Source organism: Lissotriton vulgaris, chromosome 5 (genome assembly GCF_964263255.1).
Source record: "Lissotriton vulgaris chromosome 5, aLisVul1.2, whole genome shotgun sequence".
Classification (NCBI taxonomy): Eukaryota; Metazoa; Chordata; class Amphibia; order Caudata; family Salamandridae; genus Lissotriton; species Lissotriton vulgaris.
In genome coordinates, this window is record NC_141693.1 from 1,466,489,396 (window position 1) to 1,466,777,753 (window position 288,358).

Below are 288,358 nucleotides of genomic sequence, written 5' to 3' on the forward strand. Positions count from 1 at the left end.
GGCGCGAAGGTTGGACCTGGCTCTACAGGACTTCGGTGTGACTTTCAGGCAGTGCTACAAAGTCTACAGGGCAGAAAGGATCCGAAAGCTACAGGACTCTCAAACGTGGCCCTACAGGTCACATATAGGAATGGATGTGTGGTAAAGAATGTTTTTAGCACTAAAACTGAAATGTGGCCAATGGTTTTCAGGCTTAAGTGCTCTAGGGTGTGTTACAGCAGTTAGGGACCAGTGGAGAGGGGGGAAAGATAGTCCACTGAGGCCTGGCAGTAGTAACCAAAACTGCAGCTGAGTAACCATGTTAGACAACAAACGGGCCGGCCCCACTGCCACTGCAAGTAGTCATGCAAACCTTGTCAGTTATTTTTCCTCTTAACTGATGCACCCATGCATAACCATGGCTACTGGAATTATGTGAAGTGCGTTTTTTGTATAACTATAAATTTGCTGCATTTGCCACATAATCTATCATTTTCCACAATCAGCAGATTAACAAATAAAATGGTTTCTATCTCAAACTGATCCAAATTTACTTAAAATGCATTGAACTGCATTGTCGCGCAGCTGAAGGCTCTTTGCAAAGATTGACTAGTTACATTTTTGTTGCTTATTGCTATATTTGGGATTTGAACTGGTAGTAATGAGGTGCAACCAATGCCCAGACAATGTTAACAAGTTTGAAAATGACATAATTATGAAGTAATACAATTACAAAATGTGTCACATGATGCAGTTTTATTTGTTTTTCTTGTCGCATAATGTATTCACCCCTGCCATATAATTCGGCCCTCTCCCGTCGCATAATTGCAGTGGCCCTGGCAATAACAAATGTAAATGATACTGGGACCCACGTCACATTAGCAGGCGCTTGTTTCGGTGCTGCAGCTTCTTTTAGTGTAATTAAAATCCACGCTTGAGGTCTGCAGCCCCGACACTCAGGGCTATGGCTGACACATGGCTCATCTGGGAGTTTGGATGTGTAGATATGGATCACTGCCCGCGAATGCAACACAAGGAAGCAGCCGCAGGGGAGGAAAGAAATACATAGTTTTCTGTTGGTGACGAAAGGCCGCTTCACATTTTTAAGGGCCTGGATGAGGAAAAACTTTTAAATAAATTAATTGGACAATGCTAGATCAGGATTGTCTGTTAGCTTTCCACCTACAAGTTTTCTACCTGCAAGGTTGAAAATATTCATCCCCTCTACCAAAGAATGCTTGCGCCCACAACAACACTGGACGTCGAACTGCAAGCACAAATCTGATCTTATAAAATGTTGTTCTTTACTCTGTGAAATGCGTGAAGCAGGCTCTGAGTAATCAGTTTAATGCCTTGGCATCAAACCCTTCAAAAGGCTGCTGTAGTTTTTGTGTTTTTCTCGGGCAGCAGGCCGTTTTTGTTTTAATCATCATTTAATCATGTTTGTAGAGCCTGGTCAACAGTCACGCGCCTCAAGACTATCTCATCTTCCAATCCAGAGAAAGGCGGGCAAGTGGGAGTCACTGTAGTCACCAAGCTGTCTAACAGAGTTTGTCTGAAAGAGACTTGAAAGGTGCTTACTAATATAGTCGAAACGGGACCTTTACCGCCAGTGACCTGCGGTGGTCGAGAGCACTAACTGCAGTAATCACCTCGAGAACAATCCATCATTTTGCAGACATACTGTACATAAGGCTATGTTTTAAAACAAATTATCCCTCTGACTCCTTGGACACAGAATAGGAGAAAATCATTTGCTTCATCTGGCCTATAGATACCTGAAACTCATGTACAGACCATCTATAATGACCTCTGTTCTGCCAACATAAACAAGGCAGAAGAGACTCCGTGCGCGAGCAATGCGGTGGGTGCGTGACTGCTGCGCTTGGCGATCCTCTACTGGGGCCCAGGGGGCTGCATTGTTAATGTTAATATATGTGTGACTCCACTTGCCTTGGCTGTTAGTCCGGGTCAGCTGTGGGTGTGTGTGTGGGGGAGGGGGACGTGAGTCAGTGAACCATCAAGTCCAGCTATGGTTTATTATTTCATAGAATAACAACAGCATCGCTGCACGCCCCTGAAGATGGAGGAAACAGATGGTACATCTCCTGTACGAATTAGCTCATACACTGCGAAGTCCACGGAAATGCACTCTGACAATCCAAAGTCCACGGCCCCATAAGACACACGAGCACACGCGGGGAAAAAACAAGCGCGTGTCTGCCTTGTAGTGTGAGCGCGCGGAGGGAGCATGTGAGGCAGAGAGGAGACACCATGTGTGCACATCGCCTGTCCGTGCGCCAACATGGTTTGTCTCCCTTCGCTCACCAAACCGACAACAATAGGCTCGCCAAGGCGAAACAGTGCATTCGCTGCGTTCGCTAGGCGAGACCTAAAAAGGCATTTACTACAGGGTCTGCAGAATCCATGCTTTATATTTGTATAGTGTAAATATAGCCAAAGGGCAGCAGAGAACTGCACAGTGTCGAAGGCAGTAATACAGTCTAAGAGATATTCTAAACAGAAGTGTTGAGCTCTGACTGGGAAGGTGAACAATTTTTGTGTCAGGATGTGGAGTTCTGTAAAGAGGTGCGTCCTCAGCTCCTTTCCAAACTGAAGCAGGAAGAACAGTATGGTCAGCTGTGATGGATAAGGGGATGTCGTTTCACCCCGTCCCAGATCCTGGGTAACAGGTTTTAATTCCAGAGAACCTACTAAACCTTTCACCCTCCCAAGGTTCATAAATGTTTTACTATTTACTTGTGGAATAAACACACTTTTCATTTGCAGCGCTGACAGACTGCAAAATCTGTTGCAGGAAGTGCTATATAAAAACAGAAATAATTATACTAGACATGCCACGGGTCACAAGTTCACGACCCTCGTGTTAACGGGGATCCTGGCTGCCCAACCCTGGAAGCTGGTCAACGCCTCAGCAACGGTGCTTGTTGATCAAGTCCAGTTGCATCGGTGGAAATCATTTTAGTTGCTATTAGCTCAGAGTGATAAACCGGCATATTTCTCGTCAAGCCATCGAATAATATTTGCTCTGTGCTGTTGGTGGACAATAGCCTTACTTATCAACGTTCTGTTGGGCGCGGCGTCCACGAGCTGGTTTAAAACACAGTGCCTTCCCCATGCCATTGCTGGTTCGAGGCACACTGAGGCTGAGTGAGAACCAAGACTGGCACACATTGAAAATGAGACAGCTGGTCTTCTTGGCGCTTTACTTTTGCCTTGCGAACGGGTTACTGCGGACACCAACCTTGTTTATAGCACATTAAATAGCACTAATATGTCTATGTAGGGTAAACTAAGGGCTAGTTTTGGGGTTGAGGGGACCCTGTTCCAATGGCGAAAGAGTGCAATCTCTGTCAAACTCTCGGCCCGCGCGCCCAATTCGGGCAGACAGCCAGGTTTACATAAAATGCATCAGAGCTGAGGCTGTGGAAGACGCAAGTAACACCATTAACTCCAATTAGGCTAGGCGGCCTTCTGACCCTTACACCCTCCCATGGTGTGGAAGGGCATTAATTTTTTTCTCTTTCAAAACCAAAAAAAGCTTTGGAAAAGTGTTTGACAGCTGGCTGTGATGTTTGACAATCCCATCAATCAAACATTTCCAACATTGATATGAACCTCCATGATGAAAGGTGTATAGAGATGTCTGCTGGGCCTCCGAATAGTCCTCAATTTGGAGGACGGCTGAATGTCAGGTCGGCCAAGCGGTCATTGCGCACTTAGGAGGGTGCAACCACTCCTCCCCTGCCCCCTCACGCAAAGCTGCCGGAAGTAGGACAAAATAAAATGATAACAACGCGAGTTATTATCATTTTATTTTCCCTTTATTTCACTGCTAAAAAGCAGTTAGGCAATGCTACTCCGCCTTAGTGGAGGAGCCGCCACTGCTTTATTTCTTGGTTCAACAAGATTTCCTCAGAATCATTGGTTTACCTATGATTTTGTTTCTAAGGAGATGAAAGCCAGTCTCAACCGAAACAAGCATTTGCAATGCAATAGGTCTCGCATTAGGAAAGTTTGAGCTATTGGTATTGTAAATGACAAATTTTTTATTTATGTGTTGCTTTTGAAAATAGCGAAATTAATAGCTTTGTAATTTACAATGCCAATAGTTTTAACTTTCGCAAATGTGACACCTATAGCATTTGTAATGCAATATGTATTGTATTAACGTGACTTAGATGTATTGATATTACAAATAACAGTGGCTTTAATTTATTTGTAATAATTAATGCTCAAATAAAAGTTATTGTAATTTATAACGGCAATAGCTTAAACTTTGGTAAATAACTTTTGTGAAGATTATGTTCAGTGTATTTTATTGTGACTAAAATCCAAGATCAGAAGTGAAACATTAAAATTTTTTGTAACATTAGTAATAAAGCTTGAAACATTGAGAGAACATATTTGAGCCAGTTGATGTTGAATGGTTGCACAGATTGATGCTGTGGTGGCGCTGAGTGATGTGGTGGCGTCGAGTGATGCTGTGGCTTTCAGTGATGCTGTTGTAGAGCATAGTAGTGATGTGGTGCCCCTGAGTGATGCTGTGGTGGTGCTGAGTGATGCTGTGGTGGTGCTGAGTGATGCTGTGGGGATGCGATAGAGTGAATGCGATAGATAGATAGAGGGAGGGAGATAGATAGATAGAGTGTTGGCGATGGATAGACAGATAGAGTGAGTTAATAATTTTCTGCTGTGGGCAGCGTGCTCCGCAGAAGAATTCCCCCGGTAAAGGGAGGCTTTGTGTGAGCCGCATTCCAGGCAATTTACAGTGACAGTATGACGAGAGAGGCAGAGAATGTGATGAGAATTGCCGAACTGCAGGCCTCCATTTTTGCTGATGCGCATGAATCTCAGTAATTAGTCTACACACAAAGTGATAAATGTACCAACCTTAGCCATAGCCGTTGAACCACTGGCTCTGTGTTGCATGCATGAGGTAACGTGGCAGTCTATTTTGGCTAGCAGGTGCACTCACAACACAATGTAAATGAACTACTATTACCCAATGTAACAGTACTCAATTCATCCTCCTTAGAAGCTGGAAGTGTGAGTTGGTCCTGCCAGGATGTGAACTGATGACCTATATTACATAACTGAAGATGTCAGCAGCGAGCGTTTAAAACACAGAAAAATCTTGCTGTGAATGTGTGTGTGTGTGCGTGCATGTGTGTGAAAGAATTAGCACTAAATAGCACGTGTGTGAGTTGGTCCTGTCAGGATGTGAACTGATGACCTTTATTACATAGCTGAAGATGTCAGCAGCGAGCATTTAAAACACAGAAAAATCTTACTGTGAATGTGTGTGTGTGTGTGTGTGTGTGTGTGTGTACTTGCATGAAAGAATTAGCACTAAATAGCTTGTGTGTGAGTTGGTCCTGCCATGATGTGAACTGATGACCTTTATTACATAACTGAAGATGTCTGCAGTGAGCATTTAAAACACAGAAAAATCTTGCTGTGAATGTGTGTGTGTGTGCACGTGCGTGCATGTGTGTGAAAGAATTAGCACTAAATAGCACGTGTGTGAGTTGGTCCTGCCAGGATGTGAACTGATGACCTTTATTACATAACTGAAGATGTCAGCAGCGAGCGTTTAAAACACAGAAAAATCTTGCTGTGAATGTGTGTGTGCGTGCATGTGTGTGAAAGAATTAGCACTAACTAGCACAGGTGTGAGTTGGTCCTGCCAAGATGTGAACAGATGACCTTTATTACATAACTGAAGATGTCAGCAGCGAGCTTTTAAAACACAGAAAAATGTTGCTGTGAATGTGTGTGTGTGTGTGTGTGTGTGCGCATGTGTGCGCGCATGTGTGTGAAAGAATTAGCACTAAATAGCATGTGTGTGAGTTGGTCCTGCCAGGATGTGAACTGATGACCTTTATTACATAACTGAAGATGTCTGCAGCGAGCATTTAAAACACAGAAAAATCTTGCTGTGAATGTGTGTGTGTTTGTACATGTATGTGTGTGAAAGACGTAGCACTAAATAGCACGTGTGTGAGTTGGTCCTGCCAGGATGTGAACTTATGACCTTTATTACATAACTGAAGATGTCAGCAGTGAGCGTTTAAAACACAGAAAAATCTTGCTGTGTGTGTGTTTGTGTGTGCGTGCATGTGTGTAAAGAATTAGCACTAAATAGCACGTGTGTGAGTTGGTCCTGCCAGGATGTGAACTGATGACCTTTATTACATAACTGAAGATGTCAGCAGCGAGCATTTAAAACACAGAAAAATCTTGCTGTGAGTGTGTGTGTGTGTGTGCGCGTGTGTGCGTGCATGTGTGCGAAAGAATTAGCTTTAAATAGCATGTGTGTGAGTTGGTCCTGCCAGGATGTGAACTGATGACCTTTATTACATAACTAAAGATGTCAGCAGCGAGCGTTTAAAACACAGAATTTCTTCCTGTGTATGTGTGTGTGTGTATGCGTGCGTGCGTGCGTACGTGTGAAAGAGTTAGCAGTAACAAACAAACCAGATGTGGCCAAGGCTTGGGTGGGCGCTGACTGCCCGAGAATTATAGATGGTGATGTACACGAAAAGTAGCATGAGGCTGACATCACTGGCTCCTCCCAGCTCTCACAGCCTGAGATATATTTTGGCCAAACTTAACCTGGCAGTTGACTGACCTTACCACTCCATGCCAGCACTGAGCTCTTCAGTGTAAACCAAAATCAACCCTAGCAGCCATTAAAACCGAACGTAAATATAAACGAGGGTAACAATCATGCAAAAATATATAAATTAATAGGGAGATCTAGATCTTGTATATCATCATGATTTAGGTAGTTCACTGTGAAAACAAAGCTTTAAATAAGCCTGGTTTTTCTGCTTTAAACTTATTTAGGTTTTTGATAGCAGAGATCACAAACTTTACCTATTTGTCAGTGTAATATGGGTATACATAGCTTAGAAAAATTAAAGGCCCCTTACTAAGAATAGGACGTTGGGTGAGATGGATCAAGGGTGCCACAGTGCTTAGCAGAACATAATTAGGGGCAGTGAGCGGGGGGGGGGGGGGGGATTTAAGCTTGGAGCTGCAGACGCGGTGCGGAGGCTACTTTGCGCAGTTGAGGGAGGGGACTGGTGCGTGATTTTGATGGGCATCATGCACAGGCCTTTCATCCTTCTGGGGCCGATAGGAATGGGGTTTGGTGCTGCGGGCGCTGAGGGGACAATGCCGGGGTCAGGCGTGGTCGGGAAAGGTGAGTGCAGTAGAGGATGCGGGGATGGCCGAGGGCGGGGGGGGCATGATGAGGGTATGGGGGGGGGGGGCAGGGGGCCGCACAGTCAAGTGCCCTTGGGTGAGGCACGTGTGGGAGTGCTGGGGATCGGGAGAGGAAGGGTGGATCCTGTCATTGAAAGCGACGGAGACCGCTCGGAGTGAGGCACGTGTGGGAGCGTTGCTGGGCGATTGGGAGGGGAATCCTGTCATTGAAGGCGACGGAGACCGCTCAGAGAAAGGCGTGCAGAAATGCATAGCGGGCTTGGGATAGCAGTCTGGGAGTGGGACAGGCACGGGCCAGAAGAGATGGGCTTCGTTTGCACTGCAGGTAGAGTTTCAGGAGGGCCGTTAGGCCTGGCTGATGAGAGGCTCAGCAGGGGGATTCCACTGCCCACCCCCTTTCCATTGCGTGGGGTTGCTTGGGTCTGTGGGGCGCGGTATGTAATGGATGCGCTGGGATAGGCCAGAGTGCTGGCGGGGATGGTGAGGGAAGAGCAAGTGTCACGTTGCATCAATTAACGTAACAGTTGTCGTAATTTGCATAAGCTGCCAAGGTTTCAGATTGCTTATGTGTAAGTTTTTTCACATTGACAGTGGAATTGTGAGTATGTTGCAGCGGCTAGGAGGGGCAATTTTTGCAAAAATAAATAAATAAAGAATATACAGAGATAAAGTTTCCAACAAGGCGTATCAGTAAATACAAAGTGTTACTTACATTAAAAATGGGGACAGGCTGCTACTTACGCACTGTGCCCCGCGAATGACATTTCCTCACTGATGTTACAGTTCAGCTGACCCCTCACGTCTCACAGCCAGCTAGGGTGCTGTTATTAAGGGCACGAAAATAGCATTATTAAGGGACGTCCGGTATAACAAAGATGAAGGCCAAGGCTCAGGGCCCACTGGTATGTAGAATAGCTTCGGTAGGTATGAGGTGGGGCATTAAAGGAGGCCTCAGAGAATAGCGAGAGGGAGTCAGGCCAAGAAACATCTACCCCACCCGCCATCCAACAACAACGCCAGGGAATAGCCAGCCGTCTCAGGCCTCAAGAGCGGGCAGATCCGCAACAGGCGCCATGCACTGTGGGAGGGATATCCTGAAGTGGCTGCTCGCAGAACTTTTATTTTATTTATATTATTTTAATTATACGAGTTTATATATCGCGAATTTTACCGGAAGGTGTCAGAGTGATCTACATAAGAACTGGTTGCAAAGTATAAGGATTTAGGATTACGTGGGTTACAAAAAAGATACAAAAAGAAACCAGATAGCAACACAAGAGAGCAGTAACAACGGGAGGAGGGCGGGAAGAGGGAGACGGACTGCAGAGGCATGCACTCTTTCAGAGTGCATGCTAAACAGTGAAGAAAAAAAACAAGCAAAAAAAAAAAACAAGACGGAGGGCATTGTTGTGGGGAGGGGGGAGGGGGAGGAGAAATGCGACACAGCCGCAGCAGGGTGCGGAGCGGGGAGAGCGGCGATGAGGGAGAGACACGGCCTGGCGGCCGTGAATAGTGTGAAGCAGCAGGGGCCTTTGAAGTGAAACTAAGCTTCACTTCAAAGGTGTGGGAGGAGAGCGGCTGAGGCAGAGCGCACGCTGGGGGAAGCTTGTGGGCCGGAGCGGGAAGAGCTGCTGGGGAACAGATGGCTGGCGATTTGATGCTGTGCACGCACATTTTAGGTCAATGCGCTTGCGCATTGACCTAAAAGCGCACGGGCACAGCATCAAATCGCCAGTCTAGGTAACCCTGTTTAAACCCCTATAGTCTCGCTCCGCTCAATGCACATGCACATTGAGAGGCGAGACCTAAAAAGGGATCACAACGCATTCTGATTTTATTTAGAGAGTCATGTGAAGTTTCCATAGGCCACAGGCCACAGCCACAATAAACACTTAAGCCATTGGTTTGCACAGGTTTGCACAATTGTGTAGGGATTTACTGAGTGTACAACTGAAACCCACATGAATCAGATATTTTTTATCCTCATTAATGGTTAGGAGGCTGAGAGGAATAGAAGCTGCTCACGGTGGACTATTCGTCCTTCAAATTGTAATCCTAATAAATGAGTTAGCATTTTCTACTAGACCGATCCTGGCGCGTCTCTGTGGAGAACATACTTCATTTCTCCATGGGCACATAGAAGAAATGCAAAAGCAAATGTTTGCATATTTTAATGGGGAAAGACTTTCCTGCTCCTCCCCTATTAACCCCAATGAAAAATGTTAGTGTATCTGTTCCTTTACAACACTAAAAGGATTTACCCCTGCTTTTCTCACGAGTGACTGTGCAGAGTGGAAAAGAGTCTTCAAAAGTTCTAGAATCTTTCAGGTTTTTGGATGTTTCGACACATGTGGCCAGAAAACTACATCGAAATGGCCCATTACCGAACCTTGTGTGAGGTTTCCTGTCACAGACAATCGAGTCTGAGAGCGGACTGTCTGCTGAGCTAAATTCTGTGAATTGTTCTCATCCATGGGCAGGACACTGTTTTGTGAAAAAAAAAGTTTACGGCTCAGGTCCACTGTGTTTACCAGTGCACTGGTACTCATAAAACTTCATGAATTACAATTCTTGCACTTTTCTGCCTCTCTCTCTCATGCAGACCTTGTTTCTGTAGTAAATCATCAACGCGCCACCGCACCACTCTTAAATCCATAACTAGCTGAAGTTGATAAAAGAATACATATCAGGACTGACCCTGGCAGTGTTAAGGATCTCTCAGGAAAACGGAACAAATATGATTATCCAGCTACTGTTTTTTCTCCATAATAAGCAATTAGAATCTCTTTCATTTTGTGAAGATTTTAACAACAATTATTATCAAATAGATGAACTGTGCTTTTTCTAAAAGAACAATGGAACACTGGGCTTGACAGTTTGCAATAGTCGACTGATCACCTTTCTGGGGCTGAATACCTTATTCAAACGCCTAAAGTGGTGTTGCTTTTGTCCCGATAGTTCAACAAACATCCCCTGAGGGCACAGCTTTTGTTTTCAGGAGAAAACCACAACTTGATATTTATTCAGAGGGGGTCGTGGGGCAGGGTGTATTGATTTTTAGGTCTCGCGCCTGCGATGCATATGGCGAAGCCATATGCCATCGCGCAGGCGCGATACTACTGTTGCTGGGTCTGCTTCCCAGGAGACAGGAGATGTCACGCGCACGCTCTGGAAAGCGATCGGCGCCGGCCGCGCGCGCGCGTTTCCCAATCTCCTGTCTCTCTGGGAAGCACACAAGCAAGCCCAGCAAGCCCCGCCAAGGTAACTTTGAAATAATCTTTATTTCTTGATAATTATTGCCTCTGGACTTTTTTGTTTAATATTACGGGCATGTGGGTTGTGTGATGCTGCATAAACAGATGCGTTTGGAGTTTATTTACCGATCCGCTATGGAGGGGCTTTTCTTTAATCTGTTGGTGGCTGTTTTTTTTTTTAATTTATATTGCGTCTTCATGTACACATGATGTTTGACTTTTTCGAGCAATTCGTTACGTTGGGCTTTTGTATAATTTGATACTAGCTGTTATTTTATTTATATTGCGTCTCCCGATGCTGTGTTTGCCTGCCCCGCCAGCTCTCCAAGGTTGCTATTTGTTTCTTTCCCATCTGCTTACATCACTTGCGGGATACAGGTAAATCTGCATTCTAGAGTTGCCTTTATTGTTTTGAGGCCGGGCGCAGGGGCTGCTCCGATGTTATCAAGGCTGCTATCCCACTGCTAAGGCGGTGCTGCACTCACTGCCTTGTTTATATTTGTTTTAGTTCCGTGATGCTCCGATCTTTGCCCCTTCCGAGTGGAGCTTCCGAGTGGAGCTTCCGAGTGGAGCTTCTGAGTTGAGCTTCAGAGTGGAGCTTCCGAGTGGAGCTTCAGAGTGGAGCTTCAGAGTGGAGCTTCAGAGTGGAGCTTCCGAGTGGAGCTTCCGAGTGGAGCTTCCGAGTGGAGCTTCAGAGTGGAGCTTCAGAGTGGAGCTTCCGAGTGGAGCTTCAGAGTGCAGAGTGGAGCTTCAGAGTGGAGCTTCAGAGTGGAGCTTCCGAGTGCAGAGTGGAGCTTCAGAGTGGAGCTTCCGAGTGCAGAGTGGAGCTTCAGAGTGGAGCTTCAGAGTGGAGCTTCAGAGTGGAGCTTCAGAGTGGAGCTTCAGAGTGCAGAGTGGAGCTTCAGAGTGGAGCTTCAGAGTGGAGCTTCAGAGTGGAGCTTCAGAGTGCAGAGTGGAGCTTCAGAGTGGAGCTTCAGAGTGCAGAGTGGAGCTTCAGAGTGGAGCTTCAGAGTGGAGCGTGGAGCTTCAGAGTGGAGCGTGGAGCTTCAGAGTGCAGAGTGGAGCTTCAGAGTGGAGCGTGGAGCTTCAGAGTGCAGAGTGGAGCTTCAGAGTGGAGCTTCAGAGTGGAGCTTCAGAGTGGAGCTTCAGAGTGCAGAGTGGAGCTTCAGAGTGGAGCTTCAGAGTGGAGCTTCAGAGTGGAGCTTCAGAGTGCAGAGTGGAGCTTCAGAGTGGAGCTTCAGAGTGGAGCTTCAGAGTGGAGCTTCAGAGTGGAGCTTCAGAGTGCAGAGTGGAGCTTCAGAGTGGAGCTTCAGAGTGCAGAGTGGAGCTTCAGAGTGGAGCTTCAGAGTGCAGAGTGGAGCTTCAGAGTGGAGCGTGGAGCTTCAGAGTGCAGAGTGGAGCTTCAGAGTGCAGAGTGGAGCTTCCGAGTGGAGCTTCCGAGTGGAGCTTCCGAGTGGAGCTTCAGAGTGCAGAGTGGAGCTTCAGAGTGGAGCTTCAGAGTGGAGCTTCAGAGTGCAGAGTGGAGCTTCAGAGTGGAGCTTCAGAGTGCAGAGTGGAGCTTCAGAGTAGAGCTTCAGAGTGGAGCTTCAGAGTGCAGAGTGGAGCTTCAGAGTAGAGCTTCAGAGTGGAGCTTCAGAGTGCAGAGTGGAGCTTCAGAGTGGAGCTTCAGAGTGGAGCTTCAGAGTGCAGAGTGGAGCTTCAGAGTGGAGCTTCAGAGTGCAGAGTGGAGCTTCAGAGTAGAGCTTCAGAGTGGAGCTTCAGAGTGCAGAGTGGAGCTTCAGAGTGGAGCTTCAGAGTGGAGCTTCAGAGTGGAGCTTCAGAGTGCAGAGTGGAGCTTCAGAGTAGAGCTTCAGAGTGGAGCTTCAGAGTGCAGAGTGGAGATTCAGAGTGCATAGTGGAGCTTCAGAGTGGAGCTTCAGAGTGGAGCTTCAGAGTGGAGCTTCAGAGTGGAGCTTCAGAGTGGAGCTTCAGAGGGGAGCTTCAGAGGGGAGCTTCAGAGGGGAGCTTCAGAGTGGAGCTTCAGAGTGGAGCTTCAGAGTGGAGCTTCAGAGTGCAGAGTGGAGCTTCAGAGTAGAGCTTCAGAGTGGAGCTTCAGAGTGCAGAGTGGAGCTTCAGAGTGGAGCTTCAGAGTGGAGCTTCAGAGTGGAGCTTCAGAGTGGAGCTTCAGAGTGCAGAGTGGAGCTTCAGAGTAGAGCTTCAGAGTGGAGCTTCAGAGTGCAGAGTGGAGCTTCAGAGTGCAGAGTGGAGCTTCAGAGTGGAGCTTCAGAGTGGAGCTTCAGAGTGGAGCTTCAGAGTGCAGAGTGGAGCTTCAGAGTGGAGCTTCAGAGTGGAGCTTCCGAGTGGAGCTTCCGAGTGGAGCTTCAGAGTGGAGCTTCAGAGTGGAGCTTCAGAGTGGAGCTTCAGAGTGGAGCTTCAGAGTAGAGCTTCAGAGTGGAGAGGGGAGCTTCAGAGTGGAGCTTCAGAGTGCAGAGGGGAGCTTCAGAGTGGAGCTTCAGAGTGCAGAGTGGAGCTTCAGAGTAGAGCTTCAGAGTGGAGCTTCAGAGTGCAGAGTGGAGCTTCAGAGTAGAGCTTCAGAGTGGAGCTTCAGAGTGCAGAGTGGAGCTTCAGAGTGCAGAGTGGAGCTTCCGAGTGGAGCTTCCGAGTGGAGCTTCCGAGTGGAGCTTCCGAGTGGAGCTTTCAGAGTGGAGCTTTCAGAGTGGAGCTTTCAGAGTGGAGCTTTCAGAGTGGAGCTTTCAGAGTGGAGCTTCAGAGTGCAGAGTGGAGCTTCAGAGTGCAGAGTAGAGCTTCAGAGTAGAGCTTCAGAGTGGAGCTTCAGAGTGGAGCTTCAGAGTGGAGCTTCAGAGTGCAGAGTGGAGCTTCAGAGTGGAGCTTCAGAGTGCAGAGTGGAGCTTCAGAGTGGAGCTTCAGAGTGCAGAGTGGAGCTTCAGAGTGCAGATTCAGAGTGGAGCTTCAGAGTGCAGAGTGGAGCTTCAGAGTGGAGCTTCAGAGTGCAGAGTGGAGCTTCAGAGTGGAGCTTCAGAGTGGAGCTTCAGAGTGGAGCTTCAGAGTGGAGCTTCAGAGTGGAGCTTCAGAGTGCAGAGTGGAGCTTCAGAGTGGAGCTTCAGAGTGCAGAGTTGAGCTTCAGAGTGGAGCTTCAGAGTGCAGAGTGGAGCTTCAGAGTGGAGCTTCAGAGTGCAGAGTGGAGCTTCAGAGTGGAGCTTCAGAGTGCAGAGTGGAGCTTCAGAGTGGAGATTCAGAGTGCAGAGTGGAGATTCAGAGTGCAGAGTGGAGATTCAGAGTGGAGCTTCAGAGTGCATAGTGGAGATTCAGAGTGGAGCTTCAGAGTGCAGAGTGGAGCTTCAGAATGCAGAGTGGAGCTTCAGAGTGTCAAGAGCAATGCCAATAGCTCTAACTTTAACAAAGGCAAAATCATTGCATTGTAAATGCTTGTTATTTTACCGAATCACATGCTCATGCTGCTGCCTGGTTTGTCTACATGCACACAGGCAGAATCACTCGGTACAAAATGGCTCCTGTTCACTCGTCAGTACGGTCTTGCGCCGCCCCACCTTCCCCCTGCCAAATACATTCATTCCAAATACTGCTTATTTTCATATCAGACTGACTTCTCACATCTGGGATAGCAGGGGCACCTTCCACAGTGATTAGTGCTTCACAAAAAATAATTCTCGGCTAGCGCTCAGAAGCCTTGAAGCTTTGATTGAATGACACTGCAGTTTGATGCCCCGCTCGTTTTTTGATGCTATGCGTTCCAGACACTGATTTTATTAAGACTCACTTGGAGCTCTAAACTGTCACTTGATCTTTCTTTGGGTCATTTCGTTTGCCCGGAAGGACTAACATATCTGTGAAACCCTCTTCTTTTATAGTTTGAGCATCGTCTTCGTTTAGCAGGATAACATTATACATTTGAAAATACAAATATCCGGGAAGAGCAGAGAGCAAATCTCCGCGATGTTGGGCATTCTCCTATCATAAAGGAAGCGTGTTGGTGGGACCTGTGGCATCTAACGCATCATTTAACCCTATATGCGTGGGCACCTACCACAATAATGTATAGGATGAGTTTGTTCCGTTCCCGTTTTTAATTTGATGTAAAACTCAAATCACTGCACACTCTCTACTACACACTCTCTACTACACACTCTCTACTACAGTCACTACTCTCTACTACACACTCCCTACTACAGTCACTACTCTCTACTACACATTCTGCTACACTCTCTACTACAGTCACTACTCTCTGCTACGCACTCTACTCTCTACTACACTCTACTACACACTCTCTACTACACACTCTACTACACACTCTCTACTACAGTCACTACTCTCTGCTACGCACTCTACTCTCTACTACACACTCTACTACACACTCTCTACTACACACTCTACTACACACTCTCTACTACAGTCGCTACTCTCTACTACACACTCTACTACAGTCACTACTCTCTACTACACACTACTACCCACTCTCTACTACAGTCACTACTCTCTACTACACACTCACTACACACTCACTACTACAGCCACTACTCTCTTCGACACACTCTATACTAGACACTCTCTACTACACACTATCTACTACAGTCACTACTCTCTACTACACACTGTACTACACACTCTACTACAGTCACTACTCTCTACTACACACTACTACACACCCTCTACTACAGTCACTACTCTCTACTACACACTCTACTACACACTCTACTACACACTCTACTACACACTCTACATTACACACTCTACATTACACACTCTACATTACACACTCTACATTACACACTCTCTACTACACACTCTACACTACACACTCTACACTACACACTCTACTACACACTCTGCTACACACACACTCTACTACACACTCTACTACACACCCTCTACTACTCTCTACTACTCTACTACACATTCTCTACTACTCTACTACACACTCACTACTTTCTACTACACTCTACTACAGACTCTCCACTCTCTACTCCACACTCTCTACTCCACACTCTCTACTCCACACTCTCTACTTCAATCTCTCTACCTCAATCTCTCTACCTCAATCTCTCTACCTCAATCTCTCTACCTCAATCTCTCTACCTCAATCTCTCTACTTCAATCTCTCTACTTCAATCTCTCTACTTCACATTCTGTATTACACACTCTCTACTACACACTCACTACTCTCTACTACACACTCTCTACTACACACTCTACTACACTCCCTACTACACATTCTCCTACACACTCTACTACACACTCTACTACACACTCACCACTCTACTACACACTCACCACTCTACTACACACTCACTAGTCTCTACTACACACTCACTAGTCTCTACTGCTCACTTTCTACTACACACTCTGTACTACACACTCTCTACTACACACTCTCTACTACACACTCTCTACTACACACTCTCTACTACACACTCACTACTCTCTACTACACACTCACTACTCTCTACTACACACTCACTACTCTCTACTACACACTCACTACTCTCTACTACACACTCACTACTCTCTACTACACACTCTACTACTCACTTACTACTCTCTACTCACTCTCTACTACTCACTACTACTCTCTCTACTACTCACTACTACTCTCTCTACTACTCTCTCTACTACTCACTCTCTACTACTCACTCTCTACTGCTCACTCTCTACTGCTCATGACAATGCCATTTATTTATCTGTTTCCAAAACCAACACATAAATAAAACATTTGTCATTTACAATGCCAAAAGCGCTAACTTTTGCAAAGGCGAGACCGTTGCATTGTAAATGCTTGTTTTCTTTGTCATGATAATGCTATGGATGTCACTAGTCACATAAATTCATACAGTTGCTAAAGAAACAATTATTAAAGGTGATGCTCCTATTTTAGAAGAATTCCAAACATGGTTGTAGTGCATCTTCGTGAGACACATATGTAATAAAGAGGAATATGTATTAATCTTCTGTATTATTGTCTTCATGCAATCAGGAAGCTCCTTTATTAAACGAAACATAGAATAAGCCCAAATTTGAAGACACATTTTAGAATATGACTAGGATGCGCCAAAAGCCTTTAGCACCCCCTTTTAAATAATTACTTCCTAGTTGCCTTCTTTTCTTTCGAGTGCAGCATTCTTTATGTTTTACTCATTTATTTCTTGATCTACGAGGTAAAAAGGTTGATTTCTACTTTTATGCAGGGGAAAATATGAATTGTTATTGAGTGATTTTGATTAGGTGCTGCTGAATTGTGTAGCTTTATTTATTTAAAATAAAGATGTATGTCTTAGCACTGGGATCGCTATTCTGTCAATGTGTGCTAAAATATCAAAGTAGCTAGATAGTGATGCTAACATTTATTTTACATCATTTACCCTTAAAATTCAATATTTTGCACAATGTGTCCTTTGCTGCCACATAATATGCAGTCCCTCACTCTTGCTGTATACATTTTCAGTCCTAGTGCACAATTTAGTCCTCCATTGCCACTTATTTTCTGTAGCTCTGCCAATGCAGCGAGAACGTCAGGCTGTAAGCAGAGGCAACTCCACAACAATGTGCCTTTGGTGACAAAATTGCCAAAAGGCCTGATCTACACTTCTAAGTTTTAACCTAGTGCAAACATGTTTCTGTGGCTGTTAGAAATGGGATTTCTGGTTGGCTTGGGCTTGCGCCTAAGCCAGGCAGAAAGCACCACTCTTGTCAGGGCAAAGGAGTTACATGCTGGAGATAACCCCTGCCCACCCCCTTGGTAGCTTGGCACGGGTAGTCAGGCTTATCCCGGGGGCAATGTGTAAAGCGTTTGCGCAACACACACACACAGCAGCAACACACTAGGCACACCACAAAAGAAACTCTGCACAAGGTTATATCAAAAATAGTCTTTGTATTATCATAAACACATTAGAAACATAATAACACATTTGCACTGTGCCAACTGGCACTAGGCAATATTCACAGGGGATTATATACATGACTGGGCCCATCGGGCCACTGTCAGAGCCTTTAGAAATCAGAAGTTGCAATTGTAAAACACAACCAGTGACCACTGTTAAAATAATTACGTCAGCATTATTACGTCAGGCATAAAACACATTAGGCCCAAACCTCCTAAGCATAAACACATTATGCAATAGGCCGCATAACCATAAAGTCATTATGGAATACCTCATAAGCAGAAATCACATTAGACATAAATCAGGGCATATAAATCACATTAGGGGATAAGCATCACCAGTATAAACCCAGTATACCCCAATCACACCCTAACATGACCCCCAGGCAACCAGCCTTTTCTAGGGCCCTAATGCCCTATGTCTAGCAAAGTCAGGGTGGCTGCCAATGCAGCAGAATCCACGGAGCGCAAATGCGCTGGGGCGTGGGGTGCAACTCACCCCCTTCCTTAGCATATGACAAACGTGCCCTCAGCGCATGCAGCAGTCTGCGCTCTCCTGGGGCAGCTGGGTATGGCACTAGCACCTCTGTGCCTGGCAAGCCCCACTCTGAGGCTCTGTAAATAACTTTGCCTCACATTGCATCCGCCCGCTACCGTGGCACAGCTGAGGGAACCAAACAAGCCCTGGCACTACGGGGCCCCCAGGGAGTACCGATGTGGCTCCAGGCACCGACAATGTGCCTTGGTGGATCCCAGATTGTGCCCAAAGTTGCAGCTGCCCACTGTCCGGTGGGGCAGCTGTGCCAGCAACGGGCATTGACAAGGTGCCCCGAACGCCACCAGAAATACCTGTGTGAGCACCATGCGGTTGCTTAACCAAAAACGCTGTCTCACTATAGGCCCACTCACCGGGACCTGGCAGGCTCCTCTCCGCTCCTCCGAGGAACAGGGACAGGCCTCCTGGCTGCCGGGGACTCCTCCAACTTCTTCCTTCGGCCTGGGACACCCAGGGAGGCGGGGTAGGCTTCCATCCTCCCTCCTGCCTGCAGCCTGGCTTCTCCTGGCTTCCTGCGGGCTCCTGCTCAAGCCACACGGCCCCGCCCACCGTCAGGCGGAAGTTCCTGTCTTCCTGGTCGCGTCGGGCCGCGGGTGTGATTTCGGTGATTCCTTCGTGTGGTGGCAATACGGGGTAGGCTCCCCTTTTAAATAAATACAAAAGCCGGGTGGACACCCGCTATGAGTGTATATTAAAAAAAGGCAAAGATGGGGTGGGCACCAGCTCAGTGCGCACGAATGTGGGGTGGGCCCCCTGCTCCGTTCGGCAGTGATGTGGGGGAATCCCCAAGTCGGGATTTCCCCTGAATGGGTGGAAGCTCTGCGCTGTGAAACCCCCAACCCTCTCCTTTTGGGCAAATATAAATAAAAGCACTCATGGGGCACTAGAAAGCAGGCAGGCTACAGAGTCGTTTGTGCTGGGGAGACCACAGCACAGCACAGCCAGGCAAGCCAGCACGCAGGGACCCCCAGGAAACAGCAGCTGGGTCCTGCGGAGGTTCCCCCTGGCAGAGGGTCCCCTCTAACTAAGCACAAGCACAGAACAACTTCATGAGGTCACAGCCCCTATATTTATATTAGGAATTCCTTTATCTGCAGGGTAGGGTTTGAGGGAACCAGATGCAACTGGTTCAGGGGGAAATTAGAGCAAGCTCCTCTTCCCCTTTGTCAGGTGGGGGCTCAGTGATCAGACACACCACAGGGGGCGGAGCCAGCATTGTCCAGTCTGGGCACAGGCCTATTCAGGGTCAGGGGATTACTCCTCCCACTACTCCTAATGCAGATGTCCCATTCAGCCTAGTGCTGACTCACCCTGCCCACTCCTGGACCAAACACACACCTCCCAGCCCCTGTCACTCACAAGCCAGGCATGCAATTCACATCAGACAGGCAGACCCATAGCACACAGAAATGCCAACTTCTAACAGTGGCATTTCTAAAATAATTATAATAAATCTGTGCCCACCATTGCGTAGCATTTATTATCACTATTCCAAATATACCAAACTTGACCACGCTGCGCCTCTCATATCGGAAATTACAACTGAAACACTTATTAGGGCATTCCTTTTTTAAATTTTTTTTTTTTTAAATATATCCTTATTGTTTTCACAAAAACATGAACTGTGCATCATTTATTAACTCACATTATAAGAGTGTATGGTATCTCCACGGGGTTATTCATGAAATACAGTGTTACATCACATTTGGTGTATCATCAGGTTCATGCCACATGCAATCGGGCTGCAATGGTGCCTGCGTAGTACTAATATTTGTGCAACGTGTGAGGTACTGCGGCCCTGCTCCCTTCGTCCGCCACCAGGTCGCGGCTGCTGGGGGGGATCCATCTGGTATCGCATGCCTCGATGTTGGTGTTGCAGTTTGTGTGACATTACAGCGGCAGCTGCGGGCCGGGATGTGGGACTAACGCGCCACTCTCATGTGTCGGGGTGAGCAGGAGGGCCTGCCGCCACCGCGGTTAGGTCCTAAACCTGGTTGTCGGTTGCGATCAATACCATGTCAGATGTGATAGTGTGCATCTCCCCCACTCAGGTGATTCGGTGCATATCCATCTCCGTATGGGAGCGGTCAGGAGTGACTGCCGCTTCATAGACACTTGTAGCCCAAGATAGTCTGTCAGTGCGGTCAAGAGATCGGCTAGGAAATGAGGGGGAAATACATGACCTTGGCAGGAGTAGTGGAGAAGGCGGGAGAATCGAGGAGAAGTGTAGGTGGGGATGCAATTGGGGAAGGAAGAAGAAAATGGGGGGATATGGAGGGGGGGTAGTCAACTAGGAGGTGTGTATTGTGTGTTATGGTGAGAGCGTATCAAGGTGGTGGGAGCTGGGAGATACCACCACACGTTGTACATGGCTGCATGCCCGTTCCTGGGAGGGTAGTATGCTGGTCAGTGGGCGGGCCATGGTGTGCATGAGGGCTGCTTCCGCCCAGGGTAGGCATAATTGCTGCCATTAGGTCAAGGGGTGTCCCAATCTGGAGATTTGAGTTTGTTTTCGCTGGGGCCATCGGGGCTGTGGTTTGCGGTGTCTATCCTGTTGGGTATATCTTGTTTGAGTCAGGGGGGGTAGTGTTTGAGGGGATTCCCTGTGTCAGGCATTCTCAATGGAAGGAGCTCAGCGTCTCGTCCCATAGAGTCGCAATGGGGAATTTCCGCAGTCCTGCGGTCTCTTCATTATGAAGGGTTATGCTCTCTGCTCTCGCCCAGTTGTCCAGGGAGGCGCGCCAGTGTTCAGCTATTGGTGGCTCTGTGCGCTTCCATTGTATAGTGAGGAGTCTCTTGGCTGTGAGCAGGCCCAGGTCCCAGAAGCGGGAGGGGACTTTGTTAAGTTTAGTTCTCTTGTAGAGGCCCAGCAGACATGCCTCCCAAGTGTGTGGTATTGGCATGGCCGTGCTCCGCTCAAGTAGCGGCAGCACTGTCTGCCAGTACGACTGGACTCTCGGACAGTGCCACAAAATGTGCAGCAGGTCCGCCCCTGTCAGCATGCATCTCGGGCATTTAGCTGAGGCACCCGGGAAGTACTGGTTAATTTTGTCCGGTGAGAGGTACGCTCTGTGCAATATGTAAAATTGTATTAGCTTAAAGCGTGCATTTAATGGGATGCATCTGGGGCTCGCTATTACCATCGCCTATTCCTTATCCGTCCATTCCTTCCCCCTATCTACCGCCCACTTGTCACGTAATGGCTGTAGAGTGTGTTGCGTGTGCGATAACAGTGCTTGCGTTAACCAGTGTACCACATGTGTGCCCTTTCCCATGACATGTAAGCATTGTATTAGTTGATGTGTGGGTGGTTCCTCCTCAATGTTTCCCCACCGCTGTGTGTCTGCCCGAATTATGGAGGCATGCTGTAAGACCTGTCCAGCAGGCAGTCCCGTATCGTCAGCGAGGGTTGCGAAAGGTAACAGGGCGCCATCGGCGTACAGGTCCGCCATGGTGTCCACTCCCGATCGGGTCCAGTGCTCCATCATTACTTCGGTTACCACGCCTGTGGTCTTGGGGGTGCCTAGGAGCGGGAGTGCTGCTGGGGCATATGGCGTAACCGTTTTCGTAAGCCGAAGGCTCCTGCTATAGCATTTTGTGGCCACTGCTACGTGTAGCTGTACCTGTCTCTTCATTTTTGTCAGTGGGTGGAACAACGTGTGGATCTGTAGAGGGGACATCATGTCTGCGTCATTGGCCGTATCGTCCAGATTTCTGCCATCGAGCCAGGCCGCTACCCATTGTAGCTGTGCCGCCAGATAATAAAGCTCCAGGTTTGGCACTGCGAGACCCCCGTCGTCGACAGGCGTATATAATTTCCTCAGTGCCACTCTGGGCCTTCCAGTGTTCCAAAACAGTTCTCTGACCATGGTTTCCAGCTCCCTGAACGTGCGGGCTGGGACGTATATCGGGATGTTGGCATAGTAATATAGCAGCCTAGGTAACACAATCATTTTCGCCAGCGTCACTCTGCTTGGCACATTGAGTGGGAGGGTTTTCCAAAAGGTGACCTGCGATCGTATGGACGTGATGGCTCGCGTCAGATTGCCATCCAATATGTCTGGAGAGGTTCTATATATATATATTCCTAGATATTTGAACGTGGTGGGGTACCATGGTAATCTCTCACCACTGATCCTGATTTCTGGCTCTGGGGTGTCAGGGTCGAATGAATACACCCCCGATTTGTCCCAATTGACCTTTAGGCCCGACATAGCCTCGAAGGTGCGGAAGATGTCCGACAGCCCCGGTGGTAGTTGAGTTAGGTCTCTGACGTACAGGAGCAGGTCGTCTGCGTACAGTGAGACTATGTGCATGCCATCCTCTAACGGGATACCCCAGTTTGCGCCTCTACTTCGCAGTATCTCTGCGAGGGGCTCGATCGCCAGCGAGAAAAGTAAAGGGGACAGCGGGCATCCCTGCCTGGTGCCTCGTCTGACTTTAATGGCATCAGATGGCAATTTGCCCGTGCGGACTCGCACTTCGGGGCTTTTGTAAAGCAGACCGACCATCTCGATGAAGTCATCCCCCAGGTCGAATTTACGCAATACTGTCAGTAGATAGGGCCATTCAACCGAGTCGAAGGCCTTTTCAAGGTCTAAAATCAAGCATCCCGATCGTGGCCATTGTCGCACTGCGTATTCCTGCACTCGGAACAGCCTCCTGATATTGTGGGAGGTGCACCTGGTGGGCACAAAGCCGTTCTGATCTCTGTGTACTAAGGTGGGCACCAAGGTCGCCAGTCGTCGAGCTAGGGTCGATGCTAGGATCTTGTAGTCCGTATTTAAGAGTGCCAGTGGCCGGTATGAGCCGCGGAGTGTGCCATCCCTTCCTGGCTTGAGAAGAGACACTAAGGTCGCTTCGTTCATCGACTAGGGTAAGGACGAGTCCTCCAGCGCCACAGAGTATATCCGGAGGAGCTCCGGGATCAGTATGTCAGAACAGGCCTTGTAGTACTCGGCCGGCAGCCCGTCCGGGCCAGGAGCTTTGCCATCCGAGAGAGCAAAAATGGCTTCGCGTAGCTCGTCTGATGCGAGCGGCAGCCCCAAGTCATCTCGTTGGTCGTCAGTCAGTGCAGGTAGTGTGACCTCATCGAGGTATGCGGCAATGCCCAGTTGGGGCGTCTAGAGTCTCGACTGGTCTAACGCGCGATAGTGTGTGACGAAGGCCTCATGTATCTTCTCCTGTGTGTACACCACTGGGCCGCCAGCGGGGTGTATCGCCATCACAGGTGACGATCGATCTTCACGGCCTATCAGCCAGGCTAACAATTTGCCAGGTTTATCCCCAGCGTGATGTGTGCGGGCTGAGTGTGCTATGTAATTAATGTGCCGTAGCCTATCCAGTAATTTGTCATGTTCCGCTCGCGCTGCCAGCAGCCCAGCGGTAGTGCCCTCGGTCGCTTCCTGTTCCGCCTGTAGCAGGTCCGATTCCAAACGTTCCAGATCTTTTTCTATCTGACGCCAGGAGTGAACCTGTGTGCCCAGGCATTGTCCCCTGAGTACCACTTTAAATGCGTCCCATTCCAGTTGTGGAGTGGACGCCGTGCCCGTGTTGTCTTCGAAGTATTGCGCTGTTTGTGCGCATATGGAGTTCCTGAATGGACCGTCCAGAAGAAGATCTGGTTGTAGTCTCCAGGTAGGCACCGGGGGTCGTGGCTGGTCCCACGTCAGGTCCATGAAGTGTGGGTTGTGGTCCGAGTGCGTGCGGCCCATATAGTAGGTGTCTGTCACGTATGGAAGCAGTTCGCTGGTGATCATGTATCTGTCCAGACGTACGTGTAAGGCGTGTGCTCCTGAAAAGTATGAATATACCCTGGTGTGGGGGTTGCGACTGCGCCATGCATCTTGCAAGTCCCATTGCGCGGACCAGGCCTGGAAGGTTTTCGCAGCGTTCTGTGTCTGTGTGCCTGGTGGCGGGGGATGAGACCGGTCGAGCGTCAGATCTAGTGTACAGTTGTAGTCCCCACCCAGTACCCACGGGATTCCATGCCAGGGCGCTAACATGTCTGTTAGTTGTGCTAGGAAATCCGCCTGTCTTGTGTTAGGTGCATATATCGAGGCCAAGACCAATGGCTTCCCATCCAGCCTACCATTTACCACTACGTATCTTCCGCCGGGGTCTATATGTGTGTCTAGTACTGTCAGAGGGGTGCCCGGTTTTACCCATACCAACGTCCCTCTAGCGTAGGAGGAGTAGTGTGTGGCATATAGTTGCCCGCGCCACCTGCGTCGTAAGACACGAGTTTCCGTTTCGCTGAGGTGTGTCTCTTGCAAGAGGGCTATTTGGATGTGGTGGCACTTGAAGTATGCGTACATCTGATAGCGTCTGGATGGTGTGTGCATGCCCCTCACATTCCATTTAAAGATCTTAACAGTAGACATTGCAAGTTATCAACAAATCTCCCTCTCCGGCCCTCCCGCCACCTCCCAGTGGACCGCAGAATTCCCAATGAGAAAGCATTCCCACCAGTGCAGTTCGAAATTGTGTCCATATTCACACACCACATCATTGGGATAAGGGGGGGGGGAACAGGACTAGTAAAACAAGAAGCCATGGAATGTAATATACATATAAAATACCAAAAGGTCGGTTGCCAAACGTGCCCCGCCCATACTCTCGAGGAGAGTAACAAAGTCTAAAGCTGAGGGGGTTCCTGTGCAAGTAGCACTATAACAGTTTTTTAGTTAGCAAAGTTTGTTGTGTGAGGGCCCCACACCCTCCCGTGATATGCATATCAGTCTAGACCATACTTGTATAAGCAGGAAACTTGTTACACATGCATTGAACATCATACGTTACGTGTCCCAATCAATTCGCAGCCAGGCAGGTCACCGCAGGTCCCGTGCGTCGGTCACTCACGGGCTTCTGTTCTGTCCCCATGCCGTGAGTCCGCCGGGGAGACATCCGGTGTACTCCCGCCCTGTTTATTTATAGTTGGGCTCGGGGGCGTCACTGGTCGCGACGAGTGTCGCTCGTGGTCGTAATACCACAGTTCCATCAGCCCCTTGCTCTGTGCCCTCATCGGTACTTCTCAGTAGGCGTCCCTGGGGCATCATGGCCCGGTGTTCAGTCAGTTGATGAAATCGGCTGTCTGAGGTGTGACGTTTGGTCGTTCCTCCGAGGCCTGAGAGTCCAGTACTCCATATATGGCTTCGTCGTCGCTGGGGAGATCTCGTGGGCTGCCGCCCGTCGCTTCACTCTGCGCAGGGGATCGACTGAGTTCCATCACCAGACGAAGGGCGTCCTGTTTCTCCTGCTGTGCGGCCTCCGCCGGGGGAGGGGCCCCTGCCGCGTCCCGCGCACCGCTCTGTGGTCTCTGACGGGGTCTGCATCTCCGCCGGCCTCCTCCAGCGTGACGCCGGGCAGCCATGTCAGTGGTTCCCCTAGGGGTCGTGTCCGTGCCACTGTCGAGCCATGCCTCCACTTCATCTAGGTCGGTAAAGAAGTGTGTTTTCTCGCGAGCCACCACTCTTAACTCCGCAGGAAACAGAAGAGAGTATTGCAGGCCGAGCTGCCTCAAGCGCCTCTTCACCGCCAGGAAGGAGTGTCTTTGTCTTTGCACCAGCACCGTGTAGTCCGGAAAGAACATTACCATCATGTTCTCGATCCGTATGTCTTGAAGTTTGCGTGTTTCGCGCAGGATGGAGTCTCCGTCTCTGTAATTCAGTATGCGGAGCAGCATAGGTCGTGGGTTGGAGCCCGTTGGTAATGGCCTCGTCGGGACTCCGTGTGCACGTTCCACCACAAAGTGCGGGGAGAGTGACCGCTCTTGTAGTATGTCTCTCAATCACTGTTCCACATGTTCCTCCGGGTTCCTTCCTTCCCATTTTTCTGGTACTCCCACTAGTCGCACATTGTTTCTTCGTGCCCTACCTTCCACATCCTCAGCTCTTTCTTCTAGGAATTCCACCCTATTCAAGAGGTCCTGCATCTGCTTATTCGTTTGGCTGACTTGGGGTTGGAGGTATTTCTGTAGAGATGTCTCTGTTAGAATGCCCATGTGTAACTAGGTAACGTAGAATGTTATCATTGGAAAGACAGTGGCAGTGTACTGTGGGGTTGGTGGATGAAGGAGCTGGAGTTTCCTGTGTCTTATTCTCAAATAAAGACATATATCTACAATCGTACAATCCTGTATTTATCATCTTTTCATCTTTACAATGGCGACGAGGATGGGATGATTGAAGGGGCAAGTTTTGGATTCTTCACCCTTGGATTATTATTCTTTTATTGATAAGAAAAAGAAAAGGAGCCTCATCCAGCCTGTGAGTATAATTCCAAGGCAAAAAGGGAGTACGCTGTGTTGAATTTAATTCGAGCATTTCGAGTTCAGAAGTAATATGCTGAATTTCATTTGAACACTTCAACTAAGAAGAAGTTTTGAAAATATTGGAACTTAATTCCTGATTTAATTTGTGACTTTATATGACTTCTTATGGTGATTTAATTTGTGACTCTATATCAATTTGTTTGTGCAGCGTTGAAAGAACTGTTGAAATTGCCCAAAGGAGTTATAAGAATGAGTAACAAATTTGCAGAAATGCTGATAATTAAGCCATTTTGATATAATATCGAGTATATGCTCTACTGAATGTTTTGGTAGATCGTAAAGACTTGTCCTTGATTCTCTCTTGAAACTCTCACTTGGCATTATTATCGTTGGAAGAAAATGTTACTTACATAGTGGATGCGCTTTCAACTGCAGCGTTTTTGAAGAATGCGCTGTCCTCGCTGACTGCATCCGAACCTCCCGAAGTTTTGTAGGACTCGCTTTGGTAAACAAGGATTTCCTGTAGAAACAAACGTGGATCACGTCATCACTGCATCGGAAGGAATTTCCTCTAGAAAGAAGCGTAAACCATGTTTTGTAGCGGCCATTTTGTGTTGTTGGGATGGATTGAAGCTATTGTATTGTGAATACGTCTAACTTTCTCAGAAGTGGAAAGCTTATTACAGATTCCCGATTGACTTGTTTTAATCTTCCGAAGTTTGAATTGAAGCGGTTTCTACACTATGTAGACAATTTTAGCTAAATTGATTTCTTCTGTATTGGATGTTTAGAAGATTTCAGTGGATTCAAGTAAAAACTGTATTTATTTTAGTTTAGTATTTTATTTTATTTCTTTTCTAACTGATTTTTCTTCCTACAGGGGGACTGTTGTTTATATTGTCATCTTGTATGTAGCATGGGTGACCAAAGTTTGTCTGCTCCTCCCTCTTTCCTTCCTACTCCTGGGGAACCTGTTCTTCCTTGGAAGGAATGGAAAAATTATTTCTCACATATATGCTTGCTACAGGTGCGGATAAGTATGGACCAGTACGCAGGCAAGCTATTTTACTTCATAATCTAGGAGTTGAGGGTAGGAGGTTGTACGAAAATTTACCTGAGGTCTCATTGGGTACCGGTGATGGTCAGACTATTAATTTATATGAAATGAGCATGAAAATGTTGGACATCAGGTTCATCACTAAGGTTAATGTGGTATTAGAGAGACATAAATTCTTTTGCCGAATTCAAAAAATAGATGAGGATATTTTATCTTATGTCGCAGCCTTGAGAGGATTATCGTTGACTTGTGAATTTGAACAATTAGCAGATTCGCTAATTCGTGATCAAATTGTCAGATGTACGAATAATAAAAGAGTTCGTGAAAAACTATTAATTAAAGATTCTACGCTTGAAGAGGCAAATCAAATTGCGAAAGGTTTGGAGCATACTGATATTTGGATTAAGGAAATGGACAAGTGTACTAATTCTTTGGTAAGCAAAGACTCTGGGTCAAGAGTTATGCCATCTAAAGATTCTGAAGCTGCCATTAATGAGACTAAAGTAACAAAATCTTTTTCTAAGCCACCTTTTAATAAGGTCTCTGATAGAAATAATGAATCTACTCAATCCAAAGGACCTATATCTTTTGGCTCACGACCTGTTACTTGTTATTGTTGTGGTGCACCAGGCCATATTGCTTCTAGCACTAGGTGTATGGGAAGGAACGCGATTTGTAGAACTTGTGGTAGGAAAGGCCATTTTGCTAAGGTCCATTTTGCTCTTAGTGTTGGTGCCCCCGGTTTCAGTCCGGGTTCTGGTCCCGCCAGACATCAGCGCACTGTTGCGCTCTCGGTTGCTTCAGCAGGAGTAGTGATGGCGTATCTACCCTGTGGTGAGTCGGGGTGTAAAGCTGTAAGGCTGTGAATCCCAGGGCAGCCACAGCTCGCTCCTGCACTCTGATAGCGCTCCGGGGTACCTTCAGTCTTCCCCCCAATTACTGCGTGAACGTCCGGCAAATCCCAGTGATGGCCAGGTCATGGTGTCGTCGCCGCTCGTGTGCCACTTCGCGTCTGAGCCTCCATCACGGGGGGTGGGGGGCGGGGGGGGGGGGGGGGAATGCAGTCTCGCCGTCCGGACCGGTAGCGTCTCTCGTGCCCCATAAGTGATTCCTCTTCGAGTGGTTCAGGCAGCAATGGGGGTGCTATATGCCTCACCCCCCCGCTCTTGTCTCCGTGTGCGTGGGGCCTGTCAGCGGCTCGGCTCTCCCCCAGTCGAAGGCCACTGCCTGCGCGGTTCTCACTGTGGCGGCGGTTGGTTGTGTCTTCTTTGGCCTCCCTCACTCGTGCATTCTCGCTGTCCATGCCCCAGGCTGCATCTGCCCACGTCTCCCCAGCCACCGCTTCTTACCCCCGCTGTCCACAAGCGTTCTGGTGCAGGTCTCGTGACTGGGGGTCTGGTTCGGGGCCTCTGGCGGTTGCTGGCTCCGGGTCTCTGGCCTGATCGCGCCACTCGGTCACTCCTCCCTTCAGGTCTCAGCACTCAGGCCGACGCGCCGCATCTTCCCGCCACCGCCTCGCTATGTCTTACCCCTCGTGAGCGAGCGTCAAGGCGGACAGCACGTAGAAATCGGCGCCCTCTGGTCCTCCGGAGTATGTCTCTGGCACGTCCTATGTGTGCCCGGCCGGTTTCTCTGGCTCCGTCAGCGTCGGTTGCAGGCCGCACTTCTGGGCCTACCTCTCCCGTCAGAGCCTCGGGTTTTCCTGCGCTCACGCCGGGTCTAGCGCTGATTCACCCAGTCACTGCTCTGGAAATACCTCGGTGCCGTTCGTCATCTCCGATTTCCTCCAAAATCGGCTTGGTGCACGTTCTCGACGTCCTGCAGCGGCGCCTGTTATTTTCGGCCAGCTGTGAGTGGTGTTTTAGCGGATAAATTCGCCGGGAAGGGGAGCTCGGAGCGGAGCTCTACCCAAAGGCGGCCATTACAGTCACGTGCTTAGCCACGCCCCCCTTATTAGGGCATTCCTGATGCATTCCTACGGGAGGGCAGCCCCACAGCAGTGACAGACCAAAATGGCTGTTTGTCACTACCAGGACATGTCACACACTTTAGGTGCTACGTCACAGCGGCAGTAACACTGTGCACACAGGTCATGCAATGGCAGAGGCCTGAGATAGGTTTTAAAGGCTACTTTGGTGGATGGTGCAATCAGCTCTGCAAGCCCACCAGTAGCATTTAATTTACCAGCCCTGGGTATATGGGATAACACATTACAAAGGACTGACAGGTAAATTAATAGACCAAACAGGTGTAAACCAATCTTACCACATTTATCACAGAGAGCACACACACTTTACACTGGACAGCAGTGCTGAAGTGCCCAGAGTCCTAAAACCACCAACACCATGTCAGAAAAAAGGCTAGGAGAAAGGCAAAAAGTTTAGGGATGACCCCGCAAAAAGGGCCACTTCCAACAGTGGCAAAAACAGAATCGGAAGTTAGAGATAAAATGTAACCTTTCCTGAAGTCTGGAAGTGGACTTGCTGAATATAATCATCAGGTACTGCCCAAACAAGGCTCACAAAGTCAGCACTAAATATATATCTGTACCACTGCCTTAGGACTTTAGGATTATGACTTCATTATGAGCGTTGGATGCTTTTGTTTGACATTTTTGAAGTTAAAGTGGTGGTGTTTCTCACTGAAAATGTGACTATGAACAGACTTCTGCTCTAATTCTAGGGTGGAACTCCCCCAAAATGGATATGATATCGATGATTAGCAAGGGTGTGAATGTATCCATTTCATATTATTCCATAACAAGGCAATCTTTCTATGTGTAGCTAGAAATAAATGTCTGTATAGGCTTTGTGATGTCATCGCCCGCAGGCCAGACCATTTTACTCCCATTGGCTCATGTAGATACAAATATGCAAATAGGGCCTTTGTGATGCTTGCTTGCTGCTCTAGGGTATACATGTTGTTAGACAAAGAGAGGCCCCACTGGGACCAGGAGGTCTCCCAACAAGACCATCATCCACTATCAGGGTCCTTGACCATCACCCCTGGGTTTCCAAACATCAGAGGATGGATCGAAACGTCAAGCAATTGAATTTCAAGTTTGTAAGGGGAATTTATTCTGATAAGAACACAGAGATTCAACCAATGCCTTTACGCTCCAAATCTTCAAACCCAGCACAACTTTCAGAACAGGACCATGGACTCAGTCATATGGCAGGAGATAAGTTTTACATCCTTCTTAAAGCAATCCGAGGAAATCGTGAACAAATAGTCACACGTATTGAGGGCCTCAGAAATCAGATCATCGGAATAAAGGATCGATTGGACAGCCAGGAGAGAAAAACGGACAATATTGAAAGCAGAGGCTTAGGGGCTGTTAATGAACTTTCAGCACTTAGGAGTGATGTGAATTTCCTTCTTGCAAAGACAGAGGGCTTGGGAGATGGACAATGTCAGCGCGAGGGTGATAACGTTTCAGAATTTATCCAGCACATGTTCCATCAGATCGTAACTACAGACTCCTCTGACCACGCGGGGAATGGCCCTGGGAAAACTATCCATGCCGTGGTAGGGAGAAGAAAGGACATGCCAAACGGAAGCATTAACGTGGAGATTGAAGGTGTTCCGGAAGGGGAGGAAGCTGACCATGTCCCAGCCTTTGTGCAGGCCTTGTTCCAACATTGCCTGGACCCGAATCATGATGAGAAGAGCAAGATGTCTAAACACTCTGACATTGAAGGCAAAGCCAAGAAAGACTCCAGGTGATTATGGTGCACTTAGGTGTGGTCCCATGTAAAACATTCAGAAAGGTTAAGCAAGTAATATGTTAGGCTTGACCTTGCTCGACTCCCTCTTGTCTATCAGTCCTGAATTTTGGAGAGGTTTGCTAATGTATGTCAACTTGAGCATGTCCCTCTGTCTGAGTCTGTGAGACTCCTTCTCAGATGGACTTGATGACAAGATGAGCCAGGGAATTTGCAGTAAGTGTGTGTGTGTGTGTGTGTGTGTGTGGGGGGGGGGGGGGAGTCTACCCCAAAGAAAATGGGCAGAAAATGTGGCACTAAATAGAGTACTTTCCAAATATATTTGTTAAAGAGATTTACATTTTATGGGCCATTCTGAAGGAAAACCAATTATATTTTCCAGTATTTAAAGGTATGTCAAAGTACCTAAGGGTAATTGCCCTTCATGTGAAGCACAGCAACCGTACCCGCTTCCACGCTTCCCCATTGTGTCCTAGACCAGCACCGATATCTTACCCAGTTCCAAATTCGCCATTATCCCATTCCGACTAATTATGCAAAAATGCCTGATTGCCTTGCTGTCCACCAGCAGAAATTAGTGATCCATAGCCATCGTTCAGCAGAATTGCAGCATAATCCAATAGTGATTTACCACCTGTGCACTGTGACAACGGAGAAGTGTGTTACACAATAGCAGAAAACCACTTAATCAAACAAACATGCATCACCTGCCAGTGGTGCATCTTCACAATTACACAAGAGGAGTGCAACATTGGCCAGTGGTAGCATTCCATTACATGCATAGTAGTGAGATACAAATACAGTTGACACATGTTTGCACTATCATCATCAGTAATGCTCCATCAACATTAGTAGGATATGAAAAACATATATAAAAGGTTTCATTCATTGATATGCCAGACTGCACCAGCGCGTGCATCAGCATCCAGTTCACTCACCATATAGTAGAATATCTTTATCCTGTGCAGCATTTATTCTTTATAAACTTTTAGATAGCATGAACATGACTCTTGAGGGTATCAGAGCGCTTTACAATAATCAAGGCGCCATGTGTAAAAAATGACAACCACTACAAAGAGGGATAGGGTATGGGAGAATCCCCTAGAGAGAAAACAACAGGTTCCAGGCAGAAGTAAAGCATCAACATACCATAAAGTATCCATGATCCAATACGAATCTCATAATAAAATGTCAGCTTCCCCACCCACTGGTGCATCACCTGGTGCATCACCTTGTAATGCAAAATTATCATCTAATAGTGCAGCTACATTATTCCATAGTGCACCGCCATCACCTGACAGTGCACCATCATAGCTCATCATCACCATCACCATCACCATCACTCGATGGTGCATTATGTCCACCTTTTATTGCACCATTATCATCCACTGGTGCAGGGTCTAGTTGCTCGAGGACGCATTAGTTCACTGAGCCAGTAACTGATCAAAAGAAGGGAGTGAAGGAAAGGCTGACGACCGAAGAAGAGGAGAGTGGAATCCACAGGCGGCCACACTCCGTATGGGCACTCAGCCAGCATGACAGAACAGTGGCAGACGCAGGCAGAGGAGGGACACTAATTCAACGCCTAAAATGTAGTAAGTCGAAACACTTTTTGGCAGTCTAAATGCTGGCATCTTTGGGAGTAAATTATTTCTATGGCACATACATAGTCCAGAAATTGAAGGCAATATTTAAGACACTTACCAGGAAGAAAGCCTTTTGCTCTCTGCTCGCACCTGAGGAAAAAAAATGGAAGACACAGCAACGAATGAGATTTGTTAGAAGCCCATTCTTGTTTTAGGAAGTGGGAGAAATGGATTGAGAAATTAATATGCATAGCCAAAAACCGGAACGTCAAGACATGTGGGGGCACACTCCACATGCACATCAAGACGTCGGAATTGTTGAGGAGCTGGAGGGGATATGAAAGGTACAGTGGGTGAGGGACTGAGCTAGGGGAGAACTGTATCGAGTGGCAGCCATTAACAGGATATCGATTGGGATTGGCCACGTAGAAGAGATTGAGAAAGATGTGAGATTGGAGTGGGAGAGAAATATGACTTTATCAGCACCCAAAAAGATATCCCAGAGGTAAAAACACAATGTTGTTTAGTAGATCTCCCCATTCTGCCCAATTAGACTGAGGACCCTGCAATCCACTGATATGCACGCTTGGATTCAGAAAATGCCACGCCATCCACACGTCCCACAGGGAGCTGCTACATACAGACCTGAATCCCCAAAACAATGTCCTACAAAAGGATCATGTGAAATGATAAGAACATGGCATAACCTTCAAACTACAACTTGTAAGGTTTTTGTTTGCATCTGCTGCACAAGGAGGGGAGGCTTCTAGAACCCATCCTGGGGATTCTGGATTTCCTAGCACTTGTGTCGCACCATTCAGAATTTAGATATGAATTGCCTGCTGTTACAGAACGGATCAGAAAAAGCTTCTAAAGAAAGGAAGCTGTCAATTATGATGCTTTTGGGACCTACAGCATTAATGATGCTCCTCACATGAAAAGCCACCACGGTCTGTGCGCCACTAACCATCCCCACCTAGTTTCTAATGTTTTTGGACTTACAGCTGGGAGCCTAAGCACATGCTCCACGTGAATCGATGATCGGGTGCTGTAAATTAGACAGGGTCATGGGTAACTGAAATAGCAATGAAGGTAAATTTCTTTATGTTGCTGTCTTACTTTTTCGTCATTCCAGCTTGTTTGCAGGTTGCAAAGAGCTCCTGGCAAAAATCTGAAAATCTCTTGTGAGGCATCATCAAGAAAGGATTGCTTCAAAAACCCTGATTGGGGATCCATGACTTTCTCTGCAAAAGTCTAGTGGGGGGATGCCTCAGGGAGCCACCAATGCATCTTTGCTCCTGTGGAATGAGATTGAAATCCATGCCAAGGTCGACACCTTTGTCAAACCCTGTTTACAAGACCACGAGCAGCCATGGGCTACTGGGGATCAACAGTGGGGATTGAGGTTGTTTTTCAATGATGTTGTAGCGTTTCCTACTATGGCTCTGAAAACTGGGCCAAGTACAACACCCATCTGCACTTGACTCTAACGGTAGCAAAGGTGAGCAGTCACAGGCGTCTCAGGGATGTAAGGCGGGGGTTCTTTATCTCAGGCCTCAAGTCCAGCCCAGTGCTTATCTTTCCAAGAAAGAAATTACTTTAATCAGACATTTGTTCTAAATACTACATTCAATAACCAGATAAAAGTGTGTGACTTTGGGCACACTCTCATGTAGCTTTTACTCCCTGCTCTATTTCTGTTCCCTCCAAAGTGCTCTATCCTAGTTCTGCCGTACAGTAAGGGCGATCAGGAGTAACTTGAATTAGGCTCTGTTCATTCAGCAACAACTCGGTCTTATTATTTTACTGCTTCGGGGGGTAGACGAGTTCTTCTGAGTCCTTTCAGTATCCACCTTCCACTCAAAGGGGTTCTTCCATTCATTCATGCAAGCCTTTGTTAACCGGTAGGTCCTGATAGAATTGATCAAAGTCGGCCATTGATCGCATTTGGTGGTGCTACCGTTGAGTCTTCCTCTCACAGTTGCTGTGCCGGATCCCATGAGGCTAACGGATTCCCTACTTGCGGCTGCGGCAGGATATATGGTGTGGTGCTATCGCAGTAGATGCAGTCTGTGGATCACTGATCAGTAGTTCTTGAAGGGATGTGGTCCCAACTGGCCTTTAGGTCGGGTGGAGTGATTGGGGTTGAGTCCTCCACAATCAACAGTTATAGCCCAAATGTGGGCTGACTGTTAGTCAGATGTTGCCCAGACTTGGCCTTCAGTGAATAGGCAGTTGAAGCCTAGCTAGGCCCTTTAGCAAATCGGCCGTTGCAGGCTTGCTCATGTCTTCAGCAAATCGGCAACTAAAGCCCCGCTTGGGCCTTCAGCAAAAGTGAAGTTGCAGCTCTATTGATACCTTTGGTAATCAGGCAATTGTGGTGTTACGCAGGGCACGAGTCAGGGAACCACGCGGGTGGACGGCGTCCCCCCACTTATTTTACAGGGTGGAAACCGTCCACCCTACTCATCAAAACACAGTCCACCCAGCTCATCCAAAGCGTGATAATCAGCAGCTCATGACTGCGCGTGACAGGATTTAAACACAACCATTACTGCCGAGACTGATTAATGCTGGGGAGAAGGAGGGGGCAAAGGCGTCAGTCGGTGCTTGCTTGCGAAAACAAAGGGGTAAACGGAAGGTAACACTGGATTCCAGCCGCTATCCAATGCATGGATTGACCCCGGATTGCAGTAGCACCCCCATCCACCCCTGCCTGCCCACCGGCGCTGCTTCGTGCCTAACCCTCGTCTTCTGCTGCTAGGCCTTGTCCCAGTCTGCCCAATTGCACAGAGGCTGCGAATTGCTCAACGACTGCGTCGTCTCCTGTGTTGAATTCACGCGCCACATGCATAGCTCGCTGCGGCGTTATAAATAATGTAGCACCGGGTGAGGCGGAGGAGGCCCTTTACTATTAAAAAGGCATTTGAAAACTATTAGGAAAAGGCAAAGTTATCTGCAGTGATCAGTCTTTACACCTGGAAGAAAAGAGAGAGCGTGACAGAGGGGAGAGCAGGGCTTAGAGCCACAGGAGGAGAACTGAAAGGGCATAAAAGAGAAATGGGACAGACAGAAGAAAACATATTTTGCCAATTGCAGTCGTCTCGGCGTCTTGTTTCAGAATTCGGCCAATAGGCAATAGCACTACAGATATATGCAATTTGGGCAGGAGCAGTGCAAGCTTCCTCAACCCAAAAAGATATAGGGTAGGTGACATGACAGCCGTGCAAGCCCCCTCACACACATACACATAAATAAGGCGCGTAATACACAGCAGCTTTGCATGCTTTCTCGTAGACATACAGAACGTGGTATTGCATCCGTCTTGCATACCAAGAAGACAGGCAGTAGTGCAAGCTGCAGCTGCATTACATCCTTCTCAAGCATGCCTAGAAGACAGGCAGTAATGCAGGCAGGGGGAAAACAAATATTTCCAAACATTATCTAAAGGGCTGGGTTCGTGAAGTGACTGTTGTAAAGAAAAAGAAAATCCTGGTGTCAAATAAATTGGGAAGGAGGCAGGAAAGTGATTAAATCATGAAAGTTACAGGTCCCTTCTCTGAGCTAAATACTCATTTTGAACTTCCAAAAATGTCAGGTTTGAAGAAAGACCTTCAGGGCATGGAGCATAAAACGTTCCCAGAAGAGCTCATGTCGAGCGATGATGGCACTATGGAGGAACAAGGCCAATAGGTCTCGCTTTTTAGGCTACTGGTTTTGCCAATGCTGTTTCGGGGGGTTAGGTGGTTAGAGGAGGGAGGCACATGAGGGAGAGACCAACATGGAGCAGGGGAGGTATTTTCCAGGTTTTGGGGGACCACAAAAGGAAGAGGGTGACAAGGAGTGTGGGGCATGGGTTGGTTTCTGGATAGAGGAGCACACTGAGGGGGGAGAGAGTTACACAAAGCATGGAGGGAGTTTGCAGGGGAATGTACACGAGGAAGAGAGCAACACAGAGCAGACGGACCATCTTCCTGGGGGAGAAGCACAGAACGGATAGGGAGGATTAGAGATCATGGGGTAAGGGAGGTTTGAAGGGGAAAGAAGTGCACAAGAGGGAATAGAAATACAGTAAAAGGGCTGGGGAGAAATGAGCAAGACAGGGATTTGCAAGGGAAAGCACACGGGAGAGAGAGCAACACAGAGTGCAGGGGTGGTCAGAAGGTGAAGAAAGCACATGATGGAGAAAGCAACACAAATCTGAAGAGTAAGATGTGTGGTCAGTACTTGTGTCTCGACTTGCCAATCTTGTTCAACCCTCCCATGAAGCATAGGTACTTTACCATCGTACCACTTCCTGCCATGATGTTACTTCCTGTGACACCACCTAACTTGGAGAGTCCCCCCACTTCTTTTTTTAGGACTTGTGCCCTGGTGTTACAGTTTCCACCAGGAACTGGAGTGAGATTCTGGGGACCTCACAGACCATTCAATCTGCTTCTTCCTGGGTGACCCCACAGCTACTGTGGACGCATAGAACATAGCTCTTTTTTGGAGAGTCTCTCCTGTGGGGCCAGGAAGGGCCTTCCCCTCTCTTTCAGTAAGTAAACATATAAATGAATAAAAAGAATTTCATTGCGCGCACTGCATCGCATTTGGTGATGCAGTGCGCGCAACGAAATTCGTTTTATTTATTTTTATGTTTACTTACTTGTTAAAGTCCGTAATCCATACATTACTACCCCCCACCCTGCCCCTCCCCCTCCCCACGTCACCGCCCAGCCGGTACTCCCACTACCGGCCGCGGCTGAGCAGGCTTCTAGGAGAGGTATACAGCTCCACCAGCAGGATCCCTGTTTGCGCCCAGAGCACCTTTAACGGTCACAAACAGGGAAGACACACCCTATTACATGGAATGCGCTGCCCTAGGGCAGCCGTGAACTCGCGCTGCCCTGGGGGCAGCACATTCATGTGAAAAACAGAGTGGCTGCTTTGAAGTCGCTCCGTGTATCACAGTGCAGGCGGCAACCCACTGACACTTTTAAGAGGGATTAGAGATCCCCTTCCAGGCGGGTGCAATGACAGACGCAGTCCACCTGCAAGGGGATACACCCCCCCAGAGGGCTGCCATCAGGGGGTGCACTGACAGCTTCTTTGCCTCTGTGTCTGCATCTGTAATACGGCGTGGGCTCAGAGGCAAAGGGATTCCCTAAATTGCATGGTGCCAACCCCGATGCAAACAAGGGAATGCCCTCTGAAGATAGCACTGCCGCTTTATGTGTACCAGCATGATCGGTTTTACAGAAAGGGACGCAAAAGCATCTGCAACCCCATCTGTAATACCTAAGTTCCCTGGGGGCACGCAAAGCAGGATCCCTGAGGCACTTCCAAAATACGGCCCCAGGTGATGTTCCTGACCTCCCCAGTCGGTTCAGATGCCGGCTTGGAGGTACCGACGGACAGAGCGGTGCTTCACTCTACTCCTGAGCCACTGCCAGGTGGGGTGAGGTCGTTACTTCTTACAAGTTGTGTGAAATACATGACCAGTAAGAACAGACAAGACTCATCACCTAGAAACTGCAGGCGATCTCTGTACTTGTCCCTATATCTGGCTTCTTATTGCCATTTTCACTTATTATTTCTTTTTATGATTGCAGTCGCAATATTTGTTGTTGGGTTTTGAAGAAAGCAAGGACAACCTTGTATATTAATTGCTGAAACATGTCGACCTGGTACCATACCTAGACAGCTAATTTTTTCAAACTGTCTTAACACATTTTTAATATTGGTGGAGCGAGTATCATCCGAATAAATTTTGTTCATTACTCCCTCATCCAATTTTAACACACTTCTTCTTTTCTTTTTTCACTTAGTTTTTTTGCACTGCACCCAATTAGTCACTTCACGCTCTACCACTCACTAGCACAGAGGAGTGGCGTACCATACTACTTGTTATTTCATTGAAAGGGACCATTTACCACCTTGGTCTCCTTTTTTCTGAGAATAATACATCTGGGTAGATGGTCTTAAATGAATCCCAAATGATGAAGGGCGGTTTCGAGTGGTGACTGATGGGTATCTTTGACCATCTGCCAGGGTGTCATTGATTACCATCTTTTGAAGTCAGTTAGAACTTTTTTTGTGTTGAGTGGTTGCTCACATTGTAAACTCACTTTTTCCTTAGACCCTCTGGCACTCTTTTGTTGTTATGTATCTGTTGGGAATGTTTCCAGAGCTTGGTCTTTAAATATTCCCTTGGGTCCCATCTGATCGTGGTGTTGTTGATGTTCTTTCACTTCAGGGAGACTGACTGTCAGACAGACACCAGTTCTGTTTGTACAGCAGTGCCACTGAGCAGTCTCTGGTGCACCCCCTTACTTTGTCAAAGAGAAAAGTGGAATGGTCAGCATCCTTTGTTATACATAACTCTGATACACACAGGAAAGGGGCATCCTCTGTCTCAAAATTGCAGCGCTGGTTTGGAGTGGTTCGTCCTTTAGCTGTGTCTTCCACATTGTTCTCCATACACAGCATTTGTGTAGAGTAAGGTTTCTCACAGAGGGTAGCACTGGGGTTGTTTCCGTCCTGGAGCATCCACAAAAGCACAAAGAAGTGTGAGGTTTCTACACCTGGCCACCATCAACCAAAATGAAGAAGCAATCGGGGAAAGAGAAAAGGATGGGCCTGCCCTAGAGACTACCTCCCTTTTCACAACAACGTCTGCAGACACATTCTCCTCCTACCATCGACCAGATGGTATTGCTCATGAAGACTAATCAGCAGTTCCTTGGCTGGGTCTTTTCCTTGCACCTGCAGAAATATAAGCAATACTCTTCTTCTGTCTGGGAGCATAGCCTTCGCCCTGCATCTTATGCTAGGCTAGGCCAGGGGTTTCCAAAATGGATCCCCTTGATTCTCTTAACTACAGTATGGTGCCACCATCACTTTTTCTTTTAACCTTACCAAAGGGACAGTATTCCACTGCCCACAATGAGAGCATACTTTGCGTTCATCTCCAGGTCAAAGTACAGGCCTAAGCCTCTGAGCACGTGCTTATATTAGCGTGATACCAGGGCCAAAATAAAAACTCAGGATAGCAGATATACACGCAGTCAGCCACTCAGGGCAGGAGAACACGTCCAAATATCGTATGGGGGACATTCTCATCTAAAACACTTCGAATGTCAGAGGATTTGGACAAGCAAGAGGTTATTCCAGCCACTGTAGTTGCTTTACTCCTTTGTTGCCTCAGGTGCAGTCACGATAAGTAATGATTAATTGGTAATTACGTCGAAAAAAGCAAACTCTGTATAAATGAAATTCCCCTGCCCTGGAAAAATCGGATTTATAGAGAGCTTCCTCAGCTGAGAACCCATTAGATACTTAGGAAGAATAGATTCCTGTTTTAGGTGAAACACTGCAGATACCTTTGGGAAGGAAGAAAGTGCTGTTTAAGGAACACCTTGTTTTGAAAAAAGCTGAGATCTTGATTACAACTAGCTCATAAACAGAAGTTATCAGCCTCATCAGGAATTGAAGGATGTGGAAGAAAATTCCAGCTTGGTAGGTTTTCACCCAGACATTTCTCCTGCCTCCAAGCAGGTGAATTGCCCGGGTGAAAATGTCCTGCAAATGAGAAGTAACAATTAGGAACGTGGGCGTGAACACTGGACTTGTACTAACTACCCTGGTATGTCAAACTCCCAAAAGTGTTGATACCTACGGCATAAGCACTTCCAGGTGCAGGAATACAATGGGGCATATTTACAATTACTGGAGCGTTCCTTCATATCGGCAGGGGTGCTCCAGTAATTGTGCGCCACAGCTCCGCCACCCTTGACCCTCTGGGAGATTCGTCACGTTGCAAATGTAAATGTAAATGTACATGTATTTATATAGCGCAAATCGTCCACATCGCAGGCATCTATGCGCTTGCTTAGGGAACCCGTCCTGGTATTCATACCCCGCACCATGGCGCATCTTTTGCGCCGCTGCTGCGTCACAAAAGTGACGCAACGGCGGCGTAAAAGCGGGGCAAGGGGCTTGTAAATCTGCCCAATGTGTTTTACTGTATTGCTTACAGCTATAAGGAAGGGTAAATGTATGATAGAGTTTTCCAAGCACCAGTTCCCAGGAACATGTGATTACAGGTAACAATACTGTTTCTTAATGAGTGCATTAATTTCACAAGAAACTATTGATTGATGGCTTTATCCATGATGAGACCTAACACAAGGTTTGAATCTCATGGTTGAGCTGTGCCCCTCCCTAGTGGAGGCCATCACAATGGCACCGTACTGCACTTTATAGATGGAAGGCGACACCCTCTAGTTAGGTACACAATGCTTCAAAGACATTGTGTGCATTAATCCACTTGGATGGGCGTGTCAGCCAAGGAAGTGGTGAAAGGTAAAGCATAATTTGGGATTTGCTGTCGATATATCACTTTCTTTGGAGCTAAAAATGGTTATCAAACCAAAATACACAAGATCAGCACGAAAGGGGAGTCAGAAAAATGTTATAGAAAGGGAATGGGATGTATTAAGACGTTTCTCCAGGCCCTGGAGCACTCTTCAGTGGTTCCTGGAAATGTCTCAATTGAGTGTCATTTACCACAGGCATCTCAGGGCCTTGTGCGCTATTGCACTGCTCACATTGACCCAAAATCTCCTGTCTCAGACTAGACTCTCTTTGTGGTAGCAAGACCAAGCATTCAGTGCTTAATCTAGAAGGAAACTATGGGATAGAAACTGTGATAACAGGATACCCTCAAAAAACACTCATCAAAGGAAAATGCCTAGCCAATGATATAGTTTAGAAAACATATCTTAATTTACACTACAGATTAATAGAATATTTATTTAAAACAAGATCAACATGCAAACCAGAATTTCAAAAGCCAAAATGCATTGATGTTAGCCATTTACTCTTAAAATTTATGCAACCCTCTTCGTGGTCACATATCTCGATACTGGTTACACTCAAAGGGCTCAAGTAAGTGGGAGAGTGCCCTAGTATTCATCTGGAGCAGATGGGCGAGGGATACATGGGTCCTAAGAGTCTAGAGGTTTCTACTACTCCAGGATAAAAAGGATGAGGGGAAATAATAGAATATTACATTCTTGAAGTGAAATCATACACCAGTGAGAAGCAGGCTCAGCTTTTCAAATGTCTGACTGAAAGAGATGGGTTTAAAAGTGGGTATAGCAGGGTCGGAGATGGTTTACTAAAAATGCAACGTCTGCAGGAGGCACCATTTCTCTGTTTTTTGGTGCTTTCACTTCTGTCTGCAGTAAGCTGTGGGGTAGGTGTTTCTCTGAAATTGGCTCCCTCTCCTTGAACAGGTTTCCACAGCCACTATCTATCTCACATGGGCCTGGGTTCTGGTCCACACAGTTAGAGACAGGACCTGTCAATGATTTTTATCCAGCGTGGTTAAAGTTTTTAACCCCTTCCACGCTGATGACAAGCTGGGCTCGTCATGGCATAGCCTCCTCACACGCTGATGACGAGCCCAGCTCGTCACGTAACAAGCGTTTTTAAAAATCTCAGCGCAGGAGCGGAATTCCGCTAGCGCGCATGAGGTTAAAAAGCCATTTACAGGCTTGTCAGCATCATTTTATAGTTTCGCACACCACAAATTCACACATCTACAAAATTAAGGGGGTGCTTCTTTTATTTTTATTTACCAATCCAAGTTAGATCAGTAACTAAAATAAAATATGTAAAGTGGTTTTTTTTTTTAAGAGGACATACAGGCGAGTGGAAGCAATACAGGGAAGATAAGGGGATTGGCCAATCAACATAGGAAGATGAGGGCATGACAAAGAACACAGGAGCAGGGAGGGTGGAAAATAGCAAAGCAGAACGGGGAGGGTGGTGAATAATGTTTCATTACTTACCATTAATCTTTAGAACCCCGATTAAGGACCTCCTCGTCCCAGTTCTTACAAAGTGAGACAATCCTGCCTACCGGAAGGCTAGTCTAAAATGCTAGTATTTTTTAAATGTCTAATGTATAAACCCCTCCCACCCACCACCATGCCTGTTATCAACAAGAACAGACACAACCACAGCAGAAGGGAGGGAGGGAACAGGACTGGTACGAGGAGGACCTAAATCGGGGTAATGAAGATTACCGTTAAGTAACAAAACATTATCCCCTCATATGTCCTCCTCGTCCCAGTCCTTACACAAATGAGGATCTCACAAGCAAAAAAATATTAGGAAAAATGCATGACACCAGGGAATCATGCAAAAGTACAACATTTTAATCAAACACATGATTGAGACACAGCATCGTTCATAACGCCAACAGTAAAATTGTCCACAGAGGCATGCCAGATATCAAGGCAATAATGCCAGACAAAAGTATGTTGGGACTGCCAGGAAGCCCCTCTACAAATCTCCAGGAAAGAAACCCCAGCTGCTTCAGCCCAGGAAGTGGGCACAGACTGCATCGAACGCCCCTGAAGCTGAGGCACAGGAGGCAAACCCACAGACTTATAGGACTGGCAAACCTGCCAAACGCACCCACCAACTGATAGTGGAAGTAGACACCTTCTTCCCCTTGGCCACACCACCACAGGGGACAAACAGGGCAGGAGAAAGACAAAAGCCCTGGGTACGCTGGAGGTAAACCTGAAGGGTTCTGCGATCATCTAAGGTAGAAGGAACCAGTGCATCCCTATCTCCAGGAAAATCAGGAAGAACCACCTCCAGCTGCAAATTGAACTTGGGAGGAAACATTAAGGAGAAAAGCCAGGTCAAGCCGCAACACCACCCTGTCCTGCAAGAACTGCAACAAAGGAAATGAAATAAGGAAAGAACCCAACTCACACAACCTCCTAGGAGATGTGATGGCCAATAGAAAAGCCAATTTAGAAGACAACTACAGCAAATCCACCTCCAACAAAGACTCAAAAGGGGGCAACTGGAGACCCCCTCAGAACAGTCAGCAATTCCCAAGAGGGCACAATCACAGGAGTGACCGAACGGTGAAGGTGAAAACTCTGCAAGAGCCGACTCACCAAAGGAGCAATACCCTCCAAACCCCTACATGCCTGAACAGCAGTCCACTGAGCAGACAAAGTCAAAGGGGGAAGATCTTTCAAAAAACCTTCCCTGAGAAACTCAAGAATAGAGGCTGAATCACCAACCACAGGATCCACGCCTTGGGAGGTACACCAAGTAACAAAATAACCCCAATGCTTACTGTAACTCTTAAGGGTAGAAGGTCTAGGGTAAAGCTGGATATCACAGGCCACCAAAGAAGAACAACCTAAAGACGCCAATGTCAAATGTTCAAGAGCCAGGCTGTCAGTTTAAACTGATAAAGACAAGGCAACAGGGCCGGACTGGGAACCACAACCGGCCCTGGCAAAGTGCTTGGCCGCCCCCTCCCCACTCTGGGGTTTGGAGGTGCCGCTGAACTCTTTGCCGGGGCCGGTTTTCGGCCGATTTTGGTACAGGGCCGATTTTGCAGTTATGCTGCAAAAACGGCCATGTAACAAAAACGGCCCTGTATTGAAAACGGCCCTGTAACGAAAAAGGCCCCCAGGGGCCCAAAACCGGCCCCCACCCGTGTGGCGCAGCGGGGGATTGCCCGGTGCCCGCTATGGCCAGTACGGCCCTGCAAGGCAAGGACAGCAGTGGGAACTGAAGCGGAGATTGGATCACAGGAAGCCGGACAAACCTGCCCCGGACAGCCGCATCAGCAGTGAGAACCATAGGCGATGAGGCCAAAAAGGAGCAATCAGGAGAACAGACACCTTCTCCACCCGAATCTTCTGCCGCACTCTGGGGAGGCGGGGAATCAGAGGGAATCATGAAATAGAAAGCACTGACTGCATCGCAGCCTGATACAGAAGGAGGGAAAAAACAATACTCCGACAGCATGTCAGACAGGTAAAAAACAGGCATGGAGGTGGGTGGGAGGGGTTTATATAATAGACATTAAAAAACATACTAGCGTTTCAGACAAGCCTGTCGAAAGGCAGAATTGCCTCATTTGTGTAAGGACTGGGACGAGGAGGACATATGAGGGTGTAATGGTAAAGCAGAATATGGTGAGGGTGGGTGAGTGGGAAAGGCAGGCAACAGGGCTGCGAGTGAGAGTGAATGCAATATGGGTGGGTAAAAGCAGTCTGTTGACAGAGCAACATGGAATGCAGGGGGATACAAGTACACCAGGGAGATATAAGTACACCGGGGAGGGGATGGAACAGGCACACAAAAGAAAAAATGCACTTTAAAAAGCAAGCAATGGAAGCAGAGTTGTCAACCAATCAAAGTGATGGTAAAAAGAGGCAATGCTCCTCGCAAAGGACAAGCACAAGGATGATAAGCTGGGCAACCAATAAGAAGCAGGCAAATGAAAGTGAGAAGAAAAGCCCCAAAATAGTATACAATGGAAGGGCTCCAAGCCCCTTCATCTTTGTTGTAAAACACAATATGCCTTTCAACATATAGTCCATGTGCTGCCTTGTAGGCTCGACCTAAAAACTGGACGGAAGATAGGAAAAGAACGACTTCACCAACCACAGTGAAAGCACCCGGAAAAGCTTATCCCTGCACCTCTACAATATGCAGAAAAGGTTACTCGCCCATTTCTCCACTTCTCCAACACAATTCCAACAAACATCTGTCTAGTCCTCAGTACGAATAACACAGCTGTGCTTGGAATCTGTTGTAAATTCCTCAACCTTACAAATTCCTTCTACAGGGGTAAAGAGTATGAACCCCTAATTCGGATTAGAAACATGAGCTGAGATGCATGCCTCCTATCCTGACCCAGGCCTTACCATTACTGAGACCCTTTACAGCATGGTTTAGGCTCAGTTATGTTCAATTATAAAAACATTCCAATATGTCAACAGAGTCACTGGATTCTCCTGCAAGGTTTTCTAAAAATTCTAATGAATCAAATCATCTTTGTAGCCGATATTATACGCAAAGTCACTTCCATTATCTACATACTACACGCGTCACTGAATTCCGTTCACCCAACTCGAGCTATTTACTTACACATTCTTGTACACGTTCTTTATTACTCTTGATATCTTACCACTATAAATATTGAATACCTTTACTTACTTATCAAATGAAGAATAAGTTCCTTATCACCAAAGGCTGAGGTTCTTCATGCTGCACTGTCTAGCTTTCTCCTACATACCAGTAGCTATCCCCAAATTCTCTTCTCCCATAAACTTTGCCCTGGCATAACTTTACCAGGGAAATGGAAAGAATTTGCAAAAGGTTGTAGAACTTTACACTTCGCTTTCAATGGGAAATACATAATTTACATTGGAAATCTATTACAAGATTTGGATTGTGTTGATTGTGCTCTAGTCTATCTATGACTCTCAAACATGTCAATAAATACCAAGAATTAATTGCCAGAAATTACAAAATTCATGGTTAGTACTTTACCATGCCCCTTAGTAACCACAAATGCTCGGCCGCCGTTGTTGAGCCATATAAGTGCACACAGAGCTCTTCCAAAATAAACGAGGAGCAGAGGAGTCACCAACTTGATGGTTAATTGGCAAGAAATTATAAAACAGCATCTATTTTTTTTAAATATGGAACTGAAAGCCCACCAAATGATCAAGTTCCTTAAAAGCAGATGATACTCCACTTTATATGGTCTCACACTTGTCCATTTGTAGGTTCCTTTTCGAACTCAACTGTTTTCATGCTTCTACTTCCAGGGTGACCCTAAAGCGAAAGAAGTCTGTGCGGAAAGCGATGAAGGAACGCGGGAAGATGTCCGACTTCTGGAAGTCCCAAAACTTGGATATGGACCAGTGCCAGGACTCCTGCCCATCTGATCAAGGCACCAATGAGCCGCTCATCAACTACATTGACGTGAGTCTCAGTGTCAGCGTCTGTTGTCAGGCTGAAGGTATCAACACAGGGCAGTTAGCATCTCAGTCGGTGGGGGGTACTGAGGAAGATTGAGTTACACAATTACTATATCTCAGGGTCATATTCCACCGTTGTCTAGGGCAGGACCACTCAATCCTGCAAGATGCATGGCTATGTGAGATTAACTGAAGGTGGGAGTGCAAGAAAAAAATCATGCCCAGGTGGGCAGTACACATCCGAGATTATTAGATGTTGTGTGTAAAGTTTTTTTTTTATGCGGGTGAAAGCCAATTTCAAAACAGTGTGTACATTTTTCATTTTTCAACCACACACCTCAATTATTTGCAGTCCTGGAAATCATGGATGTGTGGATAAGTTACTTTGTCGAAGCGCTGCTACTCCTACAACTCCTCTCCCTGCCCCTAGTTGTGACATTGTTTTGCTTTGAGGGGGTGCTTGCTGCTGACCAGTGCCTCCGGTCCATGGGTGAATCTGACTGTAGGTGGACAATGATACTGCCAGACTGACCCTGTGGTTGAGGGCTTCATACAATACTCGCCCTGTGTACAGCACAAGGAGTGTCATGACCGGATCAAAGCAACCTGCAGGAGAGGCAAGGGCGTACAAAGAAGACAGGAAAGCCATTAGAAGTGGGTAATATCTTGAGCGCCCTCAGTAACTAGTCACAAGGTTTTATCAAAAGAGAGAACATTTTGCTTTTGTGCTTTAGTGATGGAAGGAGAAAGTCCTAAGTAGTAAGAAGTATATGAAATCAATAGAGGTGAAAAGTTTAAAGATGTTGAAATGCTCTGTGAACCAAAAGAGGTAAAAATGATGTCAAACCATAAGGTAAGCAAAATATTAGTGCTTTTTATAACACTTCACTGTAAGCCAATCAGTGATAACTGGAGCAGTTCTTTGAACCTACAATCTAGAGAGATAGCTTTACTACTGAAAAAGGGTATTCTTTTCCCAGGGCAACCAGAGGTGTGGCAGTGGGCTTGCCATGGCGAGAGGTAAGAAGCAGGAGTTTGAATTGAGATAAAGCGTGGTAGCAACTGGTGCAGAGTACACCTAGATAAGGTGCATTGTCAAGGTGGAGTTCAAGGACCTTTGAGAACCCGTATCTCCATTAGGGCTTTCTTCACTTCATATAGACACCGGTCCATAGGCCCAATGTAATGCATCGTAGCTCAGAGAGCAGTGGGTGGGCATGAGCACCAAATATAAGTTTGGCAGTGTTGGAGCAGGCTGCCATGCCACCACCCGTTCCCGGAGAGCCAAACAGGGCCGCCGCCCGCCTACCAGATTACTAGTGTTTCGTGGTCTAAAGAGTGGGCAGTGCTGTGTTATTGTGGCTGTGCCTTTCAAAGGCACCTATGTATGCCTTATAAAGGCACTGTCGCAGGACCGCCCCCAGCGTGTTCCAGCATGGCCTGGACTGTGAAGTTCATGCCGTGCTGGAATTGGGAGTGCATGCACACAGGGGGGCACAACATGCACCCCTATACATGGGGCGTTTGTTTCATGACCCCCAGCAGTTTTATGGAGGAAGAACCTCCATGACACCGCTGGCAGTCCTGAAACTCGTAATACGCACCGGGGGTGAATGTGATGATACATTGAAACACGAGTCAATGAATATCAATCACTTATCAGGTTGAGACTAATGACCATTTCCCTTTGCCTAATGCTGTCCGTGTAGGAAGATAAAGCTAACAGCTATTGACATAGTCGGAATCCTTTCGAACCCCCACCACACCATTGGCTGCAGTGCCGGCTTTTGTGTGGCGCCACGGCACCGGGCTTCAAGCTGGGGGGGGGGGGGGGGGGGGGCAACATGTGCACATACACTCTGAAAATATGCACAATTGGCAGCCACAGCGCCAATTCCATCCTGTCCCCTTGGTGGCATGTGAGGGGGCGATGCACTCCATTTGTGCGGCCCACCCGCACTTTTTTTTTGGCACCGGTGGCTTTGCCGAATGACTGGTGGTGACAGTATCTTAAGTGCAGCCGGGTCGGTGACTGTGCGTCAGTCGCACATGCCTTTCTATTGGCTAATTGAGATTGGTGTGGCTGAGAGGGTCGATAGGAGCTACGTACCAGGTGAGATACACAACCGGACTTGAAAATGTATGTGGGCGGCAACAGTGCCTAGAATTTGCTCTGCTTTGGATGTGATGCGATGTGCTCTGAACCCATTTCCCTACTTATACCACCCTCTTACCTGCCTGCTTGTCTAGTCTGCTTGAAGTTACTTTGTTTAAAACATTTCCTAAAGCTGACTGCAGCTATTTACTGTTACCATTCACTATGGGCTCTGAGCTTGCAGCAGTTCTCAGAGGCATTGGCCCCAAACTGCCTCAGCACCTCCAGCTGATCCCAGCAGGAGCAGATATGGTACACTTTGTGTGTAAGAATAGGAGTAAAAAAAACATATTTATGATTCTGTATAGTAACATTGCGTATGTGAGTGCAAGCGTTTGCATGTGTGATAGTGTCACAAGTCACCATGTTTATCATTGAGAATAGCAGCTAGCGAGTTCTGAACTTTGGCAGGTTGTGTAAACAATTTATTTTTTTAGGTTAGGCTTGTAACAACAACGTGGAGGTGTGTAAATATATATCAAGGTTGTGTGCTTTAGAATGCTCATGGTGAATAAATATTCAACAAAATGATTGATGCGTTTGATAGAGATAGAAATGTATGCATGCATTGCTGATTCAATGATAAATCAGTGTGCGTGCGGAGTGTAATAGAAATATATGTGAGAAGAGAACAACATGCTGTCTGTGACACTCCTGTACCTGTGGCTACGTGTTTGGAAGGAAACTCTGAACATTGAATGGTATGAAATGGCATTACGCTAGGCTCACTGTCTTTCCTGTAGCCATAGGAGTGTTTTCCATGCCAGAGGAATCAGTTTGTAAGGATGACATTTTGCGTATGGCTGTGGTTTGAGAGCAGCGTGTCTGTGGTTGAAATGCTTCCTTAGTAAGGGTGTGTAACAGCACTGGGTATGCTTTGAAGGAATTCAGTGTCTCATGTTTTGTACCACTATTTGTTTAGTGAGCATATGTCACTAAAAGCACGTATAGCACGTTTGAATGTGAATAGTTCAGTTTTGGTGAGCAGGGCAGTTGTGTGGTTCTATGTTTGTGTGAGGGTGTAGTTGTGCAAATAGCATATTTATCTGGTCATATATTAGCATGGTGCAATTAATTAAATGTGTGTCTCAGTTGAACTGACGTGGTCACGAAAGCCGTATATGTTTGTGGTTTAGTGTTAAAGATGTCAATTAAACTGTACATGTTTTCTTTTAAGCTGACCCGGTTTGCTTCAGTTGTTAACCTACGAGACACATATGTCTAACTGATGGCTGCTGTGGACATGTGATGTGTGCATTACTCTGGCTCCTCTTTTGTGTAGTAAGGTGCCCTATACTTCTTTGTGTCCAAGTATTGAAACACTTGAATAGGGCTTACATGACCACAAAGAAAGATCTTTGGGCCTCACAAGCTGTAGAGATATCAGTAAAACACAATGTGCCTCGCCTGGACCACAACTTAATTAATGTACATATTGTTTCCTAATTTGCGCGTAGACTACAGCTTGCAGAGTACTGCTTGCAAAACTTAGCTTAGCACCCCAGGATCTGTCAGTACAACGCTACGATGCATACCCAACCAGGCTGCCAGGGCGTGCTGAATCTGAACAAAGTAAAATGGCGCATGACTAAGAACTGCTCTGCCCTATTCCTGCTCCAGCAGGCATGGTGTGACTGGTTGAGTAATAGAGTTGTGCCACGCTAAGAGTTGATGAGTATTGGCTCAAAGGCCAGAGTCTCAATGTTTGTAGAACCGTTTTGTGCTGCCGGTCAGGTCTGAGGTGAGCTGTACACTTTCAAAGTTTTTTTCCGGCCAATTTGCTCGCCGTTTGTCTATGGAATGTTTTTCTTCTTTTGAAGATTATATATTATCATGCTTCCTATAAAATGGATATTTACTCAGCTCTGTGAAATCTGTAGCCACTTTACATAATAGCAATAATAGCATAATACTTAGTTCTCTCTGATCATGATTAACTTGATTAACCTGTTTACATTTAATTTTCTTACAATGAAAGTATTGGAATGTTTAATGTGTGCATTATCAGAGCCTATGGCTTTTTAGCAAATGTAAGTGAAAGTATTGCTACAAAATGCACTATTGAACAATTTTTTTTTAGATTTTTGTCTGATGCTTAAACCCCACTCTTGAAACTTTCTGGGGGAAAACAAGATCTTTAACTCTCTGCAAACCAGACCAGGTAGTACACCTGAATTCAGTCAGAGTCTATGCAATTGGTTGAAGATGATCATTCCAGTAGTAAAAAAGGGCAGGGGCCTCTTGAGAACAATTTTAGTCACCTGCACTTTTTTTTAAATAAAAGTTCAGCGCAGGGTGTAAGGGGGCGCCAACATAAATTCCCGCACAGGGTGCTACCAACCCTAAAGCCGGCCCTTATTGGCTGGTCTCCTTATTGGACTCGGAGCATGTGGAGCTGGCTGTTGTGCATTTTTAAAATGTAACGTAGCCAGCTGGTAATCAAGGGTGGTTGCTGACTTGTTGTTCCTTTGTTGTCAGCATCTCTGGCAGTGAGTGAGAATACTCTGCAGTGTTATGCCACGATGTTGAATTTGTGGAGTGTAACATATACCTAAAGACATCTTGGCGCCATAGATAATGGAAAGAAGCCGTCCAGCTCCAAGCCATGAACTGGTTTTAGCCTGTACCCATTGGTCCTTTAGTAGGGTATTCCAAAGATAAGTTGCTTTAACCAAATAGAACCTACGACCAGTGCAGGCTTTCATGAGAGTTAGAACAAATAGGAGCATGAAGGCTGACAGATGAACGGCATAACAAGGTGGAATAGTGGGAATGTAGCTGCCTTAAAGCAAGATTTATGTATTCAACAAGTGCTTTCAAAGGAAACATTTAAAACTTAAATCTGCTTTTGAATCATCAATGCAATTGTTTCCCAATAAACAAGAGCCTGAAACTTAAATTTAGGAAAATAGATTCAAACACACATAAAAATTGGAAACTGGCAAAAATGCAATATACAATTTATTCGCTTTTTGCTAGACAATAGCAGGACCAGGGTCAATGTTTCGGTCTCCCCGACACACCCGAGAGAGACAAGCAACGTTCTGGAAGTTACACAAGGCTCCAGTTTACTACGGACGAACCCGCCCGTTGATTTTCCGCATCACCTTCCTCCACTGATTATTCTATGGCCATACTGGCCCACCTGAACCCCGTACCAGGTTGGAATTAACACTGGTCTACAAATCCTGATTCATAGCGCTACAAGCCCTGAAGAGTCCCAGGCATTGACTTGCGGACGTAACACGTGTCGGCTGGCGTTGTTGCTTTTACATGAGATTCTTCGTAAATCACCCCTATAAGAAAATCAACCGGTGTCGACCACATCATTTTCTACAAATGTTTTAAATTTCTTTTGATCATACATGTGTGCCCAGGACTATATCAAGAAGCCAGGGCACCCTTGCCGGAGCTGGCTGGGTGTTGTCACTGTTCATCAGCTTGAGAAGTGTTTGAGCTATCGTCTTTTGGATCGCCTGAAAGGTTCTATATAGGGTTCCTTGGCGGACCAACGTATGTGGCATCATAGTAATCACTCACGCAGACCCTAGGGAAGAAGATGACAAGTTGAGGGAGCTTCATACATTCCCATGGTTCGCAGAAACAGGATTTCAAAACTACTTTTATCTGGGAAGCCATGGACTGTTTGGAATCAAACAAGAATCTGAAATAAATAACGTACAATAAAGTGTATTTATGCCAGTTGTGGACACCAGAGCATCTAACTCCAGGGGAGTACCGATCAAATTACTTGGTAAATCCAGAGTACTCAAATCCTAATTGTTATATTCGATGTCTACTTGTCAATTCCGGATTCAATACGAGACAATGTTCTGTTTTGTAATCTTCATTGGAATGTTTTATCTCTCTTTGGCCCTTCTCATGAAGTTACCATTTCTTCCTATTTATCATGCCTGTATATTTAAACCAACCTGATTTTGGGACTGACTGACCACCGCCAAAGAATACCCGATCGACCTATTTACACTAATAAGGCAATCAACAACTTGCACTCTGCTCATCCACCGAAAGGAACAACACTGTAAAGTGCACTAACAAAATGCATCAAACAGGTACCGTGTGTGGGCTCATTGGACCCCAGACACAGTGGTTTGAGAGAGCACCCTTCCTGTAGACAGACATTCCTAAAACACTTTAGAACGCAACCGAGAAGCAACAAAATAGAGTATATGTGTGACCGTCAGTACGAGCACATCAAGAGGAAATGAATTAAAAAAGTATGCATTTCTTTTAGTTGATTCTTTATATCTTTATTCAGTATCTTCTTCATCAAATACAGAAAGCACAACCAACGCGTTTCGCCTGGTTACAGGCTTCCTCAGGGCAAGATTCTGTATCCGGTCAGGCTAATATATAGTATGGACGCAACGTTGCAATGCAGTGGTGCAGTAAACGGGTTCCCTAGTTGCCACTACATGTTTATTCCTAAAACACTTCACTCCAACACAACTTGTCTGGCAGTCACAACCTTTTCCCTACTTCCACTTGAGCAAATATATAGAGGTACGCAAACACAGCGCAGCACTGCACTCATTAGGCTGGACATGATCTGTCCTCGGACAGCCACATTGATTACCTGCCTTCTAGACACTAGTCATCAATGCTAACAAGAGTAGCACCACTATCTCCAGAAAATATTAGGAGAGCCATGTGAAAAAGCAACCGCTTCCAAAAATGTGTAGAACACCTGACTGATCTTTTGTGTCACGAGTCAGACGTACAGTAAAACATACTGGGTCATTTTGAAATATTGAAATGTGGAGAAAGGCTTCACAGGGCTACTGCAGGAACCCTTTTAACATAGCATTGTCAACAAGCTGTCACTCATAATGAAATAACAAGAAATACAATATTCCAAAGTAAAAATACACAAAATAACAATAATAGAAATGTAATATAAAACTTCAATATAATCCTTATTTATTTCGGAGCTTGTTAAAGCACTGCATGGCCCCTTCTGGTTATTTCAGATGCTATGTGTCTCCAATGTTCATACAGCATATTAGCAGAAGTACAGAAGGAAGATGAATTATGACCCCTCCGATGTGAAAGAGGGTAGACAGTCAAAATATCGAGTTGTTAATGTCGATGTACCATAATATCGAGTCCAAAATATCGATGGTACGAAATGTCGAAAACAAAAATATCGTCGTTAAAAATATCGATTTATGTGTGTGTTAAAAATATCGAAGACATGCATGTCGAAATCAATAATATCGATGGTGAAAATATCGATTGTCAAAAATATCGATATGTTAAAGTGATGTTTTAAAGTATGTTAAGTAATGATTTATTTATATGTTGTTTATATATAAGATCATTTTTATATATAATTTTATTATTTTTAGTAAGAAGTCTAGGAGCGGGATGTAGAGTTTATAGGGGATAAGGGTGGGTAGTGTATTAAAAAAGTATAGTGTAAATATGGAATAATACATTTCGCATTTGAAGTAAATTTATAAATTTGCGAAATTTTATTCAAAATATTTATAAATGCGAAATTTTATATAAAATTATTGAGTATTGTTAAATTATTTGTTCTTTGATTTTGGATATATATTAATAAATTGTGTAAATATATCTAAATATTTATTTTTTTACTAAATAATTGTATATTAATGTTAGGAGCGGGATGTAGAGTTTATAGGGGATAAGGGTGGGTAGTGTTTTAAAAAAGTATAGTGTAAATATGGAATAATAAATTTCGCATTTGAAGTAAATTTATAAATTTGCGAAATTTTATTCAAAATATTTAAAAATGCGAAATTTTATATAAAATTATTGAGTATTGGTCAATTATTTGTTCTTTGATTTTGGATATATATTAATAAATTGTGTAAATATATCTAAATATTTATTTTTTTACTAAATAATTGTATATTAATGTTAGGAGCGGGATGTAGAGTTTATAGGGGATAAGGGTGGGTAGTGTTTTAAAAAAGTATAGTGAAATTGTAAAATTTTAAATTTCGCATTTCCTTTAGATTTCAAAAGTTCGATATTTATAAAAATTGTTTGGGAGTAGTCGAAATTTGATCGAAATTTAGGGAGTACATTAAACATTATGAATAATTTTTGTGTATGTACAAAAAAGATTTTTAAATAATAAAATATTACATTACATATTTATATTATTTTTACTATAAATTTAGGAGCGGGATGTAGAGTTTATAGGGGATAAGGGTGGGTAGTGTTTTAAAATATATAGGGTAATTATATAAATATAATTTTCGCAATTTCATATAAATTTGCGAAATTACAAAAATTGAAATTAATATTTCGATATTTGCAAAATGATATCGATTTTATTCGAATATAGTATTTATTTTTTAAGTTTGCTGTTGTTTATGTACAAAAATATATTTGTAATTATACTATTTTCATATATTTTCTGAAAATATTTGACTAATTATGTTATGAGTGGGATGTATATTTTCAAGGGGATAAGGGTGGGTAGTGTATAAACAAAGTATACTCTAATCATAGAAGTAAAAATTTCGCCTTGTATTTCATTTTAGTTTCGATTCGAAATTTTATATAAATATTATTAAAATACGAAATTATGAACACTATTAGGTTTGTTGTTCTAATTTGAGGTATTTTGTGTATGTAGTAAAAAGAATCAAAAATATATAATGTAGTAGATATTAAATAAATAAATGTATCATATTTTTAGGAGTGGGATGTAGAGTTTATAGTAGGTCAGGGTGGCTAGTTTTATCAAAGGTAAATTTTGTGCGTTTAGGGTCTGGTTTTTGTGTATGTGCGAAGGGGTATTTTAACTGTTCAGGGTCAGTTTTTAGTTTGTGTGTAAAGGGGTTTTTTTTAGGTTTCAGGCTCAGTTTTTAGTTTGTGGGTAAAGGTGTTTTGTCAGGTTTCAGGGTCAGTTTTTAGTTTGTGGGTTAAGGTGTTTTGTCAGGTTTCAGGGTCAGTTTTTAGTTTGTGGGTAAAGGGGTTTTGTGAGGTTTCAGAGTCAGTTTTCAGTTTGTGGGTAAAGGGGTATTTTTAGGTTTCTGGGTCAGTTTTTAGTTTGTTGGTGAAGGGGTTATGTCAGGTTTCAGGGTCCGTTTTTAGTTTGTGGGTAAAGGGGTATTTTTAGGTTTCAGGGTCAGTTTTTAGTTTGTTGGTGAAGGTGTTTTGTCAGGTTTCAGGGTCAGTTTTTAGTTTGTGGGTAAAGGGGTATTTTTAGGTTTCAGGGTCAGTTTTTAGTTTGTGGGTAAAGGTGTTTTGTAAGGTTTCAGGGTCAGTTTTTAGTTTGTGGGTAAAGGGGTTTTGTGAGGTTTCTGGGTCAGTTTTTAGTTTGTGGGTAAAGGTGTTTTGTAAGGTTTCAGGGTCAGTTTTTAGTTTGTGGGTAAAGGGGTATTTTTAGGTTTCAGGGTCAGTTTTTAGTTTGTGGGTAAAGGTGTTTTGTAACGTTTCAGGGTCAGTTTTTAGTTTGTTGGTAAAGGAGTTTTGTGAGGTTTCAGAGTCAGTTTTCAGTTTGTGGGTAAAGGGGTATTTTTAGGTTTCTGGGTCAGTTTTTAGTTTGTGGGTAAAGGAGTTTTGTGAGGTTTCAGAGTCAGTTTTCAGTTTGTGGGTAAAGGGGTATTTTTAGGTTTCTGGGTCAGTTTTTAGTTTGTGGGTAAAGGAGTTTTGTGAGGCTTCAGAGTCAGTTTTCAGTTTGTGGTTAAAGGGGTATTTTTTGGTTTCTGGGTCAGTTTTTAGTTTGTTGGTGAAGGGGTTTTGTCTGGTTTCAGGGTCAGTTTTTAGTTTGTGGGTAAAGGGGTATTTTTAGGTTTCAGGGTCAGTTTTTAGTTTGTTGGTGAAGGGGTTTTGTCAGGTTTCAGGGTCAGTTTTTAGTTTGTGGGTAAAGGGGTATTTTTAGGTTTCAGGGTCAGTTTTTAGTTTGTGGGCAAAGGTGTTTTGTAAGGTTTCAGCGTCAGTTTTTAGTTTGTGGGTAAAGGGGTTTTGTGAGGTTTCAGGGTCAGTTTTTAGTTTGTGGGTGAAGGGGTATTTTTAGGTTTCAGGGTCAGTTTTTTATTATAGGGGTACAGGGAAAACATAAATTAAGATTATTTTTAAATTAAAATTATTATATTAAATTAATTTTAATGCGATTACATTATTAATTTTTTTACATTTCATTTTTTATAGTAATTAATTAATATTTCATGTCCTGCAGTTACTTAAATTAATTGTTAATTGGTGTTGGAAGAGTAAATTTAATATGTTATGTGTTCTGCACTTACTCTAATTAAATGGTGATTGCATTTCTAATTGTAAATTAATTACTGTTTTTGAGAAGCAATTACCGAAAGTAAATGGTTATTGGAGTCGGAATATTTAAACATTTAATTATGTGTATTTCAAAAATTGATATTATATGTATATGGGTGTATGAATAATAATTTTTATAACTTCAGTGTATAGTATGTTATTTATTTACATGTGGTATATAGAAATAGATATAACATTACAGTTATAATACATTTGCAAAAATTCATAAAAATGATTTTGTCATAGGTAATACAAAATAATGACACCAGTTTTCTTTCCAGTAAATTTTTTTATTCAACACTTGAAATATACGAACATATATACATTTTATTAAGCTATCTTTGGTATACATATAAAAAAAATGGAGGACAATGTCTTTTTAATAATCACATTTTATAGTAATTTTCTTGACAAGTACTTTTAATTTGTAGAGAAAAAATGGTTAGTTTACATAATGTAATGTATGATATTATACATACATAATACTATTATTGTTTTTTAATAAAACATCAACATGTGTAATGAAAAACATAAGTCACTAATTTTTAATATATAGTGATATACTGATGATGATATTAACATATGAACACTTTTAAAATATAATATAATATAAATATCCTAATTAGAACATGGACATCATCATCAATGATTCTTTTAACATTACAATATTCTTATGTATGATTATTATTATTAATAAATACGTTTTAATAATAACAATTTTCACATATTAGTCATATTGTAAACATTTAAATCTGATAAACAAAAACAATATTACACATTTAGTTATATAATAATTTTAATAAATATTACATTAAATATTTTTATTTTTTTATACTTAATGTAATAAATATTAAAAGTATGTAATATATAATTTATATACAGGCAAAAACATTTTCTATTCACAATATACTATACAATTTTTTTAACATTACACATAATTTCGAGGCATATATATAACAATCATCGAAATTTATAGTAGTTCTTTTCACAGTTACATATAATTTGGATCGTTTCTTTTGTAACCACTCTTTGTCTTTTTGCGTTATTTTGGTAAATGGAAAGTCGCGGTTGGAAGCAGGTTCACTTTTGAGTAGGTACGAATCTACTTTTATATTGTTAAAGTATTGTAAATTATAATTAAAGGTTATATTTTGGTATTTTGGGGTTGAGAATTAAAGTATGACTATTTACATATAATGGAGTGGAATCAATACGTATTTTCGGTCAAGAATTTTTGAGTTATTTAAAATAGTTGGAGTTAATGAGTATGTGGTATAATTAAATGAAATTATAAATAAATAGGAATATTATGTTTAAATATTCTGGGATATTCGTTAGTGTTATGTCGGTGGGATTGTTTAGCTGTTTTTTTTTCTCGTATTTTGAAACAGCTATTTCCGTTTCCGATAATTTTTTTTTAAGGGAAAGGAAGTGTGTTTCAGTTGTTAGAACGGAGATGATTTACATTCTGCCTTTATATTTTGAGTTCTGTGATATATTTATCACACTTTAAGATAACAGTCGTTATTGTAAATGTAATTTAAATAGTCGTTTAATTTGGATGATGGATAGTTTTTGCAGAGTTAAAGAAAACATAATTAATGATTCGTTGGATTAAGTGTTTGTTATTTACACATTGTATTGTCGGATAAAGGATTATCTTTATGATGTTCTATTTAAAGGTAAGTTATAAATTTATGTTCTTTTATTTGGATGGAAGCAGTTTTTAAAAACAAATATTGTGATATAATAATATATTTATTTAGTCTTTTTAGAATAGTGTTAAAAAATAAATTAGACTAAATAAATATTTTTTTATTATATTAAAATATGTGTTTTTTTAAATTAAGGATATTGTTTGATCTCTATTAATTAATTTAGTTATAGCAATTAGTTCAATGTTTTGGCTATCATTTTTAAATATTCCAGTCCTCTTGTTGTAGGATATAGTTGGACTTGCTGTTGTAGATATAAATACATTTGAGCAGTTTGTCTAGAGAGTTTTGGTTTCAGTTGTATGACTGATTGCTGCATTCTTTAGTTCCTGAAAGCTTTGCTCTTTTTGTATAGCTGAGACTAGCTTGTGTAATGTGGGTGTTGTACGTCCAGTAGAAGAGAGGAAGGCATTGTGCCAACCTTCAACAGCATTGTTCGTTTTTGCTTCTTGGTTGAGTGTTGGTAGATAGACATTCCACCAGGGAATTGCAAATTTTGGCTGGCGTCTGTGGCCTGACCTATGTAGTCTTCCTACCCAGTTGTCCTCAAAGTAATCTAAAAGTGGGGCGAGTCTTTGCTCATTTTGGGTGTAGAAAGGACTTTCAATTAACAAATTGTAATGTTCGGCCACATCAGTTACTGGTACATATGCCAGAGCAATGAGATGTTTGATCTGGTATGCAAAATTTATATTTGTTGCATACTCAACACTAAGGGCAGATTTTTGTAAATGTCTCCAGAGACATTGATTGAAATGAAAATAACATCCTTGAATGGATGTGTGTGGGTACGTTTTCAAAATAGAATTAATCATAGCTTGCTCGAAGTCTATGATGATTTTCATTGGGAAGTAGTCAGAACTTTGTTCCTTTATTTTTTGTAAGATTTCAGAGTAAGTAGTGGCTTGTTTGTTTGGTAATAAACAATATATGAAGGGGATACAGGTATTATGATATTGCCCATGAATTGTGTATAACTGGTAGAAAGGTTTTGGGCATATAGAAAAAGTACCATCCATCATCCAAGTAGTACTTTCAGTTAATTTTTTTATATTGTTATTAGTTGCAAACATGATTATTCTTTTGTCCTTGCTATGATTATCATAAAATATAAATGGCTCCTCATTATGAGTAATTACAAGCTCTGGCGGGATTATGACTTCTTCAAAAGTTTTTGGAGTTGGTATATTGGGTCTACTTGCTTTTTTGGTTCTTGCTATTGTTCTTTTAATGGTAGCAATAGATGGTAGCTGACCTCTTGCTTCTTTGGGAACTTTAGGTAGTAATTCTTTCAGAATTACGTTGGTAGGTAATTCTGATCTGGTACTTAATTCCTTGATATTTTCAAGAGTGGATCTCACTTCTATTTCGGAGATGTTTGGTGGGTGATTATGTTCAGTGGTATTTATAACACTAGTTTCCCTTGTTGTAGCACGGCCATAGCATTTATTGGAGTAATATTTTGTACACTTCCAATTCACTTTAAGGTCTTTTTGTTTCTCTTGAGTATAAATGTAGCCCATATAGCATAACAAAAATTTCCCTTTCTGAGATGTAATAAATCTTGCATCATCAGTCATTCTTTACTTCTGGTATCTAGAAAAGTTAATATACAAATATTAATACAATATGAAATGTATAAAAGATTTTAAATAAAGCTACTATTCTTCTAGTAATTTACTTACCAACAGTAATGTTCTATTTATCGAAAGTAGATGCTTGTTCAGTTAGATGTTGTTCTTGTATTGCCACGGTCTGTTGAGAAATAATTAAGTATGTTATAGGAAAAGTTACCATTTTTTGCTTGGTAACTTATTTTTTACGTTATAACGTCTCTAAAAATAGTTTTGTTTATTGAATGTAAAAAGAGAAATTTCCAAGATTATACTAACAGATGCATAAAAAGAGTCATTTTTATTTCTAGTACATTCTATAGAGTTTATAAAGACTAGTTATGTTTTATTTATGAACTTACCAAGAGAATTATAGTAGTAGCAGAATGTTTGTTCTTTGATGTGAATTATCTGTTTTCTGTACCTTTGAGTTCTGTTTAGAGAGAAAGATGATGAAAATTACTAATGCGTTTATATGTAATATAAATAATACACATTTGTTATAAAGCATTGTTACTTAATTGCTAAAATGAACCGGGGATGATACATGTATTATGAGTAAAAGCACAAAAAAACATATTTAAGAACAGGAAGATTATACTAACAGATGCATAACAAGAGGCATTTTATTTCTAGTACATTCCATAGAGTTTTTAAAGACTAGCTATGTTTTATTTATGATCTTACCAAGAGAATTATAGTAGTAGCAGAATGTTTGTTCTTTGATGTGAATTATCTGTTTTCTGTACCTTTGTGTTCTGTTTAGAGAGAAAGTTGATGAAAATTACTAATGCGTTTATATGTTATATAAATAATACACATTTGTTATAAAGCATTGTTACTTAATTGCTAAAAAGAACCGAGGATGACACATGTATTATGAGTAAAAGCACATTAAAACATATTTAAGAACAGGAAGAAAATATTTTTTACACAGCATTGTAACTTTTTTTCCTCAAAATATTCTGCCTGCACAATATGTATTAACATTTACAGGCTAAGAAACAAAGTATAGAGTTTTAAATTAGGCCAATAATTGGCTAAGAACGCTAAGTAAATGTTAAACATATGTAGATACCTTTTTTAAATGTAAAGTGTCCTGTATGTTGAAGTTGAAGTATAACTTGATTTGTTTGTAGAGTCTGTTTAAAGGTAAAGTACATAAAGAAATAACAAATTAGGTTACAAATCTTGGTCTATAATTAATAGACAAAAAAATTAGAGTTTATTAACAGAGCTATATTATTACTTACTTGTAGTTTTAGGACGAATTTTCTTGAAGAGAAGAATATAGATGGTGCTCCCAAAATTGGCAGTATGTGGTCACGAAGAATATTTCCTGCAACTTGTATGGCTGTTTGTGATTGGTTTATATAGTCTATGTGTAATTAAGTTTGCCATCTGATTGGTCAGATATGTAAAGACGAGTTACTATTGGTTAGTTTGAATTTTTTTAAGTAAAACATTTAAGATATATCTTCTTATATAGTTTATGTTAAGGAATTAAAATGATATATTTATGTAAAATAAAAGTCTTGTTATAAATAAAGTTTATGTAAAATGAGTACTAAGTATTAAATAAGTATGTTTACAAAGAGTTTATATACAAATTGCGTCAGTTAGAGAAAACACAATATTGTACACTAAATGTTAATTATTAATTTGAAAATACATTAGTGAAGTTATTAGAAATGTGTGTATTACTTAGAGAATAGATTTATTGGTGTTATATATAAAAAAAGGAGTATAATTTAGCTATCGATATTTTGATATTGACGAAAATAGTGCTATCGAAATTTTTGTATTCGATATTATTGTAGTGTGGTATATGTAGTATTGAGTGTCGATATTATGGTATTCGAAAATAATGCTAACGATATTTCTGTAGACGATATTTTTGTGCATCGATATAGTTAGCTCGATATTTTTGTAGTTTACATGTTAAGTATAGGGTGTCGATATTAGTGCTATCGATATTAGAGACTCGATGTTATAGTAGGTCGATTTTTTGGAAATCGATAATCTGTCAGTGATTCGTGAAAGAGATATATTTTCTCTACTTAAACTAAGAGATTCATAGAGAAATCGCATGTTTGGATATAAAATCGACTTTGTATGAGTAGCCTATTGTGCCCTAAATGCCCTGCTAGAGCGTTGTATTTGTCAAATAGTACACAGCTAATAAAATATGAAATGCCGGATTGCAAATACATTTTTGATCATACAGCACTACTGTATACGTCAGCCGCTGTGATGTACATGGATTTGAATATAGAACAGGCCAGTGCAATATGTGTGTATTTCCTAATGACCCTTAGAAGAGTAAGTTCAACGTAGCATCAAGCATAAGTCAAAGGGTGAAAGATAAGGAGACATTTTTAAGCTGAAGCCTATCAGGCAGACTGGTTTGCTCACAACTTCTTTTGGGCATTCTGAAAGCTTCTCTGGGAATGCATTCTGCCCATTGATTACCATTGGCTTTGTGGCTTGTACCTCACAGTTGCTTGCATTCTATTTGCTGGCTTTTTTTGTTTTAGGCTGTCCAGCTTCAGTTTGTCCCTCCCGTCGAGCATCTCTGGTTTACTGTTTCCTTCTGAGTGCTCACTTTCCTTAACAAGCATTTAATCTTGTTCTTTTTTGTCACATTTGCTGTGCAGTCAACGACAGAGTTCAAATGTCATGCTCTGTCGCGAGGGAGCTTGATGTTCACTTTTCTCTCTGTGACTTCAAAGTGAGAGAATGTATGTGACAATCTTGCTGTCAAACAAAAGATTTTTTTCTAGCACTCAACACAAATGAACTGTGAAAATATAACAGAATATATCAGAATTAGGAAAGTACAAATGAAGCACATTTTTTTGTAATACTGAAATGTGGAGGAAACAAATATTTGAATATGATCAGAACACATCAATGCACTAGGTGATGACATTGCCAGACATAGTTTGTGTGCAACAAAATTGCGTCTGTGCAAAAGTAATGATCATTTCAATTGAAAATGTGCTGTCTGTATTGGCAGTGCGCTGTAACACCGTACATACTGCACACTACACTATACCACTCCACTCTACACCACCAACTCTACTCTTCTCTAAGATATGTCACTCCATTCTATGACACTCCATTTCAGTTCACTACACGACATATCACTCCACAGCATGCCACTCCAGTCTATTCTCCACCTTAAGACACTCTATGACAATCCATGCCCCTCTACTCCACTTCAATGTACGCCACTCCATTACATGCCACGCTACTCTACGCCACTCTTCCCACCACTATATGCCCCTCCCCACCATACCACATAACCGACTCCACTCCATGATATTCCAGACTTCCACACTCCACTCCAATCTACCCAAATCTACTCTACTCCACTCCAGTCTACCCCACTCTACACCAATCTACCCCAATACACTCTACTCCAATCTAACCGGTATGCAGACAAAATATTAAGTTAGAAATGTTGACTTACACAGATATCGAGTTGTAAATATTTTGACACAGAAATATTGACAGCAAGAATATCACGGTCAAGAATATCGATTTTAACCCCTTCGCTGCTAGGCCTCCCCCGGCCCCCCCGTGCTAAGCCTTTTTTGTTGGCTATATGGGGTATTTCTCCCTTAGGCCCCTGTAACTTTTTGACCACATAGGGTATTGACGCCAAATTTGCGTCCTTTTCTTCCAACATCATCGGGATTCTAAAGGTGTCCAGGGTTTGTGGATTCCCCTGGAGGAGAAATACTGCTAAATGTTGTTTTGTTTGGGAAAAATGGGAAGAAAGTGCTGCAAATGAAAGCGCCTGGGTTTTTCCTTGCAGATGGTATCAAAAAATGGTTTGTGAGGCTGAAATCACCATTTTACCAGCTTTTAGGGAATGACAGACTTTTGTCAGAAAACCAACATTTTTTGCACAGTTTTGGCTTTTTTCTGGGACATAGCCTATTTTTGCTCTTTTTTGTGCTTTCAACCTCCTTCCAGTTAATCGTGGAAATGGGTACAAAAGCAGTAATGGATCCTGGAAAGCTATACATTTTAGAAAGGTAGACAACATTTTGAATTCAGCAAGGGGTCATTTGTGTAGATCCATCAAGGTTTCTTCATAGAAACTAACAGTTAAATATAGGACAAATTGAAAAATAGTTTAAAAAACCCGCCTTTTGTGTCAACGATTTCACCTGTAACTTCTTCTCATTATGACATTTCTTTGAAAGAAATATACTGTTACATCTGCTGGATGTTACTGGTTGTGGGGATATGTTTTTTTATTATGTACCGGATATATAGCAGTTAATCATGGAAAAATGTGTACATAGAAAAATCGGTATGAAAGACACCTATGTATTTCTAAAATGGAAACAAAATATAGAGTTTAGAAACAGTTGATATTTGTGCATTTTGGACATTGGGAATACTCATACTAGCATGAGAATTATTGGTCATTTTTCAAAATTACTTCTTTTTTACACATTGTCTTTCATTTGGAAGGCAGAAATGCATCACAACTCAATAGGTAATAACAGTTGCTTTACACATCTGAATTTCCCTAAGTCTCTTGATAAAAATGGTACCTCACTTGTGTGGGTAGGCATGGTGCCTACGACAGGAAATGGCTAAAAACACAACGTGGACACATGACATTTTCACAGTGAAAAATAACCCTTTTTTTGCAAAATGCCTTGCTGTAGTGTTTTAACCCTAGCTGTGCCAGCACTTAGGGAAACCTAACAAACCTATACATTTCTGAACACTAGACACCCAGGCAAATCCAGGATGGGGTGACTTGATTCGCTCTCACCAGGTTTTGTTACCCAGAATCCCTTGCAAACCCAAAATATTATCAAAGAAACACATCTTCCACACATTTCTGTGGAGGAAAGTTCTGGAAACTGCGTGGATCCACAATATTCCACCCACCCCACATTCCCCAAAGTTTTCAAATAAAAATGGTATCTCTCTTGTGTGGGTAGGCCTAGTGCCTGTGACAGGAAACAGCGCAAAACGCAACGTGGACACACCACAATTTCACAGCGAAAAATTACCCTTTTTTGGCAAAGTGCCAGCTGTAGTTTTTGAACCCTAGCTCTGCCGGCACCTAGTGAAACCTAGCAAACCTATACATTTTTCAAAACTAGACACCCAGGGGAATCCATTTAGGGGTGACCTGACTGGCTCTCACCAGGTTATATTACCCAGAATCCCTTGCAAACCTAAAAATGTGTTCAAAAGAACACATTTTCCTCACATTTCTGTGGTGGAAAGCTCTGGAATCTGCGTGGATCTACAAAATGCGAACCCTCCCCACCCTATGGAAAGTCTTCTGAGAAAAATGGTATCTTACTTGCGTGGATGGGTCAAGTACCTGTGACAGGCAAGGGCCCAAAACCTATTGAGACAACATCAAAATTACCTATCACAAACCAACCTGGTTTTGTAAGGGGGGGTCCCATGAGTTTTTGGCCTGGGGCTCGGAGGCCATCTAGGGAAACCTACCAAACCCACACATTTCTGGAAACTATACACCCCGGGGAGTCCAGCGAGGTATGTCTTGCGTGGGTCCCCCAAAATTCTCCTACCCAGAATCCCCTGAAAACCTAAAATTTCGCTGAAAAAATCACTTTTTTCTCAAATATCTGTGTGGGAAAGCTCTGGAATCTGCGTAATCCACACATTTTCTCCCACCCAGCGGTTCCCCAGGTCTCCCATTAAAAATGGTGCCTCATTAGTGTGGGTGGGTCAAGGACCCGCGTCAGGCAAGGGCCCAAAACCTATTGAGGCAACATCAAAATTACCTATCACAAACCAACCTGGTTTTGTGAGGGGAGGTCCCATGAGTTTTTGGCCCGGGGCTCGGCGGCCATCTAGGGAAACCTACCAAACCCACACATTTCTAATAACTAGAGACCCAGGAGAGTCTAACGAGGTATGGCCTGCGTGGATCCCTCAACATTTTTCTACCCAGAATCCACTGCAAACCTCAAATTAAGCTGAAAAAAATCACTTTTTTCTCAAATTTCTGTGTGGGAAAGTTTTGAAATCTATGTGGATCCACAACTTTCCTACCACCCAGCCTTCCCCCAGGACTCCTGATAAAAATTATACCTCACTCGCGTGGGTGGGTCAAGTACCAGCGACAGGCAAGAGCCCACAACTTATTGTGATGACATCAAAATGACCTATAATAAAACAACCTGGGTTTGCAAAGGGTGACCTGGGTTTTTGGCCCCGGGCTCGGTAACCATCTTGAAAAACTACCAAACCCACACATTTATGAAAAGTAGACACCCGGGGGAGTCCATCGAGGTATGGCTTGTGTGGGTCCCCCAACGCTTTGCTACCCAGAATGTCCTGTAAACCACAAATGTAGCTGAATAAATCACTTTTTTCTCACATTTTTATGTGGGAAAGTTCTGGAATCTACGTGGATCCACAAATGTCCTACCACCCAGCGTTCCCCCAGGTCTCCCAATAAAAATGGTACCTCACTTGCATGGGCGGGTCAAGTACCAGCGACAGGCAAGGGCCCAAAACGTATTGAGGAGGCATCAAAATTACCTATCACTAAATACCTGGTTCTGCAAGGGGGGGTCACCTTGGTTTTTGGCCCCTGGCTCAGAGGCCATTTTGGGAAACTACCAAACCCACATATTTATGAAAACTAGACACCCGGGAGAGTCCAGTGAGGTATGGCTTGCTTGGATGCCCCAACGTTTTTCCTACCCAGAATGCCCTGCAAACCTCAAATTTAGGTCTACTTCATTTATTTATTTGGCACATTTGTAGAGCGCTCTGTTACCCGGAGGTCAGAGTCAGAGTCAAAAATACTTTATTCGATTAGTTAAAATCATAAAAGTATACTACAACACACATAAGCACATATCAACACATATAAGGCATATAAGGCATATCAAATCATATATATATAAAAGAAATATAAAATAGGGATGGCATTTCATTCATATTTGAACAATACGATTCAGGGATGTGGTATACGTGTAAAAACATTTAAAAAACATTAAAAAAAGTACAATTATGAAGGGGAAATCGGGGTCGGGTGTTACTTTTTCATTTTCCTTTTTACTTTTTACTTTTTTCATTTTACTTTTTAAAGTAAATTCAGACCCCATAATTCAACATCACATTTATATTCTACATGTAATTCATTCCTTGGCAATTACAGAAAACAATTAAAAAACTATATGGTACGAGTTATTTATACAAATCTATTGTGTAATATACTCCACCTAAATTTACGTGATTCAATCAATATTTATGGAATTCATTGATCTGAGACGTTTAGCTCTCATGGCTGCCACCAAAAAGCTTGCCACCCCATACATCACAATAGGGGTCTCCATGATTTGTAAAAACAACAATGCAGGTTTCACTTGCATAAATCCCCTATTTTTCATCAGTGGCAGTATGTATTTTTTTCTCCCCTCCGCAAAGAAGGGACAAAAAAATACAAAATGGGTCAGGTCCTGGTCGGAAAAGGAATCACATTTACATGGGGTATTATCCCTTGGTTTATTCCATTTCTGGTATTCTCCCAGAAGAAGGTGCATCTGGTTGAAACGGAATTTGGTGAGGAGCCACCGATGATACGGCCTGTTCACTATCCTTAAATACGGCTGGATGGACATGGTGGATACAACAATATAGTGAGCCCTCACGGTAGTTTTCTCTATTTCTTGCGATTCTCGCCGCATGTTTCTAGACTCTAAAAATTGTGTTTTGATCCATGTAACATCTTCATTACACAGCCTCTCGGGGTTGCTATACAGGTCAACACGACCCAGAAGGGTAGCAGCAGCCTTAATATAACTCAGCCATTTAATATCATTAGCTCTATCTCTCCCCATGCAGTCAGTAATAATTTGGCGATTTAGCGTCAGGTTTGGGTTCAACCACATTTTCACCCAAAGAAGTAGTGGGGCCAGGTTAAGGGTGTCTTCGATGTAACCTTGCCCTAATTCAGTTAAAACAGAAAAGATGGGTGTGGACTGTGGTAAGCCCAATAATGAACGCATGGACCTATTCTCCTCCTTCTGTATCAGTGCCAAATCCCTGAAACCCCAAATCCCTGCCCCGTATCTAGCCAGAGCCAAGGTCTTGGCTCTATACAGCTTAAGAATGGCTTCCGTTGGTTTACCCCCCAGTCTTTTAGCGAAGCTCTGTATCGCTCCAAATGACCGTCGGATCGCCATTGCTTTATTAACCACCTGTGGAATCCAGGTGCCCCTATCGTCAAAAATGACTCCTAGGTATGTAAATGTTTTAACTTTAGATAAAATCACTCCATTACATCGTAGGGTTTTGGTGGTGTTCTTTCCTTTCCCTATGGACATAACGTGTGATTTATCCATATTTACAACCAGGTCTAGTTTTTCCATAAATGCTCCAAATGAAGCAAGGAGCAGCTGTAGACCATTAGGGGTTCTGGCAATGAGGACCGTGTCATCGGCGTACATCAGTACGGGCAACGGTGATCCTCCCATCATAGGTATATCTGGGGTAGCAGTTTTTAAGACAGAATACAGGGAATTAATGTACAAGGAGAATAACATGGGGGCCAAAATGCACCCCTGTCTCACCCCTCTAGCTGATCTGAACCCCTTAGTGCACTTGCCACCTGTAGTCATCCGGACCGATGCCGTCAGGTCGCTGTGCAAAAAAGCTAAGAAATTTATCAGAGCGGGGTCCAGACCCAACTCAGAGAGAATTGTCCACAGCTTCGACCTATTAACTAAGTCGAACGCTGTGGACAGGTCCATAAAAGCAAGGTGGATTGACCCGCTAGAAGCAGCAGTATATTTAGAAACTATCATGTATAAGTTAAGGCACTGCTCCTCAGTCCCCCTCCCTGTTCTAAATCCATATTGGGTATCACATAGAATTGCATTTTCCTTTTCCCATAAGTTGATTTTATTTAAAATGACTTTGCCAAGAATCTTAAATGAAGAATCGAGTAACGATATAGGTCTATAACACCTAGGGTCACCCCTTTGCCCCTTCTTAAAAATTGGAATAATAACTGAGTGTGACCAAGTAGTGGGGGTGTCATTCAAATTCATACATGCTAGGTTAAAAACATTCGCGAGTACTACCGCCCATATGTGGGGATGAGCTTTATACATATCGGCGGGTACCCCATCCGGGCCTGGAGCTTTCCCGCCGGCAGTATTTTCGATTGCGTTTAGTACCTCTTTTACCGAAACCCTTAATGGCATGTCAGTAGGTACAGAATCTATAGGAGTAAAAGGGGTAGTATGGGCCTTACTTCCATAGATGTTTTCAAAGTGATCTAGCCATTGTTCCTCCGTGATATTAGCCTCTAATATCTCATTCTCATTACCACTAAACAAAGGGGAGTTCACTATTTTCCAAAATTTTGCACTGTCTTTTAAAGTAAGGTTTTCATAAAGTGCTTCCCAGGCCCTACATTTTAGTTCTTTTTTACGAGCCTCTAACGTACTCCTATAAACTTTCCTCAGTTGTGACACTACAGTTATGTTTCGAGGCTTACATTTAAGGGCTTCTAGAAGATTTTTATGCGCCTTTGAGCAATCGGCATTGAACCATCCCTGTGCCAATCGCGGTTTGTTAGATGATTTGATTGTGAGTGCCTCAGCGACACTTTTGCATATGGTACAAAAAGCATTAGTAACATTTCCTCCAGTTGTTAGCGGATCCCTACATATGTTAAGTTCCACACTTAAATCGTCACACAATTTAATAAAAAATTCCTCCACGTTAATCTTAGACCATTTAACCCGTCTACCTTGGTCGTGAGCCTGGACTACTGTGGAATATGTTGACCGATGGTCATAATTTACTACAGTAGGGTTTATGTTAGATAGTTCCATAACGACCGGGTTATGGTCACTAAATGCTGTTATAATGGCGTTATATGAGATAACATTCATGAGGATACTAGGTGACACAAAAATATAGTCAATGATAGTGTTACTACCTCTCGCACTATATGTTGGTACTCTGTCTTTCGGGTTCGCAAAAGCTGGTTCAGACATATCCATATCAATCAACAATTCTTCTAAAGCGCCCCCCTTAGCAGAGTGTTCAAAGTGCGGGTGGGTCAAATAGTCATCATCATAGAATTTTCCGTTATAACAGTTAAGCTGACAGAGATGTATGTTAAAATCACCAAAAACAATGTAATAAACCAAAGTAGTTTGACTCTTCTTGTAATTGTTTAAAAAATCAGTCAACATTAGGATGTTTTCACCACCTTGGGAACCTTCTGTTGAATTATAAAAATTGACATATAGGAGTTTTTCCCCCGTATTCATCAAAACCTCTAAAATGAGACAGTTAGGGGAGTTGATGTCTATAATTTTCATCACCCCCATATGATGTACTGAGGTTAATAGTGCAAGACCTCCCTTGCTTCTGCCTCTGTTAGATTTTTGTGCTGCTTTAAAGTGGGATACATATCCTTCCACCCAAAAGTTGCATTCGGTGTCCCATGTTTCTTGGAGTGCAATCACTTCATGTTGCTTAATGATTTCAAGCCATTCTTTGTCTTCTCTTTTGGTTTGTAGGCCTGAGATATTCCAAGTCATTATCTTCATGGTTCTTACAACCTCTTTAGCCCCAGAAGGTTCCTGCTGCCCCATCTCGGAGCCCAGTCAGATGTTTGTATCCAGGGTTGTGAGTGCATCAAAGCGGTTACTTATCTCCAGACCTGGAGTCAGAGCTGCTTGGTGGTGACTGCCTAGGGTAAGATGTGAGCTAAGGGGTACAGTGGCCTCAAATTTAGGTGAAAAAAACAAATGTTCCACATATATTTGGGTGGAATCACCATGCCGGCACAAATGTCCTACCCCACAGCGCTTCCTACAGTCTCCTGAGTAAAATGATACCTCACTTGTGTGGGTGAGGCAAGAGCTTGTGACTGGGAAGAGCCCAAAACATAGGGAATACGGATATAGCACTGAGAATTGCTGTCCTAGTTCCGCAAGGTGTTTGGAAATGCAGGAAAGGAGAGTGAGCTGGTGGTTGTTGCAGGACGACGCCCGCTCACCAGGATGGCAACCATAAGCGGGGCACAGGGTGTCAGCAAGCTTCCCCCTCCACCCACTGGGGAATGAATTTTGATTTACTTTGAACTGTTTGCACACTGATCTGGGTGAAGTACATGCGAACTACACTATCCAGGATGCATTGCGATCCAGCCACGCCAGTGAGGCAGGCATTATAAGAAGGTGCGCAGAGACATTACGTGTAAGCAGTTGCTTTCATCACACGCCGCAGATGAAGGGAAGGGTCCCGAAACGCGTCCGGCGTTCACGTTATTGGAGAGGTGCTGCTGAAGTACTGTGTGCTTGCAAGCTGCCATTAAACCCCTGAACGAACGTTCTCCTTGTGGTCTCCCTCAATCAGAGTGCCTGCATTTGTGTGGATTATAGCGGCTGTAAGCATGGGCGGAAAATCCGTTCCGCTCGCGGATTTTGCGGATTTTCGGGAAATCCGCAATCCGCAAGATTTGCGAATCTCCCGCAAAATCCGCAAATCCGCGAGCAGCGGATTTTGCTCGCACTGCTCGCACTGTTCGCGTGAGTTCGCGCCCCGCGAATAAGTGCAAAATTGCAGAAATACGATCTTAGCAAAAATGAAAGTAACTACTTACCAGGTTCAAAAGTTCAGGCTCATCATTAGTAGCCATTTCCTGTAGTGCTTCCTGAGGGGCCCCTCCAGAGTTCAGTTGCCAGTTGAAACTATTATGTGACCCTGCTCTGAACCTCAGAATAGTTACACATATGCCACAAAGGTCCTGAATTACAGCTAAGGGAGACAAGCAGGAGCCAGGCTGGAAGTTAAAATCCATTAATCAGCCCCTAATTCATTATTGTCAGTTGGGGCAGGGCAGGTGTTGTAACTAATTTTGCAACAATGAAAGCACTTAGCAAGTGCAAAAGATCACTAATCAGGGCGCACTAAGGAAGCAGGTGCCAGCTAAAAAAATATTCTGTGACACATTAATCAGCCCCAAATTAATTCAGGTCACTTGAGGCAGGGAAGGTGTGCTTTGCTTTGCCGAAAATAATGTACACTGGACAACCAGAGGGTGTGGTGATGAAACAGAGGGTGGCATGGGTGGGCCAGAGGGTGGCATGAGTAGTCAGAGAGTGGCAGTGGTGACAGAGAGTGGCAGTGATGAAGAAGAGTGTCCCAAACAGGCTGGACACGTAGAAACAACAAGTTCGCGAAACTTGCGACCCGACAGGTAAGTTCGCAATTTGCGAAAGTGTACAAAACCCTCGCGAACTGGCAGAAACACAGGCGAACACAAAAAAAAAAAAATCCGCAAATTCGCGGGAATTCGCGGATTTTGCGGATTGCGAATCCGCAAATCCGCAAAATTCGCGAACGCGAGATCCGCAAAATTCGCTCATGCTTAAGCGGCTGGCTTCGGTCGCGAGGTGAGGCCCGCCGGAAAAGAGCGGATCCTGTCCTACTGCCGCAAGGTGTTTGGAAATGCAGGATAGGAGAGTAAGCTGGTGGTTGTTGCAGGACGACGCCCGCTCACCAGGATGGCAACCATAAGCGGGGCACAGGGTGTCAGCAAGCTTCCCCCTCCACCCACTTTGATTATTGTCTTTCTGCTGCTCATGTTAGACTTGAGGTACTATTTTAAAATTCTTTTCCCCCTCACACCCACCCATTATCGGTGTTGCGTTTTCTATGTTGCCCCCCCGACACCATAAGAAAAAACGCTATGACTCAACCAGGATGGCCGCGTCATATCACTTTTTTGCCCACACTTTGCCCGTGTTGCTTGTTCTCTCTCATTCTCCCTCCCACTGTCCATGTTACACGCCATCCAAATAGTGCTTAATTTGTAAAAGAATGAGTTCTGATTCCCAAATCTTTGCTCAGTAGCCGACAGCCTGTGCAATTAAATGATCTTTGGACTGGGGTGAGTGTGTGACATTGATCCACATTCGATCCATCACCTGTTGTTTTTGCATATTCCGCCCTAAGTGCGCTGGGGATGCCCAGACGTGGGTCCCAGGCACTCCACACCACTGGAGTCAAGCTAGCCGGGCTGATGAGAGGTATTACCTCGAAACCGGTCCGGTCCTCGGATGCTTGATTCCGTTCTGGGAAGGACATGGCTTTTGTAGTTCGGACTGGACTGTTCCCATGGGGCACAGGGTCAGAGCTGATTTGCATATTGCCATTGTCTAACCCAGGGTGGTGTGGAGTGCAAAAAAACGATAGATTTGGGCCCAGATCTTTGGACTGGGGTGAGTGTGTGACATTGATCCACATTCGATCCATCACCTGTTGTTTTTGCATTAAATGTTGGAAGGCATAATACCAAGTCTGCACAGTCTGAAATCAACTTCATGCATTTCTGTTCACTGCCAGACACTCCCTGCCACTTTATCTCTCTTTAGCAAGCTTTTTCTAACTTTTAGCCATGATGCTGAGCAGCATCGCCATTGTCAAAGCCAATAGCTCTCGCATAAGCGAGGCCTATTGGCTTTACAAATGCTTGTTACAATTGTGCCGGTATTTTATTGCTGTAGTACTGCTCCTGGGAAAAAACAATACAGCTGTTTCACTGCACACTCGTAATGGGGGCTAAAATGTAATACCTGAGTTTCCCCCATTTTATCCTGATCTCACAATATTGTAATCTTTCCCTACAAAAAAATCTCCAGGTTTTACCATATGGGGCCTGCTGGGTGGATGCCCATGCAAAGTGCTAGAATATCAGAATGTTTCAGATATTCACAAAGATGTTGCACATCACCATGAAAACGCATGTCAATATACTTCATCAGAAGGTATAATGTAGAGTAAGAAGTGCATTTCCATGGTTCAAAGGGTATGCAACAGCCTCTGTTTTCATAAAACTAAAGAGATGAAATTTCTTCAGCTGAAAAAAATATTTTCCATTTGGAGTAAAAATAGATTAACTGTGCTGCAGATTGCCCATCTTTTGAAGAATGAGCGCACATGGAAATCAGACTTACAGGCGTTTTAATTATTGCAATTTTGTGAATCCTCTAAAAGTTAGAAATTCTCACTAATTGTTAGGATGCACCCTACAATGCATAGATTTCTGATTTTCCAAAAAGATTCTTTGACTCTCAGGTTATGAAATGGTCCTTTTTTAGGTAAAAAGGGGGAATGTGAGCTGACCTAGGAATCGCACACGCTCATGCTTGTGCGTTTCCTTTTCAGCTCCCCCATTGGCCTTTGCGTGCGTATTATTGTAAAAGACTGCACGCAATTGGCCCGAAGCACGCGCATAGCTCCTCCCATGGCCTATTGGTGTCTATTACGCGCACCAAGCGCGTAATAGACACCAATAGGCTGTGGGAGAGGTATGATTGTGCCCACACAAGTGTGACGTGTTCGCCACTTGTTGAAAATGTATCTTCGAAAGACTTGAACATTCGAGTAGGCAGTGACACTATAAAAACATGAGGTTTCACTGTGCACGCGTTACAGATGGTAGGCTTTAGGAGAGGCCACACGTCAAAATCTCCCTTGCGTCTCGCTGCATCTAAAACAATTTAGATTGAAAGTAATTGTCGGCAAGCAGCATTGCCCAAATTATTAATATGTTTCAATTACTTATCTTTTTCGGATATGTTTGTATTATAATAATGTTAAAACGGGTGCGTCACCAAGGCTTTTGTTATGTTCCTGAAGGTTCGCCCCCGATGTCCCGAGGGACGGACAAGTTGGTCATGTGACCGCCCTATAATAAAAAGAGGTCGAGCACGTGCGAGGGCGTTCAGATAGAGACGCGCCGACCGAGCAAGCAACTTTATTCCCAGTGTCTGGCTGAGTTTATTCTAGGGCCACGTGTTAGGCCTAGTCAGGATTAGATACCCCTTGAGTGTAGGTCCCAGAGAGATCTCCCTAGGGCTATCCTGTTCCCCCATCACCCGACACAACAATTGGCGACGAGGGTGCTTGTCGATCCCCCGCTCGGGGTGCGTGTGTGTGTCCCTCTTGGGGTGAGGCGGCTGCGGGCACTCCCACGTGTCCGCGGTGCTCGTGCCTTGCCACCACACACCCCCCACTCTGCCTGCCTGGTGGAAAGACTCTGATCCCTGGCTCTCATCAGGTGAGCGGCGCTGGCTTGCATCTTCCTGCGGCGCACAGGAGTCTGATTGGTCGCGCGAGGTGCTCCCTCCGTGGACCCTCCACGCCTAAGTGCCACACCGCGCTGGGCTGCACGGGTGTAAACCGCGCCAAGGTACGCCTGGCCAGGCGCTCCGGTTGCCGCCGGATCATCTCCCGGCTGCCCACGGACATCCTCCCGGGCGTCTAAAGCGATGGCTAACATTCCGCCCATTGAGCCGTTTGTGGTGGAGGGTGCACCCTCCACTCTCGCACCGAAGTGGAAAGAATGGGTGGACAGGCTCTTCATATTCTTCGAGGCCACCAAGGTCCATAAGGAGCAGAAGCGTGCCATGATTCTCCATCTTGGTGGCAAGGACATTCATTCCATTGCCCGCACCCTTACGGAGGCAACTCCCAAAACCCACCACACACTAATAAACGCACTCAATGCGCACTTCGAACCAATGGCCAACCAAGACTATGAACGATTCATTTTCAGACAAGCGCGGCAACTGCCAGATGAATCACTGGACGCTTACCACTCCCGGCTAAAGAAACTGGCACTAACGTGTGGATTTCAGGATGTCACGGAGGAAATCAGAGGCCAGATAATTCAGGGTTGCGCCTCTGCTAAACTACGCGAGAGAATACTGGAGGAGTCGGGGAAACCCCTCCCAGACATTCTCACGCTGGGCCGCACAAAGGAGCTGTCCAAGGCCAGGGCAGCCCACGTGGAAGCAGCTCTACAGGCCAACATGAAAGTGGAACCGGTTAACAAACTACAAGTCCGCCCACAGCCCAAATGGGTGAAGCGAACAACAACTCCGCAGGGCGGAGCTTCGGCGCAATCATGTGGGTACTGTGGAGGCCCGAGACACCCGGCGCCAGAATGTCCAGCACGGGGCAAGATATGCTCCGGGTGCGGAAAAATGAATCACTTTGAAAAGGTGTGCCGGTCCAAAAAGTTCAGCAAGCCCCGCCAGACAATACACACGGTGGCGGAGCCCGAAGGCGCGGAAGGAGGACCCATCAACAGTGATATGGACGACGACGAGGAGGAGCGGTCCGTACACAAGGTGCACATGATCGGCACGGCCACCCGACGCACCAGGACACTACCACAGTGTGCAATACAAGTGGCTGATCAGGACATCATGGCAACTGTGGACACGGGCGCCTCGATAAATCTCATGAGTGCGTCCCTCTACGGAGACATGGCTACCCCTCCCAGCCTCCGCTCCACTCCGATCACCGTTTTTGCCTACGGCCAGGACGTTCCCCTCCGCATTCGGGGAAAGTTTAAAGCAGCAGTCCGGCACGGAGACAAGATCACGCGTGCCAACATCTTCGTGTCGGAAGAAGGTCAAGGCATGCTCCTGAGTTGTCGGACGGCAGAAGACTTGGGAGTGGTCTCTTTTGCGTTTGGGGTGCATGAGGAATCGGTGCAACAACTGATTGCAGACTTTTCTGACCTGTTTGAAGGGATTGGCTGTTTCAAGGGTCGGGAAATACACCTGCATGTGGACCCCACTGTTCAACCGGTGGCCCTGCGACACCGGCGGGTTGCGTTTCATTTGAGGCCACTGGTCGAGGAAGAACTACAGAAGCTGGAAGCAGCGGGTATCATTGAGAAGGTGTCCGGACCCACCCCCTGGGTATCACCCATCGTGGTCACAAGGAAACCAAAACAGCCTGGAGCGGTCCGGATATGCGTGGACATGCGCCTCCCCAATGCGGCCATCAAAAGGGAACGACATATCACCCCTACGATCGACGACCTGATCGGAGAGATGGCCGGGGCCCGGTGGTTCTCCAAGTTGGATCTCCGGGCGGGGTACCATCAGCTCGTGCTGGATAAAGAATCCCGGAACATTACGACGTTCTCCACCCACATCGGACTGCGCAGGTACACCAGGTTGAGCTTTGGGATATCTATCGCTGCCGAGGTGTTCCAGAATGTTATCCAAGAGCTCATTACTGGCATACCGGGGGTAATCAATGTCAGTGATGACATCATGGTGCATGCAAGAACAATTCCCGAACACAACCAACGCTTGGCGCAGGTGTTCCGCAGGCTCCGCAGCGCTGGACTCACTCTGCACCGAGACAAATGCGAATTTCTTCAGACTAAACTAGGGTTCTTCGGATACGTGTTCTCAGCCGATGGCGTCAACCCTGATCCCGACAAGGTCAAGGACATCAAGGATGCACCTCCGCCTACCACTGTCACGGAAGTCCGAAGTTTTCTCGGGATGGTAAATTACTGTGGTCGCTTCATAAGAGACTTAGCCAACCTGACCCTCCCTCTGCGTGACCTAACCAAAGACTCCACACCATGGAACTGGGGACCTGAGCAGGAAAGGGCATTTCAAAACATCAAGAGTGCGCTGTCCAGCAACACCACATTGGCATTTTTTGACCCAAGACATTCCACTCTCATTGCGGTAGATGCCGGACCGGCGGGATTGGGGGCTGTTCTAATGCAGAGAGCCCGAGACGAGATAGACTGGGCCCCTGTTGCTTTTGCCAGCCGGTCCCTCACGGACACAGAACAAAGGTATTCCCAAATTGAAAAGGAGGCCATTGCGATACATTGGGGATGCCGGCACTTCCACTTGTACGTATATGGCAAGCCCTTCACAGTAGTGACGGACCACAAGCCGCTGCTGTCGCTGTTTTCAGGTACCTCCTCCAAGCCACCCCCTAGAATTGAAAAGTGGATATTGCAATTGCAAGAATACAACTGTGCAAATGAGTACCAGCCAGGGGCAAAGAATCCTGCGGACTACCTGTCACGACACCCCAGGGCGGCCACCCCAGAGGAGATGGAGGAAGCAGAAGAGACGGAGGCCTATGTGCAATGGGTCGTGGCCAGATCATGCCCGCGCCCCATATCCCTGGAAGAGGTTGTGAGCGCCACGGCTCAGGATGCCTGCATACAGCGGGCCAAGGATCTGCTCCGAACGGCTAACTGGCAGAAAGCCAAGGAGAGCTGGAAAGTACTCACACCAGAGGCCCAGAAAATCATGGACAGTCTGTACCACGTGAGGGCTGAACTGAATGAAGACGCGGCGGGGTGCCTCCTGCGAGGGCATCGCCTGGTGATCCCGACGGCTCTGACAGGACGAGTAGTTCAACTGGCACACGTGGGGCACCAGGGGATGGTCAAGACAAAGGCCCGGCTGCGGACAAAGGTGTGGTTCCCGCTCATGGACGATATGGTGGAGAATGTGGTGCGAACATGCACGGCCTGCCAAACCACGGGCGACAGCCCCCGTGAAGCCCCCATCATTGTGGAACCCAGGCCCCGAGGTCCCTGGGAAAGGGTCAGCATGGATTTTGGTAGCCTTCCGGATGGAAGACACACGCTGGTAATGATTGACGACCACTCTAAATATCCTGAGGTCGAAATTGTCACCGGCACCAGTGCAGACTGTGTGATCCCCAAGATAGAAAAAATTATTGCCACCCATGGAGCCATGAGAGAACTCAGAACGGACAACGGACCGCCCTTCCAGGGTCAAGACTTTGCGGAATATCTCTCGTCCATAGGAACGCGTCACAGGCGCATCACACCGAGGTGGCCTCAAGCCAATGGGGAGGCCGAGAGGTTCATGAGGACTTTAAACAAGGTCATCCGCATTGCGCATGATAAGGGACAGTCAGTGGAAATGGCCATCTTCACGTTCCTCCGAAGTTACCGACAGACCCCGCACTCCACAACTGGGGTAGCTCCCGCACACCTCCTCCTAGGGCGGGTAATAACTGACTCCATTCCCCATCACCCCCAGTGGGCACCTGAAATGATAGATGAACATACAGTGGAGAAGAAGAGACGTTCCGCATGTGACAAGATCAGTAAGAAACGCCGGGCTGTGGCCCCCCACTTCAAAAGAGGTGACCTAGTGCTCATCAAGAATCGGGCAACTGGTGGCAAATTCAAACTCAGTTACGAAAAACGACCATGGCGAGTCAGTGGTGTGAAGGGCACCCGCATCACAGCCACTCGAGGACGAGACAGGGTGACTCGCAACGGGTCTCACTTTAAACTCTATCACCCTTCGAGCAGCGAGCCAAGGCGCCAGCAAGGCGACGGACAAACCGAAACTGCAACTACGTTGCCGTCTGGTGAATCAACATCTCAGCCCGAGGTCAGGCCACGTGACGAGCATCAGGTTTCTAGTGAAGAAGTGGGCGGTGACACAGAGGCCCTGGATGAGGCCCCAGATCCGGAGGGGGCCGACAGCGAGGCGCCAAGACACGAGGTGGAAGTTGGAACAGAGCTGGTGACTCATCGGGGGTCCCAACGCCAGCTACGTGACAATCCCAACCCCTCCGGCTGGCTGAGAGATTACTTTACGTAAGACTGTTCTCATTTACATATATGCACGTGATGTTTGAACTGAATGCACTGGCATTTGAAAGACGCTGAAGGCCTCGGTCCTAATGTTACTAAGACAAGGATTATGGTTAGAACATGTTTAATGTTTGCAGTTTGTTCTTGGTTTTTTTTTGTTTCCTTATTTTAGGAGGAATGTTATGTTCCTGAAGGTCCGCCCCCGATGTCCCGAGGGACGGACAAGTTGGTCATGTGACCGCCCTATAATAAAAAGAGGTCGAGCACGTGCGAGGGCGTTCAGATAGAGACGCGCCGACCGAGCAAGCAACTTTATTCCCAGTGTCTGGCTGAGTTTATTCTAGGGCCACGTGTTAGGCCTAGTCAGGATTAGATACCCCTTGAGTGTAGGTCCCAGAGAGATCTCCCTAGGGCTATCCTGTTCCCCCATCACCCGGCACAACAGCTTTCACAAGACAGGGCCATTTTAACATCGGGCAAACGTCACGCTATTCACAACCCTCCTGGGTTCTCTTTCTCCCAATCTCCACTCGGCTGCCGATCAGGGGCATCGCCTGTTTTGGAAGACAGCGTGGGGAACACCACCTTCCTGCCAGCTGAGTTGTGTGAGCACCAGCTGACTACAGAATCCTGCCCGGAGGCGTCCCTCCTACCGCAACTATTGCCCCTATGCCCCCAAACGCAACCATTGCACTCATGCCGCTTAAAAGCACAATCTCTTCACTCGGAGGCTTGCCAATGGTAGGGGCCATGCTCCTTTCACTCACCAGATGCTGGGATCCCACGGGGGCAGCGACTGGGAAAAGGAGAGGGTGCGCGCTGCGGATTAAGAGGTGAGGCCCCCTCCCCTAATTCCACTTGACTCGTGATACTCTCGCCTGTAATGGCCATCCCCAGCTACTGACACATCCAACTGCCATTATCCTCGTCACCAGCCATACCTAAATAGCAACAGAAAAAAAGAAAGGATTGTTTTCTTCAACAATAAAAAACCCATTTAAAACGCGTCCAATGCAATATTTACGATCCTAAGTAAAGTTGTATGAAGATTTTGAGACACAACATGCGCTAAAACACTATTTAATGAAATATACATTTAAATGCTTAAACTTCAAGCGTGAACTACTATTCCTTTTCATATATTAAGTGACACAATGTCACACATATTTAACAGCAGCTCCCTCGTGTAACTAATTACATGTATGTTATAGGCCTTTGCTGGATTTCAATCTTATCGTTTTTATATTGCAAGGTAATAAGCACTGTAACTGTGATGCCTTATAGCAACACAAAGTCCCAAAATGCCCTTTTCTGTGCCTTTCAAGTGAAGATATATTACACAAGAGAAGCACTTTTGGCCTATTTGTTAGCTTTACTTACTTTGATGCATTGTTTTAGGACTTTTTCTCCTGAAGCCGCCCATGTTACAAACATGGTGCTGTATTGAATCATTCTCAGTTACCTGCCTGGACAGAGGGGTTGTTTGAAAGAGACTGATAAATTGATTTGACCGCAGATACCGCAAAGGACCGAAGCGTTGGTGTAAATAGTGTTACTTCTTGTTCTGCATCATATGTATATTATTATTTTGTTAGGCAATAATTTGTGAACATTTGAAAACTACTTTATATTTATGTGCCAACAGAGGAGAGCTGGTGGCGTAATGGCTACAGCTGCCAACCTTGGAGCTGGGGAACCAGGTTCAAATCTCAGAGTCCACTCAACATCCTGTAATTCGGGGCAATTCACTTCTTTTCCCCGTGCTTTAAAAAAGAAATGTGTCTTTGTGCCCGCAGAGTGGGTGGGGGTTGTGTTGTCCATGGAAATTAAAGATTACCAACGACATACTGCGTGTTCTCAGCTGGGTGCTTTTCTCCTCCACTCGGGCTGCTAATGTTTCAAGTGAAGGGGTTCTAGATATTTAATTTGCTGTTCCTTTTTATTTTGTGCAAAACACTCTATTTCCCTACATTTTCTGTGTCTGTTAAACCACCGAAGTTCAGGCGGGACAGGGAGACGATTTTTGCAGCCACCCGTTCCTTTAACCCCTTCACTGCGGCGGCTATTCCGCCGCAGTGCTAAGGGGGCGGGGCGGCCGCGCGGCGGGCGCATGCTGGTGACGGAACCGCTCCGTCACCAGCGTCGGTGGCGCTGTGCTTATGACGGAGCGGTTCCGTCATGGCCCGCCCCGCTCAATAGAACGCTCAGCGCAGGCGCGGAATTCGCGCCGCGCATGAGCAGCGAGCGGGCCATGACGGAACCGCTCCGTCATCAGCACAGCGCCACCGCAGCTGATGACGGAGCGGTTCCGTCATCAGCAGACAAGGGGTTAATGTTCTTTTTAGAGCGTGAAGAGTATTTCTTGTGTATTCTATTTTTGGTGCTGACGTGCACATATACATTCAAGAATAGGCTCTCAGTAGTACATAGGCAACACCGTATTCTTCCGCACACATCCTCTGTCAACCATACACGAGCATAAAGTAAACATGAACATTCAGATGCACAAATGCACACCATCCAAACACAACATTGCTTTGAAACTCTCTATACACACAGTCTCTTATATACACACTAAAACACGAAGGGGCAGATTTATGTTGGAAATGCGCCACGTTTGCGTCACGCAACTGTGGCGTAAACGTGGCGCATCCCTACGACCCATTTACAACGTGATGCATCTAGGCAGATGCGTCACGTTGTAAAGCCCTGCGCCACTTGTGGGTGTTCTGGCGCAGGGTGGGCGTTCCGGGGCTGGTGCGCCTCGCAAAAGTGGCTGAGTGAAATCTATAAGATTGCACTCAGTCACTTTCAGGCCAATGCTGCGTCAAAACCCTGCGCCTGCTTGAAGCAGGCGTAGGTCTTGACGCAGCATTGTAAAGATGGGGCACCCCCGAACCTTGCTGGAGCTGCGGCCCACTTGCGACGCAACTCCAGCAATGCGCCACCTTTACGGCACAGATGTGTCACGTATCTGTGCCGTTTTTGCCCCATGGTGCGCCGCATTGTAAATGCGGCGCACCATGGGTGGCGGAGCAGCGACGCAAAATAACTGGCGCATCCCTGGGGATGCGCCAGTTATCATAGATCTGCCCCAAAACGTTTACACGTGCGCGCACCAATCAAATGCACACACAACAGACATAACATAACTTCCTATTCACCCTCTTGCACCCACACTCGTACAAACTGTGAGATCAAGCCACGCACATACACATGTTTTGTTCAGCTGTGGCAGTGCACACCCATCTCTAGAGCTAATTGATATTGCAGCATTATAAATAAAAGAACTGAAAAAGGATCTTGAATTCATTACTATGTAAACTGCGTACTAATGCGAAATTCTGCTTTTTAAATATTTGAAAGATGGTTATTTTTCATTGCATCAGTATATTATTCCCCTGCATTCATCTTCAGATCTTGTGAGAGCTGTATTAGTAGAGCTTATGTTGCCGACTTTGCAGTAAAAAACTGTTTTTGCATGTGTGCACATAGCTTGTTTACTGAAAACACACTATCTTTCTCACAGGTGCGGAATACCACACGTAAAAGGGTAATCTAAAAAATGCAGAAATACAAAACCAGTACACATAATTAACTCCATAGCACAAATTCTCCCTGTACATAATTCCAATACACTTATACTTAATTACTATTCACACATTTCCCTGCCACACAATTCCACAACAAACAATTCCAATACAATACTTCTACCAAAACTGTCATCTCTCCCTCACACTCCCACTACCCCTCTCATGTCGCACTCCTTACTCTAATCTCACAACGCCATTGCCTCTCTCATCCCTCCCTTGCACTACCTGTCTTCTCTCTATACTGCCCACTCACACATGCTACTATCCTGTGCCTCCTCATGCTGTGCACTAGTTCACCTCCCCCCCCCCCAGGTGCCCCTTCCACTTGTCCCTCTATCTCTCTCTTTCTCACCCATCTCTCTTGCTCTCTCACACACATTTCCTGCCTCTCTCATGTGGTTAACCTCGGGTTGTCAAGCACAGTTTCTTTCCTGTGACTTTTCAAAGTTTTCATCTCTCAAACCCACACTCTTCTCCTCTTCTTAGGGTGTCTTCTGCTTACACAAAACCTTCCTCTTTACGCGTCTATGGCCTGCTGTAGCCTTCTTTCTATCTTTCTCTCACACTATTTCTGCTTCTCTGTCTCAAGTTCAATAGCCACTTCCTGCAGGAACTACCTATCCCTCACATTCTTCCTTTCCATCTATTCTCTGCATCTGTCACCACTATCTATTCACCATGCCACATCATTACACTATACAAATACACTTCCCAACTCATAATTCCACAACTAACAGTTCTGATACAACCAACATAATTCCACTCTACACCACACACCTCCACTACAATACAAAACAAAACACATAGGTAAAAAGAACTTTCATTTACAACGCCAGTAGCTCTGATTCTCACAAATGCGAGACCTATTGCATTGCAAATGCTTGTTCTAGTTGGAATCCCGATAGATCCAATAATTGGCATTTCCGTTCAATTATGCATGCATTCCTGATTTTCAAAAAAGCTAAATAAAAAGAATCTATTTTTTGTCCAAAGAGTGCTTTAACTGATGACCAGTGTCCCATTCTGATGTTGCATCATATGCACAGGCTTGATTAACGCTTGACACAGTGGAGAAACATGAGCTCATTCCAAACCACTTTAGGTCCATCCTAGACTGTAAACATCTACTGAGAGGTGGGTCTCTGACTTTTGCAGGTTCAAGGAATGAACGTGGCCAACCAGCAGTTCGGAGAGAGTGTTGGCGAGCCGGGCAGCACGTTTGTGGATGCAGGTTTTGATGGAATCTTTGGGCTTGCTTACCAATCGTTGGCTGTTGAAGGCTGCCCTCCTGATTTCGACATGACGGATCAGAATCTGGTGGCTCTTCCATTATTTTCTTTCTACATGGACAGGTAAGACTTCGGGTATTCTGTCAATTTCCCCAGGTTTGGATATTGTTTTTTGTGAGGGAAGCACAATGAGGCACAGATGATTTTTTGGGTAAATCATGTGTAGGAGAAGTTAAACGTTCTCAGCTTGCTAACTGAAGCACCATGATTTAGTGTTTGCATTTGTGTGAGTAACATTGTAAACAACGTATCTGTTCGGTAAATTCAGCTTCTACCCACAAAAGAGAAGTATTAAATAGGGATACAACAAAACACTGTGCCGGCCAACACAAACGACGCAGCAACAGATATAGCAGAAGCTAAATCAGCAGATTTTACCAGATAAAGAGGCACTAAACACGAAATTAAACTATGAAACGTCCTTTGATAACGTCAACAAGATCTATTTCACAATACGTTTGGTAGTAGGTTTCCAACCTCTTCGAAATTTTCTATATGATTAATTTAACAAGAAATTTGGCGATTGTTGCACGGATTCAAAGAAACGGTTGCTAGACTGAGTTAATCACGAACTCTGCATCTCTGTGCTGCCTCTGGGGCGCATCAGGAAGCGTAGCATTGTCTTGGGGTACAGAGGAGCATGTAGGAAAGCAGCAGAGCACAGGCTGAAATGATAACCCCCGCACTGTGCCCACTCCAGAGTACATTATACATTTCCCCACTGTATTCCTTAGAATGAACAAGCCAACATTCATTTGTGTTTGTAGTGGTCATTTGTTGGCTGCAGTTTTATTAGGAATACATGGATATACTTTGGCATTATTTGCATGCCCTGGACATAAATCATCGTCGTAGAACTGTCATATTTGCATCATAAATCATATGTATTTGTCATACGTACTATCTGTCATAAATCATATGTACATCACCAATTAGCAAATTTGCCTGACAGTTCGTTGGTTAGCTCATTTGTATGCTTGTCTTGTTTCTTGTCCCTTCTGGGTCATCTCTTTGTACAGTTGGATTTGCGCTCTCTTTGCGCAGGGGGTAGCTTCTGTCCCCGGAGTTAGGCCACGACTCGCTACCTTGTTGGACTCTTTTTTGCCCTGCCATCCGGCGGGGGCTGGGCTGCGAGCGCTGTCTCCTTTTGCTACCCCCTTTTTCTATGCCAATTCGCCCAACGGTGAGGCATCACAAAGTGAGTGGTCTTACACACCGCCCTTAGGCCAACTCACCCAATCGTGAGGCATCTGAAGGTGAGTGGTCCTATTCCGGCACACCGCCCTTCGGTGTGCCTCCTTACCAACCATTATCCCCGTAGCTCTCCGCCACTCCGTCTGGGAGGCTTAAGTCTTCCTGCGGCTCGTCCTCATTCCTCTTGTCGTTTTATCTGCAACTTGCTACAGCCATGGCGCCCCACAGGCTGCTTTAGAATACATGCCTGCTTTCCTCTGACAGGTGTACTCCATCCTTCTCCACAGACCAGAGGTTTCCAGGTCACTGGCTTTCTCTTGTGACAAACTCGTCTATTCAGCTCAGACTAACTTAGACTACCAACATCGGAACTTGGTGCACTATTTGTTGACCGGACCCCTGTCCTGGTTGCTCTTCCTCCCCCCAGATCATAGAGGGGGCAGGGTATCTTAACCCGGCCTCAAGAAAGACTGCTGTCTAATGTATGGAGCCTGGCACTTGCTTCCCGGCAGCACCCATTGTGTCTGGCTGGGCTGCCGGACCCTAGACCCTAGGCCCCTTGTAGCCAAGGCTTGTCAAAGCGGAGGAGCATACACCCGCTGAGTGACACTATAATGCTAGTTTGCTTCTAATCTTTTAAAACAATGGCCTAGTGGTTCCTGCATTAGAGGGCTTTGTGCCCCCTTTCGCTTGTTTTCTCCTCTCCGAGGCTTGAGCTGTAGACTGAAAACATTAAGCTACCCTCCAGCCGTACCACTGTAGCGTGCACTGTGTAGCTTAGCTCACATTCAGCATTGTTGACACTGTGCTTAGCTTATGCTGGCAACCGGCAAGTGCCCTCACCAGCGCTATGTTGCTGGTATGACTGGGCGTTCCACCATCCCACTCTTCCATCAGTGAAGTAACCTCTGATGGTTCTGCCTGATTCTGGGATTGAACTGAATCCTCTTGCACGGTCCTTAACTCAATGGCCATAAACCGTAAGATTGATCAACTTGTACCAGGCTGGGGAACATTAGTCTGATATCATCTACCATATTGTGGCACCTCCCAACATATATTTTAAAGACTGTGAACGCTTCCCGTTTTACCAGCTACCTCCTAGTTTCCTTGCTTCCCTCCTGTGCCGGCCCCTGTTGTACAGAGCTATATCGGGTTGGGACTTATGAATTGCAGTTAACACAGAATTTAAAAAGGGGATAAGTGCTCACTAGCTCCTCTACCCTCATGTGTTTCCACCGGGGTGCCCCTCCTTCGCATAGTGGGCCCCTTAACTGCCCGTGGTCCTGAATTATTGAAGCAGCGCTGGAACCTGCCACTGCGCTAGCCTCTCTCCATTAGGGCTGTTCCTAACCGATGCCACCTTTCCTCTTTCTCGGCATCTGGGAGTGCCGGTTTGAGAACTTCTGTGTTTTAATCTCCTATGCTATAATCTTCCCCAACACTACCTGAGTTCGTCCTCAGGAGACGTAGTACTACTGCTACTTCCGTGCAACCTGTTTGAGTCACTACGATGTGCCTATAATGAATCTTGTGGTATTGGTAAAACCAAGTGAGGCATTACGATATATATATATATATATATATATATATATATATATATATATATATATATATATATGTATATATATATATATATATATATATATATATATATATATATATATATATATATATATATATATATATATATATATATATTTTAATTTGAATGAGCCTCCTTGTATTTTAATTACCAGACATTGCCCTCCCGCATTCATTGGTCGTAAATTTCTCAAAAGCTATTATCAGGACTCTTGCCAGAAATGTGTAGCTCAAATACTAATTGCACGACAATATGGTCAATCCGTGTATTACATGCTCCCTGGCAGCTATTTATGGCATAGCCTTGCTAAAGGCTTTTGGCTATAGAGAAGCACCTATGAAAATGAGGCTTATGGTATGCATAGTGCTAAATTTCTCACTTCTGTCAATTCTAAGTGCTCTAAACAACAGCCCCTATCGCCACACTATTTATGGTACGGAGCTCAGATCTATGGATGTCTGAGTCTGACCTCTGAAGAAAGCGCATTTTGTCATTGGGAGCCTGCCAGCTCACTGAGAAGTGGTCCTGGCATTCTCATGCTCGGGGGGATAATGCAGAAAACCACTAGTGTGTTTTGGGAACTTTACAATGGACAACATTTGAGAAAAGCTGTTCAATTTTGAGCGCCCGTACAAAAATGCAGCAGCGCCTCCGGCCACTAAGGGGCAGTGTGTAGGTCATGGAAGCAGCAGGGCACAACAACTGGACCTTTCTTTAAACTCTATGTGCCCCCCACAGTCTGCTGTGTACTATCCGCTTGGCCAGGCCTGGAGGTCAGGAGGCCGCTGTGAATGGGCTGGGAGGTAGAGTACCGGCCCTTCTCAAGTGAAACGCTATACTTTTAATTAGAGAGTACCAGCACTTCTAAAAATTCGGCAGGTACTCTGCTACAGAGTACCTGTAATGCTATTTCTCTATTTCCAGCACTGACTATATATGTAAAATACTGGGCAGTGATGTGCAGTTCTTGGACATTGGGGTGCGTGCTCCCTTCCTACCTCTCTGGCGAGGATCCCAGATGATCGCAACGCTCGCTGGCACAAGGCATTTATGCCAGTTTGAACCCTTATGCCAATTTTGGGGTTGGTTCCCCATCTGACTTGTTCTTATTTCTGTAATCTGACACACCTGTGCGCCCAGCTGGCATTTCTAACATTTTTCACAATTTCACGTCTCTAGGGAGGGGCACTGAGCAGAGTGCATATTTTTGCCCAAATTGACCAGCCTAACGCTGCAGACGGCGCCCAGCAATTACTACAGTCATGGATAGTGGGCACCAAGCATGGCTGACGTATTTACACATACCCCCTCATATCAAAACCATCTGCAGAATAGCATTGTTTCTTTAACTCTATGTAGGGTATTTTTTTATTGCGAAGTTTAATTCAGTTTTCCGGCCTTTATTTAAAAATGTTCTTTTTCTTGCTGCATATTCATATAGCGCGAACTCAACCCGAAGGTATTGGCGCTTTACCCGAGCACCGTTTTTCCTTTACACATTTAGGCACGGGAAGATTAAGTGGGTTGCCCGGATCGCAGGAGGTGGACGCGAACCTGGACTCGAACCCTGGTTTGCAGCACCAAAGTCAGCAGTCTAGCCAACGGCTCCTCGATTTATTTACGCACCCGCTTGAGTCAATCTGGCAACCTATCCCCTCTCATAAAACCATAGCCCCCGGACTTACTTTCGTGCTTTGCCTGTCCCACGCCCTTCGCGGTGGGCATCTCAACCGTCTGCCCTGCCCGTGTTGCGTTAAACATACCCACTAAACTTCGGGCCTCCCACCAGGAAGCCAATTACTACCGGTGGTTTGATAGCTACCCAGATGCGAACAATTCATCTTCGGTTTGGATCTGGGAACCCGGATATTGGTAGATGCTAGTTGGTGTCTGGATGGGCACGCCACGTGCGCGGCCAGAGCGCCTTTTTATTGTATGGGCAAGGTGGGCTCTGGGCCAGGGACCCCGCCTAACAGGGTGCCCCCTGACATAGTCGGAGCTGTTCTGCAGGGTCTTGCCCTAATGACTTTGAATCTTTCTTAGTCGGAGTTGTTCTGCAGCGTCTTGCCCTAATGACCCTGAATCTTTCTTAAATTCATTGATTTAAATACTGCTTTGCTTTATTTTATTCGTCATGCACCTGATGTGTGAAAGTCTCGTGCAGACATTCTGCAGACAAACGTGTTTGTTTCCTAACACAACCCTAAAACGTTTCTTTATACAAAACAAGGGCTAACATAGATTATTTGCAGTATTATTGGCATGTTAATGCTGTGTTATACTAATAAAAACATGTTTTATACGCCCCCTATATTTGGGCCGAGGCAGGAACTGTTCACCAGCGAGGGAGTGAACGTGATAATAATTAGCTTTGACCAGAGCCTGCTTTGACCGGTAAATGTAGTGTCCTTGAAGGATGAAGGCTGAGCCGCGATGCTGACTTCAGCGGACAAACCCAGGCACGGACAGTTTACTAAAGTTGTAACACAAGTGAAACACAAGATGATATGCCCCCACCTGATAGCGTCCACAAACCTGCAGACCTAACTTGCTTTTTATACGGCAAGGTGCTGCAAAACCCTGACACTGATCATTCTGGCGGTTATGCTCGCTTGTTCACTGGGGAGCAGGGCCGAGGTAACCATCCTAGCCCGTGTCGATGCCACAACGCTTCCATGGTCGGTTCGCCGGGATCAAGGTGAACCCTAGTGTACCTGCTGCAAATCTTGTGCCCCTAAGGTCTGGCCCGCGCCAGGCTAACTATGCTCTGCATGCAGCGGTATTAACCCTAGGCTACAAAGTGTCCCGCCTCCCTGTCGATCTTCGACAACCCGGCCTAAATGCTTCCGACCCTTGCTCACCTTATTCCACGATCATCAGCCGTCTTGGGGGCACCGCTGCCCGCACCGACTCACCAGCATTGTGAAACCTGCCCTGCCGCCCATCTTTACTCCTGGCCGGATCTCCTGATCAGATTGTCCTGTGCTTAGCTAAGCTGACCCAATCCATGCCGCCGTGTTAGATCGTGGTGTCCTGTGATGTCTGCCGCGATCTTCCCCCGGTCATGGCCGTTCTGGCTGTAGGTGCCGGTAAATCCAGACAGGCGGGCGCTTTTTTTGAGCAGTTGCGACCTCCTGATTCTTCTAAATAAACTTTGTGCAATTCTCGGCACGCTTCCCAGTTCCGCGATGCAGAAGACATCCCCGCCGAATTGAAGGCCCGGATCGTTCTCCCTTGCTGAGTAGCAGTGGTGGCCGACAATCGCCTCAGGGTGTGCTGAGGCAGAGCTTCGCCTTGAAAGTCGAAACAAGCATTTACAATGCAATGGTTTCGCCTTTGGAAAAGTTAGAGTTATTGGCATTGCTCATGACATTTCTTTTTTTTTTACTTATAAATAAATGGCATTGTTATTTACATTGCCAACAGCTCTCACAGCCCACACAGCTCTCTCAGCCCACACAGCTCTCTCAGCCCAACACAGCCCACACAGCTCTCAGCCCAACACAGCCCACACAGCTCTCAGCCCAACACAGCTCTCAGCCCACACAGCTCTCAGCTCTCTCAGCCCACACAGCCCTCACAGCCCACACAGCTCTCAGCCCAACACAGCTCTCAGCTCTCTCAGCCCACACAGCTCTCAGCTCTCTCAGCCCACACAGCTCTCAGCTCTCTCAGCCCACACAGCCCTCACAGCTCTCACAGCCCTCACCACACAGCCCACACAGCTCTCACAGCCCACACAGCTCTCACAGCCCACACAGCTCTCACAGCCCACACAGCTCTCACAGCCCACACAGCTCTCACAGCCCACACAGCTCTCACAGCCCACACAGCTCTCACAGCTCTCACAGCCCACACAGCTCTCACAGCCCACACAGCTCTCACAGCCATCCGCCCACACAGCTGTCACAGCACAGCAGTTGCTCTCAGTGCAAGTGTGCACTGAAGCAGGTACTGTAGTAGAATTGGCCTATACCATGTACTGCACTGTGACATTTACACAGCACTTCATCCCCGGGCTGTGGAGCGCTCTGGTTTGCACGGAGATCCTAGGTGAAAAGGTTTAAGATGGCGTGGGTTCGAGCGTGACCAGTGCCTGTGATGCTGGGTGACGCGTGTGAGGTCTGGAGATGGGGACTCTGCGCAAGCGCAGATCGGCCCTCTTACGTGGCTGGTTATAATATACTACTTTGCACAAGCGCAGACATGCCCTGCCTCTTACATGGCTGCGCAGCCAAGTTTTAATGTGCTCCATTTTTTTTGCTGTTTGCAAAGTCCTCTTATTCCTGCTGGCACAGAGTGGTGCATCTTCGGCGTTTCACCCTGTGCGAGATTTGTTGAAGGAAGGAACAGATAGGAGAGGGGCTGCTCCATGACACTGTGGTTTCCTTGACAGTGGTTGCTCACTTTTTTTTGCTGGGGGAACGAACAGACAGGCTGACATTGCAGCACGCACACAGAAAGACGGACCTTAGACACTGCAGGCACACAGACAGACAGAGACTGCAGGCACACAGATAGACGGACACTGGAGGCACACAGACAGACAGACGGACCCCGGACACTGCAGACACACAGACAGGCTGACATTGCACGCACACAGACAGACGGACACTGCAGGCACACACACAGACAGACGGACCACGGACACTGCAGGCAGGCAGGCAGCCGATCACCGCAGGCACACAGATAGACGGACATTGCAATCAGACAGATGGACACTGCAGGCGCACAGACAGCGGGACACTACAGGCACACAGACAGATGGACACTACAGGCACACAGACAGACGGACACTACAGGCACACAGACAGACGGACACTACAGGCACACAGACAGATGGACACTACAGGCACACAGACAGACGGACACTACAGGCACACAGACAGATGGACACTACAGGCACACAGACAGATGGACACTACAGGCACACAGACAGGCACCGTATCCTGGCCGGTTGACATTGTAAACCTAGACACAAGGGTTGTTTCTTATTCCTGCTGGCACGGAGTGGCGCATCTTCGGCGTTTCACCCGGTGCGAGATTTGTTGAAGGAAGGAACAGATAGGAGAGGGGCTGCTCCATGACACTGTAGTTGCCTTGACAGTAGGTGCTCACTTTTTTTTGCTGGGGGAACGAACAGACAGGCTGACATTGCAGCACACACAAAGAAAGACGGACGTTAGACACTGCAGGCACACAGACAGACAGAGACTGCAGGCACACAGACAGACGGACCTCGGACACTGCACGCACACAGACAGACGGACACTGCAGGCACACACACAGACAGACGGACCACAGACACTGCAGGCAGGCAGACAGCCGATCACCGCAGGCACACAGACAGACGGACATTGCAATCTCACGATATGATTTGCATTGAATGCCCTTAGAAATCCAAGTTACTCTATACTGCTAATGCGCACCTGCAAAGCATTTCTATTCCAAATGACAAGGCTGCCAAAAATAGTAGATATAAAAAAAGCTAACTAAGAGTTTGCGCCCAATATTGCATAAAAAGGCAAGGCTAATCTACTTTAACCTGACATAATCGACGTGATGATGACTTTTACCAGTAATACTGAAGTAACACTCAATGAAATGAATGAAGTTACAACAACTCACTATGGAAATAGCCAAAGAATCTCGGGAACGCCCCCGTGTCTGGTCCGGCATTGACGGACGCCTCTCTGTTCCAATGGCTAGCCTCCATTTATGGAGCTAGCCAATGAAGCAGAGAGGCGTGTTCAAGTCACCCATACTAGAAACTACAGATTTCTCTGGAGGAGGAGCCTAACGTTAATTTTACATTATGCAGCAGCTTTCCTAACTCCCATTCCTACGCGCAATTTATGGATTTACACGCTCTCACTTGCAGCCCTTTACCCAAGCAATTTGTTTTCCAGCCAGCATTTTACAAATGTTTCCCCTCCCTCATATCCTATTTCCAATTTTCAGGTTCTCCAGCGCCACGAGGTCATAGAAATGCCAATAACACTATGCAAATATCATCACTCCACTGCATATAAAAAAAGTTTAAAAACATTGTCTTTTTCAACACCAAAAGTTGTAACTTTCACAAATGCAAGATCTATTGCATTGCTAATGCTTGTTTAATGTTACTAGTGTAAACATTCAAAGAGCTTGGACTGGCCACTGAGGTAGCCAGGTCTTTGCTCTGTAAAGAAGACTGTTGTACATTATAGGTGCGGGAAAATACCACAGGGCGTTCCTCCTTAACCGCTGCTAAGTGCTGTGTCTGTTGGTGTTTCAGTGAGGATTGTATTGAACTGGAGGTATGTGTGCTGCTGCCTGTCCTTTGCTTGACAGCCTGGAAAACTCTGAAGTTAAGGGTGAAGCTTGTGTGGAGTTGGATAGCTACTGAGACCAGATTGGAACACAGCTGTAAGTCTAAAGAAACAGACAGATCCATACATGTTTGCATGGTGCAAGACTTGGGAACAGATCCAATATGCTTGCAGTGGGTAGGAATGTGTTTTATTCTACAAAAGCCTCCGTATCAAGACTGATTTCCCTTTTGTCTCAACTGGGTAACCATCAGAGCACCGAAGGACTCTTGGTTTTAAGCAAACGAGTTACAACGGGTCTGGCACTGAACTTGCAGCCTTGTTTTTATAACTGGAAAGTGAGTGAAAAAGCTACCTTATACTCAACCGCAAAGACTGGGCTGGGAGCACAGAATATGAGAAGGAGGTTGAGGGGTTTTCCGACTGGCATAAAACAACCAGAGAGACTGTTTTCTGTGGACGTGCAAGCCAAAGATATCCCTACCTTAACTGACGCTTGGAAGCTGGAAACTGTGCTTAGCTGTACAAAACAACTGACTCCCATCTAGCCTTTCCAACATGAATGAAGGCTAAAGGCAGCTTGGAGTCGTGTTGTTTGACTGAACTGAGAAGACGCCTACAGTGCCCACTTGTGAGTACTGCACAGTAGCTTTCATCTACTGTCCATGCCGCACTGAGGAGCCATGTGGAAGCTATTTTTGCCATTTAGGCCTTATTTTAATCATAAAAGCTTTTTATTGGTCTGGGGGGCCTAACTAAGTTGTTTCTTGATGCAAATGTTGTGGCAGTACTGTTACCAATTAACACACACTCTCGGAAGTTGTCTTATGTCTAGGTCCTGCGCTACTAAGAGGTAGATGAGGCCGACTTAGAGAAGCAGTGGTTGCCTAACTAGAAGCTAATTTTGCACGTGGTGGTAGGATTTCGCCACTGGCTGGTAAATCTGGCTTCCTACAAACAGTATCTCCATGAAGACGTTAGCAAAACATTACTACCATCAAAGCAAAGGGTCCGAGTAACTATTAAAGAGAATAGGAACACATTTTAATGGCTTAATTTTAAATATGCACTCAACCATTTCTAAACTCTAGAGACTAGGTCCCAAATTACCAGATCCGTGGTGTCAGTGACTAACCATAAGACCCCACACCTCCAAGTATACTTGGTCCTAGGCAATCTTCTAGCAACACTCTCTCCCAGGTGAATGGCTGGATGTCACTTGACCACTTTAGGGTCAATGAATTTGCCATGGTCACCCCTCCCCCGTGCATAGTTCTCTAGTACGTTTTAACTCTTTAATTTGTGCTCTGACCATTAGGTGTGGGACAAACATCTTGGCTAGTTCCATTCCTACTGCAATTAGTTCGAAGTGCCTTCTGTGAGGCCCAAGAATACCTTCTCTGGTTCCTTCTCCAGCCTTCTTTATTATCGGTGTCCACTGCTCTCTTTCATATCCGCTCGATCAGGGGTGGACAGGTTGCCTCCTTCACGCCCTGCCCACCACCTCGCACCGCCGCTCTGAGCGTAGGGCATCTCTCCACACAGTGCTGTGTACATGGCTTTCCACGCACTTCGCCCTCCATCCCTGCCCCTCCCCCACCGCCGCACGCAGGGTCTGGGGCAAGGACGTCGCGCGCGGTTCGGACGCAGACTCACCATTTGTCCAGGCTGCCTCGGACTCCAGGAGCCGCACTGGCGAAGAGAGGGTCTGGGAGCGGCAGACAAGGGGACGTCTGGGGTCGGACCAGGGAGCAGAGTGGCTCAGCAGTCCTGTGTCATTGGCATTCACCAGACGGTAGAGCGGGCTCCACACACGGCTCCGAGACACCACTCTGCAGAAGAGAGCAGGCAGCGCTCAACGAAGCCCAACACCACTGCGCCCCCCACCCTCCGCCCCCCACCTTCCCGCTCCCGCGCAGCCCGCACCAGGCTTTAGTCTAAACTATTATATTCTGTGAGAAGGGGGGTTCACGAGACTGTTGACAGGCACTGAAGCGGGTCTACGACAGTCTTGTCTGGGCTCCCTCCCATCGCCATCGCGTCCAGGACCAGGTGATCCGTGCGCTGCAGCAGCCGTTGCACCCTGCGTGCGGAGCCACGCAACACAGCACTCACCGGGGGCGGAGGCGCGGGGCTGCAGCTGTCCTGCCCGGCAACGTCCTCCGCTTCTTCCGGGGCTCCCTCCAGGCAGGCCACGGGAGCCCCGCGTGGGCCGCCATACTTGTTGTGGGCCGCCGTCTTCCTTCTTCCCCTGGGCGGCGGGGGGCGGGCACTTCCGGCCGGCCGCGCTAGGATTGGCTGGCCGGCCGGCCGGCTGAAGAAACATCGCAGAAACCTCGGAGAGGACGAGGGGGGCGGGCGGGAGAGGACGAGGGGGGCGGGAGAGGACGAGGGGGGCGGGAAAGGACACGGACGTCGGGAGGGAGGAGGGAAACGTGGGGACGGCGGGAGGAGGGAGGACAGCAGCAAGCACGGCCGGCCGGACCAGACACGGGGGCGTTCCCGGCATCCCGTGACGTCGGCAAAAGCCAAAGAATGTCGGGAACGCCCCCCGTGTCTGGTCCGGCATTGACGGACAGGCCCCTCGTCCAATGGCTAGGCTCCGTTTATGGAGCTAGCCAATCGGACGGGGGGGCGTCTTCCATAGTGCTTACTATACTCATTAGATTTCTCTGGAGGCGGAGCCTAATCGGCTCCGCTCACCAGCGAAACCTAAAAAAAACGGGACAACACACAAAATTCTTGTTGTGCCGCTGCTGCTCCCTGCTCCACGAAGATAGGAGCAACCTGGGGGAGCTGCAGTTATATCCCCTGTGTCTTTGGGGCACACCAGTAGGTGAGGGGGGGGGGGGGGGGGAAGCACTGACACAGACACCAAAATAGTGTGATAAAGGCCACTTTATTGGAATCAGCTGCACCTACAAAAAAGTCCCACCTGGCCTGTGCCGAACAAAACTACTGCTCACTAAATAACTGCCTGACAGCCCCCCACCCCCACCCCTAAAGTTAACCCCAACATTGCAACCGAAAATACAACACATCCGCTCAGCAACCTACCCCCCAACTGAATGCCACAGTGACCTCCATGACCTCACCCCGCCTACCATACAGTCCCAGGCTTCCAGCAAATCCACCCTATCTCCTTAGGAAAGCGCCCCCAGCAACCGCACCTGTTCCAGCGACACCACAACTTTAAACACCCTAACCAGTGCACCATCGACCAACTAAACCCCTCAGAAACCAGGACCCACCCCGCCACACAAACCCGGGGGAAATAATTTACAGGGAGGGAGGGAGGGACCAAAAATCTGCCTACGGACCCCTGGCTGCTGTGTCACTGCACCACGAAACAGTGTGCAGTGACCCAAAATGGCCATATAAATAGGGACGAAGCCCAAAACAAGCCCAAAGGAGCCCAACCAGCCCAACCAGCCCAAGAAGAGCCAGCTACGGGGAGCCCCGTGTGCCAAACTTCCTCCCTCCCTCCCCTGGTGCCCCAAACTTCCCCGGGGGGGGGGGGTGGGGGGGGGGAGAGCCTCCCGCTGGTCGGCCACCCCCCCAAATCCCCATTGGGGCACACCAGTAGGTGAGGGGGGGAAGCACTGACACAGACACCAAAATAGTGTGATAAAGGCCACTTTATTGGAATCAGGTGCACCTACAACAATGTCCCACCTGGCCTGTGCCGAACAAAACTACTGCTCACTAAATAACAACTGCCTGACAGCCCCACACCCCCACCCCTAAAGTTAACCCCAACATTGCAACCGAAAATACAACACATCCGCTCAGCAACCTACCCCCCAACTGAATGCCACAGTGACCTCCATGACCTCACCCCCGCCTACCATACAGTCCCAGGCCTCCAGCAAATCCACCCTATCTCCTTAGGAAAGCGCCACTAGAAAATCGCTTACGACTTTCGACCCCCCCTAGACTCCTGCCTTCTGGGATACCTGAGCACCCCCAACGCCCCATCCAAAGCTTCCTTCAACTGGACGATGTACAATTCCATGCCATACCTGGACAGGTGACCCCCATCCTCCCTGAAAAAATAGACCGCGCCATAGCGCAACTCCGGGTGCTCCATCCTCCCCACCCCCTCCCTGGCACAAAATTCCCTCATCTCCCGATTAATCTTCCTCCGTGCCCTGTCTATGGCTCCTGGGTGCTCCGCTCCCCTCCAAATCCGCCTGGGAATACACTCGGACCAGATAACATGACAGCCCGCCCATTGCTTCTTAATTTCCCTCAGGTCCCTCTTCCTTTGCTTGAGCAACGCCAGCCCCTTGCACTGCACCAAATCGTTTTCGCCCAGATGAATCACCACCACATTCGGGCACACACCCCCTCTCACCACTGTGTTCAACAAGGGAAACAACTCATGCCAACGCCTACCCCCTTTTCCCCTCCAATGACAACGATACAACCCTGCATCCAATCCGAAATTGAGTGTCCGATGCCTGTCCCACTCTGCCTGTTCCGCCCTCTTGACGAATGAGTGTCCAACAATAAATACATTCAGAACAGCCACCTCCGGCCCCGCCACAGCACCTGTAAAGACACATATATCAAAATCGGGAATCAGTGTTACAACACCCCATCCGCCTCCCTCAACCGCACATACATCCGGTAACAATCCGACTTCCACCGTCCCAGCCTCTGTATCTCCTCCTTACCCCAACCCCTCTGAGCCGCCTCCGTCGCCGCCCCGATCCGGAAGGAATGCGACCCAGACGCCAGCGGGTTCTCACCCATGTACCGCAGGGCGCGCCGCAGAACCCACAAAGCCTGTGCCGCTGTCACTCCGTCACCCCCACCTTGACCAAAAACCTCCTCCTCCTTCTCGCCGTGGCCTGCCATCAACCTCCTCCCCCACGCTGCGGGGCACACCCCCTCCCCGCCGCCCGGTGTCAGTACCACCCAAGTCCCGACCCCCCGCTGATCCGTCTTCGAACGACGCAAACGCACCGCCACCTCCTGCGCTCGCAACTCCACATCCTCCCACAACACCCCCGCCTCCCTCTTGCTCCCATATGAGTAATAAAGGGGTGGGCCCTTAGAACTCAAGGACCTGGGTCCATATAACAGTACAAAGAAGAAGTGGTCCGAGTTACAATAAGACTAATGTACTATATTCAGTCTGTACCATATCAAACTGATACTCACCATATAACCATTTGCCATAGATTTACACACATTTATCAAAGAGAATCAAGAAGAAAACATTTATTTGCATTTATTTCTGCAATATTTGTATTCACGCAATATTGGTATTTGCGTACATTAATCAGCCTATTGTATCAAATATTTCAAAAAGAAAGATACTTAAATGCAATTGTCAAATCATTACATTTCAGAGTGCTCTCAGTGGGAAGGGGAGGGGAAGTGCGAAGGTTGCCCCCAGCAACTCCGACACCCAAAACGCTCCAAAGAACAGCCAGGACATCAGGGTAGAAAAACGCACCGCCTCGCCCTCATCCCTGCACACCGCCGAGAGCGCGCCAATGACTCCTTCCAGCAACCCCACCGTGATGGGACGTCGCAGCCGCACCTTCGCACCCCTCTCTCTCGCCCACCCCTCCAGCAGCCGGGTCCCCAATTCCCCTGCCGACGGAGGGTAACCCCACCACAATTTTCCCATGAACGCCACCGCCGACAACTTGCCCGCAATCGACACCCGCAACAGCGCTCTAGCCATGAGTGCCAGCATGAACCTTACTACCTGTTCCTCGCACCGCCACCGGTCCCCTCGCCTCACCGCACCTGACTGCAGGAATTCCTCCCACGCTTGCTCGTACGCCTTCCATGTTGACACCTCTACCGACGCCTTCACCAACTGAAAGACCCGGCCTCGCCCACCGACCACAGGTCCTCCGGCACCGGCGTCCTGACTTCCTCCGCCGCCGTGGCTAGCCCATGGAACCTCTCCCACTGTGAACGAGACAAAGCATCCGCAATGTCATTGTCCACTCCTGGAACGTGGCGCGCCTGAAACAGGATGTCATTCTCCAAGCAACGCAAAACAAACACCCTCATCAACTTCAGCACCTGCGGGTCCCGAGCCGAATGCCTGTTCACCACCTGCACGACGGCCATGTTGTCCACTCGAAACAGCACGCACTTCTGGGCCAGCGCCCCCGACCACACCGTGACCGCCAACACCAACGGGAACAACTCCAAAAACGCAATACTCCTCCCGCCTGCCTGCCAGTGCTCCGGCCACTGCTCCGCACACCATTTTCCCTCCCAATACAGACCAAAACCGCCAACGCCCGCTGCATCCGAGTACATGGTGACGTCCCACTCCCAGTCCTCCGCCGGCACAATGGGCACTCCATTGAATCATTCCAAGAATGCTCGCCACATGCGCAGATCCTCCTTCATTCCCGCCGAGAGGTGCACGTGGTGATGAGGCAAGGTCAAACCGGACAACGCCAAACCCAAACGCCGGCAAAACGTTCGACCCGTCCGCACCACGCGGCAAGCAAAATTCAAATGCCCCAGCAGCACCTGCACCTCTCTCACCGTCACCTTCCTCTTTGCCAACATCCCATCCACCAGAACCAGCATCGCTGACCTCTTGTCTTCCGGTAGGCGCGCTTCTATGGCGACCGAGTCGAGCTCGATACCGAGAAAGGACAACACCGTACTGGGACCGCACGTCTTCTCTGGCGCCAGGGGAACCCCAAATTCCCCCATCAACCCGGCCAAACCATCCAGCTGCCGCTGACAGTCCGCCGCTCCGGGCCGCCCCACCAGGAAGAAATCATCCAGATCGTGCGTCACTGACTCCGAGCCTGTGCGCCTGGAAAAAACCCACTGCAGGAATGAACTGAAATGCTCAAATAGCGCGCAGGAAATGGAGCACCCCATCGGCAGCGCCTTGTCCACAAATATGAGTACCTGGAACTGGATCCCCAACAAATGGTGATCCGCCGGGTGCACCGGAAGGAGTCGAAAGGCCGACTTGACATTGCATTTTGCCATCAGTGCGCCCCTTCCCGCCGCCGAGACGAGCCTCCGCGCCACGTCCACCGAAAGTCACTGACGCCAATTCTGCCGAAATGTAGGCATTGACCGACTTCCCTTCCGGCCAAGACAAATGCTGTATCAGCCAGAACTGCCCCTCCTCCTTCTTGGGCACCACCCCGATGAGGGAGATGATCAAGCCCGGCAACGGCGGTTCCGTGAAGGGGCCTGCCATCCGACCTTCGCTGACCTCCTTGAACAGTTTCTCCCTCACAATGCCCTTGTGCGCGTTCACTGACTTCAGATTGTCCGCCCAGCGAGCAATCCGGGTGCCCTCATAGCCCAGCCAAAACCCCTCCCGGAACCCCCGACTCAGCACCGCAGTATCCTCCGCCCGCGGATATGCCACCAACCAGGGCTTCATCCGCTCGATCCTAACCGGCATACGAGCCTTTGCCCAAAGCTCTGGCTCCCCCCCTGCCTCCCCCCCTCCCACCACCCTGTCCCTCTCTGGCCGGCGCACCTCCCTGCGTGGGCTGCTGTCCTGGCGGGCCCCCGAGCCCGCAACACCGGAGCGCTGGGTGCCGTCGTCCGCAAGTCGAGCACTCGTGCCAGAAACGGCATGCCGCCCGCCCGCAGGCTCCTCGATTGAAGTCCCAGCAGGCCCCAACCATGGCCTGGCCACCAGAGTCTCCCTGTCCCCCCCCCACGGGTGGGGTGGGCTGCAAAGGGGGGCGGCACCAGCGGCAAACCGCTTGCCGTGTAAATGGTGTGGCCAAACTTGGCCCCGCCCATCGTCTGTTGGTACAGATCCGAATCCAGCTCCCCCCATTGCGCTTCCGGGTCTGCCGCCATGCGCGCCCGGAATTCCTCGTCATAGTGTGACCACGCAAACCTACCGTAAGTCACCTGTGCCCTCTGCACCACATCCATGTACTTGAAAAGCGCGACGGACCGGTCCGGAAACTTCTCGCAATACACGCTCGCGTATATGAGGAAAGCAGCTGACTAGTTGTCTAGCATCAGGGGCACCTTTGGGCGCCTAGCTAACTCCTGCTCTTCCTCCTTTGACCCCTCCTTGGACGTCAACTCCCTGTGGAGAAGCTTCAAAATGTCAATGTACTCCCCTTTCCAGATCTTCTCCATCGTCGCCACCGAAAGGTGTGCCCCCAGCGGCTTAGTCAGCCCCATGTACGGTAACTTACGCACCGGCATCACACAACTCTCCTTCCCCTCGCCCGCCGGCTCCTTCCCACCTACCGCTGCCGACCCGCCGCCCGCGCTTGGCCCTGTTCCCCCTGACGCCGCGCCGTCCGTGCCCACTCCCGCATCCTGCACGTACCGTCCTCGCACCAACCGCCAACCATCTTCCCCTTCGCCCCCAGTCCCTACCGAAACCTGCACACAGCGCTGCTTGCCACTCCCCGCTCCGTCTCCCGCCTTACCTGGCGTCAAGGTCGGCGTCCTTGCCGGATCCCGCCGCCTAACCAGTGGAGCTGAGGGGGCCGTCACTCTGGGCACTTCTCGCCTTGCTGGCACCTGCAATACACTGCCACCAACATTACAAGACCCCCCGTCCTCCCGAATCTCTCCTTTCTCCTCCGACTCTCCATCAGCCGGCTCCACACCACCCCGGCCCCCCACTTGGGGTTCCAGCCGGCTCAAACCCGCTCTCTCACGTCACACCCGCATCAAATCCACCAAGTCCACACACATCCGCCACACTCGCAGTCCAATCAGAAGTATGAGCATCCATCCTCACTCCCCTACCCCCGGCGGCCGTAAAGACCCTTCGGGGTGGGGCCGGCGGAGACGAATCCCGCCTCCATACGCCGCGGTCATGAGCCAGGTCCCTCGCTGGAGCTCGGCCGCCCGCAGACAGAGCCGGCCCATCCTCTCGGTGGGTTCGAGCCGCATGCTGCTCACCCGAGCGCCTCGCAAACAGCACCTGCCAAGGAAAAAAGGTGGAGTCCAGCATGCCAGGGTGAAAACACCCCCCTTACCCCCCCAAGCGCCACCCCCTCCCCCGCTCCCCCATCCCAGTGCCGCCCCACGCCCCCAACCTGCAGAGTGCCCTCCGTGCCGCGATGGGATCCCCCCCGCCACCCAGGCCCCAACCCCCATCCCAATCCCAGCCCCCCGGACCTCCCCACCCCCCCGGAACCCCAACTCGGCCTGCACCCCCCCCCCACGTCCCACTCCGCATGCCCCCTCTGTTGCACCCCCCTCCCCTCTCCAATGCCGTAACTCCCCCCTGGCCCGCCACCTCCCCCCGCCCCCCCACACTTCCCAGCCTCCCCTCCGCTACCCCCACCAACCCACCCCCCCAGCCCCGGCCCACCCCTCCCGCCCGCCGCTCCTCTGCCTCCGCGCACCCCCCCCCAAGCACCCCTGGCCACCCACACCCCTCCGCCTGTCCCCCCTCTCCACCCCTCCCCCGCCACCCCGGCGATGCCTGCCTGCTCGTACCTGCCATGCCCCCTCCCTCCTCCGATGAAGACGAGCTCCACTCCAGCTCCGTGTCCCCCCCCCACATCAGTCTCCTCAATCAAGAGCGGGGAAACCGCCCCCCCGCACCCTCACCCCCCCCCCCCGCCAGCAGCCCCCCTGCTCCTCGCGCCTCGGCCCCGCCCCCCCTCCCGTACCACGCCCCCCCTCCCCCACGGCCCCCTCACCACCCTCAGCCCCCCGGCCCGCCACCCCACCCCCCCACCCTCCACTGGCGCCACCACCTGGGTCCCCGCCTCTACCCCCCCTGCTCTTCCAGCTCTGCCACCGCATATCGGGCTTCCCCTCCCCCCCCCCCCTCCCCCCGGCACCTCCCCCCACCTCCTCCACAAATTCAAGCGCTCTCTTCTTTCCCCTCTGCCCGGCCCTCTTGGCCCCTCCCTTTGCCTTCGAGCGCGGCGCTGCCTCCCTAGACGTCCACAAAAAGAAAAATTGCGCTCAGACTAGCGAAGGAGAAGAGTTCAGAAGTTGAAAATATGAGAAATGATGGGAACTGCCTGTCATCTTTCTTGGAGTCTTCTTAGAATCAGATTGCCAAGAAGTGACTAATAACTTAGTGGACAAGGCACAGAACCAAGGCTCAGGAGAAGCAAATTCTCCGAGAAACTTGAACCGGGGAAGTTGCAGCTGAGACAGTAGTTCCAGAAAGCTGTGACTGACCTTTGATGGCTAATGCAACAGAACTAATATGAATGTAAGCCAGAGGTAGATAGCTATTATCTGTAGGTTAATCTATAGGCAGGCAGGAGTCTCACAGTGTACGAAAACACAATCGGTATTATGAGGGGGGTTTAGCAGCTGGGAAGGACAAAGAATGAAAGATATTCGTGGTAATAAAAGTTAGGGTGCAGGTTGCTGAGATTGTGAGACTTCATTGTAAATACGATTGGGAAAAGATAGATTAGAAAGATTATGTAAAGTTTAAAAGTGAGCAAGAAGGATTAGAAAGAGTGTGTAAAGTTGTGTGTAAAGTTGAAAAGTGAGCAGGAGTGTAAATAGATTGAAAACAAAAACAGAACCTTAGTCTACAGTAATTTGTTCATAAATGGACACTCTTTTCGGAAGTTATCAGCCCCCAGGAGAACAAGTTAATTGTGAGCAGCAACATAAATGGATGTAAACAAGAGAGAGATATTTGTGCCTCATCTGCATAAAACAAATGTAAATGGAAGAATTAGGTGTGGAAGAGAAAATAAATAAATGGGCATCTATAGGGTTCTAGGTACAGATCGACCAATGGAAAATGAGAGATCCAAGGTATGTCCACAATATATTGCCAGTGGTGTGACACAAAATGGTAACCCCCCCCCCCCCCACCCGGAATCGCAGAATGTGCTGAGGGTCACCAAGTCTCACAAATATTCATTGGTCTTGGGCTGAATGCACCGCATGGGTTGCCGGGGCCTGGGTTATGCCACTGGCTGTGGCAGAAGAGGGGAGGTGGTCTCAGTCCAGGCAGTGAGTGCAAGGAGGAGGCCGAAATTATCCTCATTGGTCACCCAGACTTTTTGCGGGCCCCATTTGTATTCCCAACACCCCATCCGCACAGCAGTGGAACTCATTCATTTTAAATGAAGGCCCGGTGTTTGATTCGCTTTGGCACACCATAGTGTCTTGCACTTCTAGAGACAAGTGTTGAAGTGTTAATCTAGCCGCACTTTCTGTATATGGGTTTACCAAAGAAGAACATTTTGGTAGGTAAGCCATCACCAGCAATCACCTTTGGTTCCTACGTTTAGACAAGGACAGAATCGAGCCTGGTTATTCTTCCAGTAACAAGAATATTACATGACGTTCATAATATTACTTGCCCCAAAAATAGTGGAACATAGGACAATTTGATCAAATCTTAGACCTGCCGAATGTCCCATTTTATGGACTAAAGCTGCATGTTTTCAATAGGTTTTTTAATTTTCCAGCAATCAACAACTGCAATGATATGCTTATTAAATCCGTGCACTTCCTGATGGTGTCTGGAGGGCGTTACACGTGCACGCATGTGCTCTGTATTCAGGGGTCTTTAAAACACCATATTGTGAATTACCCTCACCGTATAAAATAAGATCCGACAGTAGTAGGTTATTAAAGGAAGGGGCTTTAAAACTTGGGGAATACAGAGAATTACATTCCAGAGAAAGATAAAAGGAAAGTGAAACTCATAATAAAGAAAGAAATTCGAAAGTAAGGGCAGAAGAAATTCCACAGAGAAGAGAATATCAAAAACCAAAAGAAATAAGATCTTCAAATCTGAATTTAGGAGAGATTTTAAAATTCAGGTTAAAGGAATGAACACATTGGTGAGGAATACAAATACAGTCTCTGGTCGGATGGGCACAAATGTATGCAATGCTTCACGTGAATTCCAGCCAAATGTATTTATTACTATTTCGATAGTTCTCTTTCAGCAACACCTAAAGGAGTACATATTCAATATAATTTACTCCATAAACTTCTAAATCATTCAGGAGATCTCAGCGAAAAGGCTCAAGGGCGACTGCACTCGATCAAAGAATCAGAGTTTATGAAATCTTTCAAAAATGGCTTTACTAAAAAGAAATACCATTTGTGGAAGAGGTTAACAGATCTGTAGAAGAAACACAAAACCCAGTGATTTTCTATAGTTTGTCCACTGTGCAGGAACCCAAACCGCCTGTAGGTGGGAATGATTTTTGGTGGCATTGGCTCCCCCCATTTCGCAGGAGAGCTGAACTGGGTGCCGGTCACTGCATAGGGATACTGGAAAATCAAGCTGGACAAGTAAGACCCTGCATGCAAAGTTTTCATTGGCTGCTGATACATTCCTGTATGGATGGGATCTAATCTCACAGCGACCCATCCCTTCACTTTGCATCACCTGTTTAGCCCATTTTCTGTCTATCCAATACATGTTTTATATCTTTCAACAGCATTGACGTTGGTGATGAGATTGTCTTCTTCCAAGATGGATGCCAAGCGATTGCTGACACTGGAACATCCATGATGCCTGGCCCACCTGTGGAGCTGCAGGATCAGATGGGTGCCACATCAATGGATGGCGAGGTGGGTTTAATCTACCAAGGTGGAAAATCAGATATTATTTAACCATGCATGCATTCCACAGGAAGCCCTAGGCACAGAAAGATGCTTACACATTACCCTCCTCAGTCAAAAGAACCCCAACTGAACCAACACCATGCCAACAATGACAATCCCTAAACTCAAGCTCACCCACCCGGTCATTCTGGAGTAACTTACCTCTACTCTGCATCGCATCCCACATTCACAATTAACCAGCTCGCCATAAAAGCAGGGTTTGCACAACTTCTACTACCCATATGACCTGTCTGGTGGCTCAATGGGTGTTCAATACATTCATGGCGTCAGTTTGTGGTTGTAGCACTGCACAACCAATGCTCAATTATGGGGCTGCTCTTTTTTTAGTCATGATATACTAAGAATACCAACTTTAGGCCCTACATATTTAACAAGAGACTTAGGGGCGAGAGTAGTATGGCGGGCAGAGCCCCGGGAAATGGGACCGCCCGCAATGCATGCAGTGGTCCCACAACTACAATTAGGATGCACCCGCTATTGGCATTGCTATTTGGCATTGCGGCGGGTGGTGCTTTCAGCACCGCCCGCCGCAATGCCAAAAATGCAAGTTGTGCATTTCAATGCACAATGTGACAGGCACCCCGTGGTGCCTGCCAAGTTGTTCATTGAAATGCAGGGGGTACCATAGGTACCCCCCCTGTGCACCCCCTCTAATCCCCAGAATCCCTGGGGGCCTGCTACGGGCTCCCGATGTTGGAAACAGCATGCCTTTCCGTGGCGGCACCATATTAACAGACCGGGCGGAAAACCGGCGGACGGTCTTTCCGTCCACCGGGGTCCCCCCGCCATTGTAATATGGCAGGGGAATTTGCATGCGGGCGGGGGGGAAATGTCGGGCGTATCTCCACCGCCATGCGGGCTGTATCGATCCACCCGACATACTAATGGGCCCCTTAGTGTTGGCTCTCCTCTAAGTGTGAGCTGGTCTCTAATCTCAGAAACTTCCTGCCAGGTTCCGAGCTCTGGCTTCCTAAGTCACATGTTAGCGCCATAGGGTATCTTCATGGCCTTGATTGTCCGACCTTGCAATACAATACACTGATGCTGTACTACCATTGCATTTAAAATACAATGTTTAACTTACAGCATTAAGTCCTGTAAAGTCCTGCCAATCTGTGCCCACACTCTAATTCTATTTCCTTAGATTTGGCTTGAGAAAGAGAGGTGTGAGAGAAGACATGAAAGTGATGAAGTTAGTGAAGGAGACATGAATGAGAGAATATCAGCAAGAATAAAGGAGGAGTGTATGAAAGCGAAGATGGAGAAAATAGTGAGGCAGAGGGAGAAAGAATGTGTGTGTATGAAGGTTATAGTATTAAATTGATCCATTCACTTACGTATTTTCCCTGCTCCAAACATCTGAATTCTCTGGGTAAAATTCAGTGGGAAAATTAGGAATTACAAGTGGAATTTCTGAAAATACGCCCAATTCTAGGAGTGGCTTCCCATAGTGAGGGGTAAAATTGGCGTTCTAAGCACTTTATGAATTTGTATATCTTTCATGGCATCTTGATCCCTGAATAGGCTAGGTAGAAAGTTTCATCAAAGAGTTCTATGGGATGTTTCTGTTCCCTCAAGTAGCCTTAGTTGACAAACAATTTTGGAGCCTAAACCTGTGTCAAGGTCCATTAGCTTGTCCTCCTGTTATTTAGTGGTACGCTGTAGCTCAGGAATTGCTTGGCTAAGTTTAGGAGCCCATCCTCTTCTTCAGATATTCTCTGTTCTGCTTCCGAAGTATAATCCCATATTTTGTCAAGATTCTGTAAAATCAGCAACTTAACATTTATTGCTAAATTATCTATTTTACCCTTCATAGATTTATTTATTTCCAGAACTAGTTGTTTCAGGTTGGGTTGGAGAGGGAAGGTAGGAGCATGGTGTCATTCAATGCGGGCCTTTCCCCAACGTTCGATTGGGCAATCTTTGCAATGCTCCCATCAGTCACATGTATGGTGTAGGCATCCTGCCCAGCACCCCCATTGCATGCTCCTGGCATTCATCTAGGAATTACCACTTCCAGTGCTTATTGGAATATGGTTGGGGTCAACTTTCAATATGAAAGCATATGGTTTGTTCCAGGTTTCCCCTGATCCCCCACCCACACCTTATTTATAGACTTACATTTTCATCTTAACATGGTACTCATTGCTGATGCCCTGACTTAGTCAGAATCCCTGCACTTCATTGTATAGAGAGGCCCTTGGGGAGGCAGCTAGAAGACCCCCTCCCCCCGCCCCCCCAGGTTACTCTCATTGCCTGTTCTGCCACTCTTTTAAGAACCTTTGAGTCCTCACTCTACACCTCTGCTGATATGTTTATCCTAATCCACCTCTGGGCGCTGTCATCGGATTCCTCCTCTTAGTTGTGCCTCAAATTGTTCATACTTCTTGTTTTTTATATACAATACAATACATTTGTGAAGTGCACGGCTACCTCCAAGGAGCCGTCCCAGCGCTGGCAGAAGGATCGCCCACAGGATCCCCAACTAAAGTGATACCAGCTGAGGTTTATGCAGGAGTCAAAGAGAAGGGTTTTAAGCTCTTTCCGATGGGCTAATTCCTTTGAATTACTCTGTCCTTCAGCATGTGGGGGTCACCTCACCATAGGGCCTGAGGCTCTTCTAGGGGATGATTCCTTCCCAGCTTTGTATCCTGTTCCCCATCCAGGGGCCCGGCCAGCCTTCCTCTGCCTCGGCCACAGGTTTCAATTTCTCCTCTGCAGTTGCTGGGAGCGCTGTGGGAGCCAGCCCAAGCCAGTGTATCTGCAGCCCAGTGAATCAACAACTCCCCAGCCGCGGGCACTCACTACGCCTCTCGTTCTTGTTGGGGCTCAGGCATTCACTCAGCGATGGTCGGTAAGGCATCCCCAGGGTGGCACATCTCCCAGTACAATGCTCGTGCCCTGGTGTGCTGTCTCAGTCCTTCTTCTCTGCTCTCATGCCTGGTGTGGCTGATTGCAGAGTTTCTGTTAGACTCCTTTAATGGGCCTCCTCCCCCCTTCCTCTGCCCTTGTGTCAGATACCTCCTGGCTCCTCCAGCAGGGATGCCTGCTGCCGCCCGCCATCCTCCTTCTCCTTCAGGACTCAAGTCAGTATTTGTGTTGTATGGGCCTCTTTAGAGGTTTGTCACTGGGGCTCAGTTGTCTGTGCTTGATGGTAGGGTGGAGGGGGGGAAATGGGTGCAGCAGAATGGGAAGATTTATTATTCAGCAGAGCTGCAACAGAGCACATCTGCCGAGGCAGCCATTTTGGTTCTTTTCCGGCCCAAGGTATCTTAATGTTGACAGGGCAATTGGAAAATCTCAGGAGAAGACCAGGGTAAAAACTGGGCCATTCATAATGAGGCCCTTTGATTATAGCCTCAAATGTTATATTTTAGACTCAGTAATATTGTGTGGTGGGCAGTGCTTAATTTGAGCAGGTGCTTTCAGGTGCTCAGCACCGCCACTTCTTTCACAGGGCCAGGGCTACAATATCTGACCCTGTTGGTGGTGGACTCAATATTAATTGTTCATATCCAAAAGAAAAAGAATAACATACATTGCATGGTGACTGGCTGGTAAACATTTTGTTTTTGCACTCCGTGTAGGTAAGAAAGTAAAACAAGCCATCTTCCACTTTTTTAGGAATGACAAGAGGAAAACGCAGAGTTCAAAATAGCAGGGACATGTACAGGCTGATGACAGGGGTCACAGGCAGCAGCAGTGTTATAGATGAGAGAGAGCGAGAGCAGAAGTAAAAGGAGAAGGAAGCAACAAGAGAGGAGATAGATAAGACTGAGCTCAGTAGAAGAAAAGGAGAGCAAATCAGATACAAAGAGAAAGCAGCCATGATGTGAAGAAGAGAGCATTAAGAAGAAAGAAGATAGAATGAAAGGATGTAGAGGACAGGACAGAGGAAAAAAAGCAGACATATGATAAAACGGAGAAATAGCCAATCACTGCTAGAAGAGTGATAGTAAAAAGCCAAGATCGAGGGGGGAGAGAGCAGATCATGGATAAAAGTGAAGAGGAAAAAGGGCAGGGCTAGAATGAATAGAGGGCAAACCAGAAATACATGGAATAAAGTAACACACCAGGTGTGACAAAGATATTAGAACACAATTAGAGAGGCGAGAGGATAGACTCTTAGAAAAAAGACTTAGGGGACAGACAACAGATCAAGGTTAGAAGATAGAGACTGAGGCAGTGTGAGTGTTGAAAGTGGGGTCACCGGAGGAAGAAGTGAGCTATGGTCTCCTTGGCAAAATTTTCAGCACCTGCACTTTATTTTTTTACAAATTAAGCACTGGTGGTGGGTGCCCAACCCCAACAACGGCTTTCCTCACTGCCGGGGATACGTACACTTTGGCGATAAACGAAACATTAGGCTTACTTCATGTAATGTTTTGCTATCTTGCTGCAGAGATTGTAGAGAATTTCGCTTTAGAATGTCATCTATGTTTTTTTGTGACAGAAAGGTAATTTGCCTACAGAAAGGTGTCTGACTTAGCAGTTGGTAAAAGCATAAGAAGACTGGGGAGACATTGACTTAGGGGCAGTTCATGAGATGTTACTCAATATGTTACAGTTGCCATTCATGGTCTGCACATTTTGCAATACCTTTTTAGTGGCAGGCACAAATAATGATTTCCCATGAAAAGATCAATATTTCTCAATGTAACAATAATCACAGTGTGAGTAAGATATATGTAGCCATGCATGTCTGTGCATAGACACCAATACACTCATAGCTTTAGCTGCAGTGTCTGCCATGCTTTTTTGCTTTGAAGTTGCTGCTATTTATAGAATTAGTAGTTGTGATTATGTCACTGAATGGGGGAGGTTCAAAGGCAATATTAGAACACACCAGGCCTATTCACAAGGGTAAACTTGCACATGAGCAAAACTACATGTGCCAGATTACTAATATACTTTTGAGTAATTTTACTGCTTTTGACTATTCACCATTTCCAAACATAAAGTCACCTAAAAGTGTAGACTTACTTGTCTCTAGCCTCTGAAACAAAGGGTGGAGCCAAATTAGAAAAGTGTAAAGTTACTACAGCCAAAAAGGAGCAGCAATAAGTCCAGTTCCAGCATCACACAGGGCAAAACAATGATATTCCAACACCCTTCTGCAGAATCCCATAGGAAATAATATTTAATTGAAATAATTTATTTCAGCTTTTTAGAAATATAGATGAATACATTTTGATATTTAAAATATGACATATATTTGTAGTTCTATATTTATATCTCTATTGTAAAATGTAGGTAAAAGTGTTAAAGTGTATTAAACTTTCACAAAAATAAAAAAGAATATTTGAATGTTAAATATTAATGTTACATATTGTTATATATTTATTTTAATTGTAGAACAATGTAAAAAAATTTACAGCATTGATAACGTAGTATAACATTTAATTATTTTGACTGTATTAAATGAAATTTAAATTATTTTCTGATTTAAATCAGAAAAACTAAATCTCACCTAAAGTAAAATATCTAAATATTTATCATGTATTAACGTTATTTAATGTAATGTATAGCATCAAAAGAAATGCAGTTACATTTTATTAAAACAAATGCCACGTTAAATATAAAAAAGGTTATTAAATATGTCAATTTACAATGTAAAAACATATTCATTTTAGATCATATTTTTAACAAATTAACATAGAGCATAATATTACTGTAATAATGGACCGAATTCGGATCTTTTTGGAGTATGGAAGCTTCATCTACCTAGATTTTGGTAATCATTATTCATGCAACTTCTCCAGCATTTATGGCAACCTGATTCCAGCTGAACATCCCAAAATGCACATTATGCTCCAATGACACATTTTTGCTGAACACTCTGGAGGATAAAAGCGCCTCGCTTGACAACAGAGCTGCCTTGGTCGCTGTTGTAAAAGAGTGGAACAACATTTCTTTGAAATCATGGGCACTTCCTTCTCTTCTCTGGTTTTTCGGAAAAGAGCGTAAAACCATCTTCAGATTCCGCTCGTAATTTGGGCGTTATGTTTAGACCAAATTTGCAGCTGAATGTTTTTGTAAACAAAACTGTTGCTACATGTATGATGCTGCTCCGCATTCTACGTAAGATTCTCCCTATGCTTCCGGCTCAAGCTAGACCAGAAGTAGTGCGTAGTATTATTCTCAGTAGGCTCGACTACTGCAACGCACTGCTTCTGGGTGCCCCTGGTATTTTGATCAGAAAATTGCAGAGCATCCAGAATTTGGCTGCTAAACTGGCCCTTTCTCGACTGCGTTCGGCTTCTTCATCCCTTGCGCTTAAGGACCTCCACTGGTTACCTGTCCACCAGCGCATTTGTTTTAAAGCGTTGTGTATAGTGTTTAGGGCCCTCCATGATCAGGGGCCTGTCCCGCTACAAGAGCTTTTTTCCTGGTATTCGACCTCCAGAGCCCTGCGATCTTCATCGGCATATCTGGTCACAGTCCCTAAGATCCAGAGGATACGGATGGGAGGCCGTTCCTTTGGATACACTGCGGCCAAACTTTGGAATTCTCTGCCAGTGACTCTAAGGAGCACAGGGGAACTCTTCTCATTTAAGAAAGGCTTGAAGTCCCATCTATTCCCCAGGGCAGTGTAGTGCTGTGTTTTGCGTTGGTCTGGATAAGTCAAAGCGCCAGAATACCCTTTGGGTGACAGTCCGCGCTATACAAATACGCAATACATTAACTATTAATACTTCAGGATGTTTTATCTTTTAGTAATCTTGTTGTGTCCCTCGAAAGCACTGCGAACCATTGTTGTATGTGTACTACTTTAAATAAAATATACCATAGCATACCATACCACCACTTGCAACTTGGTTTGCAACTTAATACCTATCAGGTCGATCCCTGCAGAGGTGAAATCCTGAGCGGTTCTTGTGTGCCTTTTTTGTCAACAACACTTTGCATTCAGTGGTTTAGGAATCCATACCGGCAGTGTCAGTAGGGAACTGTGTCACATGTGACATGGCACCACCCAACAGCTATTCAGTGACGGCGTAAATATTTACTCCAAGGACAAATTGTGTCTGGGCGGTTTCTCTTGATGCAGAAAACTTTCAGTTTGGCCCTCAGTAAGAGTAATTATTAGCACAACTTTTAAAATTCGTAAAGATGGGGTTCGGAATTCAAAAGGTGAAATAATGAAAGCCTATTCTAAGTTTTGTCCTTCAAAATTATGTTTTGTGTATCACAATCCCTATGCACCAATATCTAATAGATACATTTTTTCTTCCCTGTGGGAGATCAATCAATCAATCAATCATAGCATTTGTAAAGCGTGCTACATACCTGTGAGGGTCTCATGGCTCTAGGTGTGAGGGAGAAACTGCTACTGTTCGAAGAGCCATGTCTTGAGGAGTCTTCTGAAGGTCAGTAGGTCTTGGGTCTGCCGTAGGGGGATGGGGAGGGTGTTCCATGTCTTGGCGGCGAGGTGGGAGAATGATCTGCCGTCGGCGTTCACTCTCCGGATGCGGGGGACAGCGGCACAGGCGAGGTCGGCCGAGCGGAGCTGGCGGGTGGGGGTGTAGAAGCTGTGTCGGCTGTTGAGGTATGCTGGTCCGGTGTTCTGGAGTGCCTTGTGTGCGTGGGTGAGGAGTTTGAAGGTTATCCTCTTGTCCATAGGGAGCCAGTGCAGGTCTGTCAGGTGGGGTGTGATGTGGTTGCGGGAAGGGATGTCGAGGATCAGGCGTGCGGAGGCGTTCTGGATGCGTTGGAGTCGCTTCAGGAGTTTGGCCGGGGCTCCTGCATAGAGGGCGTTTCCTTTGTCCAGTCTGCTGCTGACGAGGGCATGGGTGACGGTCCTTATCGTTTCGGTCGGGATCCACTTGTAGATCCTGCGGAGCACGCAGAGGGTGTTGCAGCTGGAGGAAAAGACGGCGTTTACTTGCTTCGTCATGGAGAGGGTTGAGTTGAGGATGACCCCTAGGTTTTGTGCGTGGTCGGTGGGTGTCGGAGCTGTTCCTCGAGCAGTTGGTCTCCAGGAGTCGTCCCAGGCCGAGGGGGTGGATCCGAGGATGAGGACCTACGTCTTGTCCGAGTTCAGCTTCAGTCGGCTATTCTTCATCCAGTCGGCAACGGCCTTCATTCCTTCGTGGAGGTTGGTTTTGGCGGTGTAGGAGTCCTTGGTGAGGGAGATAATCAGCTGGGTGTCATCGACGTAAGAGATGATGTTGAGTCGTGCAGTCGGGCGACGTGGGCGAGCGGTGTCATGTAGATGTTGATCAGCTTTGGGCTGAGGGATGAACCCTGGGGTATGTTGCAGATGATCTCGGTGGCTACGGAGCGGAAGGGGGAAGGCGGACGCTCTGTGTTCTGCCGTAGCGGAAGGAAGAGGTCCAGTCGAGGGCCTTCTCGGATCCCTGCATTGTGGAAGCGTGTTCGTAGTGTGCAGTGGGAGACCGTGTAGAAGGCGGCTGACAGGTCCAGGAGGATGAGGGCAATGGTTTCTCCGTAGTCTAGCAGGGCCCTGATGTCATCGGTGGTGGCGATGAGGGCAGTTTCGGTGCTGTGGTTGCTGCAGAACCCAGACTGGGACGGGTCTAGGATGCTGTTATCGAGGAAGCTGGTCAGTTGTTTGTTGACGGCCTTCTCGATGACCTTTGCTGGGAACGGGAGCAGGGAGATGGGTCAAAAGTTCTTGAGTTCCTTGGGGTCCGCCTTGGGTTTCTTGAGTAAGGCGTTGATCTTGGGGTGCTTCCAGCTCTCCGGGAAGGTCGCTGTCTCGAAGGAGATGTTGATGGCTTTCCGGAGATGGAGTGCGATGGTGGTGCTGGCTTTGTAGAAGATGTGGTGCGGGCATGGGTCTGACAGGGATCCAGAGTGGATGGTATTCATGATTTTGATGGTGTCGTCATCGTTGATGTTGGTCCAGGAGAGCAGGCGATTTTTGCGGATGGTGGTTGTGGGGCAGAGGTCTCAGTGGTTGCCGGGGAGATCGTGGTGTTGAAGCTGTCGTGAATGTCTGCGATCTTGCAGTGGAAGAAGGTGAGCAGCGAGTCGCACAGGTCTTGTAATGGTGGGATGTCTTTGGTGTTGGAGAGTTCCTTCACGATGTTGAAGAGCTCTTTGTTGTTGTGTGTGTTGTTGTCTAGGCCGTCTTTGAAGGAGGTCCTTTTGGCGGATGTGATGAGGTGGTGGGGTCTGCGGGTGGTGTTCTTGTGGGCTGCATAGCTTTCTGGTGTTCGTTCATGGATCCAGTTCTTCTCTAGCTTTCGGCATGTTTGCTTGGAAGTCTGGAGGTCATCGATGAACCAGTTGACTTTCTTGCTGTTGTGGCTGTTGGAGGGTTTTTTGAGCGGTGCGAGTGTGTTGGCGCAGTCGTTGATCCATTGTATGAGGTTGCGGGCGATCCATTGTATGAGGTTGCAGTCGCCGACGTCGGGGTCGCTCGGGCCTGAGGGAGGGCTATTGGCGAGGGCAGTTGATAGATGGTCTTTGCTCCAGCAACGGCGAAACGTCTGTTGGGTGCGGTGGTGCTCGGTGGGTTTCTGGAAGGTGAAGTGGATGCACCGGTGGTCAGTCCAGTGGAGTTTGGTGGTGTGGTTGAAGGAGACGTGGGAGCTTGCGGAGAAGATGGGGTCAAGCGTGTGGCCGGTGGCATGGGTGGGTGTTGTGACGGTTGACAGAGTCCGAGGTTGGCGATCAAGGTGGAAGAATTGGCGGCGTTGTTGTTCTCGAGGTGGAAGTTCAGGTCCCCGAGGAGGATGTAGTCAATGGAGAAGAGGGCGTGTGTGCTGACGAAGTTGGCGATGGAGTCACTGAACTGTGGTCGGGCCTGGGGGGTCTGTAGACTGAGGGTGGTGTTGGGGTCGGTGTGGATCTGGAACTGCAGATGTTGGGCGGTGCTGAGGGTGTCGTCGGTGTTTGTCGAGATTTTGAGGGTGTTCCTGTGGACGATGGCAATTCCTCCTCCTACTCCATTGGTGCGGTACTTGCGGGTGATCTTATAGCCTTCCGGGATTGCTATGGCAATGTCGGGTGCCGAGGAGGGGTTCATCCAGGTCTCCGCGAGGAAGACGACGTCTGGGGATTTGGAGTCGAGTAGTAAGTGTGGGCGCAAAATCCGTTCGCTCGCGGATTTCGCGGATTTTCGGTAAATCCGCAATCCGCAAATTTACCGAAAATCTGCGAATCCGCGAGCAGCGGATTCGAAGGGCAAAAGTTCAAGCCTTCAAGCTTGAAGTTGTAACTATTTTAGGATGGCGCCGGCAAGCTGCCAGTGCCATCCTAAAATAGTTACTAAATTAGCTTCATCAGGAAGCACTAATAGATAAAATAAAGCAGGTGCTCGAGCACCTGCTTTATTTTATCTATTAGTGCTTCCTGTTGAAGCTAACTTAGTAACTATTTTAGGATGGCGCTGGCAGCTTGCCGGCGCCATCCTAAAATAGTTACAGGATTATAGGTTGACAGCTCACTCAAGGGACCCCTGCGCCCTTCGGGGCGATTGCATAGTAACACACACATGGTCGCTGGAACTAGTTGAAGCTCAAATTCCGTGATTCATTCATCAGCCCAAAAACAATCGTGAGCGTCGTCGAGGCTGGGCAGGTGTGCCTTCTTCCCAAATCTACCGTCGAAAATCAGATGTGATGCTGGATAGAGGCCTTTGTATCCTTGACTTTCACAAGCACAATCCTTGTGCTGTTCCTGTGACCAGGAGCTTCTTTCTCTTGATCTGCTGCTTTGATTGGTCTCTGAGCTTTTATACACACAAGAGGCATGTGAACTCACATGGAAGCCCCGCACGTTTGGTCCCGCTCACATACTTGTGGTGTGCACCGTCTTCCCACCATTTACCCACTATGATGGACAGCTCACTCAAGGGACCCCTGCGCCCTTCGGGGCGATTGCATAGTAACACACACATGGTCGCTGGAACTAGTTGAAGCTCAAATTCAGTGATTCATTCATCGGCCCAAAAACAATCGTGAGCGTCGTCGAGGCTGGGCAGGTGTGCCTTCTTCCCAAATCTACCGTCGAAAATCAGCTGTGATGCTGGATAGAGGCCTTTGTATCCTTGACTTTCACGAGCGCAATCCAAATCCGCGAATCCGTGGATTTTGCGCATCCGCGAATACGCAAATCCGCAAATTTGTGGATCGTGGATCCGCAAAATCCGCCCATGCTTATCGAGTAGGTCCCAGAGTTAAATGGCGTGTTTGTGGGCGGAGCGGGTGTTGAGAAGGATGCATTTGAGGTAGTTGGGTTCTATGGTTGGTGGTTTGGCAGGCTGGATGCTGGTGAAGTTGCAGTTCTGGCAGGAGAAGGGTCCTTGGGTGCTTCTTCAGGGCGGCCAGGCAGCAGGTGCATTATCGTCCGGCCTTGAGTGCGTGGAGTTGTAGTGGAGACGGGTGTCGTGGCGTTTGCGGGGACCAGGGATTCTGCCGCTGGCCGTGGTCCGGGCACGGACAGGCGCACGCATGCTTGCCTTAGGCGTCCTCGCTGTGCGCAGCCACAATATATGGGGAGGTGGGAAGGAGGAGCAGCTGGGAGGCGGGAGCGGGGCGGCGAGTAGGCGAGTGGGGGGTGGGGCCGTAGGGGGAGCAGCGGCTGGAGATTACGGGGCCCAATAAACAACGACGAGTTTGCTCCTAATCAGTTAGGCTGAGCATTAAACATAATAAACCGAAGAAAATGCCAAAACTGATGTGTAAATTAGACATACAATTTAGTTCATAAGCTAGAAAAACTCATTCCAACCTACGATATTGCTAATAAATAGCGTTTTATTCAATCAATTCAGAGAAAATTGTTTCAAAGGAATTAATGCATTTTATACAGTACTACACCATTATATTATACAACACTCATTCAACTAGTCTTTCATATCACACACATACAAAATCAGACATCCATATGTACATAACTTAAAGAATTATCTAAAGGGAAAAGAAAGAAATTCAGAAAGAAAGAAACTCAGAAAGAAAGAAACAAAGGCTGCTCAACCAATACTCATCTGTAATGTACCATCTATCTATACATATATACACACAACACGGGATTACTCGTGAACAATTTAAATAATGTCACACATTGTATATACACAGGTTAAAGCATTCGAGTTCTCATTTGTTTGAGTATTCCACTTTTTGAGAGAGCAGCACTTTGCAGAGGGCCTACGCGTTTCGAGTCCTGTACAATGGGAGGACTCTCATCAGGGCCGGGGGGGTTTATCTAGAACGAAAAATATCTCCATGTCAGGTTTATACTCGAGACCTTTACAAGAAACCTTTCAGCATCAAGACCGATTTTCTCGCACAGCTTACCCTACTGGTCTGCAAGGCCACTTGACAGGTGTAGAGAGCTGGGATGCGGTAGGTAGCGCTCACTGTAGGGGAGGGCGTAGTCACACTGGGGATTTAAGGGCAGCGATTAGCCTCCAGTGTTAAGGCTAGGCATAAACACAATGGCAAAAGTAGAGGAGGACCAATTCTTACCTTGCTTGATCAAAGTGGACCGGGGACTAGGTAGTTGTCCGCTGTCAAGGTTAGAACGGGGAGACGGACGAGGTCAGGGGTGCCTATGGGTAAAGGTAAGTGGCGAAGCATGAGGAATTGAACACCACCCTAGTGGACAGGTACTCTAGATCTACAACCGCAGGGTCAAAGGGGAATCATACCTGTACAAGATAGGCTTTTGAATTTGGGAATCAGACGTCCTACACGAGTTGGGACGAGTGCTGAAAGATGCTCTTTCGACTCCTGCAATAAAGCCACAAAATGTGAGTCACCACGGGGCCCTCAAAACGGGAAGACACAAGCATAGAAATGCTCCGCGTTTGAGGTGATTAAGCAACGCACCTAAGGGACGGAGTCTCCTCGTTTAGTTCGGCGTCTCCGGAGCGCTGATCCTTCGCGCATGCGCTGTGGATGGCGTGATCAGTGTGTGGTCCAAAAATATAGCAGAAGCCACGTGGGACGCTACTCTCTGGCGCGTGGGCGCTGAGCAAGGTTGCAGTGTTGCAATACCTGCGCATGAATCCTGCAATCTACAGACAGTGTGCCGGTGAAAGTTCATCCTACAGACACAATAAAGAGGCGGACTGGTGGGGCCAGTAGAAAGGCAGAAAGTCAACATGCACTTCAGAGTTTATAAATCTCTGATAGTTCATTAAGGCCAGTGACGGCCGTGTTGAACTTCACAATTAGGAGCGCCTCCCTTTTGGAGAGTCTGCCGTCCCAGTCTCCTCCTCTGGGGTCGCGCTCCACCTTGGAGATTATGGTCCATTGAAGGTCTTTAATTTGATGGCCAAGTCTGTTCCAATGGTTTACCAATGGAGCTGTTTCAACACGATTTTTTAATCTGGATTTATGTTGGGAGATCCTTTGTCTTGCCTCCTGATTAGTTTTCCCGATGTACAGAAGTCCACAGGGACACATGATTCCATACACCACATATTTCGATTTACAGTTACTGTGGGTGTCATGCTTCCATGAGATGCCTCTGTGCTGGAACAGAGATCCCTCTATCGTGGACTCGCAACATACACAGGTGCCGCATTTGTGGTGCCCTGTGATCGGATTTAGTCCCATCATTTGTCTGATGGTCGGAGGTGTTTGTCTGGGGGTGGCTGCTCTTACTATGAAATTGGCAATGCTCTTATCTTTTTTGAACGCAAAAAGGGGGGGTTCCTTTAAGCATTCTTCGAGGTTTTTCACGAGGTGCCAGTTTTGATTTATCACTTTCTTTAGCTGATTGGCATTGGGACAGAATGTTGTCACGCACACCTGGCGTTTCAGCTGGGGCTTGATACGCCTTTCCAGGAGGGACTCCCTTGGAGTCCACCGTGCCCTTTTCATGCAGTTGGAAACCAATTTCCTAGGGTATCCACGATCACATAGCTTTGTCACTAGGTTGTTTGCATGATGTTTGTAATCCTCATTCAGGGCACAATTCCTTCGGATACGAAGGAATTGCCCCAGTGGTAGGTTCTCTCGCAGACTCCTAGGGTGGTTGCTTGAAAAAAGAAGGGCTTTATTCCTATCTGTTGGCTTCACGAAGAGCGATGTGGACCACACACTGATCACGCCATCCACAGCGCATGCGCGAAGGATCAGCGCTCCGGAGACGCGGAACTAAACGAGGAGACTCCGTCCCTTAGGTGCGTTGCTTAATCACCTCAAACGCGGAGCATTTCTATGCTTGTGTCTTCCCGTTTTGAGGGCCCCGTGGTGACTCACATTTTGTGGCTTTATTGCAGGAGTCGAAAGAGCATCTTTCAGCACTCGTCCCAACTCGTGTAGGACGTCTGATTCCCAAATTCAAAAGCCTATCTTGTACAGGTATGATTCCCCTTTGACCCTGCGGTTGTAGATCTAGAGTACCTGTCCACTAGGGTGGTGTTCAATTCCTCATGCTTCGCCACTTACCTTCACCCATAGGCACCCCTGACCTCGTCCGTCTCCCCGTTCTAACCTTGACAGCGGACAACTACCTAGTCCCCGGTCCACTTTGATCAAGCAAGGTAAGAATTGGTCCTCCTCTACTTTTGCCATTGTGTTTATGCCTAGCCTTAACACTGGAGGCTAATCGCTGCCCTTAAATCCCCAGTGTGACTACGCCCTCCCCTACAGTGAGCGCTACCTACCGCATCCCAGCTCTCTACACCTGTCAAGTGGCCTTGCAGACCAGTAGGGTAAGCTGTGCGAGAAAATCGGTCTTGATGCTGAAAGGTTTCTTGTAAAGGTCTCGAGTATAAACCTGACTTGGAGATATTTTTCGTTCTAGATAAACCCCCCCGGCCCTGATGAGAGTCCTCCCATTGTACAGGACTCGAAACGCGTAGGCCCTCTGCAAAGTGCTGCTCTCTCAAAAAGTGGAATACTCAAACAAATGAGAACTCGAATGCTTTAACCTGTGTATATACAATGTGTGACATTATTTAAATTGTTCACGAGTAATCCCGTGTTGTGTGTATATATGTATAGATAGATGGTACATTACAGATGAGTATTGGTTGAGCAGCCTTTGTTTCTTTCTTTCTGAGTTTCTTTCTTTCTGAATTTCTTTCTTTTCCCTTTAGATAATTCTTTAAGTTATGTACATATGGATGTCTGATTTTGTATGTGTGTGATATGAAAGACTAGTTGAATGAGTGTTGTATAATATAATGGTGTAGTACTGTATAAAATGCATTAATTCCTTTGAAACAATTTTCTCTGAATTGATTGAATAAAACGCTATTTATTAGCAATATCGTAGGTTGGAATGAGTTTTTCTAGCTTATGAACTAAATTGTATGTCTAATTTACACATCAGTTTTGGCATTTTCTTCGGTTTATTATTAGGAGATTACGGGGCTGCATAAGGCAAGAGGGGGAAAAAAGGCAGCAGAATGGGATAAAAACAAGAGCAGTACAACAGAGGCACAAATTAAGCAGAGGCAGCAAGAAAAATAAAACGGAGGAAGCAAGGTAAAAAGACGGGGGCAGGCAGACACAGGCAGCGATAGGGGGAGCGAACTCACGGAAGCGGCAGCAGTGATCCCAGAGTCACGGGCACATAGGCGGTGCTGTGCGGTGTAGGGAGCTGCCTAACCTGCAAGCAGGGTCAAGGGATGTCGGACTGTCTAGTGGCATATATAACTTGGTTTTCCTTTTGAAGGGTAAGAGTTGAATGTCATTTCACTTTTTACTCTCTTAGTATCACGTGGCTGACACTATGTATTTTGCTCCATATGACACCAATTGGGAACGGTTTTTTATTTGCGTTTTTTCTTTTGGTTTTGACTATTAGAACGCTAAGTCTGCACTCGGTTTTTACTTCGGGCAGCACACTATCTAATTTTCCCCCTATTTTTCCCTTTCTCTTTACTGTTATTTAAGAGTATAAATCCTAAACTCAATTGACAGTCTTGTACTGCTTTTACTATTATTTCAACTGTTCATGACATAATATTTGATTAGCTTCACATTTGTTGTGTTGTAGATTTCCTAGGAGGACATACCAGATCTGAGAAAGCTCCTTTGTAAATTCATCCCCTGATGAAGGGTTCTCAACCCGAAATGCATTGGGATTGTTTCTGTTAACCACAAGGGTTGCTACAGGTCACGGATCGTACACAAATGTAGTTTAACTAATTTGATTGTCCATTTATTTTGATGTGAATCTTTGAATTCTTCATACTTGAACATTGTGTTAGTGATGTAACTAATCACATGTCTGAACTGATAATTCTGTTTAAATACTAATTGTTAACATTTGTTGAGCATCACATTTTGACACATTAAAGTGTATGTGTAATCTATTGAAGACATTTTTGTCCTTGGATGTGCTCCGCGCAGGCTGTGGTTTTCCACAGCCTCTTTTTGGTTTCATGTTCATATTGAGGGCTTCCTTAGGGCTAACCCCTCCATTCACGTGGATGCACGTAAAGTTGATTAAATTTGCTTAAAAGTAAACATATTGCTTGACTTACCCTTTTGCAATTGGTGTGCTGGCCCACTCTAGATATTGGACTGTCTATGATGCCATGTGATCCCTTGTCACGTGTGCCTCTTTTAGTGAGTGGTGGCTTTCCTGGAAGACTTTACTTTCTGTGATTATTAGTTTCACTTTTCATCCCATTTGAAGTTGTGTGAAATAAGAAAACTTTACTTGGACAAAGGGGCGTGAGTTCCCTGACTTGGCCAGAGCTGGCTGCGTTTCAACTGCGAACATCCAAACTTCCTTCTTCAGAAGGGTAGGGCAGGGCAGGGCAGGGCACCCTGAGGCTTTTGGACAGGGGGTATTGCGGTGGACAGAGGCGGGAGATAGGGTTCTGGCAATCATGCAGCAGCGGTGCGTCCATTGGGGCGTAGGGGCGTAGCCCCACTAACCCTGGTGGACGCACCTGCGGCTAAAGCAGAGAGAGCACAGAGCACCTAAATGCAGCGCTTCCATCGGGGGTTCCGACCGGGACAGTCCCGATGGAATAGGTAGTGTGCAGGGGGTGGGGCTGCCCGGGCTGGGTTTAGGTTACAACAACGTAAGAGTGTCTGAGTCGACTGACTCTGCTGCGCAATAAAGTCGGAAACTTTCCCGCGCATGCGTGCTAGCAGTCAAGATACCGAAGGAGCCAGGGGGTGTGTCGCTGGCTGGGCCCCGCCGTTGAGAAGCATCAGGGCGAGTGTCTGTTTGACCCCCCAGCCAATCCTGGCGCTTATGCCGCGCCAGGATTGGCTGGTCCTCCACCGCGCCGAAATACGAGTCCCGGGTTTGGTAGATGGCATGCTTTGTGATCGCGGTCAACGTTGGTATAATGGTAACGGGGGTGCTGTAGTGTTGTAGGTGCCCACTGAGGTGCTCCAGGGCCCGGGCTCAGGCGGGATGCTCATGCTGCGAACTACTCGTTGTGCTCCCCTTGCTGTCGGGTGCCTATTAGAGGCCCCTGGGTCGGGCTGCACTGTCTGCGCTGCCCCCGGAGGAGGAGGAGGAGCAGCGGCTGAGGAGGAAGCGCTGCGAGCGGCAGGGCCAGGAGGCAGAAGCAGAAGAAGCGCAGTACCGACACTCTCTCCGGGCCTCAGGTGAGTGCGGAGCAGGAGGGAGGCGGGCCGGGAGGGCATGTAATGGCGTGGGCGGCCGTTGCTCGCGAAGAGAGAGGGGCTGAGCACGACATCCAGCTACAGCGGTCGGCCTCGAAGCTGCTGAACCGGGTTCGAGACTCAGCAGAGACGCCCGAGATTCTGGGCAAATCAATTAATCTGTGCCTCATAAAATGAATGTGTGCGACTGGAGCTCATGTAAAGCGCACTGATGCCTTCAGGCCGAGATCGCGCTTTAAAAGTGAGGTGATTGTTGTCCACCTTTTGACAGAAGTTTGTCCTCGGCTCCCTAAAATAGTAATAGAATATCAGCCTAATGTTCTGGATGCTGTAAGCTTTGTTTACGAACACTGGGCAAAAACCTCGTTGCAATGGCTTTCAAAATAAAAATTCTAAGGTTGTGTCATGCCCTACTTATCGGGAGTTACGGCATGCAGGGTATGTCAAATCGACCATTTTAGTTGGCAACGCACCCCCCTCTATTAACAAATATATATCTCCAAATCCAAAGTGCGGTAAACTGGCGTGCTGCCTGATCGCTGGTGGTGCACAAAAGCTAGCGCTAGTGCCAGAAATGTAGAAAAAACAATTCCCCAATCTCCATATGAATGAAGAGCAGACACTCATAATCATGGCCTGCCTGTGTATGGAACTAGGAAGTGTTTGGGTTTCACTGCGCTTTTATCATCTCGGTCTGTGGGGGGAGGCACTTCACATAAAAGCCAGAAGCATAGAGTTATATAAAATAAGAACCCCGGCCCTAAATGAACATGCTAAGCTTCTGATGCTACATGTCTGTGCTTGTGGTTCACGGGTTTGGTGCCTCGTGCATTTTTTTGTTTATATCTTTAAGCTCATTCAAGAACAGATGTGCTGTACATTGGCAGCAGAGCCATCCCTGGTATTCTTGACTGTCTGTGTAGCGTAGTGAGCAAATAGTCACATGTAGCTTGGCATATTTAAGGATTTTTAAAAAATGGCAGACTTGCTCAGTAAGCATAATTTGTATTTGAGAGCAAGATCAATGCATATATAAGAAAGCGTCAGGCACTGAGGCACAAGGGGTTAAAAATCTCTTACGTAGCTAATACATTGGGAAAAGCAGCAGACGCGGTGCTGACTAATTCCTCCCTGCTGCAGAATTTCTTGCACAGTGGCCTCCTTAGGAGGGCTGCAAGGACTAACCAGCTTCTTGTGAAAATACTGTCTGCCTCTTTTTTCCTTTCTCAGGCAATCGAAGTAGGCATTTTATTTCTTGTCTCACAGCTTGATGCCTGTGCTGTGAAAGAAGATATTGTTATGTTTCCTGGATCTGCTTACATTAAATAATGTAAGCAAAGCTATGCCACTGTTGATAAACGAGGTCTATAATCCGAGCCGTCTCCTTTGTCACCCTTTCCGTTTGAGGGATTATTAGACTGCATGGGGAATGTGGCAGACTTTGTCTTCATTTCTTGTTCCGGTACAAGCTGTCAATTTTTCTCCCTTAGTAAAGCTGCTTGTGGAATGACCTGCCCTCCGCAAGCATGTGCTCATTCATATTAGCTTGCCGCCGTCCTTCTTCTGGCAAAGCCTCGTCTGTCAGTCCTTCAGGACTCCCTTTCATTTCGCTCCTGCTTTTGCTTTTTGGGATTAAATGGGGTTATTTCTTTCTGTCGACTTTGGCCTTTTTGCGGGATATGTTTTAATGTGTAATGGTTGCGTCTGGGCAGCAGGGTCTTAGTGGGGTAGAAAATAGGCCTTGGCAACAAAATAAAGTGGCCCATATCAAAAAAAAATGTGGCCCACATTTTCAATACGAGCACCTTTCGACTGTTTAAGGCATAATGTCTGGGTGGGGGGTGAGGAACCACATGTTTTTGTGATTGTTGCAGGCAATGTGGGTGATAATATTCAAGAAATGTGACAGTCAAGTCCTTCTCTACCTAAAGGATAATTACATTGACACATCCCTGCCCTTCTACCCTCAAAGTGTGACTGGTCTATCCAATCATGCCACGAGATAACAGCAACCACAGCTGCACACTACTACCTATTACTGCCTTCTAGTCCTGATTTCAAGATGTTTACAATCCCAGCCCACACACAGCCACAAAACTGGCCCACACACTGACCTCACTCTAGGTCGTCTTGAAAACCCAGCCCTTTAAATGGCGAAGCTCTATTTGACTTATACTAAAGAATCTTGTTAGTTTTTAAAGACTGTTAGGTTTCACGTTTCAATCGAGAGTATTTATTGTTTCAAGTTACATCCATGCAAACTCTTGGATGTTGATATTTATTTGAAAATTGCATTTTCGGTGCACAAAATAGATGTGGGGTGTACGCAAGCGAGTCTATCTTTGCATAATAGTACAAACTCTGTTTTATGCATGTATAAGTTTAAACGTGTTATAGTAATTTTTAAATGTGTTTGACATCCGCTCCAGTAGGTCGCTCTGTACGTCTTTGTATAAATCAATGTCTCGTGCATCGGGCCCCAGATACACTCTCTTTGGCACTGGAGTGCGCTTCAGTTTTCTGCAGCCGATAGAGTGCACTTGAGGCTGAGCGCAAGGTCTTATGGGGCCATAGAAGATCATGGTGACATGAATTCCTCCCAAGAGCCACTCTCTACTCAATATAAGGCGATAGCTCTGGCTGTACTCTTATAAGGTCCCAAAGAGCAAGACCTATTGGCTATGGCAATGCTTGTTGTTTATTGTCACATGCGGATGTTAAGGTAGTGCTAATGAGGTGAAACCAATGAGCAAACAAAATGAAACAGATACTATCACAAACTATGCTGCATCACACAGCATAATTTGCCTCTTCTTGCAGCATAATTTAGTCAGCCCGCCACATACTCTATGTATCTAGTGGGTTTCAAAAATGAAATGAGCACAGCTTTCTGGCTGGGTCTAGATCTGTGTATGCTCAGAATAGTGATGAAACACAAACATTTCCCTCACTACAGGCACTGCTGTATTGCAGGTTTCTTGAATACCCAGGGATGCATATTAAGGGCAGTATCTGCCTTTGATTTATGAAGTGAGTTGATGACAGCATACCTTTCAATGTGGCATGCAGACCGGCCAGGTTTATCATTTATATCAATTTTGTCATGTTAGATGTTGTATTTACTACAGGTTGTGATTCCTACATAATTGATTAGCGACGTATTGGTCTTGCTGAGGATGGAGCAATGGAGATTGGGCATGGTTATGACAGCAAGTGTCCAATTATTTAATTTTGGCAATTCACCTTTGAATTTAGATCTCCACATGCTTTTGGATGCATGAATGATGCAGCGATTGACAAGGCATATCTAATTGTCAAAAGACAAGGGATACATAAAGGGGAATTTAGAGACACCTTCGCAGATCCATTCTGCAATGGTTTTTTAGCATATACTTGACATAACTTTCATATTGTTCATATTCAACTTCTTACTGAAGTGCATATTGCTCCAAACTGTCATCCCTTTCTGGTCCATGGCTATGCATACACACAAATTAGAAGATGTAACACACTAGTCTAGCAATCAACAGCGAGGGACTAGCAATTTAAGAAATCAGCATGTTTTCCATCCAGTGGAGTTATGGTAGAGTCATTTACATGTTCACGACTGCTATACAATCAGCCAGTCTCTGATTCCTGTATCTAGCAGAAAGGGTATGAAACCAGCATGAAAACAGAGTACACATTACATTACCAAGGGTTCATTCCCTGCCCGTAAAGGCACATTGCCTGATCAGTCAATGTGCTTACTGTTACTGATCATCTGTTTTCCTCTCCATATTGTTGTGATGTTAATGCTATTGGTTTTACTGGAAATTGTGTTGTATTTACAGAAGTGATATAGTTGAAGTAAAAGGCACTTTACGCCCATTCCCAACCCCACCCATCCATGGTTTGCGGAAGCTAATTAGCAGACTGGGAGCATTGCTTTTATTTTCCTTTAGTGTAATAGGCTGGCTAGTGAAGTGCACTTCTCATAGTGTGCAGTCACTTCAATTTGCCTTTAGGTGACTACCTGGCTTGATGGTGGTTTTCTATTTGATTTCATGTAACTCCTTGTCTTGATGAGTGCATTGGTTTTAGTTTGTTTGAGGTAACTGCTTCACATGCTGGTTTCATCACACAGCTGATACCCACCCTGAGAAAGCCAGAGCTGCCCTGTTAGTGGTATCAACACCAGTGCACTTAGGTTCCTTACAGCTCCTTCACTTGAAGTGGGTTACCACCTACCCGTTACTTTTTGTATCCTGCTCGTACCAAGTCGGACCCAGACCAGTCCCCACAGTTGCTCCGGATTAATGGACATTGTCATGTCATCTCAGGCGCGATGTAAAGAGTGAGCTGAGGACTCTTTTGGCTCAAGAACCAACTAGCTGGTGACCCTTGTGGTTGTTTAAAGATTTAAGATCAGCCTGTAACTCAGTCTTGAGCTGGGTCGGTGACCTCGATTACAAAGTGGCTGTGCCAGATGTCCCATTATGACCCCTTTTGCCTGTCTCCTCTTCAGGCGCACAGGGCATAAAACTGGGGGGTTCTCAACCCTGCCAAAAAACTGAGGGTTGACCCTAAGAGCACAGCTGCCATCCTATCAGGGGTGGGATGCTTTGGTGTGCTGGTCTGGTTTTCTGGGTGCATTGGCTCAAGTTTTTTCCCATGTAATTGATTGGGTGTCTTGGTAAGTTGCTTTTATGTGAATGTCTGACTTATGACTGTGCATTCCTTTCAGTGTGCACTTGCTTCAGGTTACTTTTGAGTCACTGTCTAGTTTGCTGGATGTATTGCTTTCATTTTTCTTTCATTAAACTGTTTGACATGTTTGGTGCTTTTATGTTGGTGCCTGCATGCTGAGGTGTACTCTTCTTCAGTTTAAATGTATGTGACTGGCCTGTTGACTAGCACCCTGCTTTCAAAGTGAAGGTTCACAGGTTCACACTTGCTTTAGTTTACTTTTGTATGGTTGACTGCATGCACTGTTTTGCTGGATGCATTGCTTTAAGTTACTACTTGATGCATTGCTTTCAGTTTGCTTTAAAGTAATTGCCTCTCATTTTCCCAAAGCTTTGTGAAGGCTGTTTCCCAACTGCGTGCAACTTCTTCTACTCTTAGAGCTGAGATTTTCATGAAAGTCTTATAGTCTGAATTCAGCACCTGAGCGTAATAGGACGAAATGTATGAAGCTCTGTGGTTATACTGAATAAGCAGCTACCTATGTTATGCCATCTATTAATGTAATAACTGCACTTTCACAATTGCTTTATTAACCTTCCTGCTTTCTCAAATTTGCTTGAAAATGCACGATTTTTCTTTTTTTTCAAAATTTTCTTGGGGGAGGGGGGGTTATCCCCCCAAACCCCCCTTTTGGGGTTCGGGCTCGCTCGCTGCGCTCGCTCGCTACGGTGCTGGATGCAAATCACTTTGCGCCCCACCACTTTGAAATGTCACCCACCGCCCCTGCAATCATGATGTTATGTTAAACACAATGGTGACCATAAAGGTACCCTGACATTGAGGCAAAAGGCTAATTGCGTCACCATAAGAGAAGAGAAAGGAATAGAGCATTTCATGTGTATAAAGACAGTTTTTAAGGTTTTCCTGAACGAAAGTAAATCTTGCATCTTGTGCAGATAGGGCGCAGCGGCGTGGGGGGGGGGGAGGGTAGGTGGGGGGTGGAGTGGTAGTCATACTCCTGAGTGAGGCAGCTCGGACTGAGAATGATATACCCCTTGTCTCATCTACCTATAAATTGGGAATTAACACTAAATTGGTATCCGATGAGTGGAATTTATGCACCATTATTTAATGAATGCATTCTCTTGAAGAAAAGGGGAGGTCTCTTTCGGTAAAAGGCCCTGTGGACTATAGATAATGATTTAAGACTGATTCTTCTTGACCATTAGTAACCAGAGGCAGATGTCATATGTGACCACTGTAAGACCAGTCTAGCAGCGGCACTCTGAAGATGTGGTAACCATATAAAAGCCCTGATGGCGAATCAAGAAATAGAGATTTGCAATAGTTCAATCGTTTCAAGATTGTGGCCTGAACCACCAACGGATGTACGAAGATGAAAGGAAGGCGTACATTTTACGCTATGCACGCAAAAGAAAAAATCAAGTGGTTAAAGCATGATTGACTTGGCTGGTGAGGGACAGCTTATTATCTAAATAAAACCAAGATTATGGAGAGTGATGGCTTGAATAGGAGGAGAGCCAAGTGAAGCTGGCCAAGGATCCTTGTGGATAACTGCAGAGGGGCAGCGACTAGTAAAGACACAGGACCCCTGCCATATCAGCATTACATTCCAGGAGTTATTGATACCTAGGAGGCAAGAATTGCCATACATTCATGAGAGACTGGTGACCTTGGAGTTAACTGGGAGAGGAGTTCAGCAGAAGAACTTTGTCAGGGACAAATAATACTGATTAATAGTGAATAGTGAATAATTTGAATAGTGGTGCTAATGACTAGGAAATGCTGCTATGGGCATTGGATTATGCTAGAGGTCATGACTCTGATGGAAGTCAGCTGTCAACTTACAACAGTGCACCTGCGGCCCATTACGGCCCTTTCGGTCGAGGGAATGTTTTACTGGTGTCCTGCATCACTTCTCAAATGGTGTTTTTAGATATCGCCTCCTAGATATCACATGGGCTGTCTGTTGCAAGTCATATTGTTAACTTGCAGTGGGCTTAGAGTCCATCCATTGCTTACCAATGGTTGGCTTCATTGTCACTCTCATTTGCTTGCTTCCTATTTGTTAATTTATGTGAGCGTTCTTTCTTCCTCTTCCCTCCCCCTCCCCCTAGTGCATGGACCCATTTCTTGTGTCTTTCCACTGTTCATTTTTCAGGTCATACTTTTTCCTTCTTCTTTAAGCACTCCAAAAGAGTACATTGGGGGCATATTACCAAGGGCCTTATCGCCACTTTAGCGGGAATTTTTCCCGCTAAAGATGCGATAATTTTATCGCCCTATTACCTAGCTGTCGCTAACACCAGTTAGCGACAGCTAGTAGGAGATAGCGATCATCTTGGGGCCCACGTTGCATGATAGCGATAATTATCGCTAATGACATGCAGAGTGGGCGTGCCAAGATGTTAGCGACTGGAAACAGTCGCTAACATAGCTATCTCCTATTACCTACTGTTGGAAATATTCGCGCTAAGCGCAAATATCTCCAAAAGCTAACACCTGCCCAGAGAAGTTCTTAGCCATATTATCCAATGGTAGGTGGATAACATGGCTAAGAGCATTAGCTCGGTAATGCATGAATATCGCTGACTTTTCAGTGATATTCATGCATTTCGGCCGATTTTTTATCGCTTTTGAGAAAAACCTTGATAATAGCAAGGTTTATCTGTGATAAAAATCGGCGGAGCTCGGCGATAATAAAATTGCCGCTAAGCCAACATAGCGATAATTATCGCTAGTTGTTGGTAATATGCTCCATTATTTCCAGCTGTTTCCCTAGTGTGCTTCTTTTCCCTCTTCATGCTCCATGTTGACTGTCTCTTACCTTTGAGATTCTCAGCTGCCCTTTTCTGTTGCTCTTTTGCCCTTTTTCCTTTCCTCCCCTCCCCACCTTGCACTCTCTCCCCATTTGTTGGCTTCCCTCCGCACCCTCTGTGTTGCTTCCTTCCCACCTGAGCCCTTGTTGCCCACCCTCACTATCCTGTTGCTTTCCACCCTCCATATCGCTTCTGCCCTCCCACTCCGCATTGGCTGTGTCTTGCCTGTGCTCCTTCCTTTGCTTTGACTCCCATAGAACCTAAGGATGTTTGAATCTGTTTTGCCAGTGAGTAAATGACCTTCCCGACTTTTGATCAACTTTGCTGGGAACAAATAATGCAGCTCTGCTTCTAAAGGGGAGTCACTGCAGCAAGAAACCCAGGACCTACCTTCACCACCTGGGGTGCCACAGTGGAGGAGGACATTCTTTCAACTTTCTTTCAGTTGTAACACCAGCTGTGCATCTGCCCTCCTCTAGATGCTGCAGAGTGAGTGACACAGAGGAGCTAAGTGGTCCCAGCTTCTTTTGCACCACAAGGGTTCGATTTGATTTCAAGGACTACACAGTTTTACAACTTCACAATTTTTATTTCTCACCTATGAGCCCGCTCTTATCTGGCTGCAGGCAAAAGCCTATTGTAGACCATTGAGTTTTAAGTAGGATGAAAGAGGTGATATGGGGTGGTAGGAGGGTAGGGGCATCTAAAAGGAGTGTGGCCTAAGTATTTAATGGCATGTCTTAAAACATGTGAACTATAATCCTATACTTTACACTGCATGGTGCCTGGCCAGCATTTAGGTTCCTCTTTGTAAGTTTTCTGCTATTGCATCCAGACATATAACACAAAACCAAACATATGCATGAATTAAAACAGACCTACTGGCCCTGTTAGTGCTTGTTAGCAGTTTAGTATTAATGAATATTACTATGATTTTGTTTTAATAATAATAATTTGTAATTACAAATGGTACATATGTGGCCATCACTGTGCACACTGGGTAGAAGTTGGGAATTGGATAAGCATGTAGTCTGAATAATAATATGGCTTACTGACTCACACTGCCTCCATCCTGCCCCCCCAGAGCTCTAAATTGTGCCCTGTCATGAACACCCTCCATGATGAGAGGGAAAAGTCCCTTGCATGTTGATGGATGTCCACCCCAGCTCTAAGAGTATCAACTGCATGTATATCTGGATCCCTGGTACTGATTTTTGGTCATGAGTAAACACGGATTATGAGTAGGGGTGGGCAAAATTTGTGTGATCGCGTTACGCAAATCTCTGCGAAACGGTAAAAAATCTCTGCGAACACGCAGAAATTCCGCGAACACGCGGAATTGCTTGTTCGCGTTGCTTTTTTACTGTTCGCAATCGCTGTTTGCGTGCTCGGGGAGAAATATCTTGCGAAAACGCATTTGAGAACGCAAACAAGCAAAAAATTCCGCGAAGTCGCGGAACGCAGAATTTTGGGCAATTTCGCGTTCTCCGCGGAACGCGAAATTACCCAAATTCCGCAAATTCTGCGAATGGAACGGAATTTACCGCCCAGGCCTAATTATGAGTGTGTGTAATGACCTAGGCCTTTTTCATGGTAATGCAGCTTTGTTAACCTGGGAAGGGTTACACCAAGCCCTACCCTTTTAGTGGTATTGGCCAACAGTCTTTGCTAGGAGTTAAATGGCATGATTGAGGCAGTGGTAGCATATCCGTTTTGTGTTTAGTAAGAATCAGTAGTGTAAGCAGGCCTTTACCTGTGTCACTGGAGTAGTCACTTGTGTAAAGTTCAGCTGCCATGTACCTAACTCACCTTTCTGCCTTGTTGGTGATTGTTATAGCACAGTGCAGAGCATGGTTCTTATGTGTGCATGTGGGGATATATGTGTGCCTGTGTATGGTACATAACATGGAGCTATTTGGGTTAAATTTTGGAAGCTGAGGGCCTGGAAAGGCTACTGGAGGCAAGGTCTGCAACCCCCAAGCAGGAGGTGCAGTTTGCTGACTTACCTGAGGGCTGGGGTGGGAATACACACACTGGAAGAATGGGAGCAGAGCGTCCTCTGTGCACATCAGAGATCTCTTGGAAGAGTTACTGGTCTGTGGAGCCTGAGCTCATTGTAAAGCGAGATGTAGGGTCTAATAAGGTTGGCACTGTAGGACCAGGGAATCTTGATAGAGGGGAAGGTTTAGGCCTTTGATTCTTTGTGAGGCATATTTTAGTGGAGGCTGACGGTCAGGTGTGTGATCCCTGGTAACTCCTTTGGCCTGTGATGCGTATCAATCAAAACTGGAGCTGCTCCTGATGTGGCCAACTGTTTCTTTGAAAAAGAACAGGACAGGGAATAGGGCACTTCAAAGAAGTCGACATCACATTGCCCATGTGCCTTTGAATTTCGCACACCCTGTGTGTCAAGAGAGGGCCACCATGAAACTTTGGCTGTAGACCTTACGCAAGCACAATTGGCGACCCCTGTGTGCCAGTAAGGGGCCACTGTGATGGCACAGATGTTGCCTTGGATCATCCTACCAAGTCTGCTGTGAAGAACACTGATTAATTGCCAAAGAAGCTGCGAAGGGGGCTTCCAAAACCAGTGCAGGCTGTGCGAAGACTGAGTGCCTGATCAGTAAAAGACCAGGAGAGGTCATAGACCCTCACCCTTGGGAGACCGTAGCTCTCCTGCACTTGCGGGCTGCCATCGGGTCAGGTAAGACTTTTCAGGGCCTGCTGGAAATTTAGCAGGTAGTGCTGCTGAAGTTTACCCTTAAGGCCAAAAATAGGCTTTGTCACATAGGGGCTAGCATAGGCCACATCTGAAAGCCGCCTTCATGTTTGAATGGGGAATAACAGGCCCCACTAGAAGGGACAAAGGGACTTGGGGATACACCCAGGACAGCCTTAAGAGACTGAGGATATAATATGGTGTGTTGGTTCTTTGCATATGTACTTTGTGAGAAGCTGGCCTGGTATATGATGTCCACTAATATAAGCGGGCACCTTGCACCAGTCCAGACAACCCTTATGGTGATTTAAGAGGTCTTAGACAACCTTAGAAAGATCTCTAAGTGGTAGGTGTGGAGAGCAGCATGCTTAGTCCAGAAGGAGTGTAAAGCAGCTTTTTTTTAACCAGAATGCAATCTTATAGTATAGATCAAGTGAAAAGAACCACACCAAATATTTATAAAAATATGTATTTATTATATAATACTCTCTAGTACGATCAAGTATCCCCAACACAGATATAAACACAATGCACATAATATTTTAGCAAGAATTACAGTAAATTGCACGAAATACACAGAGGGCCCTGGGGTGAGGTGGGACCGGGGGGACCAATCCATATATTTAGAAAGTGGTATAAGAACCACGACTCGAGTCAGGACGAAGTCGAGAGGACATAGAATTGCTGGGGACCCCCAGAACCACCCAAGATAAATAGATAGGGACCTCAAGGAGAGCGTGCGCAGTATGTGAACAGCACTGCTGCTCCGTACAAGTCTATGTGCAAGTCGTGGTTGAATTTTTAAAGATTAAGGACCCTTCCCAGTGGACCCAGAAGAAACCCTGTGGAAGGCAGAAGGTTGGAGAGCCACCCCACCCATGGATACCCTAGTACCCACGTTACCTACACCAGGGAAGGCGGGTGCGTTAGTGTGAAGTGGTGTCGGAAACCTCTGTCGATCCTATGAAGAACTTCAGGAAAGTGGCGCTGTGCAAGGAAGAAGTGTCCAATGGAATCCCAGGATGAATTCTTGATGAGAGGTACCTGCAAGCAGAAGAGACAGACTCTATGTCACTCAGGGGTGACCAGAGACTTGGAAGACAAATGCCCTCCGATTTCGAGTCTTGCAGGATGGACGTGGAGGTCTTTGACTCTGCAGCTCTGAGGACCAGGTGATGCTGAGTAGGACCAGGAGTTGTGCACGAGCTGTCCCACAAAGGATGTTGAGTGCTTAAGGGTCGATGTCCTGTGGGAGCATCAACAAGCTTTGGCAAATGCAACCAATGTAGGAATCAAAGAAGGAGCAACGTCGGGCCCAGCAAGGTCCAGGGGATTTACCATCAACATGAGAGTCGGGGAAGGCCCCGAACAATAAGGGGAGCTCAAAAGAAACAAGTGTGATCCTCAAATGGACCCACAGGACGTAGGCACTGGAGTCGCTAGAGCACCTCAAGCAGCTCACCAAAAGATGCAAGCCCTGATGCACACAGAGCGGTGTGGCTGAAGATTCTGGCAACAGGAGATGCTTGAGGTTCGGGATACTTGGAGCCTGAAGATGTTCCTGGAAGGAAGCCAACAACCCTTTGCAACTACATGTTGGACGTGGTGCACAGGGGTTCGATTATTGCAACCCCCACAAGAGATGCTGACCTCAAAACTAAGTACTAAACACAACAATTTAGGGGGAAAGCAGATAGACTGGGGTCCTGATTAGCAGGATCCCCATCAGACTAGTCAAAAACCAGCATAGCACCTGGCAAAAAGTGGGAGTAACCATGCAGAAGGATCATTTCTTCCTACATACTTATATTAAAATACTACTTTTTTCATAACAGCAAGTATTTGACTGAACCGTATCTGTGAATCGATTGAGACTGTGTAAATCATATATTTTTTATTATGTGTTTTTAGTATGCTTTTATGGTCATGAAACATGTACTGAATAACGCTTTTTGAATTTAAATTTGACTGGACAATCAGCTTAGTGCAGTTACTGTTTGCACTTTGACTCTTGTACCTGTGAATACCTCACATCTACCTCCTCCAGGAGTCTTGGGCTGCTCGACCCTCACTATCTCTGTGTTGAAAGGGATAGTACTTGGCGCAGTCACTCAGGATTGGTCGGGCCTGGGGACAGCAAAAGTAAAAGACAACAATCCCTTGGTTGGGCGCAGTACCCCCTGTTTGCCCCAAGGCCCCCTGAAAGTGGTTCTAACACCCCCACAACCAGAACTCACCCTGACTCTGAAATGCGACTCAGCTTACATGCACAAAAAACACCTTAGAAAACCCAATCCAATATCTCACCCTCTAAGAGCCAAGGACTCTTGGTTGTGCCAATACATAGTAAAGTTAGGTTTGAATCCAATACAAAATTGCACTAAAGCAAAGAGAGTTTCCAAATGTTTACATATTCAAAGCCTTTGCTTATGTAAAATATGTAATGTATATATGGTAAATTTTTGATAAAACCATTGCATTGGCATAGCCAATAGGTCCCAAAGGTGAAACCTATTGGCTATGCTTATGCTTGTTCAAATGTTCCCAATTTGCAAAGCTTAAATAGTTTCTTAAAACACTACGCGACATTGTGAGTCATCTGGTTTGGAAACTTCACATGCTGTTAATTATAAGAATAGATTTACATTTTCCTGCATGCAAAATGGTGTTTCTATAAAACGAGAGTGGGGGACATAGTTGCAGGTGACATGGTTGTACTTGGGAGCACTGGCAGTCTGGTCTTCGACTGCTAACATATTAGAGCGTGCTACTGCCCATACTAGATCTTGCACCAGATGGGTATATATGCAAGTAGAGCTTTTAGAAACTGATTAAAGAATAGTGCAGTAAAGTAATGATAAACAACCGTCAAGCATTCCAAAGGCTCTGTTTGGTGTAACGTATTTATGTTAAGTTTGTGTCATTAAAAAAACTAATTGGATACACTTTCCATTTAAGAATAGAGCAGCTTTTACAGTTGTATACTGTGGCAGTTGTCACTTTCTTCATCTTTAAAGGCCACTGCTGTGTCTTCTCTTAAACCTTTTGCATACGACTCCCTTCAAATGTTTCTGTAAAACCCTCAGTAATGCCCCTGTAACCTTCTATACCACCAAAGTCTGACATCTCCCTGCCTGTCAGTTCCCTAACTGCAAATTGGAACCTTTATCATCAATGTAACTCTACCTGAATAACTTTGCACTAACGATGTTGTGTATGCAAACACCCATGTAAATTGTTCATTAACAGTTGTGTTTCTTGTTTCTATTGGTTACAGGAGGGCAGCATCCTATGGTCTGTAGCTAATTCATTTTACAGCGCTCAAATGCCATTCTCCTGATCTCTCCTACAGGAAACACTCAAAGAAATACACGAGACTGGCACAGGTTGAGGCACTTTTAGGTTGTGGAATGGCAATATTCGAGTGCTACTTTAAGTGTAAGGAGGTCTGGTTTGGCTTAGGCCCTTCAATAAGTATTGGCAATGCAAATAGGTGTGACTTATTAATGACATTGATGGCTTTAGGTACTAAATAAGTCATTGCGCATGCACTTTGTTTCTCATCGTTGCGCTTGTGCATCAATTCATCCACTCATTGACTCATTTCTACATTTACTAACTTGCACAACCACAATAACACCCACACACGAAGTCAGCAACATATGCGCAGTAATTTAAAAGAATAAAAGTATTAAAAAACACTCTGCTGCCTAAACCTGGCAGGCATATCCTTGCAATAACAAATACAATTAAACATAGCAGCGGGCGGTGGACTTGCAATGGTGTAGTTCTTTTAGAGTTAACTGATTTTCATTCATTTTGTGTTACACATACATCCCCTACATACAGAGGCAGGTGAGGCACAGGCATTAGCTAAATGCAAAATGAACAAAACTATACTGTATAGTAACCCCAATCCCCTGTAAATTACAGATCCTGTTCTAGTAATGTGTTTATCATATTCTTATGCTAACATGGTTGCAAGATTTGCAATGGTTCAAGGTGATCATTGTATCTGGTGCACTAATGTTGGAATTGTGAGAGCTCCCTGGAATATTTTAAGGTAATGTGGGAAAGGGAGTTTCTCAGCGTTGTAGCTATCCTTTAAATGTACATTAACCTTGATGTATTTTTTTCACAATAGATATTTCAGGCTTACTGACATTATAACAATTTTTAATAATAAATAGATCAGGCCTATGAGATTGGACATAACTTTTCCCCGTGACGCAATCAAGCCTATAGTCTATATCATGGGCTTGCGACAAAAGCTAACTGGGGCGTACTGTATTGAGTGTAAACTTTCCTACAAGGAAACCATGAGACATACAGTCATACAGTTGCAAACGTGTCAAAAATTACAGTTGGCAAAGCAAAATACTATCTCTAATTTGAAGACCTATAAAGGATTATTACAGTGTGAATCTTTCATGCCAACGGTTTGTCAAAAGAATAACCAACAGTAAAACCCTCGCTTATTACTGAAATCTATGAAATTCCATACAATAAACTACCTATTGGGAGGCTTTAATGCAGAGTAATACCTACCCACCCTTACAGGTCTATTGACTTTAACATATGCTTTTCACAATAAATACTTCAAACATACTGCCTTTATCATTATTTTTCATAATATACAGTTCAGGCCTATAGCATTGCTTTTTGGCTTTCCGCCAAAACCAACCCAGTTCTGCTGTGCTGAGGTTAAGCTTTCCTACAAGGAAAACATTACCATATAAGCCAGGTTTTCAGAGGAATTACACAACTTCTGCCCAAACTAATGAGTTACTTATGGTAACCAACACATGGGCAGAGCCTAGGCTCCCCTATTAGTGGCTGTTCTGAAAGTTCTTTCTCTGTTGATCACATAAGGTCTGGTGCCAGCATTCCTGTTAAGCCAGACCTAAACATCAGTGAAGACAATGACTATCCCGGACTTTCAGATTTCAGCAGATTACATAACATCAAATTGCCAATTCCTTGGCCTCTTGTAAGTGTTCTCCAGTTGTAAATAATATCTACACAATGTAATTGTTGATATATGGCTTTTTCCAAACCTACTGAACTTGTCCAGTTCATTTTGATGTAATCTTGGAATTTGTTATTGGTGTCTATTGCACTCTGCTCCCAGTTTTATTTAACTGGTACATTTGCCATTGTTTTACCACTGTATATACATAAGCCAAAATCCAATTCATATATTCTAGAGCTGAATCCAGTAGACACCCTTCCTAACTCGTCAATTACAAGTGAGTTTATGTAGGTTGTTTAATATCTCACTTCCAAGGCTAGACCCGAACCTAGATGTTAACAAACTCAACTCCCAATGCCTCACAGTCCTTGCAGTTGAAATTAATAATGTCACTCCCCTCCAAAGCAAAAAGAAAAGGCCCACTCCCTCAGCACCTTGGTTCAACAAATCCCTCTATGAAGAAAGGAAGTACCTGAGATTCCTGGAGCAACAATGGAGACAAGCGCCCTCCACCGATACTTTTGCCACGCTTCATTTAGCAAGATCCGAGTACCACAAGCACATCTTCCTTGGAAAAGCGACACACTTTAGAACCCTCCTTGACTCAGCCAAAAATAGACCCAAAAAACGATTCGATCTCATCAATAATCCAAACTGCTCTCCCCCAACCTCCAAGTTGGAGGATTCTACAAAGAAAGCAGTGGAATTCGCTATATTCTTTGACGAAAAAGTGAAATCACTTGTGGATCAGGTCAGTCATCCTACCACTCCAGAGGAGCGCAAATCCTTAGCCATTTGGCAGAACTTTGACCTCATCTCCGAAGATGCCCTCCTCAAATGCATCCTCAAAACAAAGCCCTCCAACCATTCTCTTCACCCCATCCCTAGTGCCATTGCCATTGACTTCTATACCCATTCTCTGTCCTATTGCACCACTTTGGTTAACCTCTCCCTCTGTCAAGGCTCCCTTCCTGTTTCCTTCAAAACTGGGCAGGTCGGGGGGCGTGGCTAGCAGCCAAGCATGGCAGCAGCGTGAAGTGAGAGCTCCCTAAGGCATTACGGCCTTTTCTAATATCCGACACTCTTATCCGACACATTACTCACCTGAAGGAGCGGAAACCAGGTCCGGTACCAGAGCGGCACCATCCGATCCAACCCAGAAGAAAATCCGGGGCTGGGAACTGCCTCATCGATCGCTGACGTAATCGGGCCTGCGGCTGGAGCGAAGCACCGGCCTCGAGTAAAGGTCCAACCCCGGCGGAAGTGAGGTCTGGCCGGCGCGAACTCGGGGAGACCTACCCTGACCGGGCCGAAGCGGTGAACAACCCCGCACCAGCAGAGGCAGTGAGGGCTTCCAAAGCGCCACTGCGACAAAGACTAACGGAGATACCTGCCGGGCCCTGGGGATACCGCCGAGGGAAGAAGCCTGCTGCAGCGATCGACAGTGCAACCGGGCTGAAGGAGGCGGCTCGGCCACGGCCTCGTGTGCATAGGACATTCCAGCACAGGTGAGACCTGACCGGCGCGAGTGAGGCGGGAGGAGTGCCGCAGGCCGGGAGAGACACCATCGGCAGCAGCGCGAGAGGCAGCACACAACGTTAGCCTTCGGCTGTGCCTGCAGGTGCCCCGGGGGTCCCGCAGAGAGCACAAGCGGCGCTAGGAGAGCACCGGAGAGACAGGCGCCTGTCGATACAGCCCCAGAAATACATAGCAGCACAGGCCCAGAGGAGGAACGGCGAAGGGTGACCCAGATGGGGATGACTCCAGTCAGACTCTAGCCAGGCCATCAAATGAAGAGCAAGTGAGAGACTTACTAAGCCGGCAGATAGATACGCGGCATACCCTCAACAGCCAGCAGGTCCAGGACTAACCGGGTGCGGGCACTACGGCAGGGGACATATAGGGACTGTCACCGCCCAGCGCCTAATCGGCGACCGGCACCACCACCACGCGGTAAGCCCAAGCAAGGAGCGGCAATACAGGCCACAAACACCCCTGCAAGACAAGCGAAGTGACGGCCGGATAGGGCTCACACTGTGCTCACTACAGACGTCCTGCACGGTCCGTGGAGGGAAAGAGGAAAATTGGCGGATTGACAGTGGGTAAATCCTTGGAGCATAAAACAGACATTGTGTGCTAGATACCCCTGCCGACAAAAGCCAAGGTGACCAGAGGGGGAAACGCTACAAGACACACAAGGTCGCTGGGACCACGCTGGGCCGTTGCTCCCGGGCCCGCAAAAGGGACGTGTAGATACTCGCAGTGCAGTGACGACAGTGCTGGCCAGAATGAGGACCAGTGTCTACAGGCTTCGGGCCATGGCGGGCAAGGGATCCAGAAGTGGGTCAGCACAGGCCAGGCTGGATAAATTTGCCTATAGCCAACAAGGACAGTCGCAAATAAATGGGCGCAATTCCACGGGCTCTAGTCAAGATACGGACGGGGCCAAGAAAGTGACGCTAGAGGACATTATGAGGACCCTCTCAGAAGTGCAAACGACAGTGGGCTCCATTTCCTCCGAGGTTACTCTACTGCGAGCAGATTTTCAAAAAATGACCGAAAGAGTGTCGCAGGTAGAGGTGGTTACGAAATCTCTCGTAGAGGACACGTCAGAACTACAAATAGCTATGGAACGCATGGAGAAAGTCACCAGGCTGCTGCAAGACAAACTGGACGATCAGGAAGGGCGTTCCCGAAGAAAAAATATACGCATTCTTGGCCTTCCGGAGACAGAAGGGAAAGGAGCAATGGACCTCTACGTCGAAGATCTCATCAAAACTAAATTGCAACCTAAAGGGCTGTCACACTTCTTCTCAGTCGAAAGGGCACATAGAGTGCCTGGCGGAACACCTAAGCCAGGTGCAACACCACAGCCTGTGCTGGCCAGACTGTTCAACTTTAGAGACAGGGATGCGATCTTACAGGCAGCAAGAGTGTCGCCGCCCGTTAAGCTCCAGAACTCAACATTAGCCTTTTTCCCGGACTACACAGCGGAAGTGGCCAGACGCCGGAAATCGTTTAATGAGGTGAAAAAGGCACTGAGAGAAAAGGAACTGCCATACTCAATGCTGTTCCCCACCAAATTGCGAATAGTGGCCGATGGGAAGACGTGGTTCTTTGACAAGCCGGAGGTGGCGCAAGACTGGCTTGACGGCTGGAGACAGGTAGGACAACCTCGCCGTACACACAGGGGTCGGCCGACCCATCATAATGGCAAACACACGGATGATCGGACCGAAATTTTGGCACGTCACGATGGAGTATCGGAAGCAGAATCCGACGTTGATCAGAATCCGCCTGACTCTGGACAACCGGCCCCTGTCTGAAGACAGAAAGACTATGGGACAGACCGAATGCGATACACTGGAACTTAGACCTGGTGAAGCGAAGTAGGGTGGGCAGAGCCGGTGCCTGTAGGGGACTCACCGACCCCACGAGCAAGTAAGATAGTGGGGGAGGGGTCAAAGCACTCTGCAAAGTTGGGGAAGCGGGCGGGGGACAGTCCGTGGAGCAGGGGAGCAGGGAGGGTGATGGGGGAGAGTTCTAAAATTAATGTTAATGTTCATAGTCATCACTCACGCCACATGGTACACGAACGCACCGAGTAACGAGCTATTCCTACGCATCAACACAGACCGCTACCCATACACTGAGGCCAGTAGCATGGCAACCAGGGCACTACCCAAACACTCCAATGGCCCAACAGGTACACGCTGCACCCACTGAGGGTGCCCCTACAACTATTGAGGTACCCCCCCCTGCGCTTGCTCACTTGGAACGTCAGAGGATTGGGAGATAAAATAAAGAGGGGATTGGTTCTGCAGGCAATTAAACGCAAGGGCCCCGACCTAGTATTACTTCAAGAGACGCACCTCACAGGGACAACATGTAAGGCGCTTGATAGTCGCGGATATGTAATGGCAGTACATGCCGAATTCACGACAGGCTCCCGAGGGGCGGGGATACTTATGAAAAAGAATTCGCCCTTTATGGTAGAACACTGCAAGACGGATGATCAGGGTCGTTTCGCAGCACTACATGGCCAATGGGAGGGGAAGCCCCTCAACGTGGTTTCCGTGTACATCCCACCAGCGCTCCACTCTGTCGCTTTGCCCGCCCTGGGCAAGTTTCTTCTTGACCTCCCGGAGGGCGACACGATCATAGGAGGGGATCTAAATGCAATAGTGGACCAAACGGTGGACACATTTCCCATTAGAGAACGCCCTCGGAATGCTGCAGCCCTCCCTGGTTTTCTGGAGGCAATGGGCATTACGGACGTTTGGAGACAGTTACACCCCGCAGCGACACAGTACACATACTATTCCGCTGCACACAATAGCCTGTCACGTATAGACTATTTCTTGTTCTTAGGGGTAGGACTGGGGAAAATAGACAAAATAGACATCCTGCCCAGAGGCGTCTCCGATCACTCCCCAATATTTCTATCACTCACCACCAAAGAAAAGAAATGCACTAGACATTATCCAATTTACCCAAACTACTTAAAAATCCCTAAGATCAGGAAGAAACTTAAATTAGCGACCACACATTATTTTGAAGAAAACGCAGGAACAGTGTCCTCTCCCTCGGTCTTGTGGGAAGCATACAAAACGGTCCTGCGGGGTGAAGCAATAGCAGCAATAACAGGGTACAAACGAGAGTCCCGGCCAGACCTCACAGAACTCTAGCTGACACTCCACAACGCAAACACTACTCACATGGCAGACCCCACACCAGAAACAGCGCACCTATTACAATTACGGCAGAAGCAATACCAGGCCCACCTTAAAACGAAAGTCCAAGGCTATATCACCAGCACAGCACATAGAATATACGATGTAGGCGACAAAGCTGGCATGGTTGGACAAGAGAGGGGGAAGTAATAGAGGTATACAGAGGCTACACACACGACGGGCAGCTGCAGACGCATCCGGAAGAAATAGTGTGCACATTGGCGCGCCACTTCCAAGAGATATATACCCCAGAGCGGGACGTCACTGCCCAAGCGGCGTCCATCTTGCTTGAAAACATTGACATCCCCAGGCTCACACAGGAGGCAATGCAAGAGCTAGAGGTTGACCCGACAGAAGATGAAATTCAATTGGCGATTCAGACACTGCAGTCAGGAAAAGCGCTGGGACCCAATGGAATACCCATAGAATGGTATAAATCGATGGCCGACACACTCAGTAAATCACTAATGGAAATGTACATAGAAAGCCTGGAAAAGGAGGAACTACCGCTGGACCAGCGTACAGCCACGATTGTAGCCATACCAAAGCCGGGCAGGCCTCCGTCTGACTGCTCCTCGTACCGCCCCATCTCCCTGCTTAACGTGGAGGCCAAGGTTCTGGCAAAACTGCTGGCCAACCGTCTGGTACAACACCTGCAAACACTGGTCCTCCCTGATCAGTCAGGCTTTATGCCTCACAGAAGTACAGCACTGAATCTCAGGCGGGTTCATGGGTAATGGCGCAAGCACATCTCCTTTCCGAAAAAGCAGTGATTCTCTCCCTTGATGCCAAAATGGCTTTTGATCTAGTGGAATTGGAATATCTATTTGCGGTACTAACACGTATGGGCTTTGGACCGAAGTACATAGCTTGGATACGACTACTATATACGAAACCGGTGGCACAGGTAGTAGCTAATGGTCACGTCTCGCAAACGTTCCCGCTGGGAAGGGGGATGAGGCAGGGATGCCCATTGTCACCCTTACTTTTTGCCCTGGTGCTAGAACCCTTGGCAATCCTAATTAGAACTACACCATTGCTCAAAGGAATCAAATGGGAGGAAGGGTGGGAAGACAGAATCTCCCTATATGCAGATGATATGCTGATTTATATGGTTGAGCCTGAAAATGGGATCCCAGCATTACTGAATCTCTGCAACACACATGGGAAGTCATCAGGCTACACCCTGAACTGGTCCAAGTCGGTGATTTACATACTAAAGGGTCCGGAACCGGTGTTACAAGAGGGTTGCCCCCTGGCATTGGCGCCAGACTGCTTTGAATATTTGGGCATTATCATTACGAATAGTGCCACAGACTTCTTCGACAAAAACTTGAAGCCACCTATGGAACGCCTTCGTGCAGACATTAAACACTGGGCGACCTTGCCACTGACCCTCCTCGGCCGTGCGGCTCTTTATAAAATGATGGCACTTCCCAGATTCCTCTATGTACTAGAAAACACCCCGTATCTAGTCGCACCGAGATATTTCAAGCAAGTCGCAGCACTGGTCTCAAACCTACTCTGGAATAATGGCCCGGCACGTATAGCATATGATAAATTGATAAGAAGTTGGTACGTGGGAGGTGTAGCACTACCTAACATACAGCTATACTACTGGGCAGCACATCTCAAAATAATAAACCAGTGGATACATACTCCGAGAGATGACCCAGCATATAGAGCGGACTGGCCGCAATTGGGGTCGGACTGCATGCTTTCAGTATTATATAATAAATCTCACGTCAAGAGACTGTTGGGTCCAACGCAACACACAGCGGCCCTGTGGCACATAGCACAAACACGGTTAGGTTGGAAAGGGAAAATCACCAAAATGACACCGCTATGGGACACAAAATCATTGGGGAACCTAAGATCTTGCAGTGGGACTGCATAGGAATCTCCACAGTTGGGGACCTATGGGACAAGGGCACGGTGATCGCGTTTCCGCAGCTCCAACAGCAATATGGCCTAAGCCCAACCGAGACATTTAGATACGCGCAAATAAGGCACGCGCTGCTCCAGGCGATCCCAGCAGGCACTGAAATACCCGAGTCCTCACCACTGGAGGATAGGCTGCTAACAGTCTTTATGCAACAAAGCGCGACTTCCCTCACATATAAAAAACTGATCAACAACCTAGGGGACCCTACAATGAAACTACGAGAAAAATGGGTGGGGGAAATAGGTGAGGTTACTGAGTCAGAATGGAATGAAGCACTAGCCTCCCCGAAAGAAGTAGGTATTTCAGCAAAATTCAGATTAGTACAACATAAAATATTACACTGCATCTACTACACTAGGACGTTGCTTCACAAAATACACAGGGCACCACATCCTTTTTGCCTTCGAGGATGCGGGGAGGAAGGGACACTGTTTCATACAATCTGGGAATGCCCGCAGATACAGGAATTCTGGAAGCAGGTTCTGCGCACTGTCTCACAAACGCTTAAGATCTCCGTTTTACCTGAACCTCGCAAATGCTTATTGAACATTTGGGACCCCAATGATCTGGATAGATATGGACTAATATGGGCTACCCTGGCCATGACGGTGGCTAAACGAGACATTGCGCAAAAATGGGGAGCACCAGAACTGCCTACAGCAACTAGGTGGAGTAGAAATATGGACATGCTGATGGTTACAGAAAGAGCGGTGTATGTGCTCAGGGCTTGCCCCCGCAAATGGAACAAGGTATGGTCAGCGTGGAATATTTACAGAGGAGAAATTTGTGAACCCCTCCCGGAGGAGGAGGACTTAGACTCTGAAGAGGAGGATGAATAGATAGTTGGGTGGGAGTTTGCCAATGCTGCTGGATCGGATAGTGTGTCGTTCGAATACAGGGTTACTAAACGGCATAACTCTAAGCATGAGGGGTGGCTGATGGGTTGATGTGAACATGGAATGACTACCTAATTGTGATGACGCTTTTTAGTTTTAAGAATTATTGTTTTGATGGTTAACATAATATACAGTGCACAACAGAAGGCCTTTAAAATGAGCTTTACGGATTGCTTTATGGATACATGGTTGCGAAAATACGAGTTATTGGTTGAAACAGGTTTGCCATATAGACGATTAAACTGGGGGCAATATGATCTTATGATCAATGGATATATGGATCAAAGTTTAAGACATCAAATGTAACCTTGTATATGCAACCTTTGCCTTGATGACAATAAAGATTTAAAAAAAAAAAGAAAAATAAAGGATGTACAGAATCAAAATTCACCCATGGGGAAAATATTGAAAAAAATAAAACTGGGCAGGTCACCCCTCTGCTTAAAAAATCCACTGCTGACGCGAACGACCTCAACAACTTCCGCCTCATCACTAACCTACCTTTTCTTGCAAAAATCACAGAAAGATGTGCAGCCAAACAACTCTCTCGTCATATCAAGGACAATGATCTTCTGGACAATTTCCAGTCCGGCTTCATTCAAAACTGCAGCACTAAAACAGCCCTGCTGCAAGTGATTGATGACGCGCTGCGGATGCTCGAATCTGGGGAGTCTTGTCTTTTTATTCTCCTTGACCTTTCTTCAGCCTTTGACACTGTCAATCACAACACTCTCCTTAACACTCTTCAACAGAGAATGGGCATGGGGGGCACTATGCTTAAATGGTTTGCTTCCTTCCTCTCTGATAGATCCCAAATGATCAAAATAGCGAATAGTCTTTCATCTACTTTGGAGCTAGGTCAAGGTGTTCCTCAAGGCTCTATACTTGCACCCGCATTGTTCAATCTCTATTTAGAACCACTGTGAAACCTCCTAAGTAAATCCAGAATGCGGACGACACTCAAATCTACCTAAAGGTTGCCTCCACTCACGATCTCTCCATCCTAAGCTCTACTCTCGACACCATTCAAAACTGGATGTTAACTCATCAACTGATTCCGAATCCCCCTTAAACTGAATTCCTCCTCCTCCCGCCTCACTTTCTCCTCCCCCGGTTCAATCATGGATGGATCATATGAATCTACTTTACAATAAACCCACCATTGTCGACAGCGCAAAATCCCTTGGTGTCATACTTGACACAAAACTCAATCTACTCTCCCGCATAAATTCCATTGCAAAGTCTTCTCGATACCAACTGCTCCTTCTTTGGGGCATTCGTCGCTTCTTCCCGGAGCATGACCTTAAAACCCTGGTCCAATCGCTGGTTCTCTCCAGACTGGACTACTGCAACTCTCTTCTTACTGGCCTCCCCAAATCCCACCTGTCCCTCTTAAATCTGTTCTCCATTCAGCAGCTTGTTTCATATATGGGGCCAAAAGAAGCGACCACATCACACCAGTTTTTATCCACCTTCCCTTGGCTTCCCATCGAGGCAATATCTATTTACAAGACTGCCTGTATTACCCACAAAGCCTTGCACTCCTCCTCTCCTCGCTACCTGGCGAATAAACTGAAACTCTCTGGAGGCTTTAGACCATCAGGTAATGCAGAAAATCTATTGCTTGAACTTCCCAATTTCAAAAAGGAAAGGTCGATGGCCCAATCCTTTTGCAGGCAACGTGGTGAGAATCTGGAACTCACTTCTGCCTCAGCTCCGGACCACTACCTCTTCCCAGGCCTTCAAAGCTGACCTCAAAGCTCTCCTCCTTCAAAGACACTTCCAAATTTAATTCATGCCCTCTCTATTATCTGGAGAAAGTCCTTCCATTATAGGAAATTCTGTGCTACATGACTATAGAAGTGTCTTCCCAATGTGTTCTTATGGTTTGAGAGTCTGCCATTTATTGCAGTATTATACGTCTACTTTTATTGTGTACTCCTTTGTAACATGCACATGTCACTTTCCCTCTTGAAATGTATCGTTTGCTACCTCTTGAATTTTGTTTGCTTTTGATACATGCACAATTGCCACCATTGCCTCATGTAACGCAACGTTTGTTCTTGTGTTTTGAGTATCTGCCATTTAGTGCAGTATTATACCTCTATTTGTACTTTGTACGCTTTTGTAACATAAACACATGTCACTTTTTTCCTCTTGTAACGTATTGTTTGCTACCTCTTGTATTTTGTTTGCCCTTGATACATGCACAATTGTCACTATTGCGTTATGTAACGTAACGTTTGCTCTTGTAACATGCTGACTTGTAAATTTTCCTCATGTTTCACTACTGTTCCTATTGTAAAGCGCTCTGACACCTTCGGGTAAAGTCTGCGATATATAAAAAAGCATAAAATAAAATAAATACAATTTAAAAAAATCCGATAGGAGACAAAAGCTTCTGAATAATGCCACACTATTCTGTCAAATCTCAGTAGGGTTTGCTTAATTGAATCTAAGAAGGTGTTTTTTCTGATGTTGGTGCAATCTGTTGTGTTTATCAGTGTTACTTTTTTTTTACAGTATGAAGTGGATTGTAATAACCCGAATCAGATGCCAGATATCACCATTACCGTCAATGGCTTTGAATATACTATCACACCTGAGAAATACACATTGACGGTAAGAGATTGATTCAATATACCTAGACCACTCTGGAATTACAAAAAATAACTGACTGATCTATGCCCCACAATTGATACTCTACCCTTCTGCGTGTTCTTTTGACCACTGCCTTCCTCTCAGAACTCTTTAGGTTGATAGTACACACTTTAACCAATTTTTACCATTTTTGCTGTTTATTATCCTTTCTGGATTCTTCAGTCTCCTATTCTTACTCTACCTGATTGTGGCTGGACTTCCTCCCTCTGTCTACTTCCGCTCTTTTGTCACAACTATGTTGCTTTCTTCTCTACCTGTATATATCTCCTCCTCGTGCTGGCTTTCCTCACTCTAGCACGGTATGCTCCGAGCATTAACTCCTGTATTTACTGCTTCTTGTATGTTCTTACTCTTTATTTGTAGCTTACTCCTTTTGGTTTTTATATGAGGTCTGTGTGCTTTCTGAAACATACGTAAGTTTTGCCTCTATCACTAAGTTTGTCTCCTTTCATAATCCTGTAACTTCTTTTTCCTTTATGCTACATTTTCTTATTCAGATTTCTCCTCCTGCACTTATATAGTATTTGATGTTTTATTCTCCTACTGCTTTTATTTCTTTATTATGCATTATGTACAGTGTATTTAGATATTACTAGCAGCCCGTCCCGACGTTGTCCGGGTATGAATTGCTGCCGGCCAGTAGTATATTGTTTTGAGGATTTCGTTTTGATAGCATTTCTTATCTGTGACAGGCCTGTGAAACGCTCCGATTCACAGTGCACTGCTGATGCACTTAAGAGTGCGCGTTCAGTAGTGTGTGAACACGAGCTTTCCTACTTTATTTTTCCTTGCAATATTATATAGCGCGAACTCGACAACATGGCATGAGCACAATTTACATTACAGAAGAACACATTCATTTGTGGTAGGCACAGGGAGACAAAGCGATTTGCCTGGAATCACAGGATGTTGAGCTGATGCCGAGATTCGAACATAGCTCCCCAGCTCTAAAGTTCGCAATTCTAGAACTTGTGGTGGGAGGTGTGTCTAAAAGTGTATGTCGGTGCTGGCCATCAATGAGAGAGACCTGTGCATTTTTCAAATCGGTGGTGAAAAAATATGGAGTATGTTGCTGGAGATTTGGGCCGCCGTGCCACCAATGTACTTACCAGGGGAGGGTAAACACCCATGATTCCGCAACTTTCTTTCCGCATACCATCACTCCGCATACTTTCATTACGAAAGTACCAGGACTCCGCAATGCCATTATAACGCATGGCATTACATTTTATATGCTTTTACCACGCATACATTTACCACGAAATTCGTTGTAAATGCATGAAAGGTAAAAGCATGTTTTTTTTAATGTTAGGATAAGGTAAGTATGGGTATAGGGGTATATGTTTTGGGGTACTGAGGTATATGTTTTGGGGTGTTTGGGTATTTTAAGGGTTCAGATATAGTTTTGGGTTATGGGGTACAGGGGAGCTTTAGGGTTTAGGGATAGGTATGGGTTTTGGGGTACAAGGGTATTTTAGGGTTCAGGGCTAGGTTTGGGTTTTGGGGTATAGGAGTATTTTTAGGGTTTAGGGGTAGGTTTGGGTTTTGGGGTACAGGGGTATTTTAAGGGTTAAGGGCTAGGTTTGGATTTTGGGGTACAGATATATTTTTAGGGTTCAGGGCTAGGTTTGGGTTTTGGGGTACAGGGGTATTTTAGGGTTCAGGGTAAGTTTGGGTTTTGGGGCACAGGGTTATTTTTATGGTTCAGGGCTAGGTTTGGGTTTTGGGGTTCAGGGGTATTTTTAGCGTTCATGGATAGGTTTGGGTTTTGGGGTACAGGGGTATTTTAATGGTTCAGGGCTAGGTTTGGGTTTTGGGGTACAGGGGTATTTTAGGGTTCAGTGGTAGGTTTGGGTTTTGAGGTACAGAGGTATTTTTAGGGTTCAGGGCTAGGTTTGGGTTTTGGGGTACAGGGGTATTTTAGGGTTCAGGGGTAGGTTTGGGTTTTGAGGTACAGGGGTATATTTAGGGTTCAGGGCTAGGTTTGGGTTTTGGGGTACAGGGGTATTTTAGGGTTAAGATGGGTTAGTGTTTAAGGGTGTTGGGGTATTTTAAGGAGTACGGGTGAGTTATGATTATGGGGTGCAGGGGTATTTAAAGGAAGCAGGGTGGACACCCGGAGCTGGAATGTACAGAACCTGGGAAGAAAAAACAATGAAATATTGGGCACAACGCTCGCCTTTTTTCCCCGTAATCCCGCGCCCTGCACACGCCCCCAGCACACGCCCACAGCACACGATATGAGACATGGCATGAAGGGCGGAACGTACCACACGCCCCCAGCGTTTGTTACGCCCCTAGCACACGCCCACAGCACAACACAGACACGCCCACAATGGACTACTTTGCTGGCACGGTTCTTTTACCTTTTAAATGTATATGGTGGGCGTCTGCATAGCCTATGTCCTTCTGCTGCAACTGCCCTTTCCAACACTGTATTGGGTGTTGTGATTAGTGCTGTGGTTCCTGAGATTACCCGCCTCAAAGGTTTGGGCTCTCTCTTTATTATATTATAGTATAGATAGTATAGATAACTTGTCATTTGCCAAACTACAGCTTCCCTGTACATATTTTTCTATCATAAAGCATTCTAAAAGGCATGGGCCATGTTCTCTTTCTCGAATATCACAATAGAAATACCTAATACAGTATATTTCCATGCAGTGCGCTAATTATTAGAGGTACTCCGGTCTCCAGATAAGACATTTTCAGTGGGAGTAATTTTCTTTCCTGGAGAAATTGTTGTCAGTAAATGCAAATGTATATTTTCATACATCATGCGTATGTCTGATAAACCCACACCTCCTTTAGTTAGCAGCTCACTCTCACCGTAAGGAGTTCTTCAGGTCTGTCGTAGTAGAACTCAAGGTGGCACTGTACTGCTTATGGCAATGGTGTGACCGTGTAACTGAAGCAGTCCTGAGACAGGGGACAAGTGTTGTTATATTTGTGATTTTTTTTAAAGCAGTCTTTTTTACTGTATTCTTTTTGGAGATGAAAACTGACAGGTGCACATCCCCACAGAACAGTACAGATGACACTTAACAGGTAATAGGAAGGTTCTCAAAGTTTACCAAAAGATTGATAACCCACAAATGAAGCTTGTGCAAGCTATTGAAAAGTGTTTCAGCTTGGACGTGAATGCCACCCGCTGGCTTTATTCTTTCTAACGTAGGAAATGCACAACAGTTATGCAGCCAATGAGCAGAGGTTTTAGGCTTATCTACAGTGAAGGAATTTCAGCACTAAGGAATATGGACCCAAGTCAGTGGATTTTCTATTCCTATTGCTATTCCTAATTCCACATCTACGTTCCTTGAATATATAGATATACCACCTCATGGTGAAACGTTGACTTGTGAAGAAGATCCTTTGATCGAAATGCGTTGCCAGTAATTTCTTTCCTGTACGAGTGAGGAGAACAGGAAACTTCCTTAAAAAAAAAAAAATATATATATATATATATATATATATATATATATGCCAGTTTCTCGTACCAAAAGTACAACGCACTCCACACAGGGTTTGTTTTTGGCTTGTGGTTATGGAATAAACCCGTGATTTGACTAAGCAGACGCTATTTTGTCCTAATCTGTCTGTGTGGAGTGCGTTGTACTTTTGGTACGAGAAACTGGCATTATTTCGGGAGCCTCCAAACCCGACTCGCACCGCCAGCGAAGAGTCCCGGTTTTCATGGAGGCAGTGAAAGTGATATATATATATATATATATATATATATATATATATATATATATATATATATATATAAAACCAAGGTACATGTTTGTTGAGCATTGATGGCCCCTCCAATAAGGCGGAGGAGCGTTGCCCCACTGCTTTTAAGCAGTGTGATGCAAGGAAAAATAAAATGATAATAGCTTGCTGCTATTATAATTGTATTGTTTCCATTGCAGGCGGGCGGGCAGGGCTGCTCTGCTCTCAGAGCAGGGGAGGAGTGGTTTGCCAACTCCAAGTGTGCATGAATGCTTGGCCGGCCCAAAACAAACATGCCCAGGCCCCCAGTTTCCATCTGAGCCGGTGCTCAGACCACTCACAACACTGCCTGGCAGCAGTGTAAATGGTCAGGGGAGCCTGGGTGCTTACCAATCACAACACTGCATTTCAGTCAGGGTAGCCTGGTGTACTTGTTTTTTTTATTACATTCCCCTGCCTCCTCACCCCCACCCTCTGCCCCTCCACCCCCAATCAGTGCCACACACCCCTGATGTGGAGGCTGGAATAGGAAAGCTATACTTACTTACCTTTCGATATTTTGGTTTCAATATTTTGTCCTTGATATTTGGATGCCTTTATATTTAGGTGCACAGCAAATTGACGGTTGAGATTTCCCATTGAACTGGCTGCTGCGCTTGAAGGCAAGAAATGGTCTACTCATGCTTGTTCATGCACCTGCATCATCATCTCAAGAGTAGATGGCCTCTGTGGTCAGGCGCTCACCAATGTGAGATATAACAACCTGGTTTTGTTTAGATTTGATGTCTGAGATACAGCTATGAATGCTGAGTGATTCTAAACCAGAGGGACAGGCGTGCGGCAGTAACCAAGAGTCTCTTCAGGCTAATGACCAGACCATGGGTTCTTAGTCCTCTAGAACCTCTGCTTCAGAAGCACTCAGTCTCAACTCGTTGTGCCCCATCCCCTCCATCGATTAATTTCAGCTGGACTCTCAACGAAGATCCATGCTACAGAGAGTAGTGGTTTTAACTTAACCAGCGACGCAGTGTTATTTGCATAATTATGAAACCGCACCAAGCATATGAGCTTAAGTGTGGGGAAAGAAGAGCCGTGACCAATTCTGCTGTTGAACTTTGCAAAACATGAGTGAACTTGTGTCATAGAGATTGTGCGACGAAAATAATTTCATCCAGTCTAACGATTCCCTACAGATTCCACCGTTTGTTAGGCAAGTGAACAAGATGGCGAGATAACAGTGTTGAAGAATATGGACAAGCTCTAGTCTATGGTCATTAGTTCAGGAATGATTAACCATTATCTATTGCCCACTACCGCAGGGCACGGCCTAAAAGATTGTTCTCATAGATTAACCAACCAAGTTATTCAATCAGAGATTCCTGTACAATATTAGGAGTTAGCCAGTATTACAGTGCTCCTCTTTTGCACAGAATAGTCAGATAAACGATGTGGTTGATCACAGCATGGCACATTGTTTTTAAGAAATTGGCTAACTGCAGCTATATAATTGAGAACTGAGTGCAACGCGTAGTTGCAGTTATGTCAACACAAGCATTTTTTTTAAACCAGTTACATGAGGTACTGCACGGCACTGCACGGAGTAGACCAATGCATGCACGGAGTAGACCAATGCATGGAGTGCAGCGCGTAGCTGCATTTCTGTTGAGAAAAGCATGTAAAAAATATGATATGACATAATTGTGGGGAAAAGCACAGCACGGAGTGCTGTGAATGGCGGCGAGTCCAGAAAATGCTTTTCTCGACATACATGCAGCTACACACTGCACTACATGCTGTGCCCTACAGCTCGAAGTGCAGCATGTAGCTGCATGTATGTCGAGAAAATATATATTTTTTAAAACAGCAACATGAGGTAATGCCTAGGGGATGGCCCTGAACGGAGTAGGCCACCGCACGGAGTGCAGCGTGTAGCTGCATCTAAGTCGATAAAAGCATTTAAAAACAAGCATTTGCAATGCAATGGTCTCGGCATCATTAAAGGTAGAGCTATTGGCATTGCTCATGACATTTTTTTTCTTTAAATCAAAAGATTCTGCACTCACTACTCTGCACTCACTACTCTGCACTCACTACTCTGCACTCACTACTCTGCACTCACTGCACTCACTACTCTGCACTCACTACTCTGCACTCACTACTCTGCACTCACTACTCTGCATTACCACTCTGCACTCACTACTCTGCATTACCACTCTGCACTCACTACTCTGCATTACCACTCTGCACTCACTACTCTGCACTCACTACTCTGCACTCACTACTCTGCACTCACTACTTTGCACTCATCACTCTGCACTCACTACTCTGCAGTCAGCACTCTGCACTCACTACTCTGCACTCTGCACTCACTACTCAGCACTCACTACTCTGCACTCACTACTCTGCACTCACTACTCTGCACTCACTACTCTGCACTCACTACTCTGCACTCACTACTCTGCACTCACTACTCTGCACTCACTACTCTGCACTCACTACTCTGCACTCAGCACTGTGCACTCAGCACTCTGCACTCAGCACTCTGCACTCAGCACTCTGCACTCAGCACTCTGCACTCACTACTCTGCACTCACTACTCTGCACTCACTACTCTGCACTCACTACTCTGCACTCACTACTCTGCACTCAGCACTCTGCACTCTGCACTCACTACTCTGCACTCACTACTCTGCACTCACTACTCTGCACTCACTACTCTGCACTCACTACTCTGCACTCAGCACTCTGCACTCAGCACTCTGCACTCAGCACTCTGCACTCACTACTCTGCACTAACTACTCTGCACTCACTACTCTGCACTCAGCACTCTGCACTCTGCACTCACTACTCTGCACTCACTACTCTGCACTCACTACTCTGCACTCAGCACTCTGCACTCAGCACTCTGCACTCTGCACTCACTACTCTGCACTCACTACTCTGCACTCACTACTCTGCACTCAGCACTCTGCACTCAGCACTCTGCACTCTGCACTCACTACTCTGCACTCACTACTCTGCACTCACTACTCTGCACTCACTGCACTCACTACTCTGCATTACCACTCTGCACTCACTACTCTGCATTACCACTCTGCACTCACTACTCTGCACTCAGCACTCTGCACTCTGCACTCACTACTCTGCACTCACTACTCTGCACTCACTACTCTGCACTCAGCACTCTGCACTCAGCACTCTGCACTCTGCACTCACTACTCTGCACTCACTACTCTGCACTCACTACTCTGCACTCAGCACTCTGCACTCTGCACTCTGCACTCTGCACTCTGCACTCTGCACTCACTACTCTGCACTCACTACTCTGCACTCACTACTCTGCACTCACTGCACTCACTACTCTGCATTACCACTCTGCACTCACTACTCTGCATTACCACTCTGCACTCACTACTCTGCATTACCACTCTGCACTCACTACTCTGCACTCACTACTCTGCACTCACTACTCTGCACTCACTACTCTGCACTCACTACTCTGCACTCACTACTCTGCACTCTGCACTCACTACTCAGCACTCACTACTCTGCACTCACTACTCTGCACTCACTACTCTGCACTCACTGCACTCACTACTCTGCACTCACTACTCTGCACTCACTACTCTGCACTCACTACTCTGCACTCACTACTCTGCACTCAGCACTCTGCACTCAGCACTCACTACTCTGCACTCACTACTCTGCACTCACTACTCTGCACTCACTACTCTGCACTCAGCACTCTGCACTCTGCACTCTGCACTCTGCACTCACTACTCTGCACTCACTACTCTGCACTCACTACTCTGCACTCACTACTCTGCACTCACTACTCTGCACTCAGCACTCTGCACTCAGCACTCTGCACTCACTACTCTGCACTCACTACTCTGCACTCACTACTCTGCACTCACTACTCTGCACTCAGCACTCACTACTCTGCACTCTGCACTCACTACTCTGCACTCACTACTCTGCACTCACTACTCTACACTCACTGCACTCACTACTCTGCACTCACTACTCTGCATTACCACTCTGCACTCACTACTCTGCATTACCACTCTGCACTCACTACTCTGCATTACCACTCTGCACTCACTACTCTGCACTCACTACTCTGCACTCACTACTCTGCACTCACTACTCTGCACTCATCACTCTGCACTCATCACTCTGCACTCACTTCTCTGCAGTCAGCACTCTGCACTCACTACTCTGCACTCTGCACTCACTACTCAGCACTCACTACTCTGCACTCACTATTCTGCACTCACTACTCTGCACTCACTGCACTCACTACTCTGCACTCACTACTCTGCACTCACTACTCTGCACTCACTACTCTGCACTCACTACTCTGCACTCCGCACTCTGCACTCAGCACTCTGCACTCACTACTCTGCACTCACTACTCTGCACTCACTACTCTGCACTCACTACTCTGCACTCACTACTCTGCACTCTGCACTCTGCACTCCTCACTCTGCACTCACTACTCTGCACTCAGCACTCTGCACTCTGCACTCTGCACTCACTACTCTGCACTCACTACTCTGCACTCACTACTCTGCACTCAGCACTCACTACTCTGCACTCTGCACTCACTACTCTGCACTCACTACTCTGCACTCACTACTCTGCACTCAGTACTCTGCACTCACTACTCTGCACTCACTACTCTGCATTACCACTCTGCACTCACTACTCACTACTCTGCATTACCACTCTGCACTCACTCTGCACTCACTACTCTGCACTCACTACTCTGCACTCACTACTCTGCACTCACTACTCTGCACTCACTACTCAGCACTTACTACTCTGCACTCAGCACTTACTACTCTGCACTCACTACTCTGCACTCACTACGCTGCACTCACTACTCTGCACTCACTACTCTGCACTCACTACTCTGCACTCAGCACTCACTACTCTGCACTCACTACTCTGCACTCACTACTCTGCACTCACTACTCACTACTCTGCACTCACTACTCTGCACTCACTACTTTGCACTCACTACTCTGCACTCACTACTCTGCATTACCACTCTGCACTCACTACTCACTACTCTGCATTACCACTCTGCACTCACTCTGCACTCACTACTCTGCACTCACTACTCTGCACTCAGCACTCTGCACTCACTACTCTGCACTCACTGCACTCACTACTCTGCACTCACTACTCTGCACTCACTACTCTGCACTCACTACTCTGCACTCACTACTCTGCACTCACTACTCTGCACTCAGCACTTACTACTCTGCACTCAGCACTTACTACTCTGCACTCACTACTCTGCACTCACTACTCTGCACTCACTACTCACTACTCTGCACTCACTACTCTGCACTCACTACTTTGCACTCACTACTCTGCACTCACTACTCTGCATTACCACTCTGCACTCACTACTCACTACTCTGCATTACCACTCTGCACTCACTCTGCACTCACTACTCTGCACTCACTACTCTGCACTCAGCACTCTGCACTCACTACTCTGCACTCACTGCACTCACTACTCTGCACTCACTACTCTGCACTCACTACTCTGCACTCACTACTCTGCACTCAGCACTTACTATTCTGCACTCAGCACTTACTACTCTGCACTCAGCACTTACTACTCTGCACTCACTACTCTGCACTCACTACTCTGCACTCACTACTCTGCACTCACTACTCTGCACTCAGCACTCTGCACTCAGCACTCTGCACTCACTACTCACTACTCTGCACTCACTACTCTGCACTCACTACTGTGCACTCACTACTCTGCACTCACTACTCTGCACTCACTACTCTGCACTCACTACTCTGCATTACCACTCTGCACTCACTACTCACTACTCTGCATTACCAGTCTGCTCTCACTCTGCACTCACTACTCTGCACTCACTACTCTGCACTCACTACTCTGCACTCACTACTCACTACTCAGCACTCACTACTCTGCACTCACTACTCTGCACTCACTACTCTGCACTCACTACTCTGCACTCACTACTCTGCACTCACTACTCTGCACTCACTACTCTGCACTCAGCACTCACTACTCTGCACTCACTACTCTGCACTCACTACTCTGCACTCACTACTCTGCACTCACTACTCTGCACTCACTACTCTGCACTCACTACTCTGCATTACCGCTCTGCACTCACTACTCACTACTCTGCATTACCACTCTGCACTCACTCTGCACTCACTCTGCACTCACTACTCTGCACTCAGCACTCTGCACTCAGCACTCACCACTCTGCACTCACTACTCTGCACTCAGCACTCTGCACTCACTACTCTGCACTCACTGCACTCACTACTCTGCACTCACTACTCAGCACTCACTACTCTGCACTCAGCACTTACTACTCTGCACTCAGCACTCACTACTCTGCACTCACTGCACTCACTACTCTGCACTCACTACTCTGCACTCACTACTCTGCACTCACTACTCTGCACTCACTACTCTGCACTCAGCACTCTGCACTCACTACTCTGCACTCACTACTCTGCACTCACTACTCTGCACTCACTACTCTGCACTCAGCACTCTGCACTCACTACTCTGCACTCACTACTCTGCACTCAGCACTCTGCACTCTGCACTCTGCACTCTGCACTCTGCACTCACTACTCTGCACTCACTACTCTGCACTCACTACTCTGCACTCAGCACTCACTACTCTGCACTCTGCACTCACTACTCTGCACTCACTACTCTGCACTCACTACTCTGCACTCACTACTCTGCACTCACTACTCTGCACTCACTACTCACTACTCTGCACTCACTACTCTGCACTCACTACTCTGCACTCACTACTCTGCACTCACTACTCTGCAATACCACTCTGCACTCACTACTCACTACTCTGCATTACCACTCTGCACTCACTCTGCACTCACTACTCTGCACTCACTACTCTGCACTCACTACTCTGCACTCACTACTCTGCACTCACTACTCTGCACTCACTACTCAGCACTTACTACTCTGCACTCAGCACTTACTACTCTGCACTCACTACTCCGCACTCACTACTCTGCACTCACTACTCTGCACTCACTACTCTGCACTCACTACTCTGCACTCACTACTCTGCACTCAGCACTCACTACTCTGCACTCACTACTCTGCACTCACTACTCTGCACTCACTACTCTGCACTCACTACTCACTACTCTGCACTCACTACTCTGCACTCACTACTCTGCACTCACTACTCTGCACTCACTACTCTGCATTACCACTCTGCACTCACTACTCACTACTCTGCATTACCACTCTGCACTCACTCTGCACTCACTACTCTGCACTCACTACTCTGCACTCACTACTCTGCACTCAGCACTCTGCACTCAGCACTCTGCACTCACCACTCTGCACTCACTACTCTGCACTCACTACTCTGCACTCACTACTCTGCACTCACTACTCTGCACTCAGCACTTACTACTCTGCACTCAGCACTTACTACTCTGCACTCAGCACTTACTACTCTGCACTCAGCACTTACTACTCTGCACTCACTACTCTGCACTCACTACTCTGCACTCACTACTCTGCACTCACTACTCTGCACTCACTACTCTGCACTCAGCACTCTGCACTCAGCACTCTGCACTCACTACTCACTACTCTGCACTCACTACTCTGCACTCACTACTCTGCACTCACTACTCTGCATTACCACTCTGCACTCACTACTCACTACTCTGCATTACCAGTCTGCTCTCACTCTGCACTCACTACTCTGCACTCACTACTCTGCACTCACTACTCACTACTCTGCACTCACTACTCACTACTCAGCACTCACTACTCTGCACTCACTACTCTGCACTCACTACTCTGCACTCACTACTCTGCACTCAGCACTCAGCACTCAGCACTCTGCACTCAGCACTCACCACTCTGCACTCACCACTCTGCACTCAGCACTCACTACTCTGCACTCACTACACCTGTCCCTTTAGTCTAACTAAATATAATCTCCGATACCAATATGCCCGTGGTTATTTAGTTGCTTAAAATCTGCAGTTAGAAGTATCCATTAAAAATATCCGTTTTAGGTGTTACTTACTAGACAGATGGCTGCTAAAAGTATTGATCCCAAATATTCCAACTGTATCAATTTCTCCATCCAGAGCAGCACTGCCCGCTCACCTCATGCCACTGGTGGCTTGGTTTGTTACTCAGCTTTTAAACTATTCCAGTAGAATGCACGATGGGATATTTGCAAGCTAAAAAATGAACTCAATCATCACGCTGCTTCCCCCACTCAATTCTTTAATTTCTTAAATGTATTCTATAGATAAAGCAGTCCTTTTTGGCTCTTTTTCCGCCGCACTGGCAAAGCTAACAATGCATTTGTTAATGTAAAATTGAGTTTGTACATGGGGCGCATGTAAACTGCATTTGTGAATGCCTTTATATGCATTGACCCTTTAAACCCGACCTACTGACTTTGCCAATGCAAACCGAGCCGACACCGGCCCAGCAGACAGACGAGCTGCAGGCGAAACCTATCGTGGGGCGGGACTGAGAAAACGAAACCTATCGTGGGGCGGGACTTCCGTTTTGTGAAGCCCGCGCCCACGGAGTGCCTGGAGGAGCACCGAGGGAGAGCCCCGCGGTCGGAGGCTGCACAAGTCCGGAGGGCCTTTGACCGGTGAGCGGAGCGGAAGGGGGAAGCGGGGGGGGGGGGGGGGGGGGTGAGAATGCCTGTATGTCTGCGTGTCCGGCGGGGCGGGGAGAGAATGCCTGTATGTCTGCGTGTGTGTGTGCGACGGCGGAGGGGAGGGGTGGGGGGCGGGATGCGACGGCGGAGGGGTGGGGGGGGATGCTCGGTGCACGTGTGTGTGTGTGTATGCATGCGACGCGGGGGGTGGGTTCGCTGTATGTGTGGGTGCGTGCGTGCATGAGCGCTCGTGTGTGTGTGTGTCTGTCGCTGTTTCTGCGCATGCGCGTGTGGTGTTGCTGCTTCCCAGGAGACAGCAGCTGAGCGCGTTCGCGAGCGCGTGGCCAGCGGAAATCGCCTCCTTGCAGAGGCAATGCGCGTGGCCAAGGCTGTCTCCTGGGAAGCATAGTCCCTGACAAAAGATCTCCGGCGGAGACGCGCTTCCGCGCGTTGACGCCGAGACCTAACAAGCAGTGACGTGCGGAAGGTGGCGGTCGGACGTCACAGCACAGGGAGAAAAGAGCACAGCACGGAGTAGGGCACAGCACGAAGTGCAGCACGTAGCTGCATGTATGTCGAGAAAAGCATTTATTTTAAACAGCAACATGAAGTAATGCCTGGAGGAGGGCCCACACGGAGTAGGGCACCACATGGAGTGCAGCGTGTAGCTGCATTTAAGTAGATAAAAGCATTTAAAAACAAAAGGAGCATTTTTTGGTTTAGAATAACGTATTTATACAAGCCTAAACCCGACAAAAATACAAAATATAGCTTTGCAGTATATAAAACTTACTGTATTTGTTAGCAACGAAGTAGCGGCGCTTCCAGCTTTGGCGAGGGATAGGTATGGCAATGGCGCAACAAATGTCTGCCAAACCTTGGGGCCGATTAGGATTGCGGTGAATCCGCATCCTCCGGGCCGGCGGAAGCCACCGCCGGCCCGGAGGATGCGGATTCACCGCTGCGGTGATTCTAAAGACCCCTGCCAGATTAGGATGGCTGGGGGGTCATCGGCGGACGGGAAGACCGTCCGACGCTTTTCCGCCGCAGTCGCCTTCCGACCGCGGCGGAAAAGCTCTAATATGGTGGCGGTGTCTATCAGACACCGCCAGCCATATTAGGATTTGCATTGGGAAATGCCTTTCCGTGGCAGCAATTCCGCCATGAAAAGGCATACGGTCTTTTCTTTGGGGGCCCATTGCGGGCCCCCAGGGTGAAGGGGGGGTGAGTGGTGCACATGGGGGGTACCAGTACCCCCCCTGCATTAACGTGCACAAAGCGGCAGACACCGCACGGTGCCTGCTGCTTTGTACATGTAAATGTAAAACATGCTTTTTTAACCTTGCGGTGGGTGCTGCTTCAAGCAGCACCCGCCGCAAGGTTGAAGATCCAGGATGTGACCGCCAGGGTGGAGGTCACATCCTAATTGCACCGGAGGGACCGCCGCTGCCCCTGCGAACGGTCCCCCCACCTCGGGGGTGGCGGATGGACGCAGGTCCGTCCGCTATCCTAATGAGGCCCCTTGTTCGATTCCCCACTCAATTAGCCTGCGCGTCCGTCAATCAAATCAACTCTCTCCACCATCAATAAAAAGCGGCCATTAGAGTTAGGTTGACATGGCAAACAAGCATTGGCTACGCGACTGTGAATGTGATGTGGCCGCGCGGCCCTGAAAGTGAAAGTGGCCAGATGGCGCCGGGAGCAGCGAAGCCAGTGGGAGGAGCTGGATGCGCTCTGTGGAGGTGAGGAGGAGGAGCGTTATAGCACCACCACCAATAGTATAAGCATTAACCAAAACACTACCATCCAACAATACCACTTACCATCACTAGTACCACAACAACAACTTAACAACCACCATTAACAGCAACATTACCAGGCACAGTACCACCACTCAATGCTTTTCTACTCCTTACTCTCTATCCTAATGCCTCATACTACTCTCATCCACACTCCCAATCCTTCAACCCACACTGCTCTTCTCCTTATAACTCTTCATACTTCTGCCTTACCCTGCTCTCATCAACTCATTTTTGGCGCCTCTTTGGGACCACGTACGGGAAGGTATTAGAGCTTGGCTCCACATGCCCCTGTCTATATATGGCCAGTCGGCCATCTTTAGGATGGTCTCGCTCCCGCGCTTGATTTACCAATTGCAAAACCATCCATATCCGATCCCTCCCAGGTGGTTCCGTCATCTTAATGCTGCCTTGGATCAGTTTCTCTGGGATGGTGGGGTGGTGAGGGTGGCCCTACAGACCTGTTTTCAGTCCATATACTGTAGGGGGCTGGCAATCTCTGATATTCTATCGTACTTCATGGCCTCGCACCTGTTAGTCCTCAGTAAATGGTGGTATGGGGATAGGGCTGACCCGGCGTATGCTGTTGAATGGCAGTGCATGGGGGACCACACCCTACACACAATTCTACACTCTGCACAGTTGCGGCGCTCCCTGCCGTCTGCCACGAGGATTGTCTTCCAGATCTGGCAGCAGGCGCTACGGAGGATGGGCTGGTGGAATAGGTTGACCCGGGAGACCCCTCTTTGGCACAATGGGAGCCTGCCACAGTTGGCTGCCCTGCCTGGATTTTGTGATTGGGACAATATCGGGATCTCTACCCTGGGTGATGTTATGCAGGGGCCTGTCTTGAAATCCTTTCAAGATCTACAAAAAGACTTCCATATGCCAAAAACCCAATTTTTAAAATATTTACAGTTCCGGCATGCCATTTCCCCTGGCTTGGAGGGGTTAGAGACGCTGGCTGAGTTCAGTCCGGTGGAGGCAAAGGTGTTTATGGGAAATCTCCAGGATCACAAGATCTTCAAAATCTACCAGTCCCTAGTTACCCATAGCTCCCCCTCGCTACATCATCTTAAGGAGACATGGGAGGGTGATTTAGGTCCAATGGAAGAGGAAAACTGAACAGAGGCCCTGACCTCCCCGCCATGCCATGAGCCTACGTCTTATCCAGTTCAAGTACCTCCATTGTGCGTATTATACCAGGGTCAGGCTGTGGAGGGAAGGTCTGGTGGCTTCCCCTGTGTGTCTCAGATATGAGCATGAGGAGGGTACTTTGTTACGTACCGTTTGGCACTAATCCGCATTGGTGCAATTCTGGAGGGGGTAATGACCTGCCTCTCTGAAGTGTTGGGCTGGGACCTTCCCTATTCACCGAAACTGGTACGCCTGCTTGTTATGGACGGAATTGGGGGCAATATATACAAACGCCATCTTATGCTTCTGGGATTTACACTAGCTAAAAGGGATATTGCCAGGTCCTGGAAGGCATTGGTGGCGCCCTCCATCTCTGCATGGAAGAACGGCCTAGACTTCTGTATGGGGTTGGAGACTCCTATCTTTGTGGCCAGGGGGTGCCCACATAAGCACTTTAAAATTTGGAAGCGCTGGGCGGACTATCGTGGCTTGGAGATAGTCAGTGCGATGGGCGGTGGTTTAGTGGGGTTATAGCCATTTTGTTAATATTTCATTTGTATTGTTTTAAATTTTTTCCAGTAAACTCATGAAAATAGTTAAAGTCAAAATGATATATGTACCTACTGCAGAAGTTTCTGGGGTACAGAGCTCTGATTTATATGTGTTATTTGACATATAAAATTTGTTAAAAAAAATAAAAAGGATAGGAGAATACGGGTGTGGCTTGGTGCCAAGCATGATGGATGCGTCTTGTTAGAGCTCCGTTGGCTGGAGCCCATGCGAGCCATTATCCGTAGCCTATCATGACCCCAGTGCCTGTCATGGACCAAGGGACAATCCATGTTGCCACCTCCACTCATTCCGGGACCCACATTTGGCTGAGAAGAGAATATCGGGCCGGGGCCTGCGCCGACAATCCTGCGGCCTAGGAGGAGAGGGAGTGGAGCGCGAGGCCAGCTGTGATCGCGCGTGCCGGAGATGACACAGGCCGACGGCGGTGGGACTCCGCTGCAGCACTATCCCAGTGGACGGTATCCAGCAGCGCTACGCTATTTCTGGCCGGGGATCCCCCTATGGCCCGCCCCTCCACTGACACTCTACGATACCAGTAAGCTGGGCCCAGCACTGCCATGGCCGAGGGCTGAGTGGTGGGGGCGTGGAGTGCGGGACGGGCTGTGACCTTGCACGCCTGAAGGCTGCGGGCTGGTGATGGCGAGATTGCGCTGCTGAGCTGGGAGGCTGCCGGTACTGCGGATGCAGCCCATGGCCCTCATTCGGGAAGCCTTTTGGGAGTTGACCTCTGCCGGCGGACTAAGATACCGGTGAGGCCTTAGGACTGGGTGGGGGGCCCGCCTTCAGACGGAGTCAGGGTTTTTTAGGGTCTGCTTTGCCCGGGGGGCTCTGTGGACAGGCGTCTCCTACCTCCTGGCTCTCCTGGTGGCGCCATAACTACAGCTCTCTGCTCCTGGTTGGGGGGCTCAGAACGTGGACTGGGTCCATTGCTGCCGCGGCGGCGGACCAGAGGAGTGCTTGGCCCTGGGATGTGATTATTGTCTGTCTCAGTGGGCCCCCCACTCGGTTGACTTGCAGCCACACCTGCACGCACGGGAATATCCGGGAACCCCTGCGAGGTGCGTGGATCTGGCGCCACGGCAGTCCTTGAGGCCCACACCGCAGGTTCTGTGCTGCCACCCGTGACTTCTTTGGGATGGCCTGAGTCGGTGTGCGGCTTGGAGGGGAATGACCCAGAAAACCCTTGAGTGTGCTTGGCCGGGGTGGACGCCAGGGTCGGAGGTCCAGCGAGTTTGGTCCCTTTAGGGGGTCTTCTTGGCTGTGCTCCCTAGGTGGCAGAAGCTGCTGGGCTAGGCCTGGCGCAGCTTGCTATCAGGGAGGTCAGAATCCGTGAGGCCCGGTCTGGACCAGACTGGCACACCATTTGCAGTGAGGTGGGACACTCCTACAGGACACTCGTCTGTGGGACGTGAGCAGATGGCGCTGTGGAGAGGTGCCCAGACCTATCTGACTTACCTGACTCCAACATACGTTTTCTACCTCATATCTCCGCCTGCCTCCTCTCCCTACCATGGGCAAGGACAAACATCGAGCAGCTGCCCCCAAGCAAAACACGATGGACCATTATACCACCTCAGGCTCAAGAAAGGAGAGCGATGAGGGCTCTTGCCCAGATCACGCTGCCCTGCTAGTGGCCATTACCCAATCACGGACTACGCTCGAAGCCCAGATTGGGGCAGTTGGATCAGAGGTATCTTTCCTATGCCAAGATCTCACTGTGGCCACAAAAGAGTTGGCCACCTGGGTCGAGGATGCCGAGGGCAGGGCACAGCGCAGCAACATCCGTCTTGTGGGTTTCCCAGAGGGCACATCCATGGACGATTTTCTGTTATACTGGCACAAATCTCTGCTGTTACCCGATGTTATGTCCCCCTGCTTCGTGATCGAGAGAGCCCACCGCACCTTGGCTAAGAAACCAACCCCTGGCAAGCGCCCCCAGCCTGCGATTGCCCAGCTCCTCAATTACGCTGATCGCAACGCCATCCTACGATTTGCCCGGACCCACAAGGACAGAATGGTCTATGACTCCCACACGATTATGGTATTCCCTGACTATACCAGATTGGTGCAGCAGCAGCACCAATCATTTATGGCGGCCAAACGTAGGCTCCGGGAACTAAATCTGTTGTATGCACTAGTGTTTCCCGCTAGAATGAAAGTCATCTTCAATGCCAAGACCCACTTCTTCGATTCTCCTGAGGAGTTGTTCGCTTGGACGGATGAGAGGCGTCACCTCAAACCACATTCGCCACAGGGGCCGACAAAACAGAGGTACGTTGAGACAGCTGCACAGATCCCGTTCCACCTGGAGGGTCCAAGATCAGCTTGAAACTAGTGACTGACGCAGATCCTGTATTCCCTTGGCTCCATTTGGTGGCCGCTGACCTTTCCATCGACATATTGGAACATGAGGTACTGGGGTCCCTCACCCTGGCTCCAGGCTAAGGCGGACAGTCCACTCCCTTAGACATTTTGAGTTATGTTTTATAATGCTGGGTTAGGTGGGCTCTTTTGGAGGGACTGCTTAAATCTTCACGTTTGGGGCATGCGGTATGTCTCCACCGCAACATGTACTCCTTGTTTTTGGAAGTATGGGGTTGGGGGGAGGTGGGTGGGGGTTCCGAGTTTTCAATAGTTTTTAATGTTTATCGCACCACACGCACCATCACACAGCATGCCACAGACCCTACACTAACTGACATGGAGTGGAATACCGGGTTAGGACACACCACACAGGCAACATTCCAGTGGGAGAACTAAACATAATTTCTTGGAATGTTAGGGGGCTGCTATCAAAGTTAAGCGGGCGGTACTCTGTTTAGCAAAGCGCTATGATGCGGATGTCCTCCTACTACAGGAGACACATCACCTGGGCAACAAGGCCCCTTGCCTCAACAGTTTTGGATTTGCCACCGTCTACCATTCCAGATTTACACTAGGTACACAGGGCATGGCGGTCCTGGTTCACCGCTGTGTCCCGATTCAAGTTTCTAAACACTGGTTAGACCCTGGTGGGCTCTTTACCATAATTTCAGGTACAGTGGCAGGGGAGCAAATGACGATAGAGAGCATTTAAGCTCCCTCTCCGTTGGGCTAAACATTCGCAGACAAAATCACACAGCTATGGGGTGACCTTCCTGGTGGTTTGACGATCCTAGGGGGTGTCTGGAACAACATCATGACCCCCAAGATAGATGGCATGTGTTAGACGGACCGGGAGGGTCGGCCGAGATTACGGGGAGAGGTCTCCAGGGAGAGCCGTCTCCAACGACTGTACAGACAAGTAACTTCCCCCCCCACAGACGGACACCACACAAGGTTGAAGGTTAACGAGACTTTATATGCAATTCTTAGGTTACGATGGTACGATACAAGGAGGTCTGGACTCAGGGGTCCCCTCGGTTCTGATCTCGGGCTGAGGAAAAGGGTAGCGGGACAGTCTTAGTTACCAATGAGTACAAAAATAGCTCTCAATCCTCGAGCTCGGCGTTCTAGATGATCGGGCCGTGGAGGAGCCAAGCAGGTCCCGAGATGGATGAAGGAAGGACGACGGTCCGCGGCGGAGCCTGCAGGTCCCGGTGAAAGATGACGGTTACAACGGTCCACGGCCACGCCAGCAGATCCCGACGACGATGAAAGATGAAGGTTACGACGGCTGTGGCAGCGCCAACAGGCAGGACGATGGTGCACAGGACAGAGCTACGGCAGCGCCAGTAGTCCGTCCAGGATGAGTTCCTCTTTACGTCTCTCGACTCCAAGATACAACTGCCTTCCTGCTCTGGAGCTGCCCCAGTTATAGGGCTGGTGTGCTTTGATGTCCGGACCCTCGCACTTGGAGGTCGGGAGGTCCGGGATGAGGGAGTCCAGACACCCAGCAGGGGGGTGGAGCCAGCGCCCGGGGAGGCGATGGGCGAGCGGCACTGGGCGGGGGAGAGCCATCGGCACCTCTTTCTCCCATTGACTTGCCAAGTAGCCCGCTCACCTCCTGGGTGGAGGGTGGTGCCGGAATGTCTGAGGCCGGGCTAGGCCCAGGGTTGAGGTCGATCGGGGGCCAGGCGGCCTCGTGGTGAAGTGTCCAAGATGGCGGCCCGGGCTGGGCGCGTGGGCCGGCAGAGGATCGGACCCACGAGGTTAACATGTTCGAGGGCAGGGGTCCCTGAGGGGACGGAGGACGTGCAATGGTGGTGTGTGGTACTTGCGTGACTGGGCTCGGGCCTGGTTGAGCCGGGGGAGAGCGGCCCTTCATGTGGCCTGTCCAACATGCGTCCCCCCCAGCTGAAGGCGGGGAGAGTTACCCATCCTCTTGGGGACTCTCCTCGTCGAGGCGGAAAAACCGGGACAGGCCATCCGCGTTGGCGTGGTCTGACCCAGGCCGGTGTTCGACTGTGAAGTCCATACCTTGCAAGGAGATGGACCAGCGTAGCAATTTTGGGTTTTCCCCCCGCATATGCATCAACCACTGCAGGGGTCGGTGGTCAGTCTGTACCCGAAAGTGGGTGCCAAAAAGGTAGGGCCGGAGTTTCTTGAGGGCCCATACCACAGCGAAGGCTTCCCTCTCTATGGTGCTCCAGCGTTGCTCCCGTGGTAGGAGTCTCCGGCTGATGAAGGCCACCGGTTGATCAAGGCCTTCGGTGTTCACTTGAGACAGGACCGCCCCAATGCCCTGGTCGGAGGCGTCCGTCTGGACGACGAACTCCCGGCTGTAGTCTGGGGCCTGGAGCACAGGAGCGGAACACATGGCGGCCTTCAACTGTTCGAATGCCGCTTGACACTCTGGGGTCCAGTTCACCTTCTTGGGCTGATTCTTTGACGTGAGCTCGGTGAGAGGCCCCACTATGGTACCATAGTCTTTCACGAACCTTCGGTAGTAGCCCGTGAGGCCCAGGAAGGCTCGCACCTCGGTTTGGGTGATAGGGGGCTGCCAGTTCTGGATGGCGGCAATTTTCAGCTGTAGAGGGGCCACTAGGCCGCTTCCCACCTGGTGTCCGAGGTAGGTCACAGACCCTTGTCCAATTTGGCACTTGCTGGCCTTGATCGTAAGGCCAGCTCGCTGAAGGGCTTGCAGCACTGCTCGGAGGTGGTGGAGGTGCTCGGTCCAATGGTGGCTGTACACGGCGATGTCGTCCAGGTAGGCGGCGCTGAACTCTTCGAGCCCCGCCAGGACCTGATTGACGAGCCGTTGGAAAGTCGCTGGGGCATTTTTCATGCCGAAGGGCATGACCGTAAAATGATAGTGGCCATCGGGGGTGGAGAAGGCAGAACGTTCTTGTGCTCGGGGTGTGAGGCCGATCTGCCAATAACCTGCTGTCAAGTCGAAGATGCTGAGGTAGCGGGCAGCTCCCATTCGGTCGACCAGTTCATCTGCCCGGGGGATGGGATGTGCGTCCGTTCTGGTGACTTCATTCAGGCCCCGGTAGTCGACGCAGAACCGGAGTTCTGGTGTGGTTCCGGGGGCGGCTGCTTTGGGGACCAGTACGACCGGGCTGGCCCATGGACTGTCTGAGGGCTCGATGACCCCGAGCGTGAGCATCTTAGCTACTTCCGCCTGGATGCAGGCCCGTACCCGATCAGGTACGCGGTAGGCCCGGTGGCGGATAGGAGGGCTGTCTCCGGTGTCCACATCGTGCACACACCAGGAAGTGACACCTGGGGTGAGGGAGAACAGACTGGCGAACCGTGACAGGAGGGCTTGGCACTCTTGGCGTTGTTCTCTGGTGAGGGTCTCCGAGAGTCGGACCCCATCCACGGAGCCGTCTTGCTCCTGGGTCCGCAAGAGGTCAGGGAGAGGCTCGGAGTCGTCTTCAACCCCATTGTCTGTGGCCATCAGTAGGCTGAGTTCTGTTCGTGCAAAGTGGGGCTTCAGTCTGTTGGTGTGGAGGACTCGGAGTGGATTCCGGGAGGACTCCATATCGATCAGATAGGTGGCAGGACCCTTGCGCTCGATTACTTTGAAGGGTCCCGTCCATTTGTCTTGGAGAGCGCATGGCTCTGTGGGGGACATTACCCATACCTGTTGCCCCGGCTCGAATTCAATGGATGAGGCGTTCTGGTCATACCATTTCTTCATGTCCTCTTGACTGGCCTCTAGGTTGGCTTTTGCTAGGTCTCTGAACCGCCGGGACTGGTTGCGGAGGGTGAGGAGGTACCGGAAGACATCTGGAGGACTCTTGGCCGGAGGCATCTCCCAGCCTTCTTTGATCAGGCTGAGCGGCCCCCGCACTGGGTGCCCATATAGCAGTTCGAATGGGCTGAAGCCTAGGGACTTCTGGGGGACCTCCCGGTAGGCGAAGAGGAGGCACGGCAGCAGCACGTCCCACTGGCGACGGAGGGGCTCTTCCAATCCCCCGATCATCCCTTTTAGCGTGCGATTGAACCGCTCAACAAGTCCGTTTCCTTGGGGGTGATAGGGGGTCGTGAAGCGGTAGGTGACCCCACACTGTTGCCAGAGGGACTTCATGTATTTAGAGATAAAGTTCGTGCCTCTGTCGCTGACGACTTCTCGGGGGAACCCCACACGGGAGAAGATCCCCATCAGGGCCCGGCCGACCACTGGGGCTGTCACGGTCCGGAGAGGAATAGCCTCAGGGTAGCGGGTGGCGTGGTCCACTAGTACCAGGATGAAGCGATGGCCTTGTCTTGTACGCGGGTCCAGGGGTCCCACAATGTCTATTCCGACCCTCTCAAATGGGGTCGTGACTACTGGAAAGGGTTGCAGGGGGGCCTTTAGTTTGCGGCCGCTCTTCCCACTAGCTTGGCACGTGGGGCAAGATCGGCAATGCTGGTGCACATCGTTTCTCATTTTGGGCCAGAAGAAGTGGGTCACTAGGCGGCTGTAGGTTTTATCTTGTCCCAGGTGCCCTGCCAGGGGGACATCGTGGGCCAGGTTCAGCAGGAAGTCTCTAAAGCGGAGGGGTACTACTAGTACTCGGTTGGCCCCCAGCTCGGCGATTCGTTGCTCGCTGTACAACAGATCATTGTCCCAGTAGACCCAATGAGTTCCGGAGGTATCCCCTGCGCTTTGGGCGAGCGCTTGTTGTCGGAGTCCCTCGAGGGAGGGACAGGTCTTCTGTTCCTGACGAAATTGTTCTTGTGTGGGTCCCCCTTCTTGAGCCCACTGGTCAAGGTTAGCGAGGTCGGAAGGTTGAGCAAGTTCGAGGGGGATGTCATGGTCGGGGGTCTCGGCTGGGGCGACCGGAGGCGGTGGCGCCGGCCATTCTGGTTCTTCCGGGTGATGGGTGGCACGGGCGGCCATGGACCGGGTGGTGACGCACGCCCAGTCCGGGACGCCCAACATCCCCAAGTGTTCTTTTCGCTCCACGGCTGCCCACGGGGAGCTTTCCAGGTCATTTCCGAGGAGGCAGTCCACGGGGGCGTCGTCTCGGACTGTCACTTTCAACATGCCGGAGACCCCTCCCCACTCAAAGGGGACGCAGGCCATCCGACACAGACTTTCCGAGTTGTCGGCTGATCGCACAGGGCAGAGAATGTTCGGTAGATATTGTTCTGGGGTCACCAGATGACAGCGGACGGCTGTCACACTGGCCCCGGTGTCCCGAAGGGCTTCGGCCCGTTGTCCATTGATGCTCACCCATTGGCTGTACTTCTGGGTGTTAGCGGGTAGGGGGACCCGCGGGACCATGTCTCTTCCCCCTAAGCACGCGAGAGTCATGGCGGCTGGCTCCCACTCTTGATACTCTTGCTCGTCTGTTTCTTGTTCCTCGGAGATCTGTTCTTCCCCTAGTGCCGCGGCGGCCACATGGCGGGGTTTTGGACTCTGATACTGCGGGCAGCTTGGGTCGTTTGCATAGTGGCCGACTCGTTGGCATCGGTGACATGTAACATTGGCTCTGTACCCCGGTCGCGCCGGGGTGCTGCCCCGGTTGGCCGGGGGGGTGGTGCTGGTAGCGGGGGCGGCCGGAGTGTTGTCTCTTCCTCGTCCTTGGCCCCCTCCTCCTCCTCTGGGTCGGTGGTGACCATTGTTGTTCCGGTTCTGCTCGTAGGACCCATTCCGGCCCACTCTGGTGATCTCCCACCGGTCAGCTTCGGCTGCGAGCTGCCGGGGATCGGTTAACTTGCTGTCGAGGAGGTGTTGGCGTAGTTCAATGAAGCAATTGTTGGACAGATGCTCCCATACCATCAGATTGAACAGCTGCTCGTAGGTCGTGACGTTGTTCCCTCGGATCCAGCCTTCGAAGGCTCGGCTAAAGTACGTTACATAGTCCACCCAAGTTGTACCCGGGATGCGTGTGCAGTCTCGGAACCTCTGACGGTACATCTCGGGTGTGAGGCCATAGCGGGTGAGGAGGGCCGCTTTCATATGGTCGTAGGAGGTCATCTGGTGGTCTGGGAGCTGTAACAGGGTATCGCGACCCTCATTGAGGAATTTGCCCCATAGGCCGGCTCCCCAATCGTTTCTATCGATCCGGTGCGCAGTCATCGCGATTTCATAGGCCTTAAACCATTGCTGGATGTCGTCTTCTCGAAAATATTCTCGGACAACATCCTTGGGGATGTGTACTTTTTTCTCCGTGGTCCCTGGGGTGTGTGGTCTGTCGGGCACCCCTAACTCTTTATTCTGCTTGCGCAGGTTGATCTCGGCTAGGTTCCGTTCGTGCTCGTATGCTAGTTTCTTTTCCTCGAGCTCCCTTTGCCTCTGTTTCTCCTCTCTTTCTTCTCGGAGACGCAGGTGCTCTAAGTTTATTTTTTGTTCGGCCAACTTGAGTTCTACGTCCATCTTGAGTCGGGCCATTTCTAGTTCGTGTAGACGGGTTTTCTCTCTTTCTTGGATCTCGTCTTGCGAGAGACTGGTTCTTTGCCCCTCCGGGGCCGTGTTGGTATTTTTCGCGGTGCTTTGCTCGGGGGCTTCGACATCCCCGGTCTCTGCCCAAGATTCTAGGGCATGCTTAAAATCGTCCTTGGTGCTTAGTCCGGTGGTAGCGATACCTAGTTCGATGCAGAACTGCTTTAGTTCACGATGGCTGTACTCCTCTAGTTTTTCCATTTGAAACTTCTCAGTTGATCCGCTCTCTTTAGTTGACATTGTGGTTCGTTGTGGGGTGAGCTACTCTCTGTACGTTATGCGGTGATTCGGATCGCGCCGCTGGCCACCAATGTTAGACGGACCGGGAGGGTCGGCCGAGATTACGGGGAGAGGTCTCCAGGGAGAGCCGTCTCCAACGACTGTACAGACAAGTAACTTCCCCCCCCACAGACGGACACCACACAAGGTTGAAGGTTAACGAGACTTTATATGCAATTCTTAGGTTACGATGGTACGATACAAGGAGGTCTGGACTCAGGGGTCCCCTCGGTTCTGATCTCGGGCTGAGGAAAAGGGTAGCGGGACAGTCTTAGTTACCAATGAGTACAAAAATAGCTCTCAATCCTCGAGCTCGGCGTTCTAGATGATCGGGCCGTGGAGGAGCCAAGCAGGTCCCGAGATGGATGAAGGAAGGACGACGGTCCGCGGCGGAGCCTGCAGGTCCCGGTGAAAGATGACGGTTACAACGGTCCGCGGCCACGCCAGCAGATCCCGACGACGATGAAAGATGAAGGTTACGACGGCTGTGGCAGCGCCAACAGGCAGGACGATGGTGCACAGGACAGAGCTACGGCAGCGCCAGTAGTCCGTCCAGGATGAGTTCCTCTTTACGTCTCTCGACTCCAAGATACAACTGCCTTCCTGCTCTGGAGCTGCCCCAGTTATAGGGCTGGTGTGCTTTGATGTCCGGACCCTCGCACTTGGAGGTCGGGAGGTCCGGGATGAGGGAGTCCAGACACCCAGCAGGGGGGTGGAGCCAGCGCCCGGGGAGGCAATGGGCGAGCGGCACTGGGCGGGGGAGAGCCATCGGCACCTCTTTCTCCCATTGACTTGCCAAGTAGCCCGCTCACCTCCTGGGTGGAGGGTGGTGCCGGAATGTCTGAGGCCGGGCTAGGCCCAGGGTTGAGGTCGATCGGGGGCCAGGCGGCCTCGTGGTGAAGTGTCCAAGATGGCGGCCCGGGCTGGGCGCGTGGGCCGGCAGAGGATCGGACCCACGAGGTTAACATGTTCGAGGGCAGGGGTCCCTGAGGGGACGGAGGACGTGCAATGGTGGTGTGTGGTACTTGCGTGACTGGGCTCGGGCCTGGTTGAGCCGGGGGAGAGCGGCCCTTCATGTGGCCTGTCCAACAGCATGGGACACCGTCTGACAGATACCCCCCTTTTTCCAAGTTAAATATACTTGCACACACGTTGGGCTGGTCCGACTCATGGCGCGCACTACACCCTATGGAGTCCAGGTTTTCTTGAGCATCAGCAGTCCATCCCACACCACCGCGGCTCGACTAAATTTTTCATCCGCACAGCTATACCCATAGAGTAGCTCATTCCTCGATTTTGTCTAGAGGCCTCTCCGACCACTCGCCCATTCAAATTAAACTGTGCCTGCGGGTCCAACGGGTGTCGCATGTCCCCAGGGCTTCTTCGAGGCGCTAAGTATCGAGAGGCTATACGACTCGCTATTACGGAATAGTTTCAGTTTAATGTGGGTACATCTCCATCACATATACCGATATGGGAGGCTCCCAAACCTACGATCAGGGGGTGGACATTAGCTTTCGTACAGGTGAAAAACGGAGGCGCCTAGCACATGTGTTGGAATTAGAAGACCGCCAAGGTCAGTTAGAGTCACAAATGTTGGAAGGAACAGACCCTAACTCTTGGCGTAATTTGTTGCATGTCCAACAACTAATTCATCAGCTCCTCACTCTCGGGGCCAAGGAGGCGTGGCTGGTGACTCCGCATCGAATTTACCAATGGGGCGACAAGTCCAGCCAAATTCTCCATCGGCTATGTCAAACTAGAGCTACCCCGACACAGGTTCCTCTTCTGATGGCCCCAGATGGTACTTTATGCACCTACCCCGAAGCGGTAGTCCAGGCTTTTGACTCGTTTTATTCCAATCAATATCGAGAAAGGGAAGTGATAACCGAACATCTCATTGTTTACTTCCTTTCGGACATTCATCCCCGCAGACTATTCGATCAAGCATGGAACCTACTTGATAGTCCCATAACGATTGAGGACCTGCAGGAGGATTTAGCAAACATACACCCAGGTAAGGCCCCAGGCTTAATGTCTTTTCCAGTGACTTTCTACGACCACATATGACGATCTTGGGCCCCCACTTGCTCGAGGCTTTGCATGAAGCCTTAGAACAGCGTATTCTGCCATCGGACTGGTGTCATGCCGAAATCATGGTGTTCCTTAACCCCTTCCATGCTTAAGACAAGCCCAGCTTGTCACGAGGCACAGTGGAGCTGTGCTCATGACGAGTCGAGCTCGTCATAACGGCCGCGGCCCTCCCACGCGCAATTTATTCCCCACCTGTGTGGGAGAATCAATCAGTGGGCAGAGTCATGATGAGCCCAGCTCGTCATGAGCACAGCTTCACTGTGCCTCATGATGAGCTGGGCTTGTCACGAGCGATGCGGCACCGCAGCCCCCCTTCCCCTGCGCCGTGGGGGAATTACCCCCGCGGAGAAGGGGTTAAACCCAGTCATCCTCCCGAGGACCCAGCCTCATATCATCCTATTTCACTGCTGAATTTTGAGCCTAATCCCCTGGGGAAAGTCCTGGCCGACCACCTCCACTCTTGCATTACAGACCTCATGCACCCGACCAGTCTGGCTTTATGCCACAGCACTCCACCAGACACAACATTAGGCGAGTCCACAATGCTCTTGCGGGTGCACCTGTTCTAAGTCGCCCGGTGGCCGTCTTACTCGCTGATATTGATAAAGAGTTCGACTCCCTGAGCTGGACTTACCTCTACAAGCTCCTCGAGGCCGTAAATCTGGGTCAGCGATTCATAGTGTATACAAGGCTGCTGTATCCGTACCTCACTGCGTTGTTGCGCGCCGCAGGATACAGTTTCACCCCTTTTCCCATCCGCCGGGGCACAGGGCGGGGATGCCCCCTGTCCCCTCTCTTGTTTGCCTTAGCGATAGAACCCCTGGCAGCCTGGGTGCATCGAGATCCCCTCATTAGGGGGCTAAACTGCACACAGGAAAACTCTGATAGAATAGCGCTTTATGCAGACAATGCTCTTTTCTTCATGTCGGATCCGTGGTACTCGGGACCCCAGGTCCACCAAATTCTTTGAGTCTTTGGTGAAACCACTGGGCTGAATGCTAATCCATCCAAATCCATACTTTTTCCTATTCACGGGGAACATAGGAGACAGGCCTGGGCTTCGGCACTGGTTATTGCTGACACAGGCTTCAAGTACCTGGTTGTTTATATCTCTCTGTGTCCCACGGTCTCCTGAACACACAATATCACTCCCCTGCTCCCAGCAGTCCATAATGAGATGATGATTTGCTCCCAGTTACCGTTGTACGGCAGGTCCACGATTTTTAAAATGGTGTCCCTACCACGCCTACTGTATCGGCTTCAAAATATTCCTCACCCCATCCTCTCTTCATGGTTCAGCCAACTCAGTGCACTTCTGAACAGGTTTCTATGGCAGGGGGGAACGATCCTGGTCGCTCTTTCTACGTGTACACAATCTACATACTGCTCGGGCATTGCAGCAGCCGATGTTTTATGCTTACTACTCCACCTCACACCTTCTGGTTATTAACGAATGGTGGCACGGGTCCTAGTCAGACCCGGCCTATGCAGCCAAGCATGTTGCTGCACCTTCTATACAGTACCTCATCATTACACTCCCTTCCCCCGGCCTGTCGGACTGTCATACAGATTTGGAGGCGGGCAGTTAGGTCCATGAGTTGGTGGGGTAAGTTAACAGGCTCTACTCTTTGGCATGGCACTTTTCTACAGCTGACTTCTGCGTTCTGTGAGTTTCGTAAATGGGACCTTATAAGGATTTCCACCCTGCGGGATGTCATGCAGGGCACTACCCTTAAATCCTTTCAAAGGCTACAATCGGATTACGATCTTCATAAATCCCAGTTCCACCATTATTTGTAGCTCCTACAAGCTGTGGACTCCCTGATTCGAAGACTAGAGACCCTGCTTGAGTTCCATCCGTTGGAGGGCCTCTTACTAATGGGGGACATCGGGGACCACAAAATCTGACAAATTTACCAGACACTCAATACATACATCAAAACCACTATCCACAAAACCAGAGCGGCTTGGGCAGCTGACCTGCCGGCTCTCACAGACGATGACTGAGCCGAAGCCCTGGCTAGCCCTCGGTATGCTGCGGTGTCCACCAGATTAAGACTCATTCAGTTTAAGTACCTCCATAGGGTGTATTACACTCACCATAGGTTATGGAAAACGGGTGCAATCCAAACTCCCATATGCCTCCGCTGCCAAGCCGACGATGGCTCTTTTCTTGGTGTGGAACTGCACGGCGATCCAGCCGTTTTGGACTAAAGTAATATCCTGCTTGGGCCGTGTCCTGACCTGGACTATTTCGCTTAACCCCAGAGTGGTGCTATTACATAGCACAGATGACATCGGGGGGGAACCGCTACAAGACGCATCTTTTATTCCTGGGCCTCACCTCAGCCAAAGGGACGTAGCACAACACTGGAAAGACCCGTGCCTGCCCTGTGTAACTAACTAGAAAAAGGCAATGGACAGATGCACGACTGCTGAAATTGTAGTTTTTCAGGTGAGAGGGTGCCCACAGAAACATGGAAATATCTGGTCTTGTTGGGCCATCTACGGAGGCATAGACCTGCCCCTAATGTTGCAGTCTGTAACCCATGACCCCATTGAAAGATTGGTGGTTAGCAATTCACCTGTTTAGTGCACTGCTTTGGACTTTCTGTGGCTGGTAAATTATATATAATGTACTTGCAATGCTCTACATGTGTGTATGGTGCTGTTTGTAGTTTTATAGTTTGTTGTTTTGCGGCCTCATGGGGCTCTATATACAATGTACCATTGGTTTTTTATCTCATACATTTAATTTGTATTATCTTCGCTGGGCTTTGCCCATTTGGTGCGCTGGAAAATCAATAAAATTTGTTGTTAAAAAAAAGGATAGTAGAATACAGTTGAACCATATATGCTTGAGTGTTTGCTTAGCAGATAGGTACGTCAAAGGAATGTGAAGCCGGCTTACTGAAAAGGAAGAACATACCAACGTTTGTGCCTAACTAGGGAAATTCGGTTGGGTGACCCAGATTGCTTCCTTTATCCTTTATAGACAAAGGAATATAGGGGCATATTATCAAGCCTGTGCGCTAAAATTATCGCCGCTTTATCGGCCGAAAACGGCCGATAAAGCGGCGATAATGGGCTTGATAATATGCTCTGTGGAATTCCAATCGAAGCCCATGTTAGATGTCTTCACATCTAACATGTGCTTCGATTGGAATTCCGTAGAGCATATTATCAAGCCCATTATCGCCGCTTTATCGGCCGTTTTCGGCCGATAAAGCGGCGATAATTTTAGCGCACAGGCTTGATAATATGCCCCATACTTTGCTGAGTGTTTTCATGAGCATTGTGGGTGGTCAGAAGCTTCACTAGGAGCATGCTAGTTGCTGGGGATGCCATTCAGCTAGAGTATTAGGCGCTACTTAAGTGTTCCGCTTCAAGGAGATATTGCCCAGTTTGGACTCTAGGCGTGATTCGGGGTCTATGTTGACTGCGGCTGGAAGGGGCCAGGCTGTGTAGCATGGTGTGAACATTCAGGCGTATTTGGGAGCGTTACTGGTTGGTGCATGCCAGCCACGTGTTGGTGGAACTGGTGCAATAGAATGGCCCACTCCATGGAGATGTGTCTTTTTCATGTCCCCTCCACCTCCTCTCTCCTGATTGTGTCCTCCTCTGCCAAGCCCCACTTCTTGACTGCTCCCACACAGGCTGCTAGGGGAGGGGGGGGGGGATTTTGGGCTCTCCAGTGCATCACGATCCCCCTTTTTGCTAACCCAAGAGCCAGGGAGTTAAAGCGTGTTTGGATTTCGAGGGTTTTGTGTCTATGAAAGAGTCCCAACCCATTGGCTTCCCATGCGCTAATATCTTTGAGTCCTGGTATTTCCTGTAGTATCTCGTGTGTAGCTCTCCTGTAAGGCCACAGTGTGGGACACGACCAGAACATGTGAATGAATGCAGCGTCTATGGATGAGCACCTCGGGCACAACAATTGCGTGTCCAGGTAAAATCGCTGGAGACTTGCTGGAGTAAGGTAGGCGCAGTGTTATATGTAAAATTATATGTTTTTGAAGCAAACGTTTCTGGATTCCTACTTTGGATATTCCCAGGCCCGTTCCTACTCCTTATCCTGAAATGGGCGACCTATCTCTTCTTCCTATTTCAATCACAACGGGGCTAATGCTGTGGCAGTGAGGTCCTGGACTGCTTTATAAAGCTAGGTGATTAAGTGCCACCCTAGTCCCATGTGGAGGATTGCATGCAGGACTGGGTGTGTTGCTGGTTCCCCTTCCGTAAGATCCCAAAGTATTGCTAAGTAGTAATCACCTGTTTCAACAAAAATTGCCCTGAGGGGAGGCCCGTCTCGTGTTAGAGGAGCTCGACCAATAGCAGGTGTCCCTTTTCAAACAGAGACCCAGCTTCTAGAATGTTATGATCCATCCAGGTTTGCATTGTGCAGGCAGTGTAAAACCCTTCCTTTTAGGGTGGGCCAGCTAGTGGGTGCAAATGAGTATACAATGGGGCATCACCAGAAATGCGGTGTATCTGCAACATGACTGCTCGCACCACTTTTACTTGGATCAAGTACATCGCCGTGGGCTGCGTGCGGGGAGCAATAAGCGACAGACTGCCTGTATTGACATGGGACCTTCCTCTGTAGCAGTCTTTGCTAGGTGGCGCCCACCCTTCCTTCTAGATAGCCATTGCGTTTGCGCCACGTAAAAGTAGGCCTCGAAGGACGGTGCTCCTAATACCCCTTGATGTAACGGGAGCTGCAGTTTTAAGAGTGCGACTCTGCGGTGCTTCTCACCCCATATAAGGGAGTTTAGTAGAGTGTGCAGCTCCCGAAAGAAGGAGCGCAGGGGGACAACAGGACTGTTGGTGAAATAATAAAGAAATTGTGGTATCAGGATCATCCTGGCCAAGGCAATTCTGCCTATAGGCGCATGGGGTGGAGCCTTCCAGAAATGTACCCATGCCCTGGATCCTATCAAGGCACGACAGTGGTTATTCTCAAAGAGGTCAGCGGGGAAGTGATAGAGTCTTATATGAGACGAGAGGTCCCAAATTCTATCTCCCGCAGGGGCAGGTTAGGATTTAGAGGGTATACAAAAGACTTTGCCCATTTGACTTTTGAGCCCCGCTGCAGACGTAAAGTCTAAGAGGTCAGTATTCTATTTCCCTCACGTAAAGTAACAGGTCATCCGCATACATTGATACTATATGGGTAGTTCCCGCAATTGGGATGAACCACGCGTCCCCCTCCCACCATAAACAAATCGCTAGAGGCTCCATGGCATGGCGAATAAGAGAGGGAGAGAGGGCACCCCTGACTGGTACCCCTCTCTACTGGGAAGGGCGAAGAAATATATTTGCCCAGCCATACTCTAGAGGTGAGTTTCATATTTAATAGTTTTATGTATGCCCTAAAAGTGGGGCCTATCCCCATTCGCTCCAGCGTCTCAAAGAGGTATGGCCATGCTAGCGTATCAAACGCCTTCTCGAGGTCCAGGATCAGGCAGGCCGACCTGGGGTAGCATTCCTTAACCTGATCTTGAACCTGAAAGAGCCTACGGATATTCTGGGACGTATTTCTGCCCAGTATGAACCCGTTCTGGTCTTGGTGTATGAGTGGCAGGAGCGGAGGGTCCAAACGGTCTGCGAAGATCTTACCTAAGATTTTGCAGTCCGTGGATAGCATTGTGATCGGTCTATATGATGCCAAGTGTAACGGGTCTCGGTCGGGCTTCGGAAACGAGACTATAAGGACCCTTGTGTCTTCTCTTGATTGTCTTTCCCAAGGAACATTGTCATCTTTTGCAGTGGCAGCTCCTCCGCTAATGTGGAGGAGAGTAACCCCACTGCTTGTAAGCAGTGTATCTAAAGGAAAAATACAATTATAATAACTGAATGTTATTATCATTTTCTTTGTTCCTGCTGCCTTGCGGACAGGGTGGATGGGGCTGCTCTGCTCACAGAGCAGGGTAGGGGAGGAGTGGTTTGCCCACTCCAAATGTGCATGAATGTTTGGCCAGTCTGCATTACAACCTGGGTGGAGGACATGCCCAGGCCCCAGTCCCCGTATGAGTGCTGAGCCACGGCGTTGAGGCCAATCTCAACGATGCATTTCAGCATTGTGATTGGTCTGAGCGCTGAGTGCTTCCTGTTCCGGCCTGAGCCCAACACGGAGGAGAGACGGAGAGATGTGGCGATAAGCTACGTTTTTTTTTTACATTCCCCTTCGCCCCTGCCGCCTGCCTCGCAACCCCCGATCCATGCCGGCCGCCACTGGTCTTTTGTACAGTTAAGGCCTTTGACTGTTAGATGCATGTTCCTGCCACCTCTTGCATAAACACAGAGACAGAAGGAGACCCAAACTTCCATCTTTGCATTGTACAGTTGATGGTGGCCCACTGCTCCACTCTAGTCACCATAACATGTTGTTCCCATAGAATACACTAAATTTGTTCTTGAATTATCCCCACTTAAATAGAGCAACTAGCCATCTTTTAGGCAATTTTTTTTGATAGTTTAATTGTATGAACAAAAATAACTGTTGCATTTAGATGTATCATCTTTCAAGTAGTGTGGCTCACTGGTTAGAGGCGGCAGACCTGAGAGCAGAGGGCGGCCTGGGACCAGGGTTCGATTCCCGGTGCGGCAGGTTTCTGGACCAGGGTCAGCGGACTCGATAATTCTCTCGCCTCGGTGCCCACCCTGATCAGCGATCACACTCGGCAACTCTGGGCATTAGCTTGCCTCATCTTCACTAACGGCCCCACCAGACCGCCGGGGATGCCTGGTCTCACCCTGGAGATACCCATTAAGGGACCATCTCTCAGGGAAGCCAGGAAGGGTTTCGCAGCGGTCGAAGAGCCTTGGGACCCTACGGGTAAGTAGTGCGCTATATAAATGCCAATTCATTTACAAGGTCATCCATTAGTGATGTAGATATTTCTTTGAACTACTCAAATGTGTTATCCCTTCAAGAGTTACCAAGTTTGCAGTCGGTTTCATAGAATAATTTTCTTTCTTCCACATTATAATAACTACAGACAACAACTGCTCTAGCGGGATGGTTATTATCTAATGACCTCAAAATAAGACACCTCTTGGGTTCAGAGTTTATCAGGTGCAATAAACAGTACCTGTGCTGAGAGTGCTTTCTGGTTAATGGGGAAAATGATGCAGATGTTAGTGTTTCCGCTCTGTAATCCCAATGTTGCAGTTTGCAGTATATTCGGGGCTTTTGCCCCTCTTTAAATACCCATTCATCGGAGAGTGTGAACTTTATTGAAACCTGGTGATTACTGGGTAGATAATCAACGCACCACTTATAATTGCGATCCCTGTGTAGACAGATAGCAACCTACCAGGGAATTAGTAATCAGGCCCGAAACCAGAAGCACTTATTTGTAAATGTAATTAAACCTATTTCATAATGAGTTCAGAAAGGCGGTTTTCACAATATAATTACCACATAATTGTTTTCAAAACAAAAATGTAAAAGTTGTATTTATTGATTAACCATTAATATATTACTATTCATCCGTTTTTTATTTCAATATTTCTCTCTGCGTTCTGATTTCCTCTCGCCAGGAGGATCCGGAAGGGACCTTCTGCTCCAGTGGATTACAAGGCCTCGATGTCCAGCCCCCCGCTGGCCCACTATGGATCCGAGGAGATGCTTCTATTGACCAATTTTACTCTGACTTCGACCGTGGAAACGACAGGGTGGGACTGGCCCCAGCTGCACCATGAAGAGAAGACCCAAAGCAGAAATAAAAAAACAACACATCTTTCCTGCTGTAAACTGTGATTTGGTGGGAAAAATACCTGTCAACTAAAAGTAGTGATGGGTCCTGAGAAACGGATATAACTCTGAATGATGACAAGGGGTGCATACTCAGATCCCTTGAGGCTTTGTAGGATGAATTCAGACAGGTTAATCTACTAAGTCTCAGTCTTTGTATTTCAGGTTTTTTTTGGGGGATGGAGGGGTGCTGTTTTGAACGGAACCCTGAAAGTGCTTTTAGATAGAGAAACAAAATAGAAAGGAACAGTTACATTGAATCAAATACATAAACAAAAAACATTTGGAGGAGGAAAAACTAGGCAACCAGCAAGACTGGGATTTACCAGTGGATGCCCTGATTCAAATATGTTCCACAAGGGATAAAGGAAGTGGTACGGTACAGAGGAACCTGTGATTGTGCTGCAATGGCCGGTCCTGTGCTATTGACCATGGTTAAAAGGATATATCAGATGCGAGGACAGTTGAACTAGCCTAGTCACTGGAATATTTCTGTAAAAATAAAAACATAGAGACATGCTACTTCAAAACGTCAAACCGGATAACAGATCTTCCAACAAGTGGTTTGACACAAATCTTTCTAACATAAAAAGATAAAGCTCGAAACTGGAGTGATGCTAGAGAAAAACTAAGCATCCCCCAGATAGAGAAATTTGCAAAGTGCATATAAGAAATTGTCACAAGTATATTCAGTAAAAAAAGTGGCAAACCGAATCAACCAAACTGCGAACTGAAGAACTGTTTAAAATCTATCAAGAAATATTTGATTTGGAAGAAGTGAAAAAGAAGCAGTCCAATGAAACCAACCAACTTCGTGAAGGCCTGCTGACTTCCGAGATTAAACCCTTTAAGAATCCAACATACAGGAGAATCAGTAATCCTCCCCTTTCCTTTCCATTGACTTTTCAAGCTCTCAATCACATTTCTCAACAATGAGCCTCAGTCAAGTTCTCAAAGCAGCAAGCACATTAAAAGCCCAAGCTCCCAGCTCAACCATGCCCAGGAGCAACTATCAAAGAACATCTGACCACACCTGACCCCCGCACCATGCAAGTCCTAAATGTGTCCCTCCAACACAGAAATGCATCAAGCTAAAGCAAGTCGTAGTGGCACCTCTACAGCTGATACACACTGCGGCCTACTCAGAGCTATCACATTACAGACCCATCTTGAACCTCCCCTTCATTAGCAAAATCCTAGAAAGCCAGGTCATTAGGCTGCTTCAAGATTTCATCAAATCCATCAACCTGTTAATGGACAGGCAAACTTGGATGAGCACAGAAACTGCTAACTCAGACATCAGGGAAGAGCTACTGTGCTCCATTGATACTGGTCAGTACAAAATTCTGGGCCACGATAAATCACTTAAGTGGTGTAAATCGTAAATTTCATACTAATGACAACAAGACATAAGAAATGCACTTTCTTTGACCATGAAACCCATGATAACGCTGGACTCTTAACTTATCTTTTGATCCTATCTTATCAATCTTAAGAATCTTCGGTATCCTGGATCTTTTTATCTGCTAAGAAGTGTAAAGGGGAAACCCCATTTCATTCATAGTTTCCGAATGACCAAACAGAGTCAGACTCAAAGGATCACTGACTACAAAATCAAATATTAAGAGATTTATTACAAAGCCAAGAATAACTGAACATACAAACACCTCAACACAAGGTTAAGGAAATAAATGGGCACTAATACAAACATAATCCTACGCAGGAGTCTCGTCCGACTCAGAATGAGAAGAATGGTTAATTCTAAAAGCATCAGGCAGACGATGACTGCTCCAATCTCTATTTTAGTATTAATTAACCTAGAAAAAGATGATAATTAATCTGTCCCTACACTTTCGCTAAAGGACATCCCTACTTAGCATTATCCCCAGGCAAGAGAGAAAAAGGTGTCAATAGTGAGGACTTCCTTAGAAGTACACTCACTTACATAGATAAGTAGCCAAAGCTACAGAGCTCATTCTAAAATGCTCCTTCGAGCTTCCCCTCTAATCCTCATCCACTCCTTCCCCTGTTCTGACTCTCTTCCGTCGGGGCACTGTTCCTAATATAAAACCACAAAACAGTAGAACACACCCTATACACGCCCGTTCGGACAGGTCTTCTTTCTGTTCTTTTCCATCAAAAATTTGCCCTCATCCAAAATCCGTTAGTGCCTCCTTGGGTCCCAGGCACCTTCTCCGCCTAAAGTATCTATCTGCATACCTGTACACTCCCATGGCGGCTTCTCCTACCATCCTGACTCCTAAAACAAAGGGTAATTCTGCCTAACGAGATGTATGTCCTTGCACCTGCAACAAGAAGCATGTGAGCAAAATAACCTTGCACGCACACAAAATCTGCTGACTACTTTCGACTAAGAAGAGCCTTCCCAAGGAAAAATACATTTCAGGTCTACAGTTTTCAGCGAACATAACAAATCACTTAGAAGTACACTCACTTACATAGATAAGTAGCCAAAGCTACAGAGCTCATTCTAAGATGCTCCTTCGAGCTTCCCCTCTAGTCCTCATCCACTCCTTCCCCTGTTCTGCCTCTCTTCCGTCGGGGCACTGTCCCTAATATAAAACCACAAAACAGTAGAACACACCCTATACACGCCCGTTCGGACAGGTCTTCTTTCTGTACTTTTCCATCAAAAATTTGCCTTCATCCAAAATCCGTTAGTGCCTCCTTGGGTCCCAGGCACCTTTTCCGCCTAAAGTATCTATCTGCATACCTGTACACTCCCATGGCGGCTTCTCCTACCATCCTGACTCCTAAAACAAAGGGTAATTCTACCTAACGAGATGTATGTTCTTGCACCTGCAACAAGAAGCATGTGAGCAAAATAACCTTGCACGCACACAAAATCATGCCGACTACTTTTTGACTAAGAAGAGCCTTCCCAAGGAAAAATACATTTCAGGTCTACAGTTTTCAGCGAACGTAACAAATCACTTACACATTTAAACATACATTACTAAAATCATCTTAAAAGGATTAATTTAATTACTCTGCATTTATAATAAGCAAAACTACACGTGCAGACTTTAATATGGTGCAGGATTAAATCTAATGCATCACTTTATACATGAACTAATTCGTTATGCATCATCTAAAACACATTTTCGATTTAACACAACATTGATCTCCTTAAATGGCATAATTACATTTCTAGTTGCACTAATGTACGCTTTTTTTGGTAATGCATTTCTAATGACTACACGTTAATACATTTCTTTAAATATGCGGGTGCTGACTGTCGGTGATTATGATGCACCCCTAAAATTTTCAGAACAACATGATGCTCTATCAGTTCCGCCCTTTGATGACTAGTGTCATCACACCTTCACACAACTTCCTTGGAGAATGAACCGACTTAAACAGAACTTGTTGCCATCCTTTCTCGTCTGTGTCTTTCCATATTCTTAAGGCTCTGATATTGACAGTCCTGCAGTCTTTCTATTCTTCTCTCTTGTGCTCTAAGTGATCTTTCAATTCTGTTGGCCCAATACCACTTGCAAGCTTTCACAAGAACCCGTAAACAGATCACACAAACAACTATTATAATGAGAGGCTTCAAGACATAACCAAGGAAACCTCTTCCCACATTTGCAAACCAAATACCCACTCGACCAAACCCTTTGCCAACTTTCTCCCATACTCCTTCTTCAGTCATATCCTGAATTTTATGATGAAGCATAGTGATGTTACTTATATATTTTCCGAGATCTTTGCTGTTATCTGGTATACAAGTACAACATTCCTGAACTTCCAACATCTGACAGACTCCACCCTCTTTTGCTAAAAGGACATCTAGAGCAAGACGATTTTGCAAAACCATAGTCCTTATTGATAACATCTCTCCTTCCACCAGCACCAGCATTTTGGCTGTGTTCTTTGACAACTCATCATCCACAGTCGCCAAGCTTCTAATCTTCACATCATTCAAAATCACACCCAAACCTGGTATTATTACACCAAAAATATCTCCAACTATTGCTCCCGCACTTTCACCTCTTTTCACTCTTGAATGCTTCCCTCCCTCTAAAAGTTCTAATTCTACTGCATGATAAATCTTTGGGAAAATATTCACCAGATAACACATGCCATACCATTTTGCAGGCAATCTTACATAAGCATTCGTTCCACACTCATAATACACAGTTGGTATCACTTGTACAGGACCTTGCAAAAAGTCCTTTGCAGAATCTTCCAAGGTGAAAACATGATCACTACAACCACTAGAATTATGGAAACTATCACTCCACCTACAAGTGTACCTATTACACATTTGGACCTACGATTTCGATCTCCAGCCTCCATGGTCTTAGAAAAATTCTCAAGTTCCCATTTCCAGCAACGTATACTCAAAAGTCTCTCCTCTTTCAGCTGCTTGCAAACCAGTTCGAATCAACATACAGGAAGACTAGAAGTCCCCCTTTTAGAAGTTTAGTTCCTTTTTGACACAGTCCGAAAAAGACTTCCTTAACCCTTCTCCTTCTTCTACAGAGAGACCCCTTTCTTCTTCTTCCACTCGGACCTAGGTTATCTTCGTTCAACCTATTCACAACAAATTCCACCTTTAATCCAAAATAACATTTGCTCCAATTTTCTCTAGAACATGCTGCAAAAGTTCAAGATGAAGAACAATTACTTCATGAGACGGAGCTTCATAACCAAACGTAGGAAACGATAACCTATGCAAAATCAGATGGCGAATTCTGCTCGAAACTGGAGGATTCGGAACTGTGATGGTCAGTAGTCCTTCGATTTCAAGTCCTGGAACTAACAACACCACTTCTATTTTTACGTTAGGACTATTGCTGACCTCTGTCACTGCCATCAGCCTCCCGGAACTCCACACTCCTTGCATCGTTCACAACGTATGACCACTCCGGAGTTGCTTATCTCTGGTTAGGCACTCTCGTTCGTCTTGATCTTCTCAGACCTCCACGAGCTCGCCCTTCTTCGCTCTCTTCTGATTCACAGTTTTCAGACACAGGAGTAAGTTCCCTCGGAAACCAGTCGGAGATTCAGTCACCTCTGCCTTTCAGGCCACACTTCTTCTGTTTTTTGAGTTCTTCTACTTTCCTCTAGCTCACACTGTGCGCCACTCCCTTCTGCTAAGGGACCACTCTCAGTGCAACTTCCTGTCTCTGAAGCAGTATCAGTGTTGCTGTTATTGTGACCCTCCTGAGCCTGGCCCGGTGAGCAAACAGCTTCTTCAGCAACCCTCACAGCTTGGCTTGTCCCCTCCAGTGGCCCTGCCACTGCAGCTGGATTTTCACTCGGGAGAAGAACTGTTTCTTCCAAGGGTGCTGAAACTCTGCGGGTGTGCAAAGCGTGCACCCAATTTGGCAGTCCTCCACACTTTACTGCAGTGTTCGTTACCAGGATTACTTGGTAAGTACCTCGCCAGCGGACATCCAAGCAACTTTTCCTCACATGCTTTAGGACAAGCACCCAATCCCACTGGACACAGGTCGTGACAAAATGTAAATTGATACTTGTATAGCGCACTACTCACCCGCAAGGGTCTCAAGGCGCTGGTACAAATACCGCTGTGGAACCCATCCTGGCTTTCCCTGTAAGGCGTCCACTCCTGGGCACCCCCAAGGTGGAGGCCAGGCATCCTTAGCGTTGTGGGGGCCGTTGTGGAGATTAAGCAAGCTATTGCCCAGAGTTGCAGAGTGGGACTCCATGATTGGAATAGGCACCGAGGCGAGAATTATCAGGTCCGTGGAATTTTTGAGCCCAAGACCCGCCGAGGCGGGGAATTGAACCCTGGTCCCGGGCTAGACCTCTGCATCAGGGTCTGCCGCTCTAACCATTGAGCCAAGGTCGCTTGAAGCTGGAACAGCGGTAGCCTGCACCTGATGAGACACAGGACGGACCAAATCAGTGAGTCCCTTGCAATAATCAAGGACAGATCATCTGTGATGTTTATTAAGGCTGTCAACGGCACTGCTGGTAACCTCATTGCCCTCCCCATTAATACTTCATGGGGTGAAAGACCTGTTTTCCTATTGGGTGTACTGCGAACACTCATTAACACCAATGGCAAAGCATCAGGCCATTTCAGAGATGTAGACAAACACACTTTTGCCATTCCGGCTCTAAAAGTCCTATTAACTTGCTCCACTATTCCAGAAGCCTCTGGTCGATAGCTACAATGGAGTCTTTGGTCTATGTTCAAAGCTGTGCAGGGCATCTTCATGACCTCGCTGTGGAAATGCGTTCCCCTATCTGATTCCAAAGAGGTTGGAAACCCAAATCTAGGTATCAGCTTCCTCAACAACAGCTTAGCTACTGTGAGTGTGTTGCACCTCCGTTTTGGGTAAGCCTCCGTCCACCTCGAGAACACACATACCACCACCAAAATGTACCTCAACCCATTGCACTAAGGCATCTCAATGAAATCCAACTGCATTCTATTGAAAGGCCCCCCACCTCCCAATGTGACTCAGCGGAACCACAGTCTTTCCAGCATTCATTTGTTGACAAGTGACACACCTCTGACATACTGCTTCTGCAACTGCACGAAATCGTGGATTGTACCATGTCTAAACACTTGCACCATTGCATCTCTGCCTAAATGTACTCTACCATGAATTTGTCTTGCCATCGGATTCAATAGATCATCAGGTAACACTGCTCTAGCATCAGTCGAAACCCAAATGTCAACATCCCCTTTCTCACATCCAGACTTAATCCACACACTTTTCTCTTGCTCAGAGACTGCATCCTACATGCGCTTGAGTTCATCCCAAGTTTCTGCCATGGCTAACATCATTTTGAACTCGGTTTTTTCTTGGCTCACTCCTGTGATGGTATATACAGCAAATGCTGCTCTCAACTGACCGACACTGTCTCTTAAACATGAACCATCAACAAAGAATATCACATCGGGGTCAGAAAGTGGTTCATCAACAATGTCAGGTCTTGGTTTGGTACAGAGTTCAGTCACATCGAGACAGTCATGGTCCTCACAATCTTCATCAATCGTTTTTGGTAATGGTATCAAGGTGGTTGGGTTCAGAACACAACACCTTCTTTGAGTCACATTTTCTGCAGCAAGTATAACCTGCTCATAGCGTGCGAGTCTACTGTTAGTCAGGTGCTGTTTTTTTGTCCTTTTCACGAGCAATTCAATAGCATGCAGAACATACACAATTAAAGAAGGGCCTATCACAATGCTTTCACAGCTTTCAATACTGACACCTGTTAAAGCAATGGATTTGAGACATCCGGGCAACGCTGAAGCTACTGGATCCAAAGTAGCTGAGAAATAGGCAACTGGTCTACAGACACCTCCATGATCCTGTGTCAAAACTGATAATGCACAACCTTCTCCTTCACAACAGAATAGTGAAAAAAGCTTATTGTAATCAGGCATTACCAGGCCCGGGGCACGACATAGGTCCTCTCTCAACTCCAAAATCGCCTTTATACAGTCACTGTCCCATGGTACCAGATCACTCACATCCTTGTGTGTCAGCCTCTACAGAGGCTTCGCTTTCAGAGAAGTTAGGGACCCATTGACGACAGTAGCCAACCATTCCTATGAACATTCTGACTTTCTCTGTGTAGGAGGTACAGCCATACTCATGATTGCTTCAATTCGATCGGGTGACACCCTCCTCTTGCCTTTCCCTATCCGGTGACCCAAGTATTGCACCTCATTCTGACAATACTGTAACTTATTTGGAGACACCTTGTGTCCATTCTCTGCCAAATGATTAAATAAGACAATGGTGTCAATGCTGCAGGCATTCTCTGTCTCGGACACAACAAGGAGATCGTCTATGTACTGTACGATAACTGAATTCTGCAGTAGCACAAGACTCTCAAGATTCTTCTTCAAGATCTGATTGAAGATCGACGGACTCTCTGTATACCCTTGAGGGATACAACACCATGGTAACACACGGCTCTCCAGCTTAATAGCAAAAAGAAACTGGCTCTCTTCATGAAGTGGTATCGAAAAGAAAGCTTGACATAAATCAATCACCGTGAACCACTCTGCTTTGCATGGAATCTGAAACAATATCACTGATGGATTCAGTACCACTAGACAACATGGAACAACTATTGTGAGTGACCTTTCGCAGGTCTTGCACAATCCTAAATTCCCCACTCGGTTTCTGTAATGCCATAATAGGCGAGTTGCATGGACAGCCCATTATCTCTTTCAGAATTCCCTGCTTAATTATGGTGTCAATTACAGGTTTTATCCTTGCGATCGTTTCTGGTGACAGACTATACTGAGGTGTTCTTGGAAACCAGATTTTGCTTATCCTGGATCTTAACTGGCTTAACTCATTTGATCAGCCCAATATCCTCTCCTGTGAAATCCCACACCTTCAACAAGACTGAGTCTCTCAAGTCACGTGGAAGCTCTTCCACAGTTACCACAGGGTACATCTCAATGCACAAGTACTGGTTTACAACCTTAAAGGTGGCATCGTCGTCATTGGTCTGCAATTCCACTCCCTTAGGGGCGCAGTAAATAGTGTAGTTAAGCTTACTCAAAAGATCCCTTCCTAACAGGCAGACTGGGATCGAGTCACATACCACAAATTGATGTCTATCTCGGAAAGTCTGTATTCTCACAGGAATCGGCTCAGTCAATGGGTTTGTCATTTTCTTGTTCGCTACTCCTACAACTTGGATTGTTTGGCCCGAGAGGGGTAGGTTGGGAACTACTGCTGATCTAACAGTAGAACCGGTTGCACCAGTATCAGCCAAAAAGGTGGTAGGATGACCATCAATATCAGCTTCTACAAATGGTCCCCTCTGGTCTACCTCCAAGACTGCCCCAAGAGTGCAGTCTTCCTCCCCCCCAGGCACCGTCATGCCAACGGTTCGGGACTGTACTCATCAAACCCATCAAAGAGAGGCATCTGCTGGGATGTTTGAGTCCCTTGCGGGATCCTCGTTGGCTGTGGAACCTGCATCTGTGGAACCAATGTCCCCCCTTTTATCGATCTTGGCTTTGTCACAGTATTAATCATTTCAGGCACCTGCACTGTCTCTACTTCCTGCTGCAACTGATTTGCTGGGTTCAATGGACACTCGCGTTTCCAATGCCCGATCTGGTGACAAAGATGACATGCAGTGGTCTTTTTCAGTGTTGCCACACCCATTCCTGTTTTGGGGTCTACCGGTTTTCCCTTTCCCAGATCATGGCCATTCTGTGCTCCTCCCTGATTACATCCCTGTTTTCCCCCTAACATCCCTCCACTTGGCTGCATCAGGAGTCCCTTATCAGCAGCTTGCATCTGGACTAACATCAGCTTATCTTTAAGCTTCCTATGTTTTGAGTCCACACCATCACTGCAATACCTGGCTCATCTCACTATTTTATCCACTGGCTTGTTCTGCCAACAGATCAAATGCTGCTGAATCATAAGGCTAATCTCTGGTCTCAGACCCAAAACAAACTTTGAAACAAACTGTCCCATGTCTTTAGGGTCTAACGTATCTAACCCACTGTACTGTTTGAAGACTTGCAAAAGTGTTTCATAATACTCATGCACTGTCTCCTTCAGTTCCTGAACCGTTCGATCTATTTTGACCCAATCAATATCCTGTGGCTCTATCTTGGATTTTAGACATGTGATCACCTGTTCAAACTTCTTCATGACAATAGGCGAAGGACTATTCGTAACAGGATCCCTATCTGGTTCAGAAGTAGGCCAATCAATAGCAACTTTACGAGCTGGCATAAATCACTCGGACCTACAATGTCAAACAGCGTATTCAAATCAATCCACAAGACCTTCGAGATCTTAACAAAGCGATCAACTGTACCATTCAGCTGGCTTCTCCCTCAGCTTAGGGAAATCATTTGTGAACGCTGCCAAGTCACCTCCACTCCAAGGCACATGCACATATTCTCCACTAGCTACCTCTCGCAAAGGGTAATTCTCTGCTCCCAATATCCCCACTCCTGGAGGCGGCGTCTCTCCTACGCTCTTTTTGGCACTCTTCTTTTTGAACCATCTTTCTTCCTACTTATCAAGTATTTCTCATGCGCGTATCCCTACAATCAGTTCCCGAATGTGAGTCCTCAGTCCAATGACCCTCTTCTCTTCCAGTTCCTGATCACTGTACTGCAACCTGTGACCCCCTTGTAACATCTTTGTTTTGGACAAATCCACCTCATACCTCTTCGCTAAGTCAGACAGTTTCTCATGTGCCCACCTCGCTTACGAGTCACATCGTTTGCTACAAACAATAACTCATCTGGTTCATAATGCTCCACTCTCTCCAGAGACAAGTTTCCCTTGATTATCTCATCTACCTCTGCTTTCAGTCTCACTACATCCAGCATCTTTGCCCTTATCTCCTCTCTCAACGTCCCTCGACTAGATGTACCATTCAATCCTTCGCTTCCACTGCTCTGTTCTCTACACCTATTCCCTTTGGCTGTATCCCTAAGGAATTGGTCTGTTCCCTTTGCCTCCGTGATCCCAACTTCCTGTCATCTTGTCATTCCGATTCCTCATGGGTGGCTCCCACATTCTTAGGTCTGATCTCGACTCGGCAAGGGATCTCGATCTCGCCGTCCTTAGCTCCATCTGTCCCCTTGACGAATCTTCAGTGCCTGGCAATGGCGTACTCGATTCTATGGGCCTTGGCAATTGAGCTGTCCGCTCACTGTGCCATTCCCCTTCAGAGCTAGTTCTCTCTCCTACTATTCACTGTGATGAACTCCCATTTCTCACCTAATCTGGATCATACACTGACACTATGGGACCAATGGTGACTGGTACCGTAAGAGCTTTCGGCAACCTCCTAACATCTATGACTCCTTTTACCTCCGCACTCACTGGGGTCTGTGCTCCCATCCCTCCAGTTGAGAGTTTTCCAACTATTCCTGCACTAGATGTAACCTGGGACTCCCCCATTCCCTCTGTTGTGCTGACTTTCCCTTGACTGATGCTGGATTATACAGAGGCGGTCTCTCCGATATCAACCTTTCTATCAAGCTGTCCTCGGTATCGCTATCGATTTTCTCCGCACACTTCTTTTTCTATGCCTCTCCCGTCTTTACTAACAATGGGAGCAGCTTATCCTCCTCAATAGTCTGTACTCTCCACCTTTTTGCCAATGCATCCCATCTCGCATCTTGAAATGCCCTGACTGACCTTTTCACTCTTTCCTGACTTTGCTCTCTCTTTATTTTATGGGCTGCCCTAATACATGCATGTAACACTTCAAACTGTGTAGGTCTAGGTAAAGGTCGCAAAGAAGCCATAATTGTTTCCAATCGATGCAACACTTCCAATCTAAAGGTACCATAACGGGGAAAGGTCAATTCTTAATTTCCTTCTATCATTTTGCATCAATTTTCAAGCCAAAGTATAGTATGCAACCCTACATTTGTAGCTATATAATGAGCTGGAGTATCCTCGGGTGGAGCTTCTTCTCCTGCTCGAGTAACCACCCTTTTATCTCCTCTACACATATCTCGTAAGACTTTAAAACACTTCATGATGAAATCACTTTCCTCCTTTCGCAGCGCACTTTACTTCCTGATGACATTCCACCAATACCAACGTGGCTTCACACCTCCGCTGACGATCCGTCGGACAACCATCACTTGTATTCTATGGGGCTCGGGAATCTCTTATCCTAATCTAGGTCTCCCCTTACTCTAGAGATAACCATCCGTCTCTGCTACCAACTGATAACGCCAGATTCTTACCTTATCTTTTGATCCTATCATATCAATCTTAAGAATCCTCTGCATACTGGATCTTTTTATCTGCTAAGAACTGTAAATGGGAAAACCCATTTCATTCATAATTTCCGAATGACCAAACATAGTCAGACTCAAAGGGTCACTGACTACAAAATCAAATATTAAGGGATTTATTACAAAGCCAAGAATAACTGAACATACAAACACCTCAACACAAGGTTAAGGAAATAAATGGGCACTAATACAAACATAATCCTACGCAGGAGTCTTGTCCGACTCAGAATGAGAAGAATGGGTAATTCTAAAAGCATCAGGCAAACGATGACTGCTCCAATCTCTATTTTTGTATTCATCAACCTAGAAAATGAACATAATTAATCTGTCCTTACACTTTCGCTAAAGGACATCCCTACTTAGCATTATCCCCAGGCAAGAGAGAAAAAGGTGTCAGTAGTGAGGACTTCCTTAGAAGTACACTCACTTACATAGATAAGTAGCCAAAGCTACAGAGCTCGTTCTAAAATGCTCCTTCTAGCTTTCCCTCCAGTCCTCATCCGCTTCTTCTCCTGTTCTGCCTCTCCTCCCTCTGGGCACTGTCCCTAATACAAAATCACAAAACAGTAGAACACACCCTATACACGCCCCTTCGGACAGGTCTTCTTTCTGTACTGCCTTCACCAAAAACCGTTAATGCGTCCTTGGGTCCCAGGCACCTTCTCGGCCTAAAGTATCATATCTGCATTCCTGTACACTCCCATGGCGGCTTCTCCTACCATCTTAACTCCTAAAACCAGCCACGGCCGGTGGTAGGTGTAACTGAAGGGCAGTGACGTAGGGAGGGGGAGGGGCAGGGTGGGGGGTTGTAATGTATGGATAACGGACTTTAACAGGTAAGTAAACATCCAAATAAAAAAAATGAATTTCGTTGTGTGCACTGCATCACCAAATGTGATGCAGTGCGCACAACGAAATTCGTTTTATTTATTTATATGTTTACTTACCTGTTAATGTCCGTAATCCATACATTACAACCCCCAACCATGTCCCTCCCCCTCCCTACGTCACCGCGCTGCAGTTACACCTACCACCGGCCGTGGCTGCCTAAAACAAAGGGTTATTCTGCCTAACAAGATATATGTCCTTGCACCTGCAACAAGAAGCATGAGAGAAAAATAACCTTGCACACACACAAAATCTCCTGTCTACATTCGACACAGAAGAGCCTTCCTAAGGAAAAATACATTTCAGGCCTATAATTTTCAGCTTACGTAAGCAAGCACGAACAGACCTTGTCATTGCAAAACATAAAGAATCAGCTAGGCCTTTACACATTTAAACATACATTTCTAAAATCATCTTATAAGTATTAATTTCATTACTCTGCATATATAATAAGCAAAACTACACGTGCAGACTTTAATATAGTGCACATTTAAATCTAATGCATCACTTTATACGTGAACTAATTCCTTATGCATCAACTAAAACAGATTTTCGATTTAACACAACATTGATCTCCATAAATGGCATAATTACAATCCTATCCGCACTAATATATGCTGTTTTGGTACTGCATTTCTAATGTCTACACGTTAATACATTCCTTTAAATATGCGGAGGTTGACTATCAGTGTTTATGATGCACCCCTACAATTTTCAGAATAACATGACTCTCTATCCCCCATTAGCTGCAGGGGGCCCCCCAGGATTTTGATTCTCCCCTTTACTGTCTAACATTTACATGAGACCCCGTGCACAGATAATCTCCCTCTACCAACATCACTTTTAGATGCATGCAACCATCATTCAAATCAACCTAGGGGGTCTCTCAAATAAAACTATGAATATGGCAAAATGACTGCAAAAATATCTACCACTGAAAGAAAGATAGATACCTCCACCTAAAATTCTGATAATCAGAAAGGATAAAGAAGGCTGTCTCCTGTGTAAATGGACATGGGAGCTAGGTGATGCGTCAACAGCAAATCAATCAGAATCTGGTTTGAGAAAGTAATTTCCTTTAAGCACAGATCACAGCAGTTGTCAAAAGCACCAATGACTACTTCATGATAATCAGAACGACTGCCCCTCATCTCCAACATCGACACAGAGGTGAACTTGCCAGGGCACTTATGCAATATTGACTATTTCAACATATTCTAGGTAGGAGCACACAAAATGGACATACTGAAACTTCAAAGGATGCCAACTCAAGTGGTCAGAATCTGCCTCAGTCTAAAAAAATCCAGCCACATTCCCAGAGCTCTAAAATATCTGCCATGGCTGCCGGTGGTACAAAGGATCAAACTCAAGTACTTATACATGGTCTTCAAATCCCAGGGGGGAAGAGGACCAAAATGCCGACAACATCGAACTTCACTTTAAACAGCTGGGGTCTGATTCACAAAGGTAAACTTACACTTTGGTGTAGGATTACTGTTTTTCTGTATTCACAAACTACCATTTAATAGCAACTTTACAACTGCAGAGAGTATGCGGTCAGGGTGAAGAACTCTGTATATACAGGCCTGTCTTTTTATGTGCAGAGTTCTACCCCCGACTACGGAGTCTGCACAGTCGTGAAGTTATTATTAAATCTTGGTTTGTGAATACCCAAAAAGAGTAAACGTTTACCTTTGTGAATCTGGTCCCTAGTCATGTCCCTAGATTAAGTAAAGAAAACTTGAGAGCTCAAAAGAGATTCACTCTGATATCACATGGAGGATACGAAATAAGAACTCTAGTTGCACACCCATGGAACTCACTAAGTCCAGACCTAAAATGAGGTGTGTGTGAAATTTACGTCATTTGCTTTTGTGAAATTGCCCGTCATTACACAAAATGCAAATTCGGCATTGCAAATGTATAATTGCGTCAATTTGTGGCGTGAGGATGTATTTAAATGAAGCACCACGAACACCAGCTAGTCACATTCTGTTTGCGTAAGTTTGTTGTAATTTTTTTGCATGAATGTGTAGTTAATGTTTAATGTAAATAGTATGTAATTACACAAAGTGACATAATGACATAATTTCTGGAATCTCGTATAACCTGCATAACGTGAAATTACCAAAATTATGTGATTACACTGGTGTAAATTTACATTTTGTCCTGGCTTCCCTGAAATACCAACTAAACTTGATGTCCTTCAAAAGAGCACTCACAAGTCACTTGCAAAGATACCCTCCCCGCCTGTTACAGGCCCATGTACCACCCCTCCATCTGCTTAGAGGGGCTGACACCATTGACATCCTTCTGCTCAGCAGATACTGCAAGTATCCTTATGATGGACTGCAGTTTACAGTCTCATTCCATAAATTGACATGACATGAAAAGCCATAGTAATTCTAGTGCTGCAAAGTGGTTGCACGTTACGAGAAAGCACTTTACAAATCAAAAAAATTAAATAACGTTTTGGTGGCAGCATGTGTAATGATTAGAGGAAGGATGAGGGTGAGAGACTAAAGTGGGGGTAAAAGTTATGGTTAGGGTAAGAGTTGGGAAAGGAACAATTGATGGACGGAATGCTGGACAATGCAAACAATCACCCCAAGTCACAAGATTCTGGGTTAAATACATCATTCTTTTGCTCACCACACCACCCCAGTTTCGACCCAGCCATATGCAAATCAGTCTTCACCCTGTTCCTTGTGGGAACAGTCCAGCCCAAACTGCCAAGCCAGGTCCTCCCTGGACCGGAAACAAGCATCCTGGGACCAGTTTCAGGGCATCACCCTTCATCAGCCAGGCTAGCTTAAATCCAGTGATGTAGTGAACATGGTACCCACGTCTGGGCATACCCTTCCCACTTAGGGTGACATATGCAAAAGAAATAATTGATGGACGGAATGCTGGACAATGCAAATATTCACCCCATTTTTGTTCTTTTTGCATTAGGGTAAGAGTTGGGTTCATGTTGAAAGTTAGGCTTAAGGTGAGGGCTAATGTTAAGGTGAGAGATAACAATAGGGTTGTAGCATGTGTAAGGCTTGAAATTAGAGTAAGGATGAGTGTTAAAGTTAGGTGAAATGGAAGGGGGAAAGTTATGGTTATGGTGAGAGTTAGGTTAATGTTGAAAGTTAGGGTTCAGTTGAGGGCTAAGCTTAAAGTGAGGACAAAGTTAGGGTTGCAGCATAAGTAAGGCTTTGGCTAGAGCTTGAGAAAGGGTGGGAGTTAAGAGTAACATTGAATAATTGGGTTGGTTGAATGGTTTAGGGTTCAAAGAGAGAGAGAGAGTCATGGCTAAAGCGAGAGATAGACTTAGGGTAAAGTAGGCTTTAAAGTAGGCTTCGGATTAGGATAAAGGTTAGTGTTAAGATTAAAGTGAAGGGTAACGTAAATTAAAGAAATTAAAAGAAACTGATTCAAACTACGTAGATATAAAACAAAATTATTTGTATGTAAGTAAAATAAATTGGCAGTTCTGCAATAGATGCATGAGATCATTTTGATTAGAAGTAAATGGTTTACTCACAAATTCGTTCAAACACTTCAAATAAAATCATGATGATCCCGGAAGGACATCCTATGTTCCTAATGCTGTCTCTTTAAGGTGGTGCACTGTCAGTGCACCTCCTGAGAGCTTCTTTGCCTCTGTGCCCTTGTCTGTGATACAGCACTGGCACAGAGGCAAAGGGATTCCCTCATTTGCCCCCATGAAAATGAGGGAACGCCCCCTGAAGATAGCGCTGGTGTTTTATGTGCGCCAGCAATATCGGTATTACAGAAGGGGGCACACAAATGTCTGCGGCCCCTTCTGTAGTACCAGAGTGCACCTAGGGCACGCAAAGTGGGCGCAAATGCCCGTTGTGCCATAGGGGAAATTTGTGTAATACGGCCTCTGGTGATGTACTGCATGATCGCAGGTGGTCACCGTACCTAAAGACCTCCTCACTTCTGCCACTCCTCATTATGGCGTTTGCTGTTTTCACTGAAATGTTGACGTTGCTTAACACCTCTTGCCTGTCTGTCACCCCTCATCACTCTCATGCCTTTCCCTCCTCTTTACCTATATCTGAGTTGTGGTTTCAGCCAACCTCACTTCCTAATACTCCAAGCACCTATGCGCTAATGTTTTTCCTCAGACTCCCATCTCTTTTTCCCCAACTGTCCCCAGGCATAGATTAGCCTATGGCAAATGGTGAAATGCCCGACGCTTCCTGTGCAACCAGCACAACACTTTGACTAAGTGTTGGCCTGGGTGGCCAGGCTCAATGTAACCTTGTCTGAGAGGACCATATACTGTATTTGTCTAACACAGATCAACCATTTCCCCTAGTGTCTACCACATTTTAATTGCACCATAATTTTCCCCATCCTTCTTGGCGTCCTTGAATCTGTTATCTGGAGACGGACTCCTGCAGGAGACCTCTAACTCAGTCACACTTTCATCTACTCCTCTAATGCTCACTGGTTAAATTTCCACCAGGAGTAAACAACAATGGAAATAGACCCGCCCAACAATATCTCTGAAATTGTTGACTCGTTGGCAATAAATTAACACCTTTTTTCAGTTTGATGTTGAGCCAGGTATGTATCTTGGCCGTGCCTTGATTGGGGTAGGAGCCACAGCAGCCGGATGGATGCCATCTCTCCTCTCCCACAGACACACTGTCTCAAATCACAAGTTGGTTTAATTCCAAAAATATGAAAGTCACATACTTTCTAAAGGTCTCAAAAAAATTGCTGATGAAGGGCTCAATGCCATCTTAAGGCTGGGCAAGGAAAACATTGTCTTTTGACTGCACAATATATCAAATGTTGTGTAGGTCTAGCTGAATCATTTCTGTAATATTGACCATGTAGACTGCAAACAAAAACATAGCTGTTTCGTAGAAATTAATTAGAGGTCGTAAAAACTAGTCATCTGAATGGTACTTATTTGAGTACCCTCAAAATAATGTAAAAGTAAGTTAGCGCTGCCGGGATTCAAGCCTATGCTTAGAACATAGGTTCATGAAAGTGTGCGGGGAGCATCAACCTTGCACTGGAACATGAGATGTCTAGGGGCATATTTGCTATAAAATTATGCAACGCAGCGCTGCAAGCCATCTTGCTGCGCCGAGCTATGTCATGAAGAAATTGCAGGGATGCATCATATTTACAGCAATACAACACAAGCCTGTGCTTTCCTCTGTGCTGGAGCACAATTGGCTGCCTAGCGCCAACCCAGGCACCTTTGCACCATGGTGCAAGGGTGCCTGCATAGCAGGGATGATTGTTTTTGTGCAAAATAGGGACACCTTTCTGCACAAGAACAATCATTGATGGTGCATATCTCCTTCTATGTGAGCTGCAGAATACAGCACATATAGAAACAGCAAAAAACGAGGTGAAATAAAAGTATTTCTCCTTGTTGCACCACTTTAATGCCTCTTCTGGGGAGGCATTAGAATCTGACGCATTTCTAGGTTTACAAATCCTTGTAAATCTGGGAATGGGTCAGAATCCACGTGTGTTGAGTGGGAACACCCACATCAACACCCATGAAATGCCCCTGAATAATGCATGAAAGGGGGCCATATTTACAAGTCCATGAACAGCGATGCAGGGTGGCTTTAGGCAGCCTTGTAAATATGGCTAAGCATTGTGCACCACCGGAGCTTAAAAAAAAAGTGATGCTCTGGTGGCGCAGGGGCCTTGTAATATGCCCCATAGTTTGCTTCTAAATCTCTGCAAAAGATTCATGGCTCCACTAGGCTCTCCAACAAGGATTGAAACCTATAATGAAGGGAGTAGCCGGAAATTAAATCATCTCCGATGTTGAACCAAACTATGATGGCACCAAGCAAGCAAAGTAAATTAGCAAGACCCTTCCCAGAAGAGCTCCCTTGTCTCTTCTATCCAAGCATCTATATATTGATCCTTTCACCCTTCCATCCACTCACTAATATGCACCATTTCACTTCTACATTGTGTCATCCAATCATTGATTCATTCACCATCCATTCAACCATCCATCCTTTCACCCATCCTCCCTTTCATTTATCTGTTCACCAATCCATCCATCCTTTCACCCACTGTGTCCTTTCACCCAACAACCCTTTCATTAACCCATGCATTCTTTCACCCATTCATCCACCTATGCATCTTTTCACCCAACCATGCTAGTCAGTCTGATTAGTGGACAGAAACAGGTTTCAGACAGTACCCTAGTGACCTTACTTGTCACCTTATTGTTTTTTGACAAAAGCAGTTGTTCTCCAAACATCTATTTTGTGTTTCCTAAAATGGGGTGGGAGCAGGTCAGTCGCCATGTAGTCACACATTCATCAAGGGCCTAACGCCCCCAGAAGTACCACTCCTGACCCACCGACAATTATCAGACTGACAAATTGATGGTGACAGTGAAAAAGATAGGAATCTCTTAGTCTTGAAGAAGGCCGTCGACACTTAGTGGTGAATGGTGATTGGACGAAACATGTAGGCAATATCTTTCAGGGTGATGGTAGGGTGATGATACCCTAAGACCATCCACATTGTTTTTCATTAGTTCTGAGGAACCCATAGTGAATTAACTGGAACCAATAGGGTATCCTTAAGATAGTTTTATTTGCACTCAAAACCAGCGGATTCCTAAGAATTAATGAGATAAATGAAAAGAGTATCCTTTGCTCCACCCTTCCTGATGGGAACACAGGGTGTGTAGTAGCAGCCCGATAATGAAGCATCCCACTAATAGTGGGTGAGGGCAGCTTTATCCCATAGGTAGGGATTCCATAGAGAGTACCTTCTTTGTAGCTGTGCCTCTTCAACCTTTAGATACATAGTACAATGGTATCTTGGGGGGATGGTTGAAGAGCAAAGACCTCTTGCCTCTCTTGTGTTAATACTTTAAAAATAACTGCCAATCTTCCCACCTTTTTCAAAGGCAGGAGAAAACGGGAATCTTCAATTTTGGAGGGACTGCTGCCATAAAGTTAGCTCTGAGGCTTAATGAGTTCAATTCTCAGATTACATAATAATTCAGGATGGAAATCATCATTTAGACCCGAAATATCATTTTTATGTTTAACAAGTAGACAAGCGTTATCGAGCATGCAGGACAGTTCCTTAATTACTGTGGCAGAGTTATGTTATGTTATGTTATGTTATGTTATGTTATGTTATGTTATGTTATCCGAATTTATTGAGCGCATAGATGCCTCAGCAAAGGGGCGTCCTGGCGCTGGCAGAACAGAAAACTGGATAATGCAATACCAGAATGAACAAACACAACAAAATTAGAGATCCAGAGGAAAGAGGAAGGTTTTTACAGCTCTCCTAAAACCCAAAACGTTGTCCATCGCACGAATATGAACAGGGAGGGAGTTCCACAACCTGGCAGCAAGCACACAAAAGGAGTGGCCGCCGGATCTGGACCTCTTGAAGCGTGGAACTATAGCCAGATGCAGGTTAGAGAACCTCAAAGAGCGAGTGGGAATGTACGGAGAGATGAGATTCTCCAAGATCTGGGGAGAAGAAAGTTTAAGGATTTTAAACGAAAGACAAAGGCACTTAAACTTAATAAGCTGAGCCACAGGGAGCCAGTGGAGCTTTTGAATGGTTTTTTGGGCCGAGCAGAATCTGGGTAGGCCTACCAGAGCCCTGGCGGTGGCGTTTTGAACGCGTTGGAGTCTTAGTATTTCAGCCTGATTAGCTCCAAGCAAAAGAGAGCTGGCGTAGTCCAACCTGGACAGAATCGTGGCTTGTACAATGAGCTGTCTAGTGGGAGCATCAAAAAACCTAAAAGTAGGTCTGAGTTTAGGAAGAGTGCCAAAACAAGTGGCGGCCACTTTTTTAGTGTGGGTGACAAAATTAAGTTGGGAATCGAGCCAGACCCCTAGGTTTTTAACCTCGATGACAGGAGTAGGGGTCGGACCGAGTTCAGATGGCCACCATTTATCACCCCAGAGATGACTCTGCTTACCGACAATGAGCACCTCGGTTTTTTTGGCATTCAGTTGAAGGTAATTGTCTGTCATCCATCGGGCCACTGAGAGAAATCCCTCACGGAACTTGGCAGCCTCAAGGTCAGAAGCCCCACTTATTGCAACCGCGAGCTGCGTATCGTCAGTGTAGGATACCATGGTGAGGTTCCAACGCTTAGCGACAGCAGCCAGCGGCTGCACATAGAGGTTGAATAAAGTGGGGCTGAGGGCCGAGCCCTGCGGAACTCCCTGGTCAATGGAGTAAGGTCTAGATTCATAAGGTGGAATGGTAACCTTGAAGGTGCGACCAGATAGAAAAGATTGAAACCATTCAAGTGCCACATTGCCGACGCCTGCCTCAACCAAACGCTGTAATAAAACAGCGTTGGAGACCGTGTCGAACGCGGCACTGAGATCAAGAAGCACCAGTGCCGCAGTGTGACCAGAATCGACCAAAGTCCGAAGATGTTCGACCATAGAGAGCAGTGCAGTCTCGGTACTATGACCGGGACGAAACCCGTTCTGCGAAGGGTCTAATACATTCGCAGAGTGAAGATGATTAGATAGGATGGTATTAACGTGTGCCTCGGTCAGTTTGGCAGCCCAAGGAAGGAGGGAAATGGGCAGGAGTTCTCCAATTTCAAAGGATCGAGGGCAGGTTTTTTTAGGGGAAACAGGGATTGTTGTAGTCACATTAGCAGCCCATACAAAACAGCCTCTTGTTGCAGTCAATTTGGATGTGGGCAAGACTGAAGGAGAGAGTGTGAGGCCCAGAAGGATTAACTATATAATGGGGTAATAAAGTACATCTTTCATCATACAGGATCTGATTAAATCTACTTACCTTTTTAGAGGGCCGACCAACTGGCAGTGATGCTGGTGTTGGGAGCACATGGTCCACGGAGAAGCAGAGATGGGCTTGCATTTGGAGTGTTACTGCATGCCCCCTAAACACATCACATGTATAGCTGCAACTACATCAACCCTTGATCTTTCCCTTGCAGGAGAGGAAGGAGGGTTGAGAAGCATCATGAAATCTCTGAAAGGCTGAATGCAATCCATCAGGCAATGGCATGTGTGAAGAGGAGTTGTGGATGGTCATATGCAGGGGTGTAAATTAGTCAATAAAATTAAAGGATTTGAGACTGAGATTTCACAAAAAGCAAGGTTGTACCATTTTTGGTTAGTCAAAGTGACAGGCTAACTCATAAATCACTTTTATTCTGGAGCACGAGGAGCTTATGTTTACAACATTTTCAGTTCAGTCTCACAAACTAAAATGCCTACATTTTAAAATGGTCTGTTAAAGTCATGGTAGTAAACACGTACCTGTAGCTCCTTCCTCTAGAACATTTCCCAGGTCCTGGACTATGCCTTTGCCATTCTGTGCCCGTCCCCTAATCGACCCAAATGACCCCACTACTCCAGTCTCTTTCCTTTCGGTTCAGACTAGACTATAGGGCAATCAGCCAGTGCCAGGTGGGCTAGTCTGTCAGATTAGTGTGAGGAAGTGGACCGTTTTTTTAGCAGCTTTGGGTCAGTTTTATGGCCAGGTGGGTTTCGTTTTTACGGTTGATTTCCCTGATATTACAATTTTTTAAACTTTATCATTCGATAATTAGGGCCACTTTTGTTTTGCTGCCTGGGCGTATTTTCTGCCCCAGTCCGACCATGCTTCCTATGAGCTATTTGACAGCTTGTCCCTCAGAAGCAACCCATGCATAATCCAAATTTAGCCTGATTCAACCTGCTCAAAAAAATTAATAGAAGGTCTCCAGCATGGCAGGTGGGGTCTGCCGTTCAAGGTGAACATTGTACACTCCTGCCAGCAATCATCATGACATCACTATTGTGGCCATGTCGGCCTGCGCCACATCGCACATCTTACTGGTTGCCTTTGCCTATCAATCACCTTGTGTGAAGGGGGCGGCTCACACCCAACCATCCGCGACACATGTTGGGATGGGAAAGGACCACAAGGTTACTTGTCTTTTTGAAAAGGAATGCCTTTTTTTCCAGGAGCACATTGAGCTCACATTTACAACTTTGGAGTAGACGCACAAACTGAAAAGCCCTGTCAACGTTTTAACAGTAAACCCTATCCCTTCCCTCCTTCCCAGCACATTTCCCACACCACTTAATTCAACCATTTGAACTGCTTCCAAAAACAATAACCAGCTCACTGCTCTCACATATTGTTTATGCCACCTCTTTTTTTCTCAGTTTTTAGACGTTTATATTTGCTACACTCTTTTCCCTCTACTCTACCCTGCACTCAGAACAATCTTTCACTTCCCTGTTACTCCTATTTCTTCCTTTGAGCTATTTGACAGTCACCAGAAAAAACCTCTGAATAGCTCCAAAAATGTTCCATCTGCCCTCCCAATAATATAAAAAACTGTCTACTACACTAATCTGCCACACCCTTGAACACCTCCTAGAAGAACAATCTGTTACTTCATGTCAGGTTCAAAGAGTTCCAACCACCCGAAAGTCACTGATATCCCTAAATCCTAGTGTGGGGTACAGGTTAAACTAATACGCCGATCGAAATATTCAAGTGAATAACAAGTAAAGGGGCTGGATCAACACTGGATTCACTACATTATCCATGTTACCTTTCCAGATTCCTGCTTCATATTTTTCACAAACTAACTCTATTTGTAAAAAGTTTTTATGGAATAACAAACACCCCTGCATTGCTCTCATGAAACGCAAGCGTCCCAAAACCGAAGGAGTTTTATGTTTTCCTTATTTTAAATCTTATCACTCTGCATTTTTAATTCGTCAATGTCTTGCTTTAACTTCTGATTTTGCTGATATCCCTATCCCTCGTTGGATTGTTTTTGAACGCTCCCTATTAAAAGATTTTTCCTTTCGAGATATAATTTGTATGTCTATCTGCACCTTCATATCAGATTATCCTATTTTAAAATACTCTTAACAATTATTATATAAAAAATTCACTGTTATATAGTATTTCTCAGGAGCAAAGGCCTAAGGCTGCTTTTATTTATAAGATCTTGTTATCCCCTGTCCCTAAACATCCTAAATCCCATGTCAAATTACTCGAGGAAGCAGATTTTCCTTATCGCTCCCTTTCTCTGCTTGGGATAAATTATGGCTCAAGGTATTAAAAACCTCTATTGCCGAACGTATTACTCAAACCCTTTACTTTATTTATAGTAGTGCTGTTATTACCCCTGTTTATATTTCCAAATTTTCCCCTACTTCCTCATCCCTATTTTGGTCTTGTTCTGAATATACTGGGACTTTAGTTCATCAACTTTATGAATGTTCGAATGTATTAAAGTTTTGGCAATCTATTTGGTCTAAATGTATGATAATATTTCAATATAATATTCCATTAACACTACAAAATGTTTTTCTGGGATCCTCCTCACCTGATTTTGATGTTTCCGATCATTTTACATTGCTGTTCGATTTATTTATTGCTATAGCATTTAAAGTGATTTTGTCTTGTTGGAAAAATAACTCTAAATTATCATTATTAACTTGGTGGAACTTTATTTGTGATGAACACAGAATTGCTACTGTTTCTTCTCTCTCTCTTTCTCGGAAAATTAAATCTGACCTACTTTGGCTACCTTTTACCTCTTATCTTTCTTCACATGCACCTACATCTTAATTTCTTATTTTCTCCTAAATTCTAACTCCTTTCTCCTTTCTTTTCTTCTTCCCCTCTGTATCTCTTTCTTTCCTCTTCTTTTCTTCTTTCCTTTTTCTTTTCATCCCTTGTTACCTTTCCATCTACTGAATTATTTACCCATGTTTTTATCTTTTCCTATAATAAATTGCTTACTTATATTTTCTCCTTAAATTAATTGTTATATGTTGTTCATAATGTGTTCATTTGATTACTATATGTTTTCTTTTTCTGAAAACATAATAAAAAATGATTTAAAAACAAAAAAAGAACTGGATTCACTCTCTAGCTGGATTTTTATCGTATGTGTTGCTGTCTCTTGACCTTACAAAATAATTGAACATTGTTAGTGAAATTTTTAGTATTAAGTTTGTTAAATTTAATAAAATATATATTTTTTTATAAAGAAAGGAGTGATGATATATGATGCTATTTGATCTTTGATTCTTTTAAATGTAGCATCTCAATACTAATTCCATTGAAATGGTTTTCTATTTTTTGTAAACTTACAAAGTGGACTGCTTACTGTAGTATGATCTTTTATATGTCTAACACAATAATTAGTCATTCCCAGCATTTAACAAAGTTCAGATCTATCTTTTGGAGGTGCAGTCAGATTTTGACAATGACACTTTTACTAGATCTGGTCGTATTCTAAACTTTGAAAAAATATGCCCATAAAATATCACTACAGAATGTCAGTTTCACATTTCTCAGCATTTATGGTTAACCCAGCTTTCATCAAACTCTAACACACTTCTTTCAAAGTAAAAACATGTTCTTTTTGTGACTTTCCGAAAACTAAAATGTTATTATGGTAATTCATACAGTTTTTAGGTCTCGCCTGCGTAGGCTGCGCATGCGCAGTCTCCCTGGCGAGATTTTATGTTTTTAAGTGTCTTTCACTAGTGGGCTTTAAGTCCCGCCCCTCTTTCCCATTGGCCGGCGTCACCGTTTATGCAAAATGGCGGCCAGCCATTGGGAAGGTGCTTTTGCTGACGTAGACTTTTCTCTTTTTCTACCGTCCCACTTGAATGCCCTGGCCTGCCTTCCTTATGGCGTAAAAGGTTTCTTATCTTTATGGGGCCAAACAGATGCCCCCATAAAAATAATAAACCTTTTACTTCAGAAGGAAAGCAGGCCGAGGCCGTCCAAGTGGGACGGCAGAAAAAGAGAAAACTCTACGTCATGGCGTCATGGCGAGAGTTTTGTATTGTCTGCATCATGCTCGAAATAATACAAACTGAATTTCACTACCGAGATTCCAGCATGGGTTCGACATAAGAGGTTTCCCCTTTTGTTCATGAGCCGTAAACAGGTTAGCGGTCTAACTCATCAGTAGAACCTAATGACATTGGCATGCGGCAATGTTACAGCGGAAGCAGGATTGTGCACTGTATACAGAACATGATACTGTATAAAATGATGTATATAACAATTATCGCAATGCGTTTTCTATTTGGTTTTGAAATCTATTTGTTTCAAGTATAGACTAAAATATTCATACACTGAAGAAAATATGTTTTTGTATTTCCGTATTTCAAAAATTACGAAGGTTTTCCTTGAAATCTTCAGCGCTCTTATGTTTTGATGAAGCCCAATTGACATTGTAATATGGCCGCTCTAATCACTATGATCGTCCACGCTGTCATCACCCGGAAGCCATGTTTTCTTAAATGCCGGAAGTTGTCTTCAGTGTTTATCTTGATGTTGGTGAAGCACTAACCTGTACCTGCAAACATGGGTTTCGAGGGAGGCACCATCCCAAAGAGACACAAACTTGTGAAAGGACCCAAAAAAGTGGAGAAGGTCAGGAGCGTGTGTTTTTACGTGGGTGGGGACTTAGAATAGGCGTGTGGGAGAGCAAGCGGTGAGTGGCTACAGATCAGGAAGGTTTAGAAGAAGTGTTGATGAGTGCAGTGGGAGGGGGATTGAGGCTCCAGGGTGCAGCTCTTTAGTGGATGGAGCCAGACAGGGTGATTTGAAAACCTGCAAGCTGTTTGTAAACACGGACTTTGTGCAGATAGTCCTTGCTTGAGGGAAGCAAGGCTGGCAGTATAAGAGGCGTAGTTATTGCCAGCCTTGCTTATCGTAAGCAATGGCTATAAGTACAGAGTGCATGTTTAGGCACCGCTTGCAAGTTTTCAAAACACATAAATAAAAGACATTGTAATTTACAATGCAAATAGCTCAAACTCTCGCAAAAGTGAGACCTATTGCATTGCAAATGCTTGTTTATAGGTCTGATGATGTTTTTCACAGTCTTTTGAAATATTTCTGCAGGAGAGCATATACGAAAATATAATCTTTTGCACCTGAAAAAAACCTGTGTGTAGGAAAAGTTGTTATATAGCATGATTGTTCATCTAACTCCAGTTGATGCTATCCTTTGTATAAATCCAATTTTAAAACACAACTGAACCATTTAAATTGTTGCTTATATCATCTAAATTTGGACCTGGGTGTCTTTCTCTTTCAATTGATACATTTGGTATTCTCAAATCCACACATATACTGATGTTGTCAGCATTGTTTTTGGTACTACCATAATTGCAAGGAGCTAGACCACTTGATAGCTGAATGTTGCCTTGTTGCAAAAGAGAGTTGATTTCATCCTCAACTTTTTTTGTAAATGTATAGGAGCTCATCTGTTTGAGCAACAGATCTGACAGCTTCATTGATATTCAGTAATATGTAACATGAGCATCTTATTTTAAGTTGTCCCGGTCCTTTGAATAAACTTAGATATTACGTTAACACAGGATGTCGAATTGTTACATTGATTGTTGACTGCCAGTCCTCATTGCCAATCTGCAAGGACACGCTTTTGCCGGTAAAACCCATTGAGATACCAGGCGGCTGGCAATAAGTGAATTTATTCTTAACCGGCAAAGGTAGCATTCATATCTTTCATGCTCCTGTCTTCAAATGTCCCCAGTCAAATTCAGACAATTCATCCTAGAAATATTATGCCCTACATTCCATATTCTAGCCTGTGTCCCACATTCCATATTCTGGCTTGCTCAATTAAATGGTATAAAGTATTGTGGTAATTATTTGATTTACCGTCCTAATTTCTATGCAGGTAAGTACTTAACAAAAATAACTCAATCGGAAAGAAAGACGCAGAGTCCGTGGTGTTAGAGTTCTTAGGGGTTTTATTCCTTAAAAAGGAATGTTTCAGGTACCGGATATCGTGTTCCTGCCACCACTGGGGTGCAGGAAGGGATAGAGCATACTTTATTGACAAGACATAACTTTTATACTTAAACCATATAATGAATACCAATACAGTAGGCGTAACAGCTGAGAGAAACAAGATAACAGCATACACGTGTTAGCAATACGTAATCAGAAGGCGTGAACTGGGCGTGAACATAGAGGTGTGCGCTAGAAACGTCACATGTAAGTGTCACAAGTAGGTGGGTACTTAGCATAATTTTGCAATGTCAGCAGAAATCTGAGGCCTGGATGCGCGCGCAGCTGCATGGCGTGAGATTGACGTGGAGCTGACGTGGAGCTGGAGGGTGCAGGGGACTTGACATTTACACTAACGGAAAGAGACAGAAGTCTGGCATGTCAGATCAACTCGTACCTATATCATATCTAATATCTGATGTTTGGGAACCATATTATCTAGAGGGAAAGGTCTCTTGGGCAGAGGCTATTCTATACTGACTGTGAGTGCGTGTATAAGCGTCTAAGTGTCTGCATGAGATGCGAGGGGGCATGGGCCTACCATGGTAACAGAAGCTATGAATTACTTGCACGGAGACAGTGAGGCCGGGCCCTTTGCTCTGCAGCTGGAAAGATGTTTACTTGAGCTAGTAGGCAGGAATGTATGTTTGAGGAGCGGAACAGATAATTCGAAGGTTGAATACAGTCTTGGCAGGCAGCAGGCTGAGCTAAGCGCCGTTAGCCGCGCAGGGAGTAAGGCAGAGGTCATGGGTACAGAGGCAGCCCAGGCTGAGGCGTTCAGAGTCAGAAGGCAGGAAAAGGCTCGATGGCAGAATTCAGAGGCCTACTTCGCCAGAGCTGAAAAACGTGTAAAGTACACCACAAAAAGACGTTGGCATGGCATACTTAAGAACGGAATATTCAACCCATTCAGGGCGGATCTGAAAGAGGACATGTTAACGTTGGACGCAAATGTATTTGCGTCTTCATAGCTGGCACAGGAGGGAAGTTACATGCACTTTAAGCTGGTACATGGAGACGGTGGGGTACACGTTAGGGAACATTTCTTGACCATAAAATTTATATTTCCTCATTATGACAAACTGAAGTATGCATTTTTTTTAAAAAGACACATAATGCTCAGCTACGTATAGTTCTGTACAACATTTACTTCCACACCTTCTCTTAGGCCGCGCACAAACATGCTTTGTACACCCTTTTTGGCCACTCTCTTTCCTTAGTACCAGAGGCTTATGCTGGTTAGAGAATGCAAGGGACGATACAAAATCTACTGTTCCAGATTTATGTCTCAACTGTATCATCTCATGGGGACAGGTCTCCCTTTTGGACACTGTCAAGTGATATTCACTGCTGGCATTTTGGCTCCTCAACCATTTCAGTAGCAGATCTTTATATGAAGAACCTAAGGACAAGAAAGGGGATTCCTGTTGGTGCATGTAGAATGTAGGGTGTCACTTGTCACTGAAGATATGTGTGTATGCAGCAAAAATTTTGGTCTCAGATTACCCCAGCCCATTTCAAATTGGGAGTAAGTTTGAGGAACTGAGCCCAGTGTTTTAGAATTGCAGTGACAGCTCATTCCCAACATTTTCTCAAGGGGAATACATCCGCATTCTCTTCTACAGGTCATTCGATCCCTTGAGATGTAGGGTCTGTTGTCATCAGTGAAGAAGAAAATGTCCCAAGTGCAGAAGGCCTTCAGTAACCAGATGACGAAAGGCTAATAATGGTCTATGCAGAAATTGTGGAGGATCCAGGGTATGGGAACAAATAAAGGGGCATTTGTTTGAAGTCTTCGGCCAAATTGCTGCTCTCCTTAAGTGACTTGTAAAAAGAGACATTTTTTTTCAGCACAGCAACACATGTGAGAAGGTTGAAACAAACCATTCCCCCAATGATCTGATCTACTGCAAATGTCATAGGAAAGGCGGGGTGTTTCCAATCGAGTCAAGTGTTGTTCACAGTGATCTTCTAGAGTTATTTCATCCTGGTTTCAAATCTGTTTTGTATCCAGAGGTCACCTTACCGCCACTGTTCTGCACACATGCCTTTGATCCACGGGCCTGGAAATGGAATCATATCTCCCTTACACTGCTGAGTGACCTGTTATACATCTTCCTTCCTATACCTATAATGTTGCAAGTCCTCTTGAAGATCAGGAATAAAGCAGCAGAGGTGGCCTTGGTTGTACTCTGCTAGCCGAGGAGGGTGTGTATGCCCTTGTATCAATAAATAGCATTAGCTCCATCGTAGATGCTACCTTCTAACCCTCCACCCGTGTCCAAAGAATCAGTATTCATCTCAACTGAGATGATTCAATGGGAATAGAGGTTGAGTAGGAGGTGCTTTCAAAGGCAGGGTAACCTTAGTGAGTCAGCTGTGGTGTTGCCACAGTCTTGGAGACAATCTAAGAGGTGGTGCATGGCAAAGGGTCCAGTTTTTTTTTTGTGACTTTCCAACTATCCTTCCTAGCTACCTAGATGCATTGTATTTGGAGCCCCCCTTGCTTGCAGTGGGCAGCGATCAAGGCAACCACAGTGATGATGATCAGATGGGACATTATGCGGGTTATTATGTGGCTTGGCAGTTGCATTTTGTGATTATTCATCTCACCTTAAAAGCTCTTGGTACAATCCTTCAGAGTTAGGAGCATTACAGGTTCATGGTTTTTAACTGTCATAGTCCGTTGACCTAGAGTTTTTTTTACCATCTTGATTCAAACATGTCTAAGTAAAGAAGGGTCACAGCATCTAGAAAGCCTTTCTGGTTGTACACCCCTACTCTTTAGTGGTCAGGTTTGATCAAACTTTCTAGCCAGATTTCCTGCTTGTGTTTCCAGCCACAATTTATTGCCTTATGCACTTTGTGTCCATATTGGTTTACTGTATGTGAAGCCAGACAAAAGTGTGCACTGGTGCGTGGGCACAGAGCTCCTGAGATCTGCTTCTAATATGACTGTGTGCTGGTCACCTGTGTGGCATAACTGCATGTAGGAAAAATCCCTAGTTACACACAGTAGGGGAATCCGCAGATGACTCTATTTTTAGGATTTGCCTGAACAATGCGCATGCTCTGTCCGCGAAATCTATTGTTATTTTTTTTAAACTTACAAACGGGTGAAGAGCATGCCCATTACTTACCACTGGTTGGCTTTCCCATCACTCTTGTTTCTTTACTTCTTATTGATCAAGCTGCATGCTTCCTTCCAGCTGCTCACCTCCTCCTGCTTTCTTCCCTGGGCTTCCGTCCCTGCCGTGGAGCATGGACCTATCACAGCTTCTTGTTTGCAGCCAGTGTCCTTCAACTGGCCACACACTGCACCAGGTACTTTCTTTTTGCATGTACTCTGCAAGAGTGCATGGCACTGTGTGGTCTCCCCTCATCTCTCCTCCTGTTGTCCATTGTTGCTTCTCCCTCCCTCCACAACACTAGCTCCTTTGTGTTGCCCCCCTCCCACAGCCTTACTCTTGCTGTCTGTTGCTGCTCCTTCCCTCCTCCCACGAACCTCCCTGGTGTTGCTTGCCCCACCCCCACCTGCTGTCTGTTGTTTCTGCTCCCTCTCTCCACCCACCCCACCCAGCACTGATTTAGATATATTGAATAGCAGCTCAGGCTGTTGTGCAACATGGCTTAGTGAAAAAAAGGGCTTTGATGAGGTCAACACTGGCAGTTTCATAGTGATTTAATCTTTACTTTAAGCCATGTTGCATAGCAGCCCACGCTGCTGTGCCAACATGCCTAAACAAGTGTTGGCATAGCCAGTATGTTTTGCCTTTGGGATCTTATAAGTGTTTTGCCAGACCTATTAGCTTTAGCAATGTGTTTAGGCTATATTGTAGAGGAGTGTACCTGCTGTACAGCATGTTAAAAATTTATAATAAAGTATGAACTATTTTTGTTTCCTTAGATAGCTATCCTATAAATGTTGTCAAAGTAGGTCTCAGACCCAGGGCAGACATAATCAAACATTGTTGGCGATTGCCCATGAGCGTACCGCCAGATACCGGCTTAAATTAAGCCCACTGCAGGGCCCTATGTGCCCTCCAGTGGGCTTAATTTAATTTATATGCCCCTGTGTTAAGCTGGTGAAAGTATGCCGGTGTTCTGAGAATCATTGGGTCCCCGTGAGTGGCTGCCCCCCCTACGTCACAGGGTACAATGATTCTCAGAACCAAGCTATTATCCGTCGCTCCCCCATGGCGGTTTGCCCCCCCTACGTCACGGGGCGGAGCCGTCTGTGGAAGGCTCGGTGCACGAGGCTTCATGGCGGAGCCAGACAAGTTCAGGCGTGAGTCCTCATATTTTAAGCACGCTTCAATAGCTCAGTTGGGAGAGCGTTTGACTGCAGCGTTGGAGGACCCGGGTTCGGCATAGTTGCAATTTCGTCTTTTATTTTTATTTCATTTATGTATGTATTTATTTATTTATGCGATTTTATATAGCGCGGACTTTACCCGAAGGTGTCAGAGCGCTTCACTTTAGGACCAGTAATGATACAAGAGGAAACAATTGCAAATTAACAAATTACAAAAGCAAACGTTAAGTTACATGATAAAAAATGACAATAGTGAGCAACCAAAATACATGAGGTAGCAATCGGTACATTACAGGAGAAACAAGCACTGGCGTTGCCAATAGGTTTCGCCTTTGGAAAGTTGGAGCTATTGGTTTTGTAAATGACATTTTATATTTATATATTGTTATTGACCATGCCAATAACGATATATAAATATAAAATGTCATTTACAAAACCAATAGTTCCAAATGCGAAACCTATTGGCAACGCCAGCGCTTGTTTTAAATGACGCGGCATGGCACAGCTAAATTGGCCGCAACACCCCGCTGCGCCATTTCCTTGTAATTATAGCCCCCTGTTCCTTCCTTCCCTCCCAGGTGAGGGTCGTCCCCTGCTGATCCTGGCGAGTGCGCGGGGTCAAAGGTTGCGTTTCACTCAGTGAAAGGCAGTAAATAAACTGAAACAGCCTCTAAATCAGCTCCCACCAAGAGGTGAGTGACGGGGGGAGGGGCTCAGAAGGAGGGGGCCAGCCCCGGCAGGGGGCCCACGGAGCGCTGCAGGACAGGCCTTCCGGATGGAGGCCGGAGCCAGGTGAGCAGGGCGAAGATCGTGGTGTCAAGGTGCATTATGGTATATTTAGTGGATTGCATTGTTTGGTTCATATTTTGTAAACGGCCCGTGAGATCCCCGGGGCCAGTGTGGCGGGAGGAAGCCAGGCAGATCTTGCAGTTAAAGTTCACCATCAGGCATCCGATCTCTAAACAGAAACAGCAGGAAAGCCCGTCGGCATAGCTCAGTGGGTTAATGCGCCTGAAAGTGAGATGTATCTGCAACCTGCAGCTTACACGCTGGAGGAGCCACTTGGGCCTTTCATCCTTCTGAGGCTAATAAAATGCTGCGCTCCAAGTTTGTATTATAAGATGACTCGCTCTTTGCAGCATTTCAAAGATAAAACTTGTAGCTGCGAGCACTACATACAAAACCTTCCATGCTGCACCCAATTACCCCACAGAGGCCAATGTACAAGCAACAGGCTACGAATCCTGCACCACGAAAAGCGCCCAGGGGGTCAGTGAAAACGGTAGCGCTTCCGTGACCAGGACAAGGCCAGGAAGCGCTAGACATACACAGAGTAGCCACTTAAGAAGTGAGGAAGCGCTTCAGGCCACAAGGGGGTACGGGTAGCGCTATGTAAATAATATTAAAAATGCATCTGATGCTCTGACGAACGGGGCAGACTTGGGGGGCAGGTGGGGGATGACTCCGCCTCCTTAACGTGGCACTGGGGGCAGTCGGTAGGTAGGCGCCAAGGGATGTGCTGAGAGCCTCCCGGGCACTGTGGCCCTCACGTGGGCACCGGCTGCTGCATGGTGTTCGGGCACAACAGAACGGAAGCCATGCCAGTGCAGAGTCGACTCTAGTCTATTGTAGGCAGAAGGGGAGACTGGCCCTGCAGAGGGGGAGTGGGGGTACAGACAGGAGGATGCTCATGTACCGGCATGATGGGGGCGGGGTAAGAAGAGGGGTGACGGGCACGAGAGATGCAGGATAATCAAAATCAAAAGGAGCACCGCCAGCTGGACACAGGAGGAGAGGGTGACAACACCCGCAGACAGACAGCGGGACAGCCAGAGATAGGTGGGGTGAGAAGGGCACAGAGTAAAGCAGAGGGGTGAGAGGCACGGGCGCCCTCAGGGACCCAATCACTCACCACGTAGGAGGACCCGCCCTCCCCGCTGTGGGTCTCGGTCTCTGGGATGGAGAAGTGCATGTCCCCCGGTCTCGCGCACCACGCTCCTCTCTCCAGGCACGGCACGCGCCGTCTCGCGCCTGCCCCTCCCACACACCTTCCCCTCTCCTCACAGCATCACAGACAGTGGGTGGGAGGGCGGGAGGTGGCACGGAGAGTGGGTGGGCGGGGGGTGGCACGGACAGCGGGCGGGAGGGAGAAGGCAGGACAACGGGAGGGAGGGGGATTTTATTTATGAAGGCATCGGAAACGGACAGTGGGCGGGCGGGAGGGAGGAGGCACGGACAGTGGGCGGGCGGGAGGGAGAAGGCAGGACAACGGGAGGGAGGGGGATTTTATTTATTTCTTTTATTTATGAAGGCATCGAACACGGACAGTGGGCGGGCGGGAGGGAGGAGGCACGGACAGTGGGCGGGCGGGAGAGAGACGGCTAAAAAAACAAGGCCAAGGGAGAGAGGAAAATCCCTGAACATCGTGAAAGAAACAGGAGCCAGTAGTTGATGTATCTAGGATGTTTCTGTTTTGCATGTACTACACTAAGGGGATACTCTCATCCATCACTCTGCCAGGTTTGTAGGAGGATATTGGGTGGTGGTGTATAAAACAACTGAGAGGGATAGGGAAGGTTCAAGGTTCTATAGATGAGTTATAGGGCCGAAGGGAATGGGATAATATGACTGGGAAACTACACAAAAAGTGCCTTTGAAAAATCATGTGCTGACTGGCTCAAAGTAGCGGGCAGAGCGGAGCAACAACGTGAGTGTGTACAGGAAACAATTCTCCAAAACGTAGTGTGCTGGCCGGCTCAGCTTGAGTACGTGAGCGGAGCAGCAAAACATACGATAAAAAGAAATGATGGGAACTCTGAGGAGTGACACCTATGACACGGCGTGCTGACCGGCTCAGGAATTAGGAGCGTAGCAGCAATGCGCGTGCAGGCAGAGCTCACGAGCAAAGAAATATGAGGCTGGGGGGGGTCGCGTGCTGGCCGGCTCCAAGTTCACAGGAGCGGAGCAGCAACTCGAATAAAGGCGAAAGGGAGATGCCAAAATTAAAGGTGTGGTGCACTGACCGGCTTAGAAGCGGGCGGAGCGGAACAGCGACGTGCACGCCAACAGGAATGTACCTCTCTTGAAAGGGGGCCAAGGAGGTCCGCAGGAGTCCGGGGCCAAGGCTGGATAAACCCATAATTAAAGACGGGACGGAGAGCTGGACAATACACCAAACGCGCAGCAACCAGGAACCAAAATGAAACAAGGGGGGCGTGGTCACGTGTCAAGAACAGTAAGCCAAGCAATGGCTTACGTAGGAGATGGCCTGTTACGAGCCTCAGGGACCATCTCAAAAGTACTCGCATCAGTGGATTTCACAATCCCTGGCCATGCATTAATGTTCTACCAGTTTGTAGTCCTCTGGAGGCATGGCGCTAAACCTAGTTCCTAACACACTAGAGATGTGTCATAAGTGTAAGGTGGTCCTGCTTTGGTGAGGGGGCGAGATAATAAAACAAGTCAGGTCCCGGGCCGTGCTGTGATTGGCTGACGTCACGGGGGTGTCCCGGACCGGCAGCCAATCACAGCGCGGCCCGTGAAATGACGTCACGGGGGTGTACCGGGCCGGCAGCCAATCACAGCGCGGCCCGGGACAAAGGGGCGGGACTTAAAAAAAGCCCGAGAAACGCCCCCGAATCGCGTTTTCCCGAGAAAGCGTGATTGACAGCCTCTGTCTCCCAATGGCTAGCCTCCATTTATGGAGCTAGCCAATGGGAAACAGAGGCGGTCCGAACATCCCTACTGTAGACAAAAGTTTTCGATCTGGGAGGGGCACTGTGTGCCCCTCGCCAGGTCGAAACCTAAAAAGTGATATGTGTGCAGGCTACAAAAGCATACAAAGTACAAGTAGAGGTATAATACTGCAATAAATGGCAGACACTCCAGCACAAGAACAAACGTTACGTAGGCAATGGTGGCACTTGTGCAAGTATCTAAAGCAAACAAAATGTGAGAGGCAGCAAACAGTGTGTTACAAGAGAAAAGTGACATGTGCAAGTTACAAAAGGGTACCATACACCGGTACAAGGATAATACTGGAAAAAATGGTAAACATTCAAACTACCAGAACACACTCGGAAGGAACTTCCATAGTCCAGGACAATAGACTTTTCGATAATGGGAGGTCTTCCTTCAGAAGATAGCGAGGGTGTGAATTAGATTTGGAAGTGTCTTTGGAGGAGCAGTCAGTCTTAAGTCAAAATCAAAATCAAATTAAGATCAAAATACGGCGGTCTATCCTCAACGCGGGTGGCCTTATTAGACTTAGTTTTTATACCCGTTTTACACCCCTTTTACAATAAAGGCCTGACGGATCTCTGTTATATGTGTTCATATGTATTTCCACCTGTAATAGAAGGGACCTTGCAGCTTTTCTGTGTTATTTACTGTCCCTTGGTTTCTCACGCTTACTAAGTGTTCCCGACAGGAATTGTTTTCGCCCACGGGCGGGATACTTGAAATGTTCCTTGACCGGTGGAGTTTTACCAATGTGCGCTTCTAGTTGCAATGCCTGTGCAATTTGCATTATAAGCTTCATGCCTCAACTGCCTAGACGATGTCTTTGTGTCATAACACGAAATGGTTAACACTTCCAGTCACGCAGCCTTAAGACGCTCACGTTGGTGTGGAGATGGCGTGCTCTCATGTTATAGATTGACTCTACATACGATGGCCCAACTGGACGCTAAATCCAGACGGGGCTGGGAGAGCTTGGCCCCGCTCTGGGGTTCCAGCGTTACTACTACACCACTGTCGGGTGATGGTAAGGTATCTTACTAATGCCAAGGGTTACGTATTCAGTGCAGGTAGGTACTATATATTGTCCCAAACTAGTACCTTCACAATGTACTTCCATGAGTACATCGGGGACTACTTCCTATCATGGCGCAGTTTCTCGCGTATCCGCGACAGGTCTTCCCAAGTGGCTGAGTGCGGATTAGAGACGATTACGAGCCGGGGGGCGTAACCCAATCAGGTTCCACTTATACCAGTTTGGATTACGCCCTTCGCTCGTGTTCCCAAATTGCTCCTAGGCTCCTAATGCTTCAAGTTCAGACTGAGCAATTTTTTGACTTACGCCTTACCGGCTGTAACAACAGGAGGGCCCTCGGAGTGCGCACACGCTCCTTATAACTAGACATGGCTCTTACGCCCTTGTGGGCTGCAATGATTTCGACTACAGCTCTGCTGAGGAGCCGGTTATATTATTAATTTCACTTCTGGTGTGCAAAGGGTTGGCTCCCCCTCTTACTCCTCCGTGATTGGTGCCTTGCACTACAATATTACATTCTGACACCCTTACACGGGCGTGATTGGTGCTTGGCACTACAATATTACATTCGGACACCCTTACAAGGCTGGGTGAGTTACAAGGAGGATGAAACGTACATTAAAGGAGCATTCGCCCCAGAATGCACTTGGTGCCAATCGGGATTTTTCCATCCCAGTGTCGGTCACCAGGGCCCCAGGTATACAGTCCTCAACACGGTGTGGTAAGCCCTATGACCGCCCATCATTATTATTTACGCATATCCTTTGGGCGTTGTTGTTTTGTCTTGTTTCTTATCCTTTTTCTTTTTTCCTATTTCATTTCTCCTACCGCCAAGGTCGGTCTTCTTCCTACCATTGACATCCACTCCCGCCTGATTCTAGATCTTAAATACGATGGATTTATCCAGCACTGTCGTACTAGATAGTTCGGTCTCTCTGGGGACTCCGCGGGTTGCAGGGTCCACGATACGGTTTTGGGTACGTTTTTCACCCCTTCTCCTCCAAGAGATGTAAATCCCTTTTCTGGGAAATGGATGATTTATCCATGCCACATGGGGGGTCGTTCACCATTAACTTTGTGGCAAGGTATCTGGAGTTTTTGGGGCAAGTTTAGCCTTCCCCTAGACCCCCGGGGATACGTCATAATAACGGTCCTTTACGTTTGCACCTTCTTATCGCCATTTTCGCCTATAACCCCTTATGCTTCAGGGTTTCTGCTTCCGGTCCCTTTTCGGGAATACACAATATCAGGGCCGGTTCCAGCTGCACTTCCGTTCCCCTATGCCTCAGGGGGTTCATCCATTATCTCGTTCTCTGGCATTGTCTGAGGGTGCAATCCTTCACATACTTCCCCTTGAAGCTCACTCTGGAGCTCTCCGTGCAAGGGTTCCTTCAGGCGCTTTGGTGTGCTGGTATTATTACCTTCGTTCCCATTAGCCTCTTTGGCTCTTTCCAATATATTGTAAACGGAGCTACCGCCAACTTAGGAGGTTCCTGTTCCTCCTACTAAAGGAGGGGTTGACTCCTTTTCCCTTAGACACCCTTCTAAGGCCTTATATTGGAAAGGGGTGTGGCGTTAAGGCGACTGACGCTGGAATCTGGGGATCACGGTTCGATCCTCGGCGCCAGATTAGCCTGGCACCATGTGACTCTGGCAATAGCTTGCTTAATCTTCCTGACGACCCCTACAGTGGAGGGGTGGAGTGGAGAAGCGTGGCTCAGTGGTTAGAGGCGGCAGACCCAGAAGCTGAGATCAGCCGTGGACCAGGGTTCGATTCCCCGCCTCGGCGGGTCTCGGGCTCAAAAAAAAAAATTCCACGGAGTCGACAATTCTCGCTCTGGTGCCTACTCGACTCACGGGGTCACACTCTGCGACTCTGGGCAATAGCTTGCTAAATCTCCACTACGGTCCCTCGCGGCGGAATGCCTGGCTTTCACCTTGTGGATACCCGGCCGGGGTATCTCACAGGGGAATACCAGGACGGGTTCCCTAAGCAAGCGCCTTGAGGCCCCTGGGTTAAAGTGCGCTATATAAATCGAAACACATTTACATTTACATTTACAGCTCGAGACCCTTACGGGTGATCGTTTGTGCTTTGCCAATGTGAATTATTATTACACCTTCACTGTCAGCAGAAACAGATCCTATAATTTCTGATGTATGAAGACCTCCATGCCGACTTCAACACCCATGGCCAAGGGTTGTGTCCTGATTACCAAGGTTTCTTGCATGTCCGCCGTCAAGTAAGCAATCACCTTTTTTGGGTTCAGGGTTTCCGATAACAACTGAAAATTGTCAGGCGCTTAACTGCGTGCTGGCTCTCCCCTATAACTCCAGGTTCTTCAGTCCCTTGCGATTCATTCAACGTGGGAGTGCCAGGTTAGCTGGTGGATATATGACACAGGACTCTGCTGTGGGGTTAATTTTCCCCACATGGCGGGCGCTCTTATACCAAATGTGTGCATATTGATTTTTCGCTCGGTTTTTCCAATGGACCGGGTTTTAGACTATTATTTTCCAACAGAGGGTGAATGGATAGGCTTGAGCCAATATTTCTCGTTAGGTATTCCGTTCACTCCCTCCCTAATCAGAATATTCCTCAGGGGAAGGGTTTTTCTCTACTTTCCCTTATTGATAATGGCCTTTTCATACATACTATCCAGTGATGATAGGCCTAATCTACTTTGCCAGTGTGCGTTGTGTACGGTTTGGCTGGTGTGGATGGGGAGCAGGTAGTATTTCTGCTCCCCGTGGTTTTGTGTACCCCCTAACTCAAAAGGGAGCTTATACAGGCCTAATCTACTTTGCCAGTGTGTGTTGTCTAGGGTTTGGCTGGCGTAGTATTTCTGCTCACTGTTGTTTCCTGTACCCCCTAACTCAAAAGGGAGCTTATACAGGCCTGTTCTAGTTTGCCAGTGTGCGTTGACTAGGGTTTTGCTGGCGTTGATGGGTAGCAGGTAGTATTTCTGCTCCCCGTTGTTTTGTGTACTCCCTAAGTCAAAAGGGAACTTATACAGGCCTAATCTTGGTTGACAGTGTGTTTTGACTAGGGTGATGGTGTTTGTATACCCTCTTTGCAGCTCCTTAATCATTCTAACATATAATTTCTGCACTATCTTTTCAGTTTTGGACAAAAGAGTGTTACCCCAGTGTCTTCTCATCAGGTACGATATCTTTTTCACCTTTTTAGGGCTTGCAAGCGAAGCGAGCGAAAAGCACTTTTACTAGGGTTTCAAAAATGGACCTTGAAATTCCACATAGGTCGTGCATGTGCATTTCAAGGTCCATTGTGATTGGGCTTTGCATGCGTGCTGTTATATAACAAAACACGCAATAGGCCATAGGCGGTCGCTTAACTCCGCCTACGGCCTATTGGTGTTTGTTATGCGCACCAAAGCCCATGTGTCTTCAATTATGGCAGCCAGACACGGCGCCACTCAGGAGCTTATTTTTTTTGTTTGGGATCCATTTCACTGTCGAAGCAACTAAACGCTGGATGGTGCCTGGTTGCCCAGGGTGGTCACTCCTTGGCCACAAGGGAGATTCTTCAGTCTTCAGCTCAGGTGAATGTCGAAGGGCAAGGGACTGTGGGAAGTAGTGCTGTCAGAACCATTCGGGAACATGAAATGCCCCGTGTAGATAATCCAACCCTCTACAGTGCGTGGGCACAAGATAACATTTTACCTGGTAGTACTCATGCCCACGCTCTGATACCCACAGATCAGCCTGATCCGTTTTCAATATCTTCTGCCTCACATAATCAGGAACTAACACAATCACAAGGCTCCTCTGTTGCGCAAGTGGTGACTCATCACGCTAAAATTAGGTCATTGGCCTCCAAATCTAAAACTCTACTCGTAATTTTGAAGGTTCTGTCCTGGAACGTTGCGGGCATTGCCAACAAAATATATACTGATGACTGGGATGTCCTAGTAGCTAATAGTGATGTTTGTCTCTTTCAAGAGACTTGGGCTAGGGAACCCCTGTACAGAATGGGATATGCTACCTTTGAAATCAAGGCCAGTTGGAGTGGCAAGGGGAGACCCTCGGGCGGCTTGGCGGTGTGGGTAGCCAGCCACATTGGATGCACTGTGGAGAATGTAGTTACGTCCTCCCAGGACATACAGTGTGTCTTGCTCGAATGGCCCAATGCCCCTAAGTTAGCAATCATAAATGTGTACTTTCGTCCAGTTGGTCCCACCATGGAGTCACCTACACTTGATGATCTCTCGTCCTTTCTGGGCCAACTACCCAAAGACTGTAAGATACTGATGGGTGGAGACTTCAATAGTCACTTCGAACCACTGGAAGGGTTGAGGGAAGGCGCACTCACAGCAGAAAATGACTTTTGGGGTGTTCCGGTGTGTCAATCTCCACATCCCAAATCTTGGTCTCCTCTTGCAGTGCAAATTATGTCTTTGACACTTAATTTTGCTCTAAGGGCTTGCAATGGGCGAGCAATCTCAGACACCCCTTCAATATGTACTTTTAACAGGAAGGATCAGGAATCGCGGCTGGACTACATTTTCGTAGATATTAGCCTGTGGTCCAAGGTTAAAGATTTTAAAGTAGTTGCACGAACGGACAGGGACCACAATTCACTTTTATTAGACATGGTGTATCCTGTAGCTGCAGTGGGACCGCAGCCCGCTGAGACCAGGGAGGACCTAAGTAACCTGGTTCTCACCTTCAACAGGCGTAGGGTAAAATGGGAGAAACTGGTAAATTTGCAAGAAAGCATTAGGAAATTGTATGAGCTAGCACTCCCCAAGTTAGAGGACTTGGATAATTTAATTAACCAACCCAGACTTCAAAACTTTAATAATAAATTAGCTTTAATCCACGAAGAGTTAGTGGGCGTTCTGGGTGAGGTTCTTTTCCCGGAAGTAGTGCAGCGCAAGCAAAAGACTCGAACCTCTACCTGGTATAACTCGGACTGTAAAAAGTCCAAGTCTGAGTTAATAACAGCAATAAAAGCTGGAACTTTGTTATGGTCTACCCCTGAGGCGGAAGCCGGGGGCTGAAGTGTGATTTTTAAAAGTGTGCATTCATTTATGTTTGTGGCATTTCCTTTACAACTTTTGTACTAGTTTTAAAATGCGAGCCTGATTGTTAGGACTTCGCTGACTCCCCGCGCTGTTCTCAGCGCAGCAGACTGCGTGCTGGCGCCGAGAGAACGAAGGGTAGCGTCACAGTAGCTGGACCGCCCCGCCCTCCCACACTACTTAAAGAGCGCATGCGCAAAGCGCGCTGACTTTGTTATGGTCTACCCCTGAGGCGGAAGCCGGGGGCTGAAGTGTGATTTTTAAAAGTGTGCATTCATTTATGTTTGTGGCATTTCCTTTACAACTTTTGTACTAGTTTTAAAATGCGAGCCTGATTGTTAGGACTTCGCTGACTCCCCACGCTGTTCTCAGCGCAGCAGACTGCGTGTTGGCGCCGAGAGAACGAAGGGTAGCGTCACAGTAGCTGGACCCGCCCCCCCCTTAGCACTGGACAAAAACAGAACGGCTGTACGTCCGCGCAGCGGGCGGGCGCAGCGGGCGCGCCGGCGGCGCGCCGAAGGCGCGCCAAAGGCAAGCCCGTCTGCGCCCGTCCGCGCCGGACCCGCGCCCAGCGCCATAACCCCTGGACCAATCGAGCCAGATGGAAGCAGATACTCTGCGGCCGACTTATACCGGCTCAGACCTATGGAAGGATCAGACTGCGTCCAACACAGCCCTGATAACATCCACGATGTAAGTACCTCTTGTCCGGGATGTAAAACCAAAATACCGTTTAATAATAGGAGAGGTACACCAACTAAATCTCCCAAAAGCAAGACCAGTGAAATTACCATCGCACTTATAAATGCCCGCTCTGTAGGAAAGCATAGGCAAGAAATCTCTGATCTAATTACCGATAAAAGCTTAGATCTGCTTTTTGTTACCGAAACATGGATGGATGACTCATCCGGTCCGGATTTAGTGATAGCGGTACCTAGTGGTTACTCTGTATATCGACAGGATAGACAAGGAAATAAAAAAGGAGGGGGCCTGGCAATTATTACGAGGAACAACTACTCAGTTCGAGTCTCGCCAATATCATCTAATACTTGCGAAGCCCTACATTTTGCAATTAAGCCTTCTCCTTCATACAACCTTCAAGGAGTACTCATATATAGACCTCCTGGAGCACGAGCAGATTTTCTGGCCTCTCTACTCTCCTGGATGGAACCTCTAGCAATCAAAGATACCTTTATGGTACTGGGGGATCTAAATTTCCATCTGGAAAAATCCGATGACTCTGACACCTCGTCACTGGTGGCTGATCTTGCTACCATGGGTTTATCCCAATTGGTGACGGCACCGACACATGAGGCCGGTCACACCCTAGATGGGATCTTTACCAATATAAATAATATAATTATAAAAGAAATATTACCCCTTACCTGGACTGACCATTTTGCTATTATGAGTAGCTTTAGCATAAACAAGGCCATTAAAACTAATCAGAACACCCTACCTTCAGAACCTTTCAGAGTTTGGAAGGACGCGGATACAAAGATGTTGAGAACATCGCTAGCCGATACCTGGCCATCCATTTCTGAGGATTCCAACGTAGCTGTGCAGCAATTCTCAGATTGGCTAACTTTGGCAGTAGAAACCTCGGTGCCACTAAAAACCATATCTAAAAACCGGAGGACGCCCTCAGCCCCCTGGTTTTCGGAATCCTTGAGAAAACAGAAACAGGTTTGTAGGAGTGTCGAGAGGAAATGGCGTGAAAACTACGATAATGATTCAAGAACACTATATAAACAGACACTGGCATTATACAAAAATATGATCTTGGAGGCCAAGAAAACCTTTTATGAGGAACAAATTAATGGCGCGAAAAATTCCAGCAAACAACTATATGAGGTAGTGAAATCTTTAACTGGAAATCAACCTGACCTGACCCCTCCCCCTTCACAGACTTTCTGTGACGCCTTAGCAAACTTTTTCTACTCCAAAGTGAACGATATCTATGCCGAGTTTTCTACGATCAACCCGTCAAGCAATTCGGCACCTACGATAATTGATAAACAAACTACATGTTCACTCACCCAATTTAAAGAGGCGACAGAGGATCAAATAATAGATTTGATTAAATCTGTTAAAACAGGTTCCGCTCTAGACACTTGTCCACCTAAGATTTTTCCTCCAGTGATGGACCTGATCGGTGCATTTGTAAAGCAAATTTGTAACAATATGTTCACCTCGGGTGTCTTTCCGGATAAATTGAAGACCACACTATTAAAACCACTATTGAAGAAACCAGGCCTAGATAAAGAGCTATTAAAAAACTATAGACCTATTGCAAGTCTTCCCTTTGTAGCGAAAGTGGTGGAAAAGGTCATGAATGCCCAGCTATCGGAATATATTGATCAAAATGACCTGCTGGATGAGTCGCAGTTTGGTTTTCGGAAACTACATGGAACCGAAACTGCGCTCATCAAGGCAGCTGATGATATCAGGGCCATTAAAGATCAAGGTGGCACGGCGGTCCTAATCATGCTGGATCTATCGGCGGCCTTTGACACGGTCAATCATTCTATATTGATTGACCGTGTCGAGGAGCTGGGCGTCCAGGCCGTGGCCAGGGCTCTGCTCGCTTCCTTCCTTTCAGGAAGAACACAGGCAGTAACAATGGGGCCTTTTCGATCAACGAACCTGGCTCTCCCATGTGGTGTGCCACAAGGCTCATCCCTAAGTCCGACCCTTTTTAACATTTATGTGGCGGACTTAGCTAAGGTCATCAACACCTACCGGATGAGCCTTACCACCTATGCGGACGATACTCAGCTGGTCCTGGCCATCAATGACGACGGCGAGGAGGTGGCAGCCAGGTTTCAAGAAGGCATGCTGGCCATCAAGGAATGGATGGCTTGTAATTGCCTAAGGTTGAACTCAGAAAAAACTGAGGTGATCATTTTTGGAAAACTTTTCCCGATTTGGTCCTCAATATGGTGGCCCCCGTTGCTAGGGGCACTGCCATCCCCAGTGCAGAAAGTCAGAAATCTAGGTGTGATTTTTGATGAGAAACTCAACTTTGTCCAACACGCCAATCAAGTAGCCTCCACAGCTTTTTTCAAGCTCAAACTCCTTAGGAAAATTATACCATTTCTTTCAGACAAAGGAGGAAAAACAGTGGTGAGCTCACTAGTACTGTCCGCCTTAGATTATTGCAACGGCCTGTTCTTGAATGCTCAGGCCCGGGTTGTGGCTAAAATGCAAATGGTCCAGAATGCGGCTGCGAGGCTGCTGTCTGGTACCCCTAAATTTCAACCAATCAAACAGACTATCAGGAGCTATCATTGGCTGACGGTGACGAATAGAATCAAGTTTAAAACTTTGTGCATCACCTTCAAAGCCACTCGTCACCAAGGGCCAAAGTTCCTGAAGGAGAAGCTTATACTCTACCGCCCCGCTAGACAACTAAGGTCAGTAAATGCTCTCCTCCTCACTGTACCGAGAACAAAGACCGTTACTTGGGGAGACAGATCTTTTACCATCGCCGCAGCCAGACTCTGGAATACACTCCCACTGGAAATCAGATCCTCTCCCACACTGCTACAGTTTAGGAAACGGTTAAAGACGTGGCTTTTTAACCAATAATACCCTCACTTTCCTGCACGGTTAAAATTAAAATATATACTGAGCCTAGGCCATAATGAGTCACAGCGCCAAGACGCCCATGGGCATACGTCGCGCTTTATAAATTTTAAAAATAAATAAATAAATAAACAGACAGGGGCAAGGTCGCTGAGCTTAGGCGGGAATATAAGGACATGATGGCGCAGGCAAGGTCAGAGTGGGACTGGGACAGATGGCAGGATCTCTCTCTCGCCCTAGAGACGAGGGATTCTAGGAGATTCTGGTCTTTGGTAAACATTGGTACCGGCGAACCAAAAACTGCAGTGGAGCCCAACATTGCAGCCTCTGTGTGGGAAGACCACTTTGGTAAGCTCTACGAAGATATCTTCGAAGGTTCCAATGATGTGGCTTCTGCCGTCCTATCCCAATCTGGCGACGGATTGGAATTTAGCCTTGGGGAGGTGGTCAGCGCAATAGAGAGACTGGCACTGGGTAAAGCACTGGGGCTGGATAGATTGCCTGGTGACCTCTTTAGGTCCCATCCTGAGATCTGGGCCCCGTATCTTTGGAGGGGTGTTTGTGGTGCTACAGCCCCCTAATAAATGCTTTTTCTGGTAAATAGTTGGGTACAGATGCTTTAAGTCGGGTATGGTCAAGTCAAGTCAAGTCAAGTCATAAAATTTGTATAGCGCACTACATACCCAGAGGGTTTCAAGGCGCTTAGGAAGGGGAGGAGGATTATTTATCAAATATCCACGTTTTAAGCAGCTTTCTGAACGCCAGGTGGTTCTGAGTGAGGCGAAGGTAAGCGGGGAGTGAGTTCCATGTTTTAGCAGCCAGGTATGAAAAGGATCTGCCTCCCATGGTGGTCTTGTTGATGCGAGGTACAGTGGCGAAGGCTTGGCTGGAAGAGCGGAGTTGGCGGGAGGGGGTGTAGAAGGACAGTCGAGAGTTGAGGCAATCTGGTCCTATGTCGTAGAGTGATTTGTGTGCGTGGGTAAGCAGTCGGAAAGTGATCCTCTTATTGATGGGTAGCCAGTGGAGGTCTTTAAGGTGACCAGAGATGTGTTCGTTGCGTGGGATGTCTAATATGAGCCTGGCTGAGGCGTTTTGTATTCGTTGTTGTTTCTTCTGGAGTTTAGCGGTGGTACCTGCGTAGAGGGTGTTTCCGTAGTCCAGTCGGCTCGTTACTAGAGCGTGGGTGACTGTTTTCCTTGTTTCGGAGGAGATCCAGCGAAATGTTTTTCTGAGCATGCGAAGAATGTTAAAGCAGGAAGAGGATACGGCGTTGACTTGTCTGTTCATTGAGAGTGAAGAATCCAGGATGACGCCAAGGTTCCGTGCGTGGTCTGTCGGGATGGGTGCTTTTCCGAGGGCTTCCGGCCACCAGGAGTCGTCCCATGCAGAGGGGGATGTACCTAAGATGAGGACTTCTGTTTTGTCTGAGTTCAGTTTCAGACGGCTTTGTTTCATCCATTCGGCGACTTCTTTCATTCCTTCGTGTAAGTTAGTTTTGGCGGTGCTGGGGTCCTTGGTGAGAGAGAGGATCAGTTGAGTGTCATCCGCGTAAGAGATGATGTTGAGGTTGTGTTGGCGGGCGATGGCCGCGAGGGGGCTCATGTATACGTTGAAGAGGGTGGGACTGAGTGAGGATCCTTGAGGTACGCCGCAGATGACTTCAGATGCCTCGGACTTGAATGGTGGGAGGCGGACTCTCTGGGTTCTTCCGGTGAGGAACGAGGTGATCCAATCGAGTGCTTTTCCTTGGATTCCGATGTTTCTGAGGCGTTGTAGAAGGGTGCTGTGGCAGACTGTGTCGAATGCTGCAGAGAGGTCGAGGAGGATGAGGGCGACTGTGTCACCATTGTCCAGTAGAGTTCGAATGTCGTCTGTTGCTGCGATGAGGGCGGTCTCGGTGCTGTGTTTGGCTCGGAAGCCAGATTGTGAGGGGTCGAGGGATTTGTTGGCTTCGAGGAAGGCGGCGAGCTGGTTGTTGATGGCTTTCTCGATGACTTTGGCCGGGAATGGAAGAAGCGAGATGGGGCGGTAGTTTTTGAGTTCGGTGGGGTCTGCTGTTGGTTTTTTCAGAAGGGCGGTGAGTTCCGCGTGTTTCCAGACTTCTGGGAAGGTGGCGGAGTTGAAGGAGCAGTTGATGACGTCTCGGAGGTGCGGTGCTATGACGGAGTCTGCTTTGTTGAAGATGTGGTGAGGGCAAGGGTCTGTGGGGGATCCAGAGTGGATGGAATTCATCAGGCGAATGGTGTCCTCAGTGGAGATTGGGTTCCAGGCGTTAAGGGTGTTTACGGGGGGAAGATGGTCAGCAGATGGTAGGGTGGGTTGGCTTCCGGGTTGGTTGTCAAAGCTGTTGTGGATGTCAGCAATCTTGTTGTGGAAAAAAGAGGCTAGGGAGTTGCAGAGGGTTTGAGAGGGGGTGATGTCGTTGGAGTTGGCCGAGGGGTTGGAAAATTCCTTGACGATGTTGAAAAGTTCCTTGCTGTTGTGGGCGTTGTTGTCAAGTCGATCCTTGAATGCTGTTTTCTTGGCTTTTCGGATCAGTTGGTGGTGAGTGCGGGTGGCGCTTTTGAAGGCGTCCTTGTTGCTGGTGGATGGGTCTTTTTTCCAGGCCTTTTCAAGGGAGCGGCATAGTTTCTTGGATTTCTTGAGATCATCGTTGAACCATGAGGCCGTCTTGTTGCCAGGTTTGCTTTGACGTTTTTTCAGTGGTGCTAAGGTGTCGGCGGTGTTGGATAACCACAGGGTGAAGTTGGCGGCGGCTTCGTTTGCGTTAGAAGAGTGGGCTGGGGAGTTTAGAAGGAGCGATGCGGAGATCTGGTCCGTGGTGATTTTGTTCCAGTTTCTTAGCAGAGTTGGTTGGAGGTGGTTGGTGGGTTTTGGTTTGTTGTAGGTGAAGTGAACGCAGCTGTGGTCAGTCCAGAGGAGATCCGTAGTGTGGCTGAAGGAGACATGATTGCTGGAGGTGAAGATGGGGTCGAGTGTATGACCTGCAATGTGGGTGGGGGAAGTGACCAGTTGTTTAAGTCCAAGGTTGGCGAGGTTGTCCAAGAGGGTGGCGGTGTTGCGGTCGTTGATCTTTTCAAGGTGAAAGTTGAGGTCTCCCAGAAGGATGTAGTCTTTGGAGGGGAGCGCGTGTGGGGTGATGAAGTCCGTGATGTCTTCACTGAATTTTGCGCGGGGTCCTGGTGGCCTGTAGAGGAGGGTGCCTCTGAGAGTTGTCTTGGGGTCGATGTGGATCTGGAAGTGAAGGTGTTCGGAGTTGGCGAGGTTGGCGTCAGAGCTGGTAGAGATGCGGATGGATTTCTTATGGACGATGGCTATTCCTCCTCCTGTGTGGTCGGTGCGGTCCTTGCGTGTGATCTTATAGTCATCAGGGATAGCGATGGTGATGTCTGGGGCGGAGGAAGCATTCATCCATGTTTCCGTTAGGAAGGCGACGTCTGGAGAGATGGTGTCTAGTAGGTTCCAAAGGTCGATGGCGTGCCTGTGGACCGATCGGGTGTTGAGAAGGATGCATTGTAGGTGGTTGGGGTCGGGAGTCTGTGGTGTGGTCGTAGCGGTGATGTTGTCGGTGCTGCAGAATTTGCAGGAGTGGCATGAGAATGGGCCATGGGTGCGACCAGGAGCGGCTTGGACGCAGTTGGGAGCGCGACCGGGGTTAAGGGCTAGGAGAGTGGCGGCATCGTAGGTAATTCGGGAGGGCAGGGGAGCGCGAGGGGCAGGGGGTCTGGCGCTGGGCGCGGTCCAGGCGCGGACGGGCGTAGACGGGCTTACCTTTGGCGCACCTTCGGCGTGGACGCTGCGCGTGGGACCATCTGCCATAAATGGACAGTGGAGGGGGCGGAGCGTGGGAGGGTCAGCAGGGAGGCGGGATCAGAGAGGCGGGTCAGGGGAGAGCAAAGCACCAAATGGCGGGATGAAAGTGAAAACAAACAGCGAAGGCACGAAACAATGCTCGCCAACAAGCTATCAGGGGCACTTAAATCCTGCACAATGTGTACACTTCAAGCGCTATCCACAGAGCAACCAACCTTGGAAGCGTTACACAACACAGATGTAAAGAGAAAATACACAGCGCTAATTCAGTGAGCACAGTTGCGATTCCTAAGCGCTACACGCTAATGATATACAAAGTGTAATAAGACTAGTGAAAGAAGCACAGAGCGTGAGGCAGATGATATAAATGCAGTTTCAAAGGCTCTGCAGGAGCGAGAGCTTCAAAGCGCGACTATGCACAGAGCGCGAGGCAGCTGATACAATTAGGTTTCTAAAGCGCTTCCAAAATGAGGGCTTCAAAGCGCTGCTATGCCGTCTGAGGCTACGATACCAGGTGCAGTCGGGAGGTCGAGGGTGAAAGAGGCTTCAGCTGCGGGCTGTAAGGGCTGCAGATAGATCGAGCAGGGAGCGTGGGGGAGCAGCCGTTCCCGACAGAATCCAGGCGGTTACAGCTGGGCTCGGGCTGAGGGGAGTCAGCTATTCGTGTGTGGGAGGGTCAGCAGGGAGGCGGGATCAGAGAGGCGGGTCAGGGGAGAGCAAAGCACCAAATGGCGGGATGAAAGTGAAAACAAACAGCGAAGGCACGAAACAATGCTCGCCAACAAGCTATCAGGGGCACTTAAATCCTGCACAATGTGTACACTTCAAGCGCTATCCACAGAGCAACCAACCTTGGAAGCGTTACACAACACAGATGTAAAGAGAAAATACACAGCGCTAATTCAGTGAGCACAGTTGCGATTCCTAAGCGCTACACGCTAATGATATACAAAGTGTAATAAGACTAGTGAAAGAAGCACAGAGCGTGAGGCAGATGATATAAATGCAGTTTCAAAGGCTCTGCAGGAGCGAGAGCTTCAAAGCGCGACTATGCACAGAGCGCGAGGCAGCTGATACAATTAGGTTTCTAAAGCGCTTCCAAAATGAGGGCTTCAAAGCGCTGCTATGCCGTCTGAGGCTACGATACCAGGTGCAGTCGGGAGGTCGAGGGTGAAAGAGGCTTCAAAAATACACTGTCTCCTCTCTGTTTTAAAAGTCTTCATAAATGTTGGTTATTTTACAAAATATTGTGTTTTCTCTCACTTAGTACCGCTACCCATCCTCATTTGTCTCCCTTTCCACTGCCACTTTAGCCCCTCTCATGCACCCTGCTTGTTGTATAATGTATTATAACATTAAATGCCAGCGCAATTGTTGGGAAATCTGAAGCTCACACCCCCAATCTTACTGACCAAACTACACCTCTGTGACTGCAAACCCGTATCCCCTGTGCTTCAGCAGCATGCTGTCTCACAGCTTCAAGGAACTATAAACAGCCAGGTTTGAAGGCTTTCACAATTTGAGGTGGATGTCAATTCTTCTTGCAAGAATTGAGTTTCAGAGGTGCCGCCCTGGACTGAGGAGCTTGCAGCAGTGCAGGACATCCTGAAGGAAGTCATCCTGTGTGAAGTTTATACATTTGTGGGTGGGGGGGCGCGAACTAGACCTGAAGGCATCAGAGCGCTTTACATGAGCACCAGTTGTGTTAGAGACGAACACATTAATTGTTAGGTCTCGCTAAACCAATGCGTAAGCATTGTTCGGCGAGATTATAGTAAGGCTTCCGAAAAGTCTCCCCAAACTGCGGATTCAATTCAGTTCATGTGAGCCAGGCGCGTGCACATCGCCAGCCACATCCCACACCATGCCTCAGCATCAGACTTGAAAGGAAGCCGCTCCCCCGCCCCACTCCGCGCAATGCCAGAGCTAGTTTTTCTCGCTTTTTTTTGGTGCTTCATTCCACCTACCACTTTACACTGACTTGTTCACTTTCCTCCCATTTCTATCTCCTTCTCTCAGTCTCCTCCTTCATGTATTTCTCTGTCAATCTCCCTGTCTCCCATTCTTCATCTTCGATGCATCTTTTATTTTCTTACATGCTTTGGTGTACTTTCTCCTTTCTTCCCCTTCCTCCATATTTTCTACAACTTCATCACCTGTATTCTCATATCTTCTTTATTACTGCCTTCCTTATTTGATTTCCTCTTCTTCATTCCACCTTCCTTGTTCTCGCTCCGGTTTTCTCTTTCTTACCTCATTCCTCGTTCTTTCCAACATTGCCGCATCCTCTTCAGTCTCTTTCTCTGTCCGTCTGCCTTTCTCCGTCTCTACTTCTGCTCATTATTTCTTCTGTCCCCAATGTGCAGCTTCCAGTCTTTATTCCTTCCATTCTCTTCTTTCTATCCTGTTGATCTTTCCCCTCTACTCCTTCCACCCTGCATGCCCGCCTCTACTGCTTCCTTCGTTTTCGCGCTTTACTTCCGTAGTCTTTATTCTGTAATCCACTTCTGTTCTCCTCCCTCATAACCAATGTTCCCTCTAATTTTTTTCCTCTGTGTGCGGCAGTGGAGGGTCTCTGTGCGCTGCAACCATGGCTATGTGCGCCAGGAACCGAACCTCGCTTGTCTGCGGCGCCAAATGCCACTCATTTTTGGTGCTCTCCTGCCCTCTGTCCCACTCTTTTTTGGTGCCCTCCTGCCCTCTGCCCCACTCGTTTTTGGTGCCCTTCTGCCCTCTGTCCCACTCGTTTTTTGTGGCCTAATGCCCCCTGTCCCACTCGTTTTTTGTGCCCTTCTGCCCTCTGTCCCATCGTTTTTGGTGCCCTTCTGCCCTCTGCCCCACTCGTTTTTAGTGCCCTTCTGACCTCTGTCCCACTCGTTTTTGGTGCCCTTCTGCCCTCTGTCCCACTCGTTGTTGTGCCTTTATGACCTCTTGCCCTCTGTCCTATCGTTTTTGGTTCCCTTCTGCCCTCTGCCCCTCGTTTTTGGTGCCTTTCTGCTCCCTGCTCCCTGGTGTCCGTCCCTCCTCCCTAGTGTCCGTCCCTGCTCCACTGTGTCCGTCCCTGCTCCCCGTTGTCTGTCCCTGCTCGCTGGTGTCTGTCCCTGCTCCCTGGTGTCTGTCCCTGCTCGCTGGTGTCTGTCCCTGCTCGCTGGTGTCTGTCCCTGCTGCCTGGTGTCTGTCCCTGCTCGCTGGTGTCTGTCCCTGCTCCACAGTGTCTGTCCCTGCTCCACAGTGTCTGTCCCTGCTCCCTGGTGTCCGTCCCTGATGTCTGTCCCTGCTTGCTCCCCGGTGTCTGTCCCTGCTCCCCGTGTCTGTCCCTGCTCCCCAGTGTCGGACCCTGCTCCATGGTGTCTGTCCCTGCTCCACGGTGTCCATCCCTGCTCCCCGTTGTCTGTCCCTGCTCCCTGATGTCTGTCCCTGCTCACTGGTGTCTGTCCCTGCTCGCTGGTGTCTGTCCCTGCTCGCTGGTGTCTGTCCCTGCTCGCTGGTGTCTGTCCCTGCTGCCTGGTGTCTGTCCCTGCTCGCTGGTGTCTGTCCCTGCTCCACAGTGTCTGTCCCTGCTCCCTGGTGTCTGTCCCTGTCCCTGGTGTCTGTCCCTGCTCCCCGGTGTCTGTCCCTGCTCCCCAGTGTCGGACCCTGCTCCATGGTGTCTGTCCCTGCTCCACGGTGTCCATCCCTGCTCCCCGTTGTCTGTCCCTGCTCCCTGATGTCTGTCCCTGCTCACTGGTGTCTGTCCCTGCTCGCTGGTGTCTGTCCCTGCTCGCTGGTGTCTGTCCCTGCTGCCTGGTGTCTGTCCCTGCTCGCTGGTGTCTGTCCCTGCTCCACAGTGTCTGTCCCTGCTCCCTGGTGTCTGTCCCTGTCCCTGGTGTCTGTCCCTGCTCCCTGGTGTCTGTTCCTGTGTCTGGTGTCTGTCCCTGATCCCTGGTGTCCATCCCTGCTCCACAGTGTCTGTCCCTGCTCCCTGGTGTCTGTCCCTGTCCCTGGTGTCTGTCCCTGCTCCCTGGTGTCTGTCCCTGTCCCTGGTGTCTGTCCCTGCTCCCTGGTGTCTGTTCCTGTGTCTGGTGTCTGTCCCTGATCCCTGGTGTCTGTCCCTGCTCCACTGTGTCTGTCCCTGCTCCCTGGTGTCCGTCCCTCCTCCCTGGTGTCCGTCCCTGCTCCACTGTGTCTGTCCCTGCTCCATGGTGTCCGTCCCTGCTCCCCGATGTCTGTCCCTGCTCCCCGATGTCTGTCCCTGCTCCCTGATGTCTGTCCCTGCTCCCTGATGTCTGTCCCTGCTCACTGGTGTCTGTCCCTGCTCGCTGGTGTCTGTCCCTGCTCGCTGGTGTCTGTCCCTGCTGCCTGGTGTCTGTCCCTGCTCGCTGGTGTCTGTCCCTGCTCCACAGTGTCTGTCCCTGCTCCCTGGTGTCCGTCCCTGATGTCTGTCCCTGCTCCCCGGTGTCTGTCCCTGCTCCCCGGTGTCTGTCCCTGCTCCCCAGTGTCGGACCCTGCTCCATGGTGTCTGTCCCTGCTCCACGGTGTCCATCCCTGCTCCCCGTTGTCTGTCCCTGCTCCCTGATGTCTGTCCCTGCTCACTGGTGTCTGTCCCTGCTCACTGGTGTCTGTCCCTGCTCGCTGGTGTCTGTCCCTGCTGCCTGGTGTCTGTCCCTGCTCGCTGGTGTCTGTCCCTGCTCCACAGTGTCTGTCCCTGCTCCCTGGTGTCTGTCCCTGGTGTCTGTCCCTGCTCCCTGGTGTCTGTTCCTGTGTCTGGTGTCTGTCCCTGATCCCTGGTGTCCGTCCCTGCTCCACTGTGTCTGTCCCTGGTGTCCGTCCCTCCTCCCTGGTGTCCGTCCCTGCTCCACTGTGTCTGTCCCTGCTCCATGGTGTCTGTCCCTGCTCCAGGGTGTCTTTCCCTGCTCCCTGATGTCTGTCCCTGCTCCCTGATGTCTGTCCCTGCTCGCTGGTGTCTGTCCCTGCTCGCTGGTGTCTGTCCCTGCTCGCTGGTGTCTGTCCCTGCTCCCTGGTGTCTGTCCCTGCTCCCTGGTGTCTGTCCCTGCTCCCTGGTGTCTGTCCCTGTCCCTGGTGTCTGTCCCTGCTCCCTGGTGTCTGTTCCTGTGTCTGGTGTCTGTTCCTGTGTCTGGTGTCTGTCCCTGATCCCTGGTGTCCGTCCCTGCTCACCCAGAATACCCTCGGCACCCTCTCCAATCTCACACCTCAGCAAAGAGCCTTTGATCAGCATTAAACAGGCGAGTGCTCCCCCCTGGGGCGCTACCTCCGGGCATAAAACACCACCTTGAGTGTACCCCTTCTTTGAGGTAGACAGTACCACATAGGAGAGGTGCAAAATAAGTGTATAATCTTGTTGTAAGCCTTTATTACTGCAAGACATAATCAGGGTTTCTTTGCTACAACAGCTTGAATTATATACAACACTACATTGGGCGCTAAAAACTGGAAAAATTCACATTGGAATGTTTAGAACTCCAACTGCTCAAAATTACTCAAAACATAACCATGAACAAATCAATTTACACTGGAAGAATACTGAAGCATTTGCTGTGCGTAATATACTAAAAAAACAAAACATAAAACCGGTTTGCCCATAGGCAATTAAAACAGAAGTGGAATGCATGCAGGGTGAACGAACTGCTCAACTTTGCGGAAAATTGTTCTTTAAGTCCACCAATGCAGTGTGCTAAAGTGTTTGGTCTTTCAGGGCAGTTTCTCAACTAGTTTTCATCAGTGGTGGTTAAGTCCCCAGAGTAATCATTTGGGTCAGCAGCATCATCCGCATCTGCACTTTCTGCCTCCACATTATCTGCTCCTCATTTTCATCGTTTTCACCATCAATGTCCTCCTTTTCGTTTTGCTCATTGTCTTCATCATTCGCATCAGTTGTTTCCTCAACTACCGATTCTCCTGTTTGTTCAACGATTTCAAAGGGATTCTCACCCTAAAAGTAAACACAAGTTTTAAACCATCTTTAGCAAAATTTTGCAGAACAAATGCACACTAACTATTACAAAAGTAACAGCAAAAGTCTTGTGTACAGTGCAAGTAAAGAGCTCAGATTTCAGATCACAAAAAAGCAGAAAGAATGTATTATTAGAAAAGGCATCTTACAACGGGGAGAACATATGCAGGACTTCTAAATTTTAGAGTATGTCCAGACAGGCCATAGGATGGAAAAATCCATGCCATGTCTATGAACGCCCATGAGCTCTGAGGAGTCCTTGTACAGAGGGGGCGGTGACTGGAATATTGAGGGTGGGCATCACATTTCCAAGAAATTAATTTCCTGCGAAACTACAATTTTTTTTGGGTGAAACTCAGTACGGAAGAAGTGTTATTTGCAAAGCTGAGGAAGGAGTAAACAGATCTGAACATTCAATATGCAGTGTGAGCCCTGGAGGCAGGAAGGGTGGAAGTGCATCCACAGCATTACAGGCTGCAAGCTAATTGTTGATGGTCATTAACTTATCAGTTTGCAGCATGTGTACCTGTTTGACAGACAGAGCGCCACACACACACAGACAGACAGAGCGCCACACACACACACAGACAGAGCGCCACACACACAGACAGACAGAGCGCCACACACACACACAGACAGAGCGCCACACACACACACAGACAGAGCGCCACACACACACACAGACAGAGCGCCACACACACACAGACAGAGCGCCACACACACACAGACAGAGCGCCACACACACAGACAGAGCCACACACACAGACAGAGCCACACACACAGACAGAGCCACACACACAGACAGATCTTCTCACCTGCACAAAGGAAAGGACAAAAATGCACACAGGCTTCGATCAAACACCTTCCAGATTAACTGCCAAGAATGCAGCAGCACGCACAGCTTCAGACCCAGCACTTACCCACCAAATACACTTCCGCCACAGAAGCAGCACTGGCTGGTGAGACTAGCCAGCCACCAGGGTAAAACCAGACAGAGCAGATGTTCTGAAGAGGCAGCTACCCACAAGACAAGGGCGCCACCAATTTCCAGGACATGGCTCACCAAGACTAACTATTAGTCAGTCAAAGCTCTAGCCTGTAGAATGGGCAATCCAAAAACCACTTGTAACCCAACCATGTCCCCGTCCTCCCTCGCCCCAAAAGAATGTACAGTTAAATGAGATTGATAGGACACTTTGTAAGGCTGAAACAGGGCACATTAACTGTAATATCCAGACGCGGGTAGAAATCTAAGCTCGGAATCAGAAAGGGGGGCCCTGAATACTGCAGGGGGGCTGGGGAGTTCAGCAGTCAATTACTCTCTGCCTTGAAAATAGTACTGTGCCAAAATGGCCTCTTACCCAGAGTGACTAGTACATGTCGCAGCTCAGCGCCCATCACAGAGCCATTGGCTTCATTGTCGAAGACCCTCAGCCCCTCCACAAAGTCATCGTAGGTACCCTGGTCCTTGTTCTTCGCAATTGTCTGCAGCATGGGCAAGAACTCGTCAAAGCCAAGCTTCTTGGTGTTAAGCTCTGGGAAGGAGAGAAGAGTTCAGAGGAGCAGTCACCGGCTGCAGCAGCGTGCCAGGCTGGAGAGTACACATTAACAGTGACAATGTGATCGTCCAAGTTCCCCAAAAAACCCCAACCACCTCCAGTCAGGTTTTTGTCCCATCCCAGACTGCCAATGAATATTACTGATATGGTCCATCTAGCAACTGTGAACGAGGCAGAGATCTCCAATTCAATGTGTGGCACAGGGCAGGGTCAGAGCTGAGGGCACAGGTGTAAGAGCTGAGGGCACAGGTGTAAGAGCTGAGGGCACAGGGGTAAGAGCTGAGGGCACAGGGGTAAGAGCTGAGGGCACAGGGGTAAGAGCTGAGGGCACAGGGGTAAGAGCTGAGGGCAAAGGGGTAAGAGCTGAGGGCAAAGGGGTAAGAGCTGAGGGCAAAGGGGTAAGAGCTGAGGGCACAGGGGTAAGAGCTGAGGGCAAAGGGGTAAGAGCTGAGGGTGAAAGGTGAGTAGAAATCTGGCGTGTTGGGAATGAGTAGAGCACAGGATACAGATTGCTTAGTGGGTGTGTGTGTGTATTCAAAGGATAAGAAGTATGTGCGGACTTCTGTGAGCTCCCCATTCCTATCGCAATACATAATGCCTTACATACTAGAGTCACGTTTTCTACAGCGTGTTCCTCCTGTCACAAATCAATATTTCAACTATTTATTAAACAATTATTGCTTGAAATAGCCTGGAGGTAGGACAGCAAACGCGCATATATACCTAATTTACGAGACGGTTTCCAGTTTCCCTTTGCTGCTGGGGGGAAGAGTTGCATCATAAATACCAGAAATCATGTTTCCACAATTTAATCGCCAGTAACTCCTGAAATATTTAACAATGTTAATACCAGATCTGCCACGATTGTCACATTTTATGTAATATCCTAAATCAGATACAAGCAACACGTCGCGTCCAAGTGAAAGAGGCCCATTAGACTCTAATGCAAGCCTAAGGTTTAGTAATAATAGCCAACGAGGATATAGTGAGCACTTCTGACTTGCCCCCTAGGTTCAATGCACCACAGACATAATGAGCCCCTGGGTCTCATCGTAACAGACTGTGCACTCTGAAATACACCTTAAAATGTAGCTCCTTCAGATTCACCCAAGTTAATTTTCAACTGGGGGGTGCTCTGGTCCACGGATGAGTGGCGTATGCTCAGATCCAGGGGTGAGTGGCGGGTGCTCTGGTCCAGGGGTGAGTAGCGGGTGCTCAGATCTAGGGGTGAGTAGGGGTGCTCTGGTCCAGGGGTGAGAGGCAGTTGCTCTGGTTTAGGGGTGAGTGGCGGGTGCTCTGGTCCAGGGGTGAGTAGCGGGTGCTCAGATCTAGGGGTGAGTAGGGGTACTCTGGTCCAGGGGTGAGAGGCAGGTGCTCTGGTCCAGGGGTGAGTGGCGGGTGCTCAGATCTAGGGGTGAGTAGGGGTACTCTGGTCCAGGGGTGAGAGGCAGGTGCTCTGGTCCAGGGGGTGAGTGGCGCGTGCTCTGGTCCAGGGGTAAGTGGTGGGTGTTCTGGTCCAGGGGTGAGTGGCGGGTGCTCTGGTCCAGGGGTGAGTGGCGGGTGCTCTGGTCCAGGGGTGAGTAGCAGGTGCTCAGATCCAGGGGTGAGTGGGGGTGTTCAGATCCAGTGTTTAGTGGCGGGAGGCAGACACGGTGTAGTTGTGAGTGATTCCTGCAGAGGTCCTGTGGTGATGGCAATGTCCAGTGTAGGGGTGAATGACTGGTGCCGAGGACCAGTGTGGGGGTGAATAACATGCGCGGGGGTGCATAACGTGTGCGGGGGTGCATAACGTGTGCGGGGGTGAATGAGGGGTGCTCGGGTCCAGTGTGAGTGACGGGTGCCGTTATCCAGTGTGAGTGACGGGTGTGGAGGTCCAGTGCAGGGTGAGAGATTCAGGTTCATCCCAGCCACTCGTTCGTCTAAACCTCGCTCTCATCCAGCACCGACTCCGCTTCTCACCCGCCCAGTATTACAAAATAATCCAGCGCCCACCTGTTCGTGAGCCGAAGGGGTGGCAGCGAGGGGGTGAGCTCTCCGTCCGCCATATCCCGGCTCAGGACGCCTCCGACAGACAAACACTCACTGAGTAATTACAACACCTGGCTGCTGCGCTCCATCACAACAAACTTCGCCCAACCGGAAGTTGCATTCTGAAGGAATCCGAGCTCGGAGCCGGCCCGGCCGGGTCTGGCTCCTCTGGAATGCGGCTCCACCGGCGCAGCCTCGGCCCAGGCCTCGGGGGGATGGATGCAGGCGCGCCACGGGCGCCTGCTCTGGGCACCAGGTTCAGGCAGAAAAGGGAATGGCTGGTTCCGTCTGAACTCAACAGGAGGCAGTTCAGAGAGCAGCCGCTGGGCGGCGTGCCTGGCGTTTACAAGAGAGCGCCAACCTGCCAACCACTCCCAAAAGACAATGAGGCATTGCCCTGGCTGCCGTAGCCTGCCAGGGAGAAGAGCGCAGAAGAGCATGGCAGGCAGGGGGTGCACAATAATCGAGTGAAAGCCACAGACGTATGCCAGCTGCACCCTGGCCATCAGACCCCATCTCTGCCCGCCAGCGACATAATCTTCGAACGTCGCCCTCTGGTAGCAGCGCACACACCCGGTCTACCCAGCCCGTCATCATCCCAGGCTGTGCGCCTCACCCATCGGTGCCATAGATAGAGGTAGGGCGATAGATAGAGGGAGGGAGGGCGATAGATAGATAGAGGGCGATAGATAGATAGAGGCGATAGATAGATAGAGGGAGGGCGATGGATAGAGGGAGGGCGATGGATAGATAGAGGGAGGGCGATAGATAGAGGGAGGGAGATAGATAGATAGGAGGGCGATAGATAGAAGGAGGGCAATAACAGACAGATGTCCCTTCCAATGGCTAGCCTCCATTTATGGAGCTAGCCAATGGAAGAGCAGGCGGGACAAAGCACCCATACTGCTAAACAAAAGGTTTCGCCTGCGCGAACGCTGCTGCGCAGCAGATCGCCAGGCGAAACCTAAAAAACAGAAGCTGTCTATCTAGAAACATACCTTTTTTTGACCGCATTGCCATTTGATCCAGGTTTTCTCAATTTAGGTTTTTTGCCGACAAACGCCCCTCCAATGGGTTTATTAAGCGATTGCATCATCTTTCTTTTCATCCACCTTCCAGCAGGCCCACCAAATACTAGACTTTTCTGGTAGTCGACAACAATTCCAGGTCTCTGCATACCGCCATAATCCTGCAAATTGATAACATAAAATTAGCAGAGAGTATGCAGATAAGGCAAGTTACATGGTGTGCAAAAATGTGTTAACAGTTTTATAATAATGGCAGGCATAATCCAAGAACCAATGTTGGGTGGTCAAGGAATTCGTAGGCTAAGCAGCAGTTGTTGCCATTCTGGTAGGTGTAGATACTTCTTGGCTACAATTATGAAAACTGCAGTAAGGACACTGCTGTACAGGTTTTCATTTGCATTAGTGAGTTGAGAAATAAAGAAGATAAAATGCTTATAAACATGTGTGTGGTTGGGTCTGGTAGCGCGTGTGGTTTGGTTGTGTGTGGTGTGGTTGTGTGTGAGAGAACAGGGAGTTAGAGAAGGAGGCGGGGTGAAAGAACAGCAGATCAGCACAGTAAAAGAACAGGGAGTTAAAGAAGGAGGTAGGGTGGAAGAGAGCAGCAGATCAGCACGTGAGAAGACAAGAGAACAGGGAGTTAGAGGAGGAGGTAGGGTGGAAGAGAGCAGCAGATCAGCACGTGAGAAGACAAGAGAACAGGGAGTTAGAGAAGGAGGCAGGGTGGAAGAGAGCAGCAGATCAGCACGTGAGAAGAGAAGAGAACAGGGCGATAAATAGAGGGAGGGCGATAGATAGAGGGAGGGAGGGGCGATAGAGTAAGGGAGGGGCGATAGAGTAAGGGAGGGGCAATAGAGTAAGGGAGGGGCGATAGAGTAAGGGAGGGGCGATAGAGTAAGGGAGGGGCGATAGAGTAAGGGAGGGGCGATAGAGTAAGGGAGGGCAATAGAGTAAGGGAGGGCAATAGAGTAAGGGAGGGCAATAGAGTAAGGGAGGGCAATAGAGTAAGGGAGGGCAATAGAGTAAGGGAGGGCAATAGATAGACAGATAGATAGATAGAGGGAGGGTGATAGATAGAGAGGGAGGGCGATAGATAGATACAGAGGGAGGGCGATAGATAGATAGAGTGAAGGAGGGCGATAGAGGGAGTGTGATAGATAGAGGGAGTGCGATAGATAGAGAGAGGGAGGGCCATAGATAGAGAGAGGGAGGGCGATAGATAGAGAGAGGGAGGGCGATAGATAGAGAGAGGGAGGGCGATAGATAGAGAGAGGGAGGGCGATAGATAGAGAGAGGGAGGGCGATAGATAGAGGGAGGGAAGGCGATAGATAGAGAGAGGGAAGGCGATAGATAGAGAGAGGGAAGGCGATAGATAGAGAGAGGGAAGGCGATAGATAGAGAGAGGGAAGGCGATAGATAGAGAGAGGGAAGGCGTTAGATAGAGAGAGGGAGGGCGATAGATAGAGGGAGTGCGATAGATAGAGGGAGGGCGATAGATAGAGAGAGGGAAGGCGATAGATAGAGAGAGGGAGGGCGATAGATAGAGGGAGTGCGATAGATAGAGGGAGGGCGATAGATAGAGAGAGGGAGGGCGATAGATAGAGAGAGGGAGGGCGATAGATAGAGAGAGGGAGGGCGATAGATAGAGAGAGGGAGGGCGATAGATAGAGAGAGGGAGTGCGAGAGATTGAGGGAGGGAGTGCGAGAGATAGAGGGAGGGAGTGCGAGAGATAGAGGGAGGGAAGGCGATAGATAGAGGGAGGGAAGGCGATAGATAGAGGGAGGGCGATAGATAGATAGAGGGAGGGTGATAGATAGAGGGAGGGAAGGCGATAGATAGAGGGAGGGAGTGCGATAGATAGACGGAGTGCGATAGATAGAGGGAGTGCGATAGATAGAGGGAGGGAGGGCGATAGATAGAGAGAGGGAGGGCGATAGATAGACAGAGGGAGGGCGATAGATAGAGAGAGGGAGGGCGATAGATAGAGGGAGTGCGATAGATAGAGGGAGTGCGATAGATAGAGGGAGGGAGGGAGGGCGATAGATAGAGAGAGGGAGGGCGATAGATAGAGAGAGGGAGGGCGATAGATAGAGAGAGGGAGGGCGATAGATAGAGAGAGGGAGTGCGAGAGATTGAGGGAGGGAGTGCGAGAGATAGAGGGAGGGAGGGCGATAGATAGAGAGAGGGAGGGCGATAGATAGAGGGAGTGCGATAGATAGAGGGAGTGCGATAGATAGAGGGAGGGAGGGAGGGCGATAGATAGAGAGAGGGAGGGCGATAGATAGAGAGAGGGAGGGCGATAGATAGAGAGAGGGAGTGCGAGAGATTGAGGGAGGGAGTGCGAGAGATAGAGGGAGGGAGTGCGAGAGATAGAGGGAGGGAGTGCGAGAGATAGAGGGAGGGAAGGCGATAGATAGAGGGAGGGAAGGCGATAGATAGAGGGAGGGCGATAGATAGAGAGAGGGAGGGCGATAGATAGAGGGAGGGAAGGCGATAGATAGAGAGAGGGAAGGCGATAGATAGAGAGAGGGAAGGCGATAGATAGAGAGAGGGAAGGCGATAGAGAGAGGGCGATAGATAGAGGGAGTGAAGGCGATAGATAGAGGGAGGGAGGGCGATAGATAGAGAGAGGGAGGGCGATAGAGAGAGGGAGGGCGATAGAGAGAGGGAGGGCGATAGAGAGAGAGAGGGAGGGCGATAGATAGAGAGAGGGAGGGCGATAGATAGAGAGAGGGAGTGCGAGAGATTGAGGGAGGGAGTGCGAGAGATAGAGGGAGGGAAGGCGATAGATAGAGGGAGGGAAGGCGATAGATAGAGGGAGGGCGATAGATAGATAGAGGGAGGGTGATAGATAGAGGGAGGGAAGGCGATAGATAGAGGGAGGGAGTGCGATAGATAGACGGAGTGCGATAGATAGAGGGAGTGCGATAGATAGAGGGAGGGAGGGCGATAGATAGAGAGAGGGAGGGCGATAGAGAGAGGGAGTGCGAGAGATAGAGGGAGGGAGTGCGAGAGATAGAGGGAGGGAAGGCGATAGATAGAGGGAGGGAAGGCGATAGATAGAGGGAGGGCGATAGATAGAGGGAGGGAAGGCGATAGATAGAGGGAGGGAAGGCGATAGATAGAGGGAGGGAGGGCGATAGATAGAGAGAGGGAGGGCGATAGATAGAGAGAGGGAGGGCGATAGATAGAGAGAGGGAGTGCGAGAGATTGAGGGAGGGAGTGCGAGAGATAGAGGGAGGGAGTGCGAGAGATAGAGGGAGGGAAGGCGATAGATAGAGGGAGGGAAGGCGATAGATAGAGGGAGGGCGATAGATAGAGAGAGGGAGGGCGATAGATAGAGGGAGGGAAGGCGATAGATAGAGAGAGGGAAGGCGATAGATAGAGAGAGGGAAGGCAATAGATAGAGAGAGGGAAGGCGATAGATAGAGAGAGGGAAGGCGATAGATAGAGAGAGGGCGATAGATAGAGGGAGCGAAGGCGATAGATAGAGGGAGGGAGGGCGATAGATAGAGAGAGGGAGGGCGATAGATAGAGAGAGGGAGGGCGATAGAGAGAGGGAGGGCGATAGAGAGAGGGAGGGCGATAGATAGAGAGAGGGAGGGCAATAGATAGAGAGAGGGAGTGCGAGAGATTGAGGGAGGGAGTGCGAGAGATAGAGGGAGGGAGTGCGAGAGATAGAGGGAGGGAAGGCGATAGATAGAGGGAGGGAAGGCGATAGATAGAGGGAGGGCGATAGATAGATAGAGGGAGGGTGATAGATAGAGGGAGGGAAGGCGATAGATAGAGGGAGGGAGTGCGATAGATAGACGGAGTGCGATAGATAGAGGGAGTGCGATAGATAGAGGGAGGGAGGGCGATAGATAGAGAGAGGGAGGGCGATAGAGAGAGGGAGTGCGAGAGATAGAGGGAGGGAGTGCGAGAGATAGAGGGAGGGAAGGCGATAGATAGAGGGAGGGAAGGCGATAGATAGAGGGAGGGAAGGCGATAGATAGAGGGAGGGAAGGCGATAGATAGAGGGAGGGAGGGCGATAGATAGAGAGAGGGAGGGCGATAGATAGAGAGAGGGAGGGCGATAGATAGAGAGAGGGAGGGCGATAGATAGAGAGAGGGAGTGCGAGAGATTGAGGGAGGGAGTGCGAGAGATAGAGGGAGGGAGGGCGAGAGATAGAGGGAGGGAAGGCGATAGATAGAGGGAGGGAAGGCGATAGATAGAGAGAGGGAGGGCGATAGATAGAGAGAGGGAGGGCGATAGATAGAGGGAGTGCGATAGATAGAGGGAGGGCGATAGATAGAGAGAGGGAGTGCGAGAGATTGAGGGAGGGAGTGCGAGAGATAGAGGGAGGGAAGGCGATAGATAGAGGGAGGGAAGGCGATAGATAGAGGGAGGGCGATAGATAGATAGAGGGAGGGTGATAGATAGAGGGAGGGAAGGCGATAGATAGAGGGAGGGAGTGCGATAGATAGACGGAGTGCGATAGATAGAGGGAGTGCGATAGATAGAGGGAGGGAGGGCGATAGATAGAGAGAGGGAGGGCGATAGAGAGAGGGAGTGCGAGAGATAGAGGGAGGGAGTGCGAGAGATAGAGGGAGGGAAGGCGATAGATAGAGGGAGGGAAGGCGATAGATAGAGGGAGGGCGATAGATAGAGGGAGGGAAGGCGATAGATAGAGGGAGGGAAGGCGATAGATAGAGGGAGGGAGGGCGATAGATAGAGAGAGGGAGGGCGATAGATAGAGAGAGGGAGGGCGATAGATAGAGAGAGGGAGTGCGAGAGATTGAGGGAGGGAGTGCGAGAGATAGAGGGAGGGAGTGCGAGAGATAGAGGGAGGGAAGGCGATAGATAGAGGGAGGGAAGGCGATAGATAGAGGGAGGGCGATAGATAGAGAGAGGGAGGGCGATAGATAGAGGGAGGGAAGGCGATAGATAGAGAGAGGGAAGGCGATAGATAGAGAGAGGGAAGGCAATAGATAGAGAGAGGGAAGGCGATAGATAGAGAGAGGGAAGGCGATAGATAGAGAGAGGGCGATAGATAGAGGGAGCGAAGGCGATAGATAGAGGGAGGGAGGGCGATAGATAGAGAGAGGGAGGGCGATAGATAGAGAGAGGGAGGGCGATAGAGAGAGGGAGGGCGATAGAGAGAGGGAGGGCGATAGATAGAGAGAGGGAGGGCAATAGATAGAGAGAGGGAGTGCGAGAGATTGAGGGAGGGAGTGCGAGAGATAGAGGGAGGGAGTGCGAGAGATAGAGGGAGGGAAGGCGATAGATAGAGGGAGGGAAGGCGATAGATAGAGGGAGGGCGATAGATAGATAGAGGGAGGGTGATAGATAGAGGGAGGGAAGGCGATAGATAGAGGGAGGGAGTGCGATAGATAGACGGAGTGCGATAGATAGAGGGAGTGCGATAGATAGAGGGAGGGAGGGCGATAGATAGAGAGAGGGAGGGCGATAGAGAGAGGGAGTGCGAGAGATAGAGGGAGGGAGTGCGAGAGATAGAGGGAGGGAAGGCGATAGATAGAGGGAGGGAAGGCGATAGATAGAGGGAGGGAAGGCGATAGATAGAGGGAGGGAAGGCGATAGATAGAGGGAGGGAGGGCGATAGATAGAGAGAGGGAGGGCGATAGATAGAGAGAGGGAGGGCGATAGATAGAGAGAGGGAGGGCGATAGATAGAGAGAGGGAGTGCGAGAGATTGAGGGAGGGAGTGCGAGAGATAGAGGGAGGGAGGGCGAGAGATAGAGGGAGGGAAGGCGATAGATAGAGGGAGGGAAGGCGATAGATAGAGAGAGGGAGGGCGATAGATAGAGAGAGGGAGGGCGATAGATAGAGGGAGTGCGATAGATAGAGGGAGGGCGATAGATAGAGAGAGGGAGGGCGATAGATAGAGGGAGGGAAGGCGATAGATAGAGGGAGGGAAGGCGATAGATAGAGGGAGGGAAGGCGATAGATAGAGGGAGGGAGGGCGATAGATAGAGAGAGGGAGGGCGATAGATAGAGAGAGGGAGGGCGATAGATAGAGAGAGGGAGGGCGATAGAGAGAGGGAGTGCGAGAGATTGAGGGAGGGAGTGCGAGAGATAGAGGGAGGGAGGTCGAGAGATAGAGGGAGGGAAGGCGATAGATAGAGGGAGGGAAGGCGATAGATAGAGGGAGGGAGGGCGATAGATAGAGAGAGGGAGGGCGATAGATAGAGAGAGGGAGGGCGATAGAGAGAGGGAGTGCGAGAGATTGAGGGAGTGCGATAGATAGAGGGAGGGAGGGAGATAAATAGAGAGAGGGAGGGCGATAGATAGAGAGAGGGAGGGCGATAGATAGAGAGAGGGAAGGCGATAGATAGAGAGAGGGAGGGCGATAGATAGAGGGAGTGCGATAGATAGAGGGAGTGCGATAGATAGAGGGAGGGAAGGCGATAGATAGAGGGAGGGCGATAGATAGAGGGAGGGAGGGAGATAAATAGAGAGAGGGAGGGCGATAGATAGAGAGAGGGAGGGCGATAGATAGAGAGAGGGAAGGCGTAGATAGAGAGAGGGAGGGCGATAGATAGAGGGAGTGCGATAGATAGAGGGAGTGCGATAGATAGAGGGAGGGAAGGCGATAGATAGAGGGAGGGAGTGCGATAGATAGACGGAGTGCGATAGATAGAGGGAGGGCGATAGATAGAGAGAGGGAGGGCGATAGATAGAGGGAGGGCGATAGATAGAGGGAGGGAAGGCGATAGATAGAGGGAGGGAGTGCGAGAGATAGAGGGAGGGAAGGCGATAGATAGAGGGAGGGAAGGCGATAGATAGAGGGAGGGAAGGCGATAGATAAAGGGAGGGCGATAGATAGATAGAGGGAGGGCGATAGATAGAGGGAGGGAAGGCGATAGATAGAGGGAGGGAGTGCGATAGATAGACGGAGTGCGATAGATAGATTGAGGGAGGGAGTGCGATAGATAGATTGAGGGAGGGAGTGCGATAGATAGATTGAGGGAGGGAGTGCGAGAGATTGAGGGAGGGAGTGCGAGAGATTGAGAGAGGGAGTGCGAGAGATAGAGGGAGGGAGTGCGAGAGATAGAGGGAGGGAGTGCGAGAGATAGAGGGAGGGAGTGCGAGAGATAGAGGGAGGGAGTGCGAGAGATAGAGGGAGGGAGTGCGAGAGATAGAGGGAGGGAAGGCGATAGAGGGAGGGAAGGCGATAGAGGGAGGGAAGGCGATAGATAGAGGGAGGGCGATAGATAGATAGAGGGAGGGCGATAGATAGAGGGAGGGAAGGCGATAGATAGAGGGAGGGAAGGCGATAGATAGACGGAGTGCGATAGATAGAGGGAGGGCGATAGATAGAGAGAGGGAGGGCGATAGATAGAGAGAGGGAGGGCGATAGATAGATAGATAGAGGGCGATAGATAGAGGGAGGGCGATAGATAGAGGGAGGGCGATAGATAGAGGGAGGGTGATAGATAGAGGGAGGGCGATAGATAGAGGGAGGGCGATAGATAGAGGGAGGGCGATAGATAGAGGGAGGGCGATAGATAGAGGGAGGGCGATAGATAGAGGGAGGGCGATAGATAGATTGAGGGAGTGCGAGAGATAGATTGAGGGAGTGCGAGAGATAGATTGAGGGAGTGCGAGAGATAGAGGGAGGGAGTGCGAGAGATAGATTGGAGGGCAATAACAGACAGATGTCCCTTTCAATGGCTAGCCTCCATTTATGGAGCTAGCCAATGGAAGAGCAGGCGGGACAAAGCACCCATACTGCTAAACAAAAGTTTTCGCCTGCGCGAACACTGCTATGCAGCGGATCGCCAGGCGAAACCTAAAAAACAGAAGCTGTCTATCTAGAAACATACCTTCTTTGACCGCATTGCCATTTGATCCAGGTTTTCTCAATTTAGGTTTTTTGCCGACAAACGCCCCTCCAATGGGTTTATTAAGCGATTGCATCATCTTTCTTTTCATCCACCTTCCAGCAGGCCCACCAAATACCAGACTTTTCTGGTAGTCGACAACAATTCCAGGTCTCTGAATATCGCCATAATCCTGCAAATTGATAACATAAAATTAGCAGAGAGTATGCGGATAAGGCAAGTTACATGGTGTCCAAAAATGTGTTAACAGTTTTATAATAATGGCAGGCATAATCCAAGAACCAATGTTGGGTGGTCAAGGAATTCGTAGGCTAAGCAGCAGTTGTTGCCATTCTGGTAGGTGTAGATACTTCTTGGGTACAATTATGAAAACTGCAGCAAGGACACTGCTGTACAGGTTTTCATTTGCATTAGTGAGTTGAGAAATAAAGAAGATAAAATGCTTATAAACATGTGTGTGGTTGGGTCTGGTTGTGCGTGTGGTTTGGTTGTGTGTGGTGTGGTTGTGTGTGAGAGAACAGGGAGTTAGAGAAGGAGGCGGGGTGAAAGAACAGCAGATCAGCACAGTAAAAGAACAGGGAGTTAAAGAAGGAGGTGGGGTGGAAGAGAGCAGCAGATCAGCACGTGAGAAGAGAAGAGAACAGGGCGATAAATAGAGGGAGGGCGATAGATAGAGTGAGGGCGATAGATAAGATAGGGAAGGAGGGCGATAGAGTAAGGGAGGACTTTATTTTTCTGACACCGAATCCGACATTGAATTTCCTGCCACCCCTGGGGACGGGAGCGATTAAGGTACACATGAAAACACCCAGCGAGCGGACCGTTCTGTTCCTTCATCCAGACCTGCAGGCGCAAGGCGCAGACTACCTGTCGTTCCAACCCATGACGGGGCGAGACCGGTGGACATTAGCAGGACCGGCAGACTGTTAGGACCGCCAGCTAAACTTAAGGACTACATTTGTGGATAGTGGAACCTTATGTTCTCTATCTGTTTCTACTGTTCCCATCACCCCCAAAGGAGGGGGATGTGTTGTGTTTATAATACTTGTGTCCCTCCTAGGACACCTTACTAGACGTGCTTCCCAGTGCCCCTGCGAGGACACCGTTTAGCAGTGAGGTCACCAGCTGATAACTGTCACATATGACAGTTACCAGCTGATCGCCGAGCTGACTGCCGCTTCACTCCATGTTAGGAGCAAACGTGTTGGTCGGAATAAAGAAGTTAAGAACACTCAATAGTTTTGTATTCTTAACACACTTTGCCAGGGCCGGTTCTGGTTCCCAGTCCGGCCCTGCAAGAGCATCGCCAATACCTGCTTAAAATATGCACTAGATGCAGTGGAAACATCAGACCGACATTATGATAGGAATCACTGAGAGAGCTATGCCTCGTTAAGAATTTCAGGTTTTAAGTTCTTAGGCGCTAGGTGGTACACTGGTGAATGGCCGCCATTAAGTTAGGCTCTCACCGTCCGGAGATCTAAATCCAGCATTTATCCTTTCAAATCGGAGTATGCTTGCTTTGTCATGGGCAGGAGAGCATCAGAGCAGTACCACCGTTGAGGAGTATGTATCCTCCTGGGCGCGAGAATGTCTGGGCAATAGTACTATCGAAGAGTATGCAGCCTGCTAGTGGGAGAACATCTGGTACTACTGCTATTGACGAGTGTGCAATTTAATGGGCAGGGGCATGTTCTCGCAGTACCACCATTGAAGAGTATACATCTGTTAAGGTGGGACAGCATCTGAGCAGTATAAATCCTCATGGACACGAGAGCAGTAACAGGGTACCACGGGTGGTTATGCGTGTGTCCCTCCCCAATCCCACTTGCATCGCTACTATTTTCTTGAATGTCTCCCCAATTCCTAGGTATTATAAGTTGAGAGCAGTAGAGGTGGGATCAAATGCCTCCTTTAAAAAACAGAGCAAATGCTCATTAACCACATCAGATGAGACTTGCCTTTTTAATACGCAAATCTTTACCCATGTGGACAGCAGACTCCTTAATCCAAGTATATGCAGGGACAGATGGACAGTGACCTGGGCATGACCTGGGCAGCCCTCTGGGCCTGGTAGATGGACCAAGGGCTGAGTGGAGCATTATCGGGGAGTGTTTATATCAGGGAGGGATGTAAGAAATGGCGACAGGCTCAGTGGTTCTCGCAAGGTACTAAAATGGACGGCCTTGCAACCGACCGAGCAAAGAGACTTATGATTGACTGAGGAGCAGAGTGTGGACCCTAATACCCTGGTCTTCATTGCTTGAATTTGCTCGCGAGAAAGAGTGGCCGAATCGTGTCACTCATAATTACACTGAAATTAAAAAAAATTCACACATAAGCATTCTGAAACTTGGCATCTATCTGATGTAAATAGTATTTCTCTCTGGTCTCACAGTCGTCCCTGGCATCCCAAATTCGAAGGCGAATTGCGACGCGATATCACAGAGAAGAAGGTGGTGGCCTCTGTCTGATGTCGTCGTAGGTATTGTGTTTCACCACTGCGGCGCACGCACGGTCTCCGCGACCTCAGTCCACTCCCTGGAGGGCGCGTGACCGCGCTGTGATGAGTCAGAGAGCAGGTGCCTTTCTCTTGAGCTTCAATTGCAACACCGTTCACCGCTCAGATTCCATATCATTTACCGCCCGCCTTGTAGCAGTAGCTCTTCGTTTATAGAAGATCTCAAAGACTTCATCAGCGACCAATACTCTCAAAGTGACAATCAGACCATCGTGGGTGACTTCAATCTCCACTGGGGCGCACCACAAGACTCCTCTGCGAACTCACTGGCCACCTTCCTCTCGGCAAATGATCTTATCCAACACTGCACTGAACCAACCCACTCTAAGGGCGCAATCCTGGACCTTGTTATTTCTAAAGCAGGCATGCTTTCTACTACTACCCCTATTCATGTAGATTGGTCTGACCACCACCTCATCCCATTCTCTCTTCAACTTTCACACTCTATAACTCTTGGCCAACCCAAGAGGGCCATCTCCTGGTTCTGTGATGCCAAAAACATTGATGTCGGTCCCCTCTGTGAATCAGCTTTGCTTTCACTTCCAAGGCTAGACCCGAACATAGCTGTTGACGATCTCACCTCCCAATGCCTCACAGTTCTTGAAGCTGAAATTAATAACGTCGCTCCACTCAAAAGCAAAAGGATAAGGCCCACTCCCTCAGCACCTTGGTTCAACAAATCCCTTTATGAGGAAAGGAAGCAGCTAAGATTCCTGGAGAAGCAATGGAGGCAATTGCCTTCCACTGACAATTTAGCCTTGCTTCGCACAGCAAGATCCAAATACCACAAGCACATCTTCCTTGAGAAAGCGACGCACTTCAAAACCCTCCTTGATTCCGCCAAAAATAGACCCAAAAAACTATTCGATCTCATCAAGACTCCGAGCTGCTCTCCCCCAACCTCCAAGGTGGAGGATTCTACAAAGAGAGCAGCGGATTTCGCTACTTTCTTCGATGGAAAGGTGAAATCACTTGTGGATCAGGTTGCTCATCCTACACCTCCAGAGGAGCGCAAATCCTTAGCCATTTGGCAGAGCTTTGACCCCATATCTGAAGATGCCCTTCTCAAATGCATACGCGAAACAAAGCCCTCCAACCACTCGCTTGACCCTATCCCCAGTGCCATTGCCTTTGACTTCTATGCCCATTCCCTCCCCTGTTGGACCACTCTGATCAACCTCTCCCTCTGGCAAGGCTCCCTTCCTGTCCCCTTCAAAACTGGGCAGGTCACCCCTCTGCTGAAAAAGCCCACTGCTGATGCGAATGACCTCAATAACTACCGCCCCATCACTAACCTTCCCTTTCTTGCAAAGATAGCGGAAAGATGTGTAGCCAAACAACTCTCTCGTCATATCAAGGACAATGATCTTCTTGACAATTGTCAGTCCGGCTTCATCCAAAACTGCAGCACTGAAACAGCCCTACTGCAAGTGGTTGATGATGCGCTGAGGATACTCGACTCAGGGGGGTCCTGTCTGCTAATTCTCCTTGACCTCTCCGCAGCCTTCGACACTGTTAATCACAACACCCTCCTCAATATTCTTCAACAGAGAATGGACATGGAGGGCACTGTGCTTAAATGGTTTGCATCCTTCCTCTCTGACAGATCTCAAATGATCAAAATAGCGAACAGTCTTTCGTCTCCTGTGGCGGTGGGTCAAGGTGTTCCCCAAGGCTCTATACTTGCACCCACACTGTTCAATCTCTACTTAGAACCACTGGGAAACCTCCTAAGCAAATCCGGGATTCACTATCATCTCTATGCAGATGACACTCAACTCTACCTCAAGGTTGCCTCCACTCATGATCTCTCCATCCTAAAATCTACTCTTGACTCCATTCAAAACTGGATGTCATCTCATCAATTAATTCTGAATCCCTCCAAAACTGAATTCCTCCTCTTCTCCTCCTCACTCTCTCCTCCCCCGGTTCAATCATGGATGGATCAGATGAATCTACTAAACAACAAACCCATCATTGTCGACAGCGCAAAATCTCTTGGTGTCATTCTAGACAAAAAACTCAATCTAACTCCCCACATCAATTCTATTGCAAAATCTGCTCGCTACCAACTGCGCCTTCTTTGGGGAATCCGTTGCTTCTTCCCGGAGCAGGACCTTATAACCCTGGTGCAATCGCTGGTCCTCTCCAGACTAGACTACTGCAATTCTCTTGTTACTGGCCTCCCCAAATCTCACCTGTCCCCACTTAAGTCTGTCTTCCATTCAGCAGCTCGTTTCATCTATGGGGCCAAAAGAAGCGATCACATCACACCGTTGTTATCCACCCTCCGCTGGCTTCCCTTCGAGGCTAGAGCTATCTACAAGACCGCTTGTATCACCCACAAAGCCTTGCACTCCTCCTCTCCCCGCTACCTGGTGAATAAACTGAAACTCTCTGGAGGCTGTAGACCTTCACGCAATGCCGAGAATCTACTGCTTGAACCTCCCACTTTCAAGAAGGAAAGAACAATGGCCCAATCCTTTTCAGGCAACGCAGTGAGAATCTGGAACTCGTTTCCGCCTGAGCTCTGGACCACCGCCTCCTCCCAGGCCTTCAAAAGGGACCTCAAAGTTCTCCTCCTCCAGAGACACCTCCAAAAGTAATTCACGTCCTCTTGCTATTCGGAGGAAGACTTCCCACTACTGATATTTTTTACTTTCCATGACCATGGGAGTGCCTTCCCAGTGTTTCCCTGTGGTGGGAGTGTCTGCCTTTTTGCAGTATTCTCCATGTACTTGTGTTCGGTGCCCTTTTGTAACATGCACACAACACTTTGCCCTTGTAACCCACGGTTGCTACCTCTCACATGTTTTTACCTTTGATACTTGCACAAGTGCCACCTTGCCTACGTAACGCCTGTTCTTGTGCCTAGCACTTATTGCAGTATTATACCTCAAATTATACTCTGTTTTCTCTTATAACTGCCCACTTGTCACTTTTCCTCTTGTGCACTTTTGACTACCTCATGTATTTTTGGTTGCTCACAATTTTTACTACCTCAAGTATTTTGTTTGCTCACAATTGTCATTATTACCTTTACTACCTCATGTATTTTTGGTTGCTCACAATTTTTACTACCTCATGTTTTTTGTTTGCTCACAATTGTCACTATTACCTTATGTAAGTAACGTATGTTTTAGTAATCTGCTCTTCTGTAATGTTTCTCATTATGTTTCATTTCTGTTCCTAATGTGAAGCGCTCTGACGCCTCCGGGTAAAGTCCGCGCTATATAAAAATGCATAAATAAATTTAGGACATCTAAGTAACTAGCTCCGCACCCCCGCACCACCCTAGTGACGCCACTGTGGCGTCTTCCCACGGAGCGCGACCTGCGAGCCTGTCGGATCTGCCACCCACGAGAGGCACCCCCGCACCACCCTAGTGACGCCACTGTGGCGTCTTCCCACGGAGCGCGACCTGCGAGCCTGTTGGATCTGCCACCCACGAGAGGCCGCGGCACTGCCTAGGGAAACGGGCCGCATAAGTACAAGGCCTGGAGGGGAGACCATCCTTACCTAGGCTGCCGCATTCACGGAGGAGCGTCCACCTCCTGGCAACGTAGAAAATGAATGTGCGCATGCGCATGCGCGCACAAACCTTAATGTGCGCATGCGCATGTGCGCACAAACCGGGGGTGCAGTCCCTGATGGGCGGGGTATTGAAACGTCATGAAACGTCATAAAAATTAATGTGCGCATGCGCACCATTGGTGCGCATGCGCACAATGACAGGGGGGGCGCTCAATCATGGGAGCAGCGGATTATAGAACACCGGCCTGAAAAGTGTACCCTGGTGCCACCATGGGTGTAGAAAGGCGTAACACACTTGCAAAAATGTGTCCATTCTGAATGGTTTCTAAGTACGTACGTGTATGACTTTCAGCTTTGCCACAATGTTTTTTGCTATCACAAGCTTTTTGTTTGCTACATTTTAAGCAGACCTTTAAATGGTACCGTTTTACATAATGTGTTTAATTTTGGTGCGCAGCCTTCCTTCCTTCGACATCATCCACCCTGGGGACGTTGGTTAAAATTAAAGGTGAAGGCTGGTTGGAAAGGCGAGAACGGGGCAGTGAGGGGCAGCGTAGACTGAAAGAAAGGGAGACAGGAGAGGACAGCGTGTGAAGGGGGCATAGGGCCGAGCGAAGGAGCGAGCACCAAGAGCAGAAGGCGTTGGTAGGGAAGATGCAACAGGAAAAGCAGTTTGCACAATATCACAATATTTGTTAGAAAGGAGTAACACACTTGCAGAAATGTGTCCTTTCTGAATGGATTCTAAGGTTTTAAAACTAAACATCTCACAATAGCCGGAACCTGCATCAAACTTGCGCAGGAAGAGCGAGTGAAAGTGTGGAGAGCCTCCAACACAAAACAAGCGCATCTCCTCCCTGCTCAGCCGGCTCTGGAAGAGGCACGAAGGTGCCGGGGGAGGGAAGGAAGGGCTAGGAGAGGAGGCTTTTGCAAGCGCGGCTGTGCGAAGCAGACCAAAATCAACCTTTAAAATATAACTATCAACAGGTGACACACTGCACGCCGCTGCTTGTAACTGCAAGGTGGATGGCGTAAGCGTCAACATTTTAAGAAAAGGTGGGACAAAAAGCAGCCTTTGGCCAATTGCGTGCTTTCATTTTTGAAAGCCACATGCAAAGGCCAATGAAATGTCACTACAACACGCACAAGCTTGCTTGAAGTTCAGAGTTATTCCAAGAGGTCGTCTCCTAGACAGAGCATGCGCACTGCACTAGGCTTGACCTAAAAACAGGTTTTTAGACAGAATAGCAGAAACAAAAATATCTTGAGACAAAATGTTGTGTTAAGAATATCAAGGACAAATATATTGTGAAAGTAAGTTTCTATAGGCAAGCAAAGTTTTACTATACGTGATTCTACATATATATACTTTGACAATATATATATATACATATTTATATGTCTGTATATATATATATATATATATATATATATAATATATATATATATATATATATATACAAGGCTGCAAGGACAGCCGAAACGCGTCCGAACTGAGCCGAATAAATTGAATTTGAAGCTACACAAGGAGTCATGGTTATCTGTACGAGTGTGGAAGGATAACGAATTTTGTATATTGCGGACCTTCTCCGGTGGGGTCCAGACACGACGCGACTCTCAAGGCAGGCAGCGGGGAAACACAGGAGGCTTCGTCTTCATATATATATATGTATATATAGTAGAACAAATTGCGCGAGCGCTTCGGGAGGGCTCACCGCTTCATCCAACCCTCCGGTCTGTGTTTGGCTCCTTTGTAATGTTCACAGGTTCCCTTGAAGCGCTTGCGCAATTTGCTCTACTATATATATATATATATATATTCAATGAAAAAACCATTGGTTTTAGGCCATATATAGTTAGGGATTTGCATTTAGAAAACCTTATTTTACTCGCATAAAACCATTGAAATTCCATATATAGTTATAAGCGCTAACTATATATCGCGCACCCGCAATCCACTGCTGATGATGTCACATATTACATCATTCATGACATGGTTAGTGACATCACTGATGACATCACTGATGACATCTCAAATGACATCACTGATGACATCACTGAAAACATCTCATTTGACATGACTGATAACATCACTGATGATATCATTCATGTGATAATACCATGAACCTCTTCAGACTCTAATATAACCTTAGATACAATCAGTGTAAACAGACAGTCACAGACTGTCACTCATCCATGGAGTTACTCACACACCTAGTCAGTTATGCCAAAAATCAATCACACCTCCATTTTCTCAACTATACAGTTATACACACCTTACTTATTCAAACATATACTAACACATATTTACTTTACTCTCTTATACAATCTCTGATACATGTTCACAATGATCCATACAGCCACTCACACATTCACTGGCTCTTATGCACAGTTATTTATAGATGTCAACTCTCACATGTACTGTGTTTTACATATGTACTTAATTTGACATGTAGCACTGAGATATCCATTCACTCACTAATACACTCATGCACAGTCAACCGCCCATACAGCTGTTTGCACATGCACTTTTGAATCTATACATATAGTGAATCAACTACTCACACATCTATGTACAGAGTCACACACCTTCCAGCCACCCATACACACACACTCAGTTTCCCATACAAATACTTGGACAACCAATCAATAACCCATACAGTTACTCATATAGCTACTGATCAACATATGCAGCACTTTGTAGAACAACAGATATAATGATGCACAAATTAAAACAGTTTAGTCACTAACCCATGCACTCAGTGAGACACATTTAATCACTCACTCAATCAGTCAGTCAGTCATGCACCTAGTAAATCCTTCATCCAGACACTTATATATCCACTCATTCTTCAATATGTAAAACATATTTTAACTTTACAGAAACATACAGTCACTGGATGTTGTAATCAGTGATGTCATCAGTGATGTCATTTGAGATGTCATCAGTGATGTCATCAGTGATGTCACTAACCATGTCATGAATGATGTAATATGTGACATCATCAGCAGTGGATTGCGGGTGCGCGATATATAGTTAGCGCTTATAACTATATATGGAATTTCAATGGTTTTATGCGAGTAAAATAAGGTTTTCTAAATGCGAATCCCTAACTATATATGGCCTAAAACCAATGGTTTTTTCATTGAATTTTCAAGGTTTTGTAAATGCAAATTCCTAACTATATATGGAGTATAACCTATGGTTTTTTCTGTGAATTTCAATGGTTTTTTAATAGCAAACATCAAAAGCTGTCAAATGTCAAGTACGTGATAGGTAAAAACGTTTTCGTGTTTATGCACGCTGATGTGCTTTGAACGCTGCCCCCCCCCCCACTCCCCTCTTTTCTCTTAGTAGTACTCTCTCTTTGCAGATAGTGAACGGTAGTTAACGCAGACCTTTACCCCTGTTGTAATCCGTCGTACCTGCTTGTCTCTCCATTTGATTGATTATTATCCAAGCATTTACTGTTTTACAATTGGTTCTCTTTGGATCATTCTCTATTTACAAACAAGCACAAAGTCGCAATACTCTGTTTAGTCTTTGCAAATAGTGAAAAATCGTGTAAAAAAATAAAATTAATCGAGCAAAATCAGTAGACCACTAATTCGATCTCTTTTTAACCTCGGTAAAATACAAACATTAGGAATAACCCTTCATGAGAAATACGAAAATAGTGAAATGAATTGAGCTCCACACCATGAGGGCTGCAAAACAGCTCGACTCCGCCACCCACACCGCCCAAAATAACGGCAAACCCTATGGTTGGTGGAGACATTTTGACTATATTCTGCACCTGCATTGTCGCGTAATGCGTCATATGACGCGACGCGTTAGCGCACCCGGATGTGCTCCGGTGCGCAAGGCGCAGCTTCCCGGAAACGATCCAGAGCGCGCCGCGCAGCGCGTAACGTAAGCATAACAGGTCATGTGACTTGTTAATAAAACTTTTCATTGGTTCATTTTACTTTTCTTTTCCTAATTATGTAAGACTAGGTCATGTGACCTAAAAATAACACTTTTCATTGGATTAAAACATTTTTTTTCCCCAAACGATGAAAGCCCCACCTTGTTTCTGGATGTTTCAGACTGAAGCTGGCGTCACCATGAGAGCACCACCATCTCGTAGCTCCGTCGTGGCCATTCCGCAAGCAATCATGGCAGCCGCTCCCCACCGGAAGCCTGCGGGAGTCGAGGGCCCCCAAAACTTTTGTACAATCTTCAAGGCTGAGGGGACGCTTTCGAGAATGGAACCCAAGCCCTGGCAGACAAGCGTCCGAGTTCCAAGGTGTCCCAGGGCCATTTTACTGGACCAGGCCCAAATCCGAAGAGCCGGCCGCCATTTTAAGAGTCCTGTGGAAGCCGCCTACCGCTGCACCGCAAGAGTGGGAGCAACTCAACTACATGGTGAGCGAGACGCTGTAGCCGTAAGAGCGGGCGGTAAACAGCTGAATGGCGGATGAGGCACAGTGTAGCAAAAGCGGGCGGAATGGCGACTGAAACGATAAAGGGGCGCCCCACTACAGCAGACAAGCCTCCGCCATGTGCTTCAAAACTGCATATGTATCTCGTGATATCAAGGTTGGGCAACCAGTACAGAACAAGCAGTTACGAGTCCCATTTACACCGGCGCCATTTTGGGCGCGGCCGGGCAGGTCCAGGATCTACTGAAACATAAAAAATGAGGCTGACGTCTCTGAAGCAGTTCACGAACAGCAGGACATAGCAAATAAACATGAACTCTCTAAAGCTGTTAACTCACTGCAGAACAAAACAAGTGAACCTGAAACCTCTGGAATAATTGTCGCTCAAAAGAACAACACACAAAACTCTGTAGAGCCTGAAGAAAAAAAAACAGAAGGGCACTGTAGTTTCAGACACACTTAACACTAATGACGAAACAAAGATATCGTCTGTTTATAAAGCAGTTATCATCTTGACAGAATTGACAAAGAAGTGTACAGACACCAATGCATCAGCATTCTCTGAGATAACATCTTAAGGAACAAAGAAAGACCTGTTCACTCTTGACACCCCAGGTGCTGTGTATATTGCACTATACTGCTGCATCGACAAAACGGGCAACCCTATTGATGTGGATTTTTCATTATTGATTATTGTAAAGAAATGGCGACTCCCCCCTTTAGCAGATTAGCTAAATGTTTCCGTAATTTAGGCATAAAAGTTATATTATTGTTGTTGTTGTTGTTATCGTTATAGTTCTGGTTAATTTCAAAAAATGGTTAAATATATTTACAGTTTTTGTTGCGTTCGTTATATTTAAATATTAATAAAGTTTTAAAATGTAACTGTCTTGGAGTACTATATTTTTTTTAAAAATCGGGTGAATGGGGCCTTGAATCGGGTTATTGTCATGTGTGGGCTTTGCAAGTGTACTGCTACAAGATCGGACATTTCAAACTCAAATGCACGTTCTTTTTCTTACCTTTCCGAAGCATGGAGCGCAATAGCAGGCAGAGAAAGGGTGATGCACGTGTTGAACACTGCCTGGCCTGCAAATTGCTGCCAGTGCCCCCCCCGCCCCGAGTACTTCACAAATCTTTAAAAGACCATGCGCTTGTTCAATGGGAAGTGGATAACATGGCTAAGAGCATTTGCTGACTAATGCATGAATATCGCTGACTTTTCAGCGATATTCATGCATTGCGGCCATTTTTTATCGCATTTGCGATAAACCTTGCTAATAGCAAGGTTTATGTGCGATAAAATTCGCCGAAGTGCGGCGATAATTATTGTCTCTAAACAAGTTAGAGACAAAAATTACCGCTAGTTGTTGGAAATATGCCCCCGGGTTTTTCCTTGCAGGAATCGGGAAACGAAAGACTAGCACTGAAATCAGTAGTCTCACACCTGAATCGGGAGGGTTGGCATGTCTGGATACTCTACAGCTGGAGCCATACACTACATCCGCAGGGCTAGGTGATACCCTAGGTCCGGCCTGGACAATCGGACACAGAGGAAGAGGAGTGTCAGAGGGTGCGGTAGTGAATAGGGTGAAAGGGAGGTGTCGGGCGGGCACAGGGTGTGATTCTCAGAGAAGAGCAGCGCAGATGGGGGAAGTATATGGCCCATGCATGAGAGAGAGAGCGGGGGTGACCATTGCGTGGGGGAGATGCGTGCGAGGGTGGGGAGCCATGCTGAGAATCGACGGCGTGCAGAGAGTGGCCCTGGTCAAGGCATCTAAAATGGCTGCCGTGCACGACAAAATTGTGGCATTGGACAAAAACGCAAGATGGCGCAGACAATGTTTATCAATAAGGATTCATTTATAACAAAATATTTACTCGCAGTGACAAAATGGTGTTCAACACTTCCTGATTTCCATCGAATCGAACGTTAACAAACGTCACGCAGCAAAAAAAAAAAAAAAAAAAAAAAAAAGCTCACGCACAGAGCGGTTTTTAGCCATGTTATCCAATGGAAGGTGGATAACATGGCTAAGAGCATTTGCTGGATAATGCATGAATATTGCTGACTTTTCAGCGATATTCATGCATTGTGGCCGATGTGCGACGATAATTTTTGTCTCTAAACAATTAAAACGAAGCACAAAATGGCGAATTCCCGTTTCGCTACCAGTTTGCGGCCCAGTTCGCGGCCCGTGAAGCGCTTCTACCGTGAAAAATAATTTTTTTTTTATTTTCCCCACGGGACCCTTTAATAACCCCAACAACATTCCTAGGGGGTCAAGAGGGGTATACCTTGCCCCCTTTCAATAAATTCCCCCTTCGTTTTTCACCTCTTCTTCTCTCTCGATCCTACCGAGAGACAAGATGGCGGCCGCTCCGGACTGTCACGCAGCAAAAAAAAAAAAAAGCTCACGCACAGCCGCTGGAAGAGATGTATCAACATATATCAGCCTCCTCAGCCACCCTCAGGAAACATAGGGGATTAGGATACGTCTCCCGCACCCACTTATAACTAGTAATTTAATTAACGAAGCACAAAATGGCGAATTCCCGTTTCGCTACCAGTTCGCGGCCGCGCTTCTACCGTGAAAAATCATTTTTTTTTTATTTTCCCCACGGGACCCTTTAATAACCCCAACAACATTCCTAGGGGGTCAAGAGGGGGATACCTTGCCCCCTTTCATTAAATTCCCCTTTCGTTTTCCACCTCTTCTTCTCTCTCGATCCTACCGAGAGACAAGATGGCGTCCGCTCCGGACTGTTTAGAATGTTGACAGACACCGGAGAGCCAATCAGCTTTCTGCGCGCAAAGTTCCGATAAGCGAAAAGTAAGCGGACCGGATCGCTGCCCAGAGCGCTGTTACAGATATATATCTTGGTTTGAACGTTAATTTCTCAAAAACTACTGGAGCACATATATTGAGACCTAGCAAAGGCACATCGGGCTAACAGTCCCTACAATTTTGCCAAGTTTCGTGCAAATCCATTCAGCCGTTCGAGCTAAAAGTGAGTCCAACCGCCCTATGGAAATTAACATGGGAAAAACGCGTTTTGGGACCCCCCTTTTTTCTCAGCCCCCCCTTGACGAAACTCCACCAAATTTTCAGGGGCTGCTCAGAATCAAAATGTGCCATTTTCCTGAAAATTTCAGCCGATTCCGTCCACAAACGCCAAAGTTATTAGACATAGAATTTTCAGAAGTCCCATAGAGAAAAAATTCTAACTATATATACCTACTGGCTATCGCCAGTAGGTAATATATATATATATATATATATATATATATATATATATATATATATATATATGACTGGAACTTCGATACTCAGTATGCGCCAAATAACGAAGACGGACCCAATGAGGATATTTCAAAGCGTCTTTATTTACATCTGTGCACCCTCATGACTGCCATGACGCGTTTCGGGCCCTGGAGCCCTTGATCACATGACATGGTCAGATTCCACCCTGTGATTTGTAGTGCCTGTCCGGTCACATGGTCCCAAGCCTATAGAAATAGAAAAAATACTTCAGCCTGGACCAGACATAGTAACCAATGTTATTTACAATCATTTTACTGTTGTATTTTTTGTAATGTTCTGTTAACCCCAATTGTCACACTTATTAAGCGAGACAAAATCCTTACAAATGTGCAAATTTGCGCAATAAATATGTAAAAACATACTATTTACAAATATACCAATTGACATTATTGCTATGTACAAACAATCACAGTGGACGTCATATGTACAAACTATTCCTGTGCAATATTTAGCAAATGAGTAAAGTGCTTTTGTGCAAAATTTACAAAGGAAGGGGTTGAGTTAATATTGCCCAAGTGGGCATTGGTTAAAATTTCATCTGGACCACTGCGTCTACACTGCTTAGGTATTCATGTTGACTCCAGCACTATTGAAAGAAATGTGTGATTACCCAAAAGAAAGTGTGTTTGATACATTTTACCATGTTAAAAAATCCGGCAGGAAATAATGAATAAATAATCTAAAACAGCCTTAACAGATGACCAACAACTTATTACCACTTATCAATTTCAAGACTCTGTGTGCAGACAAGTGTACAAGTCTTCTGTCGCGTTCAAACCACTCGGAGCCTTAGTGTCTAATTCCAGAATGTACCTGGTTTCCAGTACGCGCAGACGTGCCTCTCTATTGCCACCTCTACGTAGCGGCTCCACCATATCAATTGCAAAATATTTCAGGCAATTGACATCGCCTTTATGGCAGAAGTTTACATGCCTTGCTACTGGGTAAGCATCGTCCTTGTTCACAACTGCCCTCATGTGCTGCAGTATGCGTTTGTGGACTTGTAGTTTAGTACTACCAACGTAGCAAAGTCCACAAACACATTCCAAGACATAGATCACAAAGTCTGACTTGCAGGTTATTTTCTTCTTAATGGGGAGTTCTCTTTCACAAAAAGGGGAATAGTAGGTGGTTTTACTTTTCCCTATCGTGCACGCTTTACATACTGCGCATTTCAAGAAGCCTTTGCTTTTGCCTAGCCAGTTGCCTCTTGATGGTACCTCAGGGCTGCTACTGACTAGCATGTCACTCATGGATCTAGCACGGCTATAGGTGATAGCCGGGCATGTGGACACGGTTTTCCCAATCACAGGATCACCTGTGATTATGTGCCAGTTTTTCCTCACCATCCTCTGAAGCTGTCTGTACTGGCAACTGTAACCAAGAATGAATCTCGGTTGGTCCACAGTCACATTGGTCAATGTTGCATCCGCCCCTATTGATGTTTTAGGAGTTAATGCTGTCTTGTTTGCCCTTTCCATTGCCTTAGACACTATGTTTTCAGAATAGCCCCTCTGTAGGAACCTTGTCTTGCTTTCTTTCTGTGCTACAAGACAGGCTTCATCGGTGCTACAAATTCTTCTGATCCTCAGCATCTCCCCATAAGGGATGCTACGGATCAGATGGTTGGGGTGCTGACTAGAGGCATGGAGGATGGTGTTACCTGCAGTCTCCTTCCGATGTAATTTTGTCTGCAGTCCCCCTTTATCTACAAAAACCTCAACGTCTAGGAAATTTACTTTCCTATCACTGATGGTGCTTGTGAAATGCAGATTCAATTCATTCTGATTGATTTCTTCAATGAATTGTTCCGCTTCACTTGCAGTCCCCTTCCAAATGATGAAGAGATCATCGATAAACCTGTACCACACTAGCACTTTACTGCTCATGACCTCTTTAAAGGCATTGCCTAGGACCTGCTCCTCCCACAGCCCCATGTGCAAACATGAGTAACTGGGGGAAAAGCAGGCCCCCATTGCCACACCTCGCAACTGCTGGAACATTTGGTTTTGAAACATGAAGTAATTATTATACAAACACATTTCCAACATTTCCACAAGCATGTTATTGTGTTCCAGCATACACATGGGCCTTCTGCTAAGATAATGTCTTACTGCTCTCACTCCGTCCACATGATTAATACTTGTGTACAGTGCAGTGACATCAAGTGTGATCAACAAATATTCCGTGCTCCACACTACTGTTTTTAATTTCTGCAGAAAGTCCATAGTGTCCCTGATGTATGAGGGCAAGGATTTCATATGTTCCTGGAGGAAGTGATCAATGTATCTGGACACTTTTTCATATGTCCCCCCACAAGCTGAAATTATGGGCCTTCCTGGTGGCTTTGCACTGTCTTTATGAATCTTGGGAATCAGATAAAACACTGGAGTTATGGGGTGATTTGTTTTCAAGAATTTTAGTTCATCCCCACTCAGGAGTCCTTGTCCCCTCCACGTGTACAATTTTGTGTTTAACTTTTCCCAAGATTGCTTAAATGCTGATCGGTCACATCTGCAGTAACAGAGTCTATCATTTAGTTGTTTTAGTGCTTCTTCTACATATGCAGATAAAGGCCAAAGAACAATGTTTCCTCCCTTATCTGATTGCCTGATCACAGTTTTTTCATCTGTCTGCAATTTTTTCATCAGGCTGCCAAAGGGATTGTTACACTGCGAAGCATTGGTCTTACTTGTCAAAATATATTTATTCAGTTTTTTCATTTCTGATATTACCAAATCACTGAACACATCGATGTTATCATGTGTCAATATCGGGTTGAAAGTTGATTTAGGTTTAAAGGAGGTATTGCCTGGTGCATTAGTTACTGTCTCTTCCGCTGTCTCCTGAATGTAATCTAAGTCTCCCTCTTTCAACAGGTCCTGTAGATCACAATGCAGTTCGTATTCCCTCACCGTTAAACCACCATCTGTCCCCATGTCTATCGCTCTCGGTTTGCGTGCTTTCTGCTTGTTAATTAGAAACAGTTTCCTGAGCTTCAGTTTCCGCACGAATTTAAAAAAATCCATTCTAGTTTTGGCATAATCAAACCTACATGGTGGACAGTAAGATAACCCTAATGACAAAATTTTTTGTTCCTTCTTGCTAAGGCGAGTGTTAGTAAGGTTTACAATCGTCATATTGTCACTTACTTGCTGGTTTAGCGCCGATTCCATCTCCTGTATGGTTTCTTTTTTGTTGTTGTTGCAGGAGCTGTTCCTCGATCTGGCTGCGGTGTGCTTTCTCCGTTGGTTGCGTTTTCTATTGTGCCTTTGTTTGCCGGTCTGGCGGCATGGGACCTCAGCGACTTCTTTCGGTCGTTCTGGAGGCACTCCACCTCCTGTCCCAACGACCGCTTCGCAAAAACCGCCTCCGCAGCACTTGGATCCTGATCGAATTCAGAGTCGCTACTCGGAATCGTGCTCATATCCGTAGAAGACATTGACGGAGTTTTCTGATTTTTCCTCGCCTGGGTCTGTTTCGATGTTTTGTTTGCCATAGGAGGATCAAACTTTTTGGAGAAAGTATATATGCGTCCATTCAAGTAATCCAGTTTATCCCTTTGGAACTTGAAGGCTTTCCGTTTCATAATTATATCTTCCTCCTTAGAGAGCCTAGCTGTCATCGCCTCTCTTAGCTTCTTCTCCAATTCCTCCTCGTTCAGTGCTTTTATTTGGTTGTTCAGTTCTTTGACTTGTATTTGCAATTTGGCCCCATCACTCTCGGCGTATCCCACCAAGATCCGCATAAGACGGCTGGAGTTGTCAAGATTACACTGAGCCCAGTCGTGCAACATCTTCGGGTCAGGATTCTCGAAGCTGGGAGCCAGCATTATCCTCAGGCCACGGGGGACCCGCCCCACTTCCAGGTACCTGCTGAGCGATTTTTGCTCCCACCACTTTGCCTGTTCCGTTCTCATTGCCTTTTCAAGTTGTTTGAATAGCTCCCTCAGCTGAGTGCTACCGGACCCTGAAGTTGCGCTGGCATTCACTTGTTGGGCTACTGCTGCAAGACTGTCATCAAATAGACTGACTGCCGCTTCCTCTCTGTTCTTACGTCTGACCACGTCATCGGCGTCCATGTTGATGCACAGGACAGTACTTAATTGCTAAAGTTTTGCTTTTCACGCTGCGAGCTTATTATGTCCTCACTTGGTCTTTCGCTCACTCGCGTGCCTCTTTCCCCAGTACCGCCGTTTCCGCTGTGCACGTTGCGAAATCTTCCCGCGCCCAGTAAACCCTCACAGCCGTGAGGATAACGGCGTTTGCTGGTGTTTTCGCTCAGTCGGAGCGGCGGGGGTCACAAGCGGTTGCTCCTACCGGAACAAAAAAGTGCTTCCGGTTCTCCGTCAGCTGTGCTTCAATTGCCGCTTACCCTTCTCGCTGGGGGGATCCGTTCCACACCTAGAAGCCTGCCGGTGTGTAAAACATGACTGGAACTTCGATACTCAGTATGCGCCAAATAACGAAGACGGACCCAATGAGGATATTTCAAAGCGTCTTTATTTACATCTGTGCACCCTCATGACTGCCATGACGCGTTTCGGGCCCTGGAGCCCTTGATCACATGACATGGTCAGATTCCACCCTGTGATTTGTAGTGCCTGTCCGGTCACATGGTCCCAAGCCTATAGAAATAGAAAAAATACTTCAGCCTGGACCAGACATAGTAACCAATGTTATTTACAATCATTTTACTGTTGTATTTTTTGTAATGTTCTGTTAACCCCAATTGTCACACTTATTAAGCGAGACAAAATCCTTACAAATGTGCAAATTTGCGCAATAAATATGTAAAAACATACTATTTACAAATATACCAATTGACATTATTGCTATGTACAAACAATCACAGTGGACGTCATATGTACAAACTATTCCTGTGCAATATTTAGCAAATGAGTAAAGTGCTTTTGTGCAAAATTTACAAAGGAAGGGGTTATATATATCTTCAAAGTATGTAGATGTGAAGTTAAGAATAGTAAATCTATACTTACCTATTTGCACTTACATTCTCAATATTTTTGTCCTCGATATTTTTGACACAATAATCTGTCCACACACAGTTTTGGGTCTGATATTTTGTCAGTGAACTAAAAAAACATTGACAAAACCAATAGATTTCGCATAGGCGAAGCTTATTGGCTTTGTCAATACTTACGTTTGTAAATTACTTTCGGACTACTACTTCCAGATACATTTCTGGTATTTACGTAACTCTAGGGTTTATGGGGCATATTACCAACCTTCAGCGATATTTATCGCTAAGTAGGCTCAGCGGTGATAATATTATCGCCGCGGTTCACCTGTTTTTATCGCAGAGATAACTTGCTATTAGCAAGGTATATCTCTAAAACGATAAAAAGCAGGCAAAATGCGTGAATATCGCTGTAAATACAGCGATATTCACACATTATCGTGACAATGCTCTTAGCCATGTTATCCACCTTCCATTGGATAACATGGCTAAGAACTGCTCTGGGCAGGCGTTAGCTTTTGGAGATATTCGCGCTTAGCGCGAATATTTCCAAAACTAAGCCATTGTTGATAATAGGAGATAGCGATATTAGCGACTGTTTCCAGTCGCTAACATCTTGGCACGCCCACTTTGCATGTCATTAGCGATAATTATCGCTGACATGCAAAGCCACCCCAAAGATGATCGCTATCGCCTACTATCTGTCGCTAACTGGTATTAGCGACAGCTTGGTAATTGGGCGATCAAATTATCGCCGCTTTAGTGGGAAAAAGTCCCGATAAAGAGGCGATAATGGCCCTTGGTAATATGCCCCTATGTTTTTACCCAACAATTAGCATAATACGTAGAACATTACCACAAACCTGGTTAAATAAAAACAACAGCTTTTGATGTGCAATGAACCACACCTCCCCCAGCCCCTGACTTAATCAATCTCAGCTTTTTCAGATTTAGCTATAGAATGAAACAGTAATAAGACAAAAGGTGAAACAGTGTGCCCATTGCACTTCTAAGCACCTTCTTTTCACATCACAGTGGCTCTTGGGCACGAGCTGGTTGTATGCTAATGGCTCACAGTCAGGGGTATGAGATGTAAAACACCACTAAAAAGCATTCACAGAGGAAGGGACAGTCTATGCTTGGATGCACACGTATGACAACAGCTGCTGATAAAGGGTGTTTTGCACCTTATTACAAATGAGCGTCTGTCAATAGTGTGCAACTTCTAGCTTCCTGTCTGCTAGTTAGAAGCTGTTCACATGAAGAGATTCCTCATGAAAAATGTTTAATGCCAAGTCACCTTGTGGAAAGCATTGAAAGAATTGCAATGGAACTCCTGTTTGTGGCAGTGTCCTGGCCGTGCGCTGTTGAGGTACTTTTGTCCAACTTTTTCTCATGCACTAGTGCATGGCACTTAACTGTCCTCCCACCCCTCCCGGTGTCCGTTGTTGCTTCTCCCTCCCCCTCCCCAGAAGCTCCCTTGTGTTGTTCCCACGATCTCCTTCCTCTGTCCATTGCTGCTCCCTCCCTCCTCCCATGCAGATACCTGCTGTTGTCAAGCTCCCCCGCCCCCACCCACCCAGCCTGCTGTCTGTTGTTTCTGTCCCCCTCGTGCCTTTTTAAGTATATTGTACAGCAGCACCGCTTGCTGTGCAACTTAGCTTAAAGAAAAAAAATGCTATGAAGCGGTCAACGTTGGGAAAGTGACATCGCTTTAAAAAAAATCTTTAATCTATGTTGCACAGCAGCCCGCGCTGCTGTGCAACATGTCTAAAAAACATTGACCTAGTCAATAGATCTTGTATAGACGAAATCTATTGACTTTGCCAGTGCTTGTTTCCTTTTCCAGCAGTGATGTAGGGAAGGTCAACACCCTTCTCCATGGTCACTAGGGCTCCCTTTTACTAATATGTTAGCGCAGCTCGGGTACCACCTTTTACTTTCTTGTAACATGATAAATTGCAAACTCAGGGTTCCATACACTTCAGGCTTGGTATCAGAGTTCTGAGTTCAGAGGAAAAAGTACATTCACGATTAAAAAAATAAACAAAGTATGTTGTACGGAGACCCTTTCACTCTCCATGCTGGACAGACGCCTGTGCTTTGCTGTGGCGCGGCTGCTGTGGCTCACAAAGGGAGGCCTGGGACCAGGACGAGAGGCGTCAAGGTAATGGTTCATTTTCCTGCTGAGACATCCTATAAGCACTATCACCAACACAATTTCCTGAGATGGCTGTTCATATCTACAGGATAAATCCTATTTGGCAAAAGCGATATTATAACAGCTTCCTTAATAAAACATCAACAGAAGTCTATAATAAATGCATCCCTCGCGCTCTGATTTATGGCGCTGCTCAGGTCAGTTCTTCATAAAGCGACCTTTCCTTCCTTTGGAGCTAAGAAAACAAAGCAATACATGTCACCGACCCCTGGGCTGAGTTCATAAAGCGCGCAGGACAAACAGCGTCCGCGGTCCTTGAAAACTCTGGTAGAATCTCCGTTTCGTCTTAACTCGGAATGAAATGGAAGGGCCCGTGGCCTGCAGACGGCCGCCCCTTTCTTGCAGAGGCGCGTCCGTGCTGGGCCCTCCGTGGGCTTCAATGCTTCTCTCCAAAAAGTCTCTTTTTGGTGACATTCAGTGTTACTCGTTCCCCTAGCAGTTGTTCTGCAGGATGGTTCAAACTATAGAAATACCAATTTACCCACAAGGCCTGGAATACGATTGGACTGTATTACCCGATGGGACGCTGGAAGCTCTCTTCACTGGTCTCGGTGCCATATTACAATAAAGCTCTAATCCCGGAGGTGGCTGGAATCTCTCACTTCTCAGGGCACACTTGTATAGACTGCTATTGCTCTGACTGCTGATATCCAGGGTATAGGGTTATCAACGTCATTTAGGGGTCTCAGTTGCAACCCCTGGCTTCCCTCTTGCGATCCCTGGCCTCAAAGGTGGCATAATCAGTGTCAGGAACAAAGTGGAAGTTTGTCGTTATGGACCTTGGTTGAGGTTCCGCTCTCTTCGCTTTCTGTCATTTTTTTTTATTACACTAATACTGAATAATATCACATTATTCAGCATTAGTGTAATAAAGAATGGAGTACAATTAGCTGGAATATGACTTTCCTGGCATCTGAGGTAAGTAAAAAATACTTTTAAATGTAGGTTGCATGCATGCTCGCAGGTGGGAGTGTGTTTATGTGAGAGAGGAACTGTGTGTAAATTTGAATGTGTGTATGTGTCAGTGTATGTGTGTGAGTAAAAGTGAAGGTCGAAGGAAGGGTCATGTCTCTGACTACCCCTGGCTTCTTGGGTGAATTAAGGTTAATGCATAGGGTTTTCTGAGTGTGGGAGTGCCTGTGAGGCATTTCTGGATGACCCATAAGGGACCTCTTAGTGTGTCTGTTGCAAGACGTATTGTCTGCTTACTGTAGGCTTAGATCCCATTCATTGCTGGCTGTTGGTTGGCTTGATTGTCACTCTCATTTGCTTACTTATTATCATTAGCCTGTGTATGCTTCTCTTCCTCTTCTTGTGTGTGTCCCTCCCCTGGAGCACGGACACACTATTGTGTCCTTCCACTGCTTGCTATTCAATCACTATTTTTTTCTGTGTTCTTTATGCACTCAGCCACCCCCCATGTGTAGTTCTTATCACATTCCTCTTTTTCTACCCTGTCTTTCTCATCCCTCCCTCTCTCAGTTGCTGTGCTTACTTCCTCTCCACCTGCCTACCTTCTGCTGTTGTTCTTCCTTCCCCATCTGCCCTCAGTTGCCCGTTTGCTTAACCCTTTCTGCCCACTCTCCATTTGCTTCCCCACTCCCACTCTCCTAAACCCACTTGCCATGCAACCCTCCATTGTCTGTTTACTGCCCCATTGATGCCTATTCACCCTCTATTGTATTTGCTTCCCAATCCTCTGCCCAAGCTCCATTGTTCATCGGATTTCCCATCCACCCGCCCTCAGTTGTCAGTTGGCTTACCCATTCTTCGTTGCTGCCCATTCGCCCTCTGTTACCGGTTTTGCTCTCTTCCTTCACCAGCCCACCCTCTCTTGGCAATCTTGCTGCCCCTGCTTCTGTCAGTGGTTAGAAGGTAAAATTTGGATTTACCAGACATTTTTCCATTCTCACAACTTTCAATTCTGTTTTGGCTCTTGGCCAACATCACTTGATAAAGTGCAGCAGAGGGCAGTGTTGCATGCATGTTATTATGACGTAGGCACCCTCTTCCATACATTATTTATTAGTGAAGTTCTTCACATCATCCAGACATGTTGTACAGTTTAAACTTTAGAGACAATGCATAGCTGCAAGACATCTACCTGTGTGTTACTGACTCTTCCCAGCGTTAATGGTCTTTTAGAGGTATTCAGCCTGACGTGTGACCAACCTGGCTGATTCTGTCAGCTTTTCAGATATGTTCAGGTCCACTAGAATTATGTGAAAGGAGAGGATCGAATTATGTGCCAGGGTTGACTAAATTGTGCAGCAAGCAAGAAAAGGCATATATGCAGCATAATGGGGTGCAGTTTGTCATAGCATTGCTTCCTTATTTTGTCATTGTTACACATTTTAACACCGTCTGGTCAAAGATTTCACCTCGTTAGTACATTTTAACACCCACATATCTAAATAAGCAACAGAAAATGGGCCAGGCAACATTTGCAAAGACCCTTACATTGCACTGCAACACATGCTGCTGCATTTTGAGTACCTTTTAATTCAATTAAGAGAGAAACAATTTTTTGGGATAAAATCTGCAGAGGATCAAGTAATTCTAGAGGGCCTGGACATTTTGCATTGATAGTGATACTACATGGTTCTTCATACATTCAAAACATATTATTGCAGATTTAATTTTTCAATTCAGTTGTAAGATTCAGTTTATTGAGCTATAATTCATAAACAACTTCATAATTCATATAATCCATCCATATGAGTGAAGTACAATGAAGAGTTGCAGGGTTTTTTAGTGAAGCGTATGTCATTTAACACCGCTTCTTGGGACTTTAATGTGATTTTGTCACAGCGATGTGAGCAGATCCTTGTTTTTTGTTGTTTTTTTTTCAAACATATTTTTATTAGCATTTTTAAATTATTGACATTAATATTGACAAACTTACAAAGGTACTCATATCATATCTTGGTTTACCGTATGCAGAGCGCAATTACATACATTTTTGTTTGTGCTCGCATAGTTAGTTTACACTTACCTCCCCCTCATTGGACAGCTATAATTTGCCCCAGGTACACCTAGTATCATGAGCCTTTATCTCCTAAGCTTCATTACGTGCTCTACATTTTGTAGTCTATATGTGGCTATCTCTGCATCCTTTGTTCCACCCAATACCTGGGAGTGGCCACAGGGGTATTTTCTGTTTGCTGTTTTCTTCTACCCAACAAAAACCAAGACACAAACAACTTTGGGGCATTTTCAAGAAGGTGGGCATTGCTGTGACATCAATAATCAATCAAAAAATGCTATGTGATGTGTACTGTACGCAGTGGAGATCCAGGGTCTCGCCTGCTGTTCCCAGGGAATATTTATTTTCAGCTCCCCACAGCTGCATGCGTTGTTTAGTGTATTTGGCGGGGGGAAAGAGGCCACCAATAGCATTTGGCCTTGAGTTTTCCCTTCAATCCTTATCCTGTCTACCTCTTACATGCCCCAATTCTTTTGGTTGTCCACCTCTAGTCCTCCTAGCGGATGGTCCTATTCCTTGTAGGTTCTTTAAGTCCTATCTACCCCACGGCCTTGCGGTTCGTCCTCATTTGCAGTCTCCTCACTATCCTCTTGCATCTGTATCGGGTGCTCCCAATTGGATAACATTTCCCTCCATCGCTCTGACAGGGGATGTCGCTTTGGAATCCTGGATTCTTCACGAGCCAGAGCGTTGCCCTCTGCCCCTGCCCATTGAGTGACATCTCGTCTCCAAAGTTCTCCCGAGGGTCTAGTGGATGACTTCCAAGACATGGCTATCTGCCTCTTGGCCAATATCAAGGCCAGGTCTATAAATTTGTTACCCACTTTTCTCTTAGCGGGCCTGGGGAACTACCCCATCAGGCAAACTTCTTTGTAGACTCAAGTGTGTGCCCCCCTGTCTTTTCTGTTTATCTGTGAGAAGACCTCGTCCCAGAAGAGGCGCAGTCCTGCACCATCCCAGGTCACATGTATAAAGTTTGCATCGTTCTGCGTGCATGTTGGGCATTTACGCATTTTCCCCCCATATGTCACCTGTATCCTGTGTGGAGTCATGTGTGCCATGTGCCAGTTAAACTGAATATATTTTGGCCTGGTATTTTGGGACTCCCCTTTGTGGGAGGACAGAGTTCTGCGCCATTCCAAATCAGTTAATTCGCTGCTCAGGGCCATCTCCCAACATCTCCTTAGATTCTGTAAGGGACTAGGGGCCAGATGTAGGAAGCCTAATTCCGGTCGGTAACGGCCGACATTACCGAATTTCGGCCGTTACCGACCGGAATTAGGCTTTTCATATGTAGGTGGCATCATTTCAGATTCAGTAATTTACCAAATCGGTATTTAAGAATTCGGTAAATTACCGATTCTTAAAAATACAGAATCGGTAAATTACCGAATCTGAAATGTAGGGAGCACTCAAATGAGTGCTTTTCCCATCTTAGGATTCGTTATTTACCACCAACTAGAAGTTGGTGGTTAATAATGAAAACCTTTGAAGAAGCATTTTTTTGCTTTTTCAACAGTGACATGTGGGCATGTATGTCTGCAACATGTGCACCCATACACAATTGAGGGGTGCAACAGGGTGTCAAAGTGACACCCTGCCACCCTTTAATGTTTCACCCTTTTACCGAATCGGTATTTACCGATTCGGTAATTGACATTCATTCCTATGGGCCTCCAGGCCATATCCCTCAACAAGTTCCTCAAAAGGTGTTAGGGCCTTCTCCTGATAACAATACCCTACTGTCTCCACCCCTACCTCCAACCACTGTGCTAACTGATCCGTCATAAAAACTGTCTGGGGCTTACCGTGAGGTAAGCCTATCAGTGGTATCGTTGGTGCATATCGTGTTGTTCGAGCTGCTTTAGCCATGGATCTTTTCCAACATTGCAGGGCTGATATTTGTAATACCTATCTATACAGGACAGAGATTGTCAGGACAAGCTTTCTGGCCAGTGGAAAGGGGATTGTGCTTCAGCTGCCATTGTAAAAGTCCCCTCAGGGTTCACCCCTTCCAGCCATTGTGCTAGCCATTGAATCTGATCTGCCAGGAAATATAATTCGAAATTCGTAACTCCCAAACTGCCTTCTAGCACGGGGCGCTGCAACGTTTGCAATGAGACCCTCCATCGCCCCTCTCCCCAGATCAGATCTCGTAACAGTGAATTCACCTGGCTGAACCAACCTGTCGATACAGAGAATGGGAGGTTAATGAAAAAATAGAGAAGCCGCGGCAACATGACCATCCTAGTCAAAGAAATCCTGCCCATAAGGGGCAGGCGTAATGAGCACCAAAAGGTGACACACGCTTTAAGAGATCAGAGAGCTTTATCTAAATTTCCTTCCCTGAGGTCGTCCAGTGAGTGGAAGATATGAATCCACAAATATTTAAAAGTGTGTGGTAGGTCCTGGGGGCACGGCAATGCTCCAGCTACAGGGAACAGTTAAGTTTTGTCTTTGTATGACCAGTGGGCCAGACAGTCGCTCAAATCATCCTGGAAGAGATAGCGCTGTGTCTGAGCCCTTCACCACATCTCCCAGGGATATCAACAGGTCATCTGAAAATAGAGATATTATATGCTTCCTCCCATCTACCCCAATTCCCAGCCCTTTGACCCCCGTCGGAACCCTGTAGCTAGTGGTTCAATGGCCAGGGCAAAGAGGAGAGGAGACAGAAGGGAATCCTGCCTCGCACGTCGAAAGATTTCGTAGTGGGTAAACACAGTTTTTCCAGTCTTGACCCATGCAGGGGGCAATCATACAGCATTTGAACCTATTTGACCCAGCCTTCTCCAAAGCGCTTGTGCTTCTTCACTGTGAATAGGTATTCCCATCCAACAGAGTCAAAGGCCTTTTCTAGGTCAATGGACAAAATGGCCGCTCGCGAAAGAGCACGCGCTTCAGGATGATATAATACCGAATACTGCCTGCGCAGGTTCAATGAGGTGTTTCGTGATGGGATAACGATTTGGTCCGTGTGGATTACGGCAGACATGTAAGGCAGAAAGTGCAGTGCCAGAACTTTACTAAGAATCTTAAAATCCATGTTGAGCATGGAAAGGGGCCTAAAATCTCCAACTCAAGCCCCTGGAGTGGTGGTCTTAGCAAGTGGGATCACAAGTGCGTCTCGCGTGGACGAAGGTGAAAAACCTTATTTCAAGGATTCGGCATGTAGGGTCACCAGACGAGGAGCCAACCTGGAAGCATACGTTGCATAAAATTCCACAGGGAGTCCATCCGGTCCCGGTGTCTTCCCTGTGGCCATGCCTTTAATAGCTCCCCGTATCTCCTGCAATGTCACTGGTCCCCCCAAGGCTTCTTGGATTTGTTCATTCAGTCCCTGAATCCGGAAAAAGGATAAGAAGTCCCTCACCTCCTCCGGGTCTGCTGGGGCCAGGACTGTGTATAAGGCCTCATAATATTCTCGGAACAAAGAGTATATCTCCCCGGAGTCATGAACAGTGGCACCCCTTATGGACCGTACCTGCGTGATCTGTTCCCCACAGGATTCAGGTCTGATCAACCAGGCTAACAAGCACCCTGGCCACCCCTCCTCCTCTTGCACTTTGGTTAGATACGCTCTATAGTCGTTACATCTTGACCGTTCCAGCACCTCGTCATAAAGGGTACATATCTCTCGTAAGTTGGTCCTGAAGACAGGATCCGCTACTAGAGCATTATCTAGTCTGTGCAACTTACTCTCCAGGTCCTCCAATTCTCAATGAAATTATCTCTGTACTCCTATTGAGTTCCCCAAACAGTGCCACTTCACTACCACCTTAAATGCCTCCCACTCCACCCAGTGGCGGTGCGTCCATTAGGGGCGTTGGGGCGTTGCCCCACTTAGCCATGGACAACACACGCTGCAATTAGGAAGTAAAATAGCTTCAAAAATAAATTATCCTGAGCGCACTCGCAGTTTGTGACAGAGAGAGCCAGCTGTACTGGGACAAGCCCGAGTGCATCGGAATCACGGAAGGTGTGGGGGCGGGGCTGCGGCAATGAGTGACAGTGAGTACAGCCATCAGAGCAGAAATAGGTAGCGCTGCGCAGCAGGCACTTGTGTGTGCGCATTTTGAACTAATCGTTTTCACGACTGGCCCACGCATGCGCAGACCCATGAGTACCTTTCCTCCTCCTTCTCCCCTACAGCACTTAAACAGGCAAACCCGGGTCCCCCGGGTCTCACAATGGGCAGAATTAAGCCTGCTCTTTAGCCAATCCTGGCGCAGTAGTGCTGGTAGCGCTGCGCCAGGATTGGCTGAGACACCGCGGAGACTTCAGCACTGGTGTCGCGCTTGGGTGGTGGATGTTTTCTAAGTGTGGCCAATCACATGTGGCTTATGTTAAGCCATTGAGGGGTGATTGGCCATTTCCCCATGCTGTATGTGCACGTCACCGCGCCTGGCGTGCCCTTACATCAACAGTCAGAGAGAGTCACGAGGAGAATGTGTAGCAGACCCTCGTGCGTGCCTGCAGCAGTCAGTGAGTGTCTCTTTATCGTGTCTACAGTCAGTCAGTCAGTCAGATGAGTGAATCACACAATTCCTCATAAAACGTAAGTTTTTTGTGTACAACAATCACTACACTATTCTCTACAGAAGTGCGTCGGTGTGCGTGGTGTCTCTCTCTACATATGCGTGTGATTGCAATGCATGACCTGAGCACTAGTACAGTAGCACATTTCCTTGCGGTCAGAACTTGCACTAATGCAAATGCACTAATGCAAATGCACTTTTTCTTAAACGTGCGGCTGCTGCGGGGAGTACTTGTGCAAGGGAACAAATGCTTCGTTATAATTAAAACTGTCTTTCTTGTGGTTTGTATTTCGAGCTGGCCTCACTGGTGCAGATGCACCGCACGGCACGGCACATTTCTGGTTTGGCGTGGCACTGGAAGAACTAGCACAGTCAGAAGTACACACCAACCATTGTGCTTAGAATCTGATTCTAGGAGCACAGGGCGGGTGCGCACTTTCATGTGTGCAAATAACGACCGGGTACACTTACACAGATGCTCAAATCCCTGCAGTCAGGACTAGCACTGAAAGAATGAGTCCACAAGCATGGTGTCATGTGCACTAGTGCACACTCTCTTCCATGTGCTTGTACCTACCGCAGGAAGATCGGGGGCGGGGGTACCCTTTCATTCACCTATGTGTATGTTGGTGAGATGGTGACTGCTTGAACCCATGTGCGTGTGCCATGATCTTAGAGGGTATTGAATTATATGCAAACCGTGCTTGCCGTAGGCCTCTGAAGTGGTATCAGTGCTCGGATCATAGGTGTCAAGAGCATGCTTATGAACCTCGAGCAGGCACAGACAAAGGCTACCGGGACCCTGGAAGGAAAGCAGCCTCGAAAAACAAGTGTTTATTTTACAATGCAGTTCTGCATAAGTTTGTTTGAATGTTCGCCTTGAGTGCAGGTGGAGGAGGACACTAACTGTGTATATTTATCATGGCTTAGCACGGGATCCAAGCAGAGAATCAGAATGCTTTCTGTCATTCGCGCCCAGATCCAGTAGGTCTTTGTATGTGTGCGACTGCATGCGCCTATGCGGTGCTCTGACACCAATCGTAGCTGTGCTCCACTGTTTAAATGGTGACATGAGGTCTAATTTTTTGCTTGTTTCCACTGGGACCCATGGCACCCATGGTACGCCAGGGTTTACCGACTCCTGCCTCGCTATCATTCGCAAAAAAGAGGCCTTGCATTCTTTCATTGTCAGTCTTAATTTTGTGTTGTCGGGCAGCTGGTATAGTTATTAGGAGAGTTAACTAGTAGCTTTTCTTTATTAAAGTAAGTGCCTTCGTTGTATTTATAGCAAACAGGTGGCATTTTATTGTCATTGCGCTGTGCTTCACAAACAGCTCCCAACATTAGCAGGGCCAGATCAGATCAGCCTTCCATTTTCCCTGACTTACGAATGTGTTTTAACAGTACACTCTCGTAGAAGGCTGTCAAGGCAGGTGCCGGTTTCATGCAGAGCTGGAAAGAAAGCCACATGGCCCCTGATTATACAGGTCCGGAAAAATGTCCAAACGCCTCATCTAAAATAACAAAGAAAACAGTAAAATATTTTAAAGGGCCCAAGGGCCATGTTTAGTAGTGGTCTCGGATATGTCTTATTAATCCTGAAATTGTTGCAGTTCTCTCTGATAACATCGTCTCAGAGTGCCCTGAAGCTGCTGCAAGTAAATGTGTTGACACTATAAGAGTGATTTGGATTTATATTTATTGACATCTTTTTTGTTTAAAAAAAAGGATTAGAAATAGAAAAAGCACAGTTTTTATTTGTACTTTTTCTTTTCCTTCGTGACTTTTGTACCCTCTATCCCAGAAGCTCTAATTGTTCGAATCCAGCTCTTTTTAATCGTGTTTTTTATAAGACATGGTCTCTTCTTTTCTTGTGCAGTTCACATGTCCACAGACCCAAACCCCTGGCAAGTTTAGCCAACAGATTCCCTGCTCCATCGCGTGTCCCTCTGTCTACGACCTCTTGAGGCCCCCAATAAATCTGAAGCGCTGAGAAGGCACTGAGGCAGAATTTCTACGCTTTAGTTGGAGCCCCGTGGAGAAAAAGTGTCAGAAGTAATAATAGGAGCTGGGGGAGTGTTTGAGGGGTGAGCCCTAGTTTACAGTTACCCACACCCTGTTTGGGCATGAAAGTGCCAGCAGCATTGTTGGCATTACACAAATGAGTCTATTTTGGTGCGCAGAGGCCGAGTGGATGAAGGGGGCAGATATTCCTATTTTTGGACTCAGATTTTGGTACTTTTTGATTTCTTTTTTTCTGGATGCATAGCTGAATCTGCCTTAAGGAGTCAGAGATTGTAGTGATCCAGGAGGATGGCTTCAGAGAGGGCGACATATTAGGTCTGTGTGCACTGCTGTTCCTGCAAACAGACATGGTGGGGGCCCCTCTGGGTACCACAGAAGTGCACAGGGCTTCGTTGATAGTTTAGGTGGAACTTGCGACTGCTTGAGTGGTTACTACGCTTATATTGAGCACTGTGTGGGTTTACATCACTAGGTGTGACATATGATCATTCTTCTACTAAGAACTGCCAGTATTTTGATTTTGTTTAATTCATGTCAGCGTATTGCACAGCAATGTAGATGAAACAACTTCAATGTTCATTTTTCTCAATGCACATCAGCCGGATATTTAATGTAATCGTGGCATTTTACATCTTCATGCTTCCTCAACCAGCCCTTTAATTCACAGATGAATCCAGTTACCTTTTTCATTCCTCGATACATTTGTCTCTGCAGTCATGCTTCCGAATAACATTCATACACCCCTGCAGCATTTCTCTAATCCACTGTTTGTTCAAAGCCATTACGCAATTTACATTTGGCTGCCTCCTCCCCCACCGCCATGCACGTGCCATGCCAAACGTCATTATTTCAATGAAGCCCTAGTAGCTGTTGCAGATATTCACTTAGTTGCCATGATGAAGAACAAATGACGACTAATCACTGAACCCTGCCCACCTCAAACCATGCACGGCCTTTCGTTTAGTTTCCACCATGCCTCCCTCCATATACAAAGGAAACACACTCACACTTCTTTGTGTGCAGGGCTTTAAGTTGGATGAAAAAACTGGGGGGGGGGGATTGCTCGTAGGGGAAGCCAATGTAATTAGGAGCATGGCTTAAAACTGTCAAGCTAAAAATCTGTAATTAGCATAGTTTGCGCCTCACTGGTATTGTGCTTCTTCTGTCATTGCCTCCAGATATATAATACAAGTGACATTAAGCCCACAAGCACCCAGGGCGACAGGCTTTGTCAATGGTTGTTAGTTGCATAAGATAAATAAGAATAAACTGCAGCATTTTCATTATTATATACAATGAAAACAGGTGGTTCAGAGATGTGTTACAGGTGGGAAACACTTAGAGGGCCTGTTTCCGTTGGTTGTATGTGCCTGGTTTGGGGGTCCTTTTACAAGCAGACCAGTTTGAGGATTGGGCACATTTCTGATTTGATTATAATGTTTTCTTCACACTTGTGCTTCAAAATGCTATGTTGGATCCCCCTTTTCTCAACAATTTGCAGTAAATATGTGGTGTAAAACCCATCATTTGAATCCATTTTCTCAATTTTCTTGCGGGGTGAATCCCCCGCACCCTGCTTCGCTCGCTCACTTATTACATTAGGATAAAACATTTTTCGCCCCACCACTTTCAAAATCCACCAGCCGCCACTGACTCCACCAGTACAGAGGAAGTCATATTCGAGTTTATTTGGAAGTAGGAGTCAATAAGAGCACCAAGGGATTCCCGGAAAGGAGCGTCCTCCAACATGGAGGGTTGAGTCTCCACAAAGGGATTAGGGGACATATCCCCAGAGGTTGATGGATCAGCAGGAGTGGGCTATGGTCCAATAGTGTATGACCCAGATGTTCAGTGTGTGTGATTGAGCCACCGAGCTCAGTAGAACATAGGAAGATATTGAGGGGCAGATTTATGTTGGACTTGCGCCACATTTGCGTCACGCAACGGCGGCGTAAATGTGGCGCATCCCTGTGACCTATTTACAATGTGACGCATCTAGGCAGATGCATCACGTTGTAAAGCCCTGCGCCACATGTGGGCATTCCGGCGCAAGGTGGGTGTTCCGGGGCAGGTGCGCCTCGCAAAAGTGGCTGAGTGAAATCTACAAGATTTCACTCAGTCACTTTTAGGCCAATGCTGCGTCAAAACCCTGCGCCTGCTTGAAGCAGGCGTAAGGCTTGACGCAGCATTGGACTGATAGGGCACCCCCGAGCCTTGCTGGAGCTGCATCGCGCTTGCGGCGCAACTCCAGCAATGCGTCACCTTTACGGCACAGATGCGTCACGCATCTGTGCCGTTTTTGCCCCATGGTGCGCCGCATTGTAAATGTGGCGCACCATGGGTGGGGGAGCTGCGGCGCACAATAACTGGCACATCCCTGGGGATGCGCCAGTTATTGTAAATCTGCCCCTAAGTCGTGTATGTAGATGGTGCATGGGGGAGTAAAAGGAGTAGTCCCTCTCGCCTGCGTGTTGCATTCTCCAAATGTCTATCAGCCCCCAGTGTTTCCACCAATCACGGAACCCTGATGCAGTACAGTGTACCTGGGCACAAAACAGGGCGAGAGTGAGCGGTCTAAAATAGTGTCCAAGCCACAGTTAAAATCCCCTCCCAAAATCATAGTGTCAATGGTCAAGTTGGCCTTATGGGCAGATAGATCTTGGAAAAATGTCACTTGGTCCTGATTGGAGGCATAAATATTACCAAGCGTTATGTTTCTACCATATAATTTCCCAAGAACCAGTAAATATCTACTCTCCCGATCCACCAGCATGTGCGCTACCTCAAAAGGGACCCCCGCTGGCACCCAGATCAGCCCTTCCCTGGTGCATGCCGAATAGGAGGTGGCAAAAAGCTGCCCTCTTCACCTTCTGCGAAGGTTCTCCACTTCCCCCTGCAAAAGATGTGTCTCTTGTAGCAGGGCAATCTGTATACCTCTGCGTCTCAAAAATCTATGAATATTGTTCCTTTTCGTTATCATACCCATCCGCCTTATGTTCCCTATCAAGAGTTTTAGTGTGCTACGTGCGGAAGCCGTGGTGAATTGTAATCAACAGATCAAGCACCCCCTCTCCCCCACCGCCCGTCTCACAGCAATGAAAGCAATGCCACCCCTGCGATGACAGTGATCCAAACCAAACATAAAACCTCCTTTAACAACAACTCCCTGTTCCTAGAGCAGAATAGCAACGGTCCTCCGCCCAAATTGTGGGTAAAACCTCATTATTCGTAAGAGGGATCACACCCTGCCAGGGGGGTATCCTTGTGAGGAGGGGAAGCCTGGCTCTTGAGGTACCAAACTCTCATCTGGACCATGCTGATCAGCCCGGTCTTAAGTGCCAACAGGTCACAACTCAACGGTCTCCAGGCACTTTCTGGTCCGGGGGGGGGGGGGGGGGGGGGGGGGTCGGCAGATGAAACACTGCGCTTTCTGTTCTCTCATATAATGTAATCCCCTATTCAAGGTGTCACTATTTGGAGGCTAACACTATCATTATGGGAAAAGTTGGACTCTGAGTCCTCTGTCCCCTTCCTCGAATTGGAGCCAGCCTCAGATGTCGCTCCAGTCGACTGCATGATCTCTGCCACAGCCTTGAGCGCTGCTGCTCTCTCCCTCTCAGTTTGCAAGGGGCTTGGTTTCTTCAGTAGTCCCTTCTTGACTCTCCGTCTCGGTCTCGTCTGCGGCCTTGGAGCTCTAAGGTCTTCTAACTGGCCTGCCCTGGGGAATGGTCTTCAAGACTATAAACTTCCAGCCATTCCCAAGTCTTATCGGCATCTTCACAAAAATGCGTCTTTCCATATAACATTATGCTGAATCGGGCCAGGAACATCAAGGAGTACTGGAGGCCTTCCTCCTGCAATGCCTTCTTGACCTCGAAAAATGAGGCGCACCTCCGTTGAGTTTCCATAGTATAGTCGGGTAATATGGAGACATTGCAATTTTCTATGGCAAACGGGCCCTTTGTCCTAGTCCTCTGCAGCAATACATCCCTGTCTCTGTAGTGGAGCAACCGGTCTATAATTGCCCGTGGGAGGTGCCCTGGGGCCAGTGGGTGGGCCAGCACCCAATGTGCCCTCTCAAGGGTACAGGACGTAGATAATCCCTCCGGTGCAATGACTGATCGCAGCCAGGGTTTGAGGAACACCACCACATCCCCACCTTGCGTTTCCTCAGGTCGACCCACCACCCATATATTGTTTTTCCTATTGCAGCCTTCCGCATCTTCAGCCCTATGTTCCAAGGTGTGGACTCCGTCAGTGAGCTCAGCGACCTGGAGGGTCAGTGCCTACTCTGAGGGTTGAAAGACCGCAATCGAGGTTTCATCTGTTTTGACCCTCTCCTGTATTTTCTGGTGTTCTGCCCTTAATAGCCCCAGTCCCACCAACACTGTACTAATGTCTTGATGTAGCGTCGCTTTTAATATTTTTGTGGGCTGCAATTGTACTGGGTCTGCCTAAGGCAGCTGGTCAAGTTTCCCCTGGCTTTGCTCTGCTGTGTTGCCATCTTGATCTGACAGGGTTCCCGCCACCTTTGCTCTAGTTTTGCCCATTGCAGCTTATGGAAATACCCTGGTGGGGAGAGTCGAGGCTGTTCTGCTGTATGCAGACTCAGAGGGAACGATTTCTGAAGTGGGTGTCAAGGATGGAAAGAAGGCTCCTGGATCTCCCCTGTTGCCTTGGATCACAGAGGTCTTGCAGGCCTGCCGGTCCTCCAGCTAGAAACCCAGGTCAGTGTCCGCAACGTGCATTTGTGTTTCAAATGTCCAATCCTGCACAGCACACTTCCAAAGCCCATACATGACAGTAACCCGATTCAAGGCCCCATTCTCCCGACTTTTTTTTTTTAAATCTCCCTCTTTGCTCTTCTGAAATGTTGGCATGTATGGTCCCCGACCCCGTTTGCCTCCGCAGTTCAGGCTGGTCTCATGCGTCTTTCACCGCTCACCTCTCTGCACTCTCCCGGATCATCTCCGATGCGCGACGCCTCCTCCGGACCCCCGCATGTCAACGGACCAGCCTTCCAGGGCCCTCGCGTCTCGTCACAATACCTTGTCTCCACGGCAGGCTGGCAGCACTCGTCCTCAGCCACTGCATCCACCTGCCCAGGCTGACGCGCAATTCTCTTCGTTGTCCGGGGCTACCGGAATCAACTTCGCTCCTTCCTCCGAAGCCCTTCTTGTTTCTCGGCCCAAACCGCAGGTGCCATCTTTGCATATCTCCGGTCTTGTTTTCTCGCCTCTCTGGAGCTTCAGTTCTTCCACAGTCCTTGGGACCCCTCATGGCGTTCCCAGCCCACCCCGTGCAGGGCCAGATCAACTGACAAGTGTCTCAGCCTGCCCAAGATTATCCAGGATTTCAATAGGGCCAGCACGGAGCAGCCCGCTCACACATCCGCCATTACAAGCGGCCAAGCCTCGCCCCGTGAGCAGATCCTTGTAAACCATCAGACTGTCGTTCATGCTGGGCATGCTACTGCCATAGAGTCCATGTTATCTGAAGGAAAGAATCAACAGCAGTAGTATGGTCAGCTGGTGCTCTAGCTGCTCTCTGGTATCACAGAGCCTTATCAGAAAGAAAATCCCCCCTCCTAATGTGTTGCTGGTTTGAAGAATTGTTCCTCTTGTTTCACTGAGGGGGGGTGGGGGGGGTTGGCTTTATTACACATAACCAGTTCTGATTGTGTACAGTTGATGGGCACAGCACTCATTTTTGGGGGCCAGGACTTATTAAGCCGGAGCCTACTGTATGTACTAGTGTCTGCTTTCCAGAAACACATTTTTTCTTTTTCATTAACCCCTTCGATGCTCATGATGAGCTCAGCTCGTCATGAGGTACACCTCTCGTACACTCATGACGAGCTGAGCTCGTCATGAACAATGGGAAATCGGGGCCAGCGCGCGGGGTAAATCTGCACCGCACCGATGGTGTTAAGCTCTCTATGAGAGTACATGTGTTTATCACCTGTGTCCCTGTCATGCTTTACCCCTTAACCCCAGCGCCCTACGTTCTTTGGTCTTGCCAGTGTTCTTCTCCACCCAACCACCCTCTTTTGCCTGTCTTGCCTATCTACCGCCCGCCAACTCTCCGTTTCCGTTAGGGCTTGCGCTATTGGCTTACCCAGAGGACTCATAGGCATGGCCTATTGGCTTTGCCAGTGCTTGTTGCTGGGTGTTTTTCTGCTTCTGGGGCATTGCTTTGTTTGGTCCTGGACACAATGGATGTCACCTCCTAAGGTCATTTTGAGCAATTGACTACCATGTTATGCCTTATGAAAGGAGCACAGATATGTATGATGAATTTGGTTTTCATTAAATCTATTTGTACTGGCTTTCTCATGCATATATTTTGGGGAACGTGTTCTAATGAGGTCTCTGTTTGTATTGCCTGTTTATATGTCAAAAGTAA

General features: G+C 47.1%; 1 protein-coding gene across 1 annotated transcript; it reads left to right on the forward strand.

Annotated features, from left to right (window-relative positions):
- Window positions 1-30,294: 30,294 nt before the first annotated feature.
- On the forward strand, window positions 30,295-183,921 carry CTSE (cathepsin E). The gene is given in 7 exon segments (XM_086919711.1): window positions 30,295-30,989; window positions 46,231-46,387; window positions 84,342-84,559; window positions 105,704-105,823; window positions 105,973-106,105; window positions 148,981-149,079; window positions 183,763-183,921. Coding segments are annotated over 7 exon segments (1,581 nt in total).
- The last annotated feature ends 104,437 nt before the right edge of the window (window positions 183,922-288,358 follow it).